This window comes from Canis lupus, chromosome 16 (genome assembly GCF_003254725.2).
Source record: "Canis lupus dingo isolate Sandy chromosome 16, ASM325472v2, whole genome shotgun sequence".
Lineage (NCBI taxonomy): Eukaryota > Metazoa > Chordata > Mammalia > Carnivora > Canidae > Canis > Canis lupus.
This window is the reverse complement of record NC_064258.1, coordinates 55921935-56183274: the sequence shown is the minus strand read 5'-3', so window position 1 is coordinate 56183274 and position 261340 is coordinate 55921935. Positions and strand designations below refer to the sequence as shown.

General features: G+C 47.1%; 3 protein-coding genes and 4 long non-coding RNA genes across 19 annotated transcripts; 3 read left to right on the top strand and 4 right to left on the bottom strand.

Moving 5' to 3' along the window:
* Window positions 1–35652: 35652 nt before the first annotated feature.
* Window positions 35653–76374, bottom strand: LOC118351042 (uncharacterized). Its single transcript, XR_007402742.1, has 3 exons — window positions 76312–76374; window positions 36451–36544; window positions 35653–36041 (listed from the first exon to the last, which is right to left on the bottom strand). It is a non-coding gene; the product is annotated as an uncharacterized LOC118351042 (long non-coding RNA).
* A 17-nt stretch (window positions 76375–76391) lies between these two features.
* Window positions 76392–85155, top strand: LOC112659154 (uncharacterized). Of its 5 annotated transcripts, XR_004805828.2 has the most exons (5): window positions 76393–76581; window positions 79524–79649; window positions 80652–80709; window positions 80799–80924; window positions 84609–85155. It is a non-coding gene; the product is annotated as an uncharacterized LOC112659154 (long non-coding RNA). The 5 variants fall into 5 exon arrangements; XR_004805824.2 differs by having other exon boundaries at window positions 76392–76581; window positions 80652–80924; XR_004805826.2 differs by lacking the exons at window positions 76393–76581; window positions 79524–79649 and adding an exon at window positions 79759–80216.
* Window positions 85156–87896: 2741 nt separating this feature from the next.
* Window positions 87897–145834, top strand: AGPAT5 (1-acylglycerol-3-phosphate O-acyltransferase 5). 6 transcript variants are annotated; one of them, XM_025445622.3, is made up of 8 exons: window positions 87920–88194; window positions 103784–103853; window positions 108760–108875; window positions 111020–111109; window positions 121024–121114; window positions 134611–134772; window positions 141001–141124; window positions 143269–145834. In XM_025445622.3, exons 1-8 carry the CDS (start codon window positions 87976–87978, stop codon window positions 143492–143494), a joined length of 1098 nt encoding a protein of 365 aa, XP_025301407.1. In that variant the 5' UTR covers window positions 87920–87975; the 3' UTR covers window positions 143495–145834. The 6 variants fall into 6 exon arrangements, with proteins under 6 accessions (XP_048950747.1, XP_048950746.1, XP_025301409.1 ...); XM_025445624.3 differs by lacking the exon at window positions 141001–141124 and having other exon boundaries at window positions 87915–88194; XM_035699866.2 differs by lacking the exon at window positions 111020–111109 and having other exon boundaries at window positions 87917–88194.
* On the bottom strand, window positions 98947–108094 carry LOC112659145 (uncharacterized). Of its 4 annotated transcripts, XR_007402604.1 has the most exons (5): window positions 107963–108094; window positions 107403–107497; window positions 103073–106874; window positions 102263–102385; window positions 98947–100304 (listed from the first exon to the last, which is right to left on the bottom strand). It is a non-coding gene; the product is annotated as an uncharacterized LOC112659145 (long non-coding RNA). The 4 variants fall into 4 exon arrangements; XR_004805669.2 differs by lacking the exon at window positions 107963–108094 and having other exon boundaries at window positions 107403–107826; XR_004805671.2 differs by lacking the exon at window positions 107963–108094 and having other exon boundaries at window positions 98947–100274; window positions 107403–107826.
* A 42734-nt stretch (window positions 145835–188568) lies between the features above and the next one.
* XKR5 (XK related 5) lies at window positions 188569–210637 on the bottom strand. Its single transcript, XM_025445636.3, has 7 exons — window positions 210558–210637; window positions 208984–209167; window positions 200424–200608; window positions 199339–199548; window positions 197320–197489; window positions 192405–192516; window positions 188569–190207 (listed from the first exon to the last, which is right to left on the bottom strand). The coding sequence occupies exons 1-7, from the start codon at window positions 210613–210615 to the stop codon at window positions 189066–189068; spliced, it is 2061 nt and encodes a 686-aa protein (XP_025301421.1). The 5' UTR covers window positions 210616–210637; the 3' UTR covers window positions 188569–189065.
* Window positions 210638–212609: 1972 nt separating this feature from the next.
* LOC118351039 (uncharacterized) lies at window positions 212610–213594 on the top strand. The gene is made up of 2 exons (XR_004805807.2): window positions 212610–213026; window positions 213337–213594. It is a non-coding gene; the product is annotated as an uncharacterized LOC118351039 (long non-coding RNA).
* A 5849-nt stretch (window positions 213595–219443) lies between these two features.
* Window positions 219444–230574, bottom strand: DEFB1 (defensin beta 1). The gene is made up of 2 exons (XM_025445635.3): window positions 230366–230574; window positions 219444–220282 (listed from the first exon to the last, which is right to left on the bottom strand). The coding sequence occupies exons 1-2, from the start codon at window positions 230424–230426 to the stop codon at window positions 220134–220136; spliced, it is 210 nt and encodes a 69-aa protein (XP_025301420.1). The 5' UTR covers window positions 230427–230574; the 3' UTR covers window positions 219444–220133.
* Between the last annotated feature and the right edge of the window lie 30766 nt (window positions 230575–261340).

Here is a 261340-nt window from a genome sequence, read left to right as displayed (position 1 = left end):
AGAAAAGGTGGTTAGTGCAACAGGAAAAGGACAAGGGCTTAGGGTAGGCTTCCAGGAGAAAGCGATGCCAAGCTAGATTTCAAAGGAAGCTGAAGTGTTCACTGTGGACAGCACAATAAAGAAGAGGCCATGGGGATGTAAGAAAACACGCTGGGCTTCAGGAGCTCTGGAGATATGAGTTGGAAGGGCCAGTAAGAGGAAATGTGACCAAGTCCAGGCTGCCTATGAGCATCAGCTAGTTAGGAGAGGTAGGAGATTGCAGGTAGGAGTGGTACCTGCAATTTTCCAAAAAGAAGTGTTGGGATTGGCTTAAGGTTATTCAGGAAATGGAATTAATATAAGTTGATGATCAAGTAGCCATGCACCATAAGCAAGAAGACAGAGCTAAGAGAACATAGTCTCTGGATTCTGGCACACAGTATTGGAACCCTCAGAAATGCTCCATTTTCATAGAATCAGATCCATCAGCTAAAGGAAAATTGTATCAGAGTACTTTAGCCATTAAAGGAGCATAGAGTATAGTGGATATAAAGAAGTCAGGTTCAGATACTAAATAATCATACACAGATTATAAATTGAGAATGTTCAACATGTTAAAATAAAAAGACATAAAAGGCAAGAAAAAAGAGCAAGAAGTGCCCTGAAATGGTAAAATTGAAAAAGAACCAAATAGAACTTAAAGAAAATAATTTTTAAAAAATGTTAACAGTATTTAAATGTTTCCGAATCCCCATGTACAAAAAGACATCCTGGATAGCAAAATGAAACCAAGATATTCTGATGAGCTCCAAAATACAGACGTGCGGAGACAAATCACTGTCAACCATAAGATCCATGCAGTGTCAATGTCTATACAGGATGAAGATGCAGGAGGCTATGGGACAGTGGTGATGACCTAAGAACAGTAGAATCTCCAATTAGCTAGGTTGTTAGTAGAAAGCACAGTGGGGCCAATCTGAGAACAGTTTTGCCCAATCCAGTAGTGTGACACTCTATGACTTTCCAAAACTGGCCCACTTCTATACCTTGAGTGTTATTCTAGCCAAGGGTCCTACAGTGAAGAGAAATTGCTAGGAATAGAATCAAAATTTATCAAGATGAACATGACAGAGACAAAAGAAAGAGAAGGTTAAGCTTAGAGGGTTAAGGTCAGAGGTGGACGCAATTTCTTTTGTGAAGGATCAAATAGTATTTTAGTCTTTGAGGACCAGAGTCAGGTGCAACTATGTAGCTCTGCAACTATGAAAGCAGCCTTAGGCAGTATGAAAATGAATGGATGTGGCTTTACTTACAGAACTTCACATAATTTTCATGTGTCACAAAATAATATTCTTTTTGTTTCACTGCTGTTGTTTGAAAGTATGAACCATTCTTAACTTAAAAGACATACCAAAACTCATGTGAGCTGGATTTAGTTTTCCAAGCCCTGGGATCAAAGTAGGGAAGAAGACAAAACAAGAAAGTTCAGATGCTGAACATCACTAGTCATCAGGGAAACACAAATTGAACCACAAAGAGGTATCAACTCCCATCTTTAGGATGGCTTTTATCAAAGAGAGATAACAAATGTTAGCAAGGATGTGGAGAAAAGGGAACCATTGTCCATTATTGGTGGGAATGTAAAATGATACAGTCACTATGGAAAACAGTAGCTTATGAAATTAAAAATTGAACTATCATATGATCCAGCAATCCTACTTCTGGTTATATACCTGAAGGAATTGAATCAGTATCTGAAAGGGATAGCTACACTCATGTTTATTGCAGGAGTATTCACAATAGCCAAGATAAGGGGGAAAAAACAACCCTAAGTGTATATCAAAAGATGAATGGGTAAGGAAATTGTAGTGTAAAAGAATGTGAAGAGGAGAAAAGCTTCCAAATTCATTTGACGAGGCAGCATTACATTCATACCAAAACCAGATAAAGATGCTACAAAAGAAGAACTATTGGCCAAGATCTCTGATGATTACAGATAAAAATTATCCTCAACAAAACAGTAGTAAACTGTATCCAGTAATACATAAAAAAAAATCATTGACCATGATCAGGTGTGATTTATTCTTGCGGTGCAAGGGGTTTCAATATTTGCAAGTCAATCAGTTGGAGACACCACATCAATAAGAGAAAGAATAAAAACCATATGATCATTTCAGTAGAGAAAATGTTTGACAAAGTACAACACTCATTCATGACTTTTTAAAAAAAAAAGCCCTTAGAGTGCCTGGTTGGCTCACTCAGTTAAGCATCTGACTCTTGATTAGGCTCAGATCATGATCTCAGGGTTATGAGATCAAGACCCATGTTAGGCTCTACATCAGGCATAGAGCATGCTTAAGATTTTCTCTCTCCAAGCAAAAAAGATGTTTCTCTCTCCTTCTGTCCTTGCCTCCATATCCTTCTATGGAAAAAAAAAAGCCCTCAGCAAAGTGGTTTTAGAATATATCTCAACACAGTAAAGTCCACATATGAAAAACCCACAGTTAACCTAATAGTCAATGATGAAAAACAGAGGTTTTCCACTATGGCCAGGAATAATACAAGGATATCCACACTTACCACTTTGATTCTTAGAACTGGAAGTCCTAGCCATAACAATCAGGTAAGAGAAAGTAATAAAAGGCATCCAAATTGGTAGAGAAGAAGTAAAACTTTTGTATTTGCAGATGACCTACTATACATAGAAAACCCTAATGTCTCTACTAAGAAACTACTAGACCTGATAAATTTAATAAGGTGGCAGGATACAATGATTAGCACAAAAACCTGTTGCATTTCCATACAATAATGAAGCAGAATAGAAAAATTAAGAAAAACAATTCCATTTAAAATTGCATCAAAAATAATAATTTTAACCAAGGAGCTGAAAGACCTGTACTCTGTAAATTATAAAACATTGATGAAAGAACTTAAAGATGATGCAATGAAATGGAAAGATATTCCATGCTCATGAATTGGAAGAACGAATGCAATCCCTATCAAAATACAACAGCATTTTTCACAGAAATAATCCTAAAATTTATATGGAACCACAAAAGACCTTGAATAGCCAAAGCATCTTGAACAAAGCTAGAGGTATAACAATCCCAGATTTCATGCTATACTGCAAAACTGTAGGAATCAAAACAGTGTGGTACTGGCACAAAAGCAGACACAAATAAATGGAACAGAATTGAAAGCCCAGAAAAGCCTACAATTATATATGGTCAATTAATCTTTGACAAAGGAGTTCAGATTACATAGTGGGGAAAAGATGGGCTCTTCAATAAATAGTGCTGGCAAAACGGGACAGCTACATGCAAAAAATGAAACCGGATGACTTTTACCATACACAAAAATAAACTCAAAATGTATTAAAGACCTAAATGTGAGACCTGAAACCATAAAAATCTTAGAACATGGGCTGTAATTTCTCTGACATCAGCCATAAGAACTAGATAGATCTCCTGAAAGGAAACAAAGCAAAAATAAACTTTTGTGACTTTATCAAAATAAAAAGATTCTGCATAGAAAGGGAAATAATCAATAAAACTAAAAGGCAACCTACAGAATAGTAGAAAATATTTGCAAATGACACATGTGATAAAGGGTTGGTATCCAAAAGACAAAGAACTTATACAACTGAATACCAAAAGAAAATAATAATCCAGTTAAAAACTGGAGAGAAGACATGAATAGACATGTCTCCAAAGAAAACATCCAGATGCCCAACAGACACATGAAAAGATGCTCCATATCACTCATCATCAGGGAAATGGACATCAAAACTATGGTGATATATCACCTCACACCTGTTCAGAATGTCTAAAATAAAAAAAAAACTAAAGAAACGACAAATGTTGACAAGGATGTGAAAAAAGAGGAACCCATCTGTGCACTGTTGGTGAGAAGGTTCAGCCACTGTGGAAACTAATATGGAGGTTTCTCAAAAAATTAAAACTTGAATTACCATATGATCCAGTAATTTCACTACTGGCTATTTACTCAAAGAATATGGAAATGCTAATTCAATAAAATATATGCACCCCTATATTTATTGTAGCACTATGTACAATAGCCAAATTAGAGAAGCAGCCAAAGTGTTCATCAATAGATGAATGAATAAAGAAGAAATGGTATATGTATACAATGGAATATTATTCAGCCCTAAAAATAATGAAATCTTGTCATTTGCAACAACATAGATGGATCTAGAAAGTATAATGTAAGCAAAATAAGTCAGAGAAAGGAAAATGCCATAATATTTCACTGATATGTGGAATTTAAGAAAAACTAAGAAAAAAGAGACACCTCTCCTCCCCCCAAAAAACCCAAATTCTTAACCAGATCTTAACTGCAGAAAACGAATGTTTACCAGTACAGACTTGCAACTAGTAAATACGGTCTGGAAATTTAATGTACAACATAATGATTATAGGTAACAATGTTGTATTATAAACTGCAAAGTTCCTAACAGACTAGATTTTAATTCTTTCTACCACACACACACAAAATAAGTGATAAAACATGTGACATGATAGAGGTGTTAGCAAACACTAGACTGATAACTATATTGAAATATATAAATGTATCAAACACATGTACACATTAAACTTACACAATGTTACAGCAATTATATCTCAAATTTAAAAGAAAAAAAATCTCAGGAAGTAAGATACTTTATTTTTTAATATTATCAAAAAAGATCAGAAGAGGGAGTTTTGTGGCATTAGAATAGCCACCTTCAACCATGCTTTATCCTAAAAGTTCAGGCAAACAAATTTCACACACACACACACACACACACACACACACACACACACACACAGCAACAGAAAGGGGCACCTGGATGGCTCAGTCTGTTAAACACCCAACTGTTGGTCTTGGCTCAGGTGGTGATTTCATGGGTTGTAGGATGGAGCCCTGTATCAGGCTCCACGCTCAAATGAGGATCTGCTTAAAAGATTCTCTCCCTCTGCCCTCCCTCAATTAAAGAAATAAATCTTAAAACAACAGAAGACTATCAAGGTCAATCCCAAACAAATTTATTGTAAGAAAAGAGTGAGGAGTAGGCTAATATTGTACAAATACTGAAAGCATGACCGCAAAACAGATCACAACCTATTTCAAAAACAAGCTAGATGACTTTAAGAAAATTAGATAAGTTTTTCTAATTGGCATTCCTGTTATTTCATATCTTAACAATAGGCAACATAATTCAGGCAAAAATTAGAAGTGAAAGAAAAAAGAAAAGGCCAAAGTAGAAGAAATACAACAATAAACATGTAATCCTTAAACAATGCAGAAAGTAAAAATGAGCACGATTTTAAAAATAGAAATGAAAAAAGACTTGAAAAAATGTCAGAGAAAGTGGCAAATATTAAAGGTAGTAAAGGAGATTGGAATAGGAATTCCTGAAAAAGAAACCAAGTCAAAGAAGAAAAAGCCCTAAATACTAAAAACTACATTCAAGAACTTTTTCTGCATAACAGTAAAAAAGATTGACGTTATATACTGAAGAAATTCCTGAGAATATCAACCCAGAATGATAAAAATACTAAAAAAAAAAAAAAAAAAAAGGAAAAAATCCTTTGGACATCCAAAAAGAAAGAAAAAAAGAGCATAGGACTGTAAAGGGAAAAGAATAATTAAGTTCTCGAAAGGAAAAAAACAGTTATCTGAGTTCTTGACAGCAATGTACTATGAAAAAATAATGAAGTAGCATATTTAAGATACTCAAGGAAGAAATTTATGAGATGAGAATTTTGTGTCCAGCAAAACTGAACTGACTTTTTTTTTTTTTGAACTGACTTTTAAGTATAAAAGGCACACACTGTTATCAACATGCTAGAACTTAGAAAATATTATTCCCATGAGCCTATTCTGAGAACTCTACCAGAGATCGAGCTTCAGATAACCAAGATGACTAAAGAGCTGGGGACATCCGTCCTGCAGTTGAGGTCTCTCTAGAATACACACAACATGAAGACATGAGTACTTAATGGCTATACGCTCTGACAATTTAGATATAGTATAGCGTTTTTTTAAATGGTGGGGGGTAAAAAATTAAAGGGAGAAGGAGAGAAAAAAATATCCCCCCAAATGTAATGTTTTCAGGAATCCTAAGGGTAGTAGTATTGGTATTATTACTGTGAGACTGCTGTGTATGTAATATGGCATAAAACCAATGAGTTTTTTTTCCTTTTTTAATTTATTTTTATTTTTTTTTAATTTATTTTTTATTGGTGTTCAATTTACCAACATACAGAATAACCCCCAGTGCCCGTCACCCAATCATTCCCACCCCCCGCCCTCCTCCCCTTAAAATTCTAATGTCTCCTTGTGTCTTTAAGAACTAGGTCCTTAAAAAAAAAAATAAAAATAAATAAAAATAAAAAAATAAAAGAACTAGGTCCTTGGGTATGGAAGGTACAAGATGCAGATGTAATTGTGACTAGGTTAAGCTCTACAGACTCTAATTTGAATTGAATTCATGGGGCATTTTTCTTTTAATATACATTTATATTTACATATATTCAGATATATTTGCATGCCCACTAAGCATCCCTTAATGATAAGCTTGTGATGCCTTTTCTTACTGAATGGAATCAAGGCTTTTTGGAGAAATGGCTGATTTTACATCTGCAAAAAAACAAAAGAATGAGAGGGTTATGGGGCCTCTTGCCATACCAAATAGCAAGTAAGCCATCAAAGACCATTAAGGTGGTCAAGAGGACCTAGAAGCCAACTAGAAGAGGCTCCTACTGGCCACAAGGAGAAACTTGAGCTTTAGCAGTAATATTTGCAATGGATTAAAACCCCTCTAAGAGGAGTTCTTAATGCCGTGGAGAATGGCAGGAGTAAAAAGAAACCAGTTCATTACCTTGAAAACATACTAATAAAGGGAACGATCAAGCATTCATCCTGCCTCTCCTTTATAAACTGTAGGTTTATGAGCAAGTAGTAGATGAGGGCAAGTGTATCTTTATAAAAGTACTTCAACCAGTAAATGAAAAAATGACAGGGGGCTGTCCCTTGCAACCTTCCATGAATGGAAGTTGACATTAAGTATCAGTGACTCCTAAGGTAACAAAGACAACCTGGCATTACATCCTTCCAGTAGACTTGACAAGGCATTGACTAAGAGTGTCATCCAATCGGTGGTTTCAGCCATCAATTAGCAGAAAATACAGAGGACAGAAGAACATGCTGAACTGTACCATGAGCATGCAATCACCAAAATCTACATGTTAGGAAGCTGTATATATCCAATAACTTAAGCTCTTCAGTAAAATTTCAGCAAAGATATCTCTACAGGATATGCTTCAAGAGATAAATAGAATAAATTGTAAGGAAGTGAAGGGGTAGAGGAGGAACACAGATTTTTTTTTTTTTTTTTTAGGAACACAGATTTTTAAGAGATTTAAAAGCACATCCCAAAACAATTAAATGCCCAAGGGTAAGAAAATATTTAATGAAAATATACAAATTAAACACAACTGAGGGAATCAGTAAACTGGAAAATATATCCAAAGAAATTGCTCAGAATATATTATAACTTTTAAATCCACTCAGCTATCAATGGACACTGAGGTTGTTTCCATACCCTGTCTAGTATAAATAGTGCTACAATGAAGTTAGGGGTTGCATATATCTCTTCAGATTAAGATTTTTGTTTTCTTTGAATAAATACCCAGAAGTGGAATTGCTGGATCGAGTGGTAGTTCTTTTTTTGATTTTTTGAGGAAACTCCATACCATTTTCCATAACAGCTGCGCCAATTTACATTTCCACCAACATCGTCATGAATACTTGTTATTTCCTGTCTTCCTGATACTACCCCCTTCTGACTGGTGTGGAGTGATATCTTATTGGGGTTTTAATTTGCACTTCCCTGATGATTAGTGATGTTGAACATCTTTTCATGTGTCTTTTGGTCATCAGAACATATCACAAAAGGACAAGTAGAAAATAGGAAAGTGAAATAAATGAGGTAGTCCAATATATGTCCATTTCAAATTTCAGAATAAAGTTGTAGAATAACGGGGAGACAAAAATATTTAAAGAATATTTAAAAGATTACAGGCCTTCCTTGACTTACAGTGGGGTCATATCCCAATAAACTCTTAAGTTAATATCATTAGTTGAAAATGTATTTAATATACTTAACCTACCAAACATCACAGCTTAGCCTAGCCCAGCTTAAGCATTCTCAGGACACTTATATTAGCCTTCAATTGGGTGATGTCATCTAACACAAAGCCTGTTTTATAATAAAGTGTTAAATATCTCATGTAATTTATTGAATTCTACATTGAAAATGAAGAATAGAATGGTTGTACAGATACAGAATGGTTGTCAATGTCAGTTATTTATCATTGTGATTACATGGCTGGTTGGAAGCTGTGACTTGGGCACCCCAGGTGGCTCAGCAGTTTAGCACCACCTTGGGCCCACGGTGTGATCCTGGGGTCCCAGGATCGAGTCCCAGTCGGGCTCCCTGCATGGAGCCTGCTTCTCCCTCTGTCTCTGTCTCTCTGTGTGTGTGTCTCTCATGAATAAATAAAATCTTTAAAAACAAAAAAGGAAGCTGTGACTTGCTCCCATTGCCCAGCAGCATGAAAGAATACTATACTGCATATTGTGAGTCTGTGAAAAGATCTATATTCAAAGCATGGTTTCTACTCATTGCGTATTACTTTCATACCATCGTAAAGTAAAAAAATTGTAAGTCAACCATTGTAAGTCAGGGATGGTCTGTACTTCAAAGACAATGACCAAGAATTTTCCAGAACTGAGAAAATACTATAATATACAAAGCAAATAAATATAAACTTATTTGTAGACACCTATTAGTTGTGCTATAAACCAAAGACAATTACAAAAGCAAACATTTGCAAAAGAATATCACTTAGACTGACTATAGTCTTAATACAACAATGGAAGTTGCAAGAAATTAGAATATCTGCAATGTGCAAGAAAGTAAGTATAGATCTGGAATTACAAATCCAGTGAAATCAACTTCCAAAAATGAGATGAAATAAAGACACTTTATGTAGATAGAAATCAAGACCATTTAACTACCAAAAATCTCAGTAAAGATGCCTCTACAGGTTATGCTTCAGGAAGAATGAGACAATTCCAAAAAGCTTGAAATATTGGGTAAGTAAACTAAATGGTAAACATATGGATAAACTTAAATACACATTAAGTTAATAATAACAGTAACAATTTGTGAGGTTAAAAATGGAAATATGAAAAAAATTCAAAATACATCATCTCAGTAGTTTGTAAGCTAGAAGTAGGGCTCAGTGGAGTCAAAAGCATCCTAACATCTTTGTATTATCCAGGAGAATGGTAAATGGTCCCTAACCTTAGATCATGACATGTATAAATGATCAAAGGTAACCACTAAAAGAAGAGAAATATACATATATCTACTAAATCTACAAAAAGGAATAAATGGAAAGCAAAAATCAAATGGAAAGCTAAAGCTGAAAACCGCTTTAAACAGAGGTTAGAATTAGTAAATCAACAAGCCTCTTGAGTTCCCCCAGGGGAGCTTAGGATAGTATCAGACAATCCAGAGGGGGGGGAAAAAAAAAAAAGGTGGCCACCTTTTTGAGGAAGGCTAAGATGAAAATGAAGGAAGGATCCTTTATGCTTTTCTACTTGGCTAGATACATCCCCTACTTATTGCAAGGTTTTAAGTTGATTTGAAAATCTGCACCCAGTGTGAAAGCTCCAGGGGTAGCTGCAGCCGGGAAAATGGGCTCCATTCACAGGGCGACATCTTCCTCTACTGCAGTCTTCCCAGAAGAGCAGCTGGACGTCCCTCCTCCATACCCACCGCCCCCTTTGCTACCTGAGCAGAGCCACTGCGAGGACCTGGTGGCTACTGAGGACACTGCCCTATGCTGGGGAACAGGTTCTCCTCACGTGGCCCAGCTCGGGCATTCACTCCAGATTCTGCAGGGAGATTGCTTAGGCCTTGTAACACCGAGGGAAGATCTTTCGTGACTGGAATTCGATGAAGGTGATGCCAGAAAAATCCTTCCTTTCTTCAGTTCCTAGCCCCTGTGGTCACCATCAACCTGCTATTCCAATGGGAAACTTGCACTATTTTCTTCCAATCCGTTACGCTGATCCCTTTGTATTTTTTTACTTCAGCCAAATTAGCTATTGTTTTCTTCAGCATTACATTGTAATTTTGGCAGACAATTTGTTTTTAACTCCTGGACCAGTGGGTTTTACCAAGGGGGGGTTCTTATTTCTTGAGTTCTAGAGAACCACCATAAAACATTACAAATTGTTGACTCTTTCTCACCAGTGGGATGCTACAGCCGATAGTACCCTAGGTGCCTTCTACGAGTAAAAGAAAGAAATCACTTGTGTCTGCATCTTATTGGTTAACATCAACCATCCCCAAATTATAGTGTACAGATCAGTTTGTTAGCAAGGTGTTTGGAACTCCACTGAAATACTGTCTTCGCTGGCACTTGTTTCCTGGGTCTGACCCTTATATAACCATTATCCATGTAACTATTACTGAGTTATTATACATTTGAAGTAAATAGAAAATAATGCTATAGATTAACTATTTTTCTCAAACATCTTTAATACAGACATAGTCCTCATTGCCCCAGACTACTAACCTAGTCTCAGTCTCCTCCATTTTTCTTGCCAGCCCATTTGGACTTTGTCCTAAGCTGACCACTGGCCCAAGAGAAGGGTGTGGGAATGGTAGGACCTGCTCCAAAGGAGGCGGACACTGCCTGCAGTGGGGAGGAGGCCTGTGGTCTCCACCCAAGGAAGGGGAGCTTATCTCTGGAGCTGTGCCCCACCATTTAAATGGGGTGGGTGGGAAAAGGAGGAGGACAAGGGCAAGGGGAGCCCCATTGGCCTGCTGGGCAGCCAGCCAGCGGGCAGACAAAGGGAGCTGCAGTGGGCCAGGGCCCTCACTTCCTGAATCAGGAAGGAGCAAAGTCAATTCCCACAGGACAACTTCTAGAACTCCAGGGATCTAAAGATTGGGAGTAACCAAACATTTCAACCAGTCCAATCACTCTTGCCTCCCTATCTAGTGTTCAAACTCTTTGTATTCAGTTTTAGCCTAAGCACTTCCTAGGTCGGGGGACTCCTTTTTGTGGCACCACCAAGGTGACAGGGCTTAAGGGGATTAAGACTTAAGGGGGGGGGAATTAAGAAATTGAGTCAGATCATGATGGGTATGGGAAAAGGAGAGGACAGGGGAAAAACACACATGGAAGAATCAGAAATCCTACAGCCATATAAGTAGGAAAGCATTTCATACTTGGGGTGTCCCTGGTGCTTGGGTGACCATGGGCAGGCTGTGGACAAGGAGGTTGATGTTGGCTGGGGAGAGGTGTGGGACTCAGGATCCCAGGCTTACTTTATAGATTTCAGGACACTTTCACAGTATTTTCCAGGCTAGACTGTAGGTACCTCAGAGTCTCTCCATGGCCTCCACAGATCAAGTGAGGTGCACACACCAACTGACTTGTGATGGGGGATGACAAGGACACCTCCTTCCATTACTGGCCATCTGAGGCTAACAGAAAGCTCACAGAGGGACCCTAGCACCTCAGGCATTGGGAAGAGAAATGTCAGGGCTATTGATCCACAGCCTCTAAGAACTCCCATTGTTGGGCCATCGTTGGTCTATGTCAAACCCCCCAGTTAACTTAGCTTTGACTCCCCCCCCCCAACTCCCAGTTCTGTCGACTACAGACTTGCTTCCTCAGAAAAGAACTCCAGGACTCCTGGGGTAGCCCCAAGTGATTGGGGGCAGCAAAGAAGGAAAATGAGTCCTCTGCTTCCAGTGAGTCCTGAAAAGTAGTGATGGGTCTGTCAGATACGCCCCTAACTCTGCGATTCCAGGACTAAGGCCTGAACATCTAATTTGGGCCTCTACTCTTTTCTCTGCATGTGTTTGTTCATGCAGTCAAGACATTAAAGTATATTTGTTTAGTTATTTTCACCCAATTCGCCAATGCTTAGGAAATCCAAGATAGTGGGGACAGGCTCCATGTCAGCTCAGAAATTATATTCCTTACCCTTTTTCCTTTTGAAGCTTAAGCTAATGAAAGAAGGTCACAGTGTGAACATCCGTGTTTTTCATACAATGTTTTCAGTCTTGCATCCTAGCTTTACACCAGCATGTGTCAGAGAAGTAGGCAAATTGTCTGTGTCTGGTGCACTGAAATGCACTGTACAGATAAAATAGGGGAGTAGGGATGGTGGAGCCGCGAGAAAACACTTGGCTCTCCTCTCATCTTTTTCCTTCTATTAGAAGAAAAGTAAGACTTGGATCAAGAAGATCAGAATAATCTGGAGAGGGGGAAATTGGCTGCATAGAGCTTTTTGGTCCTCCCATCCTACTGGCAGCCTGAAGCATTTGCTTTACCCAGTGATGCTACCTGCAAGGACATGCCCAGTCAAAACCGCAAAGCCAGCATTATTTTCCAGTCCCACTTTCATGTCCTTTTGTGATCCTTTTCTGGCCACCATTCTTGGGCAGCCCTGTAGAGCTCTCTGGGGTCTAAAGCTGCCACCTTACTTAGCTCAGCCCATAAAGAAACCCTCAGATTTCTATTCCCAACTCAGAACTTGCATTCCTGGACAATAGTCTGAGCACGGTTGAAAGGTCAACTGCCTTTAAGATATTGCTAACACAGATTAAAGGGCTAATGTTATAGAAGAAATGGCTACTGTTGAGGGTTAAGTCACTTGCCAAGGTCACCCACTTCTAAGTGGCAGGAGAGAGATTCAAATTCAAACCAACTAATTCCAAAACCTTTTTTCCAAATAAATTTCCAAAGGACTGAAAATGTGAGAGAACTCTTTCCTTAAAGATGGAAAGGCTCTCGATGTATCAGTTACTCTGTGTTCATAGTGCTTTGCCTCCTATTCCCCCACTCCTTTCCAGTGAAATAAATGCATGGGATTCTTATTGCAGCCACATAGGACTCCCTTATCCTTGGGGAAATCTCTAGAACAGAGGCATTACTGGAGGAGGGAACATGGGTTGGCACAAGACAAGCACAGTCACAAATCACAAATGTGCCAGCCCTGAGTGGTTGCTGCAAGGATGGTATTTTATTTCCTTTTTGGAATACTTACTTGCCAGCAGGTAACAATTAAGCCATAATAACTAACAACAGCTTCTAAAGGAGAGGGGGAAAGGGGGAGGCTTTAAATCAATTCAACACATTCAGTTGTTACACCATGTGAATGTTCTCAAACCAAAATGCTAATTTTGAGATTATTTAGAATTAACTAATAATATAATGTTACCTCCTCCCAACAAGATAAATTGTCCCTTGGGGACAAAAATAGCAAATGAGTTCAGTACAATGGCAGCATACTTCTCATGAAATGGATGAGATTCTCAACGTCAAGAGTACAGACAATAACAAAAAAGTCATAGATAAGTTAAAATGATGTAAAGAATCAAATATGCCATCTAATTAAATTATGTTAATACAGTAAAACTAAGCTGTGGGGATTTGGTGAGGAAAGGGGGGATTACAATTTTAGGTTCACAAATGGAACTCTACAGCCTGCTAAGAAATATGTCACATTATTTACTGCTTTCAAATCTAATAAGCTGTCCTCTAACCATGATATTCAGAGACAGGAATGTGGTGGTACTCTGAATTCCCTGGTTAATATGGTTAACCAGAAACCTTTTTGAGTTCAATCTTTCTTTCTGAAAATCTCTCAAAAATGTATGTTTTCTTGTCCTAGTAAGTACAATGTACTCAGCAGAGAATCTTTATTCCAATACCTCAGAATTACTGACCACGTTAGATTTGTGGAAAGTCTAAGAGACTGGACTGGATTTGTAACAACCCTGGAAAATAGTCTTTTGCTCTTTAAAGTGTCTAAACAGGAATTCATGGAGTTGTAAATAAACTCTTCTAAGTGAAAGAGTGCAAAGTAAAGCCAAAGGATCTATTTGAAGTTTCAGGGAATTCTAGCTCAGTAAATAAAGTCGCTTCCAGCTTCCCAGTTTGATCAAACATACACTAAGCACCTGTTTGACATGGAGTTTTAAAAAAAATATAGAAATAATCCTTGCATCTGGGAAGCTCATCGATTAGCATGAAGAAAAAGCTGTCATAGAGGCAATAGACTTCTTTACCATGAAGATAAGAATTAAACTGGTGGAGGGATGCAGAGGGAAGGAGGAGGGCGGCGGGGTGGTAGGAAGATGGGACTAGAATTAGCCTTGAAAAATGTGTATGGGATTTCTGAATAGAGGGAAGGTGGTGAAGAGGCTATTTAGGAAGGAAACAGTACTGATAGAGACATAGATGTAACTCTATGGCACTGATATAAAGTGGTAATTATCCATCTATATAGACTAAAATATATGGTTTGAGATGCGGAGAGGGTAGCCATGATGTCAGAAATGGAGCCTTGAGAAAGTTAGTAAAAAGCAGGGAGTTTTGTGCTAACACAGTTTGCCATAATTTAGAAAGCTCTGGAAAGCCACCAGAAGTTTTTTAAGCAGGAGAGAGGTATGATGGAATTTTGTGTTTGGGGAAGGTCATCCTGATGGGAGTGTAGTGAATGGCTTGGTGGGGCAAGACTGGAGGCAAGGAGACCTAGGAGGTGATTGCAGGAGACAGTGAAAGGTAATGAGGATCTGGGCTGGGGCAGCGACAGCGAATATGGAAAGTAGAGCAGAGATTTGGGAGTCTTTCTCAAGAAGAATTAGTAGAACCTGTTGATTGCGTTGGCTTGTAGGGATTATAGGTGGATGGGGGACAGTTACTTCCATAAGATAGAGATAATAGAAGGATAAAGAGCCTTAGAAGAATAAACAGATCGGAATACACACTAGGTAGATCTAGATCAGCTTGTAGGATGTCCAAATGAAAATCTTTAAGGGCCAGTTGGATGGATCCCTACATCACTGAATCCCAGCAAGAGCATTTTACCGACACAGCTTCATGACTAACACTAAATAATATAAATATTTGACATTTTAAATAATAGTCTGTGAATAAACACTGAAAGGCCACATAAGTCACTTGTCACACTTGATGAGAAGTCTGAAGATATGTGCTGTGCTGGGTTTATAATTCAGGCCTTGGTTTTCCTACTGTCTCAGGACTCTATTGAACCTCTAAATTGGCCATGAGAGAACCCCATAAAACAACTACCATTGCAGGTTCCCACTGACCTCCCCAGTAGGTGTTCAAATCTGTTTATTCTTCAACAGGGTGTCCTTTCTGATTCAATGAAAAATATGGTGGATAAGTTATCTTATTCTTTTTAGTGGATGCCCCTTTCCTGTCCTCCTCTATTCCCATATGCTCACCACACACAGTTCCTCGGGCAATTCTTCAAAGCCTCCAGCGGCACAGTCTTCAACTATATTCCTTTCTAGGATACATGCTGGGATGCAGGAAGATTCCGTGTGCCGTGAAAATCACCCACTGTATAAGCTAAGAGTTCAATTCCAACCCTATGCCAGGCTTCCGCTGTCACTACCAATGACCACATAGCTGTCCTGTTTGGTTTTTAACTCAAGCAAAGTAGCCACTTCCTTAGAGCACACAAGAGTTTATCACAAACATTTAAGCACTGTATAGAGTTAATTTTCCCATATAAAATTGGGAGGTAGTTTCATGATTGCTTTGTACTGTTAAATCATTTTGATCTGAGCTATAATAAGCAATGTGATTCCTTCAAAGATTCTGCCAAAGTAGCCACCAGGGCAGAATACACTTAAAAAAAAAAAAATCAATCCAGTATGAAAGGAGATTTGCTGGGAGATTGAATACAAATGAGGCCAAAGATGGAAGGTAGAGAGTTGAGTCATTTGTTTTCTTTCTCATGATTCTAATGCAATGGATCTCAACTCCAGCTGTGGATTGGAGCCACATGAGGGGATTATTTCCCCCCTACAAAAGCACTGTGCCTGGGCCCTCATTCCATAGATTCAGCATAGCCCTCCATGTGCACTTTTAAATGATTCATTCCTCTGGTGTGTCTTTTATTCATGATACATAAAAACTAATGACCTATCAGAAGAAACTGAAAATAACCATCAATGTGCATTCATTTAGCCAAAGTATGTATGTCCAGAGTATACCAGAGTTGGAGGGAGTGAAATAAGGCCTGTACAAGAAGGTATGTGCTCAGAATACCTACCAGCAGGTTTCTGAGAGACCACTCATACTCCCCAAGATTTCCCTGAGTGTTTCTGAATCTGCATTTGGGATCAGCCTTAGTTCATGTGACTTAAACACACATTAGCCCGTCCTCACTCTCTCCAACCAAAAAATACCAGATCTGCTCAAAGACCGTAGTCAGCCTGGAAAAAGGAAGGTGGGGGGCAGGTACAAATCCCCACCCCTGAGCTAAGGGATTAAAGAGTCATCATAGTAGGTTAGGGGAGGGTGCAACAATGCCAGGAAGGATTAACAGCAACAAAGAGGACTCTCTCTGGTTACCAAGTGTCCATCTCTTTCCTCAAAGCTCTGTCATGGACAGTGACGACCTTGGCTGGCAAGCCCTGTAACTGGGTGCTACAATTCCTGGACCATTGCCAGTAAGCACATCTGGGACCCAGGAGGAAAGGGAAGGTCTTGGATCTCAGCTCTGACATCCCAGATACTGCCATGATTGCCACTAGTCTGCCTCCAACCCAACTCCACTTCCAATTCCTGCCAGTTGACAATCTGGACTCAGCCCCACCGTTACTGAGAACATCCCACCAGCAGCCCTGCAGGAGGGCATTTTGCATCCTGACAGGACTAGGCAAAGTCAAGCAGACATGAGTATCCAAGATTCAAGGACCAGGCTCAGAAGTAGAGCTGTATTCCTCATTGTCACCATCACAGCTCCAGCTACAGAGGGCCTGCCCTGTGACATCCTCAAGCTAAGTACTCTATGTCCATTTACTCATGCAAGTATGGGAAGCAGTACTTAGTTCCAATATTCAGCAAGGCCACATCCACTGTGGGAGTGGCTATTTCTATAAAGTCTCCGGTACCCTCAGGCCCGCAAGGGAGCTTTGGAATGGGAGTAGCCATCTTTTCATTAATCTGTTTGGACTCTCTCACACTACTGTTAGATTTTGATGGTGGGGGTGGGCAGAGCTGCAGATATTACCCACAAGTCTGGTGACAGGTTGTAAGTGGGGTGACCTACAGGCCCTTGGAATATAGTACAGTCCAGTGAGGGGTTCAAAGGGGAGGGAATGAAGCCATGTAGAGCCATAAGGACCTTAGAAATGATCTGACCCAATCTTTCATTTCAGAGGTGGTTGTCCAGAATTACCCAAAATGTTGATGGCAGAGACAGGGTAAGAGCTCCAGAGCTCCAACCTATCAAACCAGGCTTTCTCTGGTGAATGCAGCACATGTGGTTTCCAAGGAAATTGGCCAGGTCCTCAACAAGAGCAAATCAGGGGGGTGGAGGAGAGGTTCCAGTGATGCAGGCAGACAAACCATAAAAGCCACAGGAAACAAGTGCTCAACTGGAGCCGTGACAGGAACAAATAGAAAGGACAGTGGCGTCAGAGGTGGCGTAAGGCTGCATGTAACTGTGATAAATGCACGCCCTCAGCAACGAGTGCTTTGGAAATTGAAAAGACGTCACTGGCATAGGTGGGTAGAAAGGAAGTTATTGGTTAAGTTTTATCCTACGGCTTGAAAGGCATGAACATGTCAGGTTCAGAAGGAAGATTAGGTTATGCGGTTGGGTGATATTAAGATATGCTACTCTGGTAACGGAATGAGACTTTAAAAATGGGAATGGTGGATGGTGTGCTTCAGTGCATTGTGTATACATAATTGCATATGGAGGCCTGATTTTTCTAAGCTGATACAAAAGCATCTTGAGTTTGCATTAGTGATGATTATTAACTTCCGGTTAGGTGGGATTTTGTGTGAGACGTATGCAAAGGAAGTTGAGGCAGTGACATGATATTTGATGAATATCATCACTATTCATTCATTCTTAAATATCTCTACATTTTTATATACAGCCAAAGATAACATTATGCATATAGAAAAATTTTCCCTTTGGTTGGAAGATTCATTCTTAACACTTTGCCACCTCAACAAAGGCCAACTGATTGTACTGCTAAGACTCAGCCATGTCCCTTCCCTCCGGATCCTGGCGCCTCTGCCCCAAGCCAAACCCTGTTAAGCTCTGAACTTCTATGGCAATAACCTCATAACTTGTCTTTTTTTCCTCCAGAAAAGCATAGTAAGAAGATAACACAAATTCCTAAGGGTCGATAGATTATATATTCCATATGTTGTAAGTGCAAGTCCTGTGTTACATGTTAAAAGCCATAGGAAAATTTCTGTTATAGTCTGGTGGAATTTTCAGAAATTGGTATTTCTCAGTGGGATGTTTCAAAGTCTGCTGTTAAGAAGCTTGGTAATTTTACCTGGCTTTCTTTTTATTCAGATTCATCAACCAGTTAGCCCAACCACAAATTTTTGTAAACTTACTCTTTCCCACTTTTCATTAGATAGCTTACATTCTACACACAGAATCCAATTTGCAGTTAACCTGAAAACCCAAGAAAACCAAGTAAGATTCACTTAATGAGGAAACACACTGCTCTTTCAGACTTAATTGTTTTTTTTTTCCCCTGGCCAAGATATATTTATTGCCATTTCCAGAATTACTCTTATAAGTATCTGGTTATCATAACCACAAAAGACAGCTTATTAGTTTCAACTGCTGGGTAAAAGCATGCAGCATTTTCAAGATTTCTGGTTTCACCCTTTTAACCCAAAGAATAACTATAAATAGATGGTAAAGTCTGGGATTTCCACTGCTAAGTGCTACTATAAATAGTTTTAAACATTTTCCCACTTCATGCTTTCTAAAGGAACATTCTCCACTTCCTTTCTTGGATAACCTCTGGGAATAAAGCACAATCGAATTCAGAATTTTACTGAGGGAGTTTAACAAAACTCCTAATGAACCTATTAGCACTCAAAACAGTCTTCAGATACTGAAAAATCTGAAAAAGACTTCACGAATTAAATAGATATTTCTGAGAAATGTAATTTTTAATAACATTTTTAGTATCTATCTTCTCTTCATTACTTGAAGTTTTCTTCTAAAAATTAAAAGTAAGCCAAAACCTAAAAGTCACTTAACAGTTGTTATTTAACATAAATGAGATTTGTTCTAATTTTCTTGAGAACTTTGCTAGACTGGGAACTCTGGTGGCCACTAAGTGAAATAAATACATTTCTTTCAACTCTCCTCACACATTAACATCCAGAAAAAGAGATAAGAATTTGCTTCAGTGGTCAGTTGTCCAGACTACTTATCTTCTGTCTTCAAGAGAATTCACAGATTACCCTATAGAATACACACAAACATTCAAAATTCTCTGAAAAATCCCTACCATTAAATGCTTTCCCATGGCACACGCCTGTGACAGTCAGAGCAAAGACAGCAGTGCAGAATTCCCTCATCTCTCTAGAGATGCTTGCATTCTAGCAACCTCTGCTGGTGGTTATTTTTGACTGGAAAAAATAAAATAAAATAGCCAGTCTTCTAAATGGGAGGAAAATAAACCAAAATAAGAACAATGAAAATTGGTAACATTAGTAAAACTTAGGTTCCTCTTTTATATTTTATAAAAGGGGGGCAATGAGAGATAAAAAATTAATTAAAATTGTTTACGAGGAAGAAAGAAAAATACATTGAAATAAGTAAATATGGAAACACAATGTTCCAAAATTTTTGGGACACAGCAAAAATAGTTTTAAGATAGAAGTTTATAGTTATACAGGCCTACCTCAATAAACAAGAAAAACTTCAAACAATCTAACCTTATACCTAAATGAACTGGAAAAAGAACATAGCCAAAGTTAGAAGAAAATAAAGATCAGAGCAAAAACAGAGACCAAAAAGAAAAGACCAATAAAAATAAGAGTTGTTTCTTTAAAAAGATAAAATTTATAAGCCTTTCACAAAATTTTTTTTTCACCAAAAAAGGACTTGAAATCAGATATGAAAAACGGAACAACCGATACCACTGAATACAAATGATTTTAAAAGAATACTATAAAAAATTATACACCCACAAATTGGAAAACAGAAGAAATAAATTTCTCCAAACATACAATCTTCCAAAATTGAGTCAGGAAGAAATAGAGAATCTTGACTGGTTTCTAGTAATGAAATTGAATCGGTAATAAAAAATTTCCCCAAAGAACAAAACTCTAGGACCAAATGACTTGGTAGGTGAATTCTACCAAACATTTGAAGAAGAGTTAATACCTATTAACCTATTCTCAAACTATCTCAAAACATAGAAGAGAAAGAAAAGATAGAGGAAAACTTCCAGATTCATTTTACAAGACCAGCTTTTCTTGGATAATAAAACCAGATAAAAATATTACAAGAACAGGAAGATGATAGGCCACTATTCCTGATGAACATAAATGTAAAAAATCCTCTGCAAAAGATTAGCAAACCAAATTCAACAGTACATTAAGGGGATCATTCACTACAATTACTGCAATTTATCTAAGGTCACAAAGGTGGTTCAATATTCACAATCACCCCCATTAACAAGAAGGATAAAAATCTGATCATTGATAGATGCAGAAAAAGCATTTGACAAAATTCAGCACTTGTTTGTGATAACAACTCTCAACAAAGTGAGTTCAAAGGAACATACCTCAAAATAACAATGGCCATATGTGGAAAGACTCACAGTTAACATCCTGCTTAGGAGTGAAAAACTTAAAATCTTTTCCTCTAAGATCAGGAACAAGACAAGGATATCCACCCTCCCCAGTTTTATTTAACATAGTACTGGATGTCCTAGCTGCAGTAACCAAATAAAATGCTCCAAATTGTTAAGGAAATAGTAAAACTGTCACTATTTGCACAATACATGAAACTATATATAGAAAACTTTAAAGACAACTGATAAATGAATTCATTAATAGGATGAATTCATTAGTAGGATACAAAAATTAATATACAGAAATGTGCTGCATTTCTATACACTAATAATGAAGTGGCAAAAAGAAAAATTAAGAAATCACATTTACAATTGAATCAAAAAAAATAAAAGAAAAAAACCCAAAAAGAATAAAAAGACAGGAAGAAATTGAACCAAAGAAGTGAAAGATCTATACTCCAAAAGCCATAGAACATTAACAAAAGAACTTAAAGATGACACAAATGAAAAGATAAACCATTCTCATGGATTAGAAGATTATTGAAATGTCCATACTACCCAAAGCCATTTTCCCCAGAATAGAATAAATAAATCTAAATTTGTATGGCACCACAAAAGACCCTGAACAACCAAAGCAATCTTGAAAAGAAGAACAAAGCTGGATTATCACATTCTCAGATTTCATGATTTACTACAGAGCTACAGTAATCAAAACAGTATGGTACCAGCACAAAAATAGATAATTGAACAGGCTAGAGAGCTTAGAAACTCACACCTACATGGTAAATTAATCTACAACAAAGGAGACAAGAATATAAAATGAGAAAAAGGGTCCTTTCTGTACCTGGTGAAAGCAAAACTGGACAGCTATGTGCAAAAGAATGAAACTGGACCACTTCCTTGCAATGTACAAAATAAACTCAAAATGGATCAAAGACCTACATGTGAGATCTGAAGCAATAAACCTTCCATAAGAAAATATATGCAATAATTTTGGGGGGCATCATGCTTAGCAACTTATTTGTGAATCAGTTTCCTCAGGCAAGGAAAACAAAAGCAAAAATAAATGATTGGTACTACAGCAAAATAAACTTTTTCATGGCAAAGGTAACCATCAGCAAAACAAAAAGGCAAACCAGTGGATGAGAGAAGATACTTGCAAAGGATATATCTGATAAGAGGTTAATATTCACTTATATAATATGTAATATCCACTTAAAATATGTAACGAACATATACAACTCAACACCAAAAAAAAAAAAAAAAAAAAGCCAAATAATCTATCGAAAAAAATATGCAGAGGACCTAAGTAGACATTGTTTCCAAAAAAGACCTACGGATGGCTAATGGACACATGAAAAGATGCTCAACACCACTATTCAATAGGGAAATGCAAATCGAAACCACAAGAGATCACCATACACCTCTCAGGATGACTATCATCAAAAAGACAAGAAATAGCATGTTTTGGAGATGGTGGGAAAAACAAGGAACCCTTGTGCCCTGTTGATAGAGATGCAAATTTGTGTGACTATTGTGGAAAACAGTATGGAGGTTGCCCAGAAAATTAAAAATAGAAATACCATATGATCCAGTAATTCTACTACTAGGAATTTACCCCCACAAAATGAAAACACTAATTTGAAAAGTTATATGCCCTCCTATGTTTGCTGCAGCATTATTTACAATGACTATGATATGGAAGTAATTCAAGTAATTATTGATAGATCAATGGATAGATAAAAGTGTTTTATACCTATATATGTGTATTAGCCACAAAAAAAAAAAAACTAAGATTTTGTCACTTGTGACAACCTGGAGGATTCTAGAATATATTATGAGAAGAGAAATAAGACAGAGAAAGAAATTATTTCACTGAGGGTCACTGGAGGGGAAGATGGTGCGGGGATGGAGAAACTCGGTGGTGAACATTAAGGAGGGCACGTGATGTAATGGGCACTGGGTGTAATAGAAGACTGATGTCTCACTGACCTCAACCTCTGAAACCAATAATACATTTATATTATTTAAATTCAATTAATATATAAAAGTAAAACTGTACCTGCCTAAAATTAAAATGAAAAAACAATACTGCATGATTTCATTTACATGTGGAATCTAAACAAAATAAATGAACAAAATTTACATTTAGGTCTCTGACCTATTTTGAGTTTATATTTGTATAAAGGAAGGGTCCATTTTTTTTTTTTTTTTTTTTTTTGCATAAGGATATCCAGTTTTACTGGCACTTTTAATGGAAAGACTGTCTTTTCCCTGTTAGTCTTGCCCCCTTGTCAAAAGAGTATCAAGAGTTCTCTATATATACACAACCTCTTATTTCTGGGATTTCTATTGTATTCCATTCATTTGAAGGTCTGTCCTTATGCCGGTACCACACTGTTTTGGTTACTAAGAGTTTTGAAATCAGGAGATGTAAGTATTCCAACTTTGTTCTTTTTCGAAATTGTTTTGGCTATTCAGGGTCTTTGAGATTTCCCCATGAATTTCAGGATGGGCTTTTCTGGTTTGTTTTGTTTCAGTTGGTTTGGTTTTTAGATGCCATTGGATTTTGAGAAAGGTCGCATTGGAATACATAAATCACTTTGGGAAGTATGGTCATCTTAGCATCATGTTCAGTCTTCCTATCCATGAACATGTGCTCTCTTTACATTTGTGTCTTTTTCTTTTCTTTTTTTTTAAGTTTCAGTGTCCAAGTCCTTTGCCTTACTGCTTAAATTTATTTTTTTAAGTTTATCATAAATGGAATTGTTTTCTTAATTTCCATTTTCTTTTCATTTTTAATGTATATAAATGCAACCAATTCTTTTTCTTTTTTTTTTTTTTTTTATACAGGTTGTTGACATATCCTGCTACTTTGGTTTATTAGTTCTAAGAATTTTTTGTCTACTCTTTAGTGTAACTATCAGATTTTGCTCCATATATTTTGATACTCTTTTAGGTCTTCTTGAATTGACCATTTATCAATATATAGCTGATTTTTAGTTGTAAATTTTCCCCCTTCTGAACTATTTTAATAGATTAATAAGCCCACTCAAGATTTTTTTTTGATCAGTGCCTGCATATTGCATTTCCCATACTTTTAACTTGACCACTGTCACTTATTTACTTAAAGTAGGTTGTTTGTAGACAGAAATAAAGCCTTGTTTTGCGGGATCCCTGGGTGGCTCAGTGGTTTAGCGCCACCTTCAGCCCAGGGTGTGATCCTGGAGTCCTGGGATCAAGTCCCGCATCAGGCTTCCTGCATGGAGCCTGCTTCTCCCTCTGCCTGTGTCTCTGCCTCTCGCTCTATGTGTCTCTCATGAATAAATAAATAAAATCTTAAAAAAAAATAAAGCCTTGTTTTTAAATCCAGTCTGAACTATACAATAGAATATTACTTAGACATCAAAAAGAATGAAATCGTGCCATTTGCAATGATGTGGATGGACCTAGAGGGTACTATGCTAAGCAAAATAAGTCAGAGAAAGACAAATACCATATGATTTCACTCATGTGGAATCTAAGACACAAAACAGATGAACACAGGGGAAGGGAAGGAAAAAGGAAAATGAGAATTGAGAGGGAGGCACATCATGAGACACAACTCTAGGAAACCAACAGAATTGCTGGAGGGGAGGGGTTTGGAGGAAAGAATAATTGGGTGGTGGAGATTAAGGAGGACACCCGATGTAAAGAGCACTGGGTATTATATGCAACTGATTAATCACAAAGTTCTACCTCTGAAGCTAATAAAAACATGGGGAAAAATTAAAAATAAATCCAGTCTGAAAATTTATCTTTTGCTGGATATGCTTAGACATTCACATTTAATGCTATGGATATGGTTGATTTTAAGCTAAGCATTTTGTCTATTTGCCCTGTTTATTTTTATTGTCTTTCCTGCCTTTAAAAATGTTTTACTTGAATATTAATTACTATCCTATTAATTTTTTTTATTGTCTTTCATTGCATTTTTTTACTGGTAGCTTGAAGTATTACATTATATTTTCCTGTATAGTCCAGTTACAGTTAATTTCTCCTTTTAAGTAAAACATGAAGTTTTACAATCATTCAGTTTCCTGAATGGTTCCCTTTATTGCTATATTAGCGTATGTATTACAACTACATACATATTGATTACCTCACTATATAATGCTACATTTTTTGCTTTAAACTATCATGTGTATTTTAAGCAGCTAAAAGGAGAAATAAAGTTTATATTTATCCAGATAGTTCTAACTTCTCCTGCTTTTCATTCCTGAAGTTCTAAGTTTCTCTTAGGATATCTTTTAGTGCAGGTGTGCTGGTGTCAAACTCTTTTCTTTCATTTAAAAATATATTTTGTCTTTATTTTCGAAGGACATTTTTGATGCATATAGAATTCTGTATTAATAGCCTTGTTTTTCTTTCAGTACTTTAAAGATGTTCCACTGTCTTCTGCCCATTATGGTTTCAGATGCAAAATCTTCAATAATTGAAGTTTTTCTTCTATATGTAATTGTTGCTTTTATTTAGTACTCTCATAGATAGCCTTTTTCTCTTATTTTCTCTTTTTCTCAGTCCAACTGTTTCTATCCATCTTCCTTTCTTCCCCTTCCCTCTCCATCCACTTCTCCTCTCCCTGTCCCTCCCTGTTTATTCCTTTTGCAATTCATATGCCTTGGCAAGGTTTTCTTTGAGTTTACCCTGATTAAGCTTTATTGAGGTTCCTCCCCCCAACTGGTAAGTTTTAAGCATGCCATTTCCCCCCCTCAAATAGTGCAGAAAAACTAATCTTTCTCTTCTTCTAGAACTCTGATGACATAAGTGTTAGAACTTGTAACCATCCCATAGGTCCCTGAGGTTCTGTTAATTCTGTTTTAAATCTTTGTTCTTTCTATAATTCATATTGGATAATTTCTATTGATCATTTTCTGTAGTCCTTGTTGTCTCCATACTGCTATTGAGCCCATCCAGTTAGTCCTTAAATATTTTTTGTATTACATTGTATTTTTCAGTCCCAAAATATTTTGTTCAGTTTTAAAATAGAAACTATTTCTTTGTTGAGACTTATTTCTTTTTTGTGTATTTCAAGCCTGGTTATAATAGCTCCTTAAAGATTTTGCCTGCTAATGCCAATATCTGAGTCATCTCATTGTTGTCATTTGTTGATTCTCCTTCCCTGGAGAAATGGTCATATTTTCCTGGTTCTTTTAGTCTCAAGTAATTATTATATTCCGAACATACTAAGAATTGTGTTATGAAGCTCTGGGTACTGTTGAAGTGTTTTAGGATTCTAATTCTTGTTGCTCCTTTCAGCAGGCAATCAGACTGGTTACGTTGAGACTCAAAGTTCCTTTCAGTCTTCTGTGTCATGTTTCCTACCACAGAATTCAGTTTTCTGAGGCTTTTCTATTCTCAGGTCTGTTTGTGTACTTTCACAGATCTCAATGAACTTGGGACTTGTGCAGATTCACACACATATTTAGGAGATACATTTTTCCAGTGTCTTTTTTCCTGGATTTCCCTGAAGTTGTTGGACTCCCCAGGGCCTTTTCTCCCTCACTTCTGACCATAAAGATAATTCCTCTTGGACGTCAGGTGCCTAGATCACCACCACAGGACTGTATTTCTGCAAGTGACTTGCCTACGTGCTTAATCTAAGAAAATAACAGATTTCTAATCCCCCCACACTCTAGCTCACAGGGGCAATTTACCTTGTTTCTCCAACCAGAAAACAGAGTTTCTCATAGAGATTTTGCTCTTTTGCATCTACTGTGTATTTCTGCAACCACAGGTTGCCAGGCCACCCTCAGGTGAAAGTCTGGAGATTAAGAAAAACATTCCTGAAACACTCACTCACTTGTACTCGTCATGTTTGAAGTTTTAAATTCTCTCCCATTTGTCTACTGTTAACTTTTCAGTCTTTAGTTAGTTGCAACTTGTTTTCTCTTCAGAAATGTTAGCGGTGATCCATGAGACAGTTAAATGCTAACAAATGCTTATTGAATGAAAAGTCAAGTCTAGTCTGTCTCTTACTGGAATGTCAGCTTCATAAAAACATGGATTGTGTGTCTGTCTTCTCCAGTGTGATGCTAGTAGTGATTTGTCCAGTGTGGTACGATATTGGGCAAAGAATGAATAAGAAAATATTGATGTGATTAAGAAATGAGAATTTAACCTATAATATGTATAGGGCACTTAAATGTGAGATGATGTAAGAATGATGGATTTTCTGCCTAAAGAGATTAATGGTGAATCTTTGCAAAAATGGCAGGTTTTGGAAGATAAAAGTGGAAGGACTTTGCAATTGTAATATTGAATAATAAATACAGTAATAAGGCTCTTGGCAGACAGAACAAGTCTGAAAGTAATATACTATCCAGAAAACAATAGAAATTGGCATGGGTTTCCAAAAGAGGGGGGAAAACCACAATCATTTAACAAGCTAGGCCTTGAGTTTTGATAAGAAAAATAGTAATACTCTGTGGTATAGAAAATGAAGGAAGAGAGGAAGCTTATTGTTCTCTCTGAACAATACATAATGAAAGGCTTAAAAGCCAGAGACAATGGGAACTATCCTTTCTAACTGTTCCATAAGGGATCAGTATTTGTCCAAATGAAGCTATCAGAAAGACACTCAGAAGCAGGATAATAAAATGGTCACGGGTCAAGGCAAGTGACACTTATCTAGGGCCATCAGTACAGAAGGAATGGCATTATATAGAATGGCTGTTGACATCTCTTGGCAGATGATGAAGGGAACTATCATGGGGATTCTCTAGCAGAACAGAAGACTGATTGATGCTCAGTCACAAATAGCCATATCTCATTCAAATGCTGTGTCTCCAGTGACAGTGTGCTCATTACAGGAATAAAAGGAACACTACCAAAATGTGTATCATTTGACAGAAAAAGAACAATGTGTTTAAATGACAAATTATTGGAGTAGAGATTAGAGAAATGGCATGCTTGAATCTTAATAGTCTTATTTCAGAACTTTTAAAGTGATTTACAAGGAAAAACTTCTGAAAAATAATTTTCCAACATTAGTTTTAAAACATGAAAATCCACAAAAACTGAACAATATTGTCACCAATTCTGGCAAATTTGAGCATTACTGGGTTATAGGTATAAAGAAAAATAGGTCCCAAGTGGGCAAAGCAAAGAGGGAGACGCACCACGGTGACAACAATAATAAACTATGAAATATTACCAGTTACTCCCAAAGAAAGTTGGGGGGGAAAAAACACTTTTCCATCTCTAGTGACCTAGCTGACCAATTGGAGGAATCTTAAAGCCTGAACTTTTTTTTTGCAAATTAGTAACTTGTAATCAAGTATTCAAATGTAATTTTTCCCTATTGGGTATGCTATAATAAAAGTGAAGTTAAGGTGCAGAGAAAGAAATCAGAATGCTCACTTTAAAGTCAGTTTATCTGTCAAGATAAACAGAAGCTTGGGAAGTCAAATTTAAATATGCACTTAAAATAGTATTGATTTATCCTGTACATAAGAACACGAGGCCAAATGCAGACAGAGTTTAAGAGTGGAAGTAACTTAGAGTGGCCTGGACTCTTGTGTAGCTTGATCCCAGCATCGCCATTTCCTAGCCAAGTTAATCTGAGCAGACTCAGGATTTGTGGGGCCCAATTCCCTCATCTTTAAGATTCCAACAGTCCTTCTTGGCTCCTCTTATGGTAAATTTTGGCTAAGTGGGGTATTTTTCCTTCTACTATAAAAATAGAAGGATGCATTTTCACACACATGCAGATAACACAGCTTTTATCGTACACTAGGAGACTCTATAGTAGGTAACTGGCTCTGCAACCCAACTACCATTAGAAAGAAGAGCTAGAGACCCATTATTCTAAAAAGTTGTCATTCTTAATAGGTACCATTCAACTTCCAACTTATAACGGATTTTAGGTACTAATCACATAGAGCAAGTCAGCTTAGTATGTTATCCAAGTATATAAAGTATATTTTATATCAAGTATAAAGAACTAGCTTCCTCTAGAAATGTACGAAGCTACTTTATTCAAAGCTGGGCATTCAAAAGCAATTAGACCATATAACCAAAAGCTGGTAAGAGAATTGGTAAAAATTATTTAAATTAATGACAAAACCCCCAAAATGTCAAGCAAAATGTAATGTGGTGCTCTGTATTGGATCCTGAACCAGAACAAGGACATTAGTGGGGGTGAAATCCAAATGAAGTCTAGATTTTAGTTCATAACAATTCACTAGGGTTAATCTATTAATTTTGGCAAACATACCATTATGAAAGATTATGAAAGACAAAACTTGGTGAAGGGTATTCAAGGATCACTTGCATTATATATATATCACAATTTAAAAAATCCCGAATTATTCTAAAATGAAAGCACTTATTTTTAAAGTCTTGAGAAAAAAAAATTACAAAAGAAGTTTATCTTGGAGGCAGTCCAACATGCTGACATAAGAATATCCTGCACTTCCTCCTCCCATGATCACATAAAATCTATAGCTATATATTGAATAATTCTACCCAAAAAACACTTGAAAACTAGCTGAGCAGCTCCTTCACATTGGCAACCACAAGAAGGCCCATTTCATGGCAGTGGAAAAGCCAAGATCTCAAACCCCACCATGAACCCCATAAACTCCACCCCGGGCGTGGCGATCCACAATCAGGAGCAAACTCACAAACCCAGAGCTCCTCCTTAAGGAGAGAAAGTGTTTTACCCCACATCAGACACTTCAGTTTCTAAGACCAGCCCCTAAGAGGGAAGCCCCCTAACATCTGCCTTTAACAATCAATGAGTCTTGCATTTATGAAACTCAAAGTCTCTAATGAACCGAGAAACTGCATTTACAGGGCTTGTGCTCAGACTCACTTATTCCTGGACTCAGCACAAAAGCAGACATTTGAAAAGCCCCAGAATACATGTGCAAGAGATTATATTCCTAAATTTAATGCATCAGCCAGTGGAGCAGGGGCCTATTAGGATACTTGCCAGGAATGAAGGTGCTAGCAGGCACTATTCTTTGTCCTCTCTCCTGCTACAGCATCACTTTCTTTTTCTTGGCAGGTGCCATCTTTACCTTCCAACTGATTAGCACCACATTTATGTTCTCTCTCTGCCTCGACAATGCCGGCCAGCGTGATTTTATCAAGTGACAGCTCTTATTTTGAGTGCCATTGTTCTTGCAGCTGCAGCACAGAAGACACCCACTGATTACCTGGCTCTGGAGCCCAATGCAGGGGGCTGGGGTGTAGTTTGTGTTCCTGAGACACAAGGAACTGTAAAAAAAAAAAGAAAAAGCATCAGAGACGGTTCTTGGCAGTCCCTAGCACACCAGGGACACTGCAGAGACAGCAGACTGAAACACACCTCTGTCTTTCTTAGAGTTGCTTGTCCAGGAGCTGTGGACTGAAGGGTAGGCTTCTGGTCTGCAACACATACAGGGGCCCAGAGAGTCCCTCTCAGGAAATAGAGGCTGGTATACACTACCTTTGTGATCTCCCTCTGCCTTCCTCCAGCTTGAAAATATCTCCCCAAAAAGAGTTTATACCTTTGTCTGGTACCTCAACTTTTGCAGCTGCTGCCAGAGCGTACCTCTAAATCACCAGGCTCCAGCAGCATTTATGCTCACAGGTCCCATAGGACTATAACCAATGTAGAAAGAGTTTTTAAACGTCTGCCACACTCAGCATGGCAAGAGGCAACAAACCCAGGAACTCAATCTTTCTGTGAAAGAAGCCTGTTAGCTTATCAAGCAGAAGGCTGAGGGGCAGGATTCTTAAACATGTGTTTAATCTAAGTGCTCACTGTAGATCTTTCCAGAGAACTCTGACAGTGGGTACTATTTTCTTATTCTTTTGCTGCCATACAAGTATCACTCTAAAGAGAACACTTTTATAGATCTGGTTCCCTAGTTTTTAATGCCTGGTGCTCTGCTTTTGTGGCTGCCAAACCAGGGGATGCCTCGTGATTCCCTGGGTCTGTTGGCCAAGGGAGCTTGTGGTGTTCCTAGGTCTCTAATGATTCTAACAGACAGACAATTTTGGGCCATCCATCGCCCCCAGAGAGTACCACACAGAGAGTAACAGAACCTGCCCCCTGCTCCCAGACTTTCTGTGAAGGAGACCTCTTTGCTTATTCTGGAGCTTCAGCTAAAGGGACAGGCTTCAGGTTTACCATATATCTAGAGTCTACAGTTCTTATAAGGAAGCACGAACCAAGGAATACTATCTTTGCACCTTCCCTCTCCCTCACTGCAGATTTCTGGTAACTCAACCAGTGCCCCAATTTTTGCAACTGTTGACCAGGGGATACTTCTAGATCACCTGTTCCTGAGGTCACAAGGATTTAAAGTCGTACTGCCAAAGAACTGCATACATTTTCACAGTTTAAAAGCTGCTGCATAAATAAATAAATAAATAAATAAATAAATAAATAAATAAATAAATAAAGCTGCTGCCTGTACTATGTTAAATAACAGTGGTGAGAGTAAACATTCTATCATTTTCCTGACCATGGAGAAAAAGCTCTGTTTTTCCCCCATTGAGAATGGTATTATCTGTAGGTTTTTCATATATGGTCTTTATTAGGTTGAGTTGTGTTCCCTCTAAACCTACTATATTGAGGATTCTTTTTTTAAATCATCAGTGAATGTTGTACTTTGTCAAATCCTTTTTTTTTTGCATCTATTGAAATGATCATATGATTCCTAACCTTTCTTCTATCAATGTAGTGTATCATGTTGATTGGTTTGCAAATATTGAAACACTGTTGCAACTCAGGAATAAAATCCCTTGATTGTAGCGAATGATTTTTTTAAATGTATTCTTGGATTCCGTTTGCTAATATTTTATTGAGATTTTTTACACCCATGTGCATCAGGAAAATTGGCCTGTAGTTCCTTTATAGTGTAGTTTATCTGGTTTTGGTGGTGCTGGCCTCAGAGAATGAATTTGGAAGTTTTCTCACATTTCTATTTTTTGAAATAGTTTGAAAAGAATAGGTATTAACTTTTCTTTAAATGTTTCATATAATTCACCTGTGATGCCATCTGGTCCTTGACTTTTGTTTGTTGGGAGTTTTTTGATTACTAATTCAATGTCTTTGCTGGATATCAGTCTGTTCAAGTTTTCTATCTCTTCCTGTTTTAGTAGTTCATATGTTTCTAGGAATTTATCCATTTCTTCCAGGTTGTCCAATTTGTTGGAATATGGTTTTTCATATCAATAAGTCAACAAAAAGAAATAAAAGGCAACCACATTGGTAAGGAAAAAATCAAATTTTCACTATTCAGAGATGACATGATACTCTAAGTAAAACCAGAAAGACTCCAACAAGAAACTGCTAGAACTGATAAACGATTTCATTTCATTTTGGATGCAAAAACCAATATACTTAAATCTGTTGCATTTCTAAAGACAAATAATAAGTGGCAGAAAGAGAAATTAAGGAATCAATTCCATTTAAAATTGCACCGAAACCAATAAGATGCCTTGGAATAAACCTAACCAAAGAGGTGAAAGACCTGTACTCTGAAAACAATACAACACTGAAGAAATTGAAGATGACACAATCAAAATGGAAAAACATCCTCTGCTCATGGATTGAAGAAACAAATATTGTTAACTTGTCTATGCTATTCAAAACAATCTACACATTTAATGCAACCCCCTATAAAAATAACAGCATTTTTCACAAAGCTAGAACAACCCTGAAAATTTGTATAGAACCACAAAAGACCCTGAATAGACAAAGCAACTTTAATAAAAGCTGAACTGGAGGCATCACAATTCCTGACGTCAAGTTACATTACAAAGCTGTAGTGTTCAAAACGGGTTGGTACTGGCACAAAAATGGACACATAGATCAATAGAACAAAATAGAAAACCCAGCAATGAATCCACAGCCAGCGCTGTCATCCTCTTCCTTCTCCTTTGGATCCTCTGCCAAACCTGATGCATGGACTCAGATGGGACCATCACCCCACAAAGTGGCTGCTGTCCTGCCACATCCAGTAGGAAGACTGCATCCCTCCAAAGGGTCCCTTGCCATAGGCAGGGCAACCCTCACCTCTCTGCATGCCTGCAAACATTCACAACTTGCCTAATAGCCAGCCAAACTTGGGGCTATCCCTGACGCCTCATATGCCCTGGCAGATGCAGACCTTCCTCTCAGCTAGCCACTCCAGGGGCCAGCCCCACCCACCAGTTTGCCTGAGCAGTCACAGGGGAGACCGGTGGAGTGCCTGGTTCTGGTAACTCGGGAAGATTGCGCTCCTGGGTGCCACCAGATTCACTTAACACAAGACCACACTTTCAAGACCCAACAAAATAGGTGATCTACCTAACACAGAGAAACAAACACAGATAGACAAAATGAGGTGGCAGAGAAATCTATTCCAATGGAAAGACAGAAACTCAGAAAAAGAACTAAGTGAAATGGAGATAAACAATGAACCTGATAAAGAGTTCAAAGTAAAGGTCATAGAAGATGCTCACTGAATCCAAAAATGGATGAATGACAGTGAGAGTTTTGACCAAGAGATCAAAAATATAAAAAAAGAAACAGTATTGAATAACTGAAATGAAAAACACAATCTCAAAGACATGGTAATAGAAATCATCCTAGCTGAACAGCAAAAAGAAAAAAATTAATAATTTAAAAGACCTCTGAGATAATGCTAATATTGCATTATAGGAATTTCAGAAGGCCAAAAGAGAGAAAGGGGCAGAAAACTTAATTTCTGAAACTTCTCTAACCTGTAAAAGAAAACAGATATTCAGGTCCAGGAAACAGAGATCCCCAAACAAAATAAACCCAAAGAAATCCACACTAAGACATATAGTAACTAAAATTTCAAAAATTAAAGATAGGGAGTCTTAAAAGCAGCAAAAGGAAAAAAACTAGTTATATATATGGTATCACCCATAAAGCTTCAGGCCAGAATGGAATGGCAAAATATATTCAAAGAATTAAAAAGGAAAACATCTAAAACTAAGAATACTCTAATTGGCAAGGTTATCATTCAGAATTGAAAGAGAAAGATTTTTCCAGACAAACAAAAGTTAAGTGAGTTCATCACCACTAAATTGGTCTTATAAGAAATGCTAGAGTCTTCTTTAGCAGAAAAGGCCATAACAAATATTATAATATCAAATATACAGGAAGGTAGCAAAAAAATGGTGTTTTTAGAATATATTTGACATTAAGCAGTTATCAACTTAAAATATACCACTATATACACCATGTATTATAAATAATCCTCATGGTAACCACAAGCCCAAACCCTATAATACTCAAAAATAAAGTGAAAGGAATATTAACACTAAATTTATCAAATAACAGAATAAGAGCAAGACAATAAAGGAATAGATCACTGCAAAAACAACCAGAAAACAGGGTCAAAATAGCAAGGAGTACATACCTATCAGCCAGCTTTACTGACTGATTACTTTAAAGGTAAATCAACTAAATGCTCCAATCAAAAGATAGAAGAGACTAAATGGCTAAAAAACAAGTCCCATCCATATCCTGCCTACAAGAATTCACATAATAACTAAAAACACATCTAGTTTGGAAGTGAAAAATAAGATTCCAAGTAGATGAAATTTTTAAAAGCTGGGGTAGCAATACTTATGGGGGGGGGCAGATTTTAGAGCAAAGACTGTAACAAGAGACAAACAAGGGCATTACATAACAAAGGTATCAATACCACAGGAATATATAGCAATTGTAAATATCTATATATCCAACATAGAAGCACCTAAATATGTAAAGCAAATATTAAATAAATTTATAGTAATTCAGTAATAGGAGGGAACTTTAACACTCCATTTACTTTAATGGGCAGTTGGTACAAAAAAAAAAATTCAATAAGGAAGCATTGGCCTTAAACAACACATTAGACCATATGGAATTAACAGGTATACACAGAACATTCCATCCAAACAATGCAGAATATATATACATCACATAGAATGTTCTCCAGGATAGACCACATGTTAAGCCACCCAAAAGGTCTCAATAAATCAAAGAGATTTAAGTGATACCAAGCATCTTTTCTGACCATAATGATATGAAACTAGAAATTAATTCCTGGGGGGAAAAACTGGAAGAACAAAGAGATTACTTCATAACATGCTACTGAACAACCAATATGTCAATGAAAAGAAAAAAAAAAAAGAAAAATCAAAAAATACCTTGAGACAAATAAAAATGGAAATATTATTCTAAAATCTTTGGAACACAGTAAAGCAGTTTTAAGAGTGAGCTACACAGCAATACAGGCCTAGCTAAAGAAGAAAAAATAAACAAAAATGGTTCAATACCCACAAATCAGCATGATACAACAGATTAACGAGATGAAAGATAAAATTGTATTATTTCAATAAATGCAGAAAATGCATTTGACATCCATTCATGATAAAAATCAACAAAGCCTATATAAAGGGAATATACCCCAACATAATAAGGCCATGTATTATAACATGATACTTCATAGTAAAAAGTTAAAAGCTTTTCCTTTAAGACATAGAGCAATACAAAAATGCCTACTCTTGCCTTTTTTATTCAACACAGTACTAGGAGTCCTACCAAAAGCAGTCAGGCAAGAGTAAGACATAAATGCACCCAAATTGGTAAGGAAGAAGTAAATTGGTCACTATTTGCAGATGACATGAAACTATATACGAAACTCTAAAGACTCCACAAAAAAAAATCTTAGAATAAGTAAATTTCAGGATTCAGAATTAATATACAGAAATCTGTTGTTTCTTTTTTTTTAATAAATTTATTTTTTATTGGTGTTCAATTTACCAACACAGAATAACACCCAGTGCTCATCCCGTCAAGTGCCCCCCTCAGTGTCCGTCACCCAGTCACCCCCATCCCCCGTCCTCCTCCCCCTCCACCACCCCTAGTTCGTTTCCCAGGGTTAGGAGTCTTTATGTTCTGTCTCCCGTCCTGATATTTCCCACACATTTCTTCTCCCTTCCCTTATATTCCCTTTCACTATTATTTATATTCCCCAAATGAATGAGAACATACACTGTTTGTCCTTCTCCGATTGACTTACTTCACTCAGCATAATACCCTCCAGTTCCATCCACGTTGAAGCAAATGGTGGGTATTTGTTGTTTCTAATGGCTGAGTAATATTCCATTGTATACATAAACCACATCTTCTTTATCCATCATCTTTCGATGGACACCGAGGCTCCTTCCACAGTTTGGCTATTGTGGACATTGCTGCTATAAACATCGGGGTGCAGGTGTCCCAGCGTTTCATTGCATCTGAATCTTTGGGGTAAATCCCCAACAGTGCAATTGCTGGGTCGTAGGGCAGGTTTATTTTTAATCTGTTGTGTTTCTATACACCAACAATAAACCATCAAAAAGAGAAGTGAACAATCCCATTAACAAATGCATCAAAAAGAATATCTAAAAATAAATTTAACAAAGAAATTTAAAGACCTGTATACCAAACACTACAAGATACTGATAAAAGATATTAGGAAAGTCAAAAAATAGAAACAGTGCATGGTCACAAACTGTAAGAGTTAATATTGCTAAAATGTCAATACCATGCAAATAACTGTGGGTACCCCTGCTTTCTGAAAATTTGTATTACCATATATTCATCTCAATAGATGCAGAAAAAGCATTTGACAAAATAAGCCCTTCATTAAGGATAAAAAAGCCCTCAACAAAGTGGGGTTAGAAGGAACATAACTCAATAGTAAAGGTCATATTTGAAATAACCACAATTAACATCATACCTAGTGGTGAGAAACTAGAGATTTTCCTCTAAGATCAGGAACAATGTAATATAGTCCACTCTCTCCATTTTTATTCAGCATAGTCCTAGAAATCCTAGCCACAGCAATAAGACAAGAAAAAGAAGTAAAGACATCACAATTAGTAAGGAACAAGTAAAAATTATTTGCAGTTGATATGATACTATATTTAGACACCCTAAAGACTCCACCGACAACTATTAGAATAAATTCAATAAAATTGCAGAATAAAAATTAATATACAAAAATCAGTTGTATTTTTATATGCTAATGACCAAGTATCTGAAAGAAGAACTATGAACACTATTCCATTTACAATTGCATAAGAATAAAATACCTAGAAATATATTTAATCAATGGAATAAAAGACCTGTACTCCAAAAACTACTATGCATTGATGAAAGAAACTAAAGATGATGCAAATAAATGGAAAATATACAATGCTCATGGGTTGGAAGAATTAATGCTAAAATGTCCATGTTACCCAAAGCCATCTACAGATTGAACACAATCTCTACAAAATACCAACAGCATTTTTTTTTTTACAAAAGTGGAACAATTCTAAAATTTGGATGGATCCACAAGAGACCCTGAATATAGCTAATGCAATCTTAAGAATAACAAAGCTAGAGATATTGTGGTCCAGATTTCAAACTATATTAACAAACGATAGTAATCAAAATAGTGTATACTGGCACAAAAACAGGAACCTTAATTATCTGAACAGAATAGAGAACTAAGCAATACCCCACACTTGTATAGTCAGTCTACGATGAAGAAGATAATAACATACAATGGGGAAAGACAGACTCCTCATTCTCCTCATTAAATGGTGCAGGGACAACTGGACAGCTACATGTGAAAGAATAAAGTTGGACCACTTTCTTAGATCAAATGCAAAAATGAAGTCATAATGAATTGAAGACCTAAACATAAGACTTGAAACCATAAAACTCCCAAAAGAAAACAAAGGCAGTAAATTCATGGACTTCTGTCTTAGCGATTTTTTTATATCTTTTGAGGCAAGGACAACAAAGACAAAAAACACACAATTTGTCCTATAACAAAGAAAAAGCTTTTGTGGATAGGAAACCATTAACCAAATGAAAAGGCAATCTACTGAATGGAAGACTGTATTTGCAAATTATATATGTGATAAAAGGTTAATATGAAAAATATTCAAAGAATTCATACAACTCAACACTAAAAAAGCAAACAATCCGATTTAAAAATGGGCAGAAAACATGAATAGATAATTCTCCAAAGAGACACAGGAAAAGATGCTTAACATCACTAATCATCAAGGAAATATAGATCAAAACCGCAGTAAGATATCACCTCACACCTGCCAGAATGGCTAGTATCAAAGTGAAAAGAATTAACAAGTGTTGGCCAGGATATGGAGAAAAGAAAACTGCCATGCACTGTTGGTGGGATTGCAAATTGGTGCAGTCACTATTGAGGAATCACTCTTTCTCAAAAAAATTAAAAATGGAAATATTATACTATCTAAAAGTTCTACCTTTCAGGTATATATTTAAAGAAAATGAAAACACTAATTGAAGAAGATGTACAGGACCCTATGTTCATTGAATCTTTTTTTTTTTTTTTTTACAATCACCACAATATGAAAGCAAACTAAGTATCCACCAATAGATGAATGGATAAAGATGTGGTCTATATAGACACAACTCAATTTTTACTCAGCCATAAAAATATCGTAATCTTGTTATTTGCAGCAACAGGGATGAACCTAGAAGGTATAACATGTTACTCTCTGAAGTAAGTCAGAGAAATACCTTGTGATTTCACATACGTGGAATCAAGACAACAAAACAAGTGAATCAAACAAAAACAGAAACAGACTCATAAATACAGAGAATAAACTTGTGGCTTCCAAAGTGGGTGGTGACAGGAGCTTGGTCAAAATCTTTCAAGGGGATTGAGGGGTACAAACTTTTAGTTATAAAATAAGCCCCAGGGATGTACAGTACAGCATGGGGAATATAGTCAAGAGGATTGTAATAGTGATGTGTGACAGATGGGAACCAGACATTGTGATCACTTCATAAAGTACATACATGTCAAACCAGCATGTTGTACACCTTAAATTAATGTTTCATGTCAGCCATACTTCAATAAAAATATCATAATCACCTTAATATCTGCAGAAAAAAACTTGAACAATTTAACACTCATTCACAATAAAAACTCTCAGCCAACTGAGTATAGAGGGAACATACTTCAACATAATAGAAAAGCCATATATGACAAGTGCATGGCTAACATTATACTGGATGGTGAAGAAAGCTTTCCCAAGAGCAGTTACAAATCAGGACCATCTCTTGTCATTTTTATTCAATATAGTACTAGAAGTCACAGCCAGAGCAATTAGGCAAAAAAATAAAATAAAATAAAATAAAATAAAATAAATAAATAAAATAAAATAAAATAAAATAAATAACTAAAATATATATAGATAGATCACACTCAAATTAGAATGGAAAAAGTAGTTAACATTTTCAGATGACATATTATAAATAAAAAACTAAGTACTCCACCAAATAACTGTTTGAGGGACACCTGTGCAGCTCAGTGGTTGGGCGCCTGCCTTTGGCTCAGGCTGGGATCCTGGGATCTGGGATCAAGTCCCACATCAGGCTCCCTGCAGGAAGCCTGCTTCTCCCTCTGCCTGTTTTTCTGCCTCTGTGTGTGTCTCTCATGAAAAAAAATAATAAATCTTAAAAAAATTAACTGCTTAAATTAATAAACGAATTCAGTTGAGTTGCAGGATACTAAATCAATAAACAACACCTCCTTGCATTTATATGCACTAATAACGAAGTATCAGAAAGAAACTGAGAAAACAATCCCACTTTTAATTGCATAAAGAATATCTAAGAATAAATTTAATCAAGGGACTGAAAGACCTGTACATTGATTACTATATTAATGAAAGAAATTGAAGACAAATAAATTTAAAGATATTTCTTACTTACAAATTGGAGGAATTAACAATCAACAGATATAGGTCTATATAATTGCTATCAGAATTCCAAAGGCAATTTCCACATAAATAGAAAAAAAAAATCCTAAAATCTCTATGAAACAACAAACGACCCCAAACAGCCAAAACAATCTTGAGAAAGAACAAAGCTGGAGGCATTATATGCCCTGATTTCAGACACTATTACAAAGCTATAGTAATCAAAACAGTATGGTGTTGGCATAAGAAAACACACAAAGATCAATGAAACAGAATTGAGAGCCAAGAAATAAATTCACACATGTGCAGTCAATTAACTTACAACAAAGGAGCCAAAAATATAAATGCGGAAATAATCTCTTCAATAAGTGGTGCTGGGAAAACTGAATAGCCACATACAAAAGAATAAAACTAGACCATGATATTGGTTTATACACAAAAATTCAAAAAGGATTAATAGTTTGAATATAAGAATTGAAACTGTAAAACATGAGGGTAAGCTCCCTGACATCATTCTTGGCAATGATTTTTTTGGAGCAGACAACAAAAGCAAAAACAAGAGGGACTATATCAAACTAAAAAGCTTCTTCGTGGTAAAGGAAAGCAACAAAGTGAAAAAACCCTCTACAGAATGAGAGAAATAGTCGCAAATTGTATCACATAAAAGATTAATATTTAAGATACATAAGGAAGTTGTACAACTCAATAGCAAAAAAATAACAATATGATTATGAAAATGTACAGGGAACTAAATAGATATTTTTCCTAAAGATATACAGATGAAAAAATAAATAAAGATATACAGATGGCCGACAAATGCATGAAAAGATGCACATCATTACTAACCATCAGGGAAATGCAAACCAAAACCATAATAGCTACCATCTCATTAACAGATATTATTGAAAAAAAAACAGCTAATCACCTGTTAGAATGAATATTATTCAAAACAAACAAGATAACGTGTAGGCAAGGATGTGGAATGAAGGTAATAGTTTGTACTATTGGTAGAAATATAAATTGGTGTAGTCACGATGAAAAATAGCATTGAAATCTCCCAAAAAAATTATAAATTGAACTACAATGCGATCCAGCAATCCCAATCCTGGGTATTCACCCAGTGAAAATGAACACACTAACCTGAAAAGATCTATGCATTCTCATAGTCATTGCAGCATTAGTAGCAGCCACGATATGGGGGGACTGTATCCACTGACCGATGAACGGACAATGAAGATGTGAGTATATTATTCAGTCATAAAAAAATGAAATCTTGCCACGTGTGACAATCTTGAGGGCATGTGCTGAATGAAATAAGTGGAGACAAATTCTATACGAGCTCACTTATGTGCTGTATCTAAAAACAAAGAATTCAACTCAGAACAGATTGGTGGTTGTCAGAAATGGAGCACAGATGGTGGGGGAAATGGGTGAACCGGTACAAACTGAGTTATAAAAGTTATGGAGGTGTAATGGCCAACATAGAGACTATAGTTAATAGTATTACATCGCATATTTGCTGTTACGCAAAGAGAGCTTTAAATTCTCAACACACACACAAAAAAAAATAAAATAAATTCTCAACACAAGAAAAAACTGAACTATGTAAGGTGATAGATGTTAAATGGACTTGTTGTGGTGATTTTACAATGTCTACAGATATGAAATCATTACATTATACACATAAAACACCTGGAAATAAATTTAACCAAGGAGGTGAAAGACCTGTATTCTGAAAACCACAACACATTGATGTAAACAGCTCAAGATGACAAAAATGGGGGTGGAAGAATTTGTGCTGGTAACTGTACACGCTACCCAAAGCCATCTACAGATTCAATGCAATCCTTATCAATTTTTTAGTGACATTGTCCACTTAAGTATGACAATCCTGAAATTTGCGCAAAACCGCAAAAGATCCCAAACAGCTGAAATAGTCTTATGAAAAAGGAGCAAAGCTGGAGGCATCATGTTCCCAGATTTGAAACTGCTAAGTTATAATAATCAAAATGGTGTGATATTGACATAAAAATGGATCTGTCAATGGAAGAGAATATACCGAGTCCAGAAATAAGCCTATGCGTACATTGTTAAGTTATGAGCTAGGAGTCAAAAATATACATTAGGGAAAGGACAGTGTCTTCAATAAATGGTATTGGAAAAAGTGGACAGCCATGTGCAAAAGAATAAATCTGGACCACTATATTGCTTAAATTCAAGTTAATTCAAATTAATTCAAAATGGGTTAATAGCTTGAATGTAAGACCCGAAACCATGAAAGTCCTAGAAGGAAACATATGGCTAAGCAATTTGACATAAACCTTGGCAGTGATTTTTCGGACCTGATATCAAAAGCAACAAAAGCAAAACTAAGTAAGTGGGATCACACCAAACAAAAAAGCTTCTGCACAGTGGAAAAGAAAATCAAATGAAAAGACAACCTACTGAATGTGAGAAAATATTTGCAAACCATATCTCATTGGAGGTTAACATCTGAAATTTGTAACTCCAACAACTCAACATCAAAAAAAAAATCTGATTAAAATGGATAGAATAAGGATCCCTGGGTGGCGCAGCGGTTGGCGCCTGCCTTTGGCCCAGGGCGTGATCCTGGAGACCCGGGATCGAATCCCATGTCGGGTTCCCGGTGCATGGAGCCTGCTTCTCCCTCTGCCTATGTCTCTGCCTCTCTTTCTCTCTGTGTGACTATCATAAATAAATAAAAAATAAATAAATAAAAAATAAAAAAATAAATCCTTTATAAAAAAAATGGATAGAATATATGAATGGACAATTTTTTTCCCACAGAAGATGTGCAGATGGCTAACAGGTAACATGGAAAGATGTTTGCTATCATAATCATCAGGGAAAATACAAATCAAAGCCACAATGAAATGTTATTTCTGTTATTGTTTCTGAAATATTATTTCTGTAACTGTTAGAATGGTTATCATCAAAAAGAAAAAATAAGTGTTGGTGAGGATATGGATTAAAGAATCCCTTGTGCATGGTGGGTGGGACTGTAAATTGGTGCAGCCACCTTGGTAAACAGTATGGAGATTCCTCAAAAAGAGAAAAATTAAAAATAGAATTATCAAAATGATCTAGCTATTCCAGTTGTGGGCATTTCTCCAAAGGAAAAGGAAACTAACTCAAAAGAGGTGTGTATACTCTATGTTCATTGTAGCGTTAATAAGTAGCCAAGATAGGAAAACAATCTGTGTCCATTGATGGATGAATGAATAAAGAAAATGTAGGATGTATACACAGTGTAATATTATTCGGCCATAAAAAAAAAAGGAATTTTTGCCATTTGCCATACATAGATGGATTTTGAGGGCATTATGCTAAGTGAAATGAGTCAGATTTAGACAAATATGGTATGATCTTACTGATACACGGAATCTAAAAAAAATAATAATAATACAAGTAAAAACAAAGCCAGATACAGCAAACAGGTTGGTGACTGCCAGGGACATTTGATGGGGTTTGAGTAAAATGGGTGAAGGAGGTTAAAAGGTACAATTTTGGTGACTATAGTTAACAATGTATCGCATATTTGAAAGCTGCAAACAGTTAAAAGTTCTCATATCAAAAAAATTTTCTAACTATGTAGGCTGACAGACGTTAACTAGACTTACTGGGGTGATAATTTTTCAATATACACAAATATTATATTGTACACCTGCCACTAATGTTACATGTTGATCATACTTCAGTAAAGAAAAATACAATATAATTCCAAATTTCCTGCATGGGGTCTCCAGGACGGCCCTAGGGTCAGTGAATCTAGTGACTTTTAAATGTACCCCACCTTTTATTTCCTACAAGTAATAATTTCTTTCCTTCAAGCAATAATTTGTTAACTGGCCTGAATTATTGTTACAAACTTTTTTTCCCCTTAAAAAAATAAATTTCTCAGGATGGCTGGGTAGATTGGTCTGCTGAGCCTCTGATTCTTGATTTCAGCTCAGGTCATGATCTCAAGGTCAGGGGATCCAGCCCCTATATTGGGTCCTGGCCGGGCATGGAGCCTGCTTGGGGTTTTCTCTCTTGCTCCGCATCTGCCGCTACTCCCCCAACCCCCACTGTCTCTCATTCTCTCAAATAAATAAATCTATAGGGGAAAGAAATACATTCCTCATTGTAATTACATTAATAGCTTAATGATTGCCCCTCCAGCCCACACAGATCTGAAGATTTCTTGACTTCCTCTACTTGCATATAAGGTCCTACCTTAACCCTCTATAGCAAATTCAAGCAGTAGGTGGAACGAGAGTCTGATTTTAAACAGAAAAATTTGAACTCATGAACTTCGTTAATCTGTAACCTGTAATCTTGAACCATGGATGTCCATTATATAACGGAGTTGTATTCTTCCCAGTGAAGTGGTAAGTATGTGCTTAATGTACTATTCCTGGAGTGACTTCATGACTTGTGGCAGAAAATTAATATCCACCAGTGTATTTGGGGGCAAAGGTGCACATGGTGGGCAGGGGAGTGATCCCTCCATTGTACCTTATTTTGAGACAAGTCTAAATGCAACAGATGTTTAACTGTCAGATGACTATCCAGGGGCTAAGTAATGTATGAATAATAACAAATAGGAGGGGCACCCAGGTGGCTCAGTGGTTGAGCATCTGCCTTTGGCTCAGGTCATGATCCCCAGATCCTGGGATCGAGTCCCGTGTTGGGCTCCCCACAGGGAGTCTGCTTGTCCCTCTGCCTGTGTCTCTGCCTCGCTCTGTGTCCCTCATGGATAAATAAATAAAACCTTTAAAAAATAATAGGATATAGATGTTCCAGATACGTTGTCACTCAGATTGCCAATCACCCCCACCCAGGTGCACCCAGGTAGCCCCTTCATGAGTATCCTGATAGGACCTTAGCTCATGGCTGTTAGGGACACATATTTTAAAGCAATTATACCACATACCAATCAAAAATTAAATTGAAATTAAATTACAGATGTTCATCTAACTGTGATTTAGAGCTAGTTTTCTTTCTGTGTTGATTTTTGTCAGAATTATTTGAGCCTTTTATCTATGCTGTAAGGCCCCACATATTTCTAGAATGAAGGATTTCAAATAAGTAGGTAATGTGCCTTCTAAAAAAATTTGCAAAATGGAAAACTATTCCATTTCGAAGACAACGGTTAGAGGGAAAACTGTTAAGAATCTACTGTACTATTTACAAGAGACCTACTCTAAATATAAGGTTACACATTGAAAAGATATAAGATTAGCAAATGTGAAGCAAAACAACAAAAAAACTGCCATGGTTTTATTAGTATCAGACAAAGTAGACTATTTCTAGAGATACAGATATGTCATAATGAAGTAAATTCAATAGGAAAATAACAGTTTGAATGTAACTAATGCAATAATATGGCTTCTAAATATATGAAGCAAAAAGTAAAATCAAAAGGAGATATTTACATAAAAATCATAATTACAGATTTTTAAGTTTTTATCTATACCACCCTTTTTTACATTTTATTTTCAAATTTTTATTTAAATTCCAGTTAGCTAACATACAGTGTAATATTGGTTTAGGAGAATTTAGTGATTCATCACTTACACATAACACTGGGTGCTCAGCACAGGTTCCCTCCTTAATACCCGTCACTCATTTAGCCTATCCCTCCCCCACCTCTCTCCGTCAACCCTCTGACCATTCTCTACATTGCCTTTTATTAGCTTTCTTGAATATAAGCTTTTTGGAAGTATATGCAGATTTAAAAATTAAACCAACAAACAACCTTGATCAAAAGAGTTCCTTTAACTCAAGGAAGTGTCTTTCTTTTCCTCCCTTTTTTAAAAGGTGTTTATATTCCAGTTAGTTGACATACAGTGTAATATTAGCTTGGGGCCTACAATACAGTGACCCAACACTTGCATACAACACCCAGTGCTCATCACAACAGGAGCACTCCTTCATCTCCATCACCTATTTCACCCATCCCTCCCACTCCTCCCCTCTGGTAACTATCAATTTATTCTCTAGAGCTAATAGTCTATTTTCCCCCATCCTTTGCTCCTTTATTTCTTAAATTCTACATGAGTGAAATCATACGATATTTTTCTCTGACTTATTTCACTTATTTCACTTAGCATAATACTCTCTAGCTCCATCCATGGCAAATGGGCAAGATTTCATTCTTTCTTGTCAATGGGTAATATTCCATTATATTATTATATTATATATTATATATTCCATTATATATATTATATACTTGTATATACACATACATACACACACCCCACATCTTCATTCATTCATCTATCGATGGACATGGGCTGCATCTGTAGTTTGGCAAATACGCTGCTGTAAACCTCAGGGTGCCTGTATCCCCTTGAATTAGTATTTTGTGTTCTTTGGGTAAATGTTTAGTAGTGTGGTTATGGGATTATAAGGTAGTTTTCTCCATACTCTTCTCCAGAGTGGCTGCACCAGTCTGCATTCCCACCAACACGCAAGCTGGTTCCCCTTTCTCCACATCCTCGCCAACATCAGTTGTTTCTTGTGTTGTTGATTTTAGTCATTCAGACAGGTATGAAGTGATCTTATTGTACTTCTGATTTGCATTTCCTTGATGAAAAGATGCTGAGCATCACTGATCATGTGTCCGTTGGCCTTCTGGATTTCTTCTTTGGAGAAATGTGCATTCACGTCTAGGGCCCATTTTAATTGGATTATTCATTTCTGAGGTGTTGAGTTTTATAGGTCCCTTACTTATTTTGGATACTCACCCATTATCAGACAGGTCATTCACAGTATCTTTTCCCATTCTTTAGGTTGCCCTTTAGCTTGATTCTTTCCTTTGCTGTGCAGAAGCTTTTCATCATGATGAAGTCCCAATATTTTTGCTTTCATTTTCTTCCCTCAGGAGACAAATCTAGAAAGGGATTGCTATGGCTGATATCAGAGATGCTACTGCTTGTGTTCTTCCCTAGCATCTTTATGGTTTCCTGTCTTACATTTAGGTCTTCTATTTTGAGTTTATTTTTGTGCATGAAATACAAACGTGGTCCAGTTTCATTCTTTTGCATGTAGTTCTCCAGTGTTCCAAACACTATTTGTTGAAGAGATAACAACTATACCCCAGTGGATATTCTGATTTGTCGAGGATTAATTGATCATATAGTTGGGAGTTCGTCTCTGAGTTTTCTATTCTGTTCCATTGATCTATGTGTCTATTTTTGTGCCTCTACCATACTGTTTTGATCACGACAGCTTTGTATTGTAACTTGACATCAGGAATCATGATGCCTCCCAGATTTGTCTTTTTTTCTAATATTTCTGTCTATTCGGGGGTCTTTTGTTGTTCCATACAAATTTTATGATTGTTTTTCCTACCTCTCTGAAAAAAAATGCTGTTGATATTTTGATAGGAATTGAATTAAATGTCTATATTACCCAAATATTCTACATATTTTAACAATATTTATTCCACCAGTCCATGAGCATGGAATAGCTTTCCATTTGGTTTGTCATTTTACACTCCCTTCATCAATGTTTTATAGTTTTCAGAGTGCAGGCCTTTCACCTCTTTGGTTAGGTTTATTCCAAAATAAACCTATTTATTGTTTTTGGTGCAATAGCAACTGAGATTGATTCCTTAATTTCTCTTTCTGCTGCTTCATTATTTGTGTATAGAAATGCAACAGATTTTGGTACATTGATTTTGTATCCTGTGACTTTACTGAATTCATTTAGCAGTTCTAGATGCTTTTTGGTGGAGTCTTTCAGGTTTTCTGTATAAGGTATCATGTCATCGGCAGTGTAAATTTTACTTCTTCCTTGCTAATTTGGTTGCTTTTTATTTCTTTCTGTTGCCTGATGTCTACAGTTAGGACTTCCAGTACTATGTTGAATAAAAGAAAAGCTCTCAGTTTTTCCCCCAGTGAGGTGGCTTTTTTTTTTTTAATATGGCCTTTATTATGTTGAGGTGTGTTCCCTCTAAACCTACTTTGTTGAGGGATTTTTTTTTTTTATCATGAATGGATGTTGTACTTTGTCAATCTTTTTCCTGCATCTGTTTAAATGATATGGTTCTTATCCTTTCTTTTATTAATGTGATATATCACACATTGATTTGCAAATGTTGAAACACTCTGCAACCCAGGGATAAATCCCACTTGATTATGGTGTTTAATTTTTTAATGTATTACTGGATTTGGTCCACTAGTACTTTATGGAAAATTTTTCCATCCATGTTATCAGGTATATTGGCCTGCAGTTCTCTTTTTAATCTGATTTTGGTATTAGGGTAATGCTGGCCTTGTAGAAGGAATTTGGAAATTTTCATTTCTGCTTCTTGGAATAGTTGGCAAAGAATAGGTATTAATTTTTCCTTAAATGTTTGGTAGAATTTGCCTGTGAAGCCATCTGGCCCTGGACTTTGGTTTGTTGGGAGTTTTTTGATGACTGACTCAATGTGTTTGCTGGTTATCATTCAGTTCAAGTTTCTTATCTATCCCTCTTCCGGTTTTGGTAGTTATAGGTTTCTAGGAATTTATCCATTTCTTCCAGGTTGTCCAATTTGTTAGCATATAGTTTTTCATAATGTCTCAAAATTATTTGTATCTTGTGATGTTATTTCTCCTTTCATTTGTGATTTATTTGGGTCCTTTTCCCTTTTTGGTTGGTTTGGCTAGAGGTTTATCAATTAATTTTTTCAAAGAACCAACTCCTAGTTTTATTCATCTGTTCCATTATTCCTTTAGTTTCTATATCATTTATTTCTGTTCTAACATTTATTCTTTTCTTTCTTTCTGCTGGCTTTAGCTTAATTTGTTGTTCTTTTTCTAACTCCTTTAGGTGTAAGGTTTGGTTGAGATTTTTCTTACTTCTTGATGTAGGCCTGTATTGCTATGTATTTCCCTCTTAGGGAATGTTTTTGGACTGTTGTGTTTTCATTTTCATTTGTTTCTGTGTTTTTTGTTGTTGTTGTTGTTGTTCCTTCTTTGATTTTTTTCTGGTTGACCCACTCATTGTTCTATGGAAGGTGGTTTAACCTCCATATATTTGTGGACTTTCCAGATTTCTTTTTGTGCTTGACTTCTGGTTTCATAGATATTGTGGTCAGAAAAGGTACATAGCATAATTTTAACTATTTTGTATTTGCTAAGGTCAGTTTTGTGACCCAACATGTGATTTATTCTGGAGAATGGTCAGTGCGGACGTGAAAGAATGTATATTCTTCTATTTTAAGATGGAATGTTCTGAATTATCTGATGAGCCCATCTAGTGAGTGTGTCATTCAAAGTCATCATTTCCTTATTTTTCTGTTTAGATGATCTGTCCCTTGACATAATAGGGGTTTTAAAGTTCCCTATTATCAATTAGTTCCTTTATATTTGTTATTCTTTTATATATTTGGGTGCTCCCATGCTGGGTGTGTAAATATTTACACAATTGTATCTTCTTGTTGAATTGTCCCGTTTATTATATGGTGCCCTTGTCTCTTTTTTTTTTTTTTTTTTTTTGGTGCCCTTGTCTCTTATTACAATTTTTGCTCTAAAGTCTATTTTGTCCAATGTAAGTATAGCTACTCTGGCTTTCTTTTGACACCTGTTTGCATGATGTTTCTCCATCTTCTCACTTTCAATCCACAGATGTCTTTAGGTCTAAAATTAATCTCTTATAGGCAGCATATAGACAGGTCTTTTTTTCTTTTATCCATCACCCTGTGTCTTTTTATTGAAGCATTTAGTCCATTTACATTCAATTTAATTATTGATAGGTATGTAGTTATTGCTTTTTCATTACTCGTGTTTTGACTGTTTATGGAGTTTTTCTCTGATTCATAGTGTTTCCCCTCTTGCGATTTGCTAATTTTCTTTAGTGATATATTTGGACTTCTTCTCTTTATTCTTTGCATGTTTATTAGTGGGTTTTGATGTAGGAGTACCATTTGGTTTGTATATAACCTCTTCTGCAAATAGTCTATATTAAGTTGATGGTCATTCAAGTTTGAACCCATTCTTTTCTATCTTCCACATGTTTTAAATATATGTTGTTATATTTTATATCCTTTTTGGTGTGAGTTCCTTGGCTGATGTTTACAGAAATATTCGTTTTTACTGCTTTTGTGTTTCCATTCTTTATACTATCACTTTTGATCTCCTTTCCACTCTAATGGTCCCCTTTAATATTTCTTGCAGGGTGGGTTTGGTGATAACAAACTCCTTTAGTTTTTGTTTGGGAAACTATCTGTCCTTGTATTCTGAATCTGATACACTTGCTAGAGTATTCTTGGCTGCAGTTTTTTTTTTCCTCCATTCAGCACTTTGACTACATCCTGCCACTCTCTTTTATGGCTTGCCAAATTTCTTTTGAGCAATCTTGAGCTAGGCTTATGGGTTTTTCCCTCATAAGCTAAGAACTTTTGTCTTGCTGCTTTTTTTTTTAAAGATTTATTTATTTATTTATGATAGACATAGTGAGAGAGAGAGAGGCAGAGACACAGGAGGAGGGAGAAGCAGGCTCCATGCAGGGAGACCGACGTGGGACTTGATCCCGGGACTCCAGGATCGTGCCCTGGGCCAAAGGCAGGCGCCAAACCGCTGAGCCACCCAGGGATCCCCGCTGCTTTTAAGATTTCTTCTTTATCACTATATTTTGCAAATTCAATCACAAAAGCAGGTATTGGCCTACTTTTGTTGATTTTGATGGGAGTTCTCTGTGCCTCCTGAATCTGCATGTCTGTTTCCGTATGGAGGTTTTCAACTATTATTTGTTTTTTTAATGCATTTTTTATGAGTAAGTTCCATGCCTAGTGTGGAGCCCAATGTGGGGCTTGAACTCACAACCCTGAGATCAAGAGTCAGATGCTTAACTAAGCCACCCAGGATCCCCTCAGCTATTAGTTCTTCAACTAAATTTTCTGCCCCTTTTCTCCTTTTCCTGAAGGAACTCCTATAATATGAATATTATATTTAATGGAGTTACCGAGTTCCTTAAATCTAATGTCACTTAGCATAATTTTTATTCAGCTTCATTGGTTCCATTATTTTGTCTTCTAGGTCATTAATTCATTCCTCGGCTTCTTCTAGACACTATTCATTATATCAGTATGTTTCTAGTGTCATTTATTGCATTCATCTTTTTTTTTTTTTTTTTTTAAATCATAGGGTTTCAGTGAGGTCTTTTCTTAAGCCCAGTGAGTATCTTTTTAAATGTTGCTTTACATTCTCTGTTGGGTATATTACTCCTATTTGTTTTGTTTAGATCTCTGGGTGTGGCCTTATCATGTTCTTTCATTTCGGGTAAATTTCTCCCTCTTGGCATTTTGTCCAAGTCTCTGCCTTCTTCTGTGTTAGAAAAGCCAGTTAGGTTTCCTGTCCTGAAAGTAATGGCCTTAGGGAGAAAAGGTCATATAGTGCCCAGGGCTTGGTACTTCAGGGGGTTTCTCTTGTGTGTGCTGTGTGCACTCTGCTGTTGTGTTCTGGTGGTCTATCCTTCAGACAATTTGTGTGCAGAGGCACTCCTTGCTTGCTGTGGCCAGTGTTTGGTCCCTGGCCTTAATGTGACAGGATTTTTTTTGGGGGGGGGCGGGGGGGAGTTTGGTTTCAGATTTTATTTACTTCATGAGACACACACACAGAGGCAGAGACCCAGGCAGAGGGAGAAGCAAGCTCCATGGAGGAAGCTGGATGTGGGACTCGATCACCAGATCATGGGATCACGCCCTGAGCCAAAGGCAGATGCTCAATCGCTGAGCCACCCAGGCATCCCGAATGTGGCAAGTTTTAAGTAGGTAGGCTCTGGTCTGCTTGTGAAATGAGCAGAACTCTGCAAGAACTAAGGTCCTGTAATCTGGTTGGGAGATGGGATAGGGGCAGGAGTTTGTGCTGATCTGGGCGGGGGTGGGGGGCATCACCCTGGGACTAACGGAAGGATGATTTAGAAGGCCAGTTCCATTGGATTGAAGGGGTATAGGGCTTGGGATGAGCAAGTTAGGCAGCCAGTGTATGAGCTGTGCTGCTTCTTGCAGGTGGCTCTACGTTTTTGTTGAGGGGCATGGGTGGCAGAAATGGAGTCAGCCAGATCCTCTTTTCCTAAAGAATTCTATCTCCATGAATGCTGCCCTCAGGTACAGGATCTGAAAAGAGCAAATACTCTCCCCACTGAGGGACCTAGGGATTCTTTGATTTGTCATTTCCATGCTATCTGCCCCCTGGTTGTTTGTCTGCCTTCTCTCCAGGAGCAGTGTGGTGCCCTCTGGGCTCTATGCCAGTCAAGCCCACCGACCTTTACATTTTTTTAGATTTTATTTATTTACTCATGAGAGACACAGAGAGACAAAGAGAGAGGGGCAGAGATACAGGCAGAGGGAGAAGCAGGCTCCATGCAAGGAGCCCGACATGGGACTTGACCCCGGGTCTCCAGGATCCCATCCTGGGCTGAAGGCAGACACTCAACCACTGAGCCACCAGGGCTGTCCCCACCTTTAAAACTCCAGACTTTAAGCACTGCTTATTGCAAGAACTCGTGAAATTCAGCCCCTCTCAATTTCCAAGCCAAAGGTTTTAGGGAAATGTTCTCCTGTGCATTCCCCTGTACACCCTCTCCCCTCCATCCCCTCCCTCCTCCAACAACCATGGCTCACTCCTTTCCACAGCAGCCATCATCCATTTCTCAACTAAACCACATCTCCACACTTCCTGCCTTCTTTAATGTGGCTTCTTCTCTCCCTTAGAGTTTGTTCTTTCAGTATTCAGGTCAATTTCTAGGCTATTTAGGATGACTTACTAGTTACCTAATTGTATTCATGGGACAAGGTGAGTCTTAGGGTCCTTCTACTCTGACAGGCAGGCACCTTCCTGTCTCCATAATTGGAGATTTTAACACATATCTTTTAGTAAAAACTAGATTAAGGATGCATTAAGAATCAGTATGGACATAAAATAACTGACCAGATAGCCTATTTAACTTAATCAACACATACAAACATTATACTCAACTACAAGAAATAGATTTATCATTACTTGGAATACTTATCTAGATAGATATGTTACTCCACAGAACAAACCACAACAAATTTAAAAGAGATCATAACAATGGAATATTACTCAACCATCAGAAAGGATAAATAACTACCATTTGTATCGACACAGAGCTGGAGGGTATTATGCTGAAATAAACCAATTAGAGAAAGACAATTGTCATATGGTGTCATTCATATGTGGAATATAAGATATAGTGGAAGGGACCATAATAAGAGAAGGACGGGAAACTGAGTGGGGAAAAATTAGAAAGGGAAACAAACCATGAGACACTTCTGACTCTGCAAAACAAACAAACAAACAAAAAGAGGTTGTGGAATGATAGGTGGCTGGGAGGATGGGGTAACTGGGTGATGGGCATTAAGGAAGGCACGTGATGTGATGAGCACTGGGTGTTATACTATATGTTGGCAAATTGAATTTAAATGAAAAAAACATACTGAGTATTCTATGTGATACAGCATTTAAAATTTGAAGTTAACTAAAAATTTTCAAACATTTAGAATTTTCTAGCTATTAAGTACCAACTCTAAATTATCCTTGGTAAGGATTGACATCACGATGATGGCAAATTAGGAGGCTCCAACCTCTGTCCTCCTACAAAGAGCAATTAGACAATATCTACAAATAAAAATAGCTCTGGTAGGACCTGAGAATCTACTTATGAAGCTTCAATCAATAAAGTCTTGAGAATAACTGCACAAAAATGGTAGGAATATTAGTTTCATTTTTCCTGCATTATCCTATCCCTCAGGCTGTCACTTCTCAATGCCAAAAGGCAACCTCCCAGCAGAGGGAGGTTCCTCTTTGGGAAAAGGAAAGTTGGACTTGCATTAAGGGTCCAAGGAGCTGCTTCAGGGTCATCACCCACAGAGTGGTAGGTTTCAGATGTCTAGAGATGGCTACAAGCAAGGAAGAAGAAAGGGAGCTATCAGTCATCAGCCATATGCTATGACCTACTAGGTTGCAAGTGTATTGTTTTGCAGTAAACCCACTAGTTTTACCAATGAGGTAACCTACTCAACCATTGGTCGAGCCAACTCAACCATTAATGGTCAGCTCCTGAATATTTGACTGCTGTGGGCTTCACAGGTTGTCACTTCAGCTGTCTGAGTCCTTTCTGCCAGAGCTGACCTGGCTAGCCCCACTAAGGACATGTTGGTTCATGAATCCAAGCCAGCAGCAGCCTTGGCCTCTGGCTGAATGCATGCACACCAGGTTAGTCTCTTGTGGCTAACGCTTACTACCATATACACATGCACAGCTGATTGGGCACCCCAAGTCAACCTGTACTCCTATCACCAAATTGTACCACGTACACATACACATAGCAAGTCCATGTAGTCACTGATTTATGAGACCACAGCCCTGACTGTCACAGGCACCCACTCTGGTTCACACACCTGGAGCTAGCCCTGACACTGAGTACGGATAGCCCAGGCCCTGACAACTGCTTGTGCACCTGGATGCAACTCGGAATCCTGTCGCTGGCCTGCACTGTCATGTGTACCCACAGTTAGTTCTTATAGTTGTACACCCACCACACCAGCCATGACTTCCATCACCTGTTGGGTGCTGTTCACTTGCCTACACCTAGCTCCTCTGGCCACATGAGTACTGTCTGCCCAGGCCCTTGCTGCTGAACCCAGCCCTCACCACTGTGTATGTGCCTCACCACTGTGTGGCAGCCAGCCCCTGCCACCACACAGGCATCTACAGCCAGTCCCTGCAGCTGTGTGCAGTGGTTTTGGTCACCAATGTTTGTCCTGATCCCATACCACTAGACCTTGAGGAGCTGCTCTAAGGAATTTTATAGCTGTTGTGGACGCCCCACAGCTTTCAATGCCAAGGCCCACATAGCTGATCTAAGTCATGAGCCCAATAGCCTAAGCCAGTGAGACACTATGTCAACCCTAACACAGCTATCATATGCCCCCGTCCTTGGCATCCTGCACCACTGGACACAGAACCACAGTATGCTAAAGTATGCACCCAGTTTGCAGAAGGCAGTCTTTCTTTACTGAACTCAGTCATAAAGTCTCAAAGAGGTGGTTGCTTCTTCAAATGTGCAGATACCTATGCAAGGCTATAGGGCTCACGTTTAATCAAGGAAATACACAGCACCAAAGGAACACAATAAAGTACAAGTAGCTGATCCCAAACAAATGGAAATCTACAAATTGCCTAATGAAAGAATTCAAAATAATTGATCTAAAGAATGTTGGAGAGTGGGGAACCTGGGTGGTTCCATCAGTTCAGCATCGGACTCCTGATTTTGCCTCAAGTCATGAGATTAAGCCCCATGTTGTCCCTCTCTCTCTCTCTCTCTAATCCCCCCACCCCACTCTCTGTTAAAAAAAGGAAAGGGAAAAAGAGAATCTTGGACACACACACCAGAAAAATCTTTTAAAAAAATGCAAGAACAAAATAAGTTAAATAAGAGAAAACATTAACACAACACACATTTTTACCGGTGCAAAACAGAATGATTAAAAATAAATGAACTCAGGCAAGCTGGGTGGCTCAGCGGTTTAGCGCTGCCTTGGACCCAGGACATGATCCTGGAGACCCGGGATCGAGTCCTGTGTTGGGTCCCTGTGTGGGGCCTGCTTCTCCCTCTGCCTGTGTCTCTTCCTCATTCTCTCTCTCTCTCTCTGTCTGTCATGAATAAATCTTTAAAAAATAAAAAATAAAAATGAATGAACTAAAAATTCGGTGAAAAGCTTAAACAGCAGATTTAATCAAGCAGAAGGAATAGTTAATTCAAATATACTTAATTTGAGATTATCCACTCAGGAAAAAATAAAAGGAAAAAAATCAATGCCACGTATGGAATATCATGAAAGCAATAATATTTGCACTCTGAATTCCTAGAAGAATAAAGAGACAGAAAGCTTATTTAAAGAAATAAAGATTGAAAATTTCCACAGTGTGTGGAAAGATAAGCACATTCAGGTACATGAAGCTCAAAAGTCCCTGGTAAAGTTCAACCCAAAGATTTTTCTGAGACACATTATAATAAAACAGTCAAAAATCAAAAACAATCTGGAAAGCAGCAAGAGAAAGGAGCTCATCACATTCAATGAAACCCCAATAAAACCTCAATAAAACTATCATTGGATTTCTCAGCAGACACCTATAGTGAAAAAGGAAAAAGTGAGGGGATATATTCAAAGGGCTCAAAGAAAAAAAAAAAAAAAAAAAAAAAAAAAAACCTTTACCCAGAAAAGTTTTCCTTCAGAATTGAAGGGGACATAAACATTCCCAAACAAAAGCTGAAGAAGCTCATCATCACTAGTCCTAACTTAAAATTCTAAAGGGTGTTCTTCAAACTGAAGAAATAGAAACACACTAGAAAGATCAAAGCATAAATTCACTGGGGAAGGTAAACATATAGTCAAATTCATAATACACTATTATTATAAAGATGGATGTAAATTACATATAACACTAGCATAAAGTTTAAAAGAGTAAATAATTAAAAATTACTATAATTCCTTAATGGGTACAATATGAAAAGATAAAAATTGTGACATCAAAAACAAAAAATGTGGGGAAGGGAAGTAAAGTGTCGAGGTGTTTTATGGCAACAATGTTAAGTTGTTACAGGCTTAAAATAGATTATTATAAGATGTTTTACGTAAATCCCCTAGCAATCATAAATCACAAAACTATAGTAGTTCTACAACAAAGAAATGGAAACAAAGCATAGCACTGCAGAAAATAAATCACAAAGGAAGACAGGAAGAGAGGGACAAAAGAACTACACAATGGCTAGGAAACAATCAAGAAGATAGCATGAAAAAGTCCTTTACCTATCAATAATCAAATATAAATGAACTAAATTTTTCAATTAAAAGACAGAGTGGTTAAAAAAAAAAAAAAAGAGTGGTAGTTGAACCGGTAACAAGACCCAACAGTTTGCTGCCTAAAAGACTCACTACAGCTATATGGACATAGTCTCAAAGTAGAGATGGAAAAAGATATTTCATGCAAATAAAAGTCAAAATACAACAGGAATTGATATACCTGCATCAGAAAAAAATAGTCTTTCAGTCAAAAACCGTAATAAGAGACAAAAAAGTCATTGTATAAGGGAGTCTATGCATCAAGAAGAAATAGCAATAGTAAAGGTATGTAGGCATCCATCATTGAAGCACCTAAAAATATAAAGCAAATATTAACATACCTGAAAGGAGGAATAGACAGCATTACAAAAATAGCTGAATTCAGTGCCCCACTTTCAACAATGGACAGATCATCCACACAAAATAAGCTCCATTTAGTCCTGAACTACAGGACTAAATGGAGCTAAATGACAAACAGAATATTCTAACGTAGCCAAATACACCACCTTTTCAAGTGTACAAGGACATTCTCCAGGATACGTCACATTTGATAGGCCATAAAACAATATTTAATAAATTGAGGATTGAAATAATATCCAGTATCTTTCCCAACTACAATAGTATGAAACTACAGATTAGTAAAAAGAGAAAAGCTGGAAAATCTCCCAATATATGCATACTGAACAATCTGGTCCTGAACAAACCGTGGGGCAAAAAAGAAATCAAAAGAGAAATAAAAATGTATATGAAACATGTGGAAATGAAATGGCAATATAACAAGACTTGTGGGATGCTACAAAAACAGTTTCAGCTGGGAAGCTTATCGCAATTAGAGGCTATATTTAAAACAAAACAAATACCTCAAGTAAACTGGACTATATAGCTCAAGAGACTAGAAAAGAACAGGTGAAATCCAGAGTTAGCAGAAAGGAAATGAAGATTAGATCAGGAATAAGTAAAATATAAGCCCTCCCAAAGAAAACCCAATTTAAAAATATCAATGAAACTAAAATCTGGGTTTTAAAAAAAAATAAACCAAGAGCTAGACTAAGTAAAAAAGAGAAAAGTCTCAAATGAGAAAATAAAGAGAAGACATCACAATTGATAGCATAGAGATACAAAGAATTATAAGGGACTATTATGGGTAACTGTATAGCAATCAATACAAGAAATTAATTCCTAGACACATGTATTGTACTGAGACTGAATCAAAGCAATAAAATACTTGAACAGACCAAGAATGAGTAAGAAGAACCGGTCATCAAAAATTTCCCAAAAAAGACCACCACCAGACAGATTCGCTGGTGAAGTCTACTACGCACTTCAGGAAGAATTCATGCCAATTTTTCTCAGCCTCTTTCCCAAAAACTGACAAGGAAGGGAGGGAATACTTCCAAACTGATTTTCAAAGTCTAGCAGGACCCTGATACTAAAACCAGACAAGGGCATTACATGAAGAGAAAATTACAGGCCTGTATCTCTGATGAACATTACATGCAAAAATCCTCAACAAAATATTGGCAAATGGGATTCAACAGCACATTAAAAGGATTATACACCATAATCAAATGGGTTTATTCTACAGATGTAAGAATGTTTCAACATCTGCAAGTCAATAAATGGTATACACAGCATAACAAAGTGATAGAATGAGCACTGGGTGTTATACTACATGTTGGCAAATCGAACTCCAATAAAAAAGTATACAAAAAAAAGTGTTAAACATTATCTCAAAAGACACAGAAAAAGCACATGACAAAAAAAGCAATATCATGAAAAAAAAAACCCAAAAAATTAGGTATAAAAGAAATGTAGCTCATTATAAAAGCTGTATATGACAAGCCCATATCATTTTTTAAAATTTTTAAGATTTTTATTTACTTTTTCATGAGATACACACACACACACACACACACACACACACACACACACACACAGAAGCAGAGACACAGACAGAGGGAGAAGCAGGCTCCATGCAGGGAGCCCACCGTGGGACTCCATCCCGGGTCTCCGGGATCAGGCCCTAGGCTGAAGGCAGTGCTAAACCGCTGAGCTACCCAGGGCTGCCAATTTTAATGGTGAAAAGGTGAAAGCTTTTCCTCTAAGATCAGAAGACAGAGATGCACATGTTTACCATTTTTGTTCAGCTTAGTACTTAGTACTATTACTAGAAATAATTAGGCCAGAAATAAAAGGCAACCAGACCACAAAGGGAAAGTAAAATTATCTCTATTTACAGATGACACATAATCATATATAGAAAAATCTTAAAAGGTTTTACTGAAATATCACTAAAACTGAGGAGTTCAGTAAAGTTGCAGGAAACAAACATACAAAAAAGTGCTGCATTCCTATGCATTAATAAAACTATCCAAAAGACATTTAAAAATTTCTATTTATGATAGCAACAGAAAGATTAAAACTAAATTTAATCAAGGATATCAAAGATCTATATAAAACATTGATAAAAGAAATAAAAGATAACACAAATCAATCAAAGGATAAGCTGGAAAAAAGAAACAAAAAAAAAACAAAGGATAAGCTGGGCACCCCGGGTGGCTCAGAGGTTTAGCACCGCCTTCACCCCAGGGCCTGATCCTGGAGACCCCAGGACCGAGTCCCACGTTTGGCTCCCTGCATGGAGCCTGCTTCTCCCTCTGCCTGGGTCTCTGCCTCTCTCTCTCTCTCTCTCTCTCTCATGAATGGATAAATAAAAATCCTAAAATAAAATAAGCTATTTTCATGAACTGGAAGAATTTTGTTAAAATGTCCATTCCACTCAAAGTGATCTATGGATCCAATGAAATCCCTGTGATACCACTAGCATTGAAAAATAGAAAAATAAAAAGTCCTAAAATTCTTCTGGAAGGACAAAAGATCCTTAATAAAGCAATCTTGACAAAGAAAGGTAAAGCCGTGATTTTCCTGACTCTGAACTATACTAGAAAGCTGTAACAATATGGCACACAAGCATAAATACACACACATACACCAATGAAACAGAATAGAGAATCTAGAATTAAGGCAACACAACTTGAGAACTGTGTCTACAGTATACAATAAGGACACTCTTTAATAAATGATGTTGTTCAATAAATGGATACCACATGCAAAAGAAATTGGACTCTTATCTTACAGCATATACAAGTCAATTCAAGATGGAATATTTAAATATATTAAATGTGTATTAAATGTATTTAATACCAAGAAGATTAAATATTGAAACCACAATATTCCTAGAGGAAAACATTGGAGGAATCTCCTTCACATTACTTTTGGCAATGATCTTTTGTAGTTGATACCAAAAGCAAATATATATAAAAGCAAAACAAACTAGTGGTGTTACATCAACCTAAAATGTTCCTTTCTGTAAAGGGAGCCATCAATAAAATGAAATATTGGAATGATATCAAGATGGTGATATAGGTTGTTCTAGACTTCAGTCCCCCTCACAAGATAAACTAGGAACTGTCCATATAAAAGACATCATTGCAAAAATTCAGGAACATGGGGGTAGGCTAATTTGGCCCTCCCTGAACCAAAGAGACTAAGAAGGATGAGATTAGAAGAGTAAGAGGAGTAGCTATAACCTGATCACATCACTCTACCCCCAGGCAACTGCAATACTACACAGAGAGCATCCTTTGGTCGAATGGGAAAAAGAGGGCCCAAGGTAGACATCCAGGTTCTTCAGCATTGTGGTCACTTCCCTGGAACCCCATTCATGTCTCACCTTTCAGGAATTTCAGGGGAGTCCATAGGGCTTGATTTTTGGAAATCTGATTGTGACAAAAGAGGGTGGAGCTCCTAGCAACTAGCCCTTCCTATCTTGGTAGAAGGACTACGGAGATGGAACATCCAAGTTGTATTCCCAACCAGAAGTTTGCTGTGCAGTGGAAAATTCACAAGTATATGAATATTTAGAATGTCAAACAGCTAGCCTTGCCAGCTTTGAAGCCTATTCTCTTGACTTGCCCAGGCAGGGAAACAGAATTCCTAGCCCCACGTATTGCTGAGCACAAACACAATGCTATGTGACTGGGAAGCCAATTTGGAGAACTAGAGAAGCTACATACCCTAGCAGCACTCAAGCAGAAACCCTGACCAGTGACTCTACATGATGGTCAAGTCAAGATGGGCTGGCAAGGGACCTTGTGCAGGAGACCCATGATTTGAAAACTTAAACAAGGAGTGTTGCTGGCCTTGGAATTTGTTCTGCTATCCTACTGAAGGGTGAGTGCAACCTTCAGCTCTGCCCATTCGTGGAACCTAGCCCAAGTACCCGGAAAGTCATGTGGCCCAGCACCAATTAACCTGAGAGCCTGGACAAAGACTCTGCCCAGCTGCAAAGACTGCAGCCCAATCTGCCCAGAGAGCTTGGTGTACTGTTCTGCCTAATTTGGGACCAAACTAGCCTTGACAACCTTACAGTCTGTTCTACAACACCACTCAGGCAGGGAAGCTAATTTATAGCCTAGGCTGTTGCATGATGCCACCCTAGACCTGCCTGACCAAGAAACCCATCCAAAGCATTGTATTCTAGCAGCTAGAAGCAGGAAGCTACGTATTTTAGCAGCATTTAAGCAGAGAGGCTTGTCCAGTGCCTCCTATCTGCAGGCCAAGATGAGGACCCCATCTATGTAGGGAGCTTGGTTTTGACTGATTTGGTTCCCAAAAAGTTAGCCTTGCCAGGATTAGAGCCGGTTCTAATGATAACCCTGGTAACCCTACCTACTGCTGAATTCAGCCTTCAGCCCCACCCAACCAGGAAACCTAACCAGAGCATCCAGGAAGTTGAGTTGCCCATCTTTCGGGGGCACCCAGGAAGTTGAGTTGCCTATCTTTCAACCCTACTTAAAATGGCACATGAACAGAGACCAGCTCAGGTCTGCCTGTCAACAAGGCAAAGTAAGTGAACCTGTCTGCTCAGGGAGCATGCAGTTCTTCCTGATTTGAGTCCCCACACTATGAGCCCTGTCAGCTTGAGACCCATTCTACTACCCTGCCCAGATAAACTAATTCATGCTCTGCCTATTGTTGCATTTACTCCCTAGCTGCTCCACAGAGTAAGCCTGTCCATAGAATCCAGGCAGCTGCAGAGCCCATCCTACAGCTGTGCATGGGCAGGGAACCAAGCCAGGAGTTCTCTCCACAGTTCCCAGTTAGCCGATGTCTCCCCTCTCCCCAGACCTCAGAGATAGGGAAGTGGCCTCACTGCAAAAATAGATTGCAATAGCAAGGCCCACGTGCTCAAAGATGCTACAGCTGACTCATCAGAACCACCAGCCAAGTGGACTGGAAAAGAACGGTCCCTGCCAAGGTAAACCTGTAAAGTCTGGAAGAGAAAACTGCATACTGGAATGTGCAAATATAAGGAATCCAGGTACACACACACACATATCAGGTAAAGATGACACCACCAAATGAAACTTAATAGAACTCAATAACTTGCCCTAAGAAATGTAAATTATTTTAAGATTTTATTTATTCATGAGAGACACAGAGAGAGACACAGAGGCAGAGACACAGGCAGAGGGAGAAGCAGGCTCCATGCAGGGAGCCTGACATGGGACTCGATCCCGGGACTCCAGGATCACGCCCTGGGCTGAAGGCAGTGCTAAACCACTGAGCTACCCGGGCGGCCCCAGAAATATAAATTTGTGATCTAATAAAGAACTTAGAATAGTTATCTTAACTGGGTGTTATGCTATATGTCGGCAAATTGAACTTCAATAAAAAAAATACAAAAAATGATTTTAGTAAAATACAAGAATAAGACAAAAAGTAAACAATTCATGAATAAAATAAGGTCTATGAAGAAAGAGAATCATTGGAAAAACATAATGGAAGTGCTAGAGCTGAAGAATCCAATGACTGAAGTTTCAACAGCTTCAAGAGCAGATTCAATTAAGCTGGGGGAGGGGTGGGAATAGTGAACTAGAACATAGGTCATTTGAAGTTATTCAGTCAGAGGAGCAAAAGGCAGAGTTAAGAAAGCCTACACACTATTAAATATGCACTATTAAAAGCCCATGAGGAGGAGAAAAAGATAAAGGGACAAAGTATATTTAAACCAATAATAGGTGAAAAGTTCCCTAACCTGGGTAGGACATGGATATCTAGATATGTGAAACCTAAAAAATGCCAAGTAGATTAAAGCCAAAAAGGGCTCCACAAAGACACAGTAAAATTACATATTTAAAGATGAATGAAGTGAGAGATTTGAAAGCAGCAAAGGAAAAGGAACATGTTACGACATACAAAGGAAATCACATAAGAGTATGGGCAGATTTCTCAACAGAAATTTTCCAAGACAGCGAAGAATACTATATATTCAAAATATTTAATGGGGGGAAAAACGGAAAGAAAATCTGTCCACCAAAACTACCTACATTGAACAAAGCTACCTTTCAGAAATGAAGGATACAGTTTTCTGAAGAAAAGCTGTTGGAATTCATTGGCATTAGAACTACTTTATAAGAAGTTCTAAAGGGTAATTCTAAAGGGAGCTGATCAAGCAGAAATAAAAGCATTCTAATTAATATAAAAACATGAATATGGGTGTAAAGCTCACTGGTATTAGTAAATAAAGAGCTGGAATCAGATTCTCTAATATTGTAATGGTGGTGTATAATTATAACAGCAGTATAAACATGAAATTATTAATTATAGCTACAATAATTTGTTATTGAATACATAATGTAAAAAATACACAAACTATAACATTAGCAATCTAAAAATGTGACTCAGGGAGAAGTAAAATGTTAAGTTTAACAATGCTATAAAAATTATCAGCTTAAAATAAGGTGTTTCAGATATATTTTATGTAAGCACCATGGTAACTATAGAGAAAACTCTACAATAAGAAGACAGCAAGAAAACTCAAGTCATAATGGATTTAGAAAACACTCAGAAAACAAAATGGCAATATTAAGTCCTTACCATCAATAATTATTTTAAACATGAATGGATTAAACTCTCTAAAAGCATAAATTATTAAATAAACAAGACTCAATGATAGGCTGTCTACAAGAGACTTAGAGACGTATATAGACTGGAATGAAGGGATGGAAAAGATTATTTAGGTAAACAGTAATTAAAAGAAAGCAAGGGTAGTCAGAATGTGACTAAGCAAAGTCAATGAAGATGAAGATAGAAACACATTCCAAATGAAAGAATAAGTTATACTTTGTTTTAAAAAATGTAATGAAATAATTTACCTAATAAAGAATTCAAAGTAATGTTCAAAACTACTGATTCAGGAAAAGCATGAACAGAATAAGAACTTCAACAAACAGATGGGAAATAAAAGTACAAAAAAGATGTAACAGGGATCCCTGGGTGGCGCAGCGGTTTGGCGCCTGCCTTTGGCCCAGGGCGCGATCCTGGAGACCCAGGATCGAATCCCACATCAGGCTCCCGGTGCATGGAGCCTGCTTCTCCCTCTGCCTGTGTCTCTGCCTCTCTCTCTCTCTCTCTGTGACTATCATAAATAAATAAAAATTAAAAAAAAATTTTAAAAAAACAAAAAAGATGTAACAGCTGAAAAATACAGTAACTGTATTGAAAATAATACAAGAACTACACCAGAGGGATTCAACAGTAAATTAGATTGCTCTTTAACTGGAATTAAAGAGCAATGAAACTCAATTATAACAGTAAAAAGAAAAAAAAAATGAACAAAGACAGCTTAAGGCACTTTTGGGACAGCATTGAGTGGGCCAACATTTACATTGTAGGGGCCTCCAAAAGAGAAAGAGGCAGAAAAATTATTTGAAGAAATGGTGGCTGAAAATTTTAACTGTGGAAGGAAGCATAGAAGTAGAACCAGGAAATACAGAGTTCCAAATACGATAAAGACAAAAATATTCCCACTGAGACACACTTGATGTGCCAAAGTTAAAGACAAGGAGAAAGCATAAGAGTGGAAGAAAAGCAACTGGTTACATTCAAGGGAACTCCCCCATAAGATTATCAGCATGTTTTACAGTAGAAATATTGCAGGCCAGGATTAAAAAAAAAAAAAAGCATGCTATGTTCAACTTACTGAAAAGAAATAAAAACTAGCCAACCAAGAATACTCCCCATAAGAATGATAAGCAAAGTTATCATTCACAAATAAACGAGAGATAAAGAGTTTTTCAGGAAAGCAGAATTCTAACAGAATTAGAGCAGCCTTAGCAGAAATGTTAAAAGGATTTCTTTTAGCTGAATGGAAAGGGTGCTAATCAGTAACAAGAAAACATATGAAAATACAAATTTCATTGGTAAAAGTCACTACATAGAAAATCCAGAATGATCTAATGCAGTAAAGGTGATGGATTAATCACTTACAAAACTAGCATGAAGGTTAAAAGACAGTACAAATAACAAACTACAATAATTTGTGAATGGATACACAGGATAAAAAGATGTAAATTCTGACATCAAAAAATGTGGGCAGAAGGAAAAAAAATACTGAGCCTCAGTATACAATGCACTCAAACTGGTTATTATCAATTTAAAACAGGCTATTAAAAGTTATTCTAGGCTATCCTCATTGTAGCCACAAAGCAAAAACTTACAGATACATGAAGAAATCTAAAATTACAATAAAAGTCATCAAACCACAAAATAGAGGGCGAGTAACAAAAAACATAAAAGAGTAAAAACACAAATAACAGAATGTCAATCAATGCATGACCATCAAGAATGACTTTCAATGGTTTTTCCTTGGAAGATGGCAGAGTAGGGGATCTTAAGCTCACCTCATCCCACAGATACACCCACTAACACCCACATCAGAGTAAATAACTCAGAAAATTACCGAAAGACTACCAGAATAGTCTATCCACAACTCAAAGTAGAGAAGAGGCCATATGGTTGGGACATGATTGGGAACCAAAATGACCAAGGGACTGTCCAGAGGAGGAAGGGAAGACACCACAGGCACAGATTAAGGAATGGACCAGATCCCATCCCAGGCACCCTAGGCACCGGGGACCCACACAGGGAAGAAAAATCCCATATTATTTGCCTTTGAAAACAAGAGGAGTCTAACAACAGTGGAGCTTAACACCTGAACATTAAAAAAATAAAAAAGATTTAGCTCTAGGAGAGCTGAATGGTGATAGGAAACAGAGTCCCCGTCCTTAAATAGACAGCACAACAAACAGCCCCACAGAGACATAGCTCAGACGCAGCAGTTTGAAAATACCTAAGGGATACAGAAGGAGATTTATTTACTGATCTCAGAGCATGTGCTGAAGGACAAGGACTCTTGAGAAATTCCTCCAAGAACAAAAGAAGTGATGAGTACTATTTCACTCCCTCATCTCCCAGCCCAGATACACAGACACCAGTGGTTACAAGTGCAGCACCAACATTCTCCACCTAGCTTGCTAACAGCATGCTCTGCCCCTACACATGACTGCAGATCCCCCCCCCCCCCCCTGCCACACACACACACAACCCAACCCTCCTGGTCTCCTCATGAGCTTTCCCAGCTGGCTACAGGCCTCCTCCCCTTCACCAGACCAATGCAGACCTTGCACCCACCACATGCCCTACCCACACATTCTCCAATGGACACCCTCTCCAATATGTCGTTGGCCTAAACACATCCAAAGTGGTGCCATAAGCCTATGCAACCACCACCAACAGGGACCAACACCACTCCCAGTGACTCCTGCCCCAAGGAGAAGGCAAGATAACCATACACAACTGTCCAACTGTGGCCCAGCAGTGAGCTGGGAAAAGACATCTGGTCTGACTGCATACCTTGCCAACTAAAGAAAGCTCCTCAGGAGGCAACACAGAGAAAGCAACTTGCAGTTCACGCTCCTGCATCTCTAACAAACACCTGGTCTGACTAAACTCAAGCCCAAGGCAGACCAAAAGTGACCCACTAATAACACAGGGATCTAACCCTGCCCACAACAGGCAAAGAGCCATTGCAGAACACTAGACTGAAGGAAAAAGCAGCTCAGCCACAATAACAGGGCACATGCAACACATAGGAGATACTCCCGAAGCACCAGGTTCTGCTGAACAGGGAATGCATGGCATGCATTAACCCCTCTTACTCAATATAGTGTTGAAGTTCTAGCTGGAGAAATTAGGCAATACAAAGAAAAGCCATGCAAATCAGAAAGGAAGAAGAAAAACTCACTTTTTGCAGAGGATATGATTTTGCGTATAGAAAAACCTCAAAGAAAAACCAAAATAACTGTTGGAATTAATCAGCAATTTTGGTAAGTTGCAGAGTACAAAATCAACAAATAGAAACCAGTTTCTTTTCTTTACACTAATGATGAAACATCTGAAAGAAAAACTATGCCATTCCAACAGCATTAAAAATGGAAGATCTGTACAATGAAAACAATGAACCTTTCCTGAAAGAAATCAAAGAAAACACAAACTAATGGCAAGACATCCAATGCTCGTGAATTGGAATTAATATTGTTAAATATCCATACTAACCAAAGTCATCTATAGATTCAATATAATCCCCAGTGAAATACCAATGGCATTCTTCATAGACCTAGAAAAACAATCCTAAGAGATGGCTGTCATTTGCATAAGTGTAAAGAAGAAATGAAAATCTCGTGGTGGTGATGATGGGAAATGTCAGCATCTCTACCTATGAAGAAAGCCATGCTATTTAAGCTGAAACTCTGTACCACCCATGCCACTGCTTCTTATTGCTTACCACCTCCCACTCTCTTATTTCTGGAATAAATCCTATTTGGGTCATTTGATTACTTTTCTCTAGAGATTGGGTCGGCTGTACTGCCTGAACTCTGAATACACTCAAAATGCAATAAAGGCCAGAAGCTAGTGATGATTAAACCTGCTCCATTTTATAGTGATTGTTATATTTACCTTTCAAAACCCCATGCAACTTCACTCTACAATTTCATCCAGGGAAAAAGTAGAAAGGATATTGGATACATTATCAGGAGAGAGTCAGCATATCGTTGTTACTAATCATGAATCATTTCTTCTCTTGTAAAATAATATTTGGAGTTAAATAAGAAGGAAAAACAATCCTAAGATTTGTAAGGAAACACAAATACCCCAAATAGCCAAAGCAATTCTGAGCAGGGAAAGAAGGTGTAACACTTCCAATATGCCATGGTGGTTATCTGGAGTTGGGGGATTAGGGGATAGGACAGATGTTGTTCAAGGGAACAAATTTATACTAAGTAGTAAAAATGCTCTAGTGATCGAAAGCACAGTATAACGAATACAGAAAATATCATATTATAATCAAACTTGCTAAAAAACTAGAACTTAATTATTCCAATCTGAATATTGGCATAAAAATAATGGATAATTATGTAATATGACAGGTGCTAATTATCAGAATGGCAATCATTTCAATATATAAATGTATTAAATTAATATGTTGCACACCTTAAATTTCCACATTTTTCTGGTCAAATATATTTCAATAAGAAAATTAAGGGCAAACTCCAATTCTAAATGAAAGAAAAGCCATTTGAACTGATACCACATGAATATAAAGGAACACAGAGACTACTACGAACTTTAACAAAACGGACAACCTACAGGACATAAATTCCTAGAAATATACAATACCAAGCATAAATCAGGAAAAAAAATAATCTGCACAAATGACAAGTCATCAAGACAGTAATCAAAAACCCCTTAATACAAAAAGTGCTGGACCAGATGGCTTCATTCATGAATTTTGTCAAACACCCAAAGAAGAATTGGTACCAACATTTCTCAAATTCTTTCAAAAAAGTAAAAGAGAGGGAACACTTTCAAATTCACCGTAGTAGGTCAACATTATTCTGATACCAAAGCCAGATAAGGGCACCATAAGAAAAGCCAACTACAATTCAATATCCCTGATGAATACAGATGCAAAAATTCTCAACTAAATACTAGCAAACCAAACTTGGCAGCACATTAAAAGGATCATATACCATCAGCAAGGAGTTTTCATCCCTGGGATGCAAGGATAGTTCCACATACACCAATCAGTAAGTGTGCTACATCATAGTAATAGAATAAAAGTTAAATTATATGATCACCTCAATAGATGCAAAAAGGGATTGAACAAACTTTGACATCCATTCATAAAAATTCAAGAAATTACGTAGAGGAGGAATGTACTTCAATATAATAGATCCCATATATGACAAGCCCAAAGCTAAAACCATACTTGATAGTGAAAGATTGGATGTTTTTCCTCTAAGATCTGGAACAAGGGTGCCCACTTTCACTACAGTACTAGAAGCCCTAACCAGAGTAATAGGGTAAGAAGTAAAAGGCATCGTGATTAGAAAGAACTAAAATTTTCTCTATGAGGATGTGATTTTATGTCTAGAAAACTTTACAGAGTCCATCAAAAAACTATTAGATCAACAAATTCAGTAATTTGCAGGATACAAAATTTCTTTCTTCCTTCCTCTTGGTAGACTCCTCACCCTTCATGGATCCCAACATCAGGCTTGAACTCATGACCCTGAGACCAAGACCTGAGCGGAGATCAAGAGTCAGATGCTTAACCAATTGAGCCGCTTAGGCACCCCAAGTAGTATTTCTAAACACAAGCAACAAACTATCTGAAAAAGAAAGAAAACAATTCTATTTACGAGAACTTAAAAAATAAAATACTTAGGAATAAATTTAGCCAAGGTTGGTGAAAAAGCTCTATGCTGAAAAGTATAAGATGCTAATGGAAAAAAAAAGGGGACACAAATGGAAAGGCATCTGTGTTCATGGACTGGGAGGATATTACTGAAATGTCCATACTACCCAAAGCCATTTATAGATTTAATGCCATCTCTATCAAGATTCCAATAGGTTTATTTTTACAGAAATGGAACAATCCTAAGATTCATATAGAACCACCAAAGACCCCAAATAGCAGTTCAGTACAACACAGCTAGAGGCATCATACCTCCTGATATCAAACTATATTTAAAAATTGAGTTATCAAAACAGCATGGTGATTGCATAAAGACAGACACACCAAGGGAGCAGAATAAAAACCCAGAAATAAACCCTTCATGTATGGTTAAGTGAAGGTGCCAAGAATACTCTACCGTGAAAAGACCGTCTCTTCAATACCTGGTGCTGGAAAAACTGGATATTCAAATGTAACACAGCAAAACTAGAACTCTGTCTTACACTAAATCAAGTCCAGTTGGATTGAAAACAAATATAAGATCTGAAACCATAAAACTCCTAGAGGAATACATAGGTAAAAAGCTTAATGTAGATCTTGGCAAGGATTTTTTTGGACAGGACAACTAAAGCACAACAACCAGATTAAAAAAAAAAAGTAAATACAGCAACCTAAAAAGCTTCTGCACAGGAGAAAAAAGTTAAAAAGAAAGTTAAAAAGGCTTTCTCCAGAATGAGACAAAATATTTGCACACCACACTATCACACTATGATATGAATTTAGTATCCAAAATAGATAAGGAACTCTTACAGCTTAATAGAAAAAAATTGCAATTAACAAATGAACAAAGAACCTGAATATTTTTCAAGGTAAATATTTAAGTGGTCAGTAGGTACATAAAAGATGTTCAATACCAGTAATTATTGGAATCTAAATCAAAACCAGAATAAGAAAGATCACCATAGACTTGAAGGGCGATCTTCAAAAATACAACAGAGGAAAGGTGATGAAGATATGGAAAAAAGCACATGCTTGTGCACCATTAACGGGAACTTAAGTTGGTACAGACACTATAGAAGGATTAAAAATAGGTGGGTTCTGGGACGCCTGGATTGCTCAGCGGTTAAGCTCTGCTTTCATGATCAAGGCATGGTCCTGGGGTTCAGGGATCAAGTCCCCAGGGAGCCTGCTTCTCCCTCTGCCTAGGTCTCTGCCTCTGTGTGTGTGTGTGTGTCTCTCATGAATAAAATAAAATCTTAAAAAAAAATAGGTGGGTTCTGGTTCAGGATTGCGACATAGGAGGTTCCTGGACTCACTTCTTCCCACAGACATACAGTATATACAGCTACAAATGGAAAAATCCTTTCTGGAGGAAAAAAAAAAAAACACCCCCAGCACAACCCAGAAACTAGCTGAGCATCTCCTATTCATTGGGAAATGAGGAAAAACCCACATCAAAATGGGTAGGAGAGTCTGAGACACAATCTGGACATAAACCTCACAGCCACGTATTTAGGAGGAAATTCATAACGCTAAGCTTCTCAAAGAGTGAAGGGTTTGAACTCAACATTTAGCCCCCCAACTTTTAAGACTTCTGCCTGAGGGATAGGCCCCCAAGGCTCTTAGCTTTGAAAGCCAGTAGGGCTTGCATCCATGAGACCCATGAGACTATAGGAAACGCAGGGGCCTCACAGGAATCCCAGTGATGATTCACCCAGAAGCCTCGCTACAGAGGCAGCACACTGAAACGCCCATCTCACAGCCTTTGCATGAAATAAGCCTATGTGAATAGGTTAAAAGGTGTAGTCTAATAATTAGGCTTCTAATTTAACATATATCTAGGCACTGAATGGAATCCTCCCTGGAGATCGGCAAGGCTAGCGGGTGCCATCCTCATGCTCTCTGTTTTGCCCTATGCCAGGTCACCAGGATCTTCCTGAAAGGAGCTTGTACAGATCTGCCAGCTTGAATTTTGCAGCTGCCACCCAGGGGACACATCCCTTAATGGCCTGGCTGTGGTGACCGACAGAGCTTCCATTTACAGGTCCTCCAGGACTACGACAAACAAAATAATTCTTAACTGTCTATTTCCCCAAGGCTCCCTACAAGGAGAGGAGACAGAAATGCCATCTCCCAGTCTTTCCCTGAAAAAGGTCTCATTGCATACTTTAAAAAGGTGCTGACTGGGTTTTATTTTATTTTATTTTGGGGGGTGGGTTTTGTTTTAATTTGGTGCTGAGTTCCTGCCCTTTGGGACACTTATAGGTCTTGATACACCCTCAACTCCTGCAGGCCAATGAGAACAAATGGAGGACAGGAGGTCCATCACAAAGGTTGGAAAGACCGCCAAGAGCTAGGTCCAAGCTGAAAGTTAAGTTTCAGCTCCTACACAAGACCATTCTTTCAAGATGAGAAGAGGTGGCTATTTCATCTAATGCAGAGAAACCAAAGCAGATAGTCAAAGGAAAATGAAAACAAACATAGGAATAGGTTCCAAACAAAACAAGATAAATCTCCAGACATAAACATTAATGAAATAGAGATAATGGATTTCCCTGATAAAAAGTTCAAAATGATTGTCATAAAGATGCTCATTGAGGTCAGGAGAAAACAGCATGCACAAAATGAGAATTTCAACCAAGACCTTAATATATGTGATTTTGTCAAAAATAAGTTACCTTTGTTCAAAGAAGAGATCACAATGAATATAGGAAAAGCTTTGAACAATAAAAACAAGATTTATGAAATTTTGTGGGACTGAGTTAATGGCACGCATAGAAAGAAATGTATAGTTTTATTTTTTTTAATTTTTTTTGAAATGTATAGTTTTAAATTGATTTATCAGAGTTGATCAAGTGGGTGTATAGGTCCACCATAGAGCAAGCATAAGAATGCTATATTCATAAAAGCCCAAATCTGGATTCAATCTAAATGTACAGAGTAGGTAAATCGTAGTCCATTCACCTAACAGATTACCACACAATAGAACTGATTTGTAGCAAGAGAACATTTCCATGAGGAGAGCAAGGACATCCCTATGAGGGCTTTCTTCTCTGGCTACTTCCAAGCTATTAGTCCAGAAGAGTGCAGAGGAGGGTTCTCTCCTAAATCTTTAGAACCATCTCTCAAGAAACAAAGAACCTCTGACTTTGCCCAGAGTTTCATTCATTCTCTTGCTAAAATGTTGTTTTTTGTGTGTGTGTGGGGGGGGGGGGGGGAGAGCAGTTAAACTTATGAAGACTCTAAGGACTCAACCTACTCCAAAATGCCAGATGGAAAATAGATGTTACACTGCTCCTCCATCATCCTTGATCTTCTCAGACTTACCATAGGAAAGCCACAGACTCTAATTTCCAAACAACATCCTTCTCTCTCAGGATTAACTTGAGCTATAATTTTCATACATATACATCCCCCAGGCAATAACCCTAGAAGTTCCAAGATCCCAGCTCCTTGCAGCTTACTCTTCTGTCACAAAATCCGAAAGAGCTCTTCAAGCTTTCGCTATCACTTCTGCATTCCACCAACCAGAAAACAGAAGTAGAAATGAAGGGAGCACTCCCTTTTAAGAGGTTTCCCAGAGGTTTCAGAGAACACCTCTGCTCACACCCCATTGACCATAGTCAATGCAGTCAGGAAGCCCGGCTTTGTTGCAAGGGAGGTTAGGGAAACCCTGTAGCTGCGTGGCAGTCTTCTCTGCTTAAATTCTAAGTTCTTACTACAAAGAAAGGTAACAAAAAAAACGGACACTAGGAATCTCTGCGACTCCCTCCATCCCCAAAAAATGTTTCCTCGTTTATCAGTAGATGCCAGCAACTGTTTTTTGCAGCTCTGTGTTTTCTTCTTCCACAGTTGTCTACATTACTGATGTAGATGCCCAGTTATATATATCTGGATCTGGCAAGACCATTACAGAGCCTCTACTCACCATCCCTAAAGTAAAAGAAATTGTTGATGATCTTATTTTCTGATATTAAATATAAACACTGCCTGTGTTTCTCTTGAGCAACTTTTATGGACACTTGGCTCCAAAAGTGGAAGCCTCCTTCAGGAACAAGCTGTGGCCTCACCTCACCAGAGAGGTCTGCTGGCACTGACCTCCTCTTGCCATATGAGCACCTACGATTCCCCAATTTCGTTTTCTCATTATTTGTTTTATTCTGAACGCATCATCGTAAGCCACCATATGGTTTATTTGTAACAAAGTGAAATACACACAAGTTATTACCATATGTCAAGTTTAAATATTTTGGGGAGACACAAAATTAGAAAGGAAGAGTTGCTTCTGAAGCATGAAGCCAAAAGCATGAGTCATATCTGAAGCAGGAGGCCAGGAGAAACAGGTGGCTGGATATTATTGTCCGCAGGAAGGATTGCCACTTGTGGGACAGGATGGAAGTGGATGTAGGTCAGGCCAGCGTCTCAGTACTGAGGCATCATTGCTTCACTTGAGTGGTGCCTGGCACAGCTGTAGAGCCAGCTGGGCCGGGTCATGAAAGGCACTGGAGGCCAAAAGGAGGTGTGACTTTATCTTTAGAAAAGTCATTGAAGAGTTTCAGAGGGAGAAGGGGAAGATCCGCTCTGTTTCAGAGAGGCGGCACTGGTGGCTGTGTGGGAGGCCAGGTGCTACAGGACCAGCACAGCAGTGGAGCAGAAATAACGTCGGGGGTTTGTGGAAAAGGCAGGGTAAGTCAAAAGGCATTTCTTAAAAGAGGAATGGGAATAAAGGAACCCTACTAGCCAATTGTGTAACACGCAGGGTGCGGTGTGCATGGATGAAGCCAAAGGAAAAGTGGGGCTATTTTGAGTCTTTTAGTATCAAATGGAGAGGATTCAGGGAAGAGCAGGGCAGGGACTGTGTAGACACTTTCGGCTGAGAACACTTAAAACTCTTGTAGCATCCTCAAGCTGTCAAGGAGGCAGATTTTTAGAAAGTGCCTGTGGTTCAGAATCAATCTGCGGACTTGAGGGCCATCAGCAAAGAGTGGATTAGCCAAAAACAAAGAGGGAAATGGACGCACTCGAGACTATTTGGGGAACTGGAGCAGCTGTGTGGCCAAGGCACTTTGGGTGGATAAGGATGGACCACAGCCAGCCAGAAAAATGTTGGCTGTAGGACTGAGCATCTGACCTGTAGGGGACAATGGTCTGGGTGGAGGCTGCCAGGAGGTAGAAGACACGGCTTCCAAGCACGTGGCCTGATGAAACACCAACAGGCATTGCAATAGATCACAGTAACTTATGGGGAGTCCTGTAACAGAGGGGGGCTCGAGGGACCACTGAGGGGCAAGAGAGTGCACCATTGTCTGGGGAAGGAAGAGGGACGAGGTCTGGGGATACTTCTGTCAGGGAGAAAACTTGAGATAGGTCCCAAAGGAGGAGTTTGGGAGGAAGATCATTCTAGCAGGAGAACGCTTAGAAAGTAGCAGACGGCCCAGCTGTCTTAGAGAACTGAAAGGAGCTTGGGAACAGAGCTCAGGTTGGGAGGAGGCAAGCAATAAAACAGGAGGTCAGAAAGGCAGGTCGGGACCAGACTGGGAAGGGCCTCAGCCTTGCCCTGAGGGACACACGCCCCAGGAGACGTCAAAGGAGGTCTTAGCCTGGATTGTACCAATACAGGGAATACAAACTCAAAGCATATACAATACAGGGAATATAAATTCAAGGCATATTAGGTAAAAAGGAGTTGTTTATGAAGAATCGAGGATTCTTTCCTTCTTGCTCCCTTTCTTCTGGGGTATGTGGGCTGTGGGCATAGGCTGCATTTTGATCCCCCCTGGTTCACTTGCTCCAGGTCTGCCAAAGCATTGACATGTAGGTCATTTGGGGTTTCCATGATGCCAATTAAGACTGTAACTCTACCTGATGTCTATGCCCTACTGCTCAATTCTGTTTGGCTCATAATCGTGGTCTCCAATTGCCTGACACATAATTACTGTGGATCCAACACCAGGGGCTGAAGAGAGAGATTCCCTTGTACAAACCAGATTCTGCAGATCTCATGTAGCAGGGACTTTGGGGAGCAATGCTAAAGAAGAGGGCATGAATTAGGAAAGCACCCCATATGTATCTACACAGTGACAGTGTGTCAGGGTTATTCAACATGCCCTGGCGGGGAGGGGGGAACATGGCACATCCTCTTGGAGTGCAAATCTCCTCTTTAATTCAACAAGTTTCTATTGACTTCTTGTTTGGTAGGCATTGGTCAAGGCTGCAGAAATGCAGCAAAGACAAAATAGTCTCCCATCTCAAGAAGACTACATTCCAGTTAGGGAAAGTCAAAATACACGTCACACAGAAATAAATGTAATGTAAGGCAGGATAGGGGTGGGGGGATTATATTAGTTAGGATTAGGTTTGGTTTCAAATTGAAACAACAACAACAACAAATAAGCTTAAGCAAGTTAAAGTTTCTTTCTTGCTTTTGTAACATCTGGAGGTGGTAAATCCAATGCTAGTAGGATACTCCATGGGGTCAGGAATTCACTTTCCTTTTGGGATTGCCCTGCCATGGGTGCCTACCAGTTTGGCTGCTGAAACTCCAGCTATGGCACACATCTGCATCTAAAAAGAGAAGGCTACCTCACACATCCCATACCACACATACCTTTTCCATTTCACTGGCTAACCAATCATCTAGGTCCAAGAAAAGCTGGGAAGTGGGTTTTGTGATGTGCCTAGAATTAGGGATGTGATAATCATAAAAGGAGAGTATGAATATTGGTGGAAGTTAGCCTCTGGCACGCGGTCGGTAATCTCACAGAGGGGACACAGAGGTCATACAGGGAGGTTATGGGACAGTCTCTCTGGTAACATTTGACAAAGCCTGGGAAAGAGGCTAGCAAACATGCTCCCAGGTGTGGGAAGAACATGTCAAATCTGGGAAGACCCTCCTGCTCAATGCACAAGAAGGATGGCAAAAGTTCAGGATGGTTGGCTCTCCAAAAAGACCAGAGGAACTTATCGATCAAGCAACACCACTGCTTCTTACCACAGTAAGGGAGATTATCGACAGTCTTAGCATTCCAGAGGGGAGAAGGGAGCACATTTATGGGGTTTAGGGTTAGGGTCTGGGCTTGAATAGTTTTAGGAAGACCTTTCAACATGGGGACAAAATCAAGTTTGGACAATATTAGAACAGTTCACAACTGGCGGGCACAGCTAGGCCAGGGCTCCTGAGCAAGTCTGACACACCAATGTTTCTCTGCTAAGCACCCTGTGGAATAGTTTGTCCAGAGAAGGCCTTTTATGCAGGTGAGCTCTCAGCTGTCCTGAGAAGGGTTTGGCTGAGCGGCCTGTGGTCCGTGTCAAAGGAATGGTGGGATTCATGAAGCAAGCAACAGAGTTACTTACTGGTTTACAGCCTTATCTTCCTAGTAAGAACTTCCTGGAGCAAAGAATAAGGTCATGTCGAGGAGGGCTTTGTGAGGTCACTTCAGCACTGCTGAAGCTCAGAGCCTGAGGCACAGCCATTCTCTGTGTGGTCAGCACTGCTCCTGGGTGCTGGTGGGCTTTGGATTTTACTCCAAGACGGGAGGATCTTGGACAGAGAAGTAACAGAAGGATCACCTTGGTTGCTGCATTCATTTACTGGGGCCGTCATAACAAAGCATCGTGCACCAGGTAGCTTACCCAGAAATTCGTTGTTGGCATAGTTCTGGAGGCTGAAGCCTGCGGTCAAGGTCCTGGCAGAGAGCCATCAGGAAGGATCGGACGCAGGCCACGGTCATTGGCCGAGATGACACCTTGACCTTCACATCATATTCCTTCTGTGCAAGGACCTCAATTTCCCCTTCTTATATGGAGACCATTCAGAATGGATTAAGGCCCCCCAGAAGGGCCTCACTTAAATCTGACCACCTCTGTAAAGACCCTATCCCAAATAAAGGTCCTATTCTGAGATGGAGGGTTAGGACTTCACTGTAGGAGTTTTGAGGACACAATTCAAATATAGTGAACAGGATTATGAGGGGAAGTAGTAGTAGCAGGGAGACTAAGTAGGAGGCTATCATGGTTGTATAGCTAAGAGGGTGGTCAATGAGAGGTAGAGAGGGGAGATGGGTTCTGGATGTATTTTGATATGGTGAAGCCAATAGAGTTTGCTGATAGATTGCATGCAGGATGGGGAAGAAGAATGAAGAAGGACTGAAAGGATTTAGCCAGCAGGAAGTTAAAACTGCTACTTACTCAGTTCCTACCAAACTCAGGACCTTTGCTCTTTTCCCTCAGCCTGAAATGCTCTCATCTTAGATCTTATTCCAATTATAACTTAAAGGTCTCCTTAGGGAGACATTTCCTGACCTCATGATGTAAAGGTGTCACTTTACAACTATCATATCACCTTATCCTTGCTCACTGCTTACCCTTATAACTCCTTGACACGCTATTACCCATCTTAGTGCTGACGTGGAAGTAATGCCAAGACTGGGATCTTATCTGCCTTGGTCATGGCTATATCACCAGGTCCTGTACCAGGGCCTTGCACACAAGCATTCAGTAACTGATTGAGTGAATGAATAGTGACCTAGTGTCAACAGTGAGCAAGAGAGAAACGCAGAGTAACCTGCAGGTTTCTAATGTGGAGAACTGGGTAGATAATAGATAAGAGAAAAGCCCATATCAACCTGGCTTCCATAGATATTTGCTTGCTCCTGTAACTACAGGGTTGATAGTGGGTTTCATAGGTGCTTTGATTCAGCAGCTGGAGGTTTTTTTTTAAAAAAAAATCAAACTACCTGGCTTGTGATGCTGTTTTAGGACAGCCCCAGCCAGTGAATGCAGCAGCCAGGGTGATTCTTATTACTTTTCTGTCCAAGATACTCCCATCTCAGTAAAATCCACACTAAGTCTTTATCAATTTCTCTGTTGGCTGTCCACTCCATCCAAAAACTGACTTTCCATAAGAGAACAAAGCAGTGATGAAATTCCAGGTGTCACCTCAATTCACTCAGTGGAAGAGAAAGAGAGGAGCATCTCTTCTGGTAACTCCTTTAGCAGAGTGGACAGGGTTGTTTTCTTAGAATATTCTAATCGCCTTTGGGTCTCAGAAGCCCTTAGAACTTCATCCCTAAACCAATTTTTGTGGAAATACAAGCAGGGCTACTTTGTAATAGATCAATGATTCAAGAAACCTTTAGACAAAGCTTAAAAAAAAAGTTATACTTATTGATATTTTTTGTTTTGGAAAGTAAAATGAATTTAAGAATATTTAGTTCCTTTGAAAACACTTTAAAACCCATTACATTTTAACAAGTTTTTCACGGAAAAAGAAAAACAACTTCCAAAACTAAATTTATTTAGAAGAATGGCTACAGTCATACACGGTCTTGCAAGTCTCTTTACTATGTAGCTGAATTGAACACAGCTGGATTGCCTGCATTTGCTCTGTTGCCATGTTTTTTTTGGTGGAGACAAATGAAGAGAACCCAGACTCCATCAGATATGTGATTGGAAAAAGGAAGGAATGTTAAGCCTTTTCAGATAAGAAGTTCTTAAAGGTTATTAGCAATGTGGAGCTTAATATAGGAAATTTTTGTACCCTATCACATTAGAATCCATTGATCTCTCTTGCATTTTGAAAGAATCCCTTACCCATGCAATGATTTGCAAATTATTGGTTCACTTATTTTTGCAAATCTAAATATTGACATACAAAACTGAGAAGCCGTAATGGTTATTATCACGGAATTTCTAAAAGTCAAGTATTGGGAACATGTCAAACTCCTGAGAGCAAACTTAAGCTTTCCAAAATTCTGATTTTCAATGAAAGCTCAAGTTTTATTACTAGCAATACTATCCATTATTTTCCTTGAAGTGATATTTTGTTCATTTTTGAAAAAAATTCTGCCAGAATAACTTAGGTTATTCTTTCAAGTAAAAAGGATGTTCCATTAAAAAAAAAAAAAAAAAAAAAAGGGCAGCCCGTGTGGCTCAGCAGTTCAGCGCCACCTTCAGCCCAGGGCGTGATCCTGGAGACCTGGAATCAAGTCCCGAATTGGGCTCCCTGCATGGAGCCTGCTTCTCCCTCTGCCTAGGTCTCTGTCTCTCATAAATAAATAATAAAATCTTAAAAAAATAAAAATAATAATAAAGAGGTAGCTAGCAGCTAGCTCAGTCAAAAAAAAAAAGTTTTTCCTCTAGAGAACTATTGTACCTCGGTGAAATCACACATGCTTCATAAATACTCATTTACTCACACGCAATGTTAAAGGGTAAGGATTTTTTTTTTAAAGGGTAAGGATTTAATAAACGTGGTGTTCTTATTGCTTCAAAAATATTAAGTGAAAGGAGTGTGTTTTTGCCACAAGTATGTGGTGATGAAGAACATGTGGTCACTAGCTCGCTTTGGTATTTTGGCTTTGACACGTGCTAGAGTGCTAGCAGGTTTACCCAACATCACTGAAAATTCAACCTGGGAAGGCAAATCACGATTTGCTGCCATTATGAAACCTTTCACCTGGGGACACTTAAACAACACCTGGATGTGTCTTGGGGGGGGAGCCTCAGAGGCTCCAGGCCCACACTTCAGACACCACTGCCTGATGCTAATCATGGCCCATCTACAGGCCCGGGTTAAAGTCAGCTTCCCCCAGACAGGACCTTGGTTGGGGAGGGATGGACGTCTGATCCGAACGAAAGTCTTCAGGTCAAGAGGGGAACAGACGCACAGACCTCGATTAACAGAAGCAAAGGTGAGGAACTAGAACGTTATTCCGACGCTAACCTCTAGGCGAGAAAGTTGGACTTGGGACAACACTGAAAGAGACTCAGATTTCATCCGATTTTTTTTTTTTAATAGTGTTTAGGTCTTTTGGAACAAGGCTGTTTTAGTTTTACAAGTAAAAATAAAGGTTTGGGTGGTAGCTGACCAATAGAGGCAGAGCACTGGGCTACAATGTTACGGTGTTGAGACCCTTCCCACACTCAATGAGGCAAGTGTTTTCCTTTGTTTCTAAGGGCAACCCCCCCCCCCCCCCCCAGATCCGCACCATGTTACCACCTGCACAGTCAGTTTGCACTTCGGTGGTCAGGTTACAGCTTTAAGGACACTCCACACCTGAGTTCACGTAGATACAACATGGGCGTTCCTCAAGCCCCCAAGGACACCCTAAAACCTCATAGTATTCAGGGTGAACATTCTGTAGTTTGTAGCACAGACACTATTGTTTGCTCAACACCATCAGGTTACCTTGTGGAGATTCCAAGATCTCTCAAGAATCTACACTATAGGAGTATGGTCTCAGGATGATCCCAGATAAGTCCTCCTCTATCTGAATATCATAAAAGTATTCTATTTTTTCTAATATATCCGTGTTTTTAATTTTTTTTCATGAATATTTTTGTTTAAATCCCATCTGGCCTTTATTCTGGCGTTGGTTGGCATATTTTACGTTTTTCCAAAAGACGGACAGTTGTACTAATATTACCTTTTGACTAACTCATTCTTTTTTTCCTCTGGTTTTAAATGCCACTTTCAAAAAAACTCCATAAAACACACCGTACATGGGTTTGGGGGCTCTTCATTTTGCTCTGCTGAACTATTTATTTCTTCGTTAGTGAAAATGCTTTGCCTGTAGCTTTGGCGCCTACTGGGGCAGGCACACCCCCCCCCCCCAATCAGCATGTTGTTTCCATTGCTGCTGTAACAAGTTACCACATAGTAGCTTGAGTAATATAAATCTGTTATCTTATAGTTTTGGAGATCAGAAGTCCAAGATGAGCCTCCCTGGATTCAAGTCAAGGTGTCAGCAGGTCTGGTTTCTTGGGGGCTCTGGGAGGGGATCTGTTCTGCAGCCGGCCCCCCATCCTTAGCTCTCAGCTACCTTCCTCCGTCTTCAAAGCCTGCCAACAGGAGTTCGGTCCTCTCTGGTCGCATCTCTCTGAGCTCCCTCTCCGCCTCCCTCTTCTACTTTTAAGGACCCTGGTGAATCCACGGGCCTACCTGGACAGCCTAGGATTCTGTCAAGGTGAGCTGATTGGTAATCCTGAATTCCATGTGTCCCAAATGATCCTTTGCCACGTAAACTAATTAACAAGTTGCAGAAATTATGTTGGTATGTTCGGATGAGTATCATTCTGTCTGCCACTCAGTATTCCTCCATTTAAAAAAATTACTTGTTTTCCTTCATGAGTTTTAGAATGAAGTTGTCAAGGTCCCACTATACTATTATCCTGCCCCTTCACACCTGCCCCCACCAAAAAAAAAAAAAAAGATTTGTATTGAATATGCATTAAAGTCATAGCATAAGGTTGAGTAGTTTATAACTACTAACAGTGATAAAAACTAAATTTCCATTTATCACACTAGAGGAAAGATGAGTACTTTTCTTGCTATATGTAGAAAATATAAGATGGTTTGCACAATCGAAAGAAAACTGTACAGATCCACGACAGAGAATAAAATGTTATTTTCCTGGCTATTTTATTTTTGTGACCTGACAGCTATTTTTTGTGTGTGTGTGTGTGTGATTTCTTTTCTCATTCTAAATGAATATCCATGTTCACATCTACTTTTGTATTTGGAAACTTGTGCTTTTTCTGAACAGGCCCCACAGAACCTGTTTCCACTCCATCGAATGAAATTCCACCCGGTTACTCAAGCGTAAACCTGGAAGGCATTCCTCTCCCCTCCTTCCTTCTCGTTTATCACCACCAGTTAATTAACTCCTGTGGATAATCACACCTTTCAGCTCTTGTCTTAGTTTTATTTGCCCGTGCAATAGGGAAGTCCCATCCCCCCTCCACACGCACCTCACGGGGGTCATGATCTCAGGGCCGTCATCTGTTCTCTCTGAACCCCAACAGAGTGGGTGGGCTATATAGTTAGTGCGTATACATTTGTTGAATCAGTATTTGTGAAAGCCTGAAACAATACCCGCCCCAGCCCAGCTGCACTTCATCTGAGCTTACTTCCCTGCCCCAGACATAATCCCTGTCATCAGTGGCTTCTAGACCTTTGTATGTAGAAATAGACTGTTTCAGTTTTTACTGAAATGGGACGGTAGTGCGTAGATCATTCAGCAACCTTTCTTTCACCTAATGTCCTGGACATCTAGGGCAATACATTTCCATCTGTTTCTTTCCACCTGCAGTAGAGCATTTCACTTGTCATCTTCGTGAATTCATGTGATCATTCTACTACGGACACTCACTTAATTCGATGTATTGATTCAAAGGCTATCCGTCTGTGTTTGGTGGATACTATCCAAATTTCCCTCCCAAAAGGCTGTACTTGAGGAATTAATGTCTTGTTCTCCATACAGGGTCACTAAGAAAGTCTGAGCCTACATTAGCTGGGAGTCTAGCAACATCTCCAACTTGCTCCCGATCTGTTTCTCCCACTGCCTGATCAACTTAAAAAAGGAAAAATCCCTTTTAAGCCTTTCAGTAGCTTTCCAGATCCTTTGGGATAAGGTCTAAAATCCTTTACATGTCTCATAAGCCCCACTGTTAGGTGGTTCTTGTTGATCTCTCCTGACACAACCACTATCATCTTTGTTTCCTTCCCTTGCGCCACGTTCTCCACCAGTTGTTTTCAAACTACTCCATGGGGGTATCCCTGAGAATATGTAAAGATGTGGTCATGAGTCGTTCTAAAGGACCCAACTTTCAGAAGTGTGACTTTCCTGAAACTGATCTGCCTGTGAAGACTCCTGCGAGTCCAGACCCACCTTGCATTTCACTATTTCACCGTTCCAACCACCTGGTCCACCTCAAATCTTACTACTTGGTACTGCATTGTGGACGTGGAAAGGTGTAACAAACTTGACACCAAAAGATAATTTTTTTTTAAAAGATTTTATTTATTCATGACAGAGAGAGAGGCAGAGACACAGGCAGAGGGAGAGAAGCAGGCTCCATGCAGGGAGCCCGACGCGGGACTTGATCTGGGTCTCCAGGGTCACACCCGGGCCCAAGGTGGTGCCAAACCACTGGGCCACCGGGGCTGCCCACCAAAAGTTAATTTAAAATTTCTTCTGAATAAGGCATCAAGACAGTTGTTGATAAAACTATTTACACTAATTATCAGATTTTGAGATACACACTGATTCACCGTATATTGCTAACAGTAATAGCTCAATCCAGGACAAATTTTTACTCTTAGATACTTGATGATCTAGTCTGACCAATAAAAGACTTCGAATCATAAAACGATATTCCATGAAGTTAAATTCTGTGGCACAAGTGGAATGAAATATGTTCTCAAGGAGAAAAAGGATCAATGAAAAATTCTAATTGGTAAAAATCCTAAGCATTTAAACAGATGCTGATGGGTGATAAATCACCATGGTATTCATAATCCATTCAGACCACTTAACAGATATCTGTAATCATTTTTAAATGTCATAAATTATTAGAACGTTTGTAACTAAGCTTAAAATAAAAACAATTTTAGCTATTACCTTAAAAATGTGAGAGGGAAATACAATTCTTTTAAGGGACTTTTTTTTTTTTTTAAGATTTTATTTATTCATGAGACACAGAGAGGTAGAGAAACAGGCAGAGGGAAAGCAGGCTCCATGCAGGGAACCCGACGCGGGACTTGATCCTGGGACTCCAGGATCACGCCCTGGGCTGAAGGCTGCGCTAAACCGCTGAGCCACCCAGGCTGCCCAAGGGACTTTCAATGTGGCCCATTCCATGGGGAACTTGGTGGCTCAGCCTGTTAAGCGTCTGCCTTTGGCTCAGGTCATGATCTCAGGGTCCTGGGATCAAGTCCTGCATCTGCTCCCTGCTCTGCAGGGAGTCTGCTTCTCCCTCTCCCTCCTGTCTCCCTGCTTTGTGCACTTGGTCTCTCACTCTCTCTCAAATAAATACAAATCTTAAAAAAAAAAAAAAAAAAAAAGTGTGGTCCATTCCAATCTCCACACAGGGCTTTTATCAGCATTTGGGCACAATGCACACTCTCAGCTTCTGTCCTCCGGATATGCGGTTCTCGCCTGGCAGCCTCTTCCTTCCCTCGCTGTCGCCTAGCTGATTCCACTGTGAAGTTTCATTTTAAGCGTCCCTCTGCTTGAGAAGCCTTCTTGGTCCCAGGCTAAATGAAATCTCCTTAATAGATGTCCCCACAGTTCTATGGAGCTCCTCCTTATGTTCTCATCCCACGTGTAAGCCCTCACCATCCCTGACACCTGAAAGGCCCCAGCAGAACCGGTCTTTTCACTGCTAGGCCCCAGAGCCAGTGTACGCAGGCCAGGGGTAGCTGTGTGCGCTTCTCTAAAACAGCCCTTTTTTCTAGAATGGTAAAAAGGGAACTCAGATTGCAAAGGATTAAACAAATGCACAGGGCAAGGAAGTAGAAGCAGAGAATGGGGGTTGGTTCTAGGTTCCTAAGGGGGCTAGGTGGCCAGAGGGGAGAGTGAAATCAGCCACTGTTCCCAGGAAGAGAGGGGGGTGCTCAGGAGTAACCGGGCGGGCAGGGCTGGGTGTGGATATAAACGCGGATGAGAGCAGCTTCAGCTCTGGGCGTCTGCACGCCGCCACACCGCACAGGGCTCTACCACTTGGTGGACAGTGACTGGGGGGTAATTCGCCAAAAGTGACGTTATTTGCACACATCACACGTCTTTACTAACTTCATACACAGAGGTCATAATGTGAGCCCTAAGCTTGCTTTATCTCTTTACACTTTTTTCTTTTCCTTATTGCAGTGGTCTCCGTTAAAGGAAGCAGGAGTGGCACAAGCATATGCACACTACCCACACCCTGGACTTTTTCCCTCCAAAAAGAAACCTACCTCTTCTCACTGTACAGGCCATTGCCTTCCATGGCAAGACAGGGGAAACCCCGTTCAAAGTTTCTTTTGTGTGACACTTCCCGTTGGCAATGCTCGTCCAAATACTTCTTCCTTGGGAACTCCATTCACCTGGGCTTGGTTGCCTTAAGATAACCATCTGCCACCAGTCCTGTTGCATCATGTCAATCACATAGAGCCACGGAAAGCAAGCAGCCACTGTCCTGGCTCTGGCTAGAGTTCCCCATTAGAACGGCTCCCTGCATAAACCTACCCCATAGGCTTGCATTAAGAAAAAAAAAATAATTTCGGGCAGCCCGGGTGGCTCAGTGGTTTAGTGCCTGCCTTCAGCCCAGGGCGTGATCATGGAGACCTGGGATCGAGTCCTGAGTTGGGCTCCCTGCATGGAGCCTGCTTCTCCCTCTGCCTGTGTCTCTGCCCCTGTGTGTGTCTCTCATGGATAAATAAATAAAATCTTTAAAAAATAATAATTAAAAGAATTTTTTTTTTCTCAAGGCATTTGGCACGCTTTGGAAGTACAACTGTCCCCAGAACAGGTTACACATTAAACCTCTTCTGCAGCCAAAGGGCAGCAGAAGGATCCAGAAGGTTTCTGGATCTGTTTTTACATCAATAAAGCAACTGCCCTGCCTTCCTAGATTTTTGTGAAGCTCACAAGTATGTCAGTCCTTCACCTACTGTGCATGTATAGTCAGGATGCTTTTAAGTACCACATAAAAAGATGAGGCTCCTTATCCAAAAAAAAAAAAAAAAAAAAAAAGAGGAAGACAAGAGCCCCAGGCCCCGGGGAGGTGAAAGGTCTGACAGGTGTGCAAGGAGCCTCGTGAAGAGGCCACTCAGCTGGCTTGGACTTCGGTGACCACCTTCCTAGCGATGCGGGAAGGGGGCGGAGCGGTGAAGGGAGGGATGGGGGTCTTGTGCACCTGCGGGGGGGGGGGGGGGCGGTGAAGGGAGGGACGGGGTCCTGTGCACCTGCGGGGGGGCGGTGAAGGGAGGGATGGGGTCCTGTGCACCTGCGGGGGGGGGGCGGTGAAGGGAGGGACGGGGTCCTGTGCACCTGCGGGGGGGGGGCGGTGAAGGGAGGGACGGGGTCCTGTGCACCTGCGGGGGGGCGGTGAAGGGAGGGACGGGGTCCTGTGCACCTGCGGGGGGGCGGTGAAGGGAGGGACGGGGTCCTGTGCACCTGCGGGGGGGGGCGGTGAAGGGAGGGACGGGGTCCTGTGCACCTGCGGGGGGCGGTGAAGGGAGGGACGGGGTCCTGTGCACCTGCGGGGGGGCGGTGAAGGGAGGGACGGGGTCCTGTGCACCTGCGGGGGGCGGTGAAGGGAGGGACGGGGTCCTGTGCACCTGCGGGGGGGGCGGTGAAGGGAGGGACGGGGTCCTGTGCACCTGCGGGGGGGGCGGTGAAGGGAGGGACGGGGTCCTGTGCACCTGCGGGGGGGGCGGTGAAGGGAGGGATGGGGTCCTGTGCATCTGCGGGGGGGCGGTGAAGGGAGGGGTGGGGTCCTGTGCACCTGCGGGGGGGCGGTGAAGGGAGGGACGGGGTCCTGTGCACCTGCGGGGGGGGGGGCGGTGAAGGGAGGGACGGGGTCCTGTGCACCTGCGGGGGGGCGGTGAAGGGAGGGACGGGGTCCTGTGCACCTGCGGGGGGGCGGTGAAGGGAGGGACGGGGTCCTGTGCACCTGCGGGGGGGCGGTGAAGGGAGGGACGGGGTCCTGTGCACCTGCGGGGGGGGGGCGGTGAAGGGAGGGACGGGGTCCTGTGCACCTGCGGGGGGGGGCGGTGAAGGGAGGGACGGGGTCCTGTGCACCTGCGGGGGGGCGGTGAAGGGAGGGACGGGGTCCTGTGCACCTGCGGGGGGGCGGTGAAGGGAGGGACGGGGTCCTGTGCACCTGCGGGGGGGGGCGGTGAAGGGAGGGACGGGGTCCTGTGCACCTGCGGGGGGGGGCGGTGAAGGGAGGGACGGGGTCCTGTGCACCTGCGGGGGGGCGGTGAAGGGAGGGACGGGGTCCTGTGCACCTGCGGGGGGGGGCGGTGAAGGGAGGGACGGGGTCCTGTGCACCTGCGGGGGGGCGGTGAAGGGAGGGACGGGGTCCTGTGCACCTGCGGGGGGGCGGTGAAGGGAGGGACGGGGTCCTGTGCACCTGCGGGGGGGGGGCGGTGAAGGGAGGGACGGGGTCCTGTGCACCTGCGGGGGGGCGGTGAAGGGAGGGATGGGGTCCTGTGCACCTGCGGGGGGGCGGTGAAGGGAGGGACGGGGTCCTGTGCACCTGCGGGGGGGCGGTGAAGGGAGGGACGGGGTCCTGTGCACCTGCGGGGGGGGGGGGCGGTGAAGGGAGGGACGGGGTCCTGTGCACCTGCGGGGGGGCGGTGAAGGGAGGGACGGGGTCCTGTGCACCTGCGGGGGGGCGGTGAAGGGAGGGACGGGGTCCTGTGCACCTGCGGGGGGGACCGGCGGAGGCGCAGCCCTGGGGGTCTCCGCGAAAAGGCGCGGAGAGTGCGGGAGGTAAGGCGTCGGTGCCGCCCCGGTTCGCCGTTCCCGCCTCCCGGACTAAGCTGCGTGAGTCCCGCCGCCTGGAGATGGGAGGGTGCAGCGCAGGTGAGACAGCGCCGTTTCTCTGCACCCCAAGTAACGGGGCGTCTCCGCCCCCGGGCGCATCCCGGGTCCAGGGCCCCGCAGCCACCCGGGCGCCCTCCTCCAGCCGCCCGCACCCACCTTCCCGCCGCCGCCGACCCCGCTTCCCGCGTCCGCAGCGAGGCCGAGCTTTGGAGCATGCGCAGTGGACGGAGCCGGGCCGCCCGCCCGTCGGGTCGACAGGGGCGCCTCCGCTGTCACGCGCTCGACCAATCAGGGGGCGCGTTGGTGCCACGCAGCCCCGCCCGTGGGGGACCATGGCAACCGCAGGCCAATGGGGCGGCGCGTTGTTGCCGCGGAGCCCCGCCCCCCGGCCGGGGCGCTGGGTGACGGGCGAGGGTCATGGGGTGTGAGCGCTGCTGAGCTCGGGAGCGTCGGCGGCCGCGGCCTCCCCTGCGCCTGCGCCCGCGCCCGCGCCCGGCCCCGCACTCGCGGCCCGCGTGTCGTCCGGCGGCGGCGCGGCCCATGCGGCTGGGGGCGTCGCGGGGGCGGCGGGCGGCCCGGGGAGCAGCGGGGGCGGCGGCGGCGGCGGGGCCCGGGCCGGCCGGGTGATTGGCGGCGGCGGCGGGGAGCGGGGAGCGGGCGGCGGCGGCGGGGAGCGGGCGGCGGGGTCCGCGCGGCCGGGAGGATGCTGCTGTCCCTGGTGCTCCACATGTACTCGATGCGCTGCGTGCTGCCGGCCGCCGTGCTCCTGGGCTCGGCCCCCACCTACGTGCTGGCCTGGGGCGCCTGGCGGCTGCTGTCCGCCTTCCTGCCCGCGCGCCTCTACCAGGCGGTGGACGACCGGCTCTACTGCGTCTATCAGAGCATGGTGCTCTTCTTCTTCGAGAACTACACCGGCGTGCAGGTGAGCCACGGCCGCCCCGCGCCGCCCTGCCGCCTGCCCCGCCCGCCAGCCCCACCTGCCCCTTCCAGCCCTACCTGCCCCCCAGCCCCACCTGCCTCCCCATCCCACCTGCCCCCTCCAGCCCCACCTGCCTCCCCATCTCACCTGCCCCTTCCAGCCCTACCTGCCCCCCACCCCCAGCTGCCCCCCAGCCCCACCTGCCTCCCCATCTCACCTGCCCCTTCCAGCCCTACCTGCCCCCCACCCCCAGCTGCCCCCCAGCCCCACCTGCCTCCCCATCTCACCTGCCCCTTCCAGCCCTACCTGCCCCCCACCCCCAGCTGCCCCCCAGCCCCACCTGCCTCCCCATCTCACCTGCTCCCTCCAGCCCTACCTGCCCCCCACCCCCAGCTGCCCCCCAGCCCCACCTGCCTCCCATCTCACCTGCTACCCCAGCCCTACCTGCCCCCCACCCCCAGCTGCCCCCAGCCCCACCTGCCTCCCCATCCCACTTGCCCCCTCCAACCCCACCTGCCTCATCTCACCTGCCCCCTCCAGCCCCACCTGCCTCCTCATCTCACCTGCCCCCTCCAGCCCCACCTGCCTCCTCATCTCACCTGCCCCCTCCAGCCCCACCTGCACCCCCATCTCACCTGCCCCCTCCAGCCCCACCTGCCCCCCATCTCCACCTGCCTCCATCTCCACCTGCCCCCTCCAGCCCCACCTGCCCCCCATCTCCACCTGCCTCATCTCCACCTGCCCCCTCCAGCCCCACCTGCACCCCAGCCCCACCTGCCTCCCCATCTCAACTGCCCCTTCCAGCCCCACCTGCCTCCCCATCTCACCTGCCCCCTCCAGCCCACCTGCACCCCCATCTCACCTGCCCCCTCCAGCCCCCTCCAGCACTCCCATCTCACCTGCCCCTCACCCCCAGCGCCACCTGCCCCCCATCTCCACCTGCCCCCCCAGCCCCACCCCCAGCAGGTCCCCGTTGGGCACGTTTCATCCTGCCCTCCCAGCCCCCCCGCCCCCCATCCCCACCTGCCCCCCATCTCCACCTGCCCCCCACAGCCCCACCCCAGCAGGGTCCGCGCTGGGCACCTTTCATCCCGCCCCCCGCCCCATTCCCCCCAGGGTACTTTAGGATCGGTCCGCTCTGCCCCGCAGATGTGGCGGGAGGACACGTGCCATGGTCCCATCCTCCCACCGAGAGGGCAGGTTCGCGACCTTGGTAGGGTTTGGTCCGGGATGCTCGCTGGCAGGTACCCCCGGTCACCGAGAAGCTGCGGTTCCCGTGTGGAGGCCACACGTGGGGTCCGTCCCCCCCCCCCCCCCCCCATCTGGGAGCTCAGCTTAAGTAGGTGCAGATGAATGCCTAAGTAGGGCAAGCGGTTGACAAGCTTTTGGCGTCTGGTCTAAGCAGGGTTGGTAGTGTTTGAAGTCAGAAGTGCGCTTTCAAAAACCGGAGACCTCTTCAAACTATCGAATGTCGCTGTCTGGACAAGAAGTACAACTTTGCTTTGCGTTCTTCGGCAGTAGAAGTGAAAGCTGGGCGAGGAAATGAATACATTTGTTACTGTAGAAGCCTTACTGTAGATAAAGTTCTTGCCAACCTCCAGGCTTGAATGAGTGGCTCTTTTTTTTTTTTTTTTTTTTTTTGGTCTGGTTACTTTCTGTTACTGTATCTGTAGAGATTGGATCTGTAGATTAAATTTGTAAAAAAAAAAGAAAAAAGAAAAGAAAGAAAAAGAAAATGTAGAAGACCCCCTTCACTTTAGTTATTTGACAAAAATAGCCATTTTGAATTTTCCTTTTCCAAATTTGCAAAAAATAAAATAAAAAGATAGCTGGATTCCTGGTTATTCCTTATCTCCAGTTAGTCCTCTCCCCCTCCCCCCCCCCTCCCCTTTTCTTTTCCTAGTGGGGTTGAGTTGAAGGGAATGAAATGGCATTGGATTTGTCTTTTTGCCTTTTTTCCCCCCTGAGCAGCTGTTTTCACCCTGTTGTCAACCAGCTACTATTTTCAGTTTGCAGTTGCACTGCTGTGGATCCCTGATGACTGAGTTTGCCCCAGTTGGAAGTTGTTTGGGGGAAGGGAAGTAGGAGAAGCCAGGGCCTACATTTAAACCAGTATCTGTAAGTGCTTCCTAGAAAAGAAAGATCACTCTTCCAGACGGTTGTTTCCTTTTGATTGACTTTTAAGAGGGGCTTCGTTTAAGATTTTCAGGAATTCAGACCACTCCTTTTCTCCTGTGCTCTTACTTCACTGCGTTCGTTTAAATGTAGGGTTTTGTCATGATTAAATAATTTCACGTCCTGTGACAGCTGACCTGAGCTAGGATGCAGACAAAATATAGGACAAAGTGGGCGGGCTTCCTTTTAGAAAAATAATACTACCTCTGGTGGGTTATTTCATTTTTGTTCAAAGAATATAGCACGTCCCATGCAATATAATGTATAACATACACCAGCGAAGTACTATGTGTTGAGCAAGTTTTTTATTTTCGAAATGATTGTAAAATTCAGTGTTTCTAAATTGTATGTCTTATCTTGTACCCTGTTCAGGGTAGATCTCCAACTTAATTATTGAGGTCTCCGCACACGGGTTTTTAAAAAATTCAATCTGTTGATGGTCAGTGAGCAATCAGTTCTAGAATTCCTAATAAATTTTAAAGAACACACACCAAGTAAAACTTTGAATTGTCCTTGAGGGCCATCAGATGTCCCTTTACAAATGCATGAACGATGGTATCCTGTCACCTTATTCTTAGTTTTACTTACTAGTTTTCATCACTGACTTTGTCCGTGTAAAGTTCTGATTAACATTTTAGCCTTTAAAAAAAAAAAATTATTTTGCTAGGGGACTTCTTTTTTTTTCTGTACTTGAATTGTTTATCACCTCTAATTTGCAAAGACCAGAGATGATCCTCAGCTTTGTTCTGTATAAAAGAATGTTGATTCATTTCTGAAGAAGTGTTAGCAATTTGAATGAAAGGAAGTTCACCATTAAATAATATACATTGTAGAAGTATATTTAAATTAGAATTTTTTCCATCCCCTCCCATCTGGCAACCACCAGTTTGATCTCTGTATTTATCGGCCTGTTCCTTTTTTTTTTTTCAGATAACACATATAAATTGAAACTGTATGGTATTTGTCTGTCTTCCTTCACTTAGCATAATACCCTTTAGGTCCATGCATGTTGTCCCCAATGCCAGGATCATTCCTTTTTATGGCTGAGTAATATCCCAGTGTGTGTGTGTGTGTGTGTGTGTGTGTGTGTAGCACATGTTCTTTATCCACCAGTGGACATTTAGGTTGCTTCTGTGTCTTGGCTATTGTGAACAATGCTGCAATAAACATACAGTACCGTGCATATCTTTTTGATTAGTGTTTTTGTTTTATTTGGGTAAATACCCAATAGTGGAATTACTGGATCAGGTGGTATTTCTGTTTTTGATTTTTGAGGAACCTCCACAGTGGCTGCACCAATTTCTGTTCCCACCAACAGTGCAGGAAGGTTCTCTTTTCTCCACATCCTCACCAAATGTCTTTTTGATACTAACCTGCTAACCGTTCTGACAGGTATAAGGTAATAACTTATTGTGGTTTTGATTTGCATTTGCCTGTTGATTAGTTAGTAGAATTTTTTAAATGCAGTTTTAATGCTTTTTAAGTCTAGGTTTAAAAAAGAAATGGTTCATAGTAGGGTAACAAAATATTTTTTTATGTATAGAATTTTTAAGCTGAAGAGAAGTAGGAAGTTCGTGATCTGTGCTTGACAAGTAAACCTGTTCCAACAGGTACACTTGAATGTTCCATCAGATTCTAGGTAAATATCTGTTCTTTCCTATTTCTACAACTTTATTTTCACGTGCATTTCTGACACGGGAGCATTTCAATCACTGTTGCTAAAATGACTTTATAATTTATCCCTTTAGGTTCTAGAATCTTATAAGTACTGAAACTCAACAGGGTACCTTCACCATTTACTTTGGAATAAGCGATAAGGATTTTAAAAGTTTCACATATCTCTCTTACCTTGACCCCTGACAACCAACACACACCTCTTTATTATTTTGGGGGGCACTGATTCAAATAATTGTACTTCTTTTCTGTTGCTGCCAAACAAATCACCTCAGATTTAGTGGCTTAAAACAAGATAAATTGATTCTTGCAATTTTAGAGGCCAGTGTCTGAAATCAAGGTGTTTGTGGGGCTGTACTCCCTCTTGAGGCTCTAGGGCAGAGTCTTTCCTTTTTGGCTCTTTGAGCTTCCTGTGGCTGTGGGCATTCCTTGACTTGTAGCCATGTAATTCCACAATCTGCCTCCATGCTCTCTTTGCCTCCCCCTCTTCTGACTGTGTCAGATGTCCCTCTGCCTTTCTTTTCTAAGGACACTTGTCATTGGGTTTAGGGCTCACCCAGATAATCCAGGATGAGCTCCAAAACTCAGAATCCTTAACCCAAGACCCTTTTCCCAAGTGAGGTCACGTTTATAGGTTACACGCTTAAGACATAGACAGTCTTTTGTGGGGATCACTATTCAACCCCCACACATTAGTAACTTAACTCAGTCCTGCTTATTCTTGGAGCTGGAGTGCAAGGAAAACCTGTAGGAAGCTAAAAAGAAAGTGGGGCATACTGGTAGAGGCAGCAGTGAGGACTCCAGCAGAAGGTTGGGGGGAACCAGATTTACCATAGTTCTATCCCAGGATGCTATCCCTAAGTGTTGAGATTCTTGCATAAACAATAATTGTATGTAATAGGGTAGGTAATGAAAAATCTTAACATGTGGTTTTGGAAGCTATTAAAAGTTAATGAAATTTTTTTTTTCTAAATGTCAGAGTTCTTTTCTCATTTTCAATAAAAAGTTCTGCTCTTTTCCTTCCTTCAAACAGAATGCACTAAAAGTTGATCATTGATATTTGTAGGACAAAAACATTAAGTATTAATAATACATACTTTCTCATTAACACTCATAAATATTTTAGTCAATTGTTTTTCCTGCCTAAATCATTTTGTGACACTTGGAATTTACTTTCAAATGTACTTCGCATTAATGGCCCTATCTTCTAATTTGCTCTTCCTCAAATGCAAATGCTAATGTGATAGAACAACAAAATGTGGACTTTGAGAAAAGATAAATTTAGTTTTTCAACTGACCTACTTCAGGTATGAAATAGTTCAAAAAACACTGGAAATAAGATACAGAATTAAAGCCTAAGATTTTGATGGTTTTTTAATGTGTTCAGTTAGAATACTCTTAACTTCTCTAATAATTCACACATTTAATTGAAACATTGTTTCAAATTCCTCAGGAACAACCAAGGCATTCATATCTGGAGACCATTTGTAACTGGTTCTTTCTGTAGCACTGTTTCATCAAACATAGTTCTAGACTCTTAGTTAAATTTGTATTCTGTATCTTGTAGCTAAAGGCAGCTAAACTTTTCCAATGAAACATGTTTATTTAAAAATGGGAGAAGAGACCTTCAAGCCCACCTCCTTTTTTTTTTTTTACCACATCTGGATTCTGTCTGCATTTCTTCTAAAATGTTGCCCAGAGTTGAATGTCAGTAGTCCTAAAAAGGATATAAATACTTTGTATCCTTAATTTCCTTTTCCTCTGGTTATTTATCAACCATGTGAAGACCTTAAAAGACCTTAAGTTACTTCCTTCAGTTTAGCTGGAGCACAGCAGAGCCGGGCAGATTTGGTTGTGCTTCTGTGTGTGCATGTTTAAGAATGACACCAGCTTTTCATAGAGGAAATTAAACATTTCCCAAATCAAATAGGATTGCAGTCTAACACATTTAAATCTGACTAGGGAATAGGCTTATAAGAAAATCTTAGAGAACTGTAATTAGAACCTTGTTTTCATACTTTCTATAAATAAAAATCCCTGATGGAGCAAGCAAGTTTTTTTTTTTTTTTTTTTGGTTGCCTTGGTGTAGGATTCTTTTTAATGTCTTATTTTTCTATTTTAAAACACAGATCCAATAAAACATTCAAACACTGCCAAAATATTTTGAGAAAATTAAAGGTCCCTCTGCCTACACACACGTCTCCCAGGTATGCAACAATTTGGTGTGTAACTATAGATTTCTTTTAAGAGCTTTTAAATAAATGTAAATTGCAGGAAGACTCCTCCAACAAATTAAATTCTCGGATGGGTTTTATAGTTACACCCACTATGTCTGTGACCTATGGGGACACCTCTGAGCTGTTATGATAGGGAAAGGAAAATTTAATCTATAGACATAATTTACTTTCCCTCTTTTGTGAATTTGTCCGAATTTGTGGAGCTGAATGAACTGAGAGTTGACTCTTCCTAAATGGAATTAGAAGTTAAGTTTTCCTTTAATATATTTTTTAAAGATTTTATTTATTCATGAGAGACAGAGAGAAAGAGAAAGGCAGAGGGAGAAGCAGGCTCCATGCAGGGAGCCCGATGTAGGACTCGATCCTGGGACTCCAGGATCAGGCCCTGGGCCAAAGGCAGGCGTTAAACCACTGAGCCACCCAGGGATCCCAATATTTTCTTATTTTATTGTGGTTTCTTAAACACGTTGATAATACAATCCACAACTAAGTAGTAACTTCTAAGGAAACCCTAGAAACTCCTGGTCATTCCTTCATTCATTCAGTATTGGCATATGCACCTTGTTCCAGATCCTTAGCTGGGCACTAGGGGATACAATGAGGTATACAGGATTCCCACCCTTCTGGAGTTCACCTTCTAGTGAGACACAAATGATAGCAGGAAAATTAAAATGTACTGTGCTCTGTGAGATTTTAGACTGGGGGTGGGGGGGTTGAGGACGTTTGTCCCGACAAGTGACATTTGCATGGAGCTCAGAAGAAGGGCCATGGAGGAGTTGTAGTAACTCAGGCAAGAGAATTTGGTCAGAGGAATGGGCAGAGTGGACACGGACAGAATGTAGATTCCCAGAGCTATTTTCGAAGTAGCTGAGAGGGCTTTGTGATTGGATGTGGAAGGAAAAGGAGCAGAAGGGGTTCATGACCAATTGGCATTTAGTGAGAGCGGACTGTGTGCCAGATGCTGTTCGGTCATGTCACCGATACAAGGTAGGCACCATTCTTTCCATTTTATGGATGACAGCTGAGGCAGTAGTTCACATTTGTAGGTGTTTCGGCAGGATTCAGTACAAGGCACCCTAGTCTAGCTTCAAGATTTGTTGTCTGGGGACGTCAGGGTGGCTCAGTCGGTAAAGCATCTGCCTTGGGCTCAGGCCATGATCCCGGGGTCCTGGGATGGAGCCCCGCGTCGTGCTCCCTAGTCAGTGGGGAGCCTGTTCTCCCTGTCCCTCTGCCTCTGCTGCTCCCCCTGCTTGTGCTCTCCCCGCCCTGCCCCCCTCATCAAATAAATAAAATCCTAAAAAAAAATTTCATTTTCGGAAGATGCTTTGCTAAGTGGTGTGGTTATGTTGGTTGAAATGAGATCCCTGCTGTCAATTTATTCATACTAGGAAAAATACCAACAAACAATTCCGGTAGAAGATGATACTGAAATTGGAGTGTTTGTGTTTGTTAGCTTTGCGACCGAAAGATAAAATAACTTTGCCTGGATTCTTCAAGAAGGCTGTATCAATTATTCTGAACTGCTTTGAATCTTTACTTCAAACAGAAGCGAGGGCGGTGGAATGTTTAGGAAGAGTCCGCCCTCAGTGGATAACTGAATGGAAATGAGAACTCTTAAGTGTGGTCTTCAAAGCTGTCCAGATTTTGCCCTGGCTAATTTTCCCATTTATTGGTTTCACTGTAGCCCAACTGCTGTTCCTCCCCAGCCCCCCAAGTCACCAGTGTATTTTCAGCCATGTGCCTTTGGACTGTTCTCTGTATACTTTGTTCCAGCCGAAGCCCCAGCCTTCCCTCACTCCCTCTGGGTGTTAGGGTCACCTAACACATGGAATTAACCTATGTAATATTAACATAACAGCATCTTTTAATGTCTGTGTTGTCCCCTTTACGATTGTAACCTTTCAGAGATGGCAGTAAAGGAGAGCATGATTTAATTTTTCTCTTTTAACAAAAGGGCCGAGGAGTCTACAGGGGAGATTGGTCCGAGTTTCTGTGGAAATATAGATGAATCTCATGTTTAGGGGGGTGGGTTCTTGAATGAGCTTACTGATTGACAGGTTTTGATTCATTAGAGACTGTAGGTCTAGTGAGTCTAATTGATTCTTACTGTATTCTTTACTTAAATAGATAAGGGGGAAGGAAACACGAACTGTACCCCTCAGAAGTAAGACTGAGAGAGAGACCTTATAAAAGAGGGAGTTCTGAGACAGCCAGCAATATAGAGAAACCTTTGTTTGCTTGTCAATAAAAACCTGTACTTATTGCTACTTTGGAACCTAGCAGTTCTCTAAGGCTTGTTTTGTTTCCTCTTTCTCTGTGGGAGCCAGCAATGGAAACCCCGAATGAGCAAGCGTTGCTTGGGTATTTTAGAGGCCTGTCTGTGTGTAGAAGTGGAAGTGGCATTTGGAAGACAGCTTTATTTTGCCTGGTTTCCGGGTGGGAATTTCAGGAGCAAAAAGAAACTAGGTGCTCCTTTCCAGGCATCACCTAAAGTGCCAACCACATGCTAGGCACGCATGTTTTAGCCTGAGAAAATAGTCTCTACCTCAAGTAACACACAGTTCAGCAGCGTAGAAGGACGTCTTTTAAAGCGTGTATGAGATAAGCTCTAAGAGAAAGAACTGAATGCCGAGCCAGGGGCTACAGGAGGGCTGCAGAGCTGCCTCCTAGTGCTGGCTTCCCTGGAGGGCCTTCACAGGAGGGAGCCTGTGCTCTCCTGGGCCTGCGTATTGCTTCGTTCCCCCAAGTCTTCATTTGTATTTCTGGAGGAAAATTTTTTATGTCTATTTAATGTTTTTCATGAGTTTCTTTTCTCTTTAGTATCAGACTGAAAAAAAATCACATAACCTTCTGATATATGGGAAATTTTCTCATCTGAAGTTTGTATCTGGAATTTTTGCAGAAAATAGTTGTGTAACATTCAAAAGAGTTTTGGACCTTGGTGTGAGAAACCTGAGTGTAACTCCTAGTTCTCCACCATAGTATGTATTCACTTGAATAAGTCAGCGTCTCAGCTCAAGGGTTCAGTGACTGGCACATTGTCGGTGCTCAGCAAAACACCGTATAGAGAAGGACAGTGCAAGGAGACAAGCATGAGGAATGTGTAAGAAAGCTTTGGGGGCGCCTGGGTGGCTCAGTCAGTGGGTATCTGCCTTCGGATCAGGTCATGATCCTGGGGTCCTGGGATCCAGTCCCATGTCTGGCTCCCTGCTCGGCAAGAAGCCTGCTTCTCCTTCTCCCTCTGCTACTCCCCCTGCTTACGTGTTCTCTCTCTCTCTCTCTCTCTCTCCCTCGGTCAAATAGATAAATTTTTAAAAATATTTAAAAAAGGAGAAAGCTTTGTGATTTGTAAGATTCCTTTTAAATGTTGCGTGATTATTATTTTAGCATACTGCCTCTTAGACAAATGACTATGTCTGTACTTTGATCTTGGTTCAGAGGGCATTGTCATTTTCCTGTTCAGTGAAGTGTTGTTTGAGATTGGGCAGAAAAAGAGCATCATGTTAGTATGCATTACAGTGGAAATCTTGTACTGTTTAACTTGTTATATATTTCATTGGCATCAAAATACATTTAAAAATCCATTTCAAATGATTATAAACATACAGTGTAAATTATATATGTAACCTTATTAAAAACAACTCTTTATAGCTGCATTTGTGTGTAATCAGAGACTTTTTTCTCTTACCGTTAATCACTTAACAGTTGTTTTTTTTTTTTTTTTTTCCCCACTTAACACAGTTGTGAATAAAATCTCACCTTATTGGACAGTAATAACAACTAGCTTTTGGGGGGATGGTTACTATGTTCAAGGCATTGTGTGAAGTAGTTTAACTGGTCTTATTAATTAGGCAGTAGTTGCTGTTAGGACATTGATTTTACATGTAGAGAAATAGATGTGGAGAGGTAAGAGACTTTTTTTTTTTTTTTTTTTTTTTTTTTGCTTTAACCTGTGCTCTTAGTGACTATTGTATTGAATGTAGGGGAAGAAAAACTACTCTCGTAGGTTCATAGCTGAGGTCTGCAAATTAAACTGACAAAAATCAGATAAACAACAGAAAAGACATAAACATTTTGCTCATGTTAATATTTTTCTATGCATTAGTGCCTCACAGAAAAGAAGTGAAAACCAAAAGAAGTGAATAGAATCAGCCTGGAGGGGGGCGGGAGCGGGTTATATATAATTCATTTTAACAAGGAGCAGTAACTTGTGGAAACATAACTAGACAGAGCAAGGACTTTGTGCTGTTAGGGCTGGTAAACTGTGGGCAGGTCACTAGGGAATGGGTGATAGATAGATAAGGATATTTTGTGCTACCTCTGGTCTTCCTTGCACTCCAGAAGGGAACACCTTTAGGAATGGGTATTAAGGTCACCCTTACAAAGGAAAGCTTATGCTTCAGACAGAAAGGGAGAGGCCAGAGAGGTCTTCCTGTGTCTGCTGTTTCTCACTTGCCTTCATCTCAAAATATCCTTATGCCAATGTGGCATATTTTCGGGTACAGCATACTCTGATCGCCCTCAACAAAGTCTCTATTTAACAGCAGTGAAAAAGTTTTTTAAAAAATATTTCATTTTGCATGCTGAAAGAAAATGGATATCATTGAGGTAAATGAAGAATCTATTTTTTTTTCAGGCACCTGGGTGGCTTAGTCAGTGAAGTGTCTGCCTTCGGTTCAGGTCCTGAGCCCAGGGTCCTGGGATCAAGCCCCAAGTCAGGCTCCCTGCTCAGCCGGGAGCCCGTGTCTCCCTCCCTCTGCCTGCCGCTCCCCTCCTTGTGCTCTCCCTCTGTCAAATAAACAAATAAAATCTTTAACCATCTATTTTTTCCACAAAAAAAAAGAATATTGTACATTTTTGTCCTGGTAGTATTCTTTATACTGTGTTAAACATGTGATTACTATAGATTCCATTTTACTACCTGTTTTAGGGTACAAAAGAGTCTCTAGGTTGTTTGCATATCACGGGAGTAAATTTCAAAAAATATAAAGATATGGTCAAAATGAGGTGAAAGAAGTCACATGTATGTCAGGCTGCCTTCTGAGGCAATTTTTGCATGTTAAACAAGTTTGCTTGACTAATGAGGAATAGTAACTAGAGGATCAGTTGCAATGAAGATAATTATTCAAAGACCATTTTTATTGTCTTCTTCTGAATTAACAAAAAGGAAACTTTTTTTTTTAATAGGGACTTTACATGAGCTTTTACAAAATGGATGAGGAATTATAATGAACCTAAAATTAAAGACTTAGGAAGAACAAAAAAGCCATGTTTTTCATGGGCCTTGTTTTGAAGGAACAAATAGATTACCTGCAGAAAACCTGATTAATGTGATTACAAACATACTAGAAGATTCACAGAATGCATTAAAAAGTCACTGGTACACTTAGAGTATTTTACTTAGGTTTATTCCAAAACCTTTTACTGCTGGAAATGACATAGCTTTATTTACTTGTGAAAAATAAGAGTGCAACTTAATGATTCAGTACACTTGTGCTGAAAACTGAGTGCTAGGCTCAGGGAGTAGAAAAATTATGAAGACCCTGCCACAGAAGAGCTTATGAACCCGAGGGGTAGGGAGATATGCACACAAACTCAACTTGTAGATGAGTGTACAGAACACATGGTTGATGCTCCCGTAGGAGTGTGAACAGGGTTTGTCCCAGAGCAAAGGCGGGGGTGTGTGATTAATTCTGGGCTCTGGGTTAGAAGGCAGGAAGGCTTCAAGAGAAGAGGTAAATACGTGCTGAGGATGAGCAGATGTAAGATGATTATAGTGAGACTGTGCCGTAGACTTATAGGTCATCCTATAATTGTCGGGGAGGAAGACCTTGCACTGCCCTGTGGTCCTTCTAGCTGGACTTAGAATAGAATTGCCATGAGACAGATTCACAGGGATAACCAAGTTTAATAGATGTATGTATGGGGACTCCACACACAGGAGATGTCCAGGACATTGAGTCAACAGGAAGCTCACGAGAGATAAGAAGAGGCGTCCTTAGGATACAACCAGGAGAAGGCTGTTAGCTGAAAGTGAAAGGAAGTGCCCTATTATGCAGATAAGTTTCTTAGGTAGAGGGGAGTCTGGTAAGAGATCTCTTCCTGGTATAGGCTCTCCTTTTCAATGCAAATTTAGGCCTTTGAGAGCCAGGCGGAGAACTTTTCCTGCTGGGTTCTGATTACTTCTAACTTCATCTTTATGCCAAAGTGGCCCATCCAGGGGCAGCCTGCCCTTGGCCCCTACAGAATCATTTAAGAATTTATATGTATGGGTATTCTGGAAGTTCTTAGCTTTTTTTTAATTTAGAAACTACAGCTATCTAATTAACCACGTATCTGTTAATAAGGTAGTAATAATTAAATATTTGAGAATCAGCATTCTTAAAAGAATACAAATTTTTTCTTCCCCTCCATGATAGTAAATTTAAAAACAAACTTTCCACTTGAATGAATGAAAGAAATTTGACAATTTAAAATTAGAATGAAATGCATTTTCTTTGCAACCTTGGGAATAAACCAAGTGAAGGACCTTAGAACTGCATATATTTGATACCTAAAATTGTAATTATGCATTCTTTGTGTTGGTTAATCAACATTTTTTCAAAATAATAATGATTTACAGCTATTACAGTAAGGTTTATAGTTCATAGATTCATTTACTTTGCTTTTAGATCTTTTCAGGTTTTAATTACGAAGGTCTACTTTTTTCTAACTTCTTATTTCTGTTGAATTCCAACCAAGTTATAGTGGCAAATGAAAAAATCTAAATAGCCAATCAATCCAAATATTTACTTTAAGATACTAAATTAGGTTTTGTAAAAAATAAATAAATAAATAAATAAATAATGTTTTGTGAAAGGCCTACCCTCTTTTTTCCCCCATCTTTTTGCGTTTTATTAGGAAATACCTTTTATTTCAGTGAGATACTATGCATATTGAATAATCTTTAAAAGTATGAAAGATGTATGCGTGTCTTTCCCTTTCAGTGGCTATGCATTAGGTGTTCTGTTATTTTTATCTTCACAGTGATCTAGCCATAGAACAGTTTTCTCTATCTGCTTTGCGCAATTAAATTCATTACTTACTTTCTCTACATACTGCCCACATTTAGGCAGCAGGCTTGAGGAGTTGAAACGTGAGCAAGGCCAAGAGCCTACTGGGACCTTTGAGCTGAGTGCAAACAGGCTCATTAAACCACCCACCTGAAAATGGCCGTGGGCCCTCACCTACCAAAGGGCCGCTTCCAACCTGGCACTGTTACCAAAAGAGGGACAATTGCATGTGTCTGCATGCTTCCACCCTGTAGCTACAACCCTTCACCCCTGCCTCCAGGCGGACAGTCTCTCCTTGGCCGTCCTACCCATGCCTAGCCTATCTTGCGGTGTGTTCAATAAACTTCTATCTCCTACGCTCTGCCCTGGGCGATTTCTTTCAGAGCCAGTGCTGCCGACCACTATGCAGTTGGAATATGCATAACTGTAATCAAACTTTAAAAAATGCCTTTTAATAACCTGTTATCTGCCTTCAAAGGCTGCAGCCCGACAGTCTATTAACAAGCTCAGAGCAAGGAAGGAAAAGGAGAGTCTCTCCTTGGATGGTTCAAGTGCTGGCTTCAGCTTGGGGGCAGGCAGGTCTCCAAAGAGTGGTGGACAGGTTGAATCAATTAGACTGAGACTTTAAATGCGAATATCACATCCAGGGAACCTAAGCCAAAACACGGACGGTTGTGTAGCTGCAGTACTGAAGCGCAGTGCGTTGTACCCAGTGCTCTGGAGAGAGAGTGGGGATCGTTCACAAGCAAGAACTCCCTTTTTAATCCTGCATAGATCAAGCGATTGGTTTAGGGTTTTGCCTTTTGGTTTTGTTTTTTGGTACTGATAGACTTTGTTAGTAAAAAAATGAGCAAGGATTAGAGACATACTACATCTTTAGCACTGAATAGTGTTCTAAGGAAGATAATAGAGACCTCAGTCTGAGTCCCTGACCTCCGGAATGTTGTGTCATCTAGTTCCAATTTTCTACAGAGATGCTGCATTAATGTCATTTTCTTTCTTCAGTTGTTAGGCTGTTAATGAAGAGTGTTGTGACCAGAAGATCTGATTGGACATCTAAAAACACAGATCCGAAAACCTTTGGTTAATTCGTAGTCTTACATAATCCACGATGACAAGATACAGAAACTAAAATGCCCTGAATTAAAACAAAACACTGTTAACAGTCCTTTCTTTAAAATCCTTAAAATTATTCTTTCCTTGGGACGCCTGGATGGCTCAGTGGTTGAGCGTCTGCCTTTGGCTCAGGGCCTGATCCCTGATTCCCAGGATCGAGTCCCACATCGGGCTCCTTACATGGAGCCTGCTTCTCCTCCCTCTGCCTGTGTCTTGCCTCTCTTTCTCTATTCATTTATAAATAAATGAATAAATAAAATCTTTTTAAAAAGTCTTTCCTTTAAATAATTTGTATGAAGTATATAAGACACACAGAACTGCAGACTCCTATAATGAATACCTGTGTACGCACCATCCAGTTTAAGAAATGAAACATGACCACTAGCGTTGAAACCACCATGTGCCCCTCCCAAGACACATCCTCCCCCTATCCTACAGGTCACCTATATCCTGAACTTTCTCTGTGTTTTTTTTCTAATTGTGTTTATTTTTTTAAGTAAGCTCTATGCCCAACATGAGGCTTGAACTTAACAACCCTGAGCCAGCCAGATGCCTCAGGGAACTTTCTCTGTTCTTTACAGAGTTATAGAGAGTCCTGTTTGTGAGCCATGTTTCCCTATTACTTACAAGATAAAGTTTTAATCTTCAATTTGGTATTCAAAAGTCTTTTCCCATTCTGGTCCAGGTATTCAAAAGTCTTTTCCCATTCTGGTCCAGATCTCCCTGGGGTCTCCTTGCTCCAGCTCACCAACTCTGCATGCAGCCGTGGTTTGACTGTGATCCTGCTGGGGGTACCTCCACGGGCCTCAGACACTTCCACTTCCATCTCTTTGTCCACCTCTTCATGAACATCCTTCCTTCATCTCATCTGCTGAAACCACACCTAATGAATACTGCTTCTGCTCTGCCCTTGACAGTTCTTTAATATAAAGTGTGCCTTATTTTCGTAATGTGAAAATGTGTTATGTCTTATACGGTTACTGTTTACATGGCTGTCTCTTCCACTGCACTGTAGGGTTTTTGAAGGAAAATGCATCTTACAGAAAGAGCTTCAGATATTGTAAACAGTCAGTAAATAAATGCTTGTCGTATTTTTCTCATGAGGATGTTGATCATTCTGTTTCACTTTCTAACCATCAGCCTGCCCTGAACTTAACTACTTTATAAACATGCGCCATTGATGGTCTCTGATGCTTCTGAGAGAAATCTCATTTTTGTTAATCATGGATGGAAATATTCATGGTATTGTCAATTTTTTGACATCGTCCTATTTTGTTTGTTACAATAGTGCATGTTTTGAAATGTTAAAATAATGTTTCTTTTTGTTTTATCTTTTAGATATTGCTATATGGAGATTTGCCAAAAAATAAAGAAAATATAATATATTTAGCAAATCATCAAAGCACAGGTTTGTATTTCATTTGCATGAAACTTAGGTTTTCTACAGAAGGTAGATGGGCATTCAAAGTAATGTTTTTATTTAAATGAAATTTTGGGGGGTATTGTTAAAACATGAATTTTCAATGCAGGTATTAAATCATGACCTGGTATTTTTGTAATTTTACTTTTTTGGAAAGTCAGGAAAAGTAAACCTACAAATTTCCCAAATGTACCTTTTTCCCCCTGATGGGTGAAAAAGAGCCATTGTCTTTATTTTGTTTCTTGTAGAGTTCTTTAAATGAATTATGCATTCTTTTTGTGAGTTCTGTTTCTGAAAGTAAAATTAGGTCAAAGTGTATACACATTTTACTTTTCTGATTGTTAAGCAGGCAAGTTGTCCTCATGACTACTCCTTGCCTACAGGCAGTGTCAGTCTCTAATGTCTGCAGTCCCTTTTGCCTCATCAAATGTTTTGGTTTAATTATAGCTTGCTGTTCTGTCAGAAGACTCACAGAAGACTCTGGTATTCAATTATAGTGCAATCTATCTATACTTTAAGGCACTTTTTAAAAAACTTTTTATTTTGAAATAATTATAGATTCTCGAGAATTTGCAAAAATACTCTATGAAGTCCCATGACCTCTAAATTTTCCCCTAACGATGACATGTTATAAAGCTGTTGTACAGTATCAAAACCCAAGAAACTGACATTGGTTAAAGTACTTCTTTAGTTCTACAAATTATTCAATCCAAGGAAAATCCCACTTCATGTTTTTTTTCAAACCTTTAACTGCTTTTGATACACTCTTCTTAAATTCCGTTCTTATTTAAGAAATAGAATACCCAGAAATTTAAAGCTAAAAACAACCTGATGGATTATAGGATAATGGAAAAATCACTTAAGCCTGTGGCTTTTATCTTCCTCCTGTCAACTGTATCTCTTCATGATTTTATTGCTTTTATTACCACCTGCACCAAAGGAAAAGTAGAGAAAGTAAAAGAAGTTGACATATATTTTTCTCAATTTAGCTTATTAATGATTACATTCAGTTTTATGGGACAAGAGTTGATTCTACAAAGGATTGATAGGAATTTTGATGTATCTGTGTCTTTCCCTGCCTCTCTGAATGTGACCTCCTCAGACGATTTAATTACATTTGACTTTAGCAAAGCAACCAGCCCGACAGGGTCAGTGTCTGCTTTCAGCGCAGGCCTGTGAAGCACCTTACTTCTTCCTGTATTTTGACTATTTCTGCAAACATACTGGATTTCAACTACTGACAAGAGTCCTGTTGCTGATGGCCTATTTCTATCAGGCTTCCAATATCCAAATGCAGAGGATTTACGGGTCCAGGGAAGGGAGTGGCTCATGACAACACAAAGTTTCTTTATAGAAGTCTTCTCTGTGTTGAAGAGAATTCTCTCTCAAAATTCCTTGTTCAGGCTCCCTGCCAACTTTCTTTCTGCCAGGTTTCAGTGTGGAAATACTTGTATGACCAGAGCTATGGATCCAGTCCACCCATGTGGATGAGTACTCTGACGTTGCTGGAGGTGGTGGTAGTAACATCAGCAATAGCATGAGGATGCTGCTGTCATTTGTGTGTCGGCTACATGTTGGCTTTTATATACAGTCTTTCAGAGGGAGGACTTTTGGGAAAACATTTGGAAGAAAACAGTTTCACTCTGTTTCCCACTTCTGTGTATGGAACTAGAAGGTACTGGGAAGTAGAGCTCCATCGTCAGTCCACTATAACCTGAACGTGTCTCACTTCTTAGGTTCCAGAGCCGTCTCCTCGGCCCTTTACCTCACCGCAAAGGCCAGGACTTTCTGATACCAGGACCTGTGCCAGTTGGCCTTTGGGATTTGAGCAAGTGCTTTTTTGAATGCCGTTTAAAAAGCCCATGACTTAGGAACATAACTAGATGGTGACTTAAAGTTACTTTAGAATTGCGGGTTGTAGCCAGACTATGAGAGATTATGGCCAGAAAAACGGGTGCACACAAATTTGTGTGTAGTTGTAGGCTCCAGAGGCCCGTGAAGCTTACGTGGTCACGGGGCCTTGGCCAGTGCTGTCTGGGTACCCTATCCTAAGACCCTCCTAAGATATTAAGAACCACAGATGAGTGTCTAAAAATGTGATTAGCAGAAAGAATATTTCTAGGACTCCGTTCAACTTAGACTTTGTGGTTCGCCCTCTACGAGGCCTGCCAGAGTACATGTCCCTTCTACGCCTCACATTCCAAATGGTTGATGTTCTAGTTTCTCTTCCCTGTTGTTTTCACTCAATGTGTCCTTGCTGTCTCTGTATTCTTAGTCTCCTCGAACTTCTTTCTCTGCTGTGGGGATGCAGTGGCTCTTGTTCCTTCCTCTCGCCCTTTTCAAACACCTACTTTTGATACTGTTTACCTTAATCTCATGAAATGCACCGTTTTCTTGGTTTCATTGATACTCATCTTGACTTACAGAATGTGTGGTGAGTAGATTATCATAAAACGGTGCGGGCTTTGTGGTTCATCTGCTGTCCTGCAGTAGGCAGTGAGACAGTGGGCAGATTACTCAGCTTATCTCTTAGCCTTATTCATAGGTATGAGTAATGTCTACTGCTCAGAATTTTTAGGCAATTTACAGAGAGGCTAGCCCTAGTCTCTCAGTGTGCCTGGTTTATGGGGGGCATTTAACAGCAGGGGGTGGTGGTGGTGGCTAACAAGGAGCAGGCAGTGTTAAAGTGCTTCCTGCCCAGGATCTCTGTTCCACTACACAGTACCCTGGTGACTTAGGGACTCGTGTTACATAATAACATAGATGAGGAAAGCCTTGCTTTTTCTGCTGTCTCTCCTCACAGCCCTCTCCTCTCTTCGGAGCTAATGGCATCAATGACACTGCTGTAGCTGGATTACCATTGAAGAAGTCTTACATAGCCACATTCCTTGATCTCTTAATTAAAGTATTCCTGCTGGAACACAGACTGTGAATAATTACTGTCGAGGTGCATATTCCCATCTCAGCTGTCAGCAACTCAGCTGTAGTCTGGTATCTCCCATCAGAAACCTAGTTGAGAACAAACAAGAAAAGTAACGGTAATTGAGTAGCAAAAATGGATGGCACAAAGTGTGTGTGTTTTGACTACTTAAGTTAGTTCTTAAGCTTTTTCCACTAAAACTTGCACACGTTTAAGGTTTAGGGTCATAACCCAGGAGAGTTAATACCAACATGACATATTTTGCACTTAATCTTAAAAGTTCTTGGAAGATGCATCCCAGACTATGTGTAGCCGTGCTTCTTTCAATATAAAAATACGTTATTAAAAATTCCTCCAAACTTTAAAAAAATAATTGTTCCAGGAAACGATACTATAGCTTGTTTTTAGCCTTGTACCCCGCTATGTTCTAGGATGTGCGATAGTCTAGGACCCACACATTTAGTTCTCACAATTTATTTACGTTAGGTACAGCTATAACAGGCTGGATCATTTGGTTTCCAAGACCGTCAGAAAGAGCTGCCTTTCTCAGTATTGTTGAGGTGGTTTGAATTAGAAGGAAGGGGCTAAGGAGGTGGCTTCCAAAGGAAGTTACATACTTGAGAGTAAAGTGATAATTATTCTGTAGCGTAAGTGTCTCCAGCTGACAGGTGCAGTTTCTCGGGATCCCTGGTTGAAGAGTATCTGCATCACTCTACTTAAAAGGAGTTGTAATACAAATAATGTGTGTAAGTGTAACACATCCAGAAAGAACTTGTAAAATGATTTTTCACAATTTTTAGTCTTTAGCTGGCTAAGACTTCTTTGGGATATTCTCTCTAGTATTGTCTAAAGGATGTCACAGAGCTGTAATCCTGCAGAAGATTTTGGTTTAAACTGCTATGTTAACTGCTTTAATTTCCAGGCTTTTATTTTCCTTAGATTTTATTTTAACATTTTCCCCTCTAATTCAGTCCTTTTGTTCTGGCTTCTATGCCCCTGGATACACATGTTATAATAGGACTATTTTTTTTTCCAGAGATTCTTATCAGTAGGTTTTTTTTTTTTTTTTTCCCCCTCTCCAAGGATCCCACCCCCCAGGTCAGTTTTCAGTGTTATCAAAGAGATGGAGTAGGTTATAGCCATTTGCTTTCAAACCCACGTCTCTGGTCTTTAAGACCTTTTACTATTTGCACGCTTCATTGTATTATCAATTCCTCTGACTCTTTAAACCATCTCCCCTGTCTGCGGCCTTCTGCACAGTTGCCTGGTGTCTGGTTCTTTGCTTCCGTGTGGGCTAGTTCTTCTAGCCCATTTAGATTTCCTTCTCTCTTGTAGAACTGTTGTTGCTATTAGCAACATGCTCATGTCTTCCTGCTTTTGCTTTTGTGACTCGTTAGTAGAATTATACCCATGTAATGACTATTACTAGCCACCTGGGTACACGTGGTCTGATTCCTGTAAGGGGCACATATCTGTCTAGCACAGTTGTGAGCTTCAGGAGATCTTTGTTCATACATGGTAACCTGGGTGGGGTCCTGTCCTGAAATTCAGTAAAGATGAAGTGTCTTTGCTTTATGTTGAACATATTAGCATATACACAGTACTTAGATGCATACGACAGTTTCATTTAATCACTTTTTGCTTATAATTTTGTTAGGTTTTTTTAGACTAAGAATTAGAGGTGCATTATTTTTTTGTTGGTGCTACTTTCATATCATTGGTGGTTTTGACTTTTTGCATTTTACCCTCTGGAAGGCCTTTTAAGAAATGCAAAAAAAAAATACACCAACAAAAGTTTTTTTTATAGAATTTGTAATTTTTAAATGTCTGCAGTTGATATAAAGAAATTTTAGAATTCTTACTCATATTTCCAAAAGTATATTCTTAGTGAAGAGGCTTTCTCTCTTTCTGTGAAGGGAATGCCAGAGTTCACATACAGATCATTTTCGCACTAATTGGGTTGTGTCTTTGCAGTTGACTGGATTATTGCTGATATTCTAGCCGTGAGGCAGAATGCTCTTGGACATGTACGCTACGTCCTGAAAGACGGGTTAAAGTGGCTCCCACTGTATGGGTGTTATTTTTCTCAGGTAACTTTTTCCATGCTTCATTATATATGTAGTTTATAAAAACTTTAGATTTGGAGATTTAACATGCACTTAATATGACTGTGTAGGTTGTTTTATTTTCATGGTTGACTGACTTGTTCCAAACGGAAGTGATTTTCCTTGGGCATTTTTAGTAGCGTGCATTCGTGTACCTGTGTGATCACTCGGGTAGTTAAATAGGAAGAGTACATGTGTACAAAAAGCAAAGGACTAGGAAAATTTACAGGCATAGAATCTGACAGATGATTACCTTAAGAAACTAATAGTAAAAGTTGATTTTAGGATATAAAAGTGTGGTTATCATGCAGAGTGTTGAGCATGAGTGTCAAGCCCATAATAAACATTTACTATATGATATTTTCCAAAATGCCCTTAATTTGTTTCTCAAGCAGACATTTGGTCCAGCCACTTATCTGCTCAAAGTATGTGTTTCTCAGCTGCATCACGTGCCAGTTCCCGTGTGCGGCATTCATGGTCTGCTGTGACCTATCTCCTATCTCCCTAGAAAACCTGCCTTTCTCCTTCTAGCCTGAATTGGTTTCTCCCTCCTATCATCCTTGGAGCTGTTGCTTTAGTTCAAAGCAATATGCTTTCCTCTACCTCCAGGGTCCAGTTTAGATGCTGTTATGAAACCCTTCCTGGGCCTGGTGGTTCCCTCCACCTTGCTCTTGTCTTGGACTGTCTTTGTTATTACGCTTATCAAATTCTCTTGAAATTACACTTCTATACATATTTCACCTCCCCACTAATTTTTAAGTTCCTAAGGAAAGATACCTGGTCTTCACCTCTGTAGCTTCCATATACCTGGGAAAGTACCCAGATGTTTTTGAATTAAAATAGACCTTAATAAGCATGTTACATGACAAATGAGAACTAGTGTGTAAAGAGTAGGTATCACGTCCGCTACAGCTGGGCTGAAATTTTACATTGTGGTATATGTGTGCTGTGGCTTTTAATTCTAAAGAGTTAGCCAAGAATGGATTCATTCTCATCAGTCCCCTCTATTTGGGTAAACAGTGACATACATCCTGTAGAGCACTTTGAGTTTTTCCTCTGCACTCAGGCAAGCCAGGGTAGGAACCACAGTGGAAGGAACCACAACCAGGATGGAAGGCCACCTTCTTCCTCTCCTCTTTGTGTTCCTTATACTGTCTGCTCCTTCTGTCTGTGTATTTCCTTTTACTCAGAGTCTTAGTTAAGACAAAGTCAAATTCAGCCAGTCAGTTTATTGTACAGATGAGTTCAAATTAGCAGAAGCAAGTGCAAATAATATGGGGACTTGATGCAAAGTTTTGGTGAAGTACACTTCCAAAGTTTAGTTAAGGATACCTTAACTCTTATGACAATGCCTGTGTTTGTTGGCTGGGCCTGCCCTAACAAGCTGGATCTTAAATAACAGACATTTATTTCCCCACAGTTCTAGAGGCTGGAAGTTCCAGATTAGTGTGTTATCAGGATTGATTTTTGCTGTGGCCTATCTTCTTGGCTTGCAGTCAGCTGCCTTCTCCCAGTGTCTTTCCTTTGTGCACACGTGCCTGTGTGTGTCCTCATCTCCTCTTTGTATAAGGCACCAGTTCTCCTGGATTGGAGTCCACCCTAATGACTTCGTTTAACCTTATTACCTTCTTAAAGGCCCCATCCCCAGATACCATCACATTGGGGGTTAGGGCTTCAACATATAAATTTGGGGGGAACACAGCTGAGTTCACAACAATACCACATAAACATCTATAGCTGGGTCAGTTTTAAAAATCCCTAAAGATCATGAATATTGACCGGTCAAGGACACCGTTAGTGATTCTATGCTGTTGGAAAAATTGAGAGCTAAAAACTGTTATCAACCGAGTTTTTTATTTTAGAAAATGAAAGCGTTTTTAAGTAAATGATCATGTATTTTCCGCTACAGTGTAGCATGCAGTTTCTATTTGTTACATTGAAACCTGGGAGAGTTTTCAGTTAAATGTTTATTAGATACTAATATTTGAATGTATTAAATATTGTTTAATTCCTAAAATGTAATTTTGTTCTTTACTTTTGGGGAGAAAAGTTACCTTTTTGATGACTGGCCATTGGATATTTTAATAGTAAATACTACCCCCCCCCATTTTCTTTTTTAAATGTGGCAGCACGGAGGGATCTATGTAAAGCGAAGTGCCAAATTTAATGAAAAGGAAATGAGAAGCAAGCTGCAGAGCTACATGAATGCAGGAACTCCAGTAAGAACATGCTCATTTTTATTATTTTCCTTATCAATCCCCAGTTTTTAATTTAAGAACTAAATTAGAACTTAAGAATTGTTTTGAAAATGTATTATTCCATGGGTAATAAATACTTGAGAGCTTTGTTGAGACCGTAAAAACTATCTCGATACAGGTGAGCAGTTGTTGTTGCCATCAGGAAGAGGGTGCAGGTGATTCAGCCTTCCGGTGGAGGCCTCATTAAGGACCTCCAGGGAGCTGCAGGAACAGTGGGAGTCTGTGCTCTGGGAGTGGAAGTGCATCTCGACCTTGCACTTCAACTGCTAACTCCTCGTCGTCAGGATCATGTATGGTTTCAGAAGAAACAACTTTTCAGTGTGTCCATATAAATTTGGATTTCTTGTCTATATTGAGTTATTTGAAAAGTCAAAAAAAAAGTATGAATATTGGCAAATGAAAAGTCATTCAGCGTAAATATTGTTTGATAAAACTTTGCTCCCTGAAAAAGGAATCTTGGTATTCTCTTCGAAGAATGCTAATTGCTGCCCTGTTTCCCGGCAGCACACCCCATCGCAGTGACTGCTTGAGCTTTGGTCACCAGTGCTCAAGAACTTAGCTCATTGGCTACAAGGGGGTTTTTTCTCCCTCCTTCTCTCTCCTCCTCCTCCTCCTCCTCCTCCTCCTCGTCTTTCTCTGCCTTCCTTTCTCTTTTCCTCTCCTCATCAGGGCTCATAGGTGGCAGCCAGAGCTCATGTTTAAAGACGAGCTTTCCACAGTCAGCTGATGAAGTGTCCTACAAGATTTTTGCTTACAAGCTTTGCTGACATGACTCTAGTCATGTTGACGTTAGGAAATTGCGTTCTGTTTGGGGACCTGGAGTAGAATGTAGGGAGATAAACAGTGCTCCTTTATCCCGTTACTACTTTTTACCCTTGAGAACAAAGTGTACTCTTTGGAAGGGTCTGTTTACTGAACAATTTGGTATCTTTGGGCAGAAGGGGGGGCTCTGTTTGCAGATCTCCACAAGACAGAATAGTTTGGCAATATATATATTTACTGTCTTTTCAAAAAATTGTTTAAAATTTCAGCATTGACTTACATTAAAGAGTCCATCCCTCTTCTGCCCTCTAGCTCTCAGTCACCCAGGCAGGGTAGCTGCCATGAGGTTTCTTGGGGATTCTGGAGATATTGTATATGCCAAACAGATGCATACAGGGCCCTCTCTATGTGGATTTTAGTGTTCTCTTTGCAGTTTCCCCTTGCTTCTCTATGTTATGTCTCTTTCTCCAGTGTCCTCTGGTGCTTGTTCCTGAAGTCCTGTTAGTTTGGTGGGGAGGAGGAGTCGGGAGGGTAAAGAGGGCAGAGAGGTTGGGTGGTTTGTTGTTCTAAATCTCAGGGAGGGTCTTGGGGTGGAGCCTTCTCTGATCCTTCCTTGCTCTCAGCTTCCAGTCTGTGCCTAGAGGTGTTCCTGCCCTATCCTCTGTAGGGAGTTTTAACCTTCTGTTCATTTCCCCCAGCTGCATTGGATTTTCATCAACCTGAGAGTTTAAGAATGTTGTTCCATAGGAGAGACAGAGGGGAAGAATCTGTGCTGGGCTTTGTGCCTTCCCAGCACTGGCTTCTGTACTCCCCCAAGCCTGCATCGTCGTCATCATCATCAGGATGAGTTTGCAGGACATTCCTCTGACTCGGGTTTTTCTTCTCTTTCTCTCTTTTTTTTTTCTTTTTTCTTTTTGGTTTGCGTATGTGGGGTGTGTGTGCATGTGTGGTATGTGTACATGCACACACAAAGAGTGGTCCCTGGAGTAGAGCTTGTGAATTGTGGTAAATGATCCTGTTTCTATAGCCCCAGGGGTTCTTCTGTTGAATGAGCCCACACTCAGCCTTTTTCAATTTGTTAAAATTTTACGTAAATCTTTTTATTGCCATCTGTTGGCATGTGTCCCAAGTGAATGTAAATGAGTGCACGAATCTCCTCTCTCCTAAATTGCCTTTCTTCCCTTAGATGTTCAAGCAAGTTGGTTACCTTGCGGCCTCAACTCTGAAGGGTTCAGGTTGCAGATTCTCCACTTGTTTTTCTTGGGTTGGGAGCGATACTCTTGTAATATTCTTTGTCCTAAATGGAAGCCTCCTCCTGTTTGTATGTTAATGTGTTGTAAAATTTAGAATAATTTTATATTTACAAAAATGTTGCATGAATAGTATAGAGTTTCCCATTTATTCTTCACCTAGTTTTAATGTTAACGTTTAATGTTAATGTCTTTCCTAACCATGGTACATTGGTCAAAACTAAGAAAGAAACATTGGTGTCATACTAGTTAATTGAACTCTACAAACTATTCATATCTACTGATGTCCTTTTTTTGGTTTCAAGATGCAATCCACTGTACCACAAATTCATTTAATGCCTATGTTTATTGTATTTCTCATGGTATGCTGTACTGTGTGGTTATTGTCAGGTCTCTTATTTTTCTTTTAATCTTCAAGCTTTGTTTCTTCAAATATTGAATGCATCATTTAAAAGATGTATTGAGTAAATATGTGTTTAGTGATCTCAGTATGTGAAGGCCTGTTTGTTTTTTGTTTTTTTTTCCAGTTCTTGCTCATGGTACTTTCTTTCCTTATATACTTGGTTATCTTTATTTGCTGCTGATTCTATTTGGAAAATTATCTGTAGAAATCAACTCAAAGCATAGAAAGTACCTTCCTCCACACAATATTTGCATTTGTTTTAGCTGGGCCCCTAAAGGCTTCTCCAGGGTGAGCCCACCCAAGCCGAATTCTAAGTGTGAGGTTCACTGGACCAAGGTTACAACTATTGTAACTATATAGGTTATGAACTATCTTGTTTATATTCTGTGCATACTTCTGGTTTACTTTTGCCCTAAGAGTATAGTCTCTGGGGTTCCCTTCACTTCTTTCCACTCTTAATAGAAGGTCTTGGGGCTCTTTTATGTTTTTATCTTTTCAGCTCTTTGATACTTATAAGGTTATGACGTTATATCCAGCTTTTAAAGTTTTTAGTGGGAAGGCTTGTTCAAATAACCTGGTCTCTTACTTGGGCTACCAGAGAACCTCTTTGTTTTTCAAGGACCGGAGTCTAGCTTTTTGGTGTTTACGCAAGAATGCTGAATTATAGATTGGCAGTGCCATAAGTGGTTGTCACTTTGAGGCCAGATCAGATCTGGGTTTAAATTTCACATCTGCCATTTAAACTTTATTACTTTGCCCAAGTCACTTGACTTTTCTAAGCTTGTTTTCTTTATATGTTAAATCTGTTAATAATTATTTCATTTGATAGCTAGGATTAAATAGTATGTTTGAAAAGTCTGCTTATTATAGTTGTTTCTTATTGCTGCTGTAACAGATTACCACAAACTCACTGACCATAAAAGCACAGGCAGCAGAAGCAAAAATAAATAAGTAGGACTATACCAAATTAAAAAATTTCTGCACAGCAAAGGAAATAATCAACAAAATGAAAACCTGCAGAACAGGAGAAAATATTTGCAAACCACAAATCCGATGCTAATTTTCAAAATTAACAGGCAGCCCACCAGCAAAAAACCAAATAACCCAATTTAAGCAATGGGCAAAGGAGTCAAATAGACATACTTCCAAAGAAGACCTACAAATAAATGGCTGATAAGTATATGAAAAGGCGCTCAACCTCATTCGTCATCAAAGAAATGCTGGGCAGAACTGTAATGAGGTTAACACTTCATACCTGTTAGAATGACTGTTCTCGAATAGTTTTCAAGTTAAGGATTGGTTAAGAATTTAGAGAAAAGAGCACCTTTAGTCGGTGTTGGCGGGAATATAAATTGGTATGGCCATTACCAAAAACAGAATGGAGTTTCCTCAAAAGATAAAAAAAAAATAGAAATATGTCCAGCAATACCACTTCTGGGTATATGTCCAAAGGAAATAGGATTATTTCCTGTACTCATGTTCACTCCAGAATTGCTCACAATAACCAGGTATGGAAATAACCTTAAATGTCCATCAATGAATGAGTGAATTTAAAAAATGTAGTATGTATACACAATGAAATATTTTTCAGTGTCAAAAAAAGAAGGAAGTCCTGTTATTTATGTCAACATGGATGAACCTCGAGGGCATCACACTAACAAACAGACACAGAACGACAAACACCACGTGGTCTCACTTGCATGTGGAATTTTAAAAAGTTGAATTCCTAGAACTGGGGAGTAGAACAGTGGTTTACCAGGGCCTTAGTGGTGGAGGCAGTGGGAATATGTCGGCAAAGGGTACCAACGTTCGGTCCTAAGAGGAGTAAGTTCTGAGGACAGAAGGGACAGCACGGTGACTGTAGTTCATAATACTGTATTGCATACTGAAATTTGTTAAAAGAGTAGATTTTAAATGTTCTTACCACACGCAAAAAGCAGGACAACTATGTGAGGTGATGGATAGGTTCATAATGATAATGGTGGCAATCATTTCACAATGTCTATGACTATTAAGACACCACACTGTATACCTCCAATGTGTACAATTTTTGTCAAAGATACCCTTAAAAAGCTAGGAGAAGTGGCAATGTACATTTATTACTTTAGCCATTCTGGAGATGAGCAGTGCAGGTGGGTCTCACTGGACTAACATCATGGTGTCTCTGGGGCTGAAGTCCCTTCTAGAGACTTGAAGGGAGAATACATTTTCTAGCCTTTCTTAGATTGTAGAGGTTGCCTGCATTCCTTGGCTCGTGGCTGCTTTCTGTCCTCAAAGCCAGCAATGGCTGGTTTGGGCTTTATTTTATTTTATTTTTTTTTATTTTTATATTTTTTTTTGCACCCATCGTCTGGTCCTGACTCTTCTGCCTCCTCTTTCCTCTTGAGGACCCTGGTGTTTACCTTGGCCCACCTGGACTTCTGGGCTGATCTCCTCAACCTGCAGTCCAGTGCTCGCGATCTTCAATCCCCCTTGCCGTGTTCAGTAATGTAGCCACAGACTCCGAGGAGTAGGTTGCAGACCTCTTGGGCAGGGGCATTACTCTCCCTGCCACATTCACGGATGTGTTTGTGTGACTTCGTAATTGTCTTCTGGTCATTCATGTAGCATTTCCATACTTAAATAATAAGCTCTTTGAGGAAAGAGATTCTTACTTTGTATCCCACCACTTTTTTGCATTTTTTCCCCTCTGTAAATGTATGATGGAATTTTTAATGAGTTGAATGTTTCTGATTGTAATTGTAGAAAAACCCTTTTGAGCAGTTGTGATTTGCTAGACTGGATTAATTTGAGGGGAAGAAAGCAGAGATGAACTATCTTGTTTATATTCTGTGCATCTAAATATGAAATGGCTTTTAAAAGAGAAAGTGGTAATTAAAAGATGTCTAGCTAATCAAAGTTTATTAAGTTCTGAGATATTATTTCCATATAAATGTGCCTGCTTTGAAACTCTTTAGTGAACTACACAGAATCGTTAAAAACCAGAGGGGAAGGAAACAATACAAAGTGCCTGCTGCACGGCGCTGGATGATTTCACATCCTTTAATGCTCACAGCTACCCCGAGTCTTCATTTGGGAATGAAACTGAGACTCAATTAAAAGTAAATCAACTTATCCAAAGCATGGAGAAAAGGCTGTTTCTAACGGAAAGTCATCCGTTCCATAACTGGTTGCAATATGAATATATTTTAAAGTCTTAAATAGCTCTTTTCTTTTTGAATAGAATCTTAATATGAAATCGCTTGCCGATTTCCACTCGAGGCTGAAGTATCTGTGCTTTAAATGGTACACCACATCTTGAGTATAGATCTTCTATGCAAAGTCAGCCCTCATCAAAGAATGCAGAAGCTGGTTTCTTCCAAATGAAAATTTAGCAGAATAAAAGATTTCTATGAATAGGAGCAATAATCTTGTACGTAATTTGGTTTGCTTGTGACTCTTTGCCAGTTATTTCCTGTCATCCTGTACTGGAGCAGGGATTTTCCTTAATTGAGAAGTGGGTCCAGAGATGACACACTGCCCTGGAGTAATTCTTGCCCTGACGCTCCATTTCTAGTCCTTTCCCTCCTCTGTCGCTGCCTTCTCCATTTCCATGGGAACTAAAGAAGATAGCTGCCTTTTTTCGGTCAGCAGTGTGAAAGCAATGGTGGGGAAGTTATCAGGTGCGAACAGCTGAAGGAGGAAAAAAGTTTTACTTTGAAATCTTGACTCTCCATCTGTGCTCTCTCTCGGCTCAGCTCACATTTGAGAGAGAACTAGGAGAACTGCTTTGGTCCCATAGCCTGCCGAGGCCGAGGCCGTTGTTCTTGAGAACGCAGCATGCAGAACCGATTCTGGGGAAGGCGAGTCACAGCTGCTCATGTCATGTTGTTGTTCTTTGCCCCGGATGCGTCATCTCACATTTCCAAAGCAGATCTGTTTTAATTTTAATAACAGCAAACTGCACTATAATTTTGTGCCATATTAATTAGACTACATAAATTATCACCTTTTATCGTTATAGTATCTCTGTGAGGTATAGGTACCACTGTCATTTCATTTTGTCAACAAGAAGCTTCAGGCACCGAGAGGGTAAGGAGTTTATCCTGGTTATCAGGGCCTGTAAGTGGAGTCTGGAAGTATTCACGCTGTTCTGTGCTCTTTCTCTAGTTACAGTCCTTGTATATATGATTTCCTGTAGAAAATAACCTGCTTTGAAGATGAATGGCCAGTTGGGGGCTATTAAAATACAACTCCTAAGAATATTCCTGTTTGAGTCTTTCTTTGCATCTGTGACTGGCCTTTTCATATCAGAACACAGTCTTAAAGAACACAAGTTCTAAGAATTTTGCCTAAGTCCAGTTAATTGATTTTTCTCTCATAAAACTTCTACTTTTTCTGTCCTATTTTAGCAGGCTTCAAAGTCAGATACTGAGATTTTCTTTTTTTGCTTTCCCGGAAGTTTTAAATTTTTGGTTTGCATTTAGGTCTGCGGCCCATTTCAATTTAACTTTTGTATATGGTGTGAGGTCAGGGTTTGTGTTTGTGTATTTAAATATGGACATTTATCACCACTTACTGAGAAAGTTATCTTTTCCCCATTGTTTCAGATAAATTGATTGCATATATATGGGTCTGTTTCTGAACCATTTATTCTGTTCCACTGATCTACATGGATATCTCCATGCCTGTACTCACACTATCTTGATTACTCTTGCTTTATTATGATAAGGTTTGAAATCTGGTGTAGTTAAATCTTCTGAATTTGTTGTCTTTCAAAGTCACTTGGCTGTTTTAGGTCCTTTGCATTTCCCATATAAATTCTAAAACCAGCTTGTCAATTTCTGCAGAAAAGCTTACAGGTTTTCTTTATTTGGATTGCATTGAATCTATAGAAATCTATAGAATCTATAGAATATATGAATCTGGAAAGAACTGCTGTTACAACAGTATTGAATCTTTGGATTCCCAAACACAGTCTTTACTTAGGACTTCTTTAATGTCTCTCAGCAGCGTTTTATGGTTTTTATAAATGTGTTAGTTTACACATCTTTTGCAAAAGGTCTCCGCATTTGCTGAAATACATTCTTAATTTCATATTTTTTGATGCTATTGTAGATGGCAATATTTTTTAGACTTTATATTATGATTGTTGTTAGCATCTAACATGCAGTATATTGACTTTTTTTTGTTCTGTAACCTTGCTAGACTTATTACCTAGTAACATTAAAAAATAGTAATATTTCTTAGATTTTTTACATGGACAGTCATGTCATTTGTGTATAAATACAGTTGTACTTCTTTCTTTTAATATGAATGCCTTTTGTTCCTTTGTCCTGCCTAAGTGCCCTGGCTAGAACCTCTAGTACAACCTTGAACTGGTGGGAGTGGTGTCCCTCCTTTGTTCCCCATATGTTGGTGAAAACACTCATTCTTTTACCAGTTTTTGAATCTTAGACCCATTATCTACTCCAGTTACTCTTTTGTTATTCTCCTTTGTAACGTTGTGGTCTTTTTCTTCACAATCATATAAGTATAATTGCATTTGTAAAATTTGCTTATTTTTATTTTATTTTTTTTGTAAAATTTATTTAATGTACTTTTTCTCACTTATCTCTAAAGACCATATCTAGTTCATTATCCTAGTTCCTGGCACATAAACGTATATAAGAAATACTTCTTAAATGAACCCTGAAGAGGGATCCCTGGGTGGCGCAGCGGTTTGGCGCCTGCCTTTGGCCCAGGGCACGATCCTGGAGACCCGGATGGAATCCCACATCGGGCTCCTGGTGCATGGAGCCTGCTTCTCCCTCTGCCTATGTCTCTGCCCTCTCTCTCTCTCTCTCTCTGTGTGACTATCATAAATAAAAATAAAATAAAAAAAAAAAGAACCCTGAAGGAACATTCATTCTTGCTTTCTTATTGACCATCAGTGGTTTTTCTTTTTAATTAAATATGTAAGAGATGGGAAAATAATACCACATGAATTATTAATAACCAATCAAATTATGTATCATTTTATTTTTGAATCCTTGTACTAAACAGAAGCCAAAAATCATCAGTAATTGCTATCATGGTTTCAAATAAAACTTCACTGATTTAAAGATTTTATTTTTTTTTTAATTTTTATTTTTTTAAGTAATCTCTATACCCATTGTTGGGCTGTAACCGCACAACAAGGAGTCCCATGCTCTATTGACTGGGCCAGCTAGGTGCCCCATAAGCTGATTTGCAATATATTTGCATGATAATGAATTTGTGGGTTTTGGAACTAATTCCATTTTTTTTCCAATTGTATCCATTTTTCCACATTTCCATGGCAGCTCTGATGAATCTTATCAAATATTAGGATACATAGAAATCTGTTAATTTCTGAGATAGGCAAAGACAATTTATTTGGATGAATAAAAAACATATATTTTCAGGGAAGTTGAAAATGCAGAATTGTAGAGCCACAATTAATACAAGTTTTTCAGATGAAAGTTTGGAAGAGGTTAATCACAATTTTGTCTAATGAAAAATATGAACTCTCATATAGGTTTATTACGTAGGAGTTTTTAAATCATAGATCATTTAGATAAGGGGATTTTTCTGTACCAGATGTATAGATAGCATTACCTGGGATCAGACAAGGTTGGATAAAATGAACATAATTTTCTTTCCTGCTATCTTCCTCTCCCTTTGTTTCCTGCATTCTGTTTGCATTTGATAAGATTTGATATGAATGCCTTAGTTGTGTATTTTGGCTATCAAGGAACCATGCTGGCGCAGTTTGGGTAACTCAGTTCTAAAGTTTCTCATTATTATAGTTTTGCTATTTCTGTCTTTATTTTCCCAAGAAGATTAAAGTAAAAACTTAGGCTAATTGATTACGTAGTAAACATCTAGCTTTCTCCTTTATTTATAAGTGCATTATTTCAGTTTATGAAGCTGCTTATAAATTGAATTATGTAAAATGCACTAAATGAGCTGTGTAAAATAAGAATATGGGAATCTTTGAAATATGTATACTTACTGTAATCTATATTGTGGAAATGTAGACATTGTTTTGAGTGAAGTATGCTTTTATTATTGAAACTTAACAGACTGATGTCTAAAATTTGCACCTTTTTAAAGGTGTCATTTTTCAGAATCTTAGGGGAAAAAAGCTCTTTAATTAATTGAGGCTTTATATAAGTTAGCATTTCATGGGTAAATTTTTAATTAATGAATATTAGTGTATAATTAGAAACATTAGAATTGTAACAATTGACCTAGTGAGTGCATGAGACTGCATTTTAAATATAATTGATGTAAAGATTTAATTGCATTTTTGCATTTTGGCTGCTCCACTTGAAATGAAGGTCCTACATAAAATGAATGTACATTTTTCCCACCTTAGGAAATAGTCTCTTCGCATTAATAGGGTTGGCACTGGTAAGTTCACAAGAACAACAAAAAAAGCTCACACAAAACAAACCAAGTTTCTCTATGTTTCACAGATGTATCTTGTGATTTTTCCAGAGGGAACAAGGTATAATCCAGAACTAACAAAAGTCATTTCAGCTAGTCAAACATTTGCTGCTCAAGAAGGTAAGTAAAAATTTGACTGTATTTGAAAAAATAGTTTTTAAAGATAAATACCTTTTTGGTTTTTGTTCTTGGAGAGGATATTTATGTTTGACAACAATGGAATGAATAAATGTATTCATTTCCTCAGTTTATGTATTCTCTCTTGGAAAGTTTCTTCATTAATTCATATGCATATTATATACATCTGAGAGATTAAGTTCAAATGCTTGCTAAAATCCATATTCCAGTCCCATGGATTTAGTTAAAATTGGCTGGGTACCTGACTTTGTAGATGGAGCCTTTTTCTACATTGTGGGTTTTGTGTGATGGAAAGAGTTTCCGTTCTGTGGGCTGACAGGCCTGGGTGGAATCCAAATTCTGACATCTCTTAGCTGTGTGGGTGCGAGTTGCCTCACGAACTGAGCTTGTTTCCTCATCTCTGAAGACATGTGTACCTCCTAGGCATACCTATACCTAGCTCTGTGTAAGAAATACATTAGAAGTGTGTGAAGTTGCTTTTGGAGAATGTGACACAAAGTTGGCTTACTTATACTTGGAAGTTAACAAAAGTCCCCAATGACAGGAATGTTCCTTTGTCCATATTTTAGGAAGTTGGATAACTAATACACCTATAAGCTATTCAGTTTCACCAATTTGGGATAGAAACAGAAAACAGTGGCTGTGCTGCGTTCTCAAAGTTGCCCTGAATATTAACTATGAATTAGTATACCATCTCCGTACATTGATCACCAGGCGCTTACTGAACAAATGCCTTGTTGATGACTTCACACCAGGGTCTGTGCAGTGCTGTCTAGGAGAACTTGCTGCAGCAATAGTAGTGTTCTGTACCTGCTCAGACCAGCGTCGTAGCTCCTGCGCACACGTGCTGGTACATCAGGGGAAATAAGTCTTTAATTTTGTTAACTTTAATTCACTGTGACAAAATTTTCGATACTTTCCTTAGTGAAATTCTTTCCCTAGACCTCCCCCACCCCTGGTGATTCCTGGTCAGGCTCCTTTCTAACCTCCTCTGCTGCTTCATTCTGTCCTGTTTCATATGTATGTTGTTTCTGTTGTCTGACTTCGCTCTTTCATTTCATGTTCATGTTTTTCCTTGTAGCCTCTATCCAGATCCATAGGTTTAGCTACCATTTATTTGATTGCTGATGACTCACAAAAAGCTTTCTCCCACCCATATCTGTCTGACTCTAGACCTGTAGGTGTAGCTGCCCAGGAGAGACCTTCATTTGCCTGGCCCAAAGACCAGGGATGCTCAAGATCTCTCATCCTCAGGGAAACACAAATCAAAACCACAATGAGAGATCACCTCACATCTGTCAGAATAGCTAAAATCAACAACACGTGAAACAGCAGGTGTTGGTGAGGGTGTGGAGAAAGGGAACTGTTGGTGGGAATGCAACATACTGTTGGTGGGAATGCAACCTGGTACAGCCACTCTGGAAAACCTCGGTATGGAGGTTCTTCAAGAAGTTAAAAATAGAGCTACCCTATGATCCAGCAATTGCACTACTGGAAATTTACCCAAAGAATATAGAAATACTAATTAAAAAGGATGCATGCACCCCAATGTTCATAGCAGCATTATCAACAATAGTCAAGTTATGAAAAGAGCCCAGATGTCCATCGGATCTCACTCGTATGTGGAATTTAAGAAACAAGCAAAGGAAAAAAGAGAAGGTAAACCAAGAAACAGACTATTAACTCTAGAGAATACACTGATGGTTATGAGAAAGGAGATGGTGGAGAAATCGGGAAAAGAGGCGATGGGGATTAAGGAGAGCACTTGTGATGAGCACCAGATGTACGGAAGTGTTGGATTACTATATCGTACACTTGAGACTGATGTAACACCGTATGTTAACCAACTGAAATTAAAATAAAAACTTGAAAAAAATGATATCAAGCGAAAACAAAAAATTTAAAAAATTCTACAACAGAACCCGTGATCTTTTTTTTTAAGGGTTTTATGTCCAAAAGTGTTTAGTGAATGTTGATTTCCTTCCCTTCGGGAGGTACAGTTCACATTTATGTATTAGTCTCAGGTCCAATTATTAAGAGGTCTGATTTTGTTCATTAAGCTGTTTTCTGATTTTATATATTTTAGAAAGAAAACAGTGATCAAAAATTATTAAATAAAATTTGGGATTTTTTGTGGGGTAAATCCTTAGGGTTCCAGATAATTATGTCTCTCTGAAATGATTCCTTCTCTAAAGATTCTATATAGCCGAGCTCTGACTTTACTCTGAAGCTTAAAATAGCTTATAATTAGTTACGGGATTTTTTTTGTGTGTGTGGGATTCTCAATAAATGTGAGTGTAGACCTTAAAGTGTATGTATTTTCAGCTACTCTTTGGTGTCATCTCTTATAGCACTTTAATTCTGTTTAGGAATTACAGTTTTATTTATTTTTTTAAAAGATTCTATTTATTTACTCATGAGAGACACATAGAGAGAGAGGCAGAGACACAGGCAGAGGGAGAAGCAGGCTCCATGCAGGGAGCCTGACATGGGACTCGATCCTGGGTCTCCAGGATCACACCCTGGCCTGAAGGCAGGTGCTAAACTGCTGACCCACACGGGCTGCCCAGAAATTACAGTTTTAGATTAGATAAGGTGAAAGGGAAATAGTAAACATACGGGGATTTTTTTATTTTTTATTTTTTGCTACTTTTCATGTGTACTGTAAAATCTGAGGTATTTTATTGTTATTAAATAATCAATTATATCTTGAAACACGTGTGTTTTTTTAATTGACCAGAGAGCTGACCTTGGGAAAGGTTTACTAAAATGCTTTAGATCCTCAGAGTCTGCTGATTTTATTTTTAAAATAATACAATATTCTGGGCAGCCCCGGTGGCGCAGCGGTTTAGCGCTGCCTGCAGCCCAGGGCGTGATCCTGGAGATCCTGGATCAAGTCCCATGTCGGGCTCTCTGCATGGAGCCTGCTTCTCCCTCTGCCTGTGTCTCTGCCTCTCATTCTCTCTTTGTGTCTCTATGAATAAATAAATAAAATCTTTAAAAAATAATAATAATACAATATTCTACCTTTAAATATTAACAAATGTTTGTCAGATATCTAATATGTAAAACGTTCCACTAAGGTGGGAGAAGCAACTCTAATGTTTCATAGGAATTTGTAATTTAATAGGAGAAATGAAACAGGATTGTATTTATCGTCTATTGATGCCAAACCCTAGTGGCTTAAAAAAAAAGAGTTAACTACCTGACAGTTTCTGTGGGCCAGGAGTCCTGGTGTGGGTTAGCCAGGAGCTTCTTGCTGGTGCCTGTCACAGGCTGCAGTCATTTCAGGGCTCCCCTGGGCAGGGTCTGTTAGAAGCTCGCTCACACTGCTCTTGGCTGGAATCTGTTTCTTGCCACGTGGGCCTCTGCATAGGGCTAGCTCCCCAGGACATGACAGCGGAGATCTGCTGAGCAGAGATGGGGTGGAGAGACAGCATGGGAGAGGTAGTGGAACAGTGAGCACCTGGAGTAGTGTGGAGCAAGGCAGAAGTCACAGTCTTCTTGTGACCTAACTGTAGAAGTGACCTCATCGTGATTAATAGTAGGTTAATGATAGTAAGAGTAGAGGAGTCCAACTGATTGAGGTTCCGATTCTGCTTCACAGTAATGATCCAGTTTCCAAAAACTTTAGGATACTATTTTTCTTTTTCAAGATATTTATTTATTTATTTATTTATTTATTTTTAAGGATTCTATTTATTTATTCATGAGAGACACAGAGAAGCAGAGACATAGGCAGAGGGAGAAGCAGGTTCAATGCAGGAAGCCCAATGTGGGACTCCATCCCAGGACTCCAGGATCATGCCCTGAGCCAAAGGCAGATGCTCAACTGCTGAGCCACCCAGGCATCCCAAGATTTTTATTTATTTGGGAGAGAGAGATAGCGACCGAGATAGTGAGAGAGAGCACAAGTTGGGGGAGAGGGAGAAGCCGACTCCCTGCTGAGCCGGCAGCCCAATGTGGGACTTGATCCCGGGACCCTGAGATCAGGACCTGAGCTAAAGGCAGATGCTAAACCCACTGAGCCACCCAGGTGCCTCTTTAATTCTATTATAATGTCTGATGGGTTAATTCCTCAATTTTAAATATATTAAGCAAGACAGAATTAGCCGTGGACATTTTATTATATCTTGTTGCTGGACAAATCACTAGTTACTTGTTAATTTATAATAAATTCGCATTACAGAATGAGTATCGTCCCAGATTATTGTGTTTATGTGAAGAGTAATGTAGAATTACTGTGTGTTTTAGAATTTAAGGACTTCTGACTTCTTCTGTAAACTTTACCTTTGTGTGTGTTCCTATTTAAATATTGCCATACTTTTGGGGCTCAGCTGGTTGAGCGTCCGACTCTTGGTTTCGGCTCGGCTCAGGTCATGATCCCAGGGTTGTGGGATAGAGCCTGCTGTCAGGCTCTATGCTCAGCGCTAGTCTGCTGGAGATTCTCTCCCTCTTTCCCACTCTCCACTCAATCTCTGTCTCTCCCTCTCTCTCTCTCTCCCTCTCTCAAATAAATAAATCTTTAAAAAAAATACATACTTTTTTTCAATTGGGTAAAACAAACATTTATATGCAAATAAATGTTTTACTATGTGATGCTTACTCAGAGTTGTAATTTCAGTCCAAGTTCTAGGGCCTGGGTTAATCACCTTGGGCTGCCGTACCCAGACACCGCTCTGGGGCCTTAAACAAGAGACCTTTATTTTCTCACAGTTCTGAAGCCCGGATCAGGTGCCAGCAGTGTTGGTTTCTGGTGAAACCTCTCTTCCTGACTCTCAGAGGGCCACCTTCTTGCTGTGTCCTCACATGGCCTTTTCTCTGTATGCTCGCAGAGACAGGTCTCTAATATCTGTTTCTCTTTTTATAAGGATGCCGGTCCTATTGGATGAGGGCCCCATGCTCAGGACCTCATGTAACCTAATTACTTTCTCCAGATACAGTCACATAGGGGTTAGGGCGTCAACGTGAGTTGGGGGGGATGGGCAAGACTCACTTCAGTCCATAACAGGCTCTTCAATTATCTTTCTGTATGTAATTATATTTAATACCAGTATTTCTTAACTCATCATTTTTAAAACCGTTTAAGATGAGTATTTACCTTGTATTATCCAGTCTCACTGAGATGACTGTTTAATATAGTTTTAAAAGTTAGTTTTAAAAATCCACACTAATTTTGTAATGCTAGATCAAGTATTTTTAAGTAATTCTTAAAGTAGCTTAAAAAATGATATATTCTCTAGCTTTTTAATCTGTTGATACTCGACTCACCTATAATTGATCATTTATTGTTCTGTCATTTTTCCGTGAGTTGTAGATCTTAAAGTCACCAAAAGGGGAAAAAATGAATAATTTGTCTTAACAGGTATATAAGTTTTAGTTGCCAACTGTTCTTTCTTTAAATTCTACAACTGGAAAAATTATTGTTTTCTACTAGAACTGTATTTTCTTGTGACTCTAAAGGTGATTATTTTCTACCATATACAAAAGAAATTGATTTGTGAGCTATGTATCTAGAAGAAGTATTTCCTGTTTTCTTTCCTCTTAGGTCACAACTAATTGAGATAACTTGAAAATAAAAATGAAAGAACTTGTTTCTCCATCTGTTAAGCTAATTTTTCATCAAGAAAATTGAAACTTAATAGCACTTGTTAGTTTGTGGTATTTAAAACATTAATATTGCTCCTAAACTACCTTCCTTTGCATCTGACCTAAAAAATAAGTACAAACACCAAAATCGAGCTTTTTAATTTAGATTTTTAAAATTTGGTATGTGCTCATGTATTTAAATAATTATACCTTATACTCTTCAGTTTTCTGCTGGCAGTGGTATTGGCTGGCTTAAAAAGTAACAGTGATGGGAATGGGTGTGTCTGCTGTCTTAACTCTAAACATTTTAACATTCTGGTTATTGCTATTTCCTAGAAGTGTTTTACTTCAAAAACATTAACACATTAACAAAAACATTAACCACAAACTGTCCATTCAGTATTAGGGTTGTTATTTAAGGTAATGTCTGTGTTATAGTATAATGAATTCTTAATATTGTTCACTTCAAAGGTTGTCATTGAAATGCTTTCTAAATTTCCTTCTCACTTCACACTGAATGTTAGTTATCTCTTTAAAGAAGACTTATTTATATTTCTAAATCAATTAGTCAAGATTTTGTTTTTAGTTACAATCTCTCCAAGACAAAAATTAACATTTTGAGAGGTCTTGAAATATGGGTAGAGTCTTCAAGAAACTATTGCATGTTAAGTAAGCAAGGTATATATTGAAAGCTGCTCCATTTTGTAATAGCAAATTACGGAAAAGAGAATTTTATTTTTAGAAAGGCTAACATGGAACTTGTCATTTAAAAAAATAAGTGGTGAGAGGCGTCTGGATGGCTCAGTGGGTTAAGCATCTGCCTTGGGCTCAGGTTATGATCTCAGGATCCTGGGATGGAGCCCCCCCCTCCCCACATCAGGGTCCCTACTCAGTGGGGAGGCTGCTTCTCCCTCTCCCTCTGCCCACCCCACCCCTGCTCATGGGTGCATGTGCTCTCTCTCTCTCTCTCTCTCTCTCTCAAATAAAAATATAATCAGTAGTGATACAGTAAGAAAAGCTGCAACAGAATATGTAAATATAACAGTATTATATAATATATAAATATAAATAAAATGGTATCATTGGTAAAATTCTCTAATTGTGTTTCTAAAATGTTTGTTTTGTTAAGTGACCAATTAGATGATTTTAATTTAAATCCAACAAACTGAGGAATGACCTCTTCTCTTCTGACCTCCTTTGGCAGTTCCTTTCTTTGTCAGTTTTTTAGCTATTCGTGCAGTTTTGTTAGTCATCTGTTAATCTTTGCAGTGATTTGTGGGGTGTAGATGCTGCCTGTTGCTAGGAAGGTGCAAACTAAATCTCACGGGCCTTGATTACATTGGAGTGAAAGATCACAGATTGTTCAGGATATAAAAACAGAAAAGAGGGATCCCTGGGTGGCGCAGCGGTTTGGCGCCTGCCTTTGGCCCAGGGCTTGATCCTGGAGACCCGGGATCGAATCCCACGTCGGGCTCCCGGCATGGAGCCTGCTTCTCCCTCTGCCTGTGTCTCTGCCTCTCTCTCTCTCTCTGTGTGACTATCATAAATAAATAAAAATTTATAAAAAAAAAAAAAAAAAAAACAGAAAAGAATCACATTGGAAGACCCCACTCAAAACCACAATGGGACTGGTATTCCCCGGTCCAGAATTCTTTTATTCGTGTATGCCAGGCATTTTCGAAACAGAGTTGGGATGAATAAAGGGAGTGAGGAAGCTTTCAAATTATATTTGTATTTGTAGTGATGCTCAAGAAACTGGTTGGTTGACTTTGCATACCGACCTCTCCATCGGTGTCTGGATTAGCACTGTACTGCATTCTCTTCCTTTGGCCAACTCTTCTCCCCTGTTTCAGTAGCATGGTTCCAGCTGGCGCCGACGTCAGGTCACAGCCTTAGAGATGACAATGGGGAGCAGTGGGGGGTAGATGCTCTTGGGAGAATCTAGGCACCACCGTAATGCTCATGGAGGGCTTTGGACATAGCAAATGTCCAGAGACTTGGAGGGTTTGGTTTTACCTCTTGGAGGCCATTTCCATCCCATTTACTTACATTTTTTTACCAAAATAATAATACCCGTTATTCCTCCAGCCTTTTCACTCCTTCACCAGCCCATTTGTGAAATCTTGATCTGCTCAAGCTACGGTCTAAGTTCTAAGTTGGTGGTTCTTAAAGTGAGTGGTGCCTGAACCAGCAGTGTCAGCATTGTCCTGGAAATTGCTTGAAATACAGATTCTCAGGAGCCACCCAGACCTACTACATCAGACATTCCAGGGGCAGGGCTCTGCTGTCTTCCACGTGATTCTGATGCATCATAAAGTTTTCAAATCACTTTTAAATAAGATTAGTCATTTGCTCAGCAGGTTAGTTGGGTCAGTTTTTTGGGTTTTCTAAAACATGCAGATCTAATATTTATTGGTAAGCCTTCATTTTATATTTAGGTTTCACTAAAAGCTAGGGCAATTTGGTAGCAGTTATATGCCACTGTAGGAGACTTAGACGGTACCGGGAGGCTCTCCATGTGGGCCCTGTAAACAGCCAGGCACCGCTGCTGGAATAGCTGACGCCCCCTCACGTATGCAAAGTGTTTTCTTTCTGATTAAGTTTCCTTAGAGTCGCTTTAGATATACTGCTTTTCAGTGATTACTAAGGAATTAGGAATCAAATATAAATCTTCTAGAACTTATCAAAGTGAGCCCCATGGTGTTTTTGTTTTTGTTTAACTATAGCAGCTACCAAGATGACATATTTAGACTTGGTAACCCTAAATTTAGGGATATATCCAAATACCTCAAATTTTCATATTAAGCAAGCAAAAAGATCCTTGTAGTTTTAAAACTGTTTAGGATTTGGGACACCTGGGTGGCTCAGTGGTTGAGTGTCTGCCTTCAGCCCAGGGCATGATCCTGGAGTCTCACATTGGGCTCCCGGCCTGGAGCCTGCTTCTTTCTCTGCCTCTGTCTCTGCCTCTCTCTGTCTCATGAATAAATAATAAAGTCTTTAAAAAAAAAAAAAACTCTCTAGGATTTATGGGTAAAATTTAGCTTTTATCCTATAAATAACACTGGCTATTGTGTAGGTTTTTTAAAAAAAAAAGTTATGAGAGACACAGAGAGAGAGAGAGAGAGAGAGAGGCAGAGACACAGGCAGAGGAAGAAGCAGGCTCCAGGCAGGGAGCCCTATGTGGGACTTGATCCTAGGACCCCAGGATCACACCCTGGGCAGAAGGCAGGAGCTAAACTGCTGAGCCACCCGGGCGTCCCTATTGTGTAGGTGTAATTGACCTTTTAAAACATAGTAATTTTTTTTTCCTTTGTAGACTTAATAAAAATTATAATTATACCTGCAATGCCATATTAACAAACTTAAGTGGCAAATGCAAGCTAATAGAATTTGCAATATATGGTGGATTAATAACAGTATAAAAAGAGTGCTTGCTAGTTAAGAAAATATAGAAACTAGAAAAATGGGGAAAGTGCACGAATAGGAAATTTAAGAGATAAGAATGGTCCATACACATGAACAAGCGTTCTTCCTTCCTGCAGCTCAACCTGGCAGACATTAAAAAAGAAAGTTACTGGCCAGTGTTGACCCAGACTTGCTGGAACACTGTCCCTTCAGCTAGGAGCTGAGGTGGCTGCTGAGGCACATCCACTCCAGATGTGTTCTTTCACAGTTCAGGAGGCTGGAAGTCTGACCTGGGTCTCACCGGGCTAGAGTCAGAGTGAGCGGAGGCCTGCAGGCCTTTCTGGAGGCTTGCTTTGCATCTGTGCATTCACAGTCTCGAAATTGTCCTAGGTCCTGCAAATTATGTTGACGGTTCTGCTCCTGCCTCTTCCTTGCTCTTCCTTCCCAAAGCCTGTTTATTGGCTCAGCTTGAACTTCCCTTTCCTTGGCCCTTCCTTAGCTTTCCAGGTGTTGAGAGCCCTCGTCTGCCCGGCCCTGCAGCCCCCGCTCCTGCATGTGTGTTAGCCTTGCTGGTTCTCAGCCCTGTGTCACCTGCTTTACCTCCTCCCTTCTTTGCCAGTTGGGGACGTTTAGCAGTTCTAGTTTCCCTTTTGGACTAGCTCTTCTTTTTTTCAGATTTTTTTCTCCTCACATCCCAGGGTGTCTTTGCTTGAAGTTTTGTTTTCCTGATAAGATTGCATCATACAATCATGTGTATCCTTGGTTTCAAGAGTTTCATGTTATCGCTCTAATAACTTATTTTGCGTACCTCACCCCCACGCTCTTGTCTGCTGGGTGTCCCCCGGCTTGCCGACACAGTCTGATTGTCACATAAACCAACCGTGTGTGTGCTTGCTTGTGTCCACAGGCAGCCCACCTGTGGCGATGCCGAAGGAGAAGTTTGGGCCCCTTTTATCTTCCCATTTAACTCCTTCCACTCCCCAGAAGTTTATTCCCCTTCCACCTTCCCACCTTCCTCGTTTACCTAGTCCTTTCCAACTTGCCAAACAATCATCGTTTTTGTCACACCTCGTATCTATTCATGGACATGCAGCGTTGACATTATTCAGGACGGCCTTGTCCCCCTCCGTCTTCTCATCTCAGCCACAGCCAGTACCTCCGCTGCCGTGTGTCTATTCAGATGATCCATTTGTCTCTGGATGGTTCTTGCCATTTTACAGACCGTATTTCTCAGTGCTTCTAGAGTGTTCGTTCCAGCTCCAACCTCAGAGTGCCCAGTTTGAACTCCTCTGTTCTTCTGTCCCTGCCTCTGCTCTGTCGCTGCTGCTGCTGGACGCGGGTGCCTCGAGGCGAGCGAGCGCACACATCCCCGCAGCTCTTCCCCCGGCCCTTCCCGTGGCGCACGGCACGCCCTGCACGGGTCTTCTGGGGCAGAGGCTGCTTGTGTTTCGCTCCTCCTTTTTTACCACATTCGGTCAGTTGCTGAATCGTTGTGCATTTGGCTTTTATAACCTCACCTGGCGACATTTTCTCTCTTCAGGTTGCACGACTTGACTGCCTCTGACCTGCTGCCCCAAGGCATTTCAGAACCCTAAATGTTCTTCTCAGCACCTAGATTCTGTCTCTGCTTTGGTCTAAAATCCGTGGAGGAGTCCCAGAGGCCAGGTGGGCCCAGCGCCTGTGGACGTGCAGCTCTTCTCCCGGGACGCCAGCCTGCCCTTCAGCGCTCTTCCTCGCGGGCTCCGAACCCCTGCTCCGCGCACCTCACGGGCCCCCGCTCCTCCCCGTCCCCGGGTCGTCTCGGCCCCACTTCCTACGCTGCGTCCCTCCCTCTTGGCCTCTCTCCAGGCTCCTCTTTTTCCTGAGGCTTTCACCAATCAGAGACAAGTGATTGAAAAAAATCTTGAGGAGACTTAATGAAGCCCCGCATTCCTCTTGTGTGGGGCTCTGGGTCTTTGTGCAAATCCCCGGAGGCAGAGTCAGGTCTCAGGACAGTGGGCTCCAGCTCCAGCTCCAGCAGTTGATCGTGAGCACCCGTTTCCTGGCACGCGCTCTCGGTTGAAATTCTACTTGGTCTCCGTATGTTCATTAGAAGTTGGTTTTATGATAATGTCCCGGGGCTTGGGGATAGGGAGCACCCTCTCATGGTTTAGAGTTGAAGACCCCTCCGTCAGAGATGGTAGGGTATTCCCCACGTGGACTGGAGGAGTTCGTGGGCTCAGACTAGGAGCACGAAGTGATTTCCAACCCAAGAAGGGCCGGCCTCTGTCTGCCGCGACAGTGAGGGTGTCCTGTGTGCCTCTGAGCCTTAGGAGGTCAGTGGACCTCGTGTTAGTAACCACACAAGAAAGGATGGGCTGTTGCTGTTTTCTCACCTCACTCCACCCCCTCCCTGAGCTTCCGTTCCTACCATTCCTCGGAAAATACTGACCCAGGTAACACGTGACCTTTGTTTGGCCAGGTGGTCACTTCTCGGTTCTGGGTCTTTCCTTGTCTCTCATTCAGCATATTTGACCAGTTCCTTCTTGAGATGTTTTCTTCTCGGGGGTCCTCTGTGTCACCCGGTCTCCTTGTTTTTCTCCCTCCTCCTTGGCTGTTTTGTTTCAAGAGTTGGAAGATAAAAGCTGAAATACGCAGGATGTGGATTGGATCTAGAAAACATGTTTAGAGGAGTCAGGCTCCTGGTGCATTCCTCAGTGAGATTTTTTTTCTTAGCTTTTCTTATGTATTAGTGACGGGCATTTCTTATTCATCTGTCACAAAGCTGATTTATTCAGGCTTTCGTTATTTTTTTTAACTAGTATTTTTCTGTCTTCCTATCTTAACTTGGTGGATTCTGGTAATTTGTTCTCACTGAATACCGCAGGGTGAATCTGTGGAACTTTGGACTTCATAAAATTGGATGAACTCCAGTAGCAAAGAAGGAAGTATTAACTAATTTAATCGACAAGTGGATGTTTCCCAGCCTGGTATACTATTCAGCATTTTGTTATAAGTTTGTGAATAAATTAAGCTGCCTCTGCCCTAGGGACTTCAGTCAGATATGTGGTTGTGGGAATCTTTTCCTTTCCCACACCGCTTCACATTTTAAAAATTCTTCTGCAGGAAGATCTGAACATACTATAGCTGTTCTTCCTGATGCAGCTAACTTTCCCTGGAGAGAGGCAGGAGAAAATCCAAATCAAGTTTAGGCCAGTCTGTTCTCATGTCACTTCAGAAAGCTACTCTAGTCTGTTAAATTGTCAGTAAATATTCTAATCAAGAGAAAGGGAGACAGTGGGAAATAGGAAGGGGGTGGGAAAGACAAATTCTTAACACTAGTGGAGCACTCGGATACGATTGATTATCCTATATAAAGTGCAGTGTTTTCTCAGTTACAGAAACTTTGAAAAGTATATACAGTATATGTGTGTATGTATCTGTCTCAAATATACCGAAGAGAATTGAAGTCCTATGTTCATATGGAAACTTGTTTGGCATTCCCATACGGTTTATGTGCATGTTCGTAGCAGCATTATTTATAGTAGCCACCTGTTGGAAACAACCCAAATGATCAATAGATAAACAAATGTGGTATATCCATACAGTGGAGTATTACTCATCTCCAAAAAGTAACGAGGCACTGATAACATACCTCAGCATGGATGAGCCTCAAAAACACTATGCCGAGTGAAAGAAGCCAGACACAAAAGCCCCCAATGGTGTTTGATTCCCTTTATGTGAAATATCCGTAACACGCAAATCCAGGGAAGGAGAATGTCCTGTGTCTGCAGAAGGTCCAGGGTGTTTTTTGGAGAGATGAAAATGGCCTGGAATTTGATAGTGGTGATGGCCTGCACAGCTTTATGAATATACTAAAAACCACTGAATTGCACAATTTGAAATGATGAATTTTATGGTGTGTAAATTATTTCTCGGTTTAATTTATTTTTTTTAAATAAGCAGTATTGTAGGTATCAAGCCCGGTGTTCCACATTATATAGACCACATCAGCTCTTACTTCAGGTTCTCTACACAGCGGGGGTCATTTAGGTGCTCCTGCAGCCCAACCTCCCTGTTTAAATAGAAATAAAATTAAATCGTGGATTAGGAGTCAAAACTTACACATCGTTCTCCTGAATCTGAAGTGGCGAAGGGCAGGATGCCATTTATTCTGTTGCCAGAGATGAGGATTGTAATACCCGCCCTTGTCAGGGTTTACCAAACTGAAGGGTTTCTCATAGGTCATAGCTTCCTGAGGGCCTGGGTTCTGAGTTTTCCCCAGCATCTCGTATCTATAGATGTTTAATAAATAAATGAATGTTGATTCAAATAGATCAAGTCATAAGAGTGTTTTCTAAACCTCAAGTCTTGTATGTAGGAGATTATGGCTTTTAATATATTCTTGTCTATTCCTGGGAATTTAAAAACAATTTGGGTATTATATTCTAATGAAGAGTTTTGTAACTAATTTATGGTCACACTGAATCCACTTCCTTTTTTAGGCTTTGCAGTATTAAAACATGTGCTGACACCAAGAATAAAGGCAACTCATGTTGCTTTTGATTCTATGAAGAATTATTTAGATGCAATTTATGATGTGACAGTGGCTTTTGAAGGGACTGTTGATGATAAGGGGCAGCGGAAAGAAGCGCCATCCATGGCTGGTGAGTGTAAATTTTGAATTATGTCATTTATTTGTGAATGTGTAATTATTCTCTTTAATGGGTGAGTGTACTTCATAACATTTACTTGATATACTTTCTAAGTATATATTTGATCTATTTTTCAGGTAGTTTTTACTGATCCATACCAGTTTGAATATCAGGAGTCCTGCTAAGTTTGGTATTTTCTGGTTGCTGTCTTTAGGCCTTTGGACTTGCCCATTGTCATTAATTTAGCTTCTTTCTACCCATAAGAATGGAAGGCTATGCAAATCAAAGGGAGGGAATGAGGAAGAGAGTGCTCACCTCTGCAGTGGTCAGCATTCATCTTTTATGTACTTTTACATGATACTTACAAAATTTAGTACCTTTGTCAAGAAGAAACAGGTAAATGTGACTCTTTTTTTCAAATCTGTGCTAGGGTTTTTGGTTTTTTGTTTGTTTTTTTTTAAGTAGGCTTCATGCCTAGTGTGGAGGGGCCTGAATCCACAACCCTGAAATCTGAGACCTGAGCTGAGATCCAGAGTCACAGGCTTAACTGACTGAACCACTTGGGCTCCCCCAACCTGTGCTGGGCTTTAAAGACCTTTTAGCTATTGTCTATGTTTATGTCAGATATAACAAGAAAAAATAGAATTTTAAGTGAGCAGAGTATTCTAGTTAAACATAAAGATACGCTCGGCTGGTAGAGGAATTTAAATTTAGGATTAGGGAGACAAGGAAGTGCCCAGTAGAGCTGTGATCGAGAGAGGGAACAGGGTTTTTCCGTGCCACATTGGTGGCTGTGGAAGGTCGAAACACCAGGTCTATCCGAGTGTTTCGGTCAGTAGGTCCTCCTGAAGGCCGATGATGTTCAGACTTGTCTAGAAGACACAGAGAGTAGCTGCCCGGAGCAGGAGGTCAGGGGAGAGGACAGGGATGAAGCACTGATGGGGGTGAGTGGGGGCCAGATGGGGTGAACAGTGGTCACAGTGGCTGGAAATACAAATCTGAAGTAGTGAGACTGATTGCTCTCACACTTGCCTTTAACACAGAGCAGTTGTCACGTAGGAAGCTGAAGATTTTTTTCACTTTAAATGGAATTTTTTGGAATATATTATACATCAAACAGTTTAAAAACCACACTATATAAAGCATACCGTGAAATGGCTTGCTTTCCACCAAGTCCCCATCCACCTGGGTCCACCTTCCCCAGCCCAGAGGTAACCACTTTTCTTAATTTTTTTGTGTATCATATGTTCAAAATTAAGTCTACATTCTCACCCTGTAGTCCCTCCCTTCTTATAAAAAAGGCAACGTGTTAATATTTTTCTTTTATTCAACCATCCAAGGAGTCAGTGACCTATTTTTACATTTGAAAACTGACATGCTTTTACTTGTTCAACAATATTATCACTAGTTTATCATTGTTTAAAAAATGAGATTTATTGAACATGTTTTTATTGTTCATGAGAAACATATAATTCCCATAATAACCTTTGCAAAATGCTTTCATTATGCCACCGTCCCGGTCGTAAGAGCTCCTGGCTTGGGCAGTGCTCACGGGCCAAGTCCCACCTCTTTAGCCTGCCCTCCGAGGACTTTGTATCCTAGCTGTCCGCTCTCTTTCACTCCCTCGCCTTCTGGAATGAAGGCTGTGTGCAGGCCAGGCCTCCTTTCCAAGTGAAACCCCTTCCCTTTGTTGCCCTCCGCCCAGCATTCCTCTCCCCTAGCTCAGTTGCTTTCTCTTGCTTTAGCTCTCCCATGGCATTACGTGCTTATGCCACAAGGCTAGCACGCAGCATATGGTGATTCTTTACCTCCCCCAACGGGGTGAGAAGCCTTGAGGAAGAAAACCAGTTTAGAGTTGCATTGTCTAGATTCCAACCCAGCACCCCCTCCCACTGCTCTGCTTCCTCTACTGCATACACATTAGCTGACAGTGGCTTTGTGTTTTCCTTACAAATTGTCTCTTTTTGAGGAGGTTAGCTTTTCTAATTATCACACCCAGAAGCCATGTGGAAAATAAATCTTGTCATTTCAGTCAATTAAGGGTGAATATTTCCACGAGGAAAAATACACCATAGTAAAATCAGAAGACTGAAGACAAAGTGGGAAAATACTTGCAACTTAGATCACAGGAAAGAAAGCCAGACTCCCTTGATGTATAAAATGCTTCTACAAATTGATAAGAAGATGATCAATAACTGCATAATAGTTCACATAAAAAAGTGCTCAATCTCATTCATAATAAGAAAAATGCAAATTAAAATTTTTAGCAAGATAACATGTTTTATTATCACGTTGGCAAAAATCCCAGTATCAGGTTTGAAGACAGACCCTGTGGGTGAACTTCAAGTAGAAGAGTCACGTCTGTACTTTGCTGTTAGAGATGTAGGACAGTGCAGCCTCTGTAGAAGTTGCCCTGGCGCGTGTGCCCGCTTTGCAAGTGCTCGTGCATTTCCACTGCTGAGAAATTACTCCACCAATGTACCTGTGCACATGAGAGGTGACATCTGGTTTTCCGTGTTCCGTGTTGATTTTAATTGTGAGTTTGAGACCCGTAGCTTGAAAGTCCTTGCTCCCGTTACCTTGTAAATCGATTGATAGTCTGCCCTACATTAATCTAGTGTAGATTAAGATCCACTTTAAATTTATGATGTAAGTTGCATTAGGTATAAAATTCCGTACCTTAGAACATGGTAAGTACTTGGTGGGTGAGTATAATTAGTATTGAATATTATCTCCATACATAGTGGACTGTCATTTAAGATTCGTATTTGACACCCCAATTAAAAACATTATTTCCATAGTTGGCTAAGTCCCGTGGTTGCTCGATTGTGCGTTTATATGCCCCAGGCCAGCCTTTCTCAGCGCAGGGTAGAAGTATTATAGTTCCATCGGAGTCACCTGGGATGACTGTTGAGCGTGCAGGGCCTCAGCTCCGCTCTAGACTGCTAAGGTGGACGGGCTGCAGGTGAGGGCAGAAGCTGCAGTGTCCGTGAACTCTTGTGCTCACGAGTCTTCCAGTTTGGGCCTTAACGAGGCGTCCTGTTAGAGAGGCAGTAGTGCCGCTTGTGCTTCTCACTTCGTGGTGCCTTTCCTTGTAAGGGGAGTATTGACCAGAGCCCACTGGGCATGCACTTTGTGGTTCCTCTGGTCTTGTCATCAGGTCTTTGTCCTCCTTGGACCATGTCCATTGGGCAGAGGAGAGAGAGGCCAGTCTGATGATCATTGGCTTATTTAAAATCCATTTCTCTAGTGGGTGGTATGCGCAATACATTGTGAAGCTAAGGTTCTGTTAAATCAGTTAATAGGGTGCTGGGTAGCTTTTTTCTGTTACTATTTTCTTATATGAAACTCAGACTTATTAGAGGGGGAAATTACAGGTAATCCCAAAGAAGGAATGAAATGCTACAGGCTCACCCGTCCAGATGCAGTTAACAAATGAGATATTTTCCTCAAAATCTTCCTTTTTATAATGTCTCCATGTTGCAGTATGTTTGTGCCTTTGGATATTTTTTTTTGATGAGGTCATTTGTATAGTTTTCTTTATATCTTGCTTTTAATTGCTTAGTAGGGTGTTCATAAACATCCTTACACATCAGTATATACACTTTTATAATGTTCAAAAAATGCCACATCATGCCCCTTGATGTGACTTTACAACAGTTTACCCAGCTTTCTACTCTGGGATTTGGGTCATCTTTTTGCCCTAGAGGAAGAGAGGGCAGGGGTTGTCAGCCAGCCAGCCAGCAGGGTGGGGGCCAGGTGAGGTCCCGGCGTGTGCAGGTTGTCCCAGGTCAGCACATGGATGTCCTCTGCTCCACTCTCTGAGCCCGGCTTTTCTCTCCCGTCTCCCCAGGCACAGAGCAAATGCAGCTCATTTTCTCCAGAGACTAGTCCTTGTGACATATGGGAGTACCTGGAAGACTCCTATTACCCTAGCATGTCAGTATACTCTGGGGCTCTACTAGGAAAGTTCTGAGGAGGAAAACAGTATACCTTAATTAGAACACTTTTACCATATATTTCTAAATATTATGGGAAAATTTTTTGCTCACACAATATGAAATAACCTTCAACTAAAATAGTTTTTACAAGTATAGATACATGAGTTTTATTAAATATTGAAGAAAACACTTATGTCACTTCTTTTTTTTTTTTTTTAATTTTTTTATTTATGATAGTTACAGAGAGAGAGAGAGAGAGAGAGAGAGAGGCAGAGACACAGGCAGAGGGAGAAGCAGGCTCCATGCACCAGGAGCCTGATGTGGGATTCGATCCCGGGTCTCCAGGATCGTGCCCTGGGCCAAAGGCAGGCACTAAACCGCTGCACCACCCAGGGATCCCCACTTATGTCACTTCTTTCATGTCTCCTGAAAGTCATGTAGTGTTTATCTGATGATTGTCATGGTTTACATTTGGGTCCTCAACACAGGGGCCGGCTGATGGGCTCCAGCGCCGTGCGCCCTGGGTCCTCTCTGAGCCAAGCGTGGTAGCACTTGGCTCCATGGCTCCCAGACGTGGGATGGAATAACGCCCACGACATGGTTGTAAACACCAGAGTACCCCGTAAACGTTAGGGGGCACACCCTGAAAGCACCCCTCTGGAGCCGGGAGTCCTACTCACAGGGTCTGTGCCTCTGCCCTCCTCAGCTGACGTCCCACGAAGGACACTGCTGTCACTTCCCAGGCACCGTGGTTTACACGCGTGCCAGTTCTGACTTTTGAAGTCTGCTCACTTCTGTCTCCTCGCACCCGCGCTGTCAGGGTAGATGCATGTGTGGTTCCGTCGATGCGGAGGGGCACGTCGGGCCTCTGGTGTGCTGGCACCGCCGCCCCGCCCGGAGCAGGCCGGGCTCAGCAGCCCTGTCAGCCGGGAGCTGCCCCCCACCCACCCCCTTCTCTGAGTCTCCGGCTCACACACCGGGAGACGCACGCCGAGAGCTCACACGTCTGCCCAGGGCTGACCAGGGGCCACCCACACCTGTCCGGCTCTTGCCCTCTGCACGGTTCCGCTGCTAAAATATTCTTCGGCGGCAATTCGATGACATTCATGAAAACAGAAGTTGGGGAAAACTAAGACAAAAATACCGAATGGTGAAGTCTTCCCTCTGGCAGTGCCTTTTGCACATTTATCATCAAAGCCAGCTCGCTCTGGAAAGTATGTGACAGTAGGAGAGTTTTGACGACGGAAAGGCCGCGTGGTATTAAGGCTTGATGACCCCAGTGGTGGAGAAGAACCGTGGTAGAGAATACGTAGCAAAAAGGGGCTGTGTGCGGAGTCCGAAGAACGGGGACTTCTTTGAGCTCAAGGTCTTCCTCCAACTGCAGAGCCTGTGAGTCACCGCTTCTAGATGGCTGAACACACGTCCTCTTGAGGCAGCAGGCCTCCGCCGCCTCCTTGCACGCTCACCTAGGGAACCTAGTCTCCTCTCGTCCCTCGGGAACACCTCCTGGTTCTCCGAGGGATGAAGGATGTGAACGACCTCGCCTCTTCGCCGAGAGCCGCCTCCAAGGAAGGGAGTTTCCCAGCTCAGGGTTTCCTGTCCTGGAGTAAATCTTGGCCTCGTCGCTTGGGCATGCCAGGCTGCAAAGGGACCGCCGGCTGTGCGCAAGGTAGGGCGCCGGAGGACTGGCATCCGAGAGCTCGCGGCTTTCCACCAGGAACTTTTGGTTCCTAAGCCGAGGGTGGTATGTGACTGTGCGGCCGAGGCCAGCAATGAGGGGACACCAATGGCTCGTCCTGGAGCGGGGGCCGTCGTTCCCACGTCCGGGTCCGGGTGTGTGACGGTCGGTGCCGGGCTACGCGCCTCCGCGCTCCCAGCGCTCTGGCAGAGGGAGCCAGACAGGCTCCATCTCCGCCCTGCTGGGGCCCACGGTCCAGTGGGAACGCAGAGTGATGTGCTTGGAAACCGGTGGCCAGTGAGCCTCAGGGCGCCTGGCGTTCGGGGACCCCTCAGAGGCTGGGCTTGTACTTGGCGGGGCCCAACCTCTCCTCCCGGCTGCTGACTCCACTTACCACGCGGGCAGTTGCAGTGGACTGGAAATTCTAACACACGGTTCTACTTCAGCTTGAATCAGTTTATAGTTCTTGTTTTCTTTTAGCTTTTTTTCTTTCTTTTTTTTTGCTGAAGAATGCTTTTTCATCATTTAAAAATATTTTTTTACCTCATTTTGAATTGTTTTACATAACCCGTGAGTTCCAAAATAACAAAAAAAATGAATTTTTTTTTTGTTTCTTGTTAGAATTTCTCTGCAAAGAATGTCCAAAAATTCATATCCACATTGACCGTATAGACAAAAAAGATGTTCCCGAAGAACAAGCATATATGAGAAGATGGCTTCATGAGCGTTTTGAAATCAAAGATAAGTGAGTAACAGCGGTTCTCCTACCTCAAAAACTTGAGTTCAGCTAAATTTCACTGTGGTAAATAAACAATTTGAAACTAATGTAAGCAGTCTTATTATCTTAAGAATGCTTTTTTTTTTTTTTTTTTTTAAATAAACTCAGGTCCAATCTGTTCATGTTTTAAACTTCACTGTTACAAAGTCTGTGAGAGAACTCACTACAGGAGGGCTCCCTGCTTTATTCGCAGTAGTTCCTAGACAGGACTCTGGTGAGATATGAAATTAGAGGAGAGACACACACACACACACACACACACACACACATTTCCACTGTGAGGTGCCCCAGGTCCCGCCACGTGGTGCGTGCTTGAGACCTGGTTGGCATCCCCCCCCCCCCCCCCGCCCGATGCCCAGAAGGCGAGGCTGTGGTTGGAGGAGTGTCTGATGTACGTGTGGAAAGTGTCGGAAGAGGAAAGGGCAGGTGACGTGGTTCTGACCAAAGGGTCTTTTTGCTGTGAGTTCTTTGGGGCCTAACCAGTTTCTAGGACGGACCTTGAGTTCGTTCACGCTAATAACATCACTTCAGAGCGAACAACACTGTGAACAACAGGGTTGACCCTTGCTGAGCGTTGCCTGGAAGCAAATTACAGGTGTCTTGAGATACCTCTTGGGTGAGGCACAGCTTAAAGAGGTCAAACTGAGGGAGGGGTCGTGATGTCCCACTTACTGAAGAGCAAACCTGAAACCAGCAAAGCTGGTGCCCTCCGCAGAGGATATTAGAACCCCCTGGATTTAATACAATTTTCCAAAGGAAAACATTTTAGAATTTTCTTCTCTTTTTAGGAAGATAAAAAGTAGATGTCAGGTTTTGATATGATACTTAGAAATTGAATTCTCTTGGATGAAAACTTCAGGATTTATTATTTACTGTTTGCTATCAATGGGAGTTTTATCCTTTCTGATGCATATCCTGTTTTTTGAAAGAATATTTTAAACATCTCTACTATTTATCCTCTTTTTGAAAAAAAATAGATCCATTAATTATAGGATGCATCATTTACTAAAACCACATTGAAAAGTGTGGAGTTTTTACAGACTCAAAAGTAAGACTTCCAAAATTAGGTTTAGGTTCAGAAATCTTTCCTGTTTTATTCAAATGTGCTTCTCAGCAGACTGCTCTGTTCTCCCTTTCGTGGTTGTATTACAGTAAAATTACTTCCTCATTGACCCTTGCGAGTTCACTTTAAAGAGTTACAATTATTAAAAGTGTGCTGCATTGAAAATGAAGCTTTATGAAGTGTATAGACAAGGAGCTGCATTTCTGTATTTCGTCGCGTCAGATGTACGTGACCTAATTCCACCAGCCGCTCAGTGCTACCCACTGTGGTTATGGAAGAAAGTTCTAAAGTAAAACACATGTGTTTTGACATGGAAATCAGTTCTCAGAAAAAAAAAGCTTGAGCAGTATGCTTGATATCCAATGTACGTCGTGTTATAGGCGCCAACACATACTTAGGACGAGTCTGGACCTTTTAAAACAGTGGTTCTCTCTAGGGAACCTGTTAAGGTAATAGAAGGACTTTCCACTTTTGTACTTGGGTTTGGGAGTTTTATGCCGAGTCTGTTCTGCTGTTATAACTTTACAGTTTTAAAATTAGATAGGAAAATGAAGTAACTATGCTGTTTTTCTCTTCTTGTACCTATTTTTATAATTCCATGCAAATAGGGGCTTTTGGGGAGAAACCCCATGTATGTTACAAGAGCTGCTGCTCTTTCTTTGACTCCTGATGGAATGAGAGCTATAGGAAGGAAGAGTAAAGATGGGGAAGGTGGAAACAAAGTGAGATGGGCTATTACCCTGTGCGAGTCTGGTTGTTTAAAATTATTAAAAATCTAAAGCTTAAAAAAATCATCTCCATAAAATTACTTAAAACCATGTTTTAAAAAGAATTACATACAATAGAATATTAAAGGTATTTTTAAATTCCAGAAACTAACTAAATCAAGTCTCTGGGTATTTCCTTATTCATCTCCCCCCCCCCCCCCACCCCGCCAAGGACCTCTAGCTTCTCCAGAATGTGATAGGCATCCAGTAGCTATTTGTTTAGTTGGAATATTAAATGACTAAGCCTGAACTTGAATTCTTTTTTTCCATTCTGGCCACAGGTTGCTTATTGAATTTTATGATTCACTGGATCCAGAAAGAAGAAACAAATTTCCTGGGGAAAGTGTTAATTCTAAATTAAGTCTCAAGAAGACTTTACCATCGTTGTTGATCTTAAGTGGCTTGACTGCTGGAATGCTCATGACCGAGGCTGGAAGGAAACTCTATGTGAGAACGTGGATTTATGGAACCTTAATTGGCTGCTTGTGGGTTAGTATAAAGGCGTGAACAGGTAGCAGCCAGTCTGCAGGCAGTGGGATGCGCTGCATGGTTTAGTGTTGGCAGCCACACCTTACGTCAGATTGTTTCCCGAATTTAATAAGAAGTGTAAATAAAGCCTTGTTGATTGAACATTGGATAAAATAGAATTTCTGATTAAAGCCAATACGCAGTTGGTCTTGGGCAAACATAACGTGGTTTCACGACTTTAGAACAGAAGCTGCTGGAAAGGGAAAAGCTAAGCAGTGTATGCTATCACTTGGCATCTCCTGTGAACTAACGTCATCTACAGAAGATTAATAGGATTGTATGATTATTGTTTTGTAATTCAAATAGCTGCATTCATGAACATTAATTTGCAGTATATTTTACTGTATTTGTTATTTTTAATTTTTTACAACTTGACTAATCCAGCCTTTCTCGCTACGGTATTTAGTATCTTGGAGCTCTGTGATATTTTGCTGTTTGCTTAATTTCTCCACGTGAGTGAAAGAAATTGTATTTAAATATAAGAGGGATACAAGGTAAAGGGCGAGGAGTTGTCCGTGGGGAGGAAGCTCTGGGTAGCGCATGCTTTTAGTGGACTGCATCGTTAGCTGATTTTACTTTATATTTGCAGAGTAATTAACATTTCTAATATTTATTGAAACAGCTTAATTTGCACACCCTGTATTGTATACAAAAGAATAATGTATAAAATATGAGAATTAAGTTTAAGTTAGAATTGTGACCCTGATTCTTTGTGGCAGAACTTTCCATTGCCCGGCTTTCTGAAGAGTTCAGCGAAGCTCTTAGTGCTTCCCGACATCTGTGCCATAACTACTTGAAAACCTGCAGGTTTCCTATCATTTTTTATATCAAAATAATCAGTGTGAACCGTTGTTGGACCTGAGTCCGCAGATATTTGAGGTGATGGGAGCCTCCAGACGTCTGACTAGATTCACTAGCATGTGCCTTTTGCCTGTAACTCTTGAGTTTAGCAAAACCTTTAATTCAGAAGTCACTTTTTTAATGTCATCACGGTCGATTCCCACCGTGTTTGGATTCTTTTCCTTTGGATTCCCGGCAGCGTGCTGCTCGGTGCCTGGCACGGGACACACGCCGGGGAGAGGAGTGTCTGCTGCGGCAGAGGCCCTTCCTCCACGCTCTCGGGGCCGGCCTCGCTGGCTGCGGCAGACGGTTTGCGGTTGTCGCACGTCAAGAAGGTCACCTTCCACGAGCCGGGGAGACTGCATCCGTCAGGCCTGGACGGATGTGTTTAGTTGTCATGAGTCCCCGTGGGGCTACACCACCGTCCACGTCACCTCCACACAAGAGCTGTGTTTCAGGAACCAAATCACGCGATTGGGTTTTCAGTCTCAAAATAATAAAATCTGTCCTGTGCGGGAGGACGGCCTTTGTGGATCTGCTCTGTTTTTATGTCACAACTTAAACGTGATTGCCTACTAGTCCCTTAAGATAACATTTCTGCTTAATGGATTTTTGTTGTAAAATTATATCCGTGTCCCCAGATGAAACACACCAGCTGAATCATGATGAACAAAATGAAAATAATAAATAAGGGAGATTTCGTCTGACGGGTTCTCCAGACCCAGAGAGGAGGCCGTGTCGGCACCTTTGCGGAGCCGGGTGGCGGGAATTGTACATACGTTAGTTAGTGTGTGTGTGTGCACATCCCCACGGGATACGGCCGGCCTGGTTAAGTGTGGCGGGGTCGGTAAAACTGAAAAGTGTTCTCATGCCAATTGTCGTTTTCTCTTACTTGTAAGGTGAAATTTAAATCAATCCCGTGTCTCTGTTAATACTTTTTTTTTTTTAAAAAAAAAAACAACCCTAAAGTTAGAACCTATTTCTAATTAGACCAAAGTAAATGCAAGTTGCATAACTTACTTTGAATATCATGGATATGCTCTAAATTTAAATTTTAAGAAGAAATACCATTGGAATTATGTTGATTATAACTGATTTTAAGGAGTCACAGTGAACTGCATAAGATCACTTTGAACATCATGTTTCTTAAAAACATACTTATATTCTCACAAAAGTTCTATAAAATATATTTGTTAGTTTAAAAATTTTGTATCAAAATATTTGGAAAATTAGAAGCTTCTTTTTAACATGTGTTGATATGACTTGAATTATTATTTTCTAAAATTAAGAGCCCTGTATCTACCTGTACATCTTTTCACATATCATTTAAGCCTTTGTCTTACTATTATTGTTGATTTGCAGCTTAGTTATTACTTAGTTTTTCTTTATAAGAATGCCATCAATGTGCATGCTTTTACGTTTTCCAGAAAAGGGTGTGTTTGGATGAAAGCAAAAGAAAAAATAAAATCTTTCACTGTCTCTCATGTCTGTGCTATTTAACATTTTGCGACCCAGAAATTCCCCAGCGGTCTTCTGTTCCTTTGATAGGCTTTGTGGCTGGTCCTGCGTTCCGAGCTTACAAAGTTATGATATTTTTTTGTAAATGTTGAGCAAGTTTTAAAAAATACACTACAGTACTCATAATCGCAAAGCAATATATTGGTTTCATTATATAAACTCATCTGTGTATCTTAGACGACGTATGCAGCGAGTATTAGCTGCTTGACGGTTCTGTAATCGAGGCTGTCCCACTGAGACTTGGCCAGTGCCTAAAATCAGCCAGGCCGCTAAGTACGTGCCAATCTGGGTAATGCCTGCTTCCTACATACTAATGATTTTTTTTCTTGTCTTCCATTTCCATGTGATGTTGTTTCATTTACAGTGGTACCAAGTTTCCTTTATATCCAGACGGCGACGACATAGGCTTTGTTTTTCCTTTGTAAAGTTTCATGGTTTATTATTACATTCACTGAAAAGATCTGCCTCAATAAAGTGATCTTTTAAGTAGATGGACCATTTAAAAAAAATGGACCATTATAAAAATACAGTACATAAAAAATTTGCCCACCAGGTTACAGACACAAAGTAACTGCCGATACACATTTGACTCACACTTAAGAAGACAGAGGAATGTCTATCGTAGGTTGTAACCATAATAGTATTTGTCCTTAACGTCTTGGATTGAAGAAAAGGCTGCCTGGCAGATACGTCCAATGCCACCTTGCAGGAGGTCACCCGTCAGTAGGATTTTTTTTTGGGGGTGGGGAAGGGGTTAGACCATTTCTTTATGATGAGTTATACCTACTTTTAGATGAAAGATCAGCTACCTTGGAATGTCGCGTTACCATTTAGTATTTTGTCATTATAAACAGACTAACCTAACACAAGCGTTGGAACGAGAGCCGGGCCTTACTCAAACCAGTAATTTGGAAACATGGAGATGTTTGACAACTGGGTGGGTAAAATACCCACGTAGTTGAATTTAAAGCTTCATTCAGATATTTTGAAGTCCCAGGTATATAAATTATTTCCGTTTACAGTAGCCCTGACTCAACATTATGCCCAGGATTTCATCTGATCCCTTTTCCAGTCTGTGGACAAGAAAATAAATCCATTACTTTTACTAACTGGGGAGTCGTTCTCCGTGTGGTGAGGTGAGGTCAGAGACTCATCCCTTCTCCCAAGCAGGGCGAGAGAAGAGCGGCATTTCTCAGCCCCTCCAAATAGAAAGCTCCGTTGATTCTGTCCTAAAGAAAATACCCTCTGTAGAACACGCTCAGTTAATGTTTATTGATGGCCAGTTACTCCATCCAGATTAATGTTGGTTCATGATTTTATATGTGAATATTTAAGACCTGCTCTGCAGTTTTATAAATCGTTGTGTCTTAAAAAAAAAAAGAAGAAGATACTACTGATACATCCTTTGTGTTCAGGAGGAGAGAATATTGGACCAGCCTCTTGTCTCCTTATGGTATGTTCAGAATAAATTCTGATTTACGTCCTTGGCTTTACTGGTGCTTCATTAATCCAGCAAAAAAAAGGAAAATATAAATCTCAAGAGTGACTTCGTGATACACGATGGCAAAAGATCTACTGGGTGATAGTTACTTCACATCTATGTGAAAACGTGCGTATGCTTTGTGCATGTGCATGTTTTACCGCCAAATAGCTGCAAGGTGCATTATTTTTTTTATTTTTTTATTTTTTTATTGGAGATGCGTTATTTTAGAATCGTGTTTTCTTTTGATAACTTGCCGCGATTTGTTGGGTGCTTGCCGTGTGCCGGGCCGTGTGCTGACCTCCCAGGTGTCTCCCGCCCTCCACACACGTTGACCCCGGGTCCTGTCGCTCAGCCCGGGCGCTAGTGCACTGCCGGGGTTTGAGCCCTGGTCCTCCCAGCTGGTTCTCCACCTTAGACTAGTTACTTAGAGTTTCTGTTCCCGCTTGCTGTTTCTGTTTAAGTTTTCTCATCGGTAAATCACTGACGATAATTGCATTTACCTCAAAAGGTCGTTGGTGACTCAGTAAGTTACGAAAGCACAGGTTGTAGTTCGTGAAATGTGGCAGGTGCTAGTAAGTAGACCTTGTTCTTCAACTTCTCCTGTTCCCAGCAGGTGAGGAAACGGGGACTCGGAGAGTTGGAATAAAATACCCAAAGTCACGCTGATTCTTCTAGCAGAAACACGTGCCCGTTCTCTTCCTCTTAACCAAGGTGTGGAGACGCGGTGTCTCAGACTCCCGGGTGCCTGTAGGGCCTCGGTCGTGACTGTAATCGTGGCCACGCAGAGATGTTTTGTTTAAAACCTAAATCAGGGGATCCCTGGGTGGCTCAGCGGTTTAGCGCCTGCCTTCAACCCAGGGCGTGATCCTGGAGACCCAGGATCGAGTCCCACGTCGGCTCCGTGCATGGAGCCTGCTTCTCCCTCTGCCTGTGTCTCTGCCTTTCTCTCTCATGAATAAATCTTAAAAAAAAATAAAATAAAACCTAAATCAACACAGAGGTTGCAAAAGGACAGATTTTCGGTATTTGTTTCAAAAGCGTCACAGTCTTCAAAAAAAGTCACAGTCTCCAAACGGACCCCAGGTGGGCTTGAGGGCTGGGGGGTCGCGCGGTCCCGGCCTGCGAGGGCTGGCGTGCGACGGCAGGGCCCAAGGTCTCTCCACGCCGGGTGCGGGGTGCAGGGGTGCGGTAAGGTTGGAACCAGCCCATGGGACGGGGGCCTGTCGGGGGAGCCCAGCCGGGAGTGGGAGCACGCTCTACCTGTTCCGCTCCCTCCTTCATCAGGTGCCCTGGCAACCCGGGCCCGATGAGGGCAGCGACCCCAGGGTCGGGGACACTGCTTGGAGGTGATGGTCCTAAAAATGTGTTTTGATGCCCCGTCAGCAGGAGTGTGAGCGGTTACGGGGGGCCTCCGTGGTCGGCTCTGCCCGTGGCCCTGCGCGCGCCTCGGGTCCCACGGCTCAGGCTTGTCTGTCCGGGTCCCGGCTCGGTCCCCAACCCCGGGCCCACTGGCCCGGAGCACCGTGCCGCGGGAGGTCAGTGAGCGCGCGGAGCCCGGCGGGGCCGCCTGCCGTCCACGGGGCAGCAGGAGGCCGGCCCGGACGAGGAGCTCGAGGAGCACGGCCCGGGACCCTCGGGGAGGAGAAACGAACGACAGGGCCTCGGGGTCGCAGCGGAGCGTCCGGAGGAGCCGGGAGCGTGTCCGCCTGGACAGCACCTGGGGGAGCCGCACCCCGCTGGCCGTCCTGGGTGTCTGGGTGTCCCGGCCCCCACGTGGCTGCTCCAGCCGGGGGCACAGCCCCTCCCGAGGGGTCCCCTGGGGCGCCCAGCAGACCCAGGTGGGAGGAGGTGAAAGGTGGGCCTGCCGGAGCCCCCGCATCGGGGGGACCCCCGTGCCCAGCACCCTCGTGGTCGGGAGGTGGCTGTCACCTGCAGCCACGAGGAGCCCACGCGGTCGCTGCCGGATGATGCGGGCGCAGCGGAGCCACAGCACGGCCCCACCGCGGGCCACTGTGTGGCCCCGCTGCTGGAAGCCAGGCTCCCCCGAGGTCGTCCCACCCCTTACTGTCTGTCGCTGGTGAAGGAGACGTGGGGAGGCGAGAGCGTGTCCTGGGGTGCGGCCCCGGGTTCGAATCCCTCTCCGGCGCCCGCCAGCCCGGGCACCTGCTCTGGCCCATCTCTCATTCGTCCATCACGAGCCACGGATGCTGGTGGCCTGTCCCGCCGGGAGGGTTAAATGGAGCGACGCACCTGGAGGACCCGAGTCGCACCTGCCACTTGGAGGGAAGCGCTCCCCTGGCGCCCTGGGCCCCGACGAAGGCCATGAGCCGGTGTCGGGGTCCCCTTGGGGCCGGTTCCCGCACCCCCGTGCCTTTGCCGTGAACCACCTCACTTGCACCTTCTGCCCTAGGACCAGGAACGTTCTTGTTTTAGCTTCTTGGTGCGTCGCGCTCTTCGCCATGTGACCCACGCAGCCTCGACGCCTGAAATGAACTAAAGTAGATTAAAAACCCCGAGGGCAACCCGCGCATCAGTGTGTCTCCGCCCCTGCACCCCGTGTCCCGGCCCGGGTGCTCCAGGCTGGGGGGCCGCACCCCCTGGTGGCGGCTCTGACCCCGGAGGCCCCACCGCTGACCCCGGGCCCCGCCGGGCTCAGCGGCAACAGGCCCAGGCCGGGCTTGGCTTGAAGGCAGCGCAGCGCACGGGCTGCTGGGCCGAGCGCACCTGGGAGGGGGCTGGCGGGTCCCGGAGCTGCGGCGGGGGCGCGGGGTCACTTCTACGGACGGGCCCGGCTGCCGGAGCCTCCCCCTTCCCGCCTGTCACCCTCACACATGTGGCCCCAGCCCGCTGGGCCTGATGCGCCACCACCTGTGTCCTCAGGAGAGTCCCCCTGACGGTGGCTGCCTCGTGCTTCCAGCAGCTTCATCTCTCCTCACTGCACCGCCTCCCTGCACCGCCCCCCACCCCCGGGCCCCGTGGCCCCCAGATTCCAGGCCAGGACACAGCCCCCCACTTCCCCTCCACAAGCACTTGCCCACGCGGTGGCCCTTGGAATGTGGGCCGTGCTGAAGAGTAAAATGCACAGCGGACTTTGTTGAATTAGAAGAAAAGGTAGCTCATTAGTAACTTCTATTGCTTACACATTATTGTAATAACATTGGATATATTGTGTTCAATTAAACGTATTAAAATTTCGCCTTAAAAAAAAAATGTACCTGGGGCTCCCTGGGTGACCCAGCGGTTTAGCACCTGCCTTTGGCCCAGAGCACGATCCTGGGGTCCCGGGATCGAGTCCCACGTCTCTGCCTGCCTCTCTCTCTGTGCATCTGTCATGAACAAATAAATAAAATCTTTAAAAAAATAAAAAATAAAATTAAAAAAATGTACCTACTAGAAAATTAAAGATTCCATAGACGTCTGGCATATATTTCTATTGGGCTTCCCTGCCCGGAGACTTAACCACAATTCCCAGCTCATGTCAGGCTCCCAACAGGAGAGCCTATTGTTGATTCAATAGCTCGAAATATGAAGCCCGACATCTTATGATTAGATTAACCGTCTTATCAGAATAAATGATTACAGATTTTTGAAGGAAGGATGCTTTGACTTTACACTCTGATGCCAACAAATCCCTTTTAAAAGTACACGGTGTACACAGTAAATGTTTAATAAGCGATGTGGAAGTCATGACTCGGAAGGATCAGCGAGGAATTACTGGTGTGCACGACGGTAAAGCGCAACCAAGAAACAGAATCTGAAGAAATGTGACAAACACTGAATTGTGTCACTTCGGATGGGCTGACAGCGGACCCTACCTCGTACGAGTCTCTGTTGTTTCTGCATCCTTGCGTTTTAAATTGAATTTTAAGTCAAAAAAAAAAAAAAAAGTTAAATCTAGGCCCACAGGTGGTCCTGCTGGAGCAATGTCATCTATGAAGACGATTCCGTAGCGTGGCAGCAGCACTGGCTCAGTAAGTCACCCCCGCTCCTCCTTGACCCCTCGCCCACGCGTGAAGGGGATGAGCAGAGTCTTCCAGTGTGCGGACGACGGAGAACGCTGCGGCATCTGAATGGCTGTTCCCTGGTTCTACGATCCCCAATGATTAATGCAGATACTTGTTGCCTGTTGTGTCTGCCTGCAATAAAGGGCTAAAGCCCTGTTCCTTCTGCCTCTTTCATTCCTTCCCAAAGGAAATTGCTTGGGATGAACTGCGTTGAAAGCCAAGACTGTTTATAGTGGCCTCGGAAGGCATATTAAAAACGGTGACAGCAGGGGCAGCCCGGGTGGCCCAGCGGGTGAGCGCCGCCTTGGGCCCAGGGCCTGATCCTGGAGTCCCGGGATCCAGTCCCACATCAGGCTCCCTGCATGGAGCCTGCTTCTCCCTCTGCCTGGGTCTCGGCCTCTCTCTCTCTTTCTCTGTGTCTGTTATGAATAAATAAATAAAATCTTAAAAAAACAATGGTGACAGCACAAGCACGAGAGTTTCTGCGAGGCAGCAGCTAATAACCCCGAGAAGTGCCTGGGAAGCTGGGGGACCCCTGCGCTCCGTGGGTCAGCCCGGCAGGTGCCCAGGGGCCCACAACCTGAGGACGTGGGTGAGACGGCGGCCGGGCCGGGCCCACCTTCAGATGCAGACGCGCGGGCGCAGCAGACGGAAATGGGGCTTGGTTAGGATCTCACGGGCCGTGGAGACCCAAGGAGGCCCCGGCCCTGCCGCTGCTCAGCGGGTTGAAGGCGACCACCCAGTAGGGTCGGGACTCTGTGGTAAGGACAGACTATGGCTGGGAGAAGGCGCACGATTCGGAAATCGCCTTCACATACGGGGCACACGTGCGTGTGCGTGTGCGTGTGCGTGTGCGAACATGTTTCCCGCTGACCGCGAGGCTCCTGCAGGCTGTCGAGCGCCGCCTTCTCATTTCCCAGGCGGAGGCCCGGCCGCGGTGGCCGCCGAGGCTGCTGCGCTGTGTTCCCGGCCACGGGCAGGCTTGGGCCAACCTCTGCCCTCGCGCTCGGTCCCTCTGCCCCACTCGCCCCGCGCCGTCCACTTTCTCCCGATGGCCTTGGCGAGTCGGGACGGGGCCCAGGCGGCCCTCGGGGAGTGGTTGGTTTTAAAACCCCCGCCCGAGCTGCAGGCGCCCTTGGGGGCTCCGGGGCGGCCTCTGGGACATCCGCTGCCCGGGCCGGGGCGGGGCCGCCGGGAGCTGCGCCCCAAGACTGCCTGCGGCTGCCCCTCCTGCGAGGACCGGGGCAGGGGCGCTGAGGACCACGGACGCCCCCAGAGCCATGACCACTAACTTCTGCAAAATGGAGGGGACCCCCGAGGCGTGTCTGTGGAGGCTGCGCGGGGAGTGGCGCGGGCGCTCGGCGGGGCTGGGCTGGGCTTCAGGTGGAGTGTGGGCGCCCCAGAGGAGCCCCAGCCCAGACCCCGCGATGTCCTTGGATCCAGGTCTTTGCCACGATTGTCTGCCACCCCCTGGTGGCCGCTTCAGGGCAGCGAAGGGCTCGGAGTGAGACAAAGACCTCTGGGGGGAGCACCCTCGTGGGGGGAGCACCCTCAGGGAGGGAAGCACCCTCATGGGGAGAAGCACCCTCAGGGGGGGAAAGCACCCTTGTGGGGGGAGCACTCTCATGGGGGGGCACCCTCGTAGGGGGAGCACCCTCGTGGGGGGGAAGCACCCTTGTAGGGGGGGAAGGGAAGCACCTTCGTGGGGGAAGGGAAGCACCCTCCTGGGGGGGAGCACCCTCCTGGGGGGGAGCACCCTCGCAGGCCTCCTGCAGCGCCCTCGCGTAATGGGACACACAGCAGCTGCTCCCCGCGGCTTCTCGCCCTGCCCGCCCCCTGAAGGACCTCACGTGCGGTCCCACGGACCTCTAGCCTCTTTCGCTGCCGTGGTGGCCCTAAAGGTGTCCTCGCACCGGCCGGGCCGCCCTGCAGGCATATCGCAAACCCACAGCTTCTTGCCTGGACCACGTCCCTCTCTTGGGGCCGCATCCCCTTCGGGGGCATTTGGGGACCCGGCCCCCCCCAGCTGCAGACACCCTTGGAGGGCTGGGGGGCAGCATCTCCACCATCCTCACTGGCTGGGGCGGGGCAGCGACCCGCGGGGAGGGCTCTGCGTCCGGGCAGGTGCGGGCAGGTGCGGCTGCGGTCTCCTGAGGCCCGGGTGACACGACGCTCTGCGCCTGGCTGCGGAGCCCCACGGCCTGTTCTCCACACACGCCCCCGGCCCCCCAGCACTCGGCCCCCACCCCCCAGGACCCAACCCCACCTGCCCCCCAGCACCTGCTCCCAGGTCCTGCACCCTCCAGGACCTGACCCCCTCCCCCGGCCACCCAGCCGCTCCACATCCTGGAGCTGGGCCACGACTTCCCGATGAGGAGGCTGAGGCCAGAGTGGAGAAGACGCTGGCCTGGGGCCCCCTCCTCGGGGGGGACTGGAGCCAGGGTCCCCTCTTAGGCCGTGTGACGAGGTGACTGCCATCTCGGAGCAGCAGGAAGAGGGGAGGCCTCCGCCCGGCCTGAGACAGTAGTGGAACAGCCACGACCATGGGGACCCTGAGCTTCGGTCCCCCGGACGGTGGCGGCTGAGGGACAGCAGGGTCTCGCAGATGCTCAGCACCCGCCCCACAGGCCCATCGCCCCCTGACCAAGGCAGCAGACGAGGGACAGGGGTGCAGCGGTGGGTGGCACCCTGAGCACACGGCTGCCCCGCAGGACCCCCCTCTGCCCCTCAAGGCTCCGTCCCTTCCCCGGGCCGGATGCGCTCTCAGGCCCTCACCCCCCGGCTCCGGGGGCCTCTGCAACCGTGTCCCCGCACCCTGGCCTCTGCCCCAGATCTCCGAGCGCCCCGAGAATGGAGCCGGTGCCTCCCAGGCCCGGGCCCCCTGCCAGCCCGAGCTCCTGGCCTGGGTCCGCACAGGAGGGGCTCCGGGGCCCTGGGCGGGGACACCGTGCTCCCCGGGGCCTTCCTGCCATGCTCGGGGCCCTCCTCGGCTCCCTCGCCAGCAGGAGCTACAGAGGGGCCTGGTGGGGCTGTCCCGGGAGGCGGTCCCCACAGGGCACTGCCCGGTCCAGGCGCTGGGCCCCCGGGGGCTGCGGCTCCAGCCCCCCGTCCCCCTGTAGGCTGTCCTCCAGGCTGTCCTCCAGGCCATCCTCCTCCAGGCCATCCTCCTCCAGGCTGTCCTCCAGGCTGTCCTCCAGGCCATCCTCCTCCAGGCTGTCCTCCAGGCTGTCCCTCGGCAGCTTTCCCCCAGCACTGACCTGGTCCTTGGGCTAACCCTGCGGGGAAGGCCCAGGGACGGGCGCAGGTGATGCCTAAGCCTTCACAGCCCGGGTGTGGCCTTACCTGTGTCCTCCCTGAGGGACAACCCCAGCCGAACTCTGGTCGACTCCATGGTTGGCGTCTGGCACCTTCCGGAATAACAGGAGGAGCGGCTCTGATGCCTCCTCACCAGATTTTAAGTCCACTCAAAACCATAGCGAGGCCTCAGGTGGCCCCCTTGGGAGAAGGTACCACAGGTGAGGCTGCTGGGGGTGGCGGTGACAGGCCGGCCGCTGACGGCCACACTTCATCTGGCCTGCGGGGCCCCGAGTGGCGACGTCCTCACATCTCAAGTGCAGCCACCTGCGCCCGCCGCCACCGACCCTGCACCCCGCGTACAGCCCAGCGGGAGACGTGTGACCGGCCTGGGGTGTGCCCCCGACCTGTGAGTGTCGGACTGCATCTAGGGGCTTCTAATTTCCAGGCAGAAATCTGGCTTCGGGGCGGGTGGCCCAGCGGTTCAGCACCTGCCTTCGGCCCAGGGCATGACCCTGGTGTCCTGGGATCGAGTCCCACGTCGGGCTCCCTGCAGGGAGCCTGTTTCTCCCCCTGCCGGTGTCTCTGCCTCTCTGTGTGTGTGTCACATGAATAAATGAATAAAATCTTAAAAAAAAAAAAAATAAAAGAAATCCGGCTCGTAGGCCACATGGATCTTGAGCTGAACCTGACTGGCAAGGGCACCTGCTGACCAGGTCACCAGGCCCCGAGCCCCCGCGCGGCAAGTGTTTCACACGTGTCACCGCATCTGCGCCCCTGTAGGAAGTAGGCATGGTGGTTCCCACCTGGCAGCCAAGAGGACCAAGCCCCAGACCTGGCAGGGGACAGCCTCCCCGCCCCCACCCCCACCTGCCTGACCAGCGCGTAGACCTAGAGGAAGGCCGAGGGCAGACAGGGAGGGCGGCTCCAGCTAGGGGTTCCGTGGGCAGAGTCTGGGGGTCCAGGGGTGCAGCGACATGTGACTGCGGGGATGGGGGGACGAGAGGACCGCGGCACAGGGGCGGAGAAGCAAGGGAGCCACGCCCCGGCATTCGTGGTGCGGCACCTGCGCGGCCCCGCGCCCCTGCTCTGCACCTGCTCTGCACCTGCGCTGCACCTGCGCGGCCCCGCGCCCCTGCTCTGCACCTGCTCTGCACCTGCTCTGCACCTGCGCTGCACCTGCGCGGCCCCGCGCCCCTGCGCGCACGCTCCTGCCCATTGCTCCCACCCCAGGGGCCCACCCGGGCCTCGCTGCTGAGCACGCGGACGCACACCGGGCAAGGACCGGGCACCCGGCAAGGCCACCCGTTTGCGGCCCCGCAGCCCGGGCTCCCCACGCTCCCCGGGGCGCCCGTGCCGCCTCAAGCCCCACCACCCCCCACCTGCAGAGGCAGGTCTGCCCCCACCTTCCTGCCGCTCCTCGAGCGCCCCGACCGGGTCGGTTCCCACCTATGCGGTTAATCCGCAGGGGCTCGCGCGGCTCCGGACACGTGGGCGGGTCACCCGCGCACAACCAAGGGGGAGGCGGGGAGGCTCACCTGTCCGGCCCCAGGGCGCACCTGCCGGGCGGCCCAACCGCGCCCCAAAGCCCAGCTGATTCTTCCGGCGGTTCATCCTGTTTCCGACTTGTTCTTCCTGTTTACCAAGTGTCTTCCTTTGGGGGGGCGGGGGGAGCTGTGACTCAGAAAGCATGACCTCATTGTCCTGGCTCAGCCAGAAACCCAGAAAGGACGGGCCGCGCGGGTCCCACTCCTCCAGGGCTCCTGTGCTGTGAGCGGCTCTGGTGTCGCCAGGCGGGCCCCTGGAGGGGGACAGGGGGTGCGCGGATCTGGAAGAAAGCGAGTGTGGACGATGCCCAGACAGTGGGCTCCCTCTCTGTCCACCGCAGGTGACGCCAGAGGCCAAGACTGATTTGGGGTGGACGGTGAACCCTCCATCCCCGCTCAGGTTGGGGCATCTGCCTGCTGGGTGGGCTCACTCTGCGGGCTCGGTCCAGGTGAACCCCGGGGGCTGAGCAGCAGGGGGGACACCAGGCAGGACTTTCTCCAGAAGGAGCTCCCCCACCCCCACCTCCGCCTGCCTCCTTCCTTGGCTCTCAGGCCTGCCCGCATGTCGGTCCAGCGCAGATCTCCCTGTTGGCAAAGTGTCCCCTCATGTTCAGGGTCTGTAAACCCACTGTTGACAAGGCAGCCCGTTGTTCTGGGGCCGAGGGGAGTCCAGTGGGAGCAGAAAGCTGTTTGGGTTCAGTGCATCATATGCCTCAACCTTCCCCCCACCAATGTGCCTGCTGCGTGCACGTGCTTCCGGCCTTGTGGGGATTGTTATGGCTCAAACTGTGTCCTCCCAAATTCATATGTTGACGTCTGAACCCCCAGAACCTCAGAATGTGACTCTATTTGGAAATAGGGTCTTCAAAGAGGTGACGGAAGTAAAATGAGGTCACCAGGGCTGGGCCTTAATCCTGTCTGACTGGTGTCCTTGTAAGAATTGGAAGAGAGCCCAGGGATGCGTGTGCACCCAGGGCGGGGGTGGGGGGCACACAGCAGGGACACAGCAAGAAGCAGCATCTACGCATCAAGGAGAGAGGCCTCCGGAGGCCCCACACCTTGACCCCGGACCTCCAGCCGCCTGTAGTTTAAGCCTCCGGGTGGGTGGTGCTTTGTGAGCGCAGCAGCCCGAGCAGCCTGACGGAGGTCAAGGAGAAATCAACCCCGGGCTCAGAGGAGGACCCGCTGTCTGGAGGTGGGACTCACGCCCCAGATGTTTGTGTTCCAGGGGAAAAGCAGCGTGCCACCCCGTCCTGCCCCGTCCTCCCTGGAGGCTGCTGGGGCCCCTGGGGGCTGGCCTGCCCCTCTCCGTGTCTGCCGGTGCCGTGCTCCCTCCGCACCCCTACCACGTTACCGGTTGAGGACACCACTGCAGGCACATCACCTGTTCACTGAGCTTGTGTCAGGCGCAGGTGAACTGAGACAGCCTTGAGGCTTTCAAATCTCCCCGCCGTCCTAAAATCACTGAGATCTATATTCCTCTTTAAAAAAAAAAAAAAAAAAAAAAAGATTATTTATTTATTTGAGACAGAGAGAGAAAGAAAGCACAAGGGAGGAAGAGAATTGGAGGGAGAGGGAGAAACAGACTGTTCGATGAGCAGGGACCCCGACATGGGGCTCAATCCCAGGACCCCAGATCAAGACCCAGGTGCCCCACGGGATCTATACACCTCTTAGTACTGACATTCTGAATACTTGTCCGTCCATCTGGAGACCTCTTAAGGTCCGCTGTAGCAGAGCGCTTGCTCTGGAGAGTCTATAAGGACTCCCTTACCGGTGCTGTTCACTGAGGGATGCCCATTTGAGTGAATCAAATGCTTTGCAGAGCTGTGATTTATTGGAGGGGTTTGTTCATAATCTTAACTCTTTGAACAATTTTTTTGAAGATTTTATTTATTTATTCATGAGAGACACACAGAGAGAGGCAGAGACACAGGCAGAGGGAGAAGTGGGACTCGATCCCAGGACCTGGGATCACGACCTGAGCCAAGGGCAGATGCTCAACCACTGAGCCACCCAGGTGTCCCTACTCTGAACAATTAAGAATAATCGCTGTTACCTGAAGCCTTGGGAGGGGTCCCCATACATTACAGATGAGGTCTGTGACGACATCCTTGAAAACTCCTAAACGTCTCTCAAAACCCAACTCAGGGCTTCGTCTTCCCCCGCTGAGCCCAGTAGCCCCTCCTCAGCACGATCACTCTTTGTTAAACAACATGATGACATGGGCAGCCTGGGTCTAGCGCCGCCTTTGGCCCAGGGTGGGATCCTAGAGACCCAGGATCGAGTCCCACGTCGGGCTCCCTGCATGGAGCCTGCTTCTCCCTCTGCCTGTGTCTCTGCCTCTCTCTCTCTCTCTGTGTCTCTCATGCATAAATAAATAAAATCTTTAAAAAAACCAACCTGATGACCAGGTTGCTATGGACTGAATGCATCTCCCTGAGATTAATGTGAAAGCCCTACCGAACCCACAGTGTGGTGATCTTCGGAGGCGGGGCCCTTGGAAGGCGCTTGGGTGAGAAGACGCCACGAGCACGGGGCTCAAGGGCTGGAACTGGCATCCTGATAAGAAGAGGAAGACACCAGGGCTGGCTTTGTCCACCCCATGAGGACACACAGCAGGAAGATAGGGTGCGGGCCTTCCCCAGACACCGGATCGGCTGGCCCCTTGACCTCAGACTTCCAGCCTCCAGAACTGTGGCAAACACACGCCTGCTGTTCAGGCCTCAGGTCGGTGGCATTTTGTGACAGCCGCTGGAGCCGACTGCCTGTGGACACAGGCTGCGTGCTTCCAGGTGAGCTGCGGTCTCCCGGAGGGGGCTCCGCATGCGGCACCCGGCACAGCTCGGCGCCCAGGAGGGTCCCCCCAGCAGGAGGGGAACGGCCGAGCTGCCGGGATGCCCGGGATCCGCCAGGCCCACAGGCCTGAAGCAACCTAGGAGGTTATGGCATTGAAACTTGGGGCTACGGTTGCAGCCCCTTTTACTTCCAAACAAACTGGGGATACTTTAGGGGGCGAGGAAAGGCCCCTATCCTTTGAGAAGACCGTTATCAAAGGTGACCGGGATAAAGTGCAGGGTGGCTGACCGCTTCTGTAGACCCTTCCCCAGGCCTGCAGGGGCGGAGGGTGGGGGACGGCGTCCGAGCCCCCGCCTCCGGCCCAGCTCCCTGCAGGCGGCTGCCACTCGGCTCTGCTTGGCCTGGGTGGACAGTTGTCACGGCAGCAAGCCCACAAGGACCGTGGGCAAGGGTGGCAAGGTTCTGCCCCACGAGGGCCCAGCCTACTGGCTCCGAAGGATTTACAACCAGCCTCGTAACCGCAGCGCCCACGCCTGGCCGGTGGGGAAAAGCCCCTCCCGGGGACTGAGGGGTTTCCTGCGGGGGGACAGAGCACCCGAGAGGCCAGGCCCAGAGACAAACAACCACCATTGATGTGGGCCCTTGGGCAGAAAGCGGCAGGTTCCCAGCACCCCGGTTCTCATGCACGTTGCAGGGTGGGGGGCGGGGGGCTTAAGTCTGTGCTGGTTTTCACGGGAAGCATCCCAGCGGCCGTCCGAGAGGGGCCCCCAGATTTAGTGCATTTGTATTTGGTGCCTTTCCCCTTGTTCCTGCCAACAATCTTGTCTGCTCTTGACGTCCCTCTCGCTTCTCACCCCCCGACCCTCCAGCCTGGGGATGGGGCCCCACCCGGTGGAGGTGGCGTGGTGCATGGAGAGGCGCCCCTTTTGCTTTTGGTCTCTCTTTTTATTTATTTATTTTTTCATAGAGTTCAATTTGCCAGCATATAGCATAACACCCAGTGCTCATCCCGCCAAGTGCCCCCCTCAGTGCCCATCACCCAGGCACCCCAACCCCCCGCCTTTTGGTCTCTTGAGGCTGAAGCCCGGCTGGAAAATAATGAAGTAGGTGTTTATCCACGAGTTTTTTTTTTTTTTTTTAAGACTTTATTTATTTATTCATGATAGTCACACACAGAGAGAGAGAGAGAGAGAGAGAGGCAGAGACACAGGCAGAGGGAGAAGCAGGCTTCATGCACCGGGAGCCCGACGTGGGATTCGATCCTGGGTCTCCAGGATCGCGCCCTGGGCCAAAGGCAGGCGCCAAACCGCTGCGCCACCCAGGGATCCCTATCCACGAGTTTAAATACAAAGGTGTGCAGCGCAAAACAAAAGCAGTTACAACCACAAGACCTGGTGGGCGGCTGGCACCGGGCTCAGGCCACGGGGTCATGGGTCAGCCCGGCACTGGGGTGGGGACAGCAGTGTAGACCCCGTGGGCCCTGCTTTAAAGAGAAGCCGTGGGTGGGAGACCCTGGCTTGACCCGCGGGGACCTGAGCCTTTCCGCATCCCTCCCCTTTCCGTCCTGCCTCCCAGCTGCGGCCAGAACAGAGGCAGAGTTTTCCATCAGCTTTGCTCTCCGCAGAGGGCGACTCCCCGGCCTGCCAGCAGAAGGGACAGGATGGGGTTAGTGTCCCTGACGGTCTGGCCACGAAACCCCCCGGGCCCATCCTGCAGAGGCTGCGTCACTAGGTCTGGGAGGCTCCCAGAAACCACCTGTCTGTCGTAAGCACCTGCCAGGTGGTTCTGACCCAGGTGGCGTGGAGGAGGGAATGGCTCCCCACCGTAAGGACAGTGCTGAACAGGGGTGGCTTGTGTCTGTCCACCCCACACTTTGTACCCCAGGCAGCCACGTCCATCATCTCACAGCCCGGGAACCCGGCCTCCACGGAGGATGGGGGATGGGAGGGCTGCCTTGTGGGGGGCCCGGGGCTCTCCGCTCTTAGCAGGAGACTGCTCGTTGCGGGGACAACTGGTTTGGGTCCCGCTGACATGTGGGGGACGGACAGATTTTCACTGCAAAATACCCAGAAATAGATATATGTGCTTTCTCTCTGGACCTCAGGGGAAAGCTATTCGCCAGAAATAGAAAGCAAAGGCCAGTTTCCGAGAGTCGCAAAGAGGGGATGACAGAGAGCCCGGCCTCTGAGTCCTGGGGTGGACGGGGACTTCAGAGGCCAGCGGCCCGGAGGAGAAACAAGCCTCAGCCTGTTCCCCGACCGGTCACCCCTTGTTTTCATGCGACGGTGGAGCATCTCGCCGCCGAAAGCTCGTGGCGAGGTCTGAAGCAGGTCGTGGCCAGAAGAGCGTTTCAGAATGTCATTAAAACAAGGGTAGGGGCCCAAGTATAACCTGCAACGTAATTCATAATTCTTAGGGTCACGATTAAAATGTGCCCGTTCCCAGCTTGATCGAAGCCGACATGGGCAGGGAGGTGACCAAGTGTGGACTTTGGCTCCCGTGTCCTGCGGTCACGAGCGCGGGCTTCTGGCCCCTGCGGCTTGGTCCTGCTGAGTCTCCCTGAGTTCTGGTTTCTTCATTTGCAGCATCGAGAAAAGGTAAGTGTTCCTTCCCTGAGAGATCGCGGCCTTACATCTGACGCATAACAAGTGCTTGGCACAAATAATGGCAAAAATTTGCCATTATTACCTGAAGACGGTATAAGTCACTGAAAGAAGTCCAAGGAGATCAATACAAATTTTAAGCTGGTATGTTTTTCTATGAATGAGAAACGATCACCTTTAGGCTAAATAATAATAATAATAATAAAGATAATAAAATAAAAATAAATAAAACAAAAAAAATAAAAAATAAAATAAAATAAATAAAATAAAAAATTCCTTTTGGCTCTTTTTTTTTTTTAAAAGAACCCAAAAACACAAAACCCTCTTCCCAAACGTAAACAGGCAAATGAACTAGAGGAAATGTACAATTGCGGGTAGTCATTAAATTTCCAGGCCTCCCTCGGGACAGGGTGGAAGCCCATTGCTTCATCGCCCCAGCCCGTGGAGTCATTCAAGATGCCCTTCCTGGGACTGGACGATTTTCCACGTGTGACGTCTGCAGTGCTATGAGGATGGTTCCCACTGGCCACCGAGCAATCTGAGGCTGGTGACTAGGTGACTGCTTTCTTTCCACATGGAAAAACCGCATCGAATGGCAGAGATCACAGCCCTGGAGTCCTCCGCACGTCATGATGTCAGAAGCATTTCCTACTTCATTTCCCCGGAGTCTGACCACAGGACCGTTGACCCTGTTGGAAACATGAGAGTCCATCTGATAGAACTCGAATGTTTCCCCAACCACGGCCATGGGACTCGGTGGGCCAGCGCTGGCCGCGTGGATGTTCCTCGTGCAAACCGTGCCCGCTGCTCCCAGGATGAGTAGGCGTTCGCTTTTGCACGGGCAACAAGCTGCCCTAAGGGTTGCTCACAGACCGTGTCATCTTGAGACAGGCTTCCTTTTCAGAATTTGATCAGGAATTCTAACTCTTCAGAGAAGAAAATTAAGTGGAGAAGTTGAGGTTCTCTTAGGTCCGATGAACAATTCCGGAACATTTCTGGGTAGTCAAATTATTGGACCGAAGAACTTACTTTGAAACGCAGTTAACACAGCCTTCAGGGGAGGTTTCTAACAATAGATAAAGCCCTGCAAGTTGGCTGCTCAGACCAAAACCTGTAAAGTAGCAGGATTCACATATACGTAGTTTTTGGGGTGAGCGGAAACAGGTAAATTAGAAAAATCATCATTTCCTTCCAAAATACCAACATTTGCTTTAAAAATGTTTGGAATGCCTTAGGTTTTTTTTTTTTTTTTTTAGATTTTATTTGAGAAAGAGAGAGAGCATGAGGAGAGGGAGGGGTGGAGGGAAACACAGATGCCCCCACTGGGCAGAAAGCCCGACAAGGGGCTGGATCCCAGGACCCTGAGATCATGCCCTGAGCCGAAGGCAGACGCCCTACTGACTGAGCCACCCGGGCGCCCCGAGTGGAAAGCCTTTAAATAGTAACCTTGCTAAAGAATTCTAGATTACTTTGTTACCAATAGTATTTTGTTTATACAAATATGTGAGTTGCATATCTATGACGTAAATATATATGAATTACAGGAACTATATTATATGCGTTACCTGAAAATCAGTAGTTCAGTCTAGCGTGGGTTTGTCGTAGACGGCAAATGTATCTGATGAGTGTTTTGCTCGCCCTCCTAGAAAAAAACCAGTTCATTCAACATGTCCCCTCTAACGTTTCCTGCATCCCTGAAGATCATCTCCCTGTTAATCTCAGGAAAAACTGAATTGTTTTGGTTCCTGTTATTATGATAACACTAATCATAAAACCTCACTTTTAAGCACATTTGATACAGACCGAGAAGAGATTTCGCAGGACGGGCACGCGGACGGCAGACACCTCCAGCTGGCAGGCTGCATCCTTTCCTACCAAGTGGAACACTCCATCGCTCCATGATGACTTTTCCTGGGAAATAGAGTCCTGGCCCTAGATGAGGATTCACCTGCAACACGCAGCAGGAAAATCCCCAGAGATGCTCCGCCACGGGTCACAGGTGCGCTCCGCACGGCTTCGGAAGAGCCCCACCCCTGGGACCCAGGGCCGTCAGCGGTGCCACCTTCTACGTCACCCTGCAAGTCTATGGCTCGTGCACTCATCCACCCCGCTCTGTGTTCACGCAGCTGGTGTTTCCTAAGCAACTTCTCTGCCAAGCCTGGTACCGTGTTAGCACCGGATCATTCCTTTCTCTTCCTTGTGATGCCACCAAGCCTGAGGAGATCCTTGCTGGGCACCTGCAGGCCAGAGTGGGCTGTTCTGTGGCCACTTAGTGACCTACTGTGGGCCAGCCGGGTCAGCAAACATGGCTTTCCCCCAATGTCTCCATCCTGTCTGGACAGACATTCTTTGGGTCCTTGGGTCCCCCAGAGGTGGCCGACAAGGTCCTCTACGTGTCGGATGGGCCTTGTCATGCAGCCTCCAGACTATTTGTCCCCCCGGTGAGGACAGCTCGGGAGGAGACATAGCTGTTACGGAAATGATGGTGCAGACCTGCAGGAGATGTGGTGCTATTGAGTGAACAACGGGAACCTGCCCCTCCTGGTGATTTGGGTGCCGGGGGACACAGCCACGCGGCTGCCAGGAGCCTTTAGACACGCGTCTTGATGTGGCCGTTTTGACACAATGGAGGCAGGGATTCATGATGCTAGGACCCCGTGTGCATGGGGTAGACTAGACTTCAGAGACACTCTTAAGTGGCTAATTTATCTCGTATTTCCAAAACAAGGGGCAGACTTTATCTCACCCACTTATCTTAACAATTGCTACTGCTGCCCCCCCATTGCCTTATTTTACTATCTTATTTTAAGCCACTTTATTGGCATATCTTCGACATAGGAAAAGTGTACGTATTTAAGGTGTACCGTGTGATGCTTTGACATCAGTTCGCACCCTGACATGAGCACCACGGTCACACGACCCATCACCTCTGCCCAGCTGGCATGGGTGCACGTGTGTGGACATTCAGGATCTTAATTCTTAAATCTTAGAGAACTTTCAGGTACACAATCTGGTATCGCTAACCATCGTCATCACTCTGTAGCATCTCCAGGACTCTTTCCTCCGGCATTACTGGAACTTTGTGCCCTTCGGCCAACATCTCCCCATTTCCCCCCTACCCTATTTTTTAGATAAATGACCAGAAAAGCTACAAGATATTCAAGACCTTGCACAAAGTCTCAATGTTAATTAAGCCTTGGAGCTGCCAAAGTCCTTCTTCTTTTATTATTTTTTTAAAAGATTTTATTTATTCATTCATGGGAGACACACAGAGAGAGGCAGAGACACAGGCAGAGGGAGAAGCAGGCTCCCTGTGGGGAGCCCGTTGCGGGACTCGATCCCGGGACCCCGGGATCCTGACCGGAGCAGAAGGCAGACGCTCCACCGCTGAGCCCCCCATGCGTCCCAAAGTCCTTCTTGTTTTAACACGGTGTAAGGGGAGGTAATGGGAAAATAGTCTCCAGGTTTTTATCCCAATCTCTACCCTATCCGGCCCATACATATAAAAGCATTTTTGTGAAAGAAAAAACAGAAAACAAAAACCAAAAGCACTTGCAGAGGACGGCCTGGGCAAACCAGCGGGATCCCCGGCAGAGAGGCGCCAGCAGCACCACAGCACCCACGACGCATCGCTGGGAGCACCCGCCCCCTTTCTCCCCAGCGCCCTGGTCAGTGTGGTGTCGTTGGAAGCAGGTGGCGGTCTTGAGGCCTCGCCGACCGGCCGAAGCCGCGGGGCAGGGCTCCCCACACCCCGCCCGGGAGCCCGTAGTTTAGTGTTGCCAGCACACAGCGGGCCGCCTGCCCCTTGCTCGCCCCACAATCCTCAGCTAATCACGGGACGGGCCCCGCCGTGACCCCGTCCCCCGCCCCAGCTTGCTGGGCTGCCACCACCAGGGACCGCAGACTGGGGTTTAAATTCCAGTTCTGAAGGCCGGGGGCGTGCGCTCGAGGGGCCAGCGAGCTCGGTCCCCTCTGAGGGCTGCGAGGAAGGATCTGTCGCGGGCCCCTGTCGCTGGCTCGTAGCTCATCACAAAGTCTCCCCTCTGAGTGTTGGGCTCTCTGCCCAAATTCCCCCTTTTAATCAGGACACCGGTGTTACAGACTAACGGCTGTGTCCCTCCAAAATTCACGTGTTGAAGCCCCAAACCCCTGGGTGACTGTATTTGGAGATGGGTCCGCTCAGAAAGTAACCACAGGTAAATGGGGTCATAGGGGTGGGGCCCTGATCCCATAGGATGAGTGTCCCGCTAAGAAGGGACACCAGAGCTCGCTCCCTGTCTCTGCACCCACACACATGCATGCACACAGAGGAAAAGCCGTGTGAGCACAGGGCAGGAAGGCCGCCCCCTGCAAGCTGGAAAGACAGCCTTCGGGGAAACCAAGTCAGCCAGCACCTTAATCTTGCGCTCGCACTTCGCGGAAGCGTGACAAATGCACTCCGGCCGTGTAAGCCCCCGGCCTTCGTCGTGGCAGGGCGTCACGTGGCCCCGGGAAACGACGGGGCTGGTCATGTTGGATTGGGGTCTACTCCAACGGCCTCATTTGAACTTGACCCCCTCTGCAGAGACTCGTTCTCCAAATCAGGTCACGTTCTGAGGGCCTGGAGGTCGGGCCTCCAAGCTACGAGCGTAGGGGGACAGTTCAGCCTGGAGCCTAGTGTGGGAGCTAAGAACACTACCTGCAGGCTTGTGTTGAATATTCACATGCACATCAAGCCCCCGACACGGGACAGGCCCCCTTGGCACCGGCTTCCATTACACCAGCAGCCCATCAGCACCCAGCCCCTGCTCTTAATGAAGCCTCCGGCGTCCTCGTCTCCGCTCCCTCACCTGGTGGGAGGTTGGCAGCGGAGATCAGCGGGTCTGCACACCCCCATGGAGGCCTGCTACCCAGACCACCCCGGGAGGGGTGCGTGCGGAACCCGCGTGGGCACCGTGTGGGGCCTGGCACAGGCCCGCTGCCTGTGGTCAATGCCCAGGGAGTGTGGGCCGCCCCCTGCGTACCTGTTTCTTCTCTTATTTACTTTTTAAGATTATGGTAAAAAAAAAAAATCCGTAACATAAATTTACCATTTTAACCATCTTTATTTTTTTAAAAGATTTTATTTATTTATTTATGATAGACATAGAGAGAGAGGCAGAGACACAGGCAGAGGGAGAAGCAGGCTCCATGCAGGGAGCCCGACGCGGGACTCGATCCCGGGTCTCCAGGATCATGCCCTGGGCCAAAGGCAGGCGCTCAACCGCTGAGCCATCCCGGGATCCCTTAACCATCTTTAAAAGTGTACAGTTCAGCGGCATTCAGTGCATTTGCACTATTGGTCGGCCATCACCTCCGTCCACCGCCAGAACGTGTCCTTTTCCCCAAACTGACCCTCCATCCCCCTGGACACTGGCCCTGCACCCCCCTCCACCAGCTGCTGGAAACAGCTCTATCTGCGTGGCCACTCTGGGGACGTCGCGGAAGGGCCCCACGCGGCCCTGGCCCTTCCAGGCCCTGTCGCCTGCCCTAACGTTGCGCAGCCGCAGCAGCAGGAGGGGGGACCATTCCTTTCCGAGGCTCGTCCCTACCCCGTTGGTCGGCTCCAGCACATTCCGTTCGTCCTTCCCTCCTGGATGCACACTGGGGTTGTTTCTACGCCTGGGCCGTTGTTACCTTTTTGAGGACCTCACTCACCCCCAGCCCGGCCCGCGTGCCGTAGGGCATTTCCTCCTTCTCACGAGTCCTCGTGTGTCCTCACGAGAGCTGTCCTTTGCAATCAGTGTCTTTTCCCGAAGACTTACTTCCGCTCATGCAACTGGAAAAAGAGTAAAAACCAAAGGCAGGATAAGCATGCCGTGGGCACGCAGGGTCGTCTGCGGCAGGAGGGGCGCAGGCCGCGGGTGACGACCGGCCCTCGGGGGAAGCGCGGCTCCCTGGGGTCCCTGCATCCTATTTTAGACATCGGGTAGGAACGCTGCGGCAGGGCAACGTGGGCTCCAGCCCGGGAGATTGCCACATGGCTCCGAGGCGGGCTGCGGGCGGGGGAGTGACTGGCGTGGCCGAGGATCGCCTAGTTTTGTTTCAGGACACGACCCTGGCTTTTTCTCGAGAGGCAAAGAGCCACCCCCCATGCTGGCAGGCGGGAGGGGAGCAGGGCCGCGGTGAGCCCCTCGGGGCTGCCCTTCCCCTCTCCCTCCAGCACGGCCTCCGTGTCTCCGTCTGGGGCCTGTCCCTGACTCGACGCAGGCGCCCCAACGCCAGGGAGACTGATGGGGCCCGCCAGCTAGAACTCATCTTGTCAAACAGATTTTTTTTAAAAAAATATTTTATTTATTTAGTTGAGAGAGAGAGAGATTGAGAGAGAGAGACCACAAGTGGGCAGAGGGGCGGGCAGGGGGAGAGGGAGACGCAGACTCCCCGCTGAGCAGGGAGCCCGATGCTGCGCTTGATCCCAGGACCCAGGGTCATGACCTGAGCCGAAGGCAGACGCTTGACCCTCTGGGCCACCCAGGGCCTCCCCCCAAAGAGAGTTTTCACACCAGCTCCATCTGGATGTCCTCCCTCCTGTGCCAATAGACACTGTTGTCACCACGATCAAACGACTGCTCTCGGGACCCGACTCAACTCGTAATTGGGGGCGCACCAGCCAAGGGGACCCTGATGACCGGGGGAGGCAGATGTCTGCACCCGACCTGGCTTGTTTAACCGAACTTCATTCATTCAATCAATGCGTGCTGCGTCCGACTCCTTTCGTGTCTCGGGAGCTGTGCCAGCCTCCCGCGGGTGTGACAGCCGGGTCCCTGCCCTCGGGGGCTACGTCTCGTGCACGGCAAGCGGGGGGCACGTGGATGAGAGCCTACGTGGGTGCCCACTGTTCGAGTGCTCCTGAGGCCGGGCCCCTCACCTCATTCCTCTCCGCGGGTCCGCCTTCCTCCTCGGCCACTCACGCCCGGCACGCCCTGGCCTTGTCGGGGTAACAGGAGCCACCCCTCCAGAATCCCAGGGTCTGATACGCGCGTCGCCCTCGGCTTGCCCCCTCCAGCGCCCCCGGCCATCCCCATCCTCAGGCACTGGGGCCCTGTCCCCGCTGCAGCCCCATCGCCCCGATTCCCTGCCCACCCCCCAGCGGCAGCCCCCCGCAATGCCCCGCTTTCCCCCCTCGGCAAAGGCCAGGCCCCGGGGCAGCCCACCTTGCCGTGGGTGGCACACGGCACTGCCCGGTGGCCGTCGTCCTCAGGCCTGCAGTGCTGCTCTGAAAGCCCCTTTGTGCTGCGTCCCCCGAGGGGCGCACTGGGACCCCACCCTCCGGGCCGCACAGACGGCGATAAACACGTGACCGTGGAAGCGAAGGGGAGACTCAGTGCAGACACCAGGGCTGTCCGGGGACGCCGGGGGCTCCCCTTCCGTGAGCCGTGGCCGTGGACTGTCCTGACCCCATTCTTGGGGTGCTCTGCGGAAGCACCGCCGCTGCCCCCATACATGCCTCGCTGTTCCTCGGTTGCTCGGCATCACATCCTTGTTGTCCTGAAGGCATGACTTCCCCCTTCACTGGGGGGCGCTGAGCGACACGGGGACAAATACACGGGGGGGCATTGCCGGGATATACAGGAGCTCTATCTTTAGTTTTTTGGGGGAACCTTCACGCAAAAAACAATATTTTCTTTTCTGGAGTGGCTGCACCAATTCGCATTCCCATCAACGGGGCACAGGGGTTCCTTCTCCGCGTCCCGTCAGCACCTGTAACTTCTCGTGTTTTCCACACGAGCCCCGCGGAGCGTGAGGCCAGACCTCACGTGGCTTTGACTTGCCTTCCCCTGGTGAGGAGGGGCGCTGGGCGTCTTTTCACGGACCTGTTGGCCGTCCGCAGGCCTTCTTTGGAAAAAATGCCTATTTACATCTGCCCATTTTTAATTTTTTTTAATTATTATTTTTTTTTAGGGTAGAAGGTGAAGTGCCTTATCGTTTCTGCGGTACGCGGACAGCCACGGCTCTCATTCTAGCGGCCCGTACTCGTCCTCGCCGCTCTGTCTCCGGGGCTACTGGTCTAGCTTCTGCCCGTTTTTATTTTTTATTATTTTTAAATTTTTTTTTTCTGCCTGTTTTTAAATGAGATTTTTTTTCCCTTGCCGTTGAGCTGTGTGGGTTCCCCTTTAACCACGTTTCAGGGCACAGTTCGGTGGCGCCAAGCACCGTCCTGCTGTTCTGCATCAGCATCACTGCCCATCGCCAGAAACTGTTTTCCCCCCTTTTAAAAAGATGTTATGGAAAAAAAAAATTTAAAAAAAATTTAAAAAGTCATTACGTTTTCCAGGAGTTTTAGGTTCACAGCGCGGTTGAGCAGAGGCCACCAAGATTCCCAGGGGTCCCCTGCCCTCCCACACGCAGAGCCTCCCCCCGGATCAACACCCCCCCCCCCAGCAGAGCGGGACATGTGTTAACAACCGAGGAGCCAACGGTGACGCATCATCATCACCCGAGTCCGCATTCACGTCAGGGCTCCGTGTGGCTGTGACACACCTTATGCGCGTGAACACGTGCCCGGTGACAAGGATCCGTCATCGTGGTGCCACACAGAGCGTTGTCCCCGGTCGGAGCCCCCCGCACGGCGCCGTTCATCCCTCCTCCTGCCCCTGGCAACTTGTGGCCTTGCCAGGTCTCCACGGCTTTGCTTGCTCCTGGCCGGCGCATGGCTGGAGCCGTGGTGTGGAAAGCCCTGCAGGCTGGCGTCGTCCCCTTGGTGACATGCAACCAAGATGCCCCGCGAGCCCCTCCAGACGTTTTCCGTCGTCTAAGATGGAAGATCCCTAAGGCTTACATTTCTTTTTTTTTTTTTTTTTAAGATTTTATTTATTTATTCATGACAGAGAGAGAGGCAGAGACACAGGCAGAGGGAGAAGCAGGCTCCATGCCGGGAGCCCGACGCGGGACTCGATCCTGGGACTCCAGGATCACACCCTGGGCCAAAGGCAGACGCTCAACCATGGAGCCCGCCAGGTGTCCCTTACATTTCTTAAATGATATAACTTCAATCAAGAAAGAGCTTCTGAAACGTTTCACCATCTGGGGATCCCCGGGTGACTGAGCAGTGTAGCGCCGCCTTCAGCCCAGGCCGTGACCCCAGGGCCCCGGGATCGAGTCCCGCATCGGGCTCCCTGCATGGAGCCTGCTTCTCCCTCTGCCTGTGTCTCTGCCTCTCTCTCTCTCTGTGTGTGTCTCTCATGAATAAATAAATAAAATCTTAAAAAAAAAAAAAACACTTGGTGCATAAACCTTTCTTGGGGAGGGATGCAGATAATTGAATCTTTGTCTAAAATCTCAATTCTCGAATTTCTCAAATATTTCAGCATCTAACATTTTTTGAGACGTAGCCCAGTAACAGGCTGGGTCAAATTTACACCCTTCTGGGTGTGGAGGGAGCGTCCTCGGCAGCCGAGGGTCTGGCTGAGCTGGTCCCTTGGTGGCCATCAGGTGGCTTCAGCTCCGGCTGGGAGGATCCCTCAGTGGGTTTTTGTTTTTTTTCATATTTTGTTTAAATCCAATTTGCCAACATATAGTCTAACACCTGGTGCTCATCCGGTCAAGTGCCCCCTTCAGTGCCCATCACCCAGTCCCCCCCAACCCCCGCCTGCCTCCCCTTCCCCTCCTTGTCTCCCAGAGTCAGGAGTCTCCCAGGGTCTATTTGTTCTTTTCCTTCCTTCCTTCCTTCCTTCCTTCCTTCCTTCCTTCCTTCCTTCCTTCCTTCCTTCCTTCTTTCTTTCTCTTCTTTCTTTCTTTCTTTCTTTCTTTCTTTCTTTCTTTCTTTCTTTTTCTTTCTCTATCTTTTTCTCTTTTTCTCTTTCTTTCTTTCTTTCTTTCTTTCTCTTTCTCTTTCTTTCTCTTTCTGTCTTTTTCTATTTCTTTCTTTCTGTCTTTGTCTTTCTTCCTTCCTTTCCTTTCTTCCTTCCTTCCTTTTTCTTTTTCTTTCTCCATCTTCTTTCTTTCTTTCTTTCTTTCTTTCTTTCTTTCTTTCTTTCTTCCTTCACTTCCTTCCTTTCTTCCTTCACTTACTTCCTTCCTTCCTTCCTTTCTTTCTTTCTTTCTTTCTTTCTTTCTTTCTTTCTTTCTTCTTTCTTTCTTTCTTTCTTTTCTTTCTCTTCTCTTTTTTTTCTTTTCCAGTCACTACTATTTATTATGAATCTAATACACCAAGCCCCATGGTAGGTGTCCTACTTCTGTGATCTCAAAATTGCTGACAGCCTCGCGGCAGGGCACGTGTTGATGACGCCCACCTTGTGGAAGAGGAGGTTCAGGCCCAAGGAAGGTGACCTGGCCACGGCCCTCACCGGAGAGCTGAGAACTTGGTCTGCTCCCCACCACCCCCACCACCCCCACCGCCTCCCCCACCCCCACCCCTGCCCAAGGAGGTCTCTGCTGCTCACTGACTTGTGTTATTTTCCACCCTGCATTTATACATATTATGTAAATGTTTAAAAAATTAGCATCCTTCTGTGAGATGCAAAAGTAGAAGAAAGCATCTTGGAAAAAGCGAAGTGTTTGCAAAGATGATATTGCAAAAGGCTTCATTACAGCTGATCCCACAAAGGCTGATGGTTCCTGTTACTAGGATGCAGTAAACAGGTTCTAGAATTGGGTTTTTTCTTCCTTTTTCTGCATAAGGACTGACTTGTGGACAGGACGGAAAGGAAAGGAAGAAGGGACTTCTCTGAGCAGCTGCCCAGGCAGGGGCTGTCCACGGTGTGTACAGCACGTACCTGTGCTCCACCCAGACAGAAACCAACCCCCTGAAACACAACTTGCTAAAGAAATAAATGGAAAACGAATGACTAACATGGTGCAACTGACCAGAGTCATTGCTACCTTTTTTTTTTTTTTGAGGCGTTGCTTCTGTAGGGGTCTTGACCCTAATTGTCAATCAGATGCTACTGCCTCAGTTCCCTCTTCCACGGGACTAACCCAGAGGGCTCCTGTAACTCAAGACTCTGGAAGGCTGCTGCCAGCACTTGGTGAGGACTGCCGAGCCTGCCCTCCCGGAGGAGACCCGTATGCCGCTTAAAGGAAATCATGAAAATACTCATGCGCAACAAACCCATAACTGGATATTGGATTATTTTGCCTCAACCCTCTCCCCACTGAGTGGGTAACACGGGGGCCATCTGTATACACGGCCTTCGTAACTCCTACAGGAATGGAACAAGAAGGGGGGTCGGAAGGCCCGACCCAGGGCACCTTTGGGGGAGTGAAGGATTGTCTGTGCACAGAGGGCAGCGCCTCAGGCCGTGCGAACTCAGCCCAAGTCGGAGCAGGAAGAGGAGCAGCTGGGCTGGGCTGCGGGCGACGGAGGGAGCGAGCGTGTGGCCTTTGGGGGCCCCCGGGATGGGCAGCCCTGTGGGAGCCAGCGAGGGGCTCTGAATGGGAAAAGGGGGCCAGGGCTCTGATCCCGGGCTCACCCTGACTCCTGTGACCTCGGGTTGGGCAGGACCGTCCCCTCCTTCCGCCCTTCAGCCTGGAAAGGAGAGGGTTGGGCTCCGTGGCCTCTCGTTTCTTCTGGGTGTCAGCCCGAGGCCCCCCTGCTTGGGTGAGTCCCCGGGATGGAGACAGAGGCAGGGGCTGAGCCGGAGGTGGTGAGGCCGGGGAAGGGGGCAGGGGCCCGGGGAAAGGCCTAGGGCAAGATTTCTTCCTGGTGGACACTCGGACAAGCCGGACAAGCCGGGGGATCGGGGATCGTAGGGGAAGCATCTGGAGGGAGAGAAGCGGGGTCACTGGGGGAGGGAGGGAGGGAGGGAGGAAGCAGGAAGGGGTGAAGTAAGTGCCAGGGTGGGAGCCGGGTTTGGGGTCTTCCTAAGGAGGAGGGACAGGAGAGAGAGGAGAGGATGAGCGAAAATTCAAACCCTTTGTAGCGGGAAGACGCGGGGAGCTGAGGGGTTCCACACAGACCCGTTCTATCTTCAGGGCAGAGGAAGGTGTTGGGGTGAACGTCCTGGGCCACGTCCTAGGGTCTGATGGGAGGTGGATCAAGCATTTTCGAAAAAGCACCAAGATCCTCACTTGGAATCAAGAGGGTGAACTTCTAGTGAGCTTGGTCTCCGCTCTGCTGGTTTCCCCAGGAGCCTAGGCGACAGTGCCGATGGCCGAGCGGAAGGCCCGTGTTGCCGTCGCCTGTCCTGCATGTTGAGTCAGCTGGGCCCCCGGTGGCCCGGAAGAGGCAGGGGGTGGGGGGGAGGGATGGGGACGGGGGAGGACGGGCCCCTGGGTAGCATGTGCTGCCCACCCCCCGAGCCCCGAGCCCCCGGGCCGGGCCACCAGCCCACAGGGACCTTCAGCTGGCGGCAGGGTCAGGGTTTCCTCACTCCGAGCGCCTCATGAAGGAGGAAGAGCTTAGGCTCCTTCCCATTTCACTGCAGAGACAAAGGCATTAAAAAACTAGGGGATCCCTGGGTGGCTCAGCGGTTTAGCACCTGCCTTGGGCCCAGGGTGTGATCCTGGAGCCCCGGGATCGACTCCCACGTCGGGCTCCCCGCATGAAGCCTGCTCCTCCCTCTGCCTGTGACTCTGCCTCTCTCTCCCTCTCTCTGTGTATGTGTCTCTCATGAATAAATAAATAAAATATCTTTTTAAAATTGTCTCATTCAGTGAACATGTACTGAGGACGCAGGGTACCCGGGCACGGCATAAGCCCTGGGGGTGCAGGGGTGCAGGGCCCTCGGGGTCCCTGGTGCCAGAAGCTTCTGGGGAGAGGGGACCCCACGACGGTCATCTGCGCAGCAAAGCAGCTCACGGACGGCAGGACCTTCTTAAACCCGCTGCCCTGAGTGCCCGGCCCTGGCTCCTGGCGGAGCAGGAGCGTATTTAAGGAGTCAGCGTGATTTTCAGCGGCAGCGCTTCGCCCCCAGCTGGGCTGGGGCCTGTGCCTGTGCCACGTTCTGTTTGGTCAGAATGCGTCAGGTGCAGTGGCTTTGACCCGTGTCCCGCTTTCAGCTCGACCCTCTGGACCAAAGGGCAGAGGGTGTTGGGGGGAAACGGGCCATCAAGGGTGAGTCAGCACCTTAGAAGACGCTGCTCAGCCCCCATGTCCTTTGGCCTCTTGCTGACTCAGAGCCTTTTCAAAGGTTCCAGAACTGGCTGTAGACGGAAGGAACGCACCTGCGGGCCTCGCCTTGCCAGCAAGCAGGGGCCAGGGGCCAGCGGGCGGTGCCCGGGCTGGCAGGTGCGCGCCCCGGAGCTCTTCCGGGGTGGGGGGTGGGCGGAGTTCCTCCAGGGCCGAGGACTTCTCTCAGGGTGTGATGCTGGAACCGTCCCAGGTCCCGACCGAGGGGGACGGAGGCGCTGCCTAGACCTGAGTCCTTCCTGTGTGTCCTGTGTGTCCTGTGTGTCCCCTGGGGTCCTCGGGCCCCGAGGAAGGGCAGGGAGGTGCTGCCGTGGCCCTCGCCAAACACGGGCCGCCGCACTTTCCCGGGCCTGTTCTGGGGGTGCTTCGTATTCGCGGGGGTTTCCTTGGCCGTCACCCAACACCGCTCGCCTGGGTTAACCAACTGGTCAACACGTGTCACAAAAAGAGGCCAGAGGAGGGAAGGGCAAGAATCTAGAGGCAAAACCCCAAGGCAAAGCCCACGGCCCTGCGAGAGGCCCTGGCTGCGCCGGCTTGTCTGGCCACGAGTCCGACACTACCCTCCGGCCCTCCCAGGCCTCCGCCCCCAGGAAGCCTTCCTGCTGTTCTCCACCTTGTCACCAGCACTCTTTCCCCTCTGGGACACGTCCTCCATGCCAATGAGCCAGATCTGTCCTTCTGATCTGTTTTTACGTTTCTCGAGACGGTAAACCCTGTTTCCAAGGGCCCCGCTCCAGAGCCAGTGGAGGGAACGTTTCCTAAAGTCAAGGACATCCTTGTTTCCTTGTTTTGTTTCCTTAACAGAGTTAATTTTTTAGAGCCCTTAGAGGTCCGTAGCCAAATCGAGAGGACGGTGCAGGGATTTCCCACATACCCGCTTTCGCAGCCTCCCCCACCACCCGCGTCCTGAACCACAGGGGTTCGTTTGTTACGATCGATGAACCTGCGTGGACACGTCACCATCACCCGGAGTCCCTGGTGTGCATTCGCGTCCACTGTTGCACGCTCCTTGGGTTTGCACAAAGGCATGAAGACACGTACCCCCCATCATGGTATCATGCAGAGCAGTCTCGCTGCCCCAAAACCCCTCTGCGCTGGGTCTACTTACTCCTCGTTTCCCCCGACCCCGGCAGCCTCTGCTCTCTTTGCCGTCTCCATCGTTTTACCTTTCCCGGACTGTCACAGAGGTGGGATCACGCGGTGCGTGGCTTCTCAGACGGGCTTCTTCCCCGCAGTGACCTGCGGTTAGGGCTCCTCTGTGTCTTCTCATGACCCGACCGCTCACCTCCCTGCAGCGGGAACACTCCTCCCCTGTCTGGATGGACCGCTGTTTCTGTGTCCGTCACCTCCCGAAGGACATCTTGGCTGCATCCAAGTTTGGGCAACTGTGGGCGAAGCTCCTATAAATACCCACGCGCAGAGTTTCGTGTGGACGTAAGCTGAAAACCCCTTTGGGTACGTTCCAAGGAGGGCAACTGCTGGGTGGCGCCGTGAGAGCGTGTGTAATCTCTAAGAAGTTGCCCACCGCTCCTCCGGGGTGGTGGCCCGTTCCCCAGCACCCCCCCCCCAGGGCTGAGCCCTCCTGTGGCTCCGACGGCCTCCCCAGCACCGGGTGTAGCCACGGCTTCCAGATTTCGGCCACGCTCGCGGGTGGGGAGGGCTGTCTCCTGGATTTCAGCTGCATTTCCCTGACGACATGCGACGTGGAGCGTCTTTTCACGTGGCTTATTTGCCATCAGGACAGCTTCTTCCCCACACAAAGGCAGATGAAACGACAGAGTCGCCCTGGGCCGTCACCGGGACCTGGATATTGGCCGTGTTCTCAAATTCTCTATTCCTGAAATTAGTACAAGAGCTTCCTGAAGACAGAGGTTGTACCTCCTGCCTAGGTAGCAGCTTGGGCCCGAATATTCTGGGCCGTGTCTGCTTGTGTGGTCACAGACTACTTCACCAACCTGAGCCTCCAGCCCCTCATCTGGGAAACGGGAGCATAACAGGACCTACTTTAGAGAGCTTGCTAAGAATATACACACCGTAGCTCGGAGCCCGGCACGTGGGCCACACTCAGGAAGGACAAGCTGATGGCTCGTTATTTGGAAGAACACCTAAATTCTGTGAGTTCAAAGAAGAGCTGAGCCGAGCCAGGGCAGCCGATACCATTCTCCAATACCAAGAAACGTGAAGCCGGCAAGTGGGGTGATTTCTTGCATTGTTTTCTTACAAATATTTTTTTCCTAAAAGAGGCGGCCTAGGAGCGTTTGGGTAATGGGTGGCTAGAAAAGGTTAAAACAAACAAACAAACAAAAAAAACACGCCATGGTGGCAGCTCACCGCAGTCTAACTCCCAAAGCGAGCGTTTGCTGGAAAAACACAAGTTATAATTTCAGAATTAAATTCAGAGAGCAAGAGAAATTAAGCTAATTTTGGGACTTCACCCCGGGAGTCTGGCTGAAATGTCAGCAGAGGGGTCAGCTGGTTAATGGAAGTCGGGTTCCTGTGGCTCTTACTCACTTTCTCGACTCCGCTCAAGGCCAGCCCTGGCCTGGCCTCCTTCCTCACACCATTAACACGACAATTAATGAAGTGCTGGACCAGGCCCAGACGAAACACTTGTTTAGAGCACTTCCTCTCCACTTCACCGGCACAAACATCTATTCTGGGTTTGGGCTGTTTTCCAAGCTGGGTTACATGATGATAAACAAGTTTTTTTTTGTTGTTGTTATTTTTTGGGTTTTTTTGGTAAGTGAAATTTTAACCGGGCACTTCACAAAACACAATTAAAAGAAAGTTATTTGGAGAAACCATTGAGCGGAAAAGTTAGAGACGTTAAGAGTTGCAAGTGGTTATAAAAATGTTTTCCACTAAGCTCTGTTTATTCCTTGGCATTTGAAAAGACCTGCTGGGACACGTTTCTGACCAGCAATATGCATTTCCCACAGATTTGGGGGCTTTCTTATATAGACCATCAATAATTATCTATCTTCTTTTAAGGATAAAAATGGAAAGTGAAAAGTTCAAGAAATCAATTAGCTGGCTTGAATCTGCTGAGAAATTCAGAACAACGTTCATGGCCGAATTTTACGAAGTAAATCAACATAATATGAAGAAGTAAATTAACCCAGAATGACACAATGAAAGGATAGTTCCCATGTAACCTCATAAATTTCCTGCTTGATGGATTTCAAGTCTCTGATTTCTAATAAAATTCTCATGAGAACATAGTATTGCTCCATAAAAACTCCTGAACTCTCCCCATGAGAAACGGCTGGTTTATAAGGGCACACGGGTTCATGGCTGTAGTTTATTTATTAAAAATTTCTCAGTAAATATATCACGGTCCAGCGGATAGCGCCCCACAATTACGGGGAGGCTGTGTATCATTTCTCCTGTCCCCAAGTATGAAGAAAAACAAGAAGAAGCACGTCAGGAACTCTCTAAACCAGGAAGAAAACAAACAAAAAAACCCCCCAAGAAACCCTGTAACCTTTTTTTTCTTTCTAGGAGAAAGTTCTATGAGAGCTGCTCCTTGATGTTACCTTTGGCCCAAAAAGGTCCCATAGGATTTTCACGTTTGCCTTAGCAAAGTCTGACCGTGCCCGCCAGATGGTTGACAGTGAGCCCCGAAAGATGCGGGACGGAGGCTTGGTGTCATCGTTGTCCCTACCGTGGGGCATGCCCTCCCGCAGAGGACAGCGCAGGCAAAGGCTGCCGACGGGGTATGGTAAGTTTTGAGGGACTCGCACGTCTCGGAGGAAAGTTGTGTCATTACATGTAGTCACAAAGACCAGGAGGTCATGGCTTACATCTCTTCACATATCTGCCACCTGGAAAAATAATCTTCACTACACGCTGTGCTTGTAATCTGTGTCAAATACTTGGCCAAAAGCATGTTGGGTCTTAGCCTACTTGATTTGACACACAATCCTAATATGTCGGCTGTCACTGTCACCCCTGCTGTGGAGACGGAGACTTTACCCAGGAAGGTGAAGTCATGGACCTCACCAGGAAGGGAGCAGGGATTCCAACTCAGGGAGGCTGCTGAATGTCAGTGCGCTACCCACCAGCCTGGGCCTCCAGCTACCCTCCAGCCTGGGCCTCCAGCTACCCACCAGCCTGGGCCTCCATGGTGCACTACCCACTGGCCTGGGCCTCCAGCTACCCTCCAGCCTGGGCCTCCAGCTACCCACCAGCCTGGGCTTCCACGGTGCACTACCCACCAGCCTGGGTCTCCAGCTACCCACGAGCCTGGGCCTCCATGGTGCACTACCCACCGGCCTGGGCCTCCAGCTACCCGCCAGCCTGGGCCTCCAGCTACCCACCAGCCTGGGCCTCCAGCTACCCACCAGCCTGGGCCTCCACGGTGCACTACCCACTGGCCTGGGCCTCCAGCTACCCTCCAGCCTGGGCCTCCAGCTACCCACTAGCCTGGGCCTCCACGTTGCACTACCCACTGGCCTGGGCCTCCAGCTACCCTCCAGCCTGGGCCTCCAGCTACCCACTAGCCTGGGCCTCCACGGTGCACTACCCACTGATCTGGGCCTCCACAGTGCACTACCCACCAGCCTGGGCCTCCAGCTACTCACTGGCCTGGGCCTCCATGGTGCACTACCCACCAGCCTGGGCCTCCAGCTACTCACCGGCCTGAGCTTCCATGGTGCACTACCCACCGGCCTGGGCCTCCAGCTATCCACCAGTCTGGGCCTCCATGGTGTACTACCCACCAGCCTGGGCCTCCACGGTGTGCTGCCCACCAGCCTGGGCCTCCACAGTGTACTACTCACCAGCCTGGGCCTCCACGGTGTGCTACCCACCAGCCTGGGCCTCCACAGTGCACTACCCACCAGCCTGGGCCTCCATGGTGCACTACCCACCGACCTGGGCCTCCACAGTGCACTACCCACCAGCCTGGGCCTCCAGCTACTCACTGGCCTGAGCTTCCATGGTGCACTACCCACCGGCCTGGGCCTCCAGCTATCCACCAGTCTGGGCCTCCATGGTGCACTACCCACCAGCCTGGGCCTCCACGGTGTGCTGCCCACCAGCCTGGGCCTCCACAGTGTACTACCCACCAGCCTGGGTCTCCAGCTACCCACCAGCCTGGGCCTCCATGGTGCACTACCCACCGACCTGGGCCTCCACAGTGCACTACCCACCAGCCTGGGCCTCCAGCTACTCACTGGCCTGAGCTTGCATGGTGCACTACCCACCGGCCTGGGCCTCCAGCTATCCACCAGTCTGGGCCTCCATGGTGCACTACCCACCAGCCTGGGCCTCCAGCTACCCACCAGCCTGGGGTTCCATGGTGCACTACCCATCAACCTGGGCCTCCAGCTACCCATCAGCCTGGGCCTCCATGGTGCACTACCCACCAGCCTGGGCCTCCAGCTACCCACCGGCCCGGGCCTCCACGGAGATGCCTCCTTACCCCCAAGGAGGATGGTGTGACTCCTGAGGGCTTTTCAGGATTGTATCCTATTCACCCAGGATTCTCTTCCAACGATCCTCGGGTTCCCAGCCAACATTTGCGAAGCACCTGTGATGAGTTAATGGAACCTGTTCGTGATGTGCCACATCCGATCTTCCGGGCGAGCCTACAGAGGAGGTGAAGCCTCTGCCTCTCGTGTAACCCTCTTCTGCTGGGCTCCATACCCAAGAGCTGGACTTCATGTTTCCAGCACCTGGCACTTACAGGTGCTTGATCTATTGTTTCGATAGGAATTAAGTTTTGGGGATCCCTGGGTGGCGCAGCGGTTTGGCGCCTGCCTTTGGCCCAGGGCGCGATCCTGGAGATCCGGGATCGAATCCCACGTCGGGCTCCCGGTGCATGGAGCCTGCTTCTCTCTCTGCCTCTCTCTCTCTCTCTCTCTCTCTCTCTCTCTGTGTGACTATCATAAATAAATAAAAAATTAAAAAAAAAAAAAAAGGAATTAAGTTTTGGTCCATTGCTGAGAAGAGAGCATAATTAAGATGGTTGTTGTTGTTGTTGTTTGATAGACTATTTTTTAGGGCAGTTTTAGATTCACAGCAAGATTGGGGAACAGTCCAGAGACTTCCCACGTCCCCTGTCCCCACCATGCACAACCTCACTCGCTCTCCACATCCCTGCCAGATAGTACCGTGTCACCACTGATGAACCTACGCCGACTCATCACCATCACCATCACCAGGCCAGAGTTTCCATCAGGGCAGGACAACGCTTGATGTCGTCATTCTACGGGTCTAGACAAAGGTCTAATGATGTGGATCCACCATATAGTATCATACGGAAGAGTTTCGCTGCCCTAAACGTCCTCTGTGCTCGGCCTGTTAACCCCTCCCCACCAGACCCCTGGCAGCCCTTGATCTTTTTACTGTCTCCATAGTTTTGCCTTTTCTAGAACGTCCTGTGGTTGGAATCACGCAGTGTGTGGCTTCTTCCTTCCACTTAGTGATTTGCTCTTCGGGTTTCCCTGTGTCTCCTCAGGGCTTGACGGCTCATTTGTCTTCAGCACCGTCGGCTAAGAAGAGCATAAGTCTCCCCTTGCAGAAATGGGAAGCACCCTCTAGCTCCGTGGACTTCAGACTAAACGTGGGAGCCAGAAACGCCCTAGAGCTGCGGGCACATTCCGGACTCCTCTGTCCCTAACGAGACATGGAAAATGACTTTTTGTCCTTAGTGGCAGCAGCAATGGGCGCCTGATCCACAGGTCCCCGTGATAATAACGCACCCCGTGGGGCAGGTCACCCACCTGCAGGCCGCTGTCCCGCACGTCTGGAATCAAGACTGAGCACGCTGAGCTCCACGAGTTGAGGGGCCTGCAGGGTATTTCACAGATGCTGACTTCAAATTCAAGGGCACTGGCTATTGAAATTGGAAGTTCCTCGGACTCCTTTCCTGGGAAATGGATAACCGCGGTTTGGAGCACCTCATTATCTCAATCAACCTTTAAGCACAGGATTTCGACAAGGACAGGTCCCCCGCGGAAGGCCCCCAGCGCCCTGAGCGCCCCCAAGGTCGGGGTGCAGCCCCGGGGTGCTTGGGTGGGTGACTGGAGGTGAGGCGCTGACACCTGGAGGATGCTGCAGGGGGAGCACCGGTGGCGAGCCTGGAGCGGCTGGAGGGGCCACAGCGCCACCTGCTGAGCGCGCGGCCCTGCGTGCGGGGGTGGAGTGGGGGGTGTGGGCAGTGCACCTGCAGGGGCCGCGGCTGGGCCGCCCAGGGCTGGGCTCCGGGTCGGGGTCAGACCCCCCTCCCCCCCCTCGGGGACCCCAAGTGCCTCGGGACTGTGAGGTGCACAGAACGCCTCCGCCCGCAGGGTCAGCCAGGCCCGCGGCCTCCCAGGGCGCTCACCTGTGCGCGCTGCAGGTTCCCACCCAGCATCCCTGGTTGTGGCCCAACAGGGTCACCTTGGGGGGAAGTGAGAGAAGAAGGCCCTTGGCCACTTACTTCAAACCCGAGTCGAAACCGAGCCAGACGGAGCTTTCGGCTGGCAGGCAGTTAAGACAGATCGCCCCAAGATCCTGGAAGTTTCTAGCACCTTACAAGATGCACCCTGGACCTGTGTCTGCCTGACTCAGAGGAGCCCCGTTCCTCCCTGGCCACTGGGTGGAAATAGATATCGGCCCCCGGACTCTGAGACCTTTGAGGATGGGAGGTGGAGCCCGAGGGTCTCCGAAGCTTTGCTGCCCCCTCCGGGGTGGCTGGCATCCCGAGCAGCCGCCTCCGTGGTCCACAGCTACAGCTGATCCCCTCCGTGTTCCCAGAGCTTCCGGCGACGCGGGGGGCACAGGCGCCTGACACCATGTGGATTCCCTTGTCGTGTGCCGCTCATCTAATCAGGGCCACTTTCTCTCCCTGTGAGGCCTGCAGGGCCTGGGAAGGGTCTCTGGCCCACCCTCTAGCCACCGATGAGGTTTCTGCCTCTTGGGCCAAGCAAGGTCACGAGACCAAAGCAAGAGGCCCCCAAACGATGTTACGGCTTTGGAGCAACTACAGGGAAGCTTTTAGTGAAAACCAGCGTGCCTCTTCATCAGGATCCAGGATGCATCTGCTTGGGGACCAGTCAACACCCAGGATGGGGGTGGAGGGGGCTCTCGTGGTCCGTGATCCCAGGAGGCCTGTCAGACTGGGTGCAACTCTCCGGAGGTCGTCTGCGTGAGGGATGGAAAGGAACAGAAGGCTCCTGTCCGTGGGCAGGATGGCTCACCCTGCGCCTCGGTGGGCCTGAGTGAGAATCCTATAACCTAGCCAGGCCAACCTATGGTACCCCCTACAGGAGAGGAGCCTGAGGGTCAGGGAATTAGGGAAGGAGTCCAGACGGAGGCCCCGTCGAGTATCTCCCACCCGGTCCCCCCACCACGCTGCGTCGCTCCAGGTGCAGAGAGCCCAAAGCTCACGTCTGTGCCGGACGAAACTTCAGGTGTAAGGACAAAAAGCAAAAAAAAAAAAAAAAAAAAAAAAGGCAAATCTCTGTTCTTTTATCAAACATTCTGTCTTTTAAAGTGAATTTAAGTGTTGCCTCTAAATGCACAATTATCAGGTCTACACGACATCCTTAGTTGACCTCGGTGGGTTGCTGTTTGTGTTTTCTTAGTTTCAGTTTAAAGAACACAGTAAGAACAAAAGTCCATAGTGTTTATTCCGTTCCTGGCCTCAGCTTCCCCCTCGCCCCCTCCGCCCCCACCCCAGCCTTGCCAATTTGTAAACAAATCAGAAAAATCCCCAATGGGCTGAAAACCTGTCCACGGTTTACTCCAGCTGGAAAGAATTGTGCTCCACCAGGACTCAGACCCCGTTTATAATGGAAACCCTGACGGGCAATGTTGTGATTATAGCCTTGCCATAATGAATGGATCTGTGTGGTCAAAGTCACGGATTTTTCCATGGTATTTTTCCATGGGAGATTTCCTCCCTGAGAGATGTGAGCTTGAAATCTGGATTATAGCTTTGACTTTAGAGCAGGATCTCCCCTGGCATCCAGATACCTTGAAGTTGGTGATTATATGGACTCTGGTGATCATGATGGGCAAGAGGGGATCTTAGTCAAAATGATTTTTTGGCAAGATTGATGAGGACAGGGGGTAGGGATTTGGTGTCAGGAAACTTGTACCATCTCCCAGATTTTTAGCCAGGGAGGGTGGACTCTGCTCTCTGGGCCGGTGGCTACGTTCAAGGACAAAAAGTGAATAGGGCTGAAGGGTATTAGGGTGACCAGCCATCCCAACTGGCCTGGGGGCGGTTTGGTGTCAGCCCTGAAATCCTGCATCGCAGAAAACCCTCTAGCCCTAGGGAAACCAGGATGGTTGGTCATCCTAAATAGTATGGAAAATTGAATTAAATTCAGGAGGGCAGAAAAGTACTAGCCTGTTTTACAGAGGTTTGAAGTACAATCCTTTCTTGATGCCTAAAATATCTAAGTATAATCAGCATTTAGCTGGAGAACATATTCAGGAAACAGCCAAAAAGAGCATTTGAATGTCCTGACTGTGCGGCACGATGTAATGTGAAAAACCACGCCAACCACTATGATGCTGGCTAACAACTTCAGAGCTTAACCTCTCCTCCGGTTTTATTTTATTTATTTTATTTTATTTTATTTTATTTTATTTTATTTTATTTTATTTATTTTATTTTAATTTAATTTAATTTAATTTAATTTAATTTTATTTTTATTTTATTTTTATTTTTATTTTATTTATTTTTATTTTATTTTTATTTTATTTTTATTTTATTTTTATTTTATATTTTATTTTATTTTATTTTATTTATTTTAATTTTTCCTCTGGTCTTTTGGAGGCACAAGCAGAAGGAGGCACAGCACGGGGATGTCGGCCCCCCCAGGAGGCTGCCGCCAAGGGTTCCGGCACCCCGGGCCTCTGCACGGTATCTTGGCTGCTCTGCAAACACCTCTGGTCTCTGCAAGAGGGATGCGGGAGAGAAGGCAGTCGGAGGCGCACCGGGGGAGCTGGGAGCTGGGGTTCGCTACCTGAGCCCCCACCTACTGCCCTCCCCGAGGCCCCGTCTGGATCCTCCCGCAGTTGCTCTGGCTGCCTCCTCAAGGGCTCTGAAAACCGCCCTTCGGGACTGGTATGCTGCCTGGGATCAAGGGGAGGGAAGGAACACAGCGTCAAAACTGAGGCCAACGCGGCTGCGGTGGGGCCAGGACGTGGGGCCAGGACCTGGGTCTGGAACCCCTGGGCGGGCCTGGGGCGAGGTGAGGGGAAGCTGTGCGGGACCTCGTTTTCTGGCTTCTCAAGAGATTCTCCAGGACACGACTATCGAACCTCTCTCCGGAGTCGCTAACACCGAGGTTTGGGATATGCAGAGCATCTGCCTCTGGATTTATAAATTCTGAGCCTTGGGGCACCCGCGGGGCTCAGGGGTTGAGCATCTGCCTTCGGCTCGGGTCGTGACCCCGGGGTCCTGGGATCGAGTGTGGCACCGAGATCCCCGCCGGGAGCCTGCTTCTCCCTCTGCCTGGGTCTCTGCCCCTCTCATGAACAAATAAATAAAATATTTTAAAAAGATAAATAAATCCAGAGCCTCATCAGGCGTGCATTAACCCCTTCTGCTGTCGTCAGTGCTGCAGCCACAGGGCTCAGGACCCTGGGACACGAGGCAGCAGTGGGGGACCGCCGCGCTACCCCCCGCCCCACGGACGTTGGGCCTGGCCACACGGCTCGTTGAGGCCATGGAGCGTGGGCAGGACTGGCAGGGCGCACGACGCCCCCGGTCCTTGGGGAGTTTCTGGCCAGCGCATCCACTGTTCCCCTCCCCCGGGCACGTGGGGCACACGGCCTCTGACCGGCAGCCTGAAGCAGAGCGCTGGGGACCCCCGGGCCCCGGAGGGAAGCCCAAGTGCTTGCTGCTTTAGGCCGCCCCCGTGTTTCTTCGGCACCCGTGGCTCGTGCGAACTTGCCCGCACCTCCTCAAATCGGGTCCCTCTGCAGGTGTAGCGCTCCACGCGTGTTACAGAGCAGCTGTGACAAGGTGCTCCACACTTGCCCTTGTCCGAGGCTCCCTCCTGAGGTCATGGGAAGACACAAAGCTGTTGTGCTTTCGTAAACATCGAGGTATAACCGGACACACGTTTTATCAGTTTCAGGTGCACATCACGGTGATTTGACGTTCGCCTCCGTTATGATCTCATCTGTCCCCTCACAGTCAGACTTTGTAGATAGAAGGTGCAAGACAATGAGAAGCAGACGCATATTTAAGTGGCCACAGCCGTGGGGTGGGGGCACTCCTACAGAGACAAGGGCCAAGGGGAGCTCATGGTGGTGTCACTCTGCTCCCCCCGGACGGGGGTCTGCACCTGTTGGGCCGCGGGAGCCTCTTCTGCACAGGACTCGGTCGCATCCTCCCGTCCTCGGGCATAGGCAGCAGTAGGAGGAGAGCAGGGGCCAGGTGCTCGCTTCCTTGGGGCTGCCGGCCAGTCACCCCGGTCACCCCGCGGCTGGCTGCGTCCTCGCCAGCAGCACAGAGGGGCTCTCCGGGGCCCAACAGCCGCCCTCCCGGGGGGGCAGATGCAGCCAGCTGGGGTGCCTCTCCTTGGTTTCCAGAACTCCACCCCACAACTTTGCAGCAGGACTCACGATTCCCCCACGTGAGCAGGGGACAGGCTGTCCTGCCAGAAAGGCAGGGGGCACGTAGCAGTCCCACGGACACCTGCTTCCAGGACGGCTTGTTCGGAGGGAGCCTGGCCGGCTCAGTCGGTGGAGCGTGCCACTTTGGATCTCGGGGGTTGTGAATTCAAGCCCCACGTCGGGGTGCGGTGATTACTTTAAAAAGCAAAATAAGAAGAAATGAAAGCAAAATGGGACTTCGGAAAGCTTTGCTTATGGAAGTACAATCCTTGGCCATCCAGGAAAAAACCAGAAATTCGATTGCCCTCACTGGGTGTTTACCTGCCACGCGCCGCCCACCGGCTTACTCAGTCCCCAAGACACATGCTGCCACAAGCAGCGTGCAATCGCTGCACAAACACGGGCATCAGCCCTAACTCCCTGCAGGTTCTGGAGAGCCTGGGTTTCCCAGCTCTTTAAGGACGCCGGGAGTCCCTTTCCTGCACCCCGTGTGGCTTCCTGGGGCACAAAGGAAGGGAAGCAGCCTTAAGTGAAGGAAACCACGCGGGCAGGTGCAACAGCAGACGGAAGAGAGAGACCCTTGGGGCCGAAACCACGGAGTGACACGAGCGCCCGAAGTTCTGGGGAGGGCGACTCGCGGAGGCAGTACTGCCAACGGACTGGATGCACAATGTGGTGCTGAGCTGAGCCAGCGGCTTTTAAGCTACTACTGAGGGGCGCCTGGGCGGCTCGGTCGGTGAAGCGTCGGCCTTCAGCTCAGGTCAGACTCAGGGCCCTGCGATCGAGCCTGCTCAGAGGGGCGCCTGCTTCTCCCTCTCCCTCTGGCCCTCTCCCAGCTCATTCTTTCTCTCAAATAAATAAATAAAATATTTTTTTAAGCGATTACTAATATTCTAGGGAGAGACGCGTAGCCTCTGACGTCTGGGAGCTGGGCCGGTGCCCACAGTCAGGTCACGTCTTCTGTCGGAAGCACACGAGGTCGGAATACCTGCCGCAGACGAGGCCGAGCGGAGACGGAGGTAGGAAGCCCACACCCTCCGAGCCCTTTCTCCGACCGGTCCCAGGGCCGCCTGCAGGGGTTCGCACACCCTGGCTGCAAGGGGCCACGTGCGGGCCACCCCCCCCCCGCCCAGGGCTCTCGACCTCCAGGGCCTTGGCCCTTCCCTCTGTGTGTCTCGCTGGTGCCCCAAAGACCCCGACCGCAAAGACTGAGACAAGGGGTGTAGTGAGGTGGAACCGTCTGTCCGGTCGCTGATTCAAGGTAGCCAGGGCATTCGGTCCCCGCTGGGCCCCTGCACGGGGGGCGACAGGCCAGACGTCCTGGCTCAGAGAAGCGCCTTCTCCCATCCTGGGCAGAGTCCCCAAGGCCGCAACCCATGCCTTCCTGACAAAGAGCCTCCCCTTGAGCAAACCCTACTCAGCCACCCCCCCCCCAAACTTCTCACCGAGGTCTCCTTCCAAGTTTCTCTCTGCTTTGTCCAGGGTTAGCAAGAATCCTAAGTCGACGTGAGCAGAAGCCTCGCACTGGAGGTCCGACCACCATGCGCACCTGGTCCAGCTCCCCGGGCCGTCCCCAGGTGATGTGGGGCCCCTGGCCTGCCGTCACCCGAATCCTCTCTGGCTGCTTTAGTCAGAGCCTGGCCCTTACCCCTCAGGAGACTTCCACCCCCAGGTCCCCTCCCTGCTCCTTGGCCGTCAGGCCCCGACCGTCCATGCTGTACCCGGGACAGAGGCCCATGTGGGCTTTCCTCTTAACCCCTTACTGCAATAGTCCTTGGTAGCTTCTAGTTTTGAGGCTGTCCAGCTCTGGTTTCTCTCTGACACCCCTTCCTGGGCAGTGGCCTGGGGCTCCTAGGGCTACCTGCTGTCCCCGAAGTCCTGAGCCACCATCTGCCATCCCCCATTGGCGTCTGTGGCCAGCAGCAGGGACGACGACAGCCTGGCCGCTCACTGTGAAGTCCCCCTACGTGGCCTCTTGGGGACTGAATAGTGTCCCTGGACCCAGAGGTGTTCGGTCAAGGCAGAAAGGACCACCCGCCGGCAGCGCCCCGCCGTCCGTGTCTGCACGGCCTCCTGCATCTGCGGGTCGGGACTGTGCTTTTCGAACCAGCTCAGAAGGAGGCCCACGGAGAGGACGGAAACGCCCGTCCTCAGGAACCCATTTCAGGGGAGAGCTGAGCTCACAGGGAGCCTCGCACATGGACCAGAGTGGGGGGACCGTGTGGGGGTCAGGGGAGGAGAGGAGCCCCCTGACTTAGCTGCCGGCCGGCTGGCCTGGGGGAAGGAGGCCTGCGTATTCAGCAAAAAAAAAAAAAAAAAAAAAAAAAAAATTTTAATTTTTTTTTTCCTGCTAGAGGAGTCTCAGGATATTTGCATTTTCACGTAGGCCGATGATTGTAAGCACCGCTTTCTCCTCTGCATCATCCTCCTACGAGGTTTCATGGAAGAATGCAGGAAGAAGACGTTTTCAAGAGGTTAATGACCACTCAGTGTCGGGAGAAGGGAGCTGGAGTAAGAAGCCGGATGGAAACAGAACCAGAGTTCTGCTCCGGCTTTGCCTTTGAGTTTCCTAGAAGCCACAGCAGCAAAAGTAAAGTGAAACAAAACACAATGGGATCATACGGTTCCTAAGAGAAAGCAGGCAACTTTGACGGGACGCCGCTGTGTGTCCTCCCCCGACTCTGACGGGCGCGTGTGCCTGTGCACACGTGTGTGTGTTTGCAGGGGAGCTCACAAATGGCCTGGTCCAGTCCCTCGGGCTCCAGTTGTGCAAACTGAGGTCCAGAGGGGATGCGCTGGGGGTTCGGGTGTCAGAAATGGGATTCTCGGGTCTCAAGGCCCAGCGGGTGGCCGGCCTGCTGTCCCACCCGCCGGGCCGGGCTCAGATGAAGACACCCGGCCAGGTGGTGAGCCGGGCCTCCGGCTGCAGCCCCGCGGGCAGGCTCACACTTGGGAGTGGACGTGAGGCAAGGCTGGTCTGCGGGCCACAGGCTCCACTTTGGCAGGGACAGCAGTTCTGGAAGGTTCCGGTCCGTCGTGGGCTCCCGCTGCTCCCCACGCTCCGAGCTGCCCGGGGCTGTGCCCACGAAGCTTCTAGAGAGGCCCGGGCGGAGGATCGGGCTGATGTCGGCCATGGCAGCAGGAAACGGCCGAGGGGCCGGCCGAGGTGGGGACCGTGGCCTCCTGCCCGGGGCACAGGTGTGCGGAGTGGCCTGGCCGCCTTCCTGCTGCGGGGACGGGCCCCCCTCGGCCGTGGCGCTGAAGTCCCGCGTGGAGCCCTCCAGGCCCTGCGCTCCTGTCCGCGCCCCCGCAGCCCTGCCCTGCAGCGGAGAAGCCGCGCCGGCTCCCTCCCCCGGGCGGCCCTGCGTCGGGGCAGGTGGCCGCTTCTGGCCGGGCGCTTGGTCGTGCTTGTCGCCGGCCAGAGACGCGAAACTGGACGCTTCCAGCAGGTCGGCTTCTGCGCTCAGGACACCTGGAATGCCAGAGCCTTTCTCCGAGGCCTGGGGGCCAGGGGGTGACGGGGGGAGCTCTTGCTGGGGAAACAGGGGCGTCCCCTGCTGCGCGGAGTGCTGGCCCACCCCCCGCGCAGGGGGACCAAAGCGGCCAGGACTGTCTTCCCCAAAGGCTGCGTTGATCTTAGACATGTTCCCCGTTTTCAGGGCAAGTTTCAGCAACAGCCAGTGATGGTGACTGAAGAAAGGGTCCTCCCGAGCGGTCAGGCTCTCCAGCCCGGCCTCTGGGGGTGAACTCCCCCGCGCTGGGGGGGCCCTCCCCAGCGCGGTGAACTCGCCGCCGTCCTCCTGGCCTGCGCCCGGGCTTCCCCGTGCTGGAGCCGGACCCCGGGGACAGGACTCCGCGTCCGCTCCATCCCCCGCGGCGACGCCTCGGCCCCACCGGCCGCCTGCAGACGGAGGACGGAGCAGCCCGTAGGAAGTTACCAGCGACACGCTGCCTGGAGAAGGAGACAGAGAAGCGCACGTGGTGACGCTGTGTTGCACCCCGCATCCTCCCCGCGGCTGGAGAATTCCAGAGTCTGGAATCCTGGACAGAGGAATATAAATGGGATCCGCAACAGCACCGTTGGGGGCACCTGGGTGGCTCAGTGGCTGAGCATCTGCCTTTGGCTCAGGTGTGACCCAGGGTCCTGGGATCCAGTCCCGTAAGGGCTTCCCTGCAGGGGGCCTGCTTCTCCCTCTGCCTGTGTCTCTGCCTCTCTCATGAATAAGCAAATAAAATCTTTAAAAACAGAAAAACAAAACAAAAAAACCCCAGGACTGTTGTTGGAGCATCAGAAATGGATATCTGGGGGGAAGTTAAGGAGGCTCCAGCTTCTACAAGCTGCAAATGTTTCTAAACTGAACCAAGTAATAACAAAGTTTAATCCTATTGATACCATGACTTCTTTCTTAGGGCAGCTGTAGCTGAGCCTTCTGGGTGCCTGTGGGCACACGTGCACATGTGTGCGTGTATGCGTGTGTTTGCGTGTGTGTGATGTCCAGTAGAAATGCTGATTTTGCTTTCAAATAACTGGATCAAATACTCAGAATGCAGCCATCCACACGCCAGCTGATGGAGTCCAAAACTGGGGGGGGGGGAGGTAAGGAATAACCTCAAAAACAAGACCCAAGGAAAGGTCAAACATATCCATCAAAAACCCCATATCAAGGAATTTCCATGAGCAGCAACAACACTTCCTTTGTGCATAAACATCTTAATCACATTGTTGTCAGTTTAATTTATTTTGATCAGAAGTGTTGACTACGGCAATAATTTCTTTAACAGAGCATTCCAGTAACCTCCCACGTTATTTCCAGTTTCCTGTTGTACTAGATCAAGTGCCTGGTTTCAGGGCGCTCGTTATAAACAGCATTTCTTGCTGAATTACCTGAAGTAGAGGCGGGCAGGAGCCGCAGGGGGGCTGGCAGACTGCTGTGTGTGGAGCTGGGGGGCCCCGAACAATGATCCCTCCGATCCTGCCCGAGGACTTTTGGGGGGATGAGGCATGGGGGGGGTGACAAAGCAGGCCTCCAGCGGGGCATGGAGACAGCCTTCCCGCGGAGGAGTGTTGGCTCCGCGGTGACCCCTCCAACCGCTTCCACACATGATTCTGAATTCTCACCGTGCCGGTGGGGAGACGGCCCCTTCTTTTATAATGAGCCACCCAAGGTCAAAAATTTGGGCAACTCACCCCCCTCCTCAGGCAAGTCCAAGTACATGCATTTAATGAGTAGCCTTTCTGCGAGGCCGTGTCATTCACAGGGCTCTGGGCTGCAAACCCAGCCTGGCATGCAGTAGGTGCTCAATAAATGTTGGTCAAGGGGGGGTCAGGATGTGAGCCAGGGCTGTCTGCTTTAGAGCTTGAGCACCTTGACAGTAGCTCACCCACCATCTCAGGCCGTCTGGGCCCCCAGCTGACCTTGCCCCCGGCTCCCTGCTCCCTCTGCCTTGGGTTACTGAGAATGAAAACATCTCTCCTCCCTCTTTAATTTTTGTTCCCCAAGTGCAGAGGGCGGCTCCCTTTCAAGCTTACGCTCGTCTGTCAGCTGGGGGGGCCCAGGGGGCTCGGCACCCGGAGTCCTTCATTCATAAAACTGAGCTAAGTATCCAAGCCCGCCAGGCACCGTCCTGGATGCCGCACGGGAGCAGCGTGTGAATCCCTCGTCCACCGCCCACAGAACGTCTGATTAGGGGACACTACCTAACCTCCTCTGTGCCACCCTCCTCAGGTCTGACCTGGGCGTAATGCAGCAGCCATGTCCTAGGGCTCCTGTTGGTAGGTAGCACGTGGTGTCACTTCTGGGGACCCCTGCTCTGTCCCTCCCCCAGGGCTAGGATGCTGGGGTGGAAGGGACAGGAAGTCGCATGCTTGACCCCAGCCAGAACCCCGGGGACAGGAGGCCCCACCCACGAGTCCTTTAGGATAGAAGTGGACAGTCTGGGTCCAGCGGGTCCGAGCACAGTCCAGCACGGCACAGGAAGGCCGGGCTCAGCTCTGAGGCCCTGGTGTGGGCATCCTGCAGCTCCCTTCGGTGCTCCGCACCTGACCCGTCCCTCCCCCTGACCCCCCTGAGCACATTCCCGCTCTTAGAGTTAGTGCACTGTAGAGTTGGCCGGAGGAGGGGGAGCAGGAAGGCGACACCGGGCCTTACCAATCAGAAATCCAGACGAGACTCCAGCGATGGTCCACAGGCTGGTCTGGGAGGCGCCCTGGAGAAAGTCGGTGGCCAACAGCAGAAGGACGATGTTCTCCAGCAGCATAATCTACGGGACCAAAGGGAGAGTCAGCACCCTGGTCGGGTGCGCGTGGCCTCGGAGACAGTGTCCTTCAGCCTTGGAGGCTCTGTCCGCGATGTCCCCTGGGGTGATGCCCACGGCCCACCGGGCCCCCCAGAAGCAGGGCCAAGGTCTGAAGAAGCATCTCTGGCCCCAGTTCTCAGAGCAGGTCACTAAAGCATCCGCAGAGTCATGATGCACGGGGGATGCACGGGCGCAGCCCCCGAGGCCACGGCGGTCCCCTCCCCGCGTCAGGCAGGGCGGAGGGAGGAGACGGCCACTTCCAACCGCACACATGTCACGTCCGCACCTTCACTGTCCCCGTGTACCAGTTTTATAATGCGATCATCGCACGTATCTGCAGGGCTCACCCTGCCACTGCGCTCCAGTAAACTAGCGTCACAAACTTCCCGAACGACGTTGGTATTGCTTTTTCGATTATTTGCCGCTTTAAAGGTAAATTTGGCCTCAGTAAGGGGAGGCTCTCCCGCTGGCCGAGCCCGGAGCCTTCGCCCGCCGTCCACCACGGTACGGTGGCAGCTTTTACAGAAGGCTCTTGGCCCCCCTCGGCTAGGCTGGCTTCTTAATTTGGGTTTCTAGTTCGGCTGTTTTTTTTCTTTTTCTTTTCTTTTTTTTTTTTTTTTATATTTTATTTATTTGACTTTCCTGGAGTTAAAATGGTGCCCATAAACAACCACGCAAGGCTTTCGAAGACTATTGGCCCAAGGGCGTGACAATTCAGTTTTTCTTAATGCCTCATACATGGTGTATATCATCTTCTTCTTTTTTTTTTTTTTTGATTTTATTTATTTATTCATGAGAGACACAGAGAGAGAGAGGCAGAGACACAGGCAGAGGGAAAAAGCAGGCTCCAAGCAGGGAGCCCGATGTGGGACTCGATCCCGGGTCTCCAGGATCACGCCCTGGGCTGAAGGTGGCGCTAAACTGCTGAGCCCCCCGGGCTGCCCTAAACATACCATCTTCTAATTATGCCCATTTTATTTCCTTATTCTGAAAAATATTCTTATATGTATAAAAACTGGAAACCAGGGGCAGCTGGGTGGCTTGGTGGGTTGTGTCTGTCTCTTGGTTTCAGCTCAGGTCATGACCTTGCAGTCAAACCAGGAGAGAATTAAAAGCGTTATGAAAGCGACTTAACCATCCTAAGAATGCCCACTCTCCCCAGGCCTTTGGGGCGTGGGCGGCACCGTCTCGAAGGACCGGCAGGCATTATTTCAGTACTGAATGCCCCTCTCCATCGGCCCCATCCCTCTCTACTCTTTAAATCAACTGCGCAGCTCATCAGCTATCTGGTCCCGCTGAGTCACATTCTTAAGTTCGTCTCCAACCTCTTGCCATTTTCATAGTCGTGATCCTATCGCTTGCTGCCTGGGTCCTACGGTTTCCTCTGTCTTCCATTCCCTGCCCACAATCCCTCCTCCACGCCACTGCCAGATGACCTGCTTCCCCTCAGGTCAGACCTTGTCATCCCTAACACACCTGAACGTAGCCCCATCTCACCTTGGGGTGCTCAAGACCCCGCTCCCTGACGGTGCGGGCCATCTTGTTTACAATGAGTCCCCAATTTTCCTTTCCAGAGTCCGTCCTCTTCCAACATGCTGCCCCCACGATGACTGTGCGGGCTAACGTCACGGGCCAACCCGCCTGGGCTGAGGGACGCCCGGATGCTGGTAAAACGTTATTTTGGGGTGTGTCTGTGTGGATGTTTCCATTCGAATCTGCAGACTGAGTAAAGAACATGACCCTTACCCCCTCACCAGTACAGGGGGGCCCCGTCCAATCTGTTGAGGGTCCGAATAGAAAAAAAAGTGGAGGAATGACAAGTTCTCTCTCTTCCTGAGCTGAGACATCCATCTTCCCCTGACCTTGGTCATCGGAGCTCCCGCTTCTTGGTCTTTTGGACTCGGACTGAATCACACCACGTTTTCCTCGTTCTCTGGCTTGCAGGAGGCAGGTACCATGGCCTGTCTCAGCCTCCAAAATTGCATGAGCCAATTCCCCTAATAAATCTCCCCCTACCTCTGTCTATAAATCCTGTTTGTTCTGTTTCCCTGGAGAACCCTGACCAACACAGGGACGTTCCACCGATGAAGACTCCCTGACCAAGCCTGACGCAGATAGGCATCGCTAAGCCCTCTTCCTGACCCGGCCTCAAGCCTGGCCTCTAAAAACTGCAGTCACGGAGCATGAATGCCTTTGTCGGCCTCCCTTCCCCCACCCCGCACACATTAAGAGACTTGAACAGTCACACAGCTCCCAACAACTCAAGGCTGCATCCCTAGGGTGATGAGCTGGCCCCAGTTAAGCCTCTGCCTAAGAAAGCTAGCACTGCCAGGAAGATTCACTCTGTTCCAGCCGAAATCCGGTGAGAGACAGACAGGCCGTGAACCCCCCTTAGACCCCTTAGGTTAGAAAGCTTGTGCTTACAAATCCTTCCTCTGCCGTCCAGCCCTGCCTCCTCAAGGACCTGCGGGCTGTCTCTCTGAAGCACAAACATTCCAGATCACCCTCCCCGCTTGGGATGGGGGTGGCCGTGGGGAGCACCTTGCTCTAACTTGCAAGAACACTGCCCCCCATCATCAAGATATGCATGTGCACTACTTCCCCTCGGGCTCCCTGAGTCTTTATTTTGCTTCTGCAGCTTTGCCTGACATGCCCCTACCCCCTTCTCCACCCTTCCTTCAGGCCAACCAGGCTCATCTCCCAAGACCAGCTCGAATGTCCCCTTTTGTAAAGCCTTCTCTGATGCTCCTCTCTCACCCTCTTATGTTCCTGGGGTTTTGGGACCATCACTTCTCCGGTCACAGAGGCTGCATTCATGGGTCTATGTCTTTGGGGCCACGGAGGCTCGATCTGCCCACACTCCAGTCCCTGAATCCGTTTCAGGAGGCTGTACATGCACGAGGGAGCTGGTAACAAGGGCAAGAGGTCAAACCTGGCTTTCCAGGGTGTTCCCAACTCATCCCGAGGCCGGTCTCCCCCGCTGCAAGGGAGAAGGTAAGGGGAGGCCTTCTCAGTGAGGCTGCCCGTGGGCACCACCTGGCACTGCTTCTGAAGGACTGATGCCAGGGCCCCACTCAGACCCGCTGGGCCAGAATCACTGGCAAGGCACCTGCGATCTACGTCCAAAGCTCCCTGAGTGCCTCAGACCCCCGGCCAGGCTGAGAAGTGGGGCCCCGGGGCCCTCCCGGCTGGAACATGCTTGGCTGCGCTTGCCCGGCCACGTGGCCTGTTGGTTACGGCTGGACTCGCAGCATCAGACCAGCTGCCTCTGTCTCACTAGATGCCTGACTTTGGTGGTGGTTGTGGTGACAAGAATCAAAGAAGACTTTATTGATAGAAGAGTCAATCCACCAAGAAGATGTAACAGTTATAAACCGATGTGCTCCAAACATCAGAGGTCCTAGATTTATTTTTTTAATTTTTTAGTATTACTTTTGGGTAGAGGTCACTGGTTCATCAGTTTATATAACACCCGGTGCTCATCCCGTCACATGCCCTCCTACAGTGCCCGTCACCCAGCGACCCCAGCCCCCCAAGCCCCTCGCCTCCAACAATCTTCTGTTTGTTCCCTACAGAGTCTCTCTTGGTTTGTCTTCCTCTCTGATTTCATCTTGTTTCGTTTTTTTCCTCTCTTCCCCTATGATCTTCTGTGTTGTTTCTTAAATGCCACACATGAGTGGGATCATATGATAACCGTCTTTCTCTGACTGACTTATTTTCGCTCAGCATAATACCCTCAAGTTCCATCCACGTCATTGCAAATAGCAAGATTTCATTTTTCGGATGGCGGAGTCATATTCCGTTGTATATATAGACCACATCTTCTTTATCCTTTCATCTTTTGATGGACTTCTGGGCTCTTTCCACAGTCTGGCTATTGTGGACACTGCTGCTATGAACATTGGGGTGCAGGTGCCCCTTCAGATCATTACATTTGTAATAAATACCCTGTAGTGCAATGGCTGGGTCATAGAGTAGCTCTATTTTCAACCTTTTGAGGACCCTCCACACTGCCTTCCAGAGTGGCTGCACCAGCTTGCATCCGCACCAAGAGTTCAAGAGGGTTCCCCTTTCTCCGTGGATGCCTGGCTTTTTACACCTCAGTTTCTGCATCTGTAAAATGGGTTTCATCTCACTGAGTATTGTGAGAAATAAGACAGTTGATGAGCTTAGGACGGCGTCTGGTGCATGATGATCCTGCCCAGAACGTTAGAATCTACTACTGATTCCATCATTACTCCCAGGCCCTGAAGACGAGAACAAGAAGCCGCCGGAGGGTAGGGATAAGTCCTAGCACAGAACCTACAGAAATTCACATGCTTCATACTTTTGTTGAGTGAATCAGTGAAAGAAGCAGCCCAGACCTTCCCGCTTTGACCTTGGGGACACGGTTTCCATTATTTAAGCAAAGCCACTAACCATTAAAAGCAGAGCTGCTCCAAGCTTCCAGCCCCATCCTCCTTAGAACGTGGATTTCCAAATACTCTGCAGTCTTTTGGCTTTTAGAACAACAACAACTACTACTACTACTTTCTCTTTGCCAGCACAGCACAATTTACCCCAAAGGGCGTACTCATGGATTCAGAGCTTGTCATCTCTGTTCAAGACAGTAATTCCTTTTAGAATTTTTCCTAAGACCAAGCTGTTGCTGGTCACAGAGATATGCGTGCACGACTACACACACTCACACACACATGCACTCGGAACGCACAAAACCAGTAAAATCAGGCATCAAGAAAGCACTTTCTCGCTTTCGCCAACACTTGCCGTATAGAACATGGCCATCCGGTGTCTGGACGGGCTGTCCCAGAAGTTGAGGTAGCAGAGGATGTACACGGCCCCCACGAGCAGATTGAACAGCCTCCAGTGGCAGGTGCTGTCGACGACGTCACTCTGCTGGGCCACAAGCCAGAAGGTCATCACCAGCCAGTGGGCACCTGGAGGAGGCGGGCCGAGGGCGTCAGGGTGCGGGAGGGGAGGCGGGGAGGGGGCGAGGCAAGGACACGGTCCTCTCTGCTCTGACCACACCTGACTCGGCCTCCAGGAAGGCCGCTCAAAGCCCAGAGGAGATTCCAGGAGCACGGCAAACCAATACCTTTTATCTTTGCCCCGATTATCCCATTTGAGCCTCATAAAGGGCAGGGAACCGATTTGGGGACGAGAAAACAGAGACTAGCTTCAGTGACCCCTCTGCATCGTCGCTCCCGGGCGCCCAGCACTTCTAGTTCCCGGAGGAGACCGAACCTCGAGGCTCCCCAGGTGTTTAGTCACCGCTTCGAGAGCCAACGGCCTCTGCGTCCCAAGGAACAGGCTGCACGTGGGCCAGCTGTCATGTTCATTCCTGTATTTTAAGATGAATAATATCTCCCTGAAGTCTGAGCTGAATTTTTTTAAAAATGGGTAAAACAGCTAATCTTTCTTTGGGAGCACAGTTTCAGGAGTTTCTCCTTTCTGCCGACAGGTGTATTCATGCTCATTCGGGGCTCACGTCGGAACAGTTCTCAACGCCTCCTGTCCTCTCGCAGCACGAGCACACCGTTCCTTCCTGCACAGCGTACTCCCTGACGGCCAGAGGAGACAGCTGTCCGTGGCAGGGGACACCCGGACCCCTGCGGGGCTGCTGTCTGTACCCCGTGCGTCTAGACTGAGCTGGGGACGGGGGGCTGGCTGGGTGGAGATGCCCTCCTGGAAACAGAGAGGAGGCCCCAAATCTGGCATTCAGAAGGACTCCTGGAGGGATCTCAGAAGCTACAGTGCGTGCCATCTGCCGTTGGATGGGGTCAGGACAGGCAGGACCCTGTGCCTGTTTCTCTACAGGAAAGATTCCAGCCCGTGATCCAGAGCAGGGTCTCCGAGCAGGCCCCACGGCAGCTGCAGGGGGGCCCCGGGGCGGGCAGGGCGCCGAGGGCTGGGCTATCTAGGTATGGGAGCAGGGGCGCCTGGGGGCTCAGCGGTGGAGCGTCTGCCCTCGGCTCAGGGCGGGACCCTGGGGTCTTGGGATCGAGTCCCGCGTCGGGCTCCCTGCAGGGAGCCTGCTTCTCCCTCTGCCTGTGTCTCTGCTTCTCTCTGTGTCTCTCATGAGTAAATAAATAAAATCTTTAAAAAGAATAAAAAGTGGGCAGCCCAGGTGGCTCAGCGGTTTAGCACCGCCTTCAGCCCAGGGTGTGATCCTGGAGACCCGGGATCGAGTCCTGCATCGGGCTCCCTGCAGGGAGCCTGCTTCTCCCTCTGCTTGGGTCTCTGCCTCTCTCTGTGTCTCTCATGAATAAATAAATAAAATCTTAAAAAAAAGTAAAAAGCTATGGGAGCAGATCCCCAAAGACAGGTACTCACAGTCGCCTCCCTGGACACCCGTGGGGCTGCAGTCGACCCCACGCTCCTGAGTCTGGACTGGGCCCGACAGCTCTGACAGGCAGAGGGTGGCGGCAGCCGTGCTGACCCACAGCCGGGCCAGTGTGAAGGGACTGGGAGCCTCCCGTCGCGTCCCCCTCGAATTCCCAGCAGCCACGTCGCAGCCCCGCGGACTCTGCTGCAGAGAAGGGGCCCAGGAGGCGCCCCGGGACACCGGGCCCGGGAGCCGAGACACCGTGTGCACGGCAGCCCTGGGCAGCCTCCCAGGAGTCCAGACAGCCAGCATCCTACTGCACCCACCCGCGATGCCCCCAGGTGCCCGGTGAGCCCCCCAGACCTGAGGTTCCTGGTTGCAAACGGTGCCTTTAAGGCATGAAGTTCTGGGAGGCGGTTTGTGACTCCGCAAGTGACAGCTCGACCGGAAGCGCCGCTTACCTCCAACCACCAGGACCCAGGCGTGGTAAGCCCTGGAGAAGAGGGCCAGGCTGAGGACACGGGCCCCCAGCATGCCCATCCTCCAGAGCTGCTGGCAGAAGAGGGCGGCCCACGGGGCGGGCAGGCGGCCCGGCTTCAGGAGGCCCGCGAGGCGAGCGTAGCACACCAGAGCCCAGGACAGCGCGGCCCAGGAGCACAGGGCGCTCACCCCTGCAAGGGAAGCGGACGGCTAAGCTCGCCGGGATCGCAGGGGGCGTCCCTCACCAAGCACCCGGGTGGCCGGGTAGCAGGACAACTCTGTGCACAGACGCGGGGACACGGGGGAGGTCCCTCCTCTGCAACGCGGTGGGCGCTGCGCCCCAGCAAGCGAGGGGAGCGCTTCCTTCCTGGCCCCCGATGTCTCGGCCCAAGCAGCCGGACGGCCCTGAACACCGTATTCCCTCCCCCAGGTGCCTACACAGGAGCTTTAGTCCCAGAAATAAAACCAGGACATAAATGGTGCCAGGCCCCACAGTAAGGACGACAGGAGGACCGCGCAGTCGTGACTTTTACGTATGTCGTGTAAGCGCACGCAAGAGCGGACGCTCGGCACAGAGGAGGAGGAGGAGGAGGAGGAGGAAGAGGAGGAGGAGGATGGGGGAGAATCGGGAAGTGCCCAAGAGAAAAGAAAACAGAGAGAGAGAGGCAGAGCGAGCCTTCGCCGTCGCACATGCAGGCTGGACCCACGTCTGCGGGCCAGAGCCGCTCTATGTCCACGAGGCTCTCGGGGCCCAGCGCCTGGCTGCGCCCAGACGGCAGGGGAGAAAGGGACGTACTGGCCCGGTAAGGAGCAGCGTGGGCCCCTCCCCAGGCTGTTTTCAAGGCAACGCGGCCACCTACACTTTCTGCTGTGTGGACGGGCCCCACGCAAGGGCTGATCCCAACCACCGTCTCGTGCTGCTGAGCGCGGGCTGCCCTCTTTGTCCCAAGCAGGGGCCGTCTTGGAAGCCCAGGCCTCACTAGTCAGGCGCCCACTTCTAGTCCCCTCCAGAGGTCAGAGGGTCTGGCCTCGGGGTGGGGGGGAGCGGGGGGTGAACTCTTCTCACCTGGCACCAGCTCTGTGAAGTCTGAGGCGAGGAAAACATGCGTCTGAAGCAGCAGGTGGGGCCCGGTCTGCATCAGGGCTTCCAGAAGGCGGAGGGCAGACAGGTCGGCCTCCTGCAGCAGCAGCTGGTCGCGGCGGGAGGCTTCCCCCTCCTTCGACAGAGCGGAGGACGCAGCGTCCCAATGCCTGAGGAAGAACGGGGCCGGGTGCAGCCTAAACGGGAGGCCCCACACCCCTGCCTGCCTCCTGGCTGCGAGACGTCGGGCGTCGCACCGCAGGAGCTGCCCTGTCTCCACAGCAGGGCCCCCACCTCGGGCTGCACCCTCAAGTCATCAGGCCTAGCCCAGCTGTGCCAGGGCCATCCTGCTGCGGGGGGCTGGCCGGAGGCCCACTGTGCCCCACGTCGGGGGGAGGGCAGGGGACGGAGCGGCCCGACAGGCCTGCCGGGGCTGCCCCCTCCTAAACTCCTCTGGGAAGCTCTGCTCCGGGGACGTGGGGACGGCCTCAGGAGGCGGGGCTCTGGGGGGTCAGCGGGGCTGGGTGAGGGCAGCAGGTGTCCCCTGATGGGAGCAGCGCCCGTCTGAGGGGGAAGAGCGGCCGCCGCCCTTGGCGCTCCGAGCCCCCGCTCACACGCCCGGGGAAGGCCGCGGGAGCACCGGCAGGGTCACCGTCTGCAGCCCAGGTCCCGGGCGCTTCCGTCCTCCGGGGCGCGAGCCCCCTGCCTGTTGTACCGTCCGCCGTGTGTGCGTGTGCACACGCCACATCCCTACGCGTGTGTCACCACGTGCGTGTGCTGGAGGAAGGAAGAAGTGATGCAGCTCGGGCGACGAGGGAGCGGCGGGGACGGCAGGAAGGGGCAGGTGAAGGCAGACGGGGACCGGGCGGCCGACAAGCAGACCTGGGCTTCCAGCCTCTGCGGCACACTCGTGTGTGGGAGCCGGTCCGGCGGGGAGGACACGCGTCCTCGGAAGCAAGGCAGAGAGGGGCCCGGGTGACGGTGACGTGTGAGACTCGGGGACGGGCAGGCAGTGGCTGTGGCTGTGCGTAGGCCCGGGTGGCCCGGGGACACCGCGGCGGGACAGTGGGGGCGCATGCACAGAGCCCGGGGACCGTCCCCACTCAGGGGCCCGCAGGAGAGGGAGAGGCAGGAGATGCTGGGGGGACAGACGCAGGACGCAGGGAGCGGGTGTGGGGCCCTCATCAAGGGCCACGGGAACCGGGTGACGTGCACGACGCCAACAGGAGGCTGGGGCGTGCAGGGCCTCGTCTCCGGAGGCAGGCGGCCCAGAGGCCAGTCCGCAGCGGTGCAGCTCGGCGGTCACGCGCCACGGGGACGCAGCAGCCCCCCCAGGCCGGGCCACCTCCCTAGGGCCGAGGGAAGGACTCAACACCAGGGAAGCTTGGGAAGGTTCCCGTTTCACTCTGCTTCCCATGCACCCACCCAGGGACCTGTGGCCGGGCTCCCGAGGCTGCTGGAAGGGGCGTGGGTCCCCACCCCCTGCCGCCCCAGGAGCCGTGTAGCGTCCGCCAAGATGAAACCACCGCCAGGCCCACTCGGCGCCGTGGACCTGGGGCTGTGGCGCAGGCTCCTCCCCGGTGCGCCCCCGGCCGGCAGCGCGCTCGGGGCAGGGCCAGGGCTGCTGACCACACCTGGCCCTGCTTCTCCCAGGGAAGAAGAACCGGAGGGAGGTCACTGTAGTCACCTGCTCCTGAGTCAGAGCAAGCTGCACCTTAAGGTCACCTGGAAAGCTCCCCCCAAGGGTCCCCCTTGGACCCTGGCTCTGCCCGCGACAGGCCCCACTCTGATCCCGGGCCAACGGGTCAGGGGCCAGCGCGGACGGGGGTCCCCTTTGAAAGGGGTTTAACCCTGGTTCCCAGGGCTCGGGAAAGATGCCCCAGGAGGAGTGTTCCTTTTTCATGACCTGGAATCCCAGAGGGAGCAGTTTTCTTGCTGAGTCTTTGAAGCCGTGATCTCTGACACGAACATCATGTCAAGAGAAAACCCCAACAATGAGGACAACAAAGAAGGTCCCGACTAAGCATCAGGGGCCGCAGCTTTCCCTCCAGGCCCGAGCCATGTGTTCTCCCAAGGTTGCTGAGGCCTTGGCCCACTCAGGGGGCTTTGCCACCTGCTGGAGACCACAGAGGTAGGCCCAGAGGAAAGGGGAGCCTGGCCTGGGAGCCCCACGCCCGCGGGGGGAAGAAACCGTACGCCCTTGAAGTTTAAGCAGGAAGAAAATCGGATCTAACGGAGCCGCAGATCCCGGGGGATCGAGTCTGGGGCCCGAGGAGGTGGTCAGCAAGGGCTCCCGGCAAAGGAGAGGATGGGCGGACGGGAGCAAGGTGTCGGGGAGCACGTGTGGGGCGGGCGGGGCTGAACTGTGGGTCCCCGCTGGGGACAGTGAGGTCGGGGCAGGAGCCTCAGGAATGAGCCTCAGGAACGGGGGCTTGGGCCTCGTTTCTAGGAAACAAAGAGCCGGGGATGGGGTGGGGTGGGGTGGGGGGATGCAGTCCACCTGGTTTTGTGACTGGGCCATCTGGACCCCACGGCAGCAAGAGGAAGTCAGGCTGACATCACTGGGTCAGGCTCATAGGGGGGCCCGGGGGGGGGGTGTGGGAAGGGGGAGGGCTGGTCCCTGGCTCCTGGGGGTGCTGTCTCATTCCGCGTCCCCACCGACTCCGGCCTGCATTGCTGGCTGCCTGCCCGGCCCCTGCGCTCTCCGCACTGTGCCCACTGCCTCTACTGTCCTCACGGCCATCTCCCGAGGGGCCTCATTTGACTGTTATCCTTTGCTTGAACCTTCCCATTGGGTCTCCCACGCCCAAACTCCTCCCGGCAGCATGTAGGCCCCCCTGCAGGACCCAGCCGAATCTGTCTCCAGCTGCCCTCCTCCCATCTAGAGAATTCTTACCCTGCGCTCCCCCTGCAGCAAAGTCCCAGTGAACCAAGCACGCTGGCTCTGTGAGCCTGGCTGCCTCCGCACCAGTGGGGGGGAGGGGGGCTGCTTGCTGGGTGGGCCGTGCCCTCCCCACCCCCCCGTGCTAGGGCTCCCTCCCAGACTTGAGCTTTAGTCACCCGGAGGCCTGTGCTAAGTACAGGGGCTGGGCCCCAGGCCCAGAACTTCTGGTTCCACCGATGCACTTGGAGGATCACGGGAAGTCTGCTGTGGCCCGACACGGGTCCAGAATGATGGGTGGCTGGTCCCCGACCACCCCAGGCTGTGCCCTCAGCACTGCGAACACCTCTTCTCTGCTCTGCGGAGTTCCCTTTCAGCTGTGTCCCTCCCCACTTAGGCCTCACTCAGGACCACATCTCCATCACGTGTTTCCAGGCCCTTCTGCCACACACATCTCCACGCGTGAACAGGGGCATACCGAGGGCAGCCCAGGTGGCTCAACAGTTTAGCGCCGCCTTCGGCCCAGGGCGTGGCCCTGGAGTCCCGGGTTCGCGTCCCACGTTGGGGTCCCTGCATGGAGCCTGCTTGTCCTCTGCCTGTGTCTCTGCCTCTCTCTCTCTCTGTGTCTCTCATAAATAAAAAAGGGGGGGCATGCTGAGCACATCGCACCAGGGGATGAGGGTGTAAGACTTCCAGTTGCATTAGGAACACACGCTCTAAACGGACCTTTGGAAACACAGTAATTAACCTAAGTCTGGACGGAAGCTCCTCAGCAAGCTCTGATTCGTCCTCACCGATGGCTTAAGCAAAAAGCCACACGTACCCGCTTCATCCAGAACAGTCTACCCCAGGCCACAGCTTGAAGAACACGCATATACTCCCCTCCATCCTCACGCTTTTCCGCGATGCTAAACCTGAGATAGTGAACAGCTCGAGGTCTTGGCTATGGCTGTTCCTTCTTTAAATTTTTTTTTTGTTGTTGTTGTTGTTATGGTAAAATGCCCATAACATTTGCCATCTTCATCATTTTAAGTGTACGGTTCAGGGGTATTTATGATTTATTAAATTAACGTAATTTAAATCGACACTACAATTGAATAGGTCCTTAATAATTTGTAGTCATTCACCGCGGTGTGCAACCCAGGCCCACCAACCATCTCCAGAACTCTTCTCCTCTCATAACCCTGACCCTCTGCACCCATCAAACATCAACTCTCCACCCCCTTCTCCCCATCCACACTCCAGGACCTAGTGTCCTCCTGCCCTGACTCACACACTCGTATTTAACATCACGATGAGATCGAAATACCCCCCCTCCCCGCAAACACCGTTCTAGTTTCTGTCTTAGTGACACTGAGTACCCCGAGGACCTCATGTAAGTGGATGATACGATAGTTGCCCTTCGGGGACTGGCTGATTTTGCTTGGCATAAAGTCCTCAAGATTCACCCATGTTGTAGCACGTTTGTAGAATTTCCTTCTTTTTAAAGACTAAGTAATACTCCCCTGTGTGCACAGACCACATCTTGCTCATCCATTCGTCTGCTGATTTGCTTCGCTCGCTTTGCTTCACGTTCTAACTACTGTGAGTCATGCTGCCGTGGGTATGGGTATACAGATACCTCTTCCAGACCTTGCTTTCAAGTCCTTAGGGAATTCCACCCAGAAGTGGAATGGCTGCATCACGTGGTAATTCTGTTTCATGTTTTGAGGAGCGGCCCTACTTCCTCCCCCGGTGGCTGCCCCGGTCTGCGTTCCCACCCCACATCCTCACCGACACCTGCTGTGTCTTGCCTTGTTGATTTTAGGTGATAGCTCACTGTGGTTTTGATTTGTATTTCCCTGAGAACGAGTGACGTTGAGCACGGTAAAAGTATTTTACGTACTCTTAAATATTAAATTTTTCCTCATCTATGCCAGCTTGCCTTCCTTACAGATCCTTAACGTTCACCTCATCTTTCTTTTTAAGAACTTTCAGCTTCCGCTAAAGAAAAATTTCTAAACCAAGGCAGGTCCTAAGGTTGGGATGAATTGGGTATTCCTTGATCACTTCATGCTGAGGTTCCAAATGAATTTATAGGCTTAAATATTGTTTTTAAAAGATGCTGGGACCATGTAGCATTATAGTGGAAATATAAACACCACATGGAGAAAAGTAGCTGACTTTGTTTAAACAAGTAGTCACTAATGGCACGGTCAGTTGAATAGAGTCACACTTAATATATATATTATTTGGAATAAATATTATTATTGGAATAAATATAATAATATAGCAAAATATATATTATTATCTACATATTATTTGGAATAAAAATACATGTTTTCAGTGCTTATATTTTTCATAAGCCACTGTGCCTCAAGAGGTTCATGTTTTGTTGGTTTTTCTATTATTAGTAGCTGCTTCTGCATTAAAGTCATTTAAAGTGATCCATTCTTAAATGTTAGTCAGGATTGTGCAAAAAGCAATTGTTTTGGCTCCTCCTACAGGTGCTTTTGCAAAACTGCACTTTCCTGAAACCTCTTTGCAGGCCCTGAAGAAAAGTCTTGCAAAATTCAGGGTGGATTTGCTTAAAGACAGCATGTCACCCAGTTTTCTTGGTGGGAACACAAACGGCCAGATCCTGGATGAGGAATAGATCAGCTGTTTTCTATTTCAGATTTCAAAGCTTTCTTCTAAGGCAGTGGATTTCTGTTTGTGTGTTTGGTTCACTTTTAAAATTTCAGAAACACTGCAAGCCATGTAGCTTCTTGTGCCTGCTGGGCTGTTTATAAAACTTGGAGCCATATTTTATTTTTCTCTCCCTTCGCCTATGCTCTTTGGTTTTCTTTCTTAAATTCCACATAGGAGTTAGATCATACGATAATTGTCTTTCTCTGATTGACTTATTTTGCTTAGCAAAATGCCCTCTAGTTCCATCCATGTCCTTGCAAATGTTAAGATTTCTCTTTTTTTGAAGATTGAGTAATCTTTTTTCTTTTTCCCTTTTCTTTTCTTTTCTTTCTTTCTTTGTAAGATTTTATTTATTTATTCATGAGACACACACACACAGAGGCAAAGACATAGGCAGATGCAGACTCAATCCCAGGACCCCGGGATCATGACCTGAGCCAAAGGCAGATGCTCAACCACTGAGCCACCCAAGGGCCCCGATGCCTGAGTAATATTTCATTGTATATATATCACATCTTCTTTATCTATTCATCCATCAGTGGACATCTTGGATCTTTCCACAGTTTGGCTATTGTGGTGGACACTGCTGCTATGCACACTGGGGTGCAGGTGCCCCTTTGAATCACTGTATCCTTTGGGTAAATACCCAGTAGTGCAATTGCTGGGTCGGAGGGTAGCTCTATTTTCAACCTTTTGAGGAACCTCCACACTGTTTTCCAGAGTGGCTCCATCAGTTTGCATTCCCACCAACAGTGCAAGAAGGTTCCCCTTTCTCCACACCCTCGCCAACATCGGTCATTTTCTGACTTATTCATTTTAGCCATTCTGACTGGTGTGAGCTGGTATCTCATTGCAGTTTTGATTTGCGCTTCCCTGGTGCTGAGTCATGAGGAGCATTTCTTCATGCGTCTGTTGGCCATGTGTATGTCTTCTCCGGAGCAATGTCTGTTCATGTCTTCTGCCCATTTCTTGACTGGATTCTTTGTGTTTTGGGTGTTGAGTTCGAGAAGTTCCTTATAGATCTTGGATACTAGACCTTTATCTCATCTATCATTTGCAAATATCTTCTCCCATTCTGTCCGTTGTCTTTTGGTTTTGTCGACTCTTTCCTTTGCTGTGCTTTGGGGATGGGGTGATTGCGTGCTGGGCATTAAGGAGGGCACGTGATAGAATGAGCATTGGGCATTACATTCAACTGATGATGAGTCTTTAAACTCTACCTCTGAAACTAATAATACACTGTATGTTAACTCACTGAATTAAAAAAAAACTTAGAACCAAATTTGTGGCTGTGAACAACTGTGTATTTTCACTTTATCCTGTTTTTTGACATATCATTACTGTTTCTGACTTTTCTCATCTTTTTTTCCCTTTCAAATTATGTGGTTTTTTTAAATTCCCCTAATTTTCTAAAATAAGAGATACAGATGACTAGTTGTTTTTCCCGAGGCCTAATTTTCATGACTCTCTTCCTTTATCCAACTTTAGTGTTAATACATATCAGCAACACACAGCACCACTTACTAAATTTGAGGGAGCATGGAGAAGAAAAGACTGTGGAGTCACAGGTGGACACCACAGAGTGAATTGTGGGCCTGAGACAGCCCCATCCCAGCGGAAGGCACTGGATCAGAAGGGCCCTTATATAGTCCCAGAAGGCAGACTTCTCGGGCAGTCTGGAAGCTTCTCTCAAGTGACTAGCATCCACTCAACTTTCCTTTTGAGTTATCAAATGTTTGGTTATTTGTCCTCAAGGGCACCCCAGCCCTTAGTGGGTTTCCTACTAGGCCGGGCTGAGGGAAGGGGCTGACAATCTCTCCTGTGGTAGAAGGTGCCCAGTAGGGCCTCAAATCTTTGATGAGTCTGAGGCAAAAACCATCCTTGCTCTCCTCCCACAAGTAAGAGTTCCATCTTTTCAGAGGAGCCACACTGCTTGGACACAAAGGCCCAGCTTTGGGCAAAACTGTTGTGGTTACAGATGTGCTTTTGGTGCCTTCAAGAGATGGAGGGCTCCAGCTCTGAGGGGCCCAGTCAAATCTGGGGTGGTTGCCCGATGTCTTTATTAGAAGCGTCCTCTACCTCCTATTTGAGATTCTACGCTGTATGGAAAGGAGTCATTCCTTCTTCAGATTCAGCTAAGAAACCAGAAAACTTATTTCAGTTCCTCCAGAGAAAGCCTTGGGACAGGCTGAAGGCATAAACCACCAAGACAGCTGATAACACAGCCTGAGAGCTAATGTGCGCCGACTTCCTGAACACCCTTCCCATCCTGGGCATCTATGACTTCACAAACACGTGAGCGGCATGGCCTCAATAATCCCCAAACTCTTCTCCCCTTTTTTATTCCTGACAACTATGGGATTATGAGGTGGCTAAGAGCTGAAATTTGCCATTTAATAAGCTCACTGACAGACCTCTCCAGACACTCCAGGTACCAGGGATCCAGGTTCTCCCAGTGAAAACAGGATCGTACCTACAGAGGTGAGCCACAGGTAAGGCGACTGGGCACTAGGCCCATTGAGGCTGCTCTGTTTATGAAAAAAAAAAAAAAAAAAATGGGCCTGGCTCCTAGATGGCTTCATCCTGAAACAAGGCCTTGATGCAAATGTCACCAGGCCAGCTCCATGGCCTAGTCTGTGCTAAATCCATGTCACCTTCTTCAACCGGTAGCAGGACTTTAAATACAACTGCCCTAAGCGAGGCACTTTCTATGGCTCCAGAGCCTTGACCAATAAAATGAAACAAGAGGAAGACAGAATTTGGCCAAAGACAAAAAAAAGTTTTGAAGGGTCACAGCTGCTTCTGGGAGGCGCTTCCTGATGACAGAAATGCTCAAGGAAGAGGGGATGCCTGTATGCGAGCGGGGGTTCAACGTGGGGGCTTTGGGCTTTCTTCCCACCCTGAACATTGATGACCCTCGGGGCAGGATGCATGTGCTCCTACTGCACTTAGGAAATCACGCCCCGCAGGTGAGAGGAGGCTGCGCGCTCTTACCGCTTCCACACGCCAAGCTGAAGGAGGTGGAGCACGACCAACAAGCCATGACCTTGCTGTCCATCTGCCCGGAACCACAGGTAGCTCAGAACCTGGACCAGGCAGCCCGGCAGCAGCAGAGCAAGGGCCAGCCAGCCCCAGAGGAGCTGTCCCGTGGTGAAGTAGTGAACCACGCAGCAGAGGCCTGCGGGCCGAGACGGGAAAGACAAGCGGGTGAGCGGGAGGCGGGAGGGGACAGTCAGTGAGGGACCTGCCAACGCTGCCCCCCCAGCACCAGCTGGGCTCCCACTGACCCAGCCCAGAAGCAGGCAGTGCCAGCTGGCGTTCTAGACGGGTGTGAGGTGGAATGAAGGCGCCAGGGCTTTCCGGGGGTCCCAAAACACCAGACACCACGGTCGCAGACAGGGGCTGTTGGATTGCGTAGGATAGCACGCACAAAAAGTACCTGGCACCTGGTACGTGCATTTAAAAACGCTAATCCTCCTCTCTGGGGATTTATTTTTTTAACTTGTGAGGCTGCTAGGGCAGGGTAACATAGTGGACAGAGACAAATGTAGGTTAGGATCTGCACTCCCAATCCGTGACAGTGGGGGGGGGGCTTGTGGGTGCGCAGCACTGCTAGATGCACGAATCACTGTACTCCTTTCATAGGATCATCGCTTGGGGTTTCCAATATTAAAGTTTAAAATGGATTTATGGGCATATAAAGCTGGGAAAGTAGTGGAAACACAGCACTGCCCAGTAGGAACCCTGCAGGTCTGGACGGAGGGCCGGGAATGGCCAGGCTCTGTGCTGGGAGTGCTGGCCAGCCGGCCTTCCTGCTCCCCTCCCCTCAACACCCCCTCCCCGAGGTAAAGCAGGGTCTTGGGCACAAGAAGCCTGTGGGGTCACCGCCCGCCTAGGCCAAGCAGCGAGGAGGAGGCCCTAGTCGGTGCTAGACGCGGGGGGGATGGAGAGGACAAGGTCTGCGCGGCCTCTGGGCCTCTGGGCGGGTGCTACGGGGAGGGTCCTGTGTGGTCCGGGCCTCTGAACCCCCTGCGGGGCGCCCCGGGCACCCACGGGGACAGCGGTGCCAACTGGAGACCCCAGCGCCCAGGCACCAGGTCACTCCGGGGGGAACGTTGAGGGCAGGGCCCGGGTCCCAACACGGGCTGCAGGGGCGCGGGGGGAGGGGGTGAGGCTCAGCAAACCCCTGCCCGCCCGGGACCCGCGGAGGCCGACCCTGCAGCAGGGAGCCCGGCGGGCGGGCGGGGCGAGCGGGGCCTCCTCCGCGGCACCGAAAGGGTTACCGAGTTCAAACCAGAAAGGGCGCTAAAGCGTGTTGCCAACGTGCGGCCGGACGGCGGGGCCCCGGCGGGCGACCCGGGCCGCGAACCCCCACCGACCCGGGCCCACGGGGACTCCGGCGCGGGGCGCAGGCACGGCCCGGCCTTGGGGGGGCGCGGGCGGGAGGGCAGGTGCCCGGGTCCTGGGAGGCCGCGGGGGACGCGGCGGGCGGGGGGCGGGGGAGAGGTGGGGGGAGGGGTGGGGGGCGGGCGCGGGGGGCGGGCGCGGCCAAGGCGCCGGGCACTCACGCGCGCTCTGCTCCGCCGCCTGCAGCAGGGCCGACAGCCCCAGGGCCCCCGCCGGCATCCTCCGCGCCGCCGCCGGCCTCGCCCCGCCTCCCGCCCCGCCCCCGCCTCCCAATCCCCTTCCCCTCCCCCCGCCCTCCCCCCTCCCTCCTCCCTCTCCCCGCCTCCCCGACCCCCCTCTCCGGCCCCTCCCCCTTCCCCTCCCCCTGCCTTCTCCCCCTCCCCGCCTCCCCATACCCCCGTCCCCCCGCCCCCCGACGCCTCCCCATACCCCTTGCCCCCAGCCTCCCCGTCCCCCTCCCACTCCCCGGCCCCGTCTCCCTTCCCCTCCCCCTCTCTCCTCCTCCTCCTCCCTCGCCCCCCACCCCCGTCTCCCCGACCCCCCTCCCCGGCCCCCTCCCCCTTCCCCTCCCCCTGCCTTCTCCCCCTCCCCGCCTCCCCATACCCCGTCCCCCGCCCCCCCCACGCCTCCCCATACCCCTTGCCCCCAGCTCCCCCGTCCCCCTCCCCCTTCCTTCTCCCCGCCCCCCGCCCCCTGTCTCCGCCTTCCGACCCTCCTCCCCCCTCGCCCCCCCCGCCCCGACCCCCCTCCCCACTCCCCCTTCCTCCTCCCCGCCCCCACCGCCCTCGCCCCCACCCCCCTCCCCGCCTCCCGACCCCCCTCTCGCCTCCTCCACCCCCCACCGCGCCCTCCTCCCCTCCCCCTCCTGGTTTACCCCGCGGGGCTAGCGTGGGCGGGGCCGGGCAGCCCGGGGGTCTGGGGGGGGTGGGGGGGGAGTACCCGGCAGGCGGCCCCCGGGTGCGCAGGGCCGAGCTCTGGGACCTCCCGTCGGTGCCCCGGACCAGCTGCGTCGAGGCCTGCGCCCATCGCCTCCTCGAGCTTCCTCAGAGGGCGTTGGCCCTGCTGCCCGCCTCCCGCCCGCAAATCCATCCCGGTCCCCGTCCCCACGAGGGTGGCCCGAGGGCCCGAGGATGAACGGGGGTCGCAAAGCGCAGGAGGTGAGCGGGAAGGTTCCCGATGCCTCCCTACACCTGCGCCGCCGGCCTCGGGCCCAGGCGGTGCGGCCGGCGACGGGGAGGGGGAGGCGGGGTGTGGACTCCCGAGCGGGCGGGCGATTCCCCGGAGCACTCGTGCGTTTCCTTTGGGGGCAGTTTGCAGCCACCGTCCCTGAGGCCAGGGCACTCGCGCTTCCCTTCCCGTGGGGTCTGCTGTAGGGCTCGCACTGCTTTAATCAGAGGCGGTGAGGACTGCCCCCGGCCCTGCAAAAACCCTGTCGTAGAAGCAGCCACCGCTGAAGAATCTACCGTCTTGAAGGGGGAAGAGAGTTGGACCGCGCCGGGGACCTGTAGAGCGAGGGGGGGGGGCTGCAGAACCCGGTGGTTAGTTTCCCTTCACCGAAATCAAGCCCCAGGCCAGACAGCCTCAGGCCTTCCTGCAGCCTCGCTGTGGTGCTTCTACAATGCTCTGCTTCCTGGAAGGTAGGGCTGCTTCGGCCTAAGAGGCTCCCTGCCCTACGGTCCCATCGGAGCCTCCCGGAAATCTCTAGACCCTCGCCCTCTAAGCCCACACAAGGGTACAGTTCCAAGGTCTGCGTTTTCATTTCTTTAGCTGCCGTTTATAGCAGCATGTAGGTCCTGACCCCTAGTGCACAGGTCATGCTTGCCTCTACTCTGCCTGTGCTCACATGGCTGTTCCTACCCCACTGTCTGTCCTCACACCTGCCCCCATCCCTTCCTGGTGCCTGACCCACCAACCCAACACCCCACCCCTGTCCTGGTGCCTGACACCTCACCCCGACACCCCACCCCTGTCTTGGTGCCTGACCCATCACCCCGACACCCCTCCCCAGTCCTGGTGCCTGACCCGTCACCCTGACACCCCACCCCTGTCACCCCGATACCCCTCCCAGTCCTGGTGCCTGACCCAACACCCCAACACCCCTCCCCCATCACCCCGACACCCCCTCCCCTGTCACCCCAATACCCCTCCCAGTCCTGGCATCTGACCCAACACCCCGACACCCCTCTCCCGTCACCCCGACACCCCCTCCCCCGTCACCCCAACACCCCTCCCAGTCCTGGCGCCTGACCAGTCATTGCGACCCCCCAGTCCCATTCCTCCCCTTTCCCGTCCGACGGCAGGGCCCAGGTGGAGCTGGAGGCGCTGGGAAGCTGTCCCTCGGGACACCACAAGAAGAGTGTCTTCAGCGAGTTGGTTTGGGAAACTCGGCTCCTGGAGAGGCGGTTGTGGGGGGCTGCGGGTGGGGCGCTGGGCCCAGCCCGGAGCAGGACCGGGCGCCGTGTTACCCCGTCGGCCACCTGAGGGTGAAGTCCCCATCCAGGCTCCTCCGTCCGTCGCAGGAGGCCCCGAGCCGCTGTTCTCCGCCTTCACCGGGGAGATGCCGGTGCCCCTCGGAACTGCGGGGTGAACTGAGGGGCGGAATTCAAGACCTAGCGCTCCCTCCTTTAAAAGTACGTGCAAAAACGAATTGCCAATGCAGTTTACTATGGAGAGTCACGGGGGAAGTTTGGGGGGGTGCATTGGGGGAGCCACTGGAGGAGCAGCCCCCCAGCAGCTCAGAACGGCTGTGCCCGGGCCTCGCGGAGCCGGGCGGTTAGCTGACGGCTGGCAGGAGGCCTGGGCGCTGGCACCTGGAGAGAAAGGGAGACGATTCTAAGAGATTCACATCAAAGCCACACAGGAACAGTCTAACTTTGCGGCAGGTTAATTCAAATATTTCAAGAGCCTAACTTCATAAGTTGTCATTTGGAATGGAAGCAGGGAAGGCTGATGCTGCTGTGCGTAGACGCGCCTCCTGCCCGTGCGGACCCTCCCCGACCTGAGGAAAAGCCCGGCCCGGGCGCACCGGAGGTCTCCTGGCTCAGAACTGCGGCAGGAGCTCGAGGATGTTGATGAAGGGACTTCGTAGGTCCTCTCGATTGTTTTCTTTGCTGTGGCAAATGCCCAGCTGTGTTGTTGTTTACAAAAGAAGGAAAGAATAATCGCGGTAGAAATGATAAGACTTTGGTCTAAAATTCACGCCTGTTCTCTCTTTTTTCCCTTAGAATGACCTCATTGTTTTTTCCTGATGTGTTGCAACATCTTTTCTTCTTTTTGAAAGTTTTTATTTACATTCCAGGTAGCTAACATGCAGTGCGATACTAGTTTCAGGTGTGCAATACAGTCACTCGACACTGCCTTACATCAGCCAGTGCTCACGGCGACAGGTGCACCTCTTCCCCACCCCCACCCACCTCCCCTCTGGGGACCAACTGTTTGTTCTCTGTAGCTAACAGGCTGTGTCTTGGTTTCTCTCTCTCTCTCTCTCTTCCCTTTGCTCATTTGTTTTGTTCTTAAATTCCAAATACGAGTGCGATCTGATGGTATTTGTCTTTCTCTGACGGACTTACCTTGCTTAGTGTTATACTCTCTAGCTCCATCCCTGTCATTGCAAAAGGCAAGATTTCATTTTTTTTAAATTTTTATTTATTTATTTATGATAGTCACACACACAGAGAGAGAGAGAGGCAGAGAGAGAAGCAGGCCCCATGCACCGGGAGCCCGACGTGGGATTCGATCCCGGGTCTCCAGGATCGCGCCCTGGGCCAAAGGCAGGCGCCAAACCGCTGTGCCACCCAGGGATCCCAAGATTTCATTCTTTTATGTCTGAGTCATATCCTATTGTGTATGTATCCCACATCTTCTTTATCCATTCATCAGTCAAAAAAATAAATAATCCGATTAAAAAATGAGCAGAAGACACAAACAGACATTCCTCCAAATGCAGACGCTCAGCTGGGCAACAGACACATGAAAAGATGCTCGACATCTCTCATCCCCAGGGAAATGCAAATCAAAACCACAGTGAGACGCCACCTCACACCTGTCAGAATGACTAAAATGAACAACACAAGAAACCACACTGTTGGCGAGGGTATGGAGAAAGGGGAACCCCCTTGCGCTGTTGGCGGGAATGCTGACTGGTGCAGCCACTGTGCAAAACAGTATGGAGGTTCCTTAAAAACCTAAAAACAGAGCTACCCCACAACCCAGCAATTGCACTACTGGGTATTTACCCAAAGGATACAAAACACTCATTCAAAGGGACGCACGCACCCCGTGTTTATGGTCTACAATAGCCAAGCATGGACACGGTCCGCGCGTTACGACACCTCAGTGAAGCATGTCTGGTTTTCAATGTCATAACAGTCCAAATTGCTTCATGCACAATCACTCTGTCCCTTCAGATTCTCCTTTTTCTATGTTGCGGCTGACAACTGTGTTTTTAGGAAATTAGCCATCTTGCCATCTTTGTGACGTCCCCAGGGTCAACCCTCTGCAGAGCTGCACCATCTCACCCTCTCCTCTCCTCCCCAAGCCCCCAAGGTGTCCTCCCTACTTCTGCAGGTGTGGTGGCAGGTGACAATCGCAGGTGCGGCTACCACTGAGTTACAACTGCAGAGGCTGTGCACTCCCCTGGGGCCCGCAGCAAGACCAGGAGACCTTGGTGCTGTGCTGGTGGGAGACTCCAGAGACCCACTGTTTACATTCAAGGGTCTGGACGTTTCTGGAAATGGCTGGACTCAGGTCGCCTCATTGCCTGTCACCAGAGGGCCATCTACTGGGTGATATCAAAAGACAGGGGCAAAGGCTGCGCCAGATGGAGGCTGGTGGGGACAGTCTGAGCCTGGACCCAATGTCCTGGGCCTGGGATGGAGGGGGAAAGCTCCACAGAGCCCTCAGAGGACCAGCAAATGCAGCCCACAGAGAGCTGGGGTCAGGTACGTGGGACGCAGAGGAAGCAGCCAGTGTAGGGAGGCATCGATAAGCAGCCCATGGAGCAGAAATCCTGCTAATCTGGTAAAGTGTGTTCTTCTGGAAGAGCAGATGTGACGCAGCCCCCCATCCAAAGGCCTAAGTCAAGGGAAGCAAGGGGCGGAGGTAGGACCCCCTTCCCAGCCCTCACCGCCCCCCCAGGTGTAGCCTATACATGGGGCAGGAATGTCCAATAGGATGTGAGATTCGAGTTTAAAAATAGCCCAGCCTACATCTTCATGAGCAGAGGAGATGCTTTAATAATTGAAGGTTTCCAAAAAGTCATGCACTGGGACTGAGACACCATTAGTGGCATTTGGTTTGTGACCTGATGAGCTGAGATGTTTCCTCCAAACCGGGGATAGTTTGTTGAGTGAATTCCCCCAAAATATTCCATGGCTGAACGAGCACGTGTGGTATGATTTGAAGGGAGGCAAAGTCAGGGTCCCAGAGGTGGTGGGGACGAGCGGAGCCGGGGGATGGCTTGCCAGGTCTTGTTCACTGTCAGCTGCGATGCTTCCAGCGACTGCAGGGATCTCCTCTGTCCTTGCACGTATTTGCTCATTCGCCGCTGAGTCAGACTCCGTGTCACCGATAGAGGCTCTTCAACCCACAGGAGCAGAAAAACCAGCTCATTCGGGAGCCAGGCAGACAAGGAGCTGGTGGGGGGCCCTGTGCGGGTGGCCAGCCAGGCCCCTGGGCACCTGCCGTGGGACGAGGTGGCGTGTGCGCACCTCCCAGAGCGAGGACAGAGAGGACAGGGAATGCCCGTCCTGCTGTTGCCCAGCATCAGGCATCTCCTGAGTCCTCCTACTGACCCTGGGGGGGGGGGGGATTTATTCAGCCAGGAAAACTCAAGTATTTGGGGGGGGGGGCATGCAATAAATTAGTCCTTCTTCCCCCCCTTTTTTTAAAGTGTTGAACCAGTCTCCAGGGAGCCATGACGCCCCATGGGCCCAAGTGGCCAAAGCAACGGCAACTAGATGTGCAGAAGAGGAGGGGTCGGCCCACCTGGGGTGCCGTGCGGGCTTCCCTTGCAGGAACCCCCCTCCCTGGTTAGGGGCCACGTGAGGAAGATGAGCATGGGTGGAGCTGCTGTGCTTTAGGCTGGAGGGGTGCCTGCAGCCCACGGGTCCCTGGCCCTGGGATGACTGAGTCAGGACAACACTGTCTGCCGGGGTGCACGGGTCACACCGAGGAGCGTGGCTCCAGGTGGGGTAGTCTACACATTGGAGGTGCGCTCCTGGCTGGGGCTGTGCTCTAAGGGTCGGCTAGCCCTGCTCGGGGCCGTCTCTCCCCAGACAGGAAAGACCTCTTTGTTTTTTCATATTTTTTAAAAGGCATCAAAACATAATAAGCAGCAAATAACATGCATACAGCCCAACATTGGAATCCGTGGACCTTGAGGGTAGCGATGGGCTTCCAGAATGTGGGTGGGCCTCGCCCAATCAGTCGAAGGCCTCCCCAGCTCACACTGACACCCCCCCCCCCCCCCCCCGAGAGAGAAGAAGGACCTGTCCTAGCAGCCAGCCAGCCTCTGGACGTGCACAGCAGCTCTTGTGTCCATCTCCAGCCTGTCGGCGCACCTCCGTTGGAGTCTGGACTCGCCGAGGCCCCAACTGAGCCAGTTCCTTAAGCTCTTGCTCGCCGTATATACACGCGCACACACGCACACATGCACTTCCTGCTGGTTCTGTTTCTCTGAAGACCACAGACTGATCCGGGAGCCTTACCTCTGAGGGTGGCCATGTGCACGAGGGGCTTGGGTTCTCTCCTGTTCTTGCACGTATGTTGGAGGAGCATTTGGAGTAGCCTCCTCTTCCCTCCAGTAGCAGGGAGGTCCCGCTCCGGGAAAGCTGACACAGCCGGGAACACCACCGGCTCTTAGTGAGATCAGAACAAGAGCACTCCCTGCAGCTGCAGCCCAGCTCCCTCACTGGACAGGGTGGCACGCCCTGAGCGCTCCCCAGCGACGCAAGTCAGGAGTCAGGAGGCCGTTGGTCTGCATGTGTTTTTGCTGTCAAAAGCTGAAGTATGGAAAAAAACCAAAAAACCAAAAAAACAAAACAAAAAAAACACAAAAACAAAAACAAAAACAAAAACAAAAGCTGAAGCATGGGTGCCCGGGTGGCTCAGCGGTTTAGCGCTGCCTTGGGCCCAGGGCGTGATCCTGGAGTCCCGGGATCGAGTCCCGTGTCGGGCTCCCGGCATGGAGCCTGCTTCTCCCTCTGCCTGTCTCTCTGCCTGTCTCTCTCTCTCTTTCTCTCTCTCTCTCTGTGTCTCTCATGAATAAATAAATAAAATCCTAAAAAAAAAATTGCTGAAGCAAAGCCAGGCCGAATCGTGTGTGGCGCACGGTGTTCCCCGTGGCTCTGTCGCGCCCGAGGGGTGATACACGGTCCCCTTTCCCAGGGATTCGGCTCGCAGGGTCTGGCTCTGCGGACGCGCTGCAGAGATGCTACAGGTCCTCGCTGGTTGTTTCACGTTCGCGTGCAAGCCCTGTCTGACCACAGCGCCCACGCACTGTCCCTACAGCCCACCGACCTGCTCTGGTGGACACGCCTCACCCGGGGGTCGGCGTGTTGACCGACCCTGAGGGCATGTGCCTCATCCTTCCTCAGGGACGCGGGGACGCAGCGGGGCCAGGAACTGTGTCCGGAGCTGCCTCAAAGCAGTACTTGCTCTTCGTTAAGCAGATGCTATGGTCGGAGCCAGAACTGGCCTTGTCACTGGTCCGAAGTCAGGCGGATCGCGGGCACCGGCCAGCCCTGCCCCGGGCCCCGGGCCATCTCCCCTCCGCCGTGGCTGGGGCACCGTCGTCGGCGTCCCGGTGATCGCAGGTGGAGGCTGAGACGCGGGGAGTGGCGGTGACCCGGGAGCCCAGGGTGCATCCCTGGGGGAGACAGAGAAGCGGGCTGGCCTCGCTGGTCCTGCTGGGGGGGGGGAGTGGCCAGCGGCAAGGGCCTCGTCACCAGAGGACAGGGTTTGGGGGGTGCCGGCGCTCTGCAAGCTGCAAGCCTGCAAATGCCTCGGGCAGGTGGGGGCGGTGAGTGCAAATGTCCAGGAGAGTCCGGCCGGAGGGCGCAGGCATGGCTTTGCAAGGGGCTGGGGGCAAGCAGCCTTTAAACTGGGCACTCAAGGCTGGCGACCCCAGTAACGGAAGCCCTGGGACCAGACGTCCCTGGTCCCTGAGGGGGATGGGCTGCCACCGTCGTGCTCGGCTCTTGGTTCCGGGCCTGCTGTTTCTGGGCGCGGCGCTGTCGATGGTGACGATGGTGACGTCTTCCTGGGTCTACGAGCGTTTGCTTGTGATCACCTGAAGTCCTCCCGGCAGGGCCGGTGGAGTCGCCACAACCTCGTAAACACCAACGGATGTGAGATAAACACAGAATGTGTTTTTTTTTTTTTTTTTCTGCCCGAGGAACTGGGGTCTTGGGAAACCCTAAACATTGGCAGCCCTAAGTGGCAGGGCTTATCTGGGAATCTGTTTTTTGATTTAACATCCGGAGGAACGCTCCCAGGGAGGACTTCCATATCTTGAAGAGGCAAGTGGATGGCGTGCCTGAGATTTCCTTTTTCTTTTCTTTTCTTTTCTTTTTTAATGATTTTATTTATTTGAGAGAGCGAGAGACACGAGCAGGGAGGAGGGAGGAGGGGGGAAGGAGGAAGGGCAGAGGGAGAGGGAGAAGCAGGGAGCCCGACGCGGGGCTTGATCCCAGGACCTTGAGCTCAAGACCTGAACTGACTGAGCCACCCAGGCCCCCCCGAGGTTTCTTTTCAAAATAGAACTCTCCTGGATTATTTCTTAGCTTTTTTGGGGTGAGGGAAAGGCCTAGATGCGCTGGAATTAACCACCTGTTGTGTGAGTGTCACAGAGAAGGCCCGGTGGGGGCTCACGTCCACACCACAAACCAGCCTCCTCTCACAAGAGAGGGCTGTTAATGATGGAAACTGTGTCTAGGGGAGGGGGGCAAAGGTTTCAGAATGTGTGATTTTCATTTGTGCTGATAATTTATCAACGTGGAGCATGAAGTCGTCGCTGCCAGAGTAAGGACACAGCAGAACCACGTGTGTCATGGGAGTCGTAAAACATTTATTGGGCGAAGGGGGAAAGCGGGCCATCCTGGCTCACCAACAGGGGTCTAGAGGCTGGAGGAGTGGGAGGAGGAGCAGCGGCCGTGAGCGGTGCTTCCGTCGCTGACTCCTGGCCGGGTTGTGGGATTGTGGAGCGGCAGCCCCTGCACGAGGCCTGGCGAATGGGAGCTACGAGTGCTATGGCCATAGCGGAGGCTCTGCAGGGCTGCGGTGGACCAACCCACGGCTGTGGGCCCCGGAAGCAGGAAAGGCAGCAGCTCCGGGCCCTGCAGATGGGTTGTTTCACAGAAGAGGCTGTGGAGGCTGCGGCATTTGGGGTGAGCTGCTGCTGGGACCAGGGAGGGCCTCGTGTGCATCGTCCCCTCCTCGGGTGTCCTGGATCTCATGTGCACACCCTGCATCGCCCACACGTTGGTTTGGTGATGACATGTATGTAGGTGACATCGCTCAAGCTTGGTCAGCACCCCCAGCCCTATGGGCCTGCCCTGGCTCTGCCCCTCTGACCTCCATAATTTCTCAACTTCTTCCAACAGGAGATAAGATTCATTTTGGTCTGAAAGAGGTATGCTTAAAAAAAAAAAGTCTTCTTTTATTAAAACAACGATTACAAATACTTCACTGGGCTCAATGGACTTCCACACACTCTCTCCAACGGGCCCAGCTCAGAGTCAAGGCATGCAGCACTTGGCCTTCCCGCGGTAACAGGTGCCATCGATCCTGGTAAAGAGCGGGCAAGGGGAGAAGTTGCAGGTGCCTCCTTTCCTGGCACAGATGTACTGGTCAGACCTCTGGCCGATACCCGTAAGGAAGCCAGCACCTGTGAGAAGAGAAAGAAAACACTTCAGACTCATGGCTTGCGGCCACGGTGACTCTAGAACACTTGATAAAGTGACCCTTTGGGAAGCACGTCGAAGAGCCTTCTCTTCCAAGAACTTTGCACTCAGTGTATCTCGGGGGCTGCTCCAGAGACAAGGCATCGCACGGGGCCCTCATTCTGAGGTCCCTGCCAGCTGTGGCCAAACGGAAGCCAATGATGAGCAGTGGGCTTCTGGGTGGGTGCAGTTCCCTTCTGCCCAGGGAGCTTTAAGGTGTGCGGGGAATTCACGTTAGTCCCCAAAGAAGTATCCTACTACATCGTACTAAAGCCCAGACACACATCTTGCTTCAGTAATGCTGAAGTGTGTTCCCGACTCTGGGAGCATTCCTAAACTACCCACCCCACTCCCATGCTGCCTCGCTGTACCATCCCCTCCACATCTTTGCTGAAATCTGGGATCCTTTCAGGTCACCTTGAGAGTATGGCCACGCCGTAACGCTTTCATTGGAACCGGTTTCACTGTTTCTGCTTTCTTCCCAATATCTCAGAATCTCATCGTCAGAAGGTGTCTAGATGAGTCTTCTACTCGATCCAATAGAGAACGAACTGCCCACGCTCTTCCCAGTAAGTGACTATCAAGCCACCGTTTTGCTTGCCTCCATGGATAGGTCTTATGGACTGAATTGTGTCGCCTCCACCAAAATGTGCATGCTGATGTCTTTCTTCACTGGCCAGCGCCCCAGCATGTGACTGCATTTGGAGGCAGGGCCTTTCAAGAGCTGATGAAGGTTAGATGTGGTCATAAAAGTTGTCTCGAATCCAATGGGCCTGGTATCCTCATAACAAGAGGACATTTGGACAAAAAGAAGGACGTGTACACGTAGAGGAAAAGCCACGTGAGGGCATGACAATAGGTGGCTGCTCGTGAGCCAAGGTGAGAGGCCTCAGGAGAAATGTTAACCTGCTGACACATTGACCTTGAACTTCAAGCCTTCAGAACTGGGAGAGAATTGATTTCTGTTGCTGAGGGAGACACCCTGTGCTATTTTCTTATGTCCGCTCCAGCTGAGTAACACAACAGGCCATCACCATCCTGGGGAACAGTCCATTCAAATGTCATGTGTCTCTACTTATCAGAAAGATGGTTTTCATACCGATTGAGATTGTCCTCTTACTTAATCCATATCCCTGTTGCAGCTATCTCATCTGACCTAGAACTGTGAGTGTCTCGTGACTAGATATTTGGCAATGTTTGGGGACATTGTTGGTTGTACAACTGTGGGGTATGTGGGGTGGATATTACAGGTATCTGGTGGGTGGAGGCCAGGGGTGCTGCCAGAGAATGGGATGCACAGAACAGCCCTCGTAACAGAGAATTATCTGGTGCTAAATGTCAGTAGCACCAAGGTTGAGAGATTGTGGTGTAGACCAGTGGTTCTCCATGCTGCATACACATTCAGTCAGCTGAGATGCTCTTAAAAATAGGGACTTAACTGTTGTAGGGTACTGTTGTAGAGTTTATGTGCTAAGATTAAAAAAAAAAATCGTAGATGCATCTAATGCCCAGTAAAGAATCAAGGGTCTCTGGGCCACTGGTTTTCAAATTTTAGTCAGAACTGACAGTAGAAAGAAAAAAAAAAAAAAAAAAACTGACAGTAGAGAATTCCCTTGTCAAGACTAAGGGCAAGGATCCTGGGGTCCTAGGATCGAGTCCTGCCTGCATCAGGCTCCCCACAGGCAGCCTGCTTCTCCCTCTTCCTGTGTCTCTGCCTCTCTCTCTGTGTCTCTCATGCATAAATAATTAAAAAAAAATTTTTTTAATAAATAAAATCTTAAAAAAAAAAGACTGAAGGCAGACAGGAAAGAAGCAAGGACAGTCCCTTCTAGTAATATAAAAAATTAAAATTATTAGGCATTTAGAAATTTGAATAGTTCATGGAAATAGAAAAATTGGAAATATTCTATCCATATAGAACAAAATAGAACAGACTTGAACAAACTTGAAAATTTAGTTGAGATAAAAAAAATCTTAGAAAAACACAACTCACTAAAATAAACAAGAAGTAGAAAATATAAATAGTCCCATAATTATCAAAGAAATCGAATCCGTAAATGAGACTCTTGGCTCGGATGGCTTGGTAGCAAATCCTACCAAGCAACAAATAAGAAATAGTGTCTACACAGCACACTGTTTTTCAGAATGGCAAGAGAAAGAACATTCACCAGCTCATGGTATGATACCAACATACATGGTCTTAATATCACCATCTAAAGAGATGAGCAAGGAAAGAAAAGGCAAACTACGGCTCAACCTCCCTGACCTGCAGAGAGGCAATGATCCTATATAAAATGTCAGCACACAGAATAAGTAAATAAATAAAACCAGGTTCAGTTTATTTCATAAATCCAAGCTTTCATTGAACATTTGAAGATCAACCTGTGCCTGTTAATGGTTAAAATAGAAAAATCCTATGATCATCCCAACAGATGCAGAAAAACATTGGGAAAAGTCAACACTAATGTATGATAAGAACTTAGACGGAATTTCCTTGATTTCATGAAGAAAATCTGCAGAAGCCTATAACCAGCAGTACACGTAATGGTCAAACATTGAAAACTTTTCATTTGAGATACCCAGCAAGACCAGCCTAATTTCGATCATCAATTGCATTGAACGTTGTACTTGAGATACTAACCATGGAAATAACAGAAGGAAAGAAAAATGATATAAAATTGAAAGGAAAAATAAAATTGTCACGATTTGCAGGCATTATGATTATATGTGGACAGTCTAAAAGGAATTAAAAGCAAATTTAATTTAAATTTAGTTTTCTGTATATGAGATCAATATAAAAAAATCAATTTTACTTCTGTGTATTGGCAACCAATGGATAAATCACCATATTGAAATGAAAATAAATGAAATTAAAATGAATCACCATATTGAAATATCAAATACCTAGTATTAAATCTAAGAAAATACAATACTTCTATATGCAAGAAATATAATATTCTTTGATAAATTAAAGAAAAACAGAATAAGTGGAAGTGGTATGGTTAAGCCCTGGAAGATTAATTTTTTTTCTCAAATGTTAATTTCCTCCAGATTAATCTGTAGATTTAACTCAATACCACAAAAATATCAAGATTTTTGCAGTAAAACTTGACAAGTTTATTCTAAAATTTATGTGAAAATTCAAAGGACCAAGAATAGTCAAGACACTCTTGGAGAAGAAGGTAGGAGGACTTGCTTTACTGGATTTGAGACTAATTATAGATCCACTGCAATTAGAGTGTGGTAAAGACACAAGGACAAAACATACAAATGGAACAGAGTAAAGAGTAGAGAAAGGGACCCAGGTGCATGTGTGCAGAATCAGTGTAGACCATCCACTTAGGAGAATAGTAGTGGGGAGTGGCCTCCTCAGAGCTGGTTCTGGGACACCTGGATATTCATATTGAAAAAAAAAATAACTTTACGCTTAACGATGTGGCATTATCTATCAAAATTATAAATTTCTTGTGATTTTTTTTAGATTTTTAAAATTTATTTATTTGAGAGAGAGAGAGTGAGAGCATGAGCAGGGCAGAGGGGTAGAGGGAGAGGGAGAAGCAGACTCCCCAGCTGAGCCGAGCATGGGGCTCGATCCCAGGACCCCAAGACCATGACCTGAGCCGAAGGCAGATGCTTAATTGACTGAGCCCCCAGGTGCCCCAACTTCTTGTGCTATCATCTATCTATCTATCTATCTATCTATCTATCTATCTATCTAATATGTGAATAACCTAGGATACACTAGCCCCTCCCGCATGTACCTAGCCAACTGAGAAGCACACACAAGCCGAGCTGTACTATTCAGCACGAGTGCCGAGGTGGCAAAAGTACCAGAAATATAGGAAGTCGTTACCAGAAAGGTCAAGCGAGGATTCCCCCCGGGACGGAGCAAGGGGCGGGTGCCCGAGAAGCCTGCAGGGGTATTTCTTAGGTGCCAGCCAGGTCCTACGTCTTGACTTAAACCCTGGTCCCCGGCTGCTTGTTTCATAATAACTCATTAAGTCGTACATTCCTGGTTTATGCTCTTTTCTGGATGCATGTGATGTTTTGCAGTTAAAAAAGGAAAACAAGTAAGAGTTGCTTCTGAAAGGTCTGCATATTTCCGGAGCTGTGCACGCCCCACGGTGCGTGTAGTCGCTGGTGCCCTGCCCCGTCCTCACGTGGGTGCAGTGCACCCTGCCCGTGGGCTCGGGGGTGACTCGCACCCGCTCTTCTCCCCTTCCCCGAGGGCGACAGCACTCCCCGGGACTTGGGGCTTATTCCTGTCTAGGTCCTCACCAAGCTGGCCTGGGAAATGCCATCCAGCTCATCCTGTGACGGTCACTGGAGCACCATAAACCAGAGGAATGTGGAAAAAGAGAAAACTCGCTTCTGGGTAAGAATGAGGGGTGAGGCGGAGCCGAGGGGGCGGGCCCGTTGGGAAAGCAGGCGTGTGCCGGTTTCTATGCTTGCCCCAAAGCAGGGCCTCTTTCAAGCGTACATTTATTGACCCACTACGGCTGGATTGTCCGTCGTCCCGCGTCCATGCAGCTGCAACACCAACGACTGCTCTAGTTGGCGGCAGTAACAGGTGTTGGTTGAAGGAAGGAGGCTGGATTCGGTGGCGGGGAGCTCAGTGGGTCCGTCGCGGGAGAGGGCAGGAAAGGGAAGGAGTGGGTCTGGGCACGAGCACGGAGAGGCTGGATTTTGGGGGTCATCGGAAGATGTATCTGCATAAAGCAGGGACCACGCCTTTCCACGCTACTCAGGGAACGTACCCTGCGCAGGCCAGACGCTGGTGGCTCACGGAGCAGTAGGTGAAACCATAAAGATCAGCGGGGCGCCTGGGTGGCTCCGTCGGTGAAGCGTCTGCCTTCAGTGCAGGTCACGAGCTCAGGGCCCTGGGATCGAGTCCTGCATCGGGCTCCCTGCTCAGCTGGGGGGTCTGCTTCTCCCTCTGCCCCTCCCCCTGCTTGTGCTCTCTCTCTCTCTCTCAAATAAATAAATACAATTTTTTTCTTTTTGAAGAAGATCAACACAGAGGGAGGCCTTCAGACTTTGCATAGAAGAGCCACAGAAAGAAAACTTCTTCGAGAGCCTTTGAAGAACAGGAGACAGGGAGGGGAGAGAAGGGGGACGGAGTGAGGGGATGGGGCGGATGCATGGCATGAGCTCAGGCTGTCATTCTGCTCGGACGTGTGGGCGCCGGTCAGCGGCGCGAGTGGGCCCCCCCGCCCCCAGCAGAGCTGGAAGGCAAAACTGGAGAGCTGTGGACTCAAGCTATCAGTTGCTTGGGCTAAAACGCCACCAGGCTGGGGTGAGAGGACAGCGAGTGGCCAGAATGATAAGGGGCTTTGCGAAGGAGGAGGCCCCCCCGCCCCGGGCGCTCCTGCCCAGGACGCTGCTGCCGGAGGGGGCTTGCGGGCAGGTCGGCAGCAGGACCCCCAGCTGCCTGGGCGCCCCGGCTGCGGCGGGTGAGGAGCAGACACGCAGGCCAGGGAAGGCCTCTCCGGCTCGGCCACGGTGGCTGCAGACACCCCTGCCCACGGCGGGGCATACGGGCACCTGGTGGCGGGCAGCGGCGCGACACAGTCCCAGGGGCAGGACGACCTACCGGAGTCACCGGGGGGTCACGGCGGGTGAGCGGAGGCTCTTCCCCTGCTCTGTCCTGCCGGGGAGGCCCTGCCCTCGAGCAGATGGGCCCTCCACGGAGGCCTGCGCTGGAGGCTACAGGACTGACTTCAGCTCTGGGAATCTTCCTTGGTTCGTCTTTTTAAGGATTTTATTTATTTGAGAGAGAGGAGAGCGGGGGTGCAGGGGGTGCAGAGGGAGAGGGAGAAGCAGACTCCCGGCTGAGCCTGCCCCCCCCCCGGCCCCCACCAGGCTCCATCCCAGCCCGGGACCCCGAGACCAGGACCCAAGTGCACAGCAGGCGTCGGGTCCCTAGGCCCCCGAGCCAGCAGGCGCCCTCTCCGGGGCTGCTTCGGCTGTCTGGGGACGGAAGCAGCGCACGGGGACTCCTGCGGGACAGGCCACCAAACTCCAGACGGGGCTGGAACAGGACCAAAGGCCCGAGGCCCAGTTCCACAGACACGCGGCCCACGGGGTCTCTGCTGGCCACGGCCCGCTCGGCCCGTCGGCAACGCCCGGTGTGAGTTCACGGGGGTTTCTAATCCAGGTCCTGCCTCCGTGGTTCTTGCGGTCCACACCCAGGAGGATACGGGGTCTGGGGCCACATCGGGGATCCAGTTCTTGTTCCAGGCTGCCCGGGGACTTGAAAGGTGACTTTTCTGAGACTCGCCGCCAAAAAGAAAAGCTCCGAACAGATGTGCAAAGTGGGGACAGCCGCCCCCGTGTGTGTGCGAGACATGCTGGCGCCTTTGGACAGATGACATTTGCACAACTGCTTTGTGGGGACAGGTGCCTTAGCAGGTGCCTCTGCGGGGCCTGGTTTGGGGGCCGCGGGGCCTCGTGTCTGAGGCGAGGGGGAAGGCGTTTTCCTCCACGGGACCCACAGGCCGCAGCAGGTGCATTCCTGGTGGCTGGTGCCAGAGGTCAGACAAGTGGAAGGAATTTGGGCAAGCAGGTTGGGGTGGGGACCGCGGAGTGAGACACTCAGGTGTGAGCAAGGGTGCACGAGCGGGGCGTCCTACTGCCTAAATCTTCATTTTAAAGGTGAGGAAACTGAGGTCCACACACCCGGGAGGGTGCTCAGTGCCCCGGAAGGGAAGGAGGGAGGATCCTGAGGAGTGGCCTGTGCCTCCGTCCCCCGGGTTTGGTCAGCTGTGCTCGAGCGAGGCGCGAAGCCCTGGGAGAGGGCGCAGCGGCTGCGGGACATCCTCCCCGTGACCCCGGGGCCACTTTGCTGTCGGCTGGCCCGCCTCCAGCCCACGAACCACCTGACTGTCAGTCTCCCAGTCTACAAAGCCTGGGGCCCACCCACACCTGCGGTTTCCTGCCGCACAAGACCTCACTCGGGGCGGCCCCAGAGCCTCCCGGCCCCGCGACCCCCTCTGTCCCCACACTTGGTGCCTGGAGGGCGTGCAAGGCCCGGGTTCGAGTCCTCCCTCTGCCTGTTAGCCATCCTGTGGGTCTGGCCGAGGTATTTATGCGCAGAAGGAAGATAATGATTTATCCTTCCCCACAGTTTGGGGAGAGGGTGGGTGGGGTGAAGTTAAAATGAGAGCTTTCGGGGTTTGCTGCTCTTCCCCTCCAGGCTCTCACCCCTGATATCCCTTCCGTGTGGTTTGTCTCTTTCCCACGCGCCCTACGTCCTGGCACTAGTTCGGGTAACTCGGGGCAGCACGTGCAGGTGCCACCGCGGCCAGGCCGCCCGGAAAGTCGGTGAAGTAGGCTGAGGCAGGGCGACAGGGAGCGGTGCGGCCTGCGGGGACCTGGGGGCAAGCGCCCGTCCGGGGAGCCGCCGCGGGAGCTCGCTGCTGCTGCTTGGGGGAGTGTGGCTTCCTTTGCTTGTGCTCTTAACAGAAGATACAAATCCGAATGTTATGTGACGCATCCTGAGTTTTGAATGGCAAGAAGGAAGTAAAAAAAAAAAAAAATTTTTTTCTCAAATGCCATGAACACCAGAATGATTTCCATCTTTCCTTTCCTTCTCAGCTTCCTCCAGGAAGCCTTCCGGCCCCTCGAGAGCAGCTCCGTGCCCCCCCCCCCCCACGTGCTCCCTCGGCACCCTGTACTTAGTGGCATGTCACAACACAGTGGTAATTACACAATTAATTATAAAACTGGGTTTCTTGTCATGCTCTGCTTCTAGAACGTCAGGTCATGCGATCCAGGACTGTGTTTTCCTGGCTCTTCCCCTGTTCCCAGGGCAATGCCTGCACACGGTAAGTGGCTTTAACTAAATGTCTGTTGCGTCAGGGGCGCCCTGGGCGGCTCAGTGGGTGACGCGTCTGTCCTCCGGCTCAGGTCATGATCTCAGGGCCCTGGGATCGAGCCCCTGCGTCGGGCTCCCTGCTGAGCCCCGGGAGTCGGCTTCTCCCTCCGCCCCACCCCCACTTGTGCTCTCTCTCTCTCTCTGTCTCTCTCTAACAAATAAATAAAATCTTTAAAAATAAACAAATAAATATTTGTTGAGTCAGTGAGGGCACAGCCTCAACCCATCCTGATTTCTAAACCTGGGTTCTCATCCAGCTGATGCAGGGGACTCACGTGGCCTTGTCATGAGACATCAGTCCGTGTTCACAGAAAGAAGATCTCTATAGGATAAAAGGGGGCAACTCTTTTTTGTTTTTTTTTTGTTTTTTTTTTTTTTTTCCTGATAGAGACAAAAACTGCTAAAAGAGAATGTCAAGCCTTGGTCTCCTGCTGTGACCCCGCTGTCATTCACTGGGGTGTGTGAGCCTTGGCTTCCCCGTGTTGTGAGGGGATGAGCCCTCCGGGGTCCCCCAGGAGGGGGTGAAGTGATCCCTTGAGAGGGCTCGGGGTGCGTCCCAGGGCAGCACCTGCGGGCAGCAGCACTCAGCCCCCCGAGGGCGGCCAGGGAGGCTGCTCCTGGGGCGGCTGAGTGGGCCCTGCGTGCTCTCCGCCTCCCTCCGCTCGCTGCTGTTCCTGGACGGAATGCCTAGGACATTTGGCTGCCCCTGAGTAGCCTTGGCAACCCTTTCACGTTCTCTGCGTCCAGGGAGATGCTTATCGTCCGAGGAGGCGGCGGCAGGCTGCAAGGAACCCTTCAAGCTACCAGGGGGGCCCTGGCTTTTCCGAGCTTGCGCTGACCCGCGGTCAGAAGTGGGGCCGGGCCGCTCCGGACTAACGCACACGTGCCCACGCGCAGCTGAAACCAGCGTGTACGCTCCCTGTGTGGCAGGCACCCGTATTTTCCATTGTCTTGGAAAAAAAAAAAAAAAGTGGTGGCGACTCGCTACACCGATTCCTCCACCCCTCGAGTGGGGCCAGGCTGCAGACGTGCAAACGCTGCGTTGCAACACTTTCGTGCCCACTTTCCAGGAGGGGGGACTGAGTCACGCTCGGAGCAGCTGTGGCACGTCTGCGGGATCCAGCGCGGGCGGCAGAGAAGCACAGTGGCATCTTTCAGAGGATTTTGGAGCTTTCGTGCTCTACGTGTCCCCCCACCCAGCGTGACCCGAGAAAGAGCTCGGGCACGAGATGCATGATTTGCTCAAGGCCACGATGAAACGTGTCGCCCGGTTGGTTCAATGTGCAGCGTCCCGCATCCTCCTCCACCAGGCACGCTGCTTTTCTGACCCAGGGGAGCTGGCATTTCTGGCCTCACAGGAAGCTCCCTCCTGGGCACGGGGGAGGTTTCCCACTCTGCAGAGGCCGGGAGGGCCTCCCAAGGAAGGCTGAAGACCACCTGTGCACCCTGACTGCGTGAGGTGAGTCAAAGGTGCAGGGTGAGCTGGCTTCGTGGGAGGGGCAGGTGGCACCTGCTTGCAGGCCACCTGGGAGGCCCCACCCGGCGACCGGGGTGAGCCGGAGCCGACAGCCTACACGTCTCTCAACCGGATGGATGGGAGGCTGGCCTCTGGACGCGAGGAGCCGTGTTGTGGATGGAGTAACTGGTCCCCTTCCACAGAGGATACTTCCTAGACGTCCCAGACACAGACGGAGGGGACAGGAGATGCCCGGGCTGCCTGACACTGGCTGCGCATCCCGGCCAAGCCCTGAGGGCAAGGGGCCCCAAACACAGTCAGGGATGGAGCCCTGAGTCTGTCCCCCGGCCGCTGGGCTGCCCGGTGGGCCCGGGAGCATCAGCCAGGAGTGCTCCCTGCAGGACTGGGATGTCAACCCCAGGTGCTCCCTGCAGGCCCAGGAGCCTACGCCCGGGGTGCTCCCTGCAGGACTGGGAGCATCAACCCAGGGTGCTCCCTGCAGGCTTGGGCCCTTGGGCTCTGGGGGGTCGCTCTTCAGGTCCCAGGCTCAGCAGCTTGCCCACCGCCGGCTGCCTAAACCGGCTGCTCAACCTCGGGGATGGTTTCCTGCCACATCCCCACCCCGGGACAGCAGAGGCGGCTGTCATCAGAGCTCAGACCCTGGACCCCCGGCGCAGGGCGAAGCTCAAAGCTCACCTGGGGGCAGGTAGGAGAAGAGAAGGCACAGAAGCAGCAGCAGCAAGTAGAGAGGCCTCATGACGGCCGCAGGCTGGGCCGGGATGCCCAGAGAAGGGAGAGAGGCTCCTCGCAGGCCGGGCTTCCTGAGGCTTCTGGAGGCTTCCAGGGGCTGCCAGAGGCGGGAGTGCCTCGGTATTTATAGGGCAGGGATTGCACAACCGCAGAGGTGATCTGAAGGGCGGTGTCGCAATGCAGAGTGAAATTCTAATAAATAACCTCTCGTGCCACTTGCCCCGAGTCGTCGGCGAGTCACGTGGACACGTTTCTCTGTCTGGCTGCGACTGGATTCGGCTCTCAGCCCGCTGATCGCTTTCCTGCCTCCATCGCTTTGCCTCTTCCAGGTCGTCACGTAGGTGGAACCAGACGGCATGTGGCCTTTTCAGATTGGCTTCTTCCGCCTGGGGATTTGCCCTCAAGGTTGCTCCCCGTCTCCTCATGGCTTGATGGCTCATCCCTTCTGAGCGCTGGGTAGTGAGTGTTCCACTGTCTGGGTGAACCAGGGTTCACTGGCTGAAGGACCTCCTGGTTGCCTCCAAGCTGCGGCGAATCTGAACACAGCTGCCGTGCACGTCTGGGTCAGGCTTTGTGTGGATGCGAAACCCTTTGTGTGGGTATCAAGGGGGGCGATTGCTGGGTCATATGGTAAGAGGTTCAGTTTGATTAAAAACTGCCCACCGCTCCTCTGGGGTGGCGGCCCGTTCCGCAGCCCCCCCCTCCCAGGGCTGAGCGCTCCTGTGGCTCCGACGGCCTCCCCAGCACCCGGTGTGGCCACGGCTCCAGATTTCGGCCACGCTCGCGGGTGGGGAGGGCTGTCTCCTCGATTTCAGCTGCATCTCCCTGACGACATGCGATGTGGAGCCCCTTTTCTTGTCCAGCCTTCCTTTTTTTCCACCTCGATGCATGTTCCTAGGAAGCTCTCAGCTACGGCTTCCCGGGAAGTGAGCCCCTGGTGGGGCCTCTGGGAGTCCGAAGGCCTGGTTTCCAGACGGGGCTGAGTCTTCCCAGCCTACAAGGAGGGGAGTCTCAGTCCTTCAGTTGTCAGGCTGAGGCATGGTGTTAGCTAATATCTGAGGATAGCTCGAGTTCCCATCAATCCTAAAGATTTAAACATGTTTTGTCTGTCGTTAATTTTCATAATTCTGCAAGCAGCTTTCGTAGTGACTCAGTTTTCATGAGCAACAGCAGCAGCTCTGGCTGGTTAGGCAACGGAGGAGTTTCCCAGGGGGACGGTGGGTAGCTCACAGGGGCCTGGGCCGGGAGCTCAGCTCCCAGGGACACTGTGCAAACTGTGCCTGAGGTCTGGTGTGATGTGGACCCCTGTGCCGTGGCCATGTGTGTGAGACACCAGGCTTGCTGGCCTTCACCACCACCGGCAAAGCGCCATCTGTGCCAATGCAGCACCTTCCAGATGATTCCGTGGCAGCCCTGCCAGAGAGAGGGACATAGAGATGCACAGAGACAGACAGGCAGGCTAGGGTTGGGCAGCAGGGGCCTCCCTCCCCTGCCCTTCTCACCCTGGGCCCCACCATCGGTCCCGCTGTCCCACCAGCCCTGGGTCAGGTTGGCAGAGCTTCAGTCGCAGACCTAGCTGCAAGGGAGCCTGGGCGAGCAAGGCCGCCACGTATTCAGCACCTGCCGCAGGGTGTCCTTGCCTCTCACGAAGCTCTGGAGTTAGCGCAGTCCCCAGACACCCAGGAGGGTTAAGATGCCGGGTGAATAGAAACATATGCAAGGGCTTATTACATTCAAATGCATTGATTCTTTCACGGGCCGGGTCAAGTGCACTCATTCAATTCCCGTTATGTGCCCGGAGGTCTTCTGGTGGCTTGGGGTGCAGCGAGGAATGGGCTCTCTGGAGGCCGCCTGCACACATCTGGCTGGGGAGGCAGATGGGCACACAGGTGGTTACCATGACACTCGGCAGGTGCTCTGATGGGGACGTGGTTGGGGCGGGGGCTGGGCCAGGCCGGTGCCAGTGCTGGGGCTGGAAGGGTATGTACGCGTACATCACGCCGGTCGGTGTTGGGGCACGTCCTTAGCAGTAGGGAGGCTTTGGAGGACTGGAATCGGGGGAAGTAAGTGGAACAGCCGGAGGGAAGTGTGGAAGGTGGATGGAGAAGGGACTGGCCGCGGGAAGACCAGGCGAGGCAGGTGGAGCTATTGGGATCCCAGCTGAGGTCCTGAGAAGGAGGGAAGGGACACGGACTCGAGGGATAATTAGAAGCCAAAGCCAGCCCGCCTGGTAGTAGACCGAAGGCGCTAGATTTCCGGTTCGGACTAGGTCCAAGTTGCATCGTACGTGGAGATGGGCTAAAGGGGAGGTGCATCTGATTCAGGAAACGGCGGTTGTGGGAATGTTTGAGCGTAAGGAGCGGCTGGCTTCGGGTTTCCCTGGGGGCGTGAGGCCACAGGGGACACCCCGCGCTGAACTGCGTGGGGAGCCCCGGGAGACAAGCCCCAGGACTCCCCAGGAGGGGGGATGTGGGAGCTGGGGTTATTCCTCCCCACACCCTCACTCACTGGTTAAAGCTGCTCCGAGCAGGAAGCTAATCCCTAGGCATTCACGGGTGGCAGAGGCAGGTGTCGGCTCTCGGGGGGCAGGTGATTGCACAGAAATGGTTGCGGGGGCCCTGGCGGGGAATGGGATCTGGAGGGAAAGAAGGCTTCTAACAAATCCCAGAGAAGATGGGCGGTGAAGGGAGCATGAAAGAAAACCATGGTTGGGGGGGAGGTGGGGATAGTGCGTGGAAGTCTGGGGAGGGGGCATTTTCAGAGGGAGAAATGCAGAAAATGCAGAAAACGTTGCGTGAGAACAAGCATTACAGAGTGTTTGCCCGTCTGGTGAGGTTGTGAGAGCAAGCCCCAGACTCCTAGGTGTGCTGGCTTCCAGGTGGCTGTAGCAGGTATGAGGGGCCCCGGCCCTGCCCGAGTCGCCGACACTCCAGCCTCCGGCCCCCGGGGTCCAGTCTGCCTCCCGCTGACTCAATTTCCCTTCCCCACTAGCAGTTTTCTCCTTAATCTCCGGCACCTGACGGTGCCAGCTCCGTTCTTTCGCCCTCGGTTCTGTATCCACACCGGCTCCCGATGCTTCCAGGCCTCCCGCGTGGTTCTGGTGGTGTCGGGGTGCAGGCTGCCTCGCTGTGTGGCCCAAGGCCCCCGGCGGCGGCGGGGTCCCAAGTAGCCAGGGCGAGAAGGCACCGCCACCAGAGAGCCTCCGGGCGGGCGGGCGGCGTTGGAAACGGGACAGCAGCCGCACGGCTCCCAGCCCCCGGCTCATGCTGCTAAGAAGCATCAAGAAAATCGAGCTGTCCGTCTCGTTGACCGGGAGGCGAGGTCACAGATGGCCAAGTGAGGAGAGACCCCGGCTCCTTGGCTCCGTTTTGGGGGGAATATGCTGCAGTGCCTGCCGGTTAAGGGAGGGTGGGCGGCAGGCTGGGATGCACCCATCGTGTCTAGGCTTGCGCGGAGCCTCCAGCTTCTGTTTCGCGTAGCCATCCGCCCTCCGGAAGCTGCAGGCCAAGTTCAGGGCCACCTCTCCCGGTGAGGCCCAGCCCTTCCGATCTCTCCCGCCCATTCTCTTTGTTCACAGCCGGTTGGATTTGGCACCTGCTGCCTGGGACACTCTTGGCTTCTGTTCCCCCATGTGTGAAACGGGGGGACAGCATTCCCAGGGGTCAACGGTGCTGGTGTTTGTGGTGTTCACACAGACTGGCAGAGGGACCGGGGCTGGACTCACATTGCCCCCCATACAGGGTGCACGGAGGGGAATGCGAACAGCCACATCTACGGACCGCTCACAGGCACTGGGCTGGATGTGTAACTTGGCTGGTTCCTCAGTACAGATCCACTTGATGGCATTTCAATACTTAACGACGTAACAACGGTGTGCTGAGCACCGCAGGGGTGAAGAACATTCCCTGCCTCTGGGGGCTTGAAGTTCCTGGCGGTGAGCTGTGCTCATGTTCCCCATCACCTCCTCTGAGAAGCCCTCCCTGACTTCCACACATCACCCTGAAAGTGGCTGGGGACCTCTGAGCTGCTCCGTCTCACCCTCCTTCCCCATCACAGTGACCGTCACGTGCTCTCCCTGCTTGTCCCTACCCCCCACCCCCCGGCCTAGTCAGTGAGGTCTGAGCGAGGGGCTGTGTGGGAACCCCCTTCCTTTCCCACCAGGAGGGTCCGGTGTGCGGCAGAGAGAACCAGACACCGTCCGGAAGAAATGCACGAACAGAAGTGATTGACCCGAAAGGCCTCGGGTTTACAGTCTCCGGCCCTCCCTCCGTCGGGAGGGCAGCCCCTACGCCCTTACCGCCTTCTGGGGAATGGTAGTCATGGGATACTTTGTGATAGAAAAGCATGAGTCAGGGTCTCTTCGAGGAGGAACCTAAGATTTAAGGACATTCCTGTGGGGAGAAAGGAAAAGAAAATCTCTGTGTGTGCGTGTGTGCGTGTGTGCTCATAGTCATAGAGGCAAAGAGCCCAGAGCCTAAACGGAAAAGCCCAGTGTTTAGGTCTGGGAAGGGGAAGGGGGCTCAAAGGGGCGGGCCGTGAGCCAACCCTGCCTGTATTCATTCTGCACATTTTTATTCGGGGTGATCATTCGGTTAATGGGCGCCGCGTGCTGTTCTGTGGCTGTGCGTGTCCCGGGAGCAGTGGGCACAGTCCCCAACCTTCCCCTGGCTGCGCTCATGTGCACCAGACCTTGACTGTGGTCTGCTCAGGTCACCTCCTTGGCCAGCTGGTCTCCAGGACACCGTCTCCCAGGCCTCGGTGCTGGCCGCTGCCCGGAGGCAGGAGCCGTTTGGGTCAGGTGCTTGTCACACCTTGGGAGCATGAGACCTGTGCGCAGAGGCGAGGGCGGGCAGGTGGGGAGGGCCGGGCAGGTGGGTCGCAGCTGCCTCGCGGCCCCACAGCCGGGATCAGGTGAGATGCTGCCTTCCACTGTGGGGTTGAACGGTTCAGGCCGAACCCGGGCTCCCCCGAGGCCTGGTCTCCACAGGTCTGTGGGAGCCGCTCCTCGGGACGGGGGTGCAGGGGAAAGAAGGGCAGAGGCTGACAGCAGCTCCCCAGGGCAGGGCCGGGGGCAGACCCCACACCTGTGCATGCACCCACGTGCGGAGCCTCGGAGGCCACGGGGGGCAATGAAGTGGCCCCTGCGGCAGCAGACTGGGCTGTGATCCTGCGCCTCCAGCCAGGGGCAAGGTCCCTGTGCACATGGCATTGAGCTGCTGCCCCGCTGCCGGGGAGACCCCACAGTCCCCACCAGAGGCTCGTGTGCATCTCCGAAGTATAAGATGAAGAAGTGACAGATGGTGAGAGGCGTCCGACCAGCACCGCTGCTCGCAGCTCTTGCTTCGGGCCGGCTCCGCATTGTCCCCGCCGCCCCGGGTGCCACACCTGCACTGGCAGCGCCACCGGTACCGAGCGAGGGCCCAGAATTGAACCCAGGTGGACGGACCGTGGGGAGGGGGCCGGTCTCAGCCGTCTTCCCTGCTGCCCGCGTTCTTCACACAAACCACAGACATTTTTGTGAAAAGCTAAGACGATTCTGCTTGCGGATCCTGAACGGGACCGCGGCCTTGTGTTCTGCTTCCTGCAGATTAGGGATTGCTGGCGACTTGGTTTCTCTCCGCCCGCGGTGTTTCCCTCTGCCGCTGCAGCGCTGCCTACGTGCACGTCTTCACACGTGCAAGGGCTTTTATTTATTTTTTTTATTTTTTAAAGATTTTATTTATTCATTCATGAGAGACACAGAGAGAGAGGCAGAGACACAGGCAGAGGGAGAAGCAGGCTCCATGCACGGAGCCCGATGTGGGACTCGATCCCGGGTCTCCAGGATCACATCCTGGGCCAAAGGCAGGCACCAAACCGCTGAGCCACCGAGGATCCCCTGCAAGTGCTTTTTTTAAAAGCAACATGCCATTACTGTGGTGGAGCGTGCTTCATTTCCGATGTTCATTTGGGCATTTTTTTAAATATCATTGGATCATTTTTATAATGCACCTACACTGCACCTGTGTTCCATCTACGATGGAATACTTTAAAAAAAAGATTTATTTTAGAAAGAGAAAGTGAGAGAGTAAGCCCACATAGGTGGGGGCGAGGGGAAGAGAAAGAGAAAGAACCCAAGCCGACTCCCAGCTCATCACAGAGCCCGACACGGGGCTCCATCTCCCGACCCTGAGATCATGACCTGCACCCAAACCAAGAGCCAGACGCTCCACGGACTGAGCCATCCAGGTGCCCCTTCGGCAGGATATTCTTGAGAAAATAACTTTTGTTTGGAACTTATGGTAAGATACATAAAACATAATATTTACCAAGCTAACCATTTGAATGTACAGTTCGGAGGGGTTAAGTGTAGTCACACTGTTGTGCAACCGTCACCGCCATCCAGCCCCAGAAGCATCCTTCTCCCGAGAGGGGAACTCTGTGCCCGTTAAACACCAACACCCCTTCTCCCCGGCCCCAGCCCCTGGGAGCCTCCACTCGGCTTCCCGTCTCTGAATCCGACCGCTCTGAACCTCACGTAAGTGCGATCACGCGGTATTCACAAGTCGTCCAGTTTCATTCATGCTGCGGCAGGTGTCAAAATTTCCCTTCTTAAGGCTGGGCAAAGTTTCAGGGCGCTTTGAAGAAATACAAGATCAGTAGTAATTCTACAGCTGAGGAAAGTCCCTAACTCAGGACCCTCTTCTCTGCTCACCCTCCGTCTCCCTGTACTTAGTAGGGCAAAGCCTCCCTAGAGGTAATCAGCCCGCACCCCAGCTGCCAGTGATCCTCCCGGGAGGTGTTAATACCTCTGATTTCTGTACCAGAACTGATGCTTGGACAGTGTTCCCCCCTAAAATGTAAACACACTCCATGAAGGTCACATGGTCGTGACCAATTGATCCCCCTCAGGCAGCTGCAAGCCTGCCTGTCCCAGCTCAGGCACGGGACCGGAGCAGAGCCCTGCGTGGGTGCCAACTTCCACAGTGATGCTCGAGTTGCCATGTACGGCCCCGTAGAATCGTAGCCTCATGGCATCCGAGCAGGAAAGGACGTGAGCATTTCCTCTGCAGAGTCCCTGGTTTCCATGGAGACATGATGGTTCTACCAAGTACCAACAAGTCCCACGCTCTGGGCCTTGCCCTGCTTCCCCCAGAACAGCCCAGATACATCCACTCTCTGTGTCAGGGCTGAGGATGAGCTTCTGTCCGACAAAGGGTTTCTGGGAGTTAGGAAGGAAGGGACCAAACAAGTCCAGCTCAACACAACCAGATGTTTTGCAGATACAGAGACCAAATGCAGAGTGAAGGCATGTCTGCAACGTCCTAACACTTTCGTGAAATGGGGACCATTGGAGGTGTCTGTAGCGAGTCTGTGTCTGTCCCGGCCCCTGGACCTGGCCCCTCTGGCCTGGCTAGGGTGGCAATGCTGCCCAGAAGGTCCGGCTGGTCTCTCTTCACCCTTGCGTGAGGCCTTCATTTCCAGAATCTCTGATTCTGAGCATACGTGGGACTCTGAGATCCTTGATTTGTAGGGACTTGCTTTTTGTCTCACACTAAAGCCAACCACAACCACACCTGCCTGCTGCTGAATGTTTGCTGGGTTGATTTTTAATGTTGACATTGTTGAAAACAGAGGCGATTGAAAGAATACCAGAAACCCAGGGGGGAATTTATTTTGGTATGTGAAGCAAAAGAGTTGCTAGACCCCAAAGGAAGTAAAACCAGTTTTGAGTGTGCAACTTCATTCCCCAACAGAAATCCCCTAGACCAGTTCCCGCTGTAACCAGCTCTTCCCATTGGTGATTTGAACACCGACTTTCCTTCTTGTAAGTAGGTAATGATGTCAGAAGTCTGGAACTGTCGGGGTCATGAGGATCTGGGAAAGCCTGGGCTGGAGCCAGGAGGTAGGATGGTCAGGTGGGAAGCCTCCGGGAAAAAGTGCCGGGAGGCCAGTCCTGAGTCAGAGCTTAGGTACAGCCGGCTGTGTGAGATCTTTGACAAATTACAGGCTGTTTACCATTCTTAGTTTCCTCTCTAGAAGAAAAACAACAACAACAGCAGCAAAAACAAACCACGGGAATTTTATGGGATTTTTAGAGACCAGTTTCCAAACTGGACAGCCCATTGCAATCACCTGGAGCATCTTTAGAAACAGCCTCCGAATTAGAATTGCCAACAGCAATAGTCTAGAATTTGTCTTTTAAATATGCTCCCCCAATAAACACAGATCGTGCAATGCCATTTGTTCTATGTTCTCACGTATCTTCATGCATTTCTTTGATTTGTCAATGCACACTGTTTCATTGTGGCTTTTTAAAGTTGGGGTGAATCTTACAGTTAATCATAATAATTTTAATATAAAAAGTCTGTAAGATTATAAAGTATACTAAATAATAATGATGATAATTAATGTGGTCTTTCCTCCATTGAAAAGTAGGTAAAGAAATATGAATCTAGGGCGCCTGGGTGGCTCAGTCGGTTGAGTGTCTACCTTTGGCTCAGGTCATGATCTCAGGGTCCTGGGGTTGAGCCTCACGTCAGGCTCCCTGCTCAGCAGGTAGTCTGGTTCTCCTCTCTCTCTCGCCCTCCCCCTGCTTGTGCTCTCTCTCTCTCAAATAAATAAATAAAATCTTAAAAAAAAAAAAAAGAAATGTGAATCTTACATTTACTGGCATTTTTATATTAAGGAAACACCTAATCTCATTTCCATTTTTATGGTAGTCTTAGGAAGTAGGCCTCGAGGAATAAATTATTCCCTTTTCATAGAAAAAGCAGGCTCGAGTAGGTTAGACAGGTTATTCTTTGATTTATTTATTTATTCAATCAATATTAATAATAAGCATCTTCCCTAGGAGAGGTGCCAGGCTAGGTTAAAGGGTTGCAAAGATGAATAAAGACCTGGTTTCTGTCCTCAGGGAGCTCGCAGGCTCATGGGGACATAGTTATACCCATGGCTGGATTGAATTATATTGAATTATGGCCCTAAAAGCCCCTTCGGGAGCTGCGGGGACAGAAGGATTGGCTCTGACTGGGGGTTGGGATCCTCCCCTCCTTCCCACTGTTGCTCTGTATCCCAGCCCCACACAGTCTGAGGGATTTGTCAGGGGCAACACCAGGCAGAGGAAAGGGTTTGACTCCGGGCACATCACTACTTGATTTATCCCACAAACGTGCACGGAACGCTTTTTCATCAATGCTGTGCTGGGCACACACGAAGATGGACGAGACAGGTATGCGTTCTCGATCTGAGCATGGCACACAAATATTAAAAATTTTGCGAGTGTTAAATTCTCTGAAGGAGGAGCATGTGCAGTAGCACTCGTACAAGACAAGGTCCCTGGTCTCATCTGGCTGTGAGGTTAGTCCCTTCAGAGCTTGGGATTTGAGGCTGAGATTTAAGAGATGAGCAGAAGTCCAGGCAAAAGGAGTGATGCAGGGAGAGATGGATTAAGAGCCTTCTAGGCCGAGGAGAGAGGGTCCCTACGGGCCTTCCACGGAAGGAACCCCAGCAGTGCGCCACAGCTGGAGCTGAAAGACCGAGGGCGGCGGGAAGGAGGAGTGCAGGGGGCAGGAGAGGCCCTGTCTCATGCCTCGGAGCACTGCTAAGAGTTGTGGATCTTGGGCACCTGGGGGGCTCAGTCGGTGAAGCGTCTGCCTTCGGCTCAGCTCACGATCCCGGGGTCCTGGGATGGAGCCCCGCGTTGGGCTCCCTGCTCGGCCGAGTCTGCTTCTCCCTCTCCGTCTGCCACGTCGCCCACTGTGCTCGCTTGCTCTCTCTCTTTCTCAAATATATAAATAAAATCTTTATTTTTTTTAAAAAAAGTATTATGGATCTTCCTCTGGGGACAATAGGAAACTGTAGAAAAATAATTTTTAAAAAAGATTTTTTATTTTATTTTTTAAAAAGAATTATTTATTTATTCATGAGAGACAGAGAGAGAGGCAGAGACACAGGGAGAGGGAGAAGTAGGCTCCATGCAGGGAGCCCGATCTGGGACTCGATCCCGGGGCTCCAGGATCATGCCCTCAGAGCCAAAGACACTCAACGCCGAGCCACCCAGGCCTCCCTAAAAGAGATTTTTTAAAAGATAAATATACATTATGGTAAAGCATACACAACATGAAATTCACCCTTTTAACCATTTTTCAGTGTGCAGTGTGGCATAAACATATCCACCGTGTGGTACAGCCATCGCCACTATCCATTTCCAAAGCAGTTCTTCTACCCAACCTGAAATACAACAATAGCACCCCATCCTCCTTCCCCCAGTCCACGGTGAGCTATTTTCTACCCCCTGTTTCTACCCGTCTGACTATTTCAGGAGCCTCACAGAAAAGGAATCATGCAGTATTTGGCCTGATGTGACTGGCTCATTGCACTCTGCATGCCTATTGTCAAGGTTCATGCCTATTGTAGCCTGTGTCGGAATGTCCTTCCTCTGTAAGGCCCGATACTATTCCATCTGATGTATATACCACAATTTATTTATCTATTCATCTGATGTTGGAGACCTATTGAAAGACAGAAAAGTACCATGGTTCCACATATGTTTTGTGAAGATCCACCCGGTTGCTCTGTGGAGGCTGATTTGGAAGCAGGTGGGAGTAGGTCTCCCAGTTGGGAGAAGGTTGCATGGATCCCGCCTAAGAGGATTAGGTGGTGGTGACGATGGTAAGAAATGGAAAGTTTAAGAACTACCTGGGAGGAGGAACCAAAAAGTGTGTTTGGGTGTGGGGGGAGCCAGGGAGAGAGAGTCAGGCAAGTATTATCCCAGGTGGACGGGGCTGCCATTTGAGAGGACAAGATGCAGATGGAGAGTTGAGGTTTAGATATGTGGGGTCTGGGAAGCATGGGGCCCTCCAAGCAGAGATTTCTCAGTCTGGAGCTCAGGGGAAAGCTGGCGGCTCAGATGGGACAGTCACCGGCCCTGAAGTGATCATCGAGGCCAAATGGATACATGTAACGGCCCCCGAGCGAGAGTGCAGAGAGGGCGGGGAGGTCCAGGAAAGGATCCATGAGCAACTTCCATGTTTATGGTCTAGTAGAGTTGGATCAGTCGACCCAAAGCAACGAGAGAGAACATTCAGAGGGGACAAAACCAGAGGAGTGTGGCGTCAGAAAACCTCAGGGAAGAAGAAGGGCTTTCAGGAAGAAGGTGTTGAGTGAGGCGAAGACTGAAGAGTGCCCGTCGATTCCAGCCCGTCCTTCCAGGAGAGGCAATGATAGGAAGGCGGTGGATATGGAGTGTGGGACGCCCGCCGGGCAAGGGTTGATGGAGAACTGGAGGTAATGGGTGGTTACCAGCTCCGTGTCTTCAGTCTAATTGTTCAACTTCTCTGAGCCTTTACTTCCAAATCTGCAAAATGTTCAAAAGCCATGCAACAGCTCATCCCAGCTGTGCTTTCAGGCGTGGTAGGTGGACGGGCTGGAGCCACCGCTGGAGCTGACGGGAAGTCCTGTCAGCACAAGACGACTTCCTTGACCTTGCACCTGACTCCCTGCTCTCCCTGCAAGCCAACAGCAGCGGGACTCTTGAGGAGTCGGCACGTATCCTCAACACTTGTCCCCTGGACCCTAGGGGGTGGGAGGCAGGATGAACATGGAGGGCCAGCCTCCTCCGCTGCAGAGAAATAGCTCAGGTAGTTGTCACCCTCTGGTGTTTGGTTTCTGGGAAGCCAGTGGCAGGAGGGAGGAGACCAGGCTCTGGTCTGTGGGAGACTGGCCCCGCGGCCTTGGCAAGCCGCTGCTTCCCACCTCGGAGGTTCCTAATCGGCCAGCTGGATTCTTCTCCAGCGAGATAATGCTGCAATGCATTTCCTTATTGCAGGTGTGTCTGTTTTGCAAAGAAGTCCCTACCGAGAAGGTCGTGACGATGCCTTGGACAGAAAGATATGTCTCCTAGCCAAGGACTCACATAGCTATTGTCACATTAATTCCCCCAACAACAACTGGTCCGGGTACTGTGAATCCCATGGAGTGGACGTTGAGGTGTAGGTTTTGGAGGCCAGTGACCTGCTGGAGTGGGAGAGAGCACATTCGTACCACTTAGTAAATAAGGTTCGGGCAAGGAATCATGAATTTAAATCATAGTTGACGCATAGTTGACTGTTCCCTCTGCAAAAGGAGTCAGTTGAGCAGGCCAATGCCTGACGGAGCCCCAGCTGCTCTTTCCTGTCCTAGAGAAAACCTGAAATCCTTAGCAGATCTTTGGAGACGTCCATTCCTTGGATCTCAGCAACTTTCCCTGGATTATCTTCCATTTCTCCGCTGTGCTCCCAACCGTCTGTAGCGTCCCTGCTCCTTTCCAACTCCTGCTTCTCCTGCTGGTCATACCTTTGCGTTATTTCCTGGGCCAGGAGGCCCTTTCCTAGCAACGCAGCCGAAGCTCCGCGCATCCTTCAAGGCTCATGAACCTTTCTTGACCTCCCAACCGCTGTAACATCTTCCTCCTGGTGGATCCTTGTTGCACCTCATCCTTCTCTCTTGGTTCTGCTGTTTCTCTGCCTTGAATTAAAGTTGTTTGTCTATCTCTCCCCTTCATATTAGGACAGTTAGTAGGGGGTGACTGGTGGCTCAGTCGGTTAAGTGTCTGCCTTCGGCTTAGGTCATGGTCGCAGAGTCCTGGGATCAAGTTCCGCATCGGATTCCCTGCTCATGAGGAGCCTACTTCTCCCTTTCCTCCCTGCTCATTCTCTCTCTCTCTCTCAAACAGATAAATAAGGAACAACTAGCCTTCAAGTTTCATGCAAACAAAGACCATGACAATAGTTGGCACATAATAAAAGCTCAGGGGCCCCTCGTTGGTTGGAAATGCCTCCACCTTAACTGGTTTTGGGTTTGCTCCTGCCCACATTGACCCAGTCACGGATCATTGCAGTGTGCGTGAGGTCTCATCGTGAGGTCTCATGCTAGGTGTAGCGTTACCATGGAGAATAAGGTGTTTCACTGACTTTATCTTGGGAAAGTCATCCCATTAAGTAGCCACCTGTTTCTTCTGGATGCCCCCTACCAGCCAGCGGTCATCTTGGCCTGGTGTGTCTGCACCGTTCAGAAAGCTTCTTTTTAAAAATATTTTATTTATTCATGAGAGACAGAGAGAGAGACAGAGACACAGGGAGAGGGAGAAGCAGGCTCCATGTGGGACTCGATCCCGGGTCTCCAGCATCAGGCCCTGGGCCAAAGGCAGGTGCTAAACCGCTGAGCACCCGGGCTGCCCCTGTTCGGAAAGCTTCTAATGAACGGCCAGACCTGCACTTGTTTGGTAATTACCTCAGCCCCTGACATGAGTCCAGCAGGTCCACTATCCCCACATTCCCAATTTCTAGATGAGGAAACGAGTTCAGCCACGTTAAGCTGCCTTACCTGGGACTTCACAGTTCCTGGGTTGGATGGCTGCTCAGTCTTCTGGTTTCTGGTCCAGTGATTCCTCAGGGTAGGAAAAAACGTTCAAGAAATACACAGGTGAGGACATGGCAAGTGGGGAAGAGGCGCCCAGACACGGTGGGCAGAGGAGAAGGACTCCAAGGATCAGAGGCATGATCTTTGAGCAGGATACGCGGCTTCTGGAGTTCCCACTGGGCTGGCGACGTGGATGCACAGTCGGGTCTCCGCTGCCGGAGCCCACACTGGCCAGGCTGGCTGGTGGGCGGCGAGCCCCCCCTGAGCTGGGGACCAGGGCCCACGGGAGGCCGGGCGTCTTGCATGAGGTCTGTGCACATCGACTCTACCTCCATGTGCGGACTTCAAAATCCAACCTCCTCGCCACGTATTCAGGACCAAAGTGGGTTTTGTGTTTTCACCGCGTTGATAGTGAAGTGTTTCAGACGGTGATGGACAGCTGTCTTTGCAGGAGGAAGGGGGTGCAAGCCCCCTTCCACAAAGCCGGGGAAGGCCAGGCTCGGGGCTGAGGGCCGAGTGCCGGGTGCCTGCGCCTCAGGAAACCCCTGCCCCTTGCCGTGAGCACACCGGGCCGAGCCCGGCTGTCCGGTCCTGGCAAACTGTACTGTCTCCACAAGCAGGTGCTACTGGGCACTTCATGCCATTTTCCAGAAAACCCAGCTGGCCTCCCCACCAGGGCCCCACCAAATCGTACCAGGTCCTCCCTGGGCCTTGGTAGGCTGCTCACAGAGAGGTGAGTTTGGACCGTTTGACTCCTAGGGTCCTTCCCCTCCTCTACATTTGGAGTCTACTCAGGGACGGATCACCTCCCTCCCGCGGACTTTATGCGTCACCTTTGGTCCTCCTGCCTTGGCTCCCGGACCAACCAGGACGGCACAGTGTGCTGGGCCCGGAGACTCAGGACGTCAGACTCCTGCCACCCTTCCAGAGGAACTGGGTGGCCTCGGGCAAGTTACGTTCCTTGCCTCAGTTTCCTCACTTGTAAGGTGGTGGTAATAACTACCTACTGCCTGAGGTCGTTGTTAAGAAATAAATGTTACTATAGAATTAGAACAGTACCTGGCACTCAGTGAGGGCTGGTGGGCCTTACTGGTTTGTTCTAGATGTAGGTGTCTGGCCTCCTCAGCTTCCGTGAAGGGGGGACTCCTGTTATCTTTCCGGGGTGGGGGTCCCCACCGGGCTCGCCAGAGCTGAGGTTGCTTGAATTCATTCTACTCCAGGCCACCAAAAACCCTCATTTCAGAGTTAAAGTCCCTGGGGGCTCAGAGGGTGCCTTTAACCCTGAAATGGGGAAACACGGTTAAATAACTGTTATCCGAAGCCAAGAGTGGGGGTCAGCTCCTCTGGAGCCCCAGTGGCTTTCAGGAAGTTGTCTGACCCCATTCTTGGCCTTGGGTATCAGTTATTGACTCTCGGGGCATTTGCACTCAAATGCAAATACCGTGTGTGGATTGTCTTCATTTGTGTCTGATTGTAGGATTTGCTCGTGGGAATATATAGTTACACAGAGCGGAGCCCTGCCTATAAAAAGTCATTTTTTTAGACGTTAAAAATTTTAGAATATGACATGACTGCTCTGCTTTTAAAATAATCAGACAGGGGGCCCCTGGGTGTCTCAGTGGGTGAGCGTCTGCCTTTGGCTCAAGTCATGATCTCAGGGTCATGGGTTCAAGCCCCGTGTTGGGCTCCCTCTCCTCCTCCCCATGCTTGTGCGCTCTCTCTCCTCTCTCTCTCTCTTTCTGTCAAATAAATCAATAAAATCTTTAAAATAGAATAAAAACGTAGAGAATGCGTGCAGGTAAGATTTGTTTGCTACCTGCCCATCCGAGCCCCCTTCTCTTTCCTGGAGGTAAATACAGTTCACATGTGGTGATTCTCTTTTTAGGCTCTGGGCTTTTTGCTCCGCATTTACGTCGGTGAGTGTGCACACGCTTTTGTAGATTTTCGTGAGAAGTGCTCACGCCCCACGCCTTATTCAGTGAATGGCTTTTGTCGCCCGACACGGATCGCCGGGGCGTCTGGGCTGTGGTGTGGGGTCCAGCGACTTGTGACCCCCGGGGAGGGGGCATCGTGAGCTTCCCCCAGGGCCTGCCCCGACCCCAGCTGCTGCCACAAGCCGCCGCAGGCACAGCCAGGGCCAGTGTCCCGGGAGGGGCCTGGCTCCAGGGGGTACAGGCCTGGCACAGCCTGCCGCAAGGTTCAAACCCAATTTCGTCCCCGTGCTGCCAAGGGGACAGGCTCTGGTGTAACTCCTGTTTCCTAAGTGAGGAGACTGGGCAGGGGAGGTCTGCAGGCACTGCCATCCGCGGGAGGTCTGAGCACCCTGTCCTGGGGGCCGAGCAGCCTTCCTTTGGGGCTGAGCACCCCTCCCTAGGGGCTGAGCACCCCTCCTTGCGGGCTGAGCAGTCTTCGCTGGGGGCTGAGCAGTCTTCGCTGGGAGCCAAGCATCCCACCCTGGGGCCCAAGCACCCCGCTCTGGGGGCCGAGCACCTCTCCCTGGGGGCCAAGCAATCTTTGCTGGGGGCTGAGCACCCCACCCTGGGGCCCAAGTACCCGGCCCTGGGGGCCAAGCACCCCTCCTTGGGGGCCAAGCAGCCCTCCCTGGGGGACGAGCACCCTGTCCTGCAGGCCAAGCATCCTGCCCTGGGGCCCGAGCACCCCACCCTGGGGGCTGAGCACCCCACTGTGGGGGCTGAACAGCCCTCCCTGGGGGCTGAGCACCCTGCCCTGAGGGTTGAGCACCTGCCCCGGGGGCCAAGCAACCTTCCCTGGGGGCCAAGCACCCAGGGCCCAAGCACCCCGCCCTGGGGGCCAAGCACCCCTCCCTGGGGCCGAGTACCCACCCTGGGGCCAAGCACCCCACCCTGGGGCCCAAGCACCCCGCCCTGGGGGCCGAGCACCCCTCCCTGGGGTCGAGCACCCTCCCTGGGGCCGAGCACCCACCCTGGGGCTGAGCACCCGGCCCTGGGGCAGCGCCGGCTTCCCTCTTCCAGACGCAGCCGGGCAGAGCTGCACAAGTGCCTCAGAGTTGGTGGTTCTGGAAAAAGCTGGACAGACTGGTTGAACCCCACCTCCTGCAGCATCCTCCCTCCCCAGCCTCCTCCCCTCCACAGGACCAGCCCGCGCTCCGGCCAGGCCACACCTGCGTGGGTGCCAGCAGCCGAGAGGAGCCACGACAGGAGCACGTCCAAAGGTCAGTCCCGGGCTAAGGGCTTGGGCTGAACCCTGTGCCTTAGGGCAGCGTCTCGCCCCCTCCACACGATGACATTTTAGACTGGATCCTCCTGCTGCGGGGGGCCGTCCTGTACGTTGTAGGACATTGGGCAGCCCCCCCCCCCACTGGATGCCGGGGGCACCCACAGTTAAGACTCGTCCCCAGAACTGTTCCCAGAGGTGTCCCATGTCTTCCAGGGGCAAAACGCTCGGGCTGAGCGGCTCTGCTCCCCGGAGGAAAGTCTCAACCCGGTTTCAGGCTTGTGGCCGGCGCTGCTTCCAGGAGGGTGTGCCCAGGTCCCTGCAGTGGGAACAGCTGGGCAGGCTGCAGGCTCCGTCCTATCGAGGGCGACTCGCAGGGGAGCGACCACACGCGCTGGCTTTCCTTCTACTCACTGAGCAACCGCAGGGCCCCTGCCCGGTGCTGCCTGGGCCGGGGCTGCGGTCCGTGCCTCGGGGGCCCGGGACGGAAACGAGGTGTGCCCGCCGCGCGGCCAGGTGGGGGCTCGGGAAGGTGACGTGCACGTTCCTGCCCTTGTCCCAGCGTAGGAGCAACAGCCAGGCTTTGCAAACAAGCCCGACGAGGAGTCTCCTACACGGAATGTTCTGGGCTGCTAGGAAATGGTGCGGGCTGTGTTACCAAGGAGCTTTTCTGCTCAAACCAACATGCCCTCTGGTACTCTTTAACAGCCAAATGCAATTTTTAGTTGTCGGAAGTCATATTCTTCTCATTTTCTGGTGCATTTTATTTTATTTTTTAAAAGAGTTTATTTATTTAAAGAGAGAGAGCAAGAGTGAGCGCACATACCAGTGGGAGGAGGGACAGAGGGCGGGCGATGCAGGCTTCCTGCTGGGCCAGGACACCCCCCACCCCCCACCCCACCGTCAGGTGGGGCTCATCCTAGGACCCTGGGATCATGACCTGAGCTGAAGGTGGATGCTTCACCCACTGAGCCCCCTGGGGGCTCCCTGGTGTATTTTAATCATTCTGCACATCACCGTTTCTCCTTAGTTGGCCCATTCACTCAAAGGTGTCCACGGACCGCCCTGGGTGTGTCCCAGACCCGCTTAGGCTGGGGCATCGGCGGTGAGCTGCAGGTGCCCGGCTGTCTGTGGCCCCTCCAGGGGCAGCCTGAGTCTAGCTTTGCCACCGTGGGGATCTCCTGTGGGCTTTGGGAGGTGTTGGTGACGTGAAGGGAGCCTGGCGGTCCCCCAGGCTCCCAGTGAGCATGGCCTTCTCAGCCTCCACAGCTCAGGCTGCAGCAGTGAGGGACGTTTCTGGGATCCTGGGCTGCAGGCTCGTGGAGGACACCCCGCCGGCACCCCCTACGTGTATGAGCTCGAGCGGATTCCCTGCTGTCTTTCTGATTCAACTCACATGGATTCAAGGACATCCAGGACCCCTGGTCTCTTCGAAGTTTTATTTTAGTGCATGAGATTAACCTGGGATGACGCACAAAGTACATGCACACACAGGTGTGTGTGTGTGTGTGTGTGTGTGTGTGTGTGATGTGCAGGCAAGGATCGGTGTGTGATAAAAATTAAGCAGCATGAGATGAAGGAGGAGTTCGTTGAGAGGCCTGGCCAGCGAAGGTGTCCCCGAGGAGGAAGCATTTCAGCTGAAACCCGAACAGAACGTGGACAGAGCTCTGCGAGGGCCCAGTCACCAAGGTCATACACGTGCACACACCTCTGCATGCCTATGCACACACCCAAGCATACACAGGTGCACCCCACACACGCATACACACATGCACACGTGTGTGCATCCAGGTCAGCCGGCTGGCCTTCCCCTTTTCCCCCAGCTTTGCAGTGCCCTCCGCTTTACTGCGCCCGCAGACGCTGGTCCCCCCATGGTGTGCCTGGTGCAAAGCCTGGTTTCGGGGCTGGAGGGCAGGAGGGCACAGGGCCTGGGGTTGTTGCTATAGGCTGGCTAAGGGGAGGCCAGGCGGAGATGAGAGCCAGGCTTGGGCAGATACCTAGGGGAAGGGGAGGCCGTGGGGGTAGAAGAAGAATGACTGGATGGAGCGCCTGGTCTAATGACCCAGGACCCCCTGCGCTCCATGCCCCACCGCCTCCAGCCTGCACCTGCCCTCGGGGACCTGTGAGTTGAGCGAATGGGGTGCAGCGGTGGGTGCAGGCTAGGTCTCCTGCCGCAGGCCCTCCAAGCATTCCTGCCTTCTGCTCAGCACTGGCCACAGCTCCTAGCAATGGAACAAAAGGAGTTTGAAGCCCGTCCAGTGGACGTTTCCACGTTGGCGGGAGGCGGAGCTCCCAGGGGTGCGTGGAGGGCAGGGGCGCTGCAGCAGGTGCTGTCCGGAGCCTGTCCTCCCAGGCCTCTGCCTTCCTTCCCCGTGTGAGTGAGAGAGTGGCCTGGTGGGCGGGCGGTCGTGGCCTCACTGGCCATCTCTGTCCCTCCGGCCGGGCTCCAGGTGCGTTGCGGCCAGAGCCCTGGGCTTCGGTGCTCGGGATGGTGAGACCCGGACCCTGAGTCACTAATTACCAGATGCGCGACCGGAGGGACGAGACCTACCTGCCCTGCCCTCATTTTCCTTTACAGTAACACAATACCTGCCGTGCCTGAGAGCAGATGGCGAAAGATACAGGAGAATGCTTTCACCGAATGCAAATCTGGGGGGACCCGCTTCATGGCCCCCGCCCGGGGCAGCTGTAATGGGGTGTGTGCATTTCGGTCTCCCTGTTGCAGGCAGCGTGGGCTCAACCAGGGAGCCTCTCTTCTGGCGGAAAAAGCAGGTGAGACCCCTCTCCCCCCGCGCCTTAATAGAGACCTTTGCAGACAGAGGCTGAGGGACGCACGTGAGAGCTCCTGGAAGCTGGGACCGCACCCTATTTCGGTTCTTCTGTTTTACCTTTAAGGTATACACGGTAGTGATTTAATATACACAGACATTGGGAAGTGGGCGCCACAACCAAGCTGATTAGTGCACCTCCATCACCTCCCATAGCTCACACAGCTGTGAGCTGAGAACATTTAAGGCCTACCCTCTTGGCAAATTTCAGCTCAGCCACCATGCGTGCATTACATCCCCAGACCTTAGGCACCTCGTAAGGGAGGGTTCATACCCTTTGGGCATTTTTTTTTTACGTGATTGGTGCCAAGTAAAGAAAGATGGAACATGCCTGGAGGAACATCCCCTCCTTCGCAGACCCCCGTTACCCACACCCTGCACCACCCCACACATCTTTCCAGAATTTGCAAATGGTCAAATCCCAAAGGTACTGGGCTCTATGACAGGCTGTCCTAAGGGAGCGGTGGAGAGGGTGAAGCCCACACCCTCCACTAGGAGTTACTGCAAAGTGGGGAGAGCCCACGAGGAAGAAGAGAGGGACGTCAGGGGTCAACTATATTTTTGCATTTACTCTCAGGACACGTAATCCAAACAGCACCAAGTAAAAACCGATCAAAACCGTATCATTTCACGAGAAGTAGACATCCAATTGCCGAGACTGCTATCATTTAAATAATTCTGGTATAATCTGATATAACGTTTTCTAACTTCCTCTGGCATACCTGAGAGTTATTGCCGGGTACCAGTGATCCGGGGACTAGGAACAGAGTTTCAGAAACAGCTCTGTTGCCTCTTCCACCTTCAGCACACAAGGGGCTTGCGAGCGGAGTTCATCTTGCGGAATGCTCGAAAGGCCACGTCAAGGTCACGAGGTGTGGAGCTGAGAGTCTCCAGTCCTGACGCTGTAATTCTGCTGGAAACACACCCTATCACTTTGGTCGAGTCAACCGATTCATGATTGTTCACTAAAAACTCCTAGGTACAGGGTCTTCCGCAGGCACGGTGCAGATTCCTAGGTCACTAAAATCGTCGGGGGGATGGACGTGCATGCAGCTGACATTGAAACGAGCTATGCTGTTGAGTTCCTGCTTCTGCCTCTGATAAAAATATCTGGTTAGGTCAAGACAATTTCTTTTATTTATCTATTTATCTATCTATTTATTTATTTAGTTGGTTTAAGGGGTAGAGTTTAGTGATTCATCAGTGGCATACAACACCCAGTGCACATCACATCACATGCCCTCCTTAATGCCCACCCCCAGTTATCCCAACCACCTGCCCCCAGCCCCTCCAGCAACCCTGTTTGTTTCCTAGAGTTAGGTATCGCTTATAGTTTGTCTCCCTCTCTGTTTTTGTCTTATTTTATTTTTCCTTCCCCTCCCCCATGTTCATCTGTTTTGTTTCTTAAATTCCACATATGAGTGAGATCATATGGTATTTGTCTTTCTCAGTCTGACTTATTCTGCTTAACATAGCACCCTCTAGGGCCATCTGCATTGTTGCAAATGGTCAAGATGATTTCTTATGGTGCTTATAAATTTTTGATGGCTGAACAGCCAAAAAGTATTTTACTAAAAAATTAATGAGAATCTGAGGTGCAACCAACTTAAAGAAAAAAATGTTATTATGATCCCCCATGACCTATTGGCAGTATTACAATATTGTGGTATGTACATATTTTACTATTATTTTTGAACAGTGGGTTAACTTTTTAAAAATAGAGAAAGAGTAGTGTAGAAACCTGTGTTTAAATATAACCTCTGTTGGGACGCCTAGGTGGCTCAGTGATTGAGCACCTGCCTTTGGCTCAGGTCATGATCCTGGGGTCCTGGGATTGAGTCCTGTGTTGGGCTCCCTGAGGGGAACCTGCTTCTCCCTCTGTCTGTGTCTCTGCCTCTCTTTCCGTGTCTCTGACGAATAAATAAAATCTTAAAAACTGCTTTCTAGGGGCACCTGGGCAGCTAAGCATCTGCCTTGGGCTCAGGTCAGAATCTCAGGGTCCTGAGATTGAGCCTCACATTGGGCTCCCTGCTCAAGAGGGGAGTCTGTTTCTCTATCTCCCTCTACCCCTCACCCTGCTTGTGTTCTCTCTGTGTCAAATAAATAAAACCTTTGGAAAAAAATTAAAAAATAAAAACTGCTTTCTTAACCAGCCCCCTTAGTAAAACTGATTGACAGAATCCATGAACTTGTTGTTTTGTTACTGTTTATCATACCACTTGACCAAAGCTCTACGTACTTGGACTTTGGAATATGACCTTAGCCCTGTCCAACTCTATCCTTGCATCTGTCCTTCATCAGAGTATGTCCTGGCAACACCTCTGGCTCTCAGCTCACTTCTCAGGGTGACACGTGAGCCACTGAACATCGACCATGGAAGCAGACCAGTGAATGTGGGCTACTGAGTGTGGACCACCGAACGTGGACTGCCAACCATAGGCTGCTGCACACAGACCACTGACAGGGGCCCCTGAACTTGAGACAGTGAACAAGGATCATCACGCATACGCTGCTGAACATAGGCCACCAGATATGGGCCCCTGGACATGAGCCACCAACACGGGCCACCAACACAAGCCACTGAACATGCCACCCAGTATGGACTGCTGACTTTTACTTAGTCACCCTAAGCTAAAGGCCAGAGAGAGAAGTTTTGGAAGGGATGTGTAAACAGAACATTCTAGAATGGGATCTCTGAACTGGGTGCTGCTGCTTGCAGGTGTGTGGCATCATGGCTGTGATTCCCACACACGGTGGACTCTGTCTTCCGTTCTGTGGGAGAGGGTCTGAGTGCAGGTGTCATCGTCCTCCTGGTCTGCAGCAGCCTCCTAACTGATCACCCTACTTCCATCCTTTCTCTCTCTTCGACCCTTTTAAACCAACCAGCAACCAAAGTGATTTTTCTGGGGTGAAAATTAGATCATGCAATCTCCCTGTTTATTACTCACCTATGACTTTTCATGGTGCCTAGAAACACAAGACGGAACATGCTCAGGCCCTGCCCTCTGTCTTGGAGCTCGTCTCCTACCCTGCCCTTTCTTCCTTGGGCGCGCCCAGGCTGTCACCCTCTGCACACACCTCTACCTCCGTGGTGCCTGTCTGCTGGCAGCTCTCTGTGCACGGGCCCCTCATCACTCAGACCAGGGCACAGCTTTCCCGACCACCTGCAACCGGCACATCAGCCCAGGGCTCCACAGCCCCGCCTGTGACCGTGCATCACACCTTGAACCTCAGGGATGACTCATCCTCATGACCCTCTGGATCCTTGACCCGCTCTGTTGTTTGGGCAGCTTGTATCTGCAGTGAACATTGAATTTTATGTTTGTTTACGTTAGACCTTTCCCTGTTTAACTGCTAAGTGTTCCTTTCTCCACCCGAATGTGTGTCCCACAGGACAGAGGTTTCTTGGTTTCTGGATTGTTTCTCTTTCCCACCAAGATGTAAGCTTCCAAAGGGCAGGAAGCTCAACCTTCTTGCTCGTCAGAGTATCACCAGCAGCTGGATAGTCCCTGATACATGACAGACCCTGATACTTTTTTTTTTTTTTTTAATCAGTGTGAACAAAAGACAGTGTTTTGGATTGCAATAGAGAAAATAGAGAAGTAATGGGTTTCAGCTCAGCTGCCCGGTCCCCGAGGAGACGGCCCCGTCCCCTCCATGTGGGCAGTGAGAGTCTTCCTGACTTGGAGAACAAGGACAGCTGAGCTCACGCCGCCTGCCCTCCATCTCCACCTGCAGCCTCTCACTGTGTGCAAAGCGCACCCCCAACTTAGCTCCGTGTCCTTCAGAATTCAGCTCAGTGTCTCTTCTAGGGGCCCCTCGGTTCAACTTGCCCATACCGCTCGTAAGCACTCACCAGGCAGTTTTGGAGCCGCAGACGGTCCTGGTGGCCTCCACAGAAGCTCTAGGGAGGCAGGTGTGGGCCTCTCCTCGGCAGGAGCCCATCGGCCTTACCCATCACAGCGGCTCAACAAATCCCAGGGGGATGATGGAGAAGATGAATGAATGCGTCAGTGAAGCCTCGTGTCACCGTTTTTATGCCCCAGGCTTAACAGAATGATACAGGATGGAAAGGTAGTGAAGCTTCCTCGGTGGCCCCGATTGGCAGAATTTGGGTTGAGGAAGTGTTACTAGTGAGAATCTATTCACTGCATTTTCCTACTTTCTGTGTTCTTGATGATCTGGCGTGTGCGATCCTGATCCTGGAGAGGCTGCCCTCCCAGGGCTAGCTAAAGCCTAGAGTGAGCAAACGAGGCCCCTTGAGAACATCCTTCACGTACAAACCCACCCACCCAGAGCCCACACACCTAATTGTCTCTTTCTCAGGTACTCCCTCGGCTCCCAGTCAGGGGAGGCCAGGTACCAGGCAGCCAGGGATCAGCTCTAATGCCCCGAACCCACCGAATCATTGAGCCGTCCAGTCTTAGGCTCACTCCGGTTACCCGCCCTACACCTTGTTTTTTCCCACGAGAACCCCAGTAAAGGTTCTGGGCCATGCCCTGCCTTCCCCACCTCCTTAGCAGCCCAGGTGCCTCCCCAGGTAGCTCCCACAGCACGCTCTGCCTCCCGCTGCTCGGGAGCCCTGAGAAGGGACCTCCTCCCTCCTGACAATCGTATCCTGTCCGCACGTCTCATCACATCTGATTAAAACACATCCCAGGTGCGTTTTTAGAACACAGACCTTGTTCTCTTCTGGATCCTCAAAAAAATAAATCTCCTTGCTTAGCCCCCCAAAATAAAAACAAAGGCCCAAGAAAACAAAGACAAACTACTCTGTGTCTGATGGATTTCGTTCAGGGTGATAGAAAAGCAAAAATAATTATACTTCAAAACTCTCTTCTTATAGAAGGAAAAACAAAACAAAACAAAACAAGGGACCTGGAAACTTCTAAGAAATATTATTTAATTAAGAGATTGGCCTCATGCTCTGGAATCATGTATTTTTTATGTATATGGTTCTCCTATTAGACCAATCAGAGAAGGTCAACTCGACATCACTTTCCGGAGTTAATAATGTCACTTTTCTATTTTTTTAAAAGTTATTTATGATAGTTACACACACAGAGAGAGAGAGGCAGAGACACAGGCAGAGGGAGAAGCAGGCTCCATGCACCGGGAGCCTGACGTGGGACTCGATCCTGGGTCTCCAGCATCGAGCCCTGGGCCAAAGGCAGGCGCCAAACCGCTGTGCCACCCAGGGATCCCAATAATGTCACTTTTCTTAAATTAAACTATCTTTTTTTCCCTTAGTGGTATAGAGTGCCTCAATCTCCCCTTCAGATTTCTGAGGTGTAGCATGTCCTCTCTGAAGTAGCAGAAATCTCTAGCTCTTCGTAGCCGAAAAGGAACATAATGCTTCACCCCCTTGAGGACAATTGTTTCACTAGGGATGCACTCATGGCATTCCCATGTGCTAAGTTTGAGACCATTGTCCTTAGAATTTGAGAATCTAAGGTGGTCATAAACAACTGCATGCAAATCAGTTTTCAGGAGGAAAAGATCCATCGAAAACACTTAACCGATGGAACAGTTACATTTTTTGTAAGTTAAAAAACACATTTAGTCACTTTTTAAAAAAGATTTTATTTATTTATTCATGAGAGACACAGAAAGAGAGGCAGAGACACAGGCAGAGACACAGGCAGAGGGCGAAGCAGGCTCCATGCAGGGAGCCCGATGTGGGACTCGATCCCAGAGCTCCAGGATCACGACGTGAGCCAAAGGCAGATGCTCAACCACTGGACCACCCAGGTGTTCCTTTTTTTTTTTTTTTTTTTTTAAGTCACGTTATTTAAACCACTGACAGATTAACCAGAATGGCTTATTTACCTGATACAGTCAATGTTGTTAACTTAGTGTGACAGCAGACGCAGGTGTACAGTACAGGGGTGCACAATTCTATACAACACTCACACTCATCACGGCAAGTGTATTCCTTGACCCCCCTTCCCCCAGCCGTCTCACCTCTGGTAACCATCAGTCTGTTCTCTCTAGTTGAGTCAAAACTGTTTCTTTGTGTCTCTCTTTTTTTTTCCCCTTTACTCATTAGTTTTGTTTCTTAAATTCCACATATGAATGAAGTCATGTAGTACCCGCCTCTCTCTGACTGGCTTATTTGCCTCAGCATAATAGTCTCTAGCTCCACCCATCTTGTTGCAAATGGCAAGATTTCATTCCTTTTTCTGGCTGAGTACTATTCTGTCGTATATACACCATATCTCCTGTATTTGTTCATCTGTCAATGGACACTTGGGTGGCTTCCATAATTTGGCTGTTGTAAATAATGATGCTTTAACCATAGGAATGCATGTAACCCTTTGGATCCGTGTTTTGTACTTTTTGGGCAAGTACCCAGTAGTGCAATTGCTGGATCATAGGGTAGTACTATTTTTAGCTTTTTGAAGACCATCCATACTGTTTTCCAGGGTGACTGCACCAGTTCGCATTCCCAGTAACAGTGCAGGAGGTTTCTTTATCTGCATCCTGGCCACCACCTGTTGTTCATTGTGTTTTGCTTTTAGCCATTCTTAGAGGCGTGAGGTGATAGCACATCGAGGCTTTGATTCGCATTTCCCTGATAATAGGGATGCTGAGCATCTTTTCTGAGCATCCGATGTCTGTTGGCCATCTGTATGTCTTCTTTGGAGAAATGTCTATTCATGTCTTCTGCCTATTTTTTAGCTGGATAATTTGTTTTTAGGGTATTGAGTTGTATAGGTTCTTTATAGATTTTGAATACTAACCCTTTATTGGATATGTCTTTTGCAAACACCTTCTCCCATTTAGCAGGTTGCCTTTTAGTTTTGTTGATTGTTTGTTGACTGTTTCCTTAATCTTTGACAAAGTGGGAAAGAATATCCAATGGGAAAAAGACAATGTCTTCAACCAGTGGGATTGGGGAAACTGGACAACAACATGCAGAAGAATGAAACTAGGCCGCTTTCTCACATCATACACAAAAATAAACTCAAAATGAATAAAAGACCTGAATACGAGACCTGAAACCATAAAAATCCTAGAAGAGAGCATAGGCAGTGATTTCTCTGACATCAGCTACAGCAACATTTTGTTTCTGGATATGTCCCCCAAGGCAAGGGAAACAAAAGCAAAAACAAACTACTGGGCTTACATCAAAATAACGAGCTTCTGCACAGTGAAGGCAGTGTTTTTATGCTGAACTTAAGACTTTCAGGCAATGAAGCTATGAGAGTAACGGGCAAAAATTCAAGTTAAACACTGGAAGAACAGACTTCTACAGGTGCTTATAATGTTTTCCATAAATTAACTTCACAGCCACCAGAAGTTATCACCCAACAGCCTATGGTGTAAGATAGGGCATTCAAATGTTACAGTTCTTCAAGTAAGATCTCCATTATGGATTCTGGACCTATATTTAGGTCCTATATTTAGGTCCAGAATCCATTTATTTCTTGGAAGATAATTCAAATTAAATAATTACTTTACTGGAACTGAGGAAGGGTTGAAGGCATCTAAAAACACAGAGTAACTGCCTTCCTTTTGCACAAACATTTAAAAAAGAAGATTCTGAGTTTGTTGAAGGGTTTGCTCACTTTTGACACTTCCGCTTTCTTTCCTGTAGATACCCCCATGAGACTTTTTTTTTTTTGTCAGTGTATTGGCACAAAGCAGAGAAATAGGTTAGATCCAAGTAATAGGTTAGATCCAAGTATTCCCCGCCATTAGAACTATTGTTATATCAATGTAAACATTAACAAGGGAAAAGCAAAGTTTAACTCCAGAGGGGGACTGTGTTCCAACATTCAGAGGCCTTTGCCGTGGGTGATCATTATGTCACTCATAACTTTTGTTTAATCTCAATTGAGGAAACACAGAACACTACAAACAGAACAATGACTGTGTTCAATCCCCATAAATGCACTTCCAACAATGTCCGTGTGTAGAGATTCTTTTATTTTTTTTTCTGTTATGTTCATTCTATTAAAATTATATTTATTGTGATAATAATAGTAATACATGTCATGATTGATTACAATACACATATTTTAAGAAGTTACACTTATCGAAATGTAATTTTATGCTTATTGAACCTAATAATAAAAATAGGACTAACTTGCATGTTGTTATCTTTTTAAAAAATTGATACATTGACACACACACTCAAAAGAAAGTTTTTTCACCAGGGAACTTCTGGGAGGCACTGCTCTGAAGGATGTGGTTGGGAAGAGGAGGTTAGTGGGCCGAACCGGGATTTGTCGTGCCAGTAGGAGGGGCCGGTGTTGCCAGGTATATATGGTAGCATCGTTTCTCCAATTGAAGCTCCCTTTGAGTTGTGGATTTTTTTGTTTTCTCCAAAATTATTTTCTTTTTAGTGGGTACAGTGGTAAGCCACCTGGCACCCCTGGCAAGGGGCACCGAAGGGACCGTTTCCACAGGCACGCTGTTGTCCTCTAGGGGTGCGAGACGTGCCGGCTCCCCACCACCTGGGCCACCAACTGCCTTCCTCTCTCACATGAAAACTCATGTCCCTTTTGATAAACATGAAAACCCGACACTTATATGCTCCCCTCTTCCACTCAATGATTCTTGGGAGTCCCTGAATTTGCTGCGTATTTTCATCAGCTAAGATTCAGTTCAAACTTCCTTGAAAGTTGTGATACAAAAAAGTTTTTTTTTTTTTTCATTTGTCAAGTATACCATATGTAACCTTGAGGACGCTTATGTAAGCAATGCCTCTCACTTGCAAGGCATTCTTATCCCCTTAGAGGTACACACCTTCCTGGCTGACTGTCGCTGTGTTGGCTCATGCTGAAGACCCCTTGGAGTTTTCTTATTATTTTATTTTATTTTATTTTATTTGTTTTGTTTTTATTTTATTTTAAGTAGGCTCCACACCCAGCATGGAGCCCAATGCAGGGCTGGAACTCACGACCCTGAGATCAAGACCTGAGCTGAGATCATGCATCGGATGCTCTTGAGCCACCCAGGCGGCCCTTCTTATTATTTTAAATAGTGTGGTATCCAGCGCAGTGATGTAGACGCTGTGATTTAGGTTGTCATTGCTCTTGCTTCTCTCCCTTCCCACCCTCTCCCCCTCCCCTTCCTATGCTTCCCCTTGGACTGTCTTGTCTTGAGAAGGGAGAAGGATGTGCGTAGTGATCCTGTAGCGCCGAGCACGTATAGACCTTGGTTCCAGGCACGTTAGGGGCACCACCTGTGTCACCACCTGTGTTTCTCCCATCAGTTAGGTGGGGTCTGAGTGCTTGGAGAAGGGGGTGTGCAGGAAGCCAGGACCCCCGCAGCTGCTGGCACCTGGGCTCCAGGGAGACCTGCCATTCCTCGCCTTTACCCTATGCATGGTCTCCTCGGAAGCAGTGCCTGGGCTGTGTTTCGGTGGAGGGTGTGTGTAGAGAAGGAAGGGAGATGACACACGGGAGAGGGTGGTTTCCATGGTGTTATAGAGTACTGTAGCCCGACCGGGTTTGCAGGGGCGCTCTCATGTGCTTGTGCCCGGGGCTCAGACACACGACTCCCCGAGCACAGGGAAGGCTCAGGGTCCCTGAGGAGCAGGGATGGAGAGGACACACCTGTGCTTATTCAGGTGGGTGTCCTAAGACAAGCTTCCCTGCTGGGCCTCCTGCAGCCCCTGTCTTTGACGTGACCTCTGCCCCCTGACTCCATGGGGCAGTCCCCGGGCTGAATCAGGTTAGCACCTTCAGAGGTGGCCCGGGCCGGCGAATGCTGACAAGACACCACTTCCTCAGCACACACTTGTGGTCTGGGAGCTGCCCAGGGTCCTCCCCAGACACGGGGCTCCACTGGGGATCCACTGCGGATCTGCGTTCACCCCCAGGCCAGAGCCAGCCAGGGCGTCTGAACAAAGGGGTCAATGACCTTGAAGACTTCTGGGGTACGGGCTTGCCCTGCCAGGCAAAACAAAAGCAAAAAAGAAACTTTGCATTTGTAGCCCAGTTTCAGAAAGTCATTTAACTCTCTGGAGAATTTGGTGAGACGTCAAATAGAAGCGACCCTTCCCTGCTTCCTCCCCGCGGCCTATCTGTTTCTTCATTTTAAATTTCTAGACAATTCTTACAAGGCTTATACTTCGCATCTGACAGCTTTTAATTGAAGCAGAGTTTGCATAACACGAAAAGCACAGGTCCTAAGAGCTCAGTTGGGAGAGTTTGTTGTGTGACCCATGTCGCCGTCGAGACTCAGGATGTCTCTGTGGAGCCGCAGAGTTGCCTTGCTTCCTCTCTGACCCTCTCCAGCTCATCTCCACACAGAGAAACTCTGCTCATGATCTGGCCCTGAGGTCAGGGCAAGTTCCCAGCAGGGTGAAGACCCCAAATTTTGTATCCCGATAGATGTGTTCTCATATTTTTTTTAAATATTTTATTTTTTTACTCATTTAACACAGAGCGAGCGAGAGACACAAACAGGGGGAGCAGCAGAGGGAAAGGGAGAAGCAGAGTCCCCGCTGAGCAGATGGGGGCTCCATCCCAGGACCCGGGGATCACCACCTGAGCCCAAGGCAGATGTTCGCCCACTGAGCCACGTCCCCCATAGCAGTAGTGCTGAACTGTCCCCTCACATGACTTTGTATCATGGTTAATTTGTGTGTGTGTGTGGGGGGGGGGATTTTTATTAACATAAAGCCAGAAACTTAAAAACCCAATTTAGAAACTGAACTTGGTCAAGCCAAGTTGCTTCACAATAATAAAGGATAATCTGCCAAGCAAAGAGCTTAACACTACAGATCACAGTAGTCCATGAAGTAGTGGTCAGCACACCTTGATCTGATTCTAAGCCTGACTCTTAAGTGTTCAGGGTATAGAGATAATAAAATTACTTCAAGACCGATGAATATATAACTAGCAGTTACCTATAGTGACTCTAACAAGGTCTAAAGCTTTACTTGAATCAGGTCTTACATAAAACACTGGTAGGGTACTGAAAGGCCCACAACCATATTTCAATTGCTAAGTTCTCAGGATGATCTCGAAGTCTTCCTATCCAGGGTTCCTCTACTACTTTTAAACTTCCTAATCTTCTGGCCCACCTTGCCAGTCAACTACTTTTGCTCGATTCCACATCATGGTTCATTTTTAAACTAATATTTCCCCACGACTTTCGGCGTCACCGTGGCCATCAGACCTCTGGGAGGATGAGCCCTGTGTCCGGGCTGTCCCCAGGGGTGGGGAGGAAGGCACCAGTGACCTTGCTTGTGCTTGGCCCGGAACAGGGACTCTGTAAATTTCCTTGAAAGTGACTTAGGGTCAACACTGAAAACAAGGGCTTAATCATTTACTGGGCCCAGGTCACGCGTGTCGTCTCTGGAGGTGAGCCGAGAGTCCGCGGCGTCGCCTGCACGGACGTGGAAGGTGGGGGCTGGCTGTGCAGCTGAAGCACGGAGTCTGGGTCGGAGTCTGGGTCGGAGCGGAGCCTGTGCGGTCCCACGGGGCCCGAGAGCCACTGAGGTAAGGCGGGCGGTCCCCTGCCTCACACAAGGAGGAACCCTGCTTTCCACATCATCCTC

What these genes read in the sequence shown, in the direction of transcription:
- AGPAT5 (XM_025445622.3), top strand. Translation starts at nt 87,976, where the DNA reads ATGCTGCTGTCCCTGGTGCTCCACATGTACTCGATGCGCTGCGTGCTG. An exon ending in AGCAAATCATCAAAGCACAG is followed by an intron (nt 103,854 to 108,759) that starts GTTTGTATTTCA and finishes GTGTCTTTGCAG; the next exon opens with TTGACTGGATTATTGCTGAT. An exon ending in CGTTTTGAAATCAAAGATAA is followed by an intron (nt 141,125 to 143,268) that starts GTGAGTAACAGC and finishes TTCTGGCCACAG; the next exon opens with GTTGCTTATTGAATTTTATG.
- XKR5 (XM_025445636.3), bottom strand. Translation starts at nt 210,615, where the DNA reads ATGCCGGCGGGGGCCCTGGGGCTGTCGGCCCTGCTGCAGGCGGCGGAG. An exon ending in GGCGGCGGAGCAGAGCGCGC is followed by an intron (nt 209,168 to 210,557) that starts GTGAGTGCCCGG and finishes CTCGGCCCGCAG; the next exon opens with GCCTCTGCTGCGTGGTTCAC. An exon ending in CTTCACAGAGCTGGTGCCAG is followed by an intron (nt 199,549 to 200,423) that starts GTGAGAAGAGTT and finishes CTTCCCTTGCAG; the next exon opens with GGGTGAGCGCCCTGTGCTCC.
- DEFB1 (XM_025445635.3), bottom strand. Translation starts at nt 230,426, where the DNA reads ATGAGGCCTCTCTACTTGCTGCTGCTGCTTCTGTGCCTTCTCTTCTCC. An exon ending in CTTCTCCTACCTGCCCCCAG is followed by an intron (nt 220,283 to 230,365) that starts GTGAGCTTTGAG and finishes CTCTTCTCACAG; the next exon opens with GTGCTGGCTTCCTTACGGGT.